At 49.9% G+C, this 264841-nt stretch overlaps 2 protein-coding genes across 2 annotated transcripts; both read left to right on the top strand.

Annotated features, from left to right (window-relative positions):
- Window positions 1–21256: 21256 nt before the first annotated feature.
- Window positions 21257–187063, top strand: HIVEP3 (HIVEP zinc finger 3). Its single transcript, XM_059488674.1, has 9 exons — window positions 21257–21323; window positions 51491–51560; window positions 85227–85320; window positions 114809–120485; window positions 127044–127189; window positions 162705–162880; window positions 173736–173834; window positions 180643–181706; window positions 184563–187063. The coding sequence occupies exons 4-9, from the start codon at window positions 115371–115373 to the stop codon at window positions 185385–185387; spliced, it is 7425 nt and encodes a 2474-aa protein (XP_059344657.1). The 5' UTR covers window positions 21257–21323; window positions 51491–51560; window positions 85227–85320; window positions 114809–115370; the 3' UTR covers window positions 185388–187063.
- A 42131-nt stretch (window positions 187064–229194) lies between these two features.
- Window positions 229195–234713, top strand: EDN2 (endothelin 2). The gene is made up of 5 exons (XM_059488759.1): window positions 229195–229315; window positions 229719–229851; window positions 230923–231042; window positions 231939–232043; window positions 232818–234713. The coding sequence occupies exons 1-5, from the start codon at window positions 229258–229260 to the stop codon at window positions 232927–232929; spliced, it is 528 nt and encodes a 175-aa protein (XP_059344742.1). The 5' UTR covers window positions 229195–229257; the 3' UTR covers window positions 232930–234713.
- Window positions 234714–264841: the final 30128 nt, after the last annotated feature.

The raw sequence follows: 264841 nt of genomic DNA, 5'->3' as shown, positions 1-264841 counted from the left end.
TGTGCATCCCCTTTTGCTGCATTTCACCAGAAAAAAATGAAATAAAAACCCAATGGCATGAAGATTGGCTCAAGTCAGAACACTCAGCTGTGTGCTGGAATTATCTCAGATTTTTTTCTGATAGGGTGTGAGAAATTGATTTGTAAAAGTTTCATATATACAAATAATAATACATTGTTTCCTATAATAATACAAAACTATGTACTATTATTTGTATATATTACATATATTTGTATATATTTCTATATATTGCGTATATTTGTATGTAAAATCTGAAATAAAGTATATTGACTTGAGAAAGCTAAAAAATAGAGGCAACTTTGAGAGATTTAACTAGAAACAGGTTTTAACAAGTTTTAAACTGTAGTTTTATAAAAAGACTAAGTATTTTAAAAAGTTAGAACTGTGAAAGATATATTGGAGTAAGACTATGAAGTAAAAATATAAGTAATTGGTGTTAGAAGTGTAAACAACATTGTGTAGTAAAAACTAATAGGTTGAAAAATAGGTTGATGGTTAATGCAGATCCAAACCAATCTGTGCGTCCCCTTTTGCTGCATTTCACCAGAAAAAATGAAATAAAAACCCACTGGCATGAAGATTGGCTCGAGTCAGAACACTGAGCAGTGTGCTGGAGTTATCTCAGATTGCTTTTCAGATAGGGTGTGAGAAATTGATTTGTAAAAGATTCATATATGCAAATAATAATACATTGTTTCATATAATACAAAACTATGTACTATTATTTGTATATATTACATATATTTGTATATATTTCTATATATTGCGTATATTTGTATGTAAAATCTGAAATAAAGTATATTGACTTGAGATAGCTAAAAAATAGAGGCAACTTTGAGAGATTTAACTAGAAACAGGTTTTAACAAGTTTTAAACTATAGTTTTATAAAAAGACTAAGTATTTTAAAAAGTTAGAACTGTGAAAGATATATTGGAGTAAGACTATAAAGTAAAAATATAAGTAATTGGTGTTAGAAGTGTAAACAACATTGTGTAGTAAAAACTAATAGGTTGAAAAATAGGTTGATGGTTAATGCAGATCCAAACCAATCTGTGCGTCCCCTTTTGCTGCATTTCACCAGAAAAAAATGAAATAAAAACCCACTGGCATGAAGATTGGCTCAAGTCAGAACACTCAGCTGTGTGCTGGAATTATCTCAGATTTTTTTCTGATAGGGTGTGAGAAATTGATTTTTAAAAGATTTATATATACAAATAATAATTCAATTAATATGTGCAAATAATAATACATTGTTTCATATAATAATACAAAACTATTAAGAAAGTAAGCTGCTCCTCTGGCAATGCAGGGGGCAAAGGCTGCTGTGCTGTGCCAGGCTCAGATTGCATCCAGGCAGGAATGCTTGGCTCCTGCCCTGGGCGCAGCATCTGCCCATGGGATGCTGGAATTGGATCAGCCCTGCAGGGACACTCAGTGGCCATGGAGAGCAGAGATCTCCTGGAGGGAGGGTTGGCTGTGGGAGAGATGAAGAAAACTGCCCCAAGCACAGCAGAGAACTGCCCCAGCTCTGACAGGTGGGCACAGAACACACAGCCCAGATAAACCTGAGACAGGTACTAAAGGAAAACTTCACCTGGCACCTCACACGGTGCCAATCCATTTTATTCCCTCTAATGGTTATTCACGTGAGAAACCTTCCGATAAAAGTAATCAAACATTTCCAGAGGATCTGGTAGAAACTGAAGAAGTCGTTCTGTGGGGATTTTTTTTATTGATTAAATCAATTTCCCCATAAAACTGGATAATTTGTGGAGCATCTTTAGTCTATTTGCTTTCCCTCTCCACAAATGTTATTTTCTTAAATTAAAAAAGAAAAACAAAACAAAAAAATCTTGTTTTTGCCTTATATTCAGAACATAAAATGATGTCTGCTCATAATTCTGGGACTCTGGGAGGAGCTGGATCTGCTGCTGGAGGTGGAGCAGGGTTTGGTGGCTTGGAAAAAGAGGAAACTCAGGAAACCCTGAGAACATTCCTCCTCACTGGGAATGGGTCTGGAATTGAGAGCAGAGCTCCTCAGGCCCTGAAGTGGTTCTGCAGAGCAGGCAGGGCCCAGGTTTTATTGCCTCTGGAAGAGCACGCAGACACTTGGCAGGAGAGCCCAGAAAATCAGGAGGTAAATGCAAACTGCAGCTCCTGTGGTCAAATCCTGGGTTCTCTCCTTCTCACAGACTCCAGGAAAAGTCTTTTAGGGCAGGAAAAAATATCACAAATGAATTTTCGATCTTCTGTATGAGTCCAGGGTCTTCTACAAGGATTTTGGGGCAGGAAATGTTTCTTTTGGTGCTCTTGGACAGACCTGTAATGTTCGGAGTGCTGGAGGTTACAGAGGGGAAGGAGACCCAGAGCCCTCTCCTGGCACAGGCCAAAAGAACAGCTGGAAAAATGGAACAGCTGGAAAGATAAAACAGCTGGAAAAATAGCACAGGGATGGGATGGGATGGGATGGGATGGGATGGGATGGGATGGGATGGGATGGGATGGGATGGGATGGGATGGGATGGGCAGGAGGAGGGAAGGCACAGACACTGGTGGGACTGAAGGCAAGGCCCCATGTTGATTTAGAACCTGAATTTAAATGAGGAGAGGGTTGTGGGTGATGCAGGTGGGCAAAATAAAAGTGGGTTGGGGTTGTAGATCTCCTCTGGTCTGCCCCTGCCCAGCTCAGGGGTGAGGACAGCCTGGCTGGGATGGGAGATGAGGGTGCTTCCCCTCGTGTTCTCCTCACTTTCAGCATCCCAAACTCCCCACTTTGAGTATCCCAAACCCCTCCTCACTTCCAGCACCCCAAACTCCTCCCTGTTCCCCTGCCCAGCTCTGAGCCAGGTCATTTCCCAACCCAGAGGTCCTGGAAAATTTGTGATAAATGAATTTATTGTCAGAAATAAAGGGATAGGAGAGAGGGATTCTCTCCCTGGGGCTGGGACCGCTCCCACCCCTGCCCTGAGGGTCTCTCAGAGGATTTTGGGTTTTGCTGCTGATGGAAGCAGCTGGAGGCTTTGGATGGGAGTGGAAAGGCTGATCCTGATATGAAGACAAGGAAAATCATGGCTGGGGTGAAGGAAAATTCATCTTGAGAGCACAGGAAGGTGAGATCTGACACGGGGCAGGGGATTTAGGGCTCAGGGAGGCAAACTCTGCAGCTAGAGCTGCCCTGGGGCACCACAGCTGCACATTTTGGGTGTGATGTAGTGCCCGGGCACACCCTGGGTGCTGGCACACCCTGGGCACTGCTTTAGAGCATCATTCAGGTGAAATCCTGCCCGTTCCAGACATTTGTGGGACTTTTTTATCCCTCCAGATCCTACAGACGCCGCTCAGTGCTCCTCTGGGGCATCATCTGTGCTGCCAGTTCCCATAACAACTTGTGAATTCAGCACTGCAAAGCTGCTTTTTCATTATTATTAAAAAAAAAAAAGAAAAAAAAAAAAAAGAAAAAAAAGGGAAAAAAAGGGAAGCCAGCCCAAATTCTCTTGTCTTTTGTCAGCTCCTGAAGCACTCAGATCCCTGGCAGGCTGCCTCTTCTTTTCTCCTCCTCTTTTCCTTGTTTTCCATGAAAAGTAGCCCGGGATTACGCTGAGAAGGGCCATTACCATTATTTAGAAAGAAAAAGGGATATTGCCTATCCAGCTTTACAGACACTGGGCCTTGGCAAACACTGAGGGTGGGAAGGAGGGGGGATGAAAAGGTTTGGGTGTGCTGGGTGCTGATTTGGGTGATGGATTGGGCTCTTCATCAAACCCTGACAGGTTTATTTAGAGCTTCTCTTTGCTCTGGCCTTCCCCAGGCAGTGTCACTCATTCCTGGCACTCCAAAGGAGTTAAAACCGAGTTTAAACCCAGGAAAGGGGGATAAACACCAGCGATAAAACTCCAGGGACTGCTCCCTCCCCTGCCCTGGGGGTCTCTGCAGGGGAATTTGGGTTTTTCCTCGTGGTGGAAGCAGTTGGAGGATTTAGATGGATGTGAAAAGGTTGAGCCCAACATCAAGATAAGGAAAATCATGGCTGGGGTGAACTGAGATTACAATGTTCTGAGTCCTGAGCTCATCAAGATGAGAATTGAGGCAGGAGAGCTGTGGAGGGGATTTTAGGGTGTGTAAAACACAGCAGAATCCATGGGGAAAGCACCAAATATTTTATAACTCAGCATTTTCTGTGTGGACATTTGTAACCCACACTGACCATTACCAAAGAATAAAAATTCCCATTTAGAAATGATGATAAAAATTATTATAAAATCAGAGATGAAGCCATCCCTGTTCTTATCAGTTCTTTGCCCTCACGGAGGTTTCCTTGCCCAGGTTTAAAACGTTCTTTTTAATTCACCCCCTTCAATGGAAGGCACTAAAGGATGGGCAGCACTTTGTGCCACTGCTTTTCTCGTTCCTTCAGAGGATCCCAAAATGGTTTGGGTCAGGATGAACCATAAATCCCATCCCAACCCTCCTGACAAGGGCAGGGACACCTCCCACCATCCCAGGTTGCTCCAAGCCCCATCCAACCAGGCCTTGGATACTTCTAGGGATAAAAATTTTAATTTTTTCTCATAAAAAAAACAGTGAAGAGTGGTCTGAATTCAGCCATACAGCTGCTGAGGGCCATCAGACGCAACTTTGAAGCTGCAGACAGAGAAATTCTGCAAATGTTGGCACCCAAGGAATTGAAATTATGTTGGGCTGGAGCCATGTGGCACCATCTGAGCAGGGAATGGGAAATACAAGGGGCTGTGGGCAAAACCTGTGCTCTGGGCAGTTAATTGCTGGGGTTTTTAATTAGTAGCCACAGCAGATTTTAATGCAGTGCTCAGTCCATGCAGCAGAAGGGTTAAAATCCTGAATTTATCTGAGGACCATCACCCACTCTCTGCCAGGCATGAATTCCTGGGTTTGGTGCTTTTAAGGACAGTGCTCTGAGGAGGAGGAGGAATATTCCCATTTGAACTCGATTATCTGGCAATTTGGGTGCAATTGCATGGAAACAAAATTAAAGTTACATTAAGATACTGCAGATAATGGGTCGACCTTGCTGATATCACTGGCCTGAGTTTCTTGGCTTGTTCACCCAGGAGCAGAATGAGACAGGAAAACTGCACAAAAAGAAAGGAAAAGAACCTTTACATGGGTGTAAATCCCAATTTTTTAACATAATGGGATTAATCAGAGTTGTGGGGTCAGCCTTGATCTTGGCGCTTCTCAGTATTGCAAATAAACCTCCTTTAATTAAAGCTCATCTCTTCCTTCCCGTGATTTTTAGGAAAAGCAAATGAGGCAGAGCTGTGTTGGCTGCAGCACCAGGAACATTCCCCTTAATCCTTGGGGATGTTCCTAGCAGTGAGCTGTCCCCTCCTGACAGGGACATGGAGGGGCTGGAGCACATCCAGGGCAGGGAACGGAGCTGGGAAGGGTCTGGAGCCCCAGGAGAGGCTGAGGGAGCTGGGCAGGGGCTCAGCCTGGAGCAAAGGAGGCTCAGGGGGCCCTTGTGGCTCTGCACAGCTCCTGCCAGGAGGGCACAGCCGGGGGGGTCGGGCTGTGCCCCAGGGAACAGGGACAGGAGCAGAGGGAACGGCCTCAGGCTGGGCCAGGAGAGGTTTGGGTTGGATTTTAGGAACAATTTCTTCATGGAAAGGGCGCTCAGGCCTTAGATGGTGGAATCACGATCCCTGAAGTGTTCAAAAAAACCATGCATGAGGCATTTGAGGTTGTGGCTCAGTGGTGACCACGGTGGTGGTGGTGGGCTGATCGTTGGACTCAAAGATCTCAGACATTCACCCCAGCCTCAGGGATTCTATGTTTCCATGATTCCGTGGTTCCATCATTCCATAATTCCATGGTTGCATGGTTCCATGATTCCATGTTTCCAGGATTCCAGGGTTCCATTTTTCCAGGATTCCTGGATTCCATGGTTCCATGATTCCATGACTCCATGATTCCATGGTTCCATGACTCTGTGGTTCCATGGTTCTGTTGTTCCATGGTTGCATGATTCCATGGTTCCATCACTCCATGATTCCATGTTTCCATGATTCTATGTTTACATGCTTCCGTGACTCCATGATTCCATAGTTCCATGTTTCCATGATTCTATGTTTCCATGTTTCCATGATTCCATGGTTCCATGACTCCATGGTTCCACAGTTCCATGGTTCCATGTGTCCACAGTTCCACAGTTCCACAGTTCCATGGTTCCATGGTCCCAGACACAGTTTTTGGAGGTCCAGATCCCAATTTGTAATTATCTCCTACAGCCCTGAGGAAACCTGTGAGTCCCGTGGGGAGCTGGGCCAGCAGCAGGACCTGGCCCAGCACCCCCGGATCTGCCCAGCCTGGGGACCTTTGCCAGCCCCAACCCCAGCCCTGGAGCCCCTGGAGCTGTGCCAGGACCTTGTGCAACTTCTCCTCATCCTATTTGTCCAAATCCTGGCTTTTATTTGCCTCCCTCTCCAGATCAATGGGAGACGTTGCTCAATTTTGGAGCTGCTGGAAATCCCGGCGCTCCCAGGGCTGCTCCAGGAACACGTGGAAGGTGTTCCTGACCTCCTTTCTTAAGGGGCCATGGAGCAGCAAAAGGGGAGGCACAGAATGGTTTGGATCTGTATTAACCATCAATAAAATATTTTTCAGTCTATTTGTTTTTACTGCACAATGTTGTTGATACTTCTAACACTAATTACCTATATTTTTACTTTATGTAGTCTTACTATATCTTTCACACTTCTAACTTTTTAAAATACCTAGTGTTTTTATAAAACTATAGTTTAAAACTTGTTAAATCTTTTTTCTAGTTCAATCTCTCAATGTTATCTCTATTTTTTAGCTTTCTGAAGTCAATATACTTTATTTCAGAGTTTACATACAAGTATATGTAATATATACAAATAATAATCCATAGTTTTGTATTATACAAAACAATGCCAGAGTGGTTTGGGTTGGGAGGGACCTTAAATCCCATCCCTGGGACACCTTCCATGATCCCAGGCTGCTCCAAGTCCATCCAGCCTGACCATGGGCACTTCCAGGGATAGGAATTTAATTTTTTTTTCCATAAAAACGCAGTGAAAAGGGCTCTAAACTCAGGCACATAGACGCATTTTTGCATTTTTGGGAAGCAGGCCACCACCCTGAGGTGGTGTCCCCAATCCAGGTGTAGGAAAGCTGGAGGGAGCCGAGCCCAGAGCCCCAAGAGCGGGTGAGGATTTCCAGGTGTGTGTGACTCAGTTTTCATGGGAGCTGGAAACATCCCCTTCCCCAAAGCCAGGACTTCTGCCATGACAAATTTCCAGCTCCATTTCCAGCTCCAATTCCCACTCCAGGAGTGCAGAGCTGAGAGGGTTCTGCAGGGGAATTTTTACTCGGGGTGAGGCATTGATTTTGCATTTTCTTTTCTGACTCTGCTGCTAAAATTATTATTGCAGTTGGACTGAGCTGATCCTGGATGATTTAAGTGTCTAAAATAAAATTATGAACGAGCTGTGTTTTCCATGAGTAACGCTCCCATTCATCCCTGACTTCATGGCAGTGAAATCATTCCCAAGAAGCAACGAGCGGGCTTGGAAAGCACTGGAAATGTTTAGAGATGATAATTTAGTTCATTACACTGAAAGTTTTACATTTATTTACATTTTGGGAGGGGAAGGTGCAAGCCCATCAGGATCAGCCTTTAGGGATTCTTTCCCCTCTCATTCCTTTGATTTTTGTCACCAAATCCCAGAGGCTCCAATGTCACCCGCCAGAGTCATCGGTGACATTCCCCTGCGTCTTGTTTCCCAATTAAATAGGAAAACTGCGCTTCCACCTCACTTCTACTCCCTAAACTCTAAATTTGCCTCAAATATGACCCCTGGGAAATGGCAGGTTTAGGTTTTCCAGATGTTTGGAGTGATTGGATTAAAGTGGATTTAGACAGCAGTGGGATCCATACCTGTGACCTCAGGAGTTTTCCCAGTGCATCCTCCCAGGAAATGACCCAAGCTGGAATTCTGCAAAACTCTTGGCACAGGAGGAGCTGGAAAAGCTCAGCTCAGAGCTGGATGTGAGCTGGGCTTTTCCTCTGGTTTATTTTTGAGGCAAAATCCTTCCCAAACGGGCTCTGGATGGGGCTGTCCTGAGACATCGCTCTGCTCCTGAAAGATCACATTTCCCTCCTGAAAAAAATCACATTTCCCTCCTGAAAAATCACATTTCCCTCCTGAAAAATCACATTTCCCTCCTGAAAAAGAAATCACATTTCCCTCACTCCTCTCCCATTTCCTGGGGCCAGAGGGAGGCTCCTCACGGCATTTTGAGTTTTTTGATACCTTGAGGTGCTGCTGGCAGCATTCAGGCGTCAAACCTGAATGGGTCATTTTTTGGGTCATTTTTTTGGGGTCATTTTGCATCATTTTTTTCACCCAAATCCCTCGTCAATTCAAATTAACCCCTTTGCTGCTGGGCCAGGCAGCGCTGAGCTCCTGAGCTCTGCATTCCTGACCCAGCGGGGTTAAAATGTCCCTGAGGGGGACAAGATCTGCACTGGGGCAGGGCTGTGCATGGAGAGGGTGCCAAAGTGTCCATGAGCGAGACAAAATCCACTTTTACAGCAAGTCTGAGTGTGGAGAGGCACCTAAAGTGTCTCTGATGGGGGACAAAATCCACATTTACAGCAGATTTTTGCATGGAGAGGCTCCCAAGAGGCTCCTCCTAAGAGAGGACAAAATCTGCTCTGGGGCAGGTTTGTGCATGGAGAGGCTCCCAAAGTGTCCCTGAGGGTGACAAAATTCACTTTTACAGCAGGTTTGTGTGTGCAGAGGTTCCCAAAGTGTTCCTGAGAAGGGATAAAATCTGCACTGGGACAGGGCTGTGCATGGAGAGATTCCTGAGTTGTCCCTAAGGGGGACAAAATCCACTTTTACAGCAGGTTTGAGTGTGGAGAGGCACCCAAGGTGTCTCTGAAAGGGGATAAAATCTGCATTGGGGCAGGGCTGTGCATGGAGAGGCTCCTAAAGTGTCCCTGAGGGAACAAAATCCACTTTTACAGCAGGTTTGTGCATGGAGAGGCACCCAAGTTGTCCCTGAGGGGGACAAAATCCACTTTTAGAGCAGATTTTTGCATGGAGAGGCTGCCAAGGTGTCCCTGATGGGGGTAAAATCTGCACTTGGGGCAGATTTGTGTATGGAGAGGCCTGATATATATTTTGGGGTGCTCTATGTGATATTAGGGTGCTGATTTATATCTTTTGGGGTGCTCCTGTATTGTTTCAGGGTGATAATTTATATTTTTGGGGTGCTCCTGTATGATTTTGGGGTGCTGATTTATGTATTTTTGGGATTCTCCTGTGCAATTTTGGGGTGCTGATTTATATATTTTGGGGTGCTCCTAGGGCTTTGATTTATATTTTTTGGGTGCTCTTATGCAATTTTGTGGTGCTGGTTTATATTTTTTGGGTGCTCCTCTGTGATTTCAGGGTATTAATTTTTTTTTTTTTTTTTTTTTGGTTACTACTGTGTGGTTTTGGGGTGTTAATTTATATATTTTGGGTGCTCCTGTTGTGACTTCAGGGTACTGATTTATATATTTTGGGGTGCTCCTGTGTCATTTCACAGTGTTAGTTTATATTTTTTGGGTGCTCCTGTGTGGTTTCAGGGTGCTCCTGCGTGATTTTAGGGTCCTGATTTACATATATTGGGGTGTTCCTGGGGTGCTGATTTATAGTCTGGGCTCCTGCTCACGTTGGTTTTTGGGTTTATTTGGCAATATTTATTATTTAATCATGCTTCAGAACAGCAGGAAATTGGAGCTGTTTTCCTTCCCTGGTGTTGTTTTGCTTCTCTTCACCTCATTCCCTACGAGCTGAGCGGGGTTTGCAGCATCCTTATCCCTGGAGCACTGTCTGTCTGTCTGTCTGTCTGTCTGTCGGTCTGTCCTGAGGGGTTTCCCCATAAATCCTCCCCAGGTGGCTCCCCCAGCACTGCAGGGGCGTTTCAGGTGCTCAGGTAGCACCTCAGAGGCTGATGAGAGGATTTAGGGGGTCAGGAAGGATTCCAGGGGTGTTTTTTATGGACATGGAGCTGTGTTGGATTGATGATGGATAGGATGGTGGGGATGGACAGAGAGCAGAGATCTCTGCAGCCAGGGCTGGGAACTTGTGGGTTATTGCAAAGGGGCCCTGCTGGGAGCTGCCAAACACAGCTCAGAGCAGGGCACAAAGAGGGAGAGAGAGATAAAGAGAGTGGGAAAGAGAGAATGGGAGAGCAAAAGAGAGGATCAGAGGGTGTGGTTCCCGTTACAATACAATAAATCTTCTTCTGGTCTCGGAATTTGGGGTTTCTTGCAAAGGGCCTGGGTGCAGGGCCCTGCTGGGAGCCACCAGCCACAGCTCAGAGCAGGCTGAGAGAAGAGAGGGGGAGAGAGGACAAAAGGGTGAGAGTAAAAGGGGTAAAAGCAAGAGGTAAGAGACAAGAGGTAAGAGCTAAGAGCATAGAAAAAGTAAGTGCAAAGTTCCCATTACAATACCATGAATCCTCTTCTGTGCTGAATATTCTCATTCTCACTGACCAATCCAGTCCCAGATACAAATCCTACAGCATTTCCATACAGCCTAGAAGAATCATTACATTCCCACACTGGGTTACATTTTAAACCCTAAAAACTCCTCTTTGGGCCCTTCTGCCAAGCTGGCAGGGTCTGCTCTGAGCCTTGGGCCTGTCTGCAAGCAGAGGGGATTGTTTGATCCAAAGGGGATCACCTTCAGCTGGCCATGCCATTGTTTTCCAGTTGTTCAGTAACTGAGGGATCTCAAAGCTTGCTTTCATTTCAATCTCGCTTACAGTTTCCATATTCTCAAAATCTTTTGCCAGACAATCATATTTATAAGGCTTTCCTGTTTCACCTTCCCCAACAGAGCTGAATCTCCCAATAGAAGTTCATTAAGGCAGCACTTTGCATCAGGAATTAATGCATGGAGTGAGTCAGGAAAGAGAATTTGAGTTTAATTATTAGAAATAATCAAATTATTGGCTTTAACTGAGCTGCAGGTGACCTTGTGGTGCTGAAGGGTTTGAGCTTCCTTTTTCTAGCTGGGACACACTGAGAACAGCAGGAATGGCACAGCTATGCTGTCCTTGGGCTGTGTTTGCTGTCTGTGCCCTTCCAGGGGAAATTCCTGCTGGAAAAGGGAATTCCAGAGGGTTTTGTGCCCTGCTGGGCATCCCTGGGCTCTTCAGGGACACAGGGCCAGGAGCTGCTGCTGCTGCTGCTGTGCCCAGGGATGCTGAGTGGAGAGAGAATGGACAAAAATCAGCTTTTCCAGAAGGAATCTGCTGAGGAAAAGGGGCTGTTGGAGATCTGGGCTGCAGAGGGGGAAGGGGAGGTGAAATCATCTTTACCCCCAGGCAAGGACCCATTCCTGCCCTGCCCCAGCTCAGTGTCCCTGCTCCCCTCTGGTTTTTGGTTTTTGTGATTCTCAGGCTGATTTCTGCTTCCCACAACCTGCCTCATTAGCAAAACACAACTCCCCAGAAATTTCTTTTCAATCTGGCGTTTCCACCCGTCAATTATCTGCAGGTTTTTATTCCCTCACACTTTTTTTTCCCTCTTTTTTTTTTTTTTTTTCCTTTTTCTTTTTTTGGACTTAAATGAAACATGCAGCTTTTTCTTCTTTAAGTTCTCCAAAGGGATCAGTGTTTCCAGAATCCAGAATCCCACACTGCTGACAGCTGAACACAGGGTTGGACCAAACCTTCAGCAAGAACGCTGACCTTAAATGGGCACAGGAAGAGTTTGGGGTTACATTCCCATGCAGAGGAGCTCCCACAGCATCACCACGAGATATTTGGCCAAAAACCCCCGAGGAGGGATGAAGGAGAGGATTCTGCTCGACCATTCTCTGGCCCAGGCTTCCAGAGCAGCTTGGGGTGACCCCAGCCCCCCAAAAGTTGCTCTGAGAAGCTTTAGGTAACAGCATTGCTGCTTACCTGGGATTTTGCCTGCTCTTATTTCTGCAGTTGGACCTGAAGTTGCTCCTTCCCTTTTTTCGCCCTCTTTTTTCTATTTTTTTGTCTCTTTTTTCCTTTTTTCCCCTTTTCTGCTGCAGATTTCAATGGGAGCATTGACAGAGCTGGAACAACGTGAGGGCTGATCTTTCCAGCATCACCAAGTCGGGATTTTTTATATCACTCCAAGCCAAACCCAGACTTTTCAGGACATCTCACAGCTCAAAGCCTTGCTCTGGGATGGTGCCTGGTGCTGCTTGCGCCACATCCCAGAGCCTGGCACCCCAAACCCTGTGATGGGCACCTACATCCCCAGCTCTGATCTTGTTCTGGGGCCATCTGGGGGTCTGGGCAGGGCTCTGTGTCCTGGTTTGAACAGCCAGGTGTCTGAAATGGAAAATGCAAACCCCCTCCCTCTGAGCTGTTATAAATTTGAAATTAAGGGGCTCTCAGGCAAAGATATGGGAACAGGAATAACAGTTCTTTATTAGAAAAATTAAAAATACAAATGCAATGGTACAAACAAACCCTGCCAGCGTGAGAGCAGGCCCTGGCACGCTGTGGCTCAGGCTGGTGGCACAGCCCCATGCCATGGGGGCTCAGCCCTCCTGCAGTGCCAGCTGTGGCTCTGCTGCAGCAGGGATCCTGCACAAGGGGGGAGTTTTCCTCTGCAGCTCCAGGGCTGCTGCAGATGGGCCTGGGCTCCCTCTGGCCATGCAGGGCAGCAGAAAGCTGCTCCTCTGGCAGTGCAGGGGGCAAAGGCTGCTGTGCTGTGCCAGGCTCAGATTGCATCCAGGCAGGAATGCTTGGCTCCTGCCCTGGGCGCAGCATCTGCCCATGGGATGCTGGAATTGGATCAGCCCTGCAGGGACACTCAGTGGCCATGGAGAGCAGAGATCTCCTGGAGGGAGGATTGGCTGTGGGAGAGATGAAGAAAACTGCCCCAAGCACAGCAGAGAACTGCCCCAGCTCTGACAGGTGGGCACAGAACACACAGCCCAGATAAATCTTGCATTTCCAAGCCAAGACACTCCTCCAGAGGGAATCCAGAGCCTTGGTTGGTATCTGTGAATGTGCCAGGGCTGGGGAGGGCTGTGAAAAGCAGAGAGCAGCTCCTAAAATCCCTTCTCTTGGTGGCCCGGAGGGTGCCCAAGCTCTGAGGTCACAGAGACAAAATGAGGGAGTTGTTGGTGTTTTTGCATTCAGAGTTATGAAACTCCTGTTGGAATGGACTGAAACTCTGGACAGCTGCAAGGAAAGGAGGCTCAGACTGGGTGTGGGACGTGGATGGAGCCATGTGACAGAACACACAGCCCCAGCTGAACCTCAGCCCCTCTGCCAGCAGCAGAGCGGGCTCAGCCCTGGCACTGAGGGATTCAGGTGATCTTTGGCCCTTCCTTGCTGCCATCTGTTTGGGATGGAGCTGTCACGATCCATCCTAGTGAAAGGAAGTTGTGATGGTTCGTGGATTTGATCTCAGGGTGCAAAAAGAACTGACATAGTACAAGGGGATTTACAGTAATAATCAAAAGAAATGCACCTTTATTGAATGACCACAGCAAAATGTGATAGAGGGATTAAGGGAGAGAAAAAATAAAGAAAGAGAGAGAAAAGAGAGAGAGAGAAAGAGGGGGATATAGCTACCAAACATAGAGACGAAGTCCTTTGGTCCAGTCCAGTCGAGGATCCGCCTGTTGCATCGGGGAGATCTCAAAATCTCTCGCTAACTCAGAGGTTTTTACTATGATAACTTTATTGGAAATTGTGAAGGGCGGGGAGGGTGGGGTGGGGGGGAACAGATACAATAAGGAATAGATGTAGCAGGCAGTCCATGCTTTCAGCAGTTCTTGATAGATGTAACAGGCAGTCCATGCTCTCAGCAGTAAACAAGAGCCATTCTCTTCTTGGTCAGTGGTCACAACCTGCAGGCAAACATCTCGCTTTGGCCAGCTTGCCTCCCCCACACACCTGCCCCGGGCTGGGGGTTCCATGTCTCAGTCCTTGGAAGGAGCAGAGGGGCCTTTTCACACGGGGGTTCCATGTCTCAGTCCTTGATGGAGAGGGGCCTTACATCTCAGTCTGTCTGTCACGGTGGTTGTAAAACAGGTGAGGGTCTTCTGTGGGAGACCACCTGAAACTCAGGAGAAGTCCAGCCAGGCCGAGAGGTGGGACAGCTGCCAAGGCTGTTGTTGCTAAAAGGGCCCGGTGCCCCCTTCCTGTTCTCATTGGGCTCAGTGCAGCATACAGCAAACAACACCTGTGAGAACAAATAACTTAACACTGTGCTCTCAGGTCTCAGGGCCTTTGGCGTGTGACTTTCTCCTTAAAAAGCCAGAGATTTTAGACTGGGGGGTCTTCTCTTCAGTGGTCCCACAATGACAATCATGAGGCAAAGGAGGGAAAATTCAGACAGGCTCTCACAGGAGCCACGAGCTGGGCTCAGGGGCTGAAAGGAGCAACCAGCAGAGAGAAAATCCCCCTGGGCCGAGCTCAGGGGTATCTCAGGACAGCTCTGCTGCCTCCAGGTGCCACCAGGCGGGCCAGGGATGTCACCGGGACTCGCGTTGCCCGTGACAACCCGGGCTGGAGCTGCTTGCCAGGCACACACAGACACACGTGCACGGGTTGCCATAACAACCAGCCCGGAGTTTTTATGGATCCTGGGCTCTGTTTGCCAGCATCCACAGCACCTCCGTGGGGCTGCAATCCAGGAGAGGAAGGGCTGCCTTGGTGCCCTCCCCACCTTCAAAAAAACAGAGCCTTAAATCAGGAATGATGGGCAAAAAGTGTGGATTAATGATGGGAAAAGTGGGAAAAGAGAATCAAAAAGGGTTTGGTGCTGTGCTGGTGTTTTAAAGGATCCGGGGCTCTGTTTGTCATTCTCCCACCCACCAAAAAAAACCAAACCAAAACAGAGCCTTAAATCAGGAATGATGGGAAAAAGTGTGTATTAATGGTGGAGGAAGTGGGAAAGGAGAGTCAGGGTTTGGTGCTGTGCTGGTGTTTTAAAAAAAGAGCTTTAAATCAGGAATGATGGGCAAAAAATGTGGATTAATGATAGGACAAGAGGGAAAAGAGAATTAAAAAGGGTTCAGTTCTGTTATGGTGTTTTAAAGGATCCTGGGCTCTGTTTGTTGTCCCCCTGCCACGCCCCCAAAAAGAAAATAAAAAACAAAACCCCAACAAAACAGAGCCTTAAATCAGGAATGATGGGCAAAATTATGGATTAATGATGGGAAAAGAGATGGGAAAAGAGAGTCCCACAGGCTCAGTGCTGTGTTGGAAGCACAGGGAAAGCTGGGCTGGACATGCTGGGTTTGGTGTCCCCAGCCCAGCTCAGTGACAGTGCCAGCAGAGCCACCGGTGCCAGCAGCAGCCACAGGTGACAAATCAGGGATGGAAATTCTGCTCTGGGCAGCCTCTGACCCAGCCTGACCCTGGCTAAAGCTGCCAGGCAGGGCTGGGACAGGGCTGGGACAGGGCTGGGACAGGAGGTGCCACCCCCAGCCTGGGCTGAGCCCCCAGTGCGGGCAGCAGGAAAAGGGAGATTCTGCCCCTCTACCCTGCTCAGGTGATTCCCCACCTGCAGAGCTGCTCCAGCCCTGGGAATTCCAACACCAGCAGCACCTGGAGCTGCTGGAGAGAGCCCAGAGGAGCCCACGGAGCTGCTGCAGGGCTGGAGCCCCTCTGGAGCCAGGCTGGGAGAGCTGGGGGTGCTGCCCTGGAGAGGAGAAGGCTCCAGGCAGAGCTCAGAGCCCTTGCAGGGCCTGAAGGGGCTCCAGGAGAGCTGCAGAGGGACTGGGGACAAGGATGGAGGGACAGGAGGCAGGGAATGGCTGCCAGTGCCAGAGGGCAGGGCTGGATGGGATCTTGGCAATTGGGAATTGTTCCCTGGCAGGGTGGGCAGGGGCTGGGCTGGAATTGCCAGAGCAGCTGTGGCTGCCCCTGGAGCCCTGGCAGTGCCCAAGGCCAGGCTGGGCATTGGGGCTGGCAGCACCTGGCACAGTGGCAGGTGTCCCTGGGGGTCGCACTGGGTGGGGTTTCAGGTCCTTTCCCAGGCAACCCATCAGTGGCTCAGCTATACCACAATTCCATGATCACCAGCCTGAACCCCACTCCCACCATAAATGACATTTACTCTGGGCATTAGGGATTGTCTGTAGCACCAGAAACCACTGGGTTTTGCTCAGAGTGGCTTCCAGGGCAAACCCTTGCTCCTCCCGGGCTAGAGGAGCCCTTCCCGCAGGGATCTGTCCCAGGATGTGGATCCCTTTCCTGCATGGCTCCATCCCAGCTCCTGGAGCCCTTCCTTCAGGGATCCATCCTGGGAGAGGGGAGCCTTTCCCACAGGGATCCATCCCAGGGTTCCAGGAGCCCTTTCCCACCGGGATCCATCCTGGGATGGAGGAGCCCTTCCTGCAGGGATCCAGGATCCCTTCCAACAGGGATCCATCCCGGGATAAGGCAGCCCTTCCTGCAGGGATCCATCCCACCTGGAGGAGCCCTTCCCACATGGATCCAGCCTGGGATGGAGGAGCCCTTCCTGCAGGAATCCATCTCGGGATGTGGATCCCTTTCCTGCAGGGATCCATCCTGGGATAGGGGAGTCCTTCCCACAGGGATCCACGAAACTATTCCCACAGTGATCTGTCCTGGGATGCAGATCCCCTTCTTGAATCCATTCCAGGATGCAGAGCCCTTCCTGCATGGATCCATCCCGGGATCCACAGCCCTTTCCTGCATGGATCCATCCCGGGATGCGGATCCCTTTCCCCCAGAAATCCGTCCCGGAATGGTGATCCCTTTCCTTCATGGATCCATCCCGGAATGCGGATCCCTTTCTTGAATCCATCCCGGAATGCGGATCCCTTTCCCACAGGGATCCATCCCGAGCATTGAGCCCTTTCTTGCACGGATCCATCCCGGAATGCGGATCCCTTTCCCACAGGGATCTGTCCCGGAATGGTGATCCCTTTCCTTCATGGATCCATCCCGGAATGTGGATCCCTTTCCTTCATGGATCCATCCCGGGATGCGGATCCCTTTCCTGCACGGATCCATCCCGGAATGCGGATCCCTTTCCCCCAGGGATCCCATCCGGCTTTGGGGCTCTGCTCTCCCTCCCTGGTGCCGCTCCCGGGGCAGGGCGAGGCTGCGGAGCTCACAGGGAGCTCTGGAGCTCTGCAGAGCTGAGCTATTTCTGGAGCTGGAATGTGTGAGCATCCCGCCTGGCTCCCTCCAAATGCTTCCCGAGGAGTGCAGGAGGTAAAACAGAGCAGCGCTCTGCCCGATCCAGCTTTTCCTTTTCCTTTTCCTTTTCCTTTTCCTTTTCCTTTTCCTTTTCCTTTTCCTTTTCCTTTTCCTTTTCCTTTTCCTTTTCCTTTTCCTTTTCCTTTTCCTTTTCCTTTTCCTTTTCCTTTCCCTTTCCCTTTCCCTTTCCCTTTCCCTTTCCCTTTCCATGCCTTCCTTCCCTGCAGCTGTGGCCCTGGCACGCAGAGGGATCCATCCCGGCCACCAGCAGGGTGGGGCAGGGACCAGAGGCTGTGTGCAGGTTTTGGGGCAGAAAAGTTCAGATTTGGGACAGAAAAGCTCGGGTTTGGGGCAGAAAAGCTCAGATTTGGGGCAGGCTTGGCAGCCCTGAGGAGCAGGGCAGTGCCACTGAGGGAAAGGAGGGACTGGGAGAAGGAAGGACAGGGAAGAGAGAAGCAGCAGAGCAAAGCATCACCGGAGCTGCTGCATCCCTGCTCCAGCTCCCCTGCGGGTGGAGGGGCAGCAAAACCAGTTTGGATGGAGCCTGGAGCTCTGGGGACACTGGTCCAGAGCCCACGGTGCCTGCCAGTGAGTTTCAAGTTTAAAGTTTAAAGATTAAAGTTTAAAGTTTAAAGTTTCAAATGTTTATCCCATCCCAAACCTGCCATGACAGGGACACCTCCCACTGTCCCAGGTGGCTCCAGCCTGGCCTTGGGCACTTCCAGGGATCCAGGGGCAGCCACAGCTGCTCTGGGAATCTGTGCCAGGCCTCAGCACTTTTACATTTGGATGATGCCAAGGGGGGAGAAGAGATGGGAGAGGGATGGAGGCGAGTGGAGTCACCCAGTGTCGCCTTGCTGCCACTCAGAGGGAAGAAAAGGGACAGGAGGAAGGAAAAGAAGCAGAATGATGGGCTGGGGGTTGTGCAATGAGTAACTGGAGTGGGAATTCTCTGTATCAGCCAGAGCTGGCAGATGTTTGCACACCCCTGTGTCCTCGTGTCCCACCTGGAAGGTGACAGGCACAGGGGGCACCTGGAGCCTCTGAATTTCCTGCCTGGAGATTTGTGTGTGGAGTGAGAGGTTTGGGTGGTTTGTGAGTGCTCTGTTCTCAGGGAGCAGCAAGGGCAGGAGCAGAGCACGGCTGGGACCTGAGCTGGGGCTTTGTGATATCTGCAAGAGATCCCAGCCCCTGTGCCCTCAGGGATTTGGGGTGTGGGGATCCCAGACCCCGTGCTCCCAGGGATTTGGGGTGTGGGGATCCCAGACCCCGTGCCCACAGGGATTTGGGGTGTGGGGATCCCAGACCCCGTGCCCTCAGGGCTTTGGGGTGTGGGGATCCCAGACCCCGTGCTCCCAGGGATCTGGGGTGTAGGGATCACAGACCCCGTGCCCTCAGGGATTTGAGGTGTAGGGATCACAGACCCCATGCCCTCAGGGATTTGAGGTGTAGGGATCACAGACCCCGTGCCCTCAGGGATTTGAGGTGTAGGGATCACAGACCCCATGCCCTCAGGGATTTGAGGTGTAGGGATCACAGACCCCATGCCCTCAGGGCTTTGGGGTCAAGCCCAGGCCTGGTTTTGTGATGGGTTCTTTGCTTTCTGTGGGGTTCAGGGCTTTGGGGCTGTGGGGATCACTGTGAGCTCCTGCTGGACACAGGGACAGCAAAGCCCCCAAGGAGCATTAACAGGGCCTGGGCTCTTTGTTTATCACCCCAGGGACTGACTGAGTCCTGTCTGTGCTGCTGTGCCCTGGTGCTAAACCCAATATTTACCCACAGGCTGGGAAAATGCTTTTGTAGCATTTCCTTGAGCTTTCCCCCTTGTTAAACAAAACCTGGATTTTGTTTTAATACAGCTCCAAATTTAACCCAGGAATGATTTTTTTCCTTAGTGCAGCATTGCTGGGCGGGGTGGCTTAAATTCACCTGTGCCTTCAGTTTGTGTCCCAGTGATTTCAGGCATTCTCAGTGCTCACGTTCAGGTTTGTTTGTGCAGAGGAGCTTTAGCCATAACATTGTGAGGAGCTTTCTGTATTTCCTAGGAGCTCTGTGAGAGCCCAAATGCTTTCAGGAGAAGTCACAGATAAAGCTGCAGCTTTGAAATGATCTGATTTAATTGCTGGCAGCAGAAGGGATGGTGGGGGAGATGTTGGGAAGAGTTCCTGCCTAAAAGTGTTGCTTCCATTAAATCCTCACAGTCTGACCTGCCTGGAGTTATTTCCTGCTGTGTAACAAGAAATATTAATTGAAAAAGGCAAAAAGAGTAATCCTGGATGGGTGTGGGTGTGGATGAAGTTCTGCAGTGCCTCCTCCTGTTCCTCCTGCATTCCCAGTCCCAGTCAGTGTCTTGTTTTGGAAAGACAGGAGTCTGCTAAGGAAGGCAGGAGCCCCCCCGAAATGGAAAATGTGAACCCTCCTCACCTCTCCCAATTGCTATAAATTTTAAATTAAGGGGCTCTCAGGCAAAAACATAGGAGCAGGAAATAACAGTTCTTTAATAGGGAAAGGAAAAAAAAGGATAAAATAAACAATGCAGTACACTAGAACAACACTGGCAGAGTCAGAACCCAACCTGACACCCTGTGGGTCAGGCTGGTGGCAGCAGTGCCATTGGAATTGTGGCTCAGCCCTCCTGCAGTGTCAGGGCTGGTTCTGCTGGAGCAGGGATCCTGCAGAAAGGTGCAGTCTCTGCCTCTGAAGATCCAGGGGCAGAGGCAGCTGCTGTTCCTCTGGGCAATGCAGTGCAGAAGCCGTGCTGGTGTTGCAGAATCTCCAGATTCTATCCGGGTAGGAATGCTTGGCTCCTCCCCCTGGGCTCCCATCTCCCAATGGGATGCTGTAGTTCTTATCAGCCATGCAGGGACATTCAATAGCTGTTATCAGCAGGTGTCCCCTCCTGAGGGAGGTGTTAATGTGGTCACTCAGAGAGAGGGATAAGGCAAACTGCCCACTTGACAAAGATAATCTGCCATACAGATGGTAATTGAAAACATCTTGTATTGCAATCTTCAACAGTCAGCCACTGAGGATGCTCCAGGCCACCACAGGGATGCCACCTCTGTCACCCCTGCAGTTTTCCCCCCGCTGGGGCTGGAGACGCCTTCATGGATGGTGCCCTGTGGCAGCCTCCTCATCCTGCCCTTTTCCCTGTATCCAGGACAGGTTCTGGCTCATCCTGGCACTGTTCAAATCCAGGCTGGACATTGGGGCTTGGAGCATCTGGGACAGGGGAGGTGTCCCTGCCATGGCAGGGTGGCACTGGGTGGGATTTAAGGTCCCTTCCAACCCAAACCATTCTGGGATTTTGGGATTCCATGTTTCTGGGATTCTGCGATTCTGTGAACTTTGTTAAGCCAGCCCCAGCCTTTTGAACATTAATTTTCCTGGGTACCTTCCCACAACCTTTCTTATTTAATTCCCATTTACTTCTCTATTAAAGTTTAGCCCCACTGAGGCTGGGAGTGCATGAACCATCCTTGACTGTGCCAGAGCCCAGGGCAGAGCTCAGCTTTATTTCCCTGCTCTGAATTACTCAGGATGGGGCTGAATTTGCACCCTGGGTCTGAATTACTCAGGATGGGGCTGATTTTGCACTCTGGGTCTGATTTTAGGAGAAGCAGAAGCCCCATCACCAGCCAGGCTCCTGCGCCTGGTCTTTGTGTCTCTGGAAATTGATCATTCCATGTGCTGAGAAAGCTCTGCAGTTCTGCTCCTCCAAAATGATTTGCTTGCTAAAGAGAAGAGGAGAGCACAGGGAAAAAAAATGCCTTAAAGATAAAGCCAAAATGGTGACAGAAGGGTTGAGATAAAGAGGGAAAGGGCGAGCAGGGAAAATCCCTGAAGCATGGATGGGAGCAAGGAATAAAATCCCTGATTTGGAAACAAGGAATAAACTCCCTGATTTGGAAACAAGGAATAAAATCCCTGATTTTTGGAGAGGCTGTCCAAGCTGCCTCATCTCACAAATGTCTCTCTTCTCCCACCCCAGGCACCCTTTTCCTATGAACACCTGAGTCTCCTCCACCTCTCAGAGGATGCACCTGTAGCAGCTTTCCCACAGGTAAGAGCTCAGCTATGGCCACAGTGCCTGCTCCAGGGGTTGTGGGGGTGTGGGGACCACAAAATCTGTGCTCTCAGGGATTTGGGGTGTGGAGATCCCAGACCCTATGCCCTCATGGCTTTGGGGTCAAGTCCAAGCCTGCTTTTGTGATGGTTTCTTTGCTTTCTGTGGGGTTCGGGGCTTTGGGGGTGTGGGGATCACAAACCCCATGCCTTCAGGGATTTAGGATGTGGGGATGACAGACCCTGTGCCCTCATGGCTTTTGGGTCAAGTCCAAGCCTGCTTTTATGATGGTTTCTTTGCTTTCTGTGGGGTTTAGGGCCTTGGGGTGAGGGGATCACAGACCCCATGCCCTCAGGGATATGGGGTCAAGCCCAAGCATGGTATTGTTATGGGTTCTTTGCTTTCTGTGGATTTCGGGCTTTGAGACTGTGGGGATCACAAACTCTATGCCCTCAGGGCTTTGGGGGTGTGGGGATCCCAGACCCTGTGCCCTCAGGGCTTTGGGATCAAGCCCAGGCCTGGTTTTGTGATGGTTTCTTTGCTTTGTGTGGGGTTCAGGGCTTTGGGGTGTGGGGATCACAAACCCCGTGCCCTCAGGGATTTGAGGTCAAGCCCCGGCCTGGTTTTGTGACGGGTTCTTTGCTTTCTGTGAGGTTTAGAGCCTTGGGTATGAGGGGATCACAGATCCCATGCCCTCAAGGCTTTGAGGTGTGGGGATCACAGACTCTGTGCTCCCAGGGTATTGGGGTCAAGCCCAGGTCTGGTTCTTTGGGTTCTTTGCTTTCTGTGGGGTTCAGGGCCTTGGGGTGTGGGGATCACAAACGCTGTGCCCTCAGGGATTTGAGGTCATGCCCAGGCCTGGTTTTGTGATGTTTTCTTTGCTTTCTGTGGGGTTCAGCCCTTTGGGGTGTGGGGATAACACTCGCCGTGCCCTCAGGGCTTTGGGGGTGTGGGGATCCCAGACCTTCTGCCCCAGGGATTTGGGGTGTGGGGATCACAGACCCTGTGCTCCCCGGGCTTTGGGGTCAAGTCCAAGCATGGTTTTGTGATGAGTTCTTTGCTTTCTGTGGGGTTCAGGGCTTTGGCATTGGGGGGATAACTTTCCCCATGCCCTCAGGGGTTTGGGGTCAAGTCCAGGCCTGGTTTTGTGATGTGTTCTTTATTTTCCTTCAGGTTTTGTGCCCCTCTGAGGTGACACAGCCCCAGGGGTTTGCAGTTTCTAGAGCAGACATTGGTGACTGAGCATTAAAAGATGTTTTGAGGGGTAAGGACTGGTCCAGATTCGGGTTTTCCACTTTGTTTCTGCTGACAGAGGGCTCTGGTTTGGTTTGTAGGTGATTCCATCCAGGTGATTTTCTGGTCCCAGAAGCCAGGAGTGGTTTGCAGGGTGAGGGTGGAGTTGAAAATGTCAAATATTGAGAAACAGCTTTTGCTGGGTCTCTCCCATTGAACATGACCAGCAGTTCCCAAATCCCACCTCCCCTGCAGCTCTGCCTTTTCCCCTGGCAAACTTCATTAAATCTCTTCATTTGCTGCTGAAGATTTGCCTTCCTGGGGGATGCTGCCTGCCCAACTTTGGGGGAAGTTTGTGGGAATAAATTGATGCTTATGGAGCTCTTGTAAATCCTGGTGCTGCTGGGCATGGGTGTAATCTTCCCCACGACATTTTAGGGACTCAATTTTAGGTCTGGTGCCAGTGTTGGGTGGATTTTAAGGACTGAGAATCACTTGGCTGATGTGAGCCAGAGTGGAAAATGGGATTGTTTGGGGATTGTTTGGAGCTTTTTCCACAGGGATACCTGTCCCCTGGCTGCAGCCAGGCTGTGGGGAATTTTCCCAGGTAAAATGTGCAGGCACAGGATGGAAAGCTGGGGATGGGCCAGGCTGGGGGAGCTGCTCCTGCTGCTGGCCCTGCAGAAGGCACAGCTGGTTTGGGCAGGACTTGAGGGTGATCAGGGCGGAGCACTAATTGCAGGGGACAGGTTGTGCTCCCCGGGAGCAGCAGTGACAGCTCAGAGCCGCCTCCACCAGCGCTTAAAACTGATTGTCCCTCGACCTGAGTACTCCTTGCAGTGTCCCTTCAGCCAGGCCTGCCTCCTGCCCTCCATCCCCGGCGGCAGAGGGACAATAAACCCACAATAAACTCACAATAAACCCACAATAAACCCAATAAATTCATCTGCTGTGTCGTCTGGCCGCCCCACACCCCCTCCCTCGCCGTCCTTTTTGGCAATCTGTCATTCCGAATTCTGGTGCGGGGCCAGGAGCTGAGTCAAAACTCCTCGGGCAGCTGGAGCGCGACACAATGGGGTTTAAATGGGGCTTAAATGGGGTTTAAATGGGGTTTAGCGTGTTTGTAAACAACTGCGAGGAGCGGGGCCCGCCCAGACAGAGCCGGTGAGAGCAGAATTAATTATCCAGCGGGCAGGGAAAAGGGGAAACATCCCCAGTGCTGTGGTCCCCACCAGCTCCGGGGTGTCACCGAGGCCACCGAGCACTGGGCTGGCCCTTCCCGGAGCGGTGGCACGGCCGGAGATGAGCAGGGAAGGGCTGAGAGGGCGGGGATGCTCCAAGGATGCTCCGGGGATGCTCCTGGGATGCTCCGGGGATGCTCCGGTTCGGTGTCAGCTCTCCTTGGAGATCAGCTCGCAGGGAGGAAAGATCAGTGAAGGGAATGAAAGCTTCTGGCCTGTTTCTCTCGAATTCACACAGCTTGTTCCTGGTGGGGAATGAAAAAAAAACCCAACCAAAAATAGTTCAGTGGTTTCTTTGCAATGGGAATGTTAAAAAAATCCTTTATTGACAAGGGAACAACAGGGAGGGGGCAAAAAGCTGTAGCTGGAGCACATGGATTGGATGATCCCAGGTCATTAATTTTGATGAAAAAACCTGAATTTCCAGGGATTTCCCACTCTGCTGCTGAGGGCTGTGAGGGGAGCAGGGCTGACACCAGGCCACCGAGCACTGAGCACCACCTTCCTGGAGTGGTGGCATGGCAGGAGATGGGCAGGGACAGCTGGAGGGGCTGGGAGGGCGGGGATGCTCCAAGGATGCTCCTGGGATGGTCTGGGGATGCTCCAGGGATGCTCCAAGGATGCTCCGAGGATGCTCCTGGGATGCTCCAGTTCGGTGTCAGCTCGCCTTGGAGATCAGCTCACAGGGAGGAAAGATCAGTGAAGGGAATGAAAGCTTCTGGCCTGTCAAAATAGCCCCGTTTGTCTCGAATTCACACAGCTTGTTCCTGGCGGGGAATGAAAAAAAAGCCAACCAAAAATAGTTCAGTGGTTTCTTTGCAATGGGAATTTTAAAAAATCCTTTACTGAGAAGGGAACAACAGGGAGGGGGGGCAAAAAGCTGTAGTTGGAGCACATGGATTGGATGATCCTAGGTCATTAATTTTGGTTAAAAAAACTGAATTTCCAGGGATTTCCCACTCTGCTGCTGAGGGCTGTGAGGGGAGCAGGGCTGACACCAGGAGATCACTGATTGCACCCACAGGAGCTGTTCTAGAGGGGAAATCAGAGAAAAAAAAGCCTGAAATGAAGCCCTTGGTGTGAGCAGAGCCAGCCTTGTGGGTCTGTGCTGCTCCTTTGGGGTGGCTGCAGCCTCTCCCTGCCCTCACCACCCAGACAGCAGCAACTGGCACTGCAAATCCCATCTGATTAATGAACTCACAACGTGCCGGGATTAATTTTATTAAATTTTGGAAGCAGAGTAATGGAGATGAAATGTAAGCAAAGGTTGGGAAGGGGAAGGAGGGGCTGTGCCACATGGGTGCCTCCAGGGGTGCTGAGGGGTGCACAGGTTATCCACAGGTAACTGCAGGGGATGGATGAGAGAATCCCAGAACAGGATCACGGAATATCCAGAGTGGGAAGGGACCCACAGGTGTGAGAAATGATCCTCACATTCAAAAATTTAAAAGGTTTATTGAAACCTTATCAAAAATACAACAGAAGACTGGATAGAGAAAATATTACAGGAGCAGAGGATTTCCCCACCATGTGCTCACCCACACCATGGAGGTTTCACCTTTTAACCTTTTATCCCCCCAAAGTTCTGTCCATGACTCCTCCTTCCCTGCCCAGGGGTGGAGATCCCTGCCTGGCACCTGGATTGGGGGGCAGCTGTTGCCATGGGAACGAGTGACCCTCCCAAATGTCCCAAACCCACCCAGGGCACCCCTGAGAACAACACAAGGGGGTAAAACACAACTGTAAATCTATAAAACTGCTCCTAACATATATCCATGATATTTGTCCTTTTATTGTGAGAGTCAGCCATGGCATTGCTCATCTGTCACACAGGGATCAGCCAGTCCCACCCCAAACCCTGCCCAGACTCCCCAACAACCCCACCCTGGCCATCCCTGCAGCGCTGCCCAAATTTCTCCCCCATCCTTCATCTCCCCCATCCCTCACTCTCACACAATCATGGAATGTGCTGAGCTGGAAGGGACCCACAGGGATGATCAATGCCAAAGCCAAACCCTGCCCAGAGCCCCCAGCAAGCCCAGCCTGGGCATCCCTGGAGCTCTGGCAGCCTCGGGGCCGTGCCCATTGCCTGGGCAGCCTGGGCAGTGCCAGCACCCTCTGGGGGAAGAGCCTTGCCCTGATCTCAGCCTGAGCTGCCCTGGCCCAGCCCCAGCCGTGCCCTGGCTGCTGTCCCTGTCCCAGAGCAGGGATGGGAGCTGCCCCTCGGGAGGAGCTGCAGATCCCTGAGCTCTGCCCTCAGTGTGCCCTGCTCCAGCTGCACACACCCCCACTCACTGGTTTCACTCCAGCCAGGGAGCTTCTGCTTTCCTTACCCAGTTGCTCTGGATTTTACTGACCCCTCCCTCTCTCCTGCAAGCCGGGCACTTCTGCCCATGAATTCCCTGATCTTTTTGGAAGTGAAAATGAAATTTCTTTTCCTTTTCTGCCAATTCTTTGCTGGCAAAATGTCATGCTCTATCCACCCCTGCCTATTTCTCCACGGTAAGGGACATCAGCTCTGTATTTACTGCCCTCAAACCGATTTGGGGTCCGCTGGGATGGAAATTGCAGTCGCTGCTCACATGTTGCACCTCAGCCCTTCCTCTGCTCCCAGAGCTCTCCCTCTCTGCTTGGATGTGCTGGCACAGCTTCACCCTGCTGGGCTTTCCAGGAATAACTGAGTTTTTTGGAAAAATGGGGTGTGCTGTGTGTGCAAACCCATCACAAGGGCTGCAGCCTTCCCTGTTTTTTTTTTGGGAATGCTGTTTTGCCTGCTGGATCTCCAGCATCCCACACGAGCTCCCTTCCCTCCTGACAACTCAGCGAATAAACTCCACGCTAATTTTAGCTCTCCCTCCAAGGTGGATATCTGAGGTTTGGGCACCATCAATGCCTTATTCATAAACCTACAAACACCGTGAAAAGAAAGGGGGGGACGGGGGGCAGCGAAGGTCCCGCCCTGAACGTGTCTGATCCTCCAGCAGCTGCAGCTCTGCCTCGCTGGGAGAACAAGCCAGGGTTGTTCCTGCAGCAGCCAGGAAAGGGCTGTGTGTTTATATTTAGGGCCCTGGCGGTGTGTGCAGTGTGTGCAGGTGGCACATGAAAACCTGCCATGGTTTCTTACCCTGTTTTTCCTGGACTGGCCTGAGCTCCCTGGGAGAGCTCTGAAAATTTCCTCGTGGCCGTCTCTGGGTTTTGGAGCCTTTGGGTGTTGTGTGGTGAAACCTGGGGGGGTTTCTCCCGTGCACTTTTTGGACAGAGTTTTGCCCAGAAGACACAATTTTTAGAGCAGGTTGGTAGCTTCTGCCACGTGGAGTCTGTGGGGCATTGGGATTTGAGATTGTTGGGATTTGGGATCATTGGGATTTAGAATCGTTGGGATTTGAAATCACTGGGATTTGGAATCGTTGGGAATTGGGATCATTGGGATTTGGGATCATTGGGATTTGGGATCATTGGGATTTGGAATTATTGGGAATTGGGATCATTGGGATTTGGGATCATTGGGGTTTGGAATTATTGGGATTTGGGATCATTGGGATTTGGAATTATTGGGAATTGGGATCATTGGGATTTGGGATCATTGGAATTTGGAATTGTTGGGATTTGGGATCATTGGGATTTGGAATCATTGGGATTTGGAATTATTGGGATTTGGGATCATTGGAATTTGGAATTGTTGGGATTTGGAATTGTTGGGATTTGGGATCATTTGGATTGGAATCATTAGGATTTCTCAATGGATAAGAGAGCAATGAAAATGAATAGGTGGGGATGAGACCTCTTCCAGCAGGGAGGTGGGTGGAGGGTCATGCTGTGGCTCAGGCTGGTGGCACAGCCCCATGCCATGGGGGCTCAGCCCTCCTGCAGTGCCAGCTGTGGCTCTGCTGCAGCAGGGATCCTGCACAAGGGGGGAGTTTTCCTCTGCAGCTCCAGGGCTGCTGCAGATGGGCCTGGGCTCCCTCTGGCCATGCAGGGCAGCAGAAAGCTGCTCCTCTGGCAATGCAGGGGGCAAAGGCTGCTGTGCTGTGCCAGGCTCAGATTGCATCCAGGCAGGAATGCTTGGCTCCTGCCCTGGGCGCAGCATCTGCCCATGGGATGCTGGAATTGGATCAGCCCTGCAGGGACACTCAGTGGCCATGGAGAGCAGAGATCTCCTGGAGGGAGGATTGGCTGTGGGAGAGATGAAGAAAACTGCCCCAAGCACAGCAGAGAACTGCCCCAGCTCTGACAGGTGGGCACAGAACACACAGCCCAGATAAATCTTGCATTTCCAAGCCAAGACACTCCTCCAGAGGGAATCCAGAGCCGTGGTTGGTATCTGTGAATGTGCCAGGGCTGGGGAGGGCTGTGAAAAGCAGAGAGCAGCTCCTAAAATCCCTTCTCTTGGTGGCCCAGAGGGTGCCCAGACTCTGAGGTCACAGAGATAAAACGAGGGAGTTGTTGGTGTTTTTGCATTCAGAGTTATGAAACTCCTGTTTGAGTGGACTGAAACTCTGGACAGCTGCAAGGAAAGGAGGCTCAAACTGGGTGTGAGACATGGATGGAGCCCAGAAAAGATGCTGAATTTGAATTCTCTGCTACTGTAAGCAAACCGTGGCAGGTTGTGGTGCTGGGAGAGGAGGCAAAAAAAAGTGAACTCCAGGTTCTGTTTGCACTGAAATATTTTTGGGCATGTTTGGGTTCTTTGCTGTGGCAACCAGAGGGGTTATTTTTAGAATTTCTCCCAAGATGCTTCTCCGTGCCTCACTGAGCTGCTTGGAAAGCGAAGCTGTCCCAGGGGATTTCGAGTTGAAATGAGCAATAATTCTGAAAAACTCCGAAAGATTTTGTTCTTTAGAACTGAGCAGATCCTGTGTGAAATCCTTCTGGCTGTGTGTCCAGCCTGGACGTCCTCCTGGGCATTCCCAAATTCCAGCTTTTAGGAATGGAAAGGCTCTGCTTTCATTTGGGAAACCCTGACTACAGAATTAAACCAGGGATAGATATTATGGCAGCTTGGCTTAGCAGTTCCACGGAGTAATCCCAAAATATCCGTTGGCATTTGCAGCCCCAGCGTTCCTGGCCCCGAGCCAGGGAAGGGCCTCCAAGCCTGACCCAGCCAAGATCAGATCCCTGTTTTCCTGGGGAGTTCCATCAGGGAAGGGAGCAGGGGTTTGGTTGGGATTTTGGGTGTAATTCTATGGCAAAAGTCGTTCATGGAATCCTGGAATTGTTTGGGTTGGAAGAGGTCTTAAAACCCATCCCATCCCATCCCATCCCATCCCATCCCATTCAATGGGCTGGGACACCTTCTACTGTCCCAGGCTGCTCCAGCCTGGCCTTGGGCACTGCCAGGGCTCCAGGGGCAGCCACAGCTGCTCTGGCAATTCCAGCCCCTCACAGGGAAGAATTTCAGCTCAAAATCCTCCAGGATTTCCTAAGCTGTCACTGGGATATTTCCACCTTCCAGTTTCCAAATGCAAAGTATTTGGAGTATTAAGGCTGGGGCATTTCTTCCTTTGGGAAGCATCGCTATGCTCCATAAGGCTCAGATCCCAAAAGAACAAAATCAATCCTGAAGGTCCCAAAGGCAAATCCAGCAGGGAAGGGGAAGCTGCTTTTCCAAATGTCATCTTTCATATTTTATTGTCTTTCACCCTGTCTTGGTTTGAACAGCCAGGTGTCTGCTGAGGAAGGCAGGAGCCTCCCCTGAAATAGAACCCCTCCCTCTGAATTATTATAAATTTGAAATTGAAAAGCTCTTAGGCAAAGATAAGGGAATAGGAATAACAGTTCTGTACTAGGAAAATTGAAAATACAAATGCAATAGTACAAACAAACCCTGCCAGAGTGGGAGAAGGCTGGTGGCACAATCCATCTTTGGGGAGGAGGTTTTGGGTTGGGATCTCCTGGAGGGGTGACCAAGTGTCTTGGTTTGAACAGCCAGGTGTCTGCTGAGGAAGGCAGGAGCCTCCCTTGAAATGGAAAATGCAAATCTCCTCCCTCTGAATTATTACAATCTTGAAATTAAGTGGCTCTCAGGAATAGATATGGGAGAAGGAATAACAGTTCTTTACTAGGAAAATCAAAAATACAAATGCAATGGTACAAACAAATCCCTGCCAGAGTGAGAGCGGGCCCTGGCACGCTGTGGCTCAGGCTGGTGGCACAGCCCCATGCCATGGGGGCTCAGCCCTCCTGCAGTGCCAGCTGTGGCTCTGCTGCAGCAGGGATCCTGCACAAGGGGGGAGTTTTCCTCTGCAGCTCCAGGGCTGCTGCAGATGGGCCTGGGCTCCCTCTGGCCATGCAGGGCAGCAGAAAGCTGCTCCTCTGGCAATGCAGGGGGCAAAGGCTGCTGTGCTGTGCCAGGCTCAGATTGCATCCAGGCAGGAATGCTTGGCTCCTGCCCTGGGCGCAGCATCTGCCCATGGGATGCTGGAATTGGATCAGCCCTGCAGGGACACTCAGTGGCCATGGAGAGCAGAGATCTCCTGGAGGGAGGATTGGCTGTGGGAGAGATGAAGAAAACTGCCCCAAGAACAGCAGAGAACTGCCCCAGCTCTGACAGGTGGCACAGAACACACAGCCCAGACACTTCTTCCAACCTAAAACCCCCCCATAATCCCTTAAACACACTGGCATGGATTGGGAAAATCCATTGGGAAAACCAACAACAGCCCTTTCTCCACAGCCTGCTCAGGAACACTTTGTTTTTTGGGGTATCTTGTTCCTCTCTTGGAATTTTTTCCAGGCTGCTCTGCAAAGTGTTTCCAGGTGCGTGTGGACAAGGCAATTCTCTGTCTGCCCATGGTTTTGTCAAGGGCTCTGTTATTCTTTGAGAATTTTAGAAAAAAAAAAGGATGAAAATGTGCAGAGGAGCATCCACAGATGGTCAGGTTTGGAGGAAAAGGTTTCCTTATCTCTGTATATTGATGAGTTATAGAATCACAGGATGGTTTGTGATTAAAAACGATTTCATTCCAACCTCCCACTGGCTGGAAATCCTTAAAGAACACCAAATTCCAAACCCCAGGGGTTTGATGGACAGGCGAAGTTTGGAAAACCTTAAAAATCGTCCAGTTCCAAACCCCAAGTGTTTGATGGACCAGAGAGGTCTGGAAAACCTTAAAAATCGTCCAATTCCAAACCCCAAGGGTTTGATCACCCAGAGAGGTTTGGAAAGCCTTAAAAATCACCAAATTCCCAACCCCAAGGGTTTGATATCTCAGCGGGGCTTGGAAAACCTTAAAAATCACCAAATTCCAAAGCAGAGGGGTTTGATATTCCAGAGAAGCTTCAAATCCAGGGATTTCAAATCCAGCCCCAGATGGGCAATCAAAGACTGGGGTAATTTAGGCATGTGGAGGCCAAGGACTGGCACAGGGATTTAAAATACATTTCAGTATTTGGGTCTTGAAGAAAACGAGCAGCAGAGCTGTTAAAATTCCCTGTGAGCAGTGGGGCATCCTCAGGAAACCTGAGCCACGTTGTTAAGAGAAATTTCAGGGGGTGGGTTTGCCTCAAGGTGTTAAAGCAATACCGGCATGGATCACCCAGGGAAAATGAGGGAAAAATCAGGAGAAGGATGTGATGTCAACGTTAGTAACAGGGAGCATTCAGCTCTTGAGACATTTTACTTTTAACAAGATTTATCCCCAGAACTCGTTGTTGTTTTCAGTTATAATCCAGCCCTGTGCTCTGTTGTGCAGCCATAGAAGCAATTAGAATATTATTTGTTTATTCTCCCCGCTACTGTTGTTTATAGGAACAAAAATCAGCTTCTCCCAGCCAAGCAGCCAGGCAGATTTTTAAATTCTTTTTTATTCAAACCCATGTGACCAGTTCTGATTTAATCTTGCAAGATGCTGCAACTTTTAAACTCCACAGTTTTAACAGCCTCATTTGCCATTTCATGTTGATGCAGATAAACAAAATGGCTTTAATTTTTCCTGGTTGTTTGCTTGTTTCTTCTCTCCTTATTATTATCATCATTATCATTATACCACAGAAGCAAAATTATGGAGCGGAATAAACAGCATTTTCCAGCAGTCAGGTGGGGCAGGTTCATTTTCAGGTCTGTTCTGGGTACAGAAAATAAAAATCCACGCTCTGCATTGGGAATATTGAAAGCTGGAGGCTCCTGTGGAGCCAGGGTTGTGCAGGTGGAGTCAACAGAATCTGAAATCTGTGACAAATTCATTCTTCATGGAAGGGCCTGGAGGGGCTGGAGAGTGTCCAGGGCAGGGAATGGGGCTGGGAAGGGCTGGAGCCCCAGGAGGGGCTGAGGGAGCTGGGCAGGGGCTCAGCCTGGAGCAAAGGAGGCTCAGGGGGCCCTTGTGGCTCTGCACAGCTCCTGCCAGGAGGGCACAGCCGGGGGGGTCGGGCTGTGCCCCAGGGAACAGGGACAGGAGCAGAGGGAACGGCCTCAGGCTGGGCCAGGGCAGCTCAGGGTGGGCACAGCAGGAATTTCCCCATGCAAAGGGGGCTCAGGCCTTGCCAGGGGCTGCCCAGGGAGCTTTGCAGTGCCCATCCCTGCAGGTGCCCCAGCAATTCCTGGAGGTGGCACTCAGAGCTCTGGGCCGGGGACAAGGTGGCATCAGCTGGGACTCGATGTCCTTGGAGCTCTTTTCCCACCTCATCTCTGCATCCTGAACACCAGAATCCCAAAGGCTTTTCCCACAAGGGAATATCCATCCAGTGCAAGCCCAGCAGCAGAGGTGTCCCTGCCCCAGCCCCTTCTGGCAGGGAACATTTCCTGTTCCCCACAGCTCCAAACCCCTCACACCAATAACAGAAAGTGATTAAAATCCCATTTTTGCATATTGGAGGAAAATTTATTCTTAGAAAGGGTGGTCAGGGTTTGGCAGGGGTTGCCCAGGGGGGTTTGCAGTGCCCATCCCTGGAAGTGCCCAAGGAATTCCTGGAGGTGGCACTCAGAGCTCTGGGCTGGGGACAAGATCAGACACAGCTTTGACGATCTTGGAGATCTTTTCCAACCTAATTCATTCTGTGGTTCTGTGACTCATCACTGTTGGATCTGTCTGTCGTGTTGTGGGATGGGGAATTCTGGAATTGTTTGGGTTGGGAGGGACCCTAAAATCCCACCCAGTGCCACCCCTGCCATGGCAGGGACACCTCCCACTGTGCCAGGTGCTCCAGCCTGGCCTTGGGCACTGCCAGGGCTCCAGGGGCAGCCACAGCTCGATGAGAAAATTTGGGCATCACAACTCAGGGGCAAGGCTGAAAGAGACACAAAACCTGTCCTGGGGGGTCCTTTAGGAGGGCAGAGCCCCTGCCCAGGGGAGAACCCTGCTCACAGCCCAGGAAATGTGGCTGGGAACCTCTGGTGGGACAGTGGCCTCTGGGAGCAGGGACATTTGTCACCTGCTGGCTGGGCTGGCCCCGCAGCCACAGGGAAAGGTTTGCTTGGACAAACAGCACAGAAAATCAGTTTTCCCTGATAAACTCTGCAGTAAGCATTGCTGGCATGAGTGGGAACAACAAATCTTGGCATTTATTGAGAGGGATGTGGAGGATTTCTATAAATCAGAGCAGCATTTCCTTATCTCCCTGTCTTGATGAGTTATAGAATCACAGGATGGTTTGGGTCAGAGGGACCTTAAAAAACATCTCACTCCAACCTCCTGCTGGTTAGAAATCCTTAAAAATCAACAAATCCTTAAAAATCACCAAATCCTTAAAAATCACCAAATTCCAAACCCCAGGTGTTTGATACCCCCGAGAGGCTCCAAATCCAGGGATCTGAAGGTCGCTCTGAAGACCCTCGTGGTGTCCAACCCACCAAAATTCCATCAATCCCATAAAAAGGTGCAGAGGATACATTTGTCTGGTTATTTAATCTGCTCAGAGAGTGTGGGAGCACGTGGCCTCTCTCAGACATGTAAAAACACCCAGCCTGTTAACACAGTGCATAATTAAGCCCTGGAATTCATTGCCAATGAAAATCTCGCCGTGGATTTTAATAACGTTTTCAAAAAAAAAAAAAAAAAAAGAAAAAAAGAGAGACAGCCACGTCTTTTATTAATAAAACGAGACACGGCTGTGTTCTGGGAGAGGGATGAACCAGCCAGGCTGCTTCAGGTACAGCCCTACATGTGCAAGTCGAACCCTGCCTTGCCTGGCAAGGCTGATTTTGATTTTTTTTTTTGTATTTTTCTTTTTTGCTGGAGATTCTGCTCTGATTCGCACCTGTTCTGTGCCCAGGGAGGTGTTGGCAGAGCTGAGATTGAGATTGAGGGAGGAGGGGATTAAGGAGCTGCTCAGATAAACCTCGGCTCAGCTGAGGCACTTCTGGGCCATTTCAGGTCACGGTTCAGCATTAAAAAAACCCCAAAGGTGTCGATTCCTGCAGCCCGGGGGTGTTTTTGGAGCGGGTTTTGTCTGCAAATAGCCCAGCCTGGGGCTGGGAATGGCTGCGAGGCTGGGGCTGCCCCTGACAGCCCTAAGGACAGCTGGAGGAGGAGCAGGGGAGAAACCCGACTGCAGCAACCTCAGAGCGTTCCAGTCCCTGCTCTGGGCTGGGGTCACCTCAGGAAATGCAGGGGGGGAATGATGGGGTGAGCCTGGTGTGGCACTGGCTGGCCAGGGACAGTTTTGCTCGGGGATTCCTTTTCTCTCTCCCTGTGGCACTTGGGGGGTGCTGTGACCTGGCCATGGCTCCTGGGGTGCCAGCCATGGTGACAGAGGCACCGACTCACAGCAAGGGTTGGGGGGATCCTAAATCCCCTCCAGTGCCATGGCAGGGACACCTCCCACTGTGCCAGGTGCTCCAGCCTGACCTTGGGCACTGCCAGGGCTCCAGGGGCAGCCACAGCTGCTCTGGGCACCCTGGCACAGCCCAAACCTCTCTAACCAGGCCTTGCCAGCCTACAAACCCCCTGTGGCAAATGGCACTGGGGGCACCTGGAACCAGCCAGGCAATCATTCTTTCCTTTCCTTTCTCCCTTTGCTGCAATGGGTTTTGGTGCTGGTTTCCATCCTTGATTGAGGAATGTGAATGCCAGAGTGGTTTGGGTGGGAAGGGATCTTCAATGGCAGCTGATTGCAGCCCAGGGACACCTGCCACTGTGCCAGGTGCTGCCAGCCCCAATGCCCAGCCTGGCCTTGGGCACTGCCAGGGCTCCAGGGGCAGCCACAGCTGCTCTGGCAATTCCAGCCCAGCCCCTGCCCACCCTGCCAGGGAACAATTCCCAATTGCCAAGATCCCATCCAGCCCTGCCCTCTGGCACTGGCAGCCATTCCCTGCCTCCTGTCCCTCCATCCTTGTCCCCAGTCCCTCTGCAGCTCTCCTGGAGCCCCTTCAGGCCCTGCAAGGGCTCTGAGCTCTGCCTGGAGCCTTCTCCTCTCCAGCTGAGCTGCTGCTCCCCGCTGGGTTCTGCCATCCTGGGGGACAAACTCAGACAGGGCAATTCCTCCTGATTCCACTCCTGGGATTGTGGAATCACTGAATACCCCGAGCTGGACCTGGGAGCTCCTGGCTCTGCCCTCCCACCCACGTGGCGTTTGGGTGAGATTCACACTTTCACCAGCTGGAGAAAAGAAAATTTTCCACCTCTTTTAAATCTTCATTTCAGTGTTTTTGCTGCTTACAGAAACTCATTCTCAGAAGGGGAGCAGTGGTAAAGAATTCCCAAAATCTCCTGTCTCATTGAGTTTCAGGTTTCTGGGATGTTTGAGAGCCACCTGAGAGCACCTGAGGAATGATCTTCATTCTGGGAATGGCAGCAGCCCAATGAGCCCTTCCAAAATTCCACCTCTGTCCCTCTGTAATTCCACACTCTGTCCTGAGTCTCAGCCCTGAAAAGGGGGAAGAACATCCTGAAAGTTCCCTCTGTGCCCCAGCACCCTCCCCATGGCTGTGAAATCGACCCCTGAGCTGGAGGTGAGGAGGAACAAGAGAGGAACCTCAGGAATGTCACCTGCCGGTTGGGAGTGCCATTGGGCAGGATGAAACAGCCTTATAAATGTGATTGTCTGGCAAAAGATTTTGAGAATATGGAAACTCTAAGTGAGATTGAAGTGAAAGCAAGCTTTGAGATCCCTCAGGTACTGAACAACTGGAAAACAATGGCATGGCCAGCTGAAGGTGATCCCCTTTGGATCAAACAATCCCCTCTGCTTGCAGACAGGCCCAAGGCTCAGAGCAGACCCTGCCAGCTTGGCAGAAGGGCCCAAAGAGGAGTTTTTAGGGTTTAAAATGTAACCCAGTGTGGGAATGTAATGATTCTTAGAGGCTGTATGGAAATGATGTAGGATTTGTAGCTTGTACTAGATTGGTTAGTGAGAATGAGAATATTCAGCACAGAAGAAGATTTATGGTATTGGAATGGGAACTTTGCACTCATACTCTTAGCTCTTACTTTTCTATGCTTTTACACTCTTGCCTCTTGTCTCAGAGCTCTTGCTTTTTACGTTCTTACCCCTTTTACTCTCTCACCCTCTCACCCTCTCTCCCCCTCTCTCTCTCAGCCTGCTCTGAGCTGTGGCTGGCAGCTCCCAGCAGGGCCCTGCACCCAGGCCCTTTGCAATAACCCACAAGTTCCCAGCCCTGGCTGCAGAGATCTCTGCTCTCTGTCCATCCTACCCCCGACACTCCAACACATGGGCACAGGGTGCCAAAGCATCATTAATTGCTGCCATATCAGAAATTAAATTCCAGCCTCTGCAGTGCTGGTGGGGAGGTCTCTGCAGAGCTCCATTAGCTTCATTCACCTTTCTCTTCCAAGACAGTTCCAGCACTAATTGAGCAGAATTCAACCCAGCTTCCCCTCCTGGTAATGTGGGTTCAGAGCTCATACTTGACCTGCTCTGCTGGCAGGGCAGGGAGCTCCAGCAGCCGCTGCCTGACTGCAGCCTGTAATTACAGATTTCAGCCTGTGAAGGAAAATTTGAGGAGCTTTCTGTGCTGAGTTGAAAGTGTGAAATAATAATAAATATATATATCTAAAAGGAAAAAAAATCCAAGCAAGTCTTTGAAACATCTGAACAGAGTCAGGGGAGGAAGCTCAGAACTTCAAGGCTGGTGGCACAATCCAGCTTTGGGGAGGAGGTTTTGGGTTGGGATCTCCTGGAGGGGTGACCAAGTGTCTTGGTTTGAACAGCCAGGTGTCTGCTGAGGGAGGCAGGAGCCTCCCTTTAAATGGAAAATGCAAACCCTCTCCCTCTGAATTATTATAAATTTGAAATCAAAAAGCTCTCAGGCAAAGATATGGGAATAGGAATAACAGTTCTGTACTAGGAAAATTAAAAATACAAATGCAACGGTACAAACAAACCCTGCCAGAGTGCGAGCAGGCCCTGGCACGCTGTGGCTCAGGCTGGTGGCACAGCCCCATGCCATGGGGGCTCAGCCCTCCTGCAGTGCCAGCTGTGGCTCTGCTGCAGCAGGGATCCTGCACAAGGGGGGAGTTTTCCTCTGCAGCTCCAGGGCTGCTGCAGATGGGCCTGGGCTCCCTCTGGCCATGCAGGGCAGCAGAAAGCTGCTCCTCTGGCAATGCAGGGGGCAAAGGCTGCTGTGCTGTGCCAGGCTCAGATTGCATCCAGGCAGGAATGCTTGGCTCCTGCCCTGGGCGCAGCATCTGCCCATGGGATGCTGGAATTGGATCAGCCCTGCAGGGACACTCAGTGGCCATGGAGAGCAGAGATCTCCTGGAGGGGGGATTTTATGAAAAATCCTTTTGCTGTGATTGTTTCTCCTGAGAAGCTGGAGGCCTCAGGAACAAAATGTAAACATTGATTATCTGCTGCTGTGGAATGCAACAGGTGCATCCGTGATTGGTCTCACGTGGTTGTTTTTAATTAATGGCCAATCACAGTCCAGCTGCCTCAGACTCTCTGGTCAGTCACAAGATTTTATTATCATTCAATTCCTTCCTTTCCTTGCAAGCCTTCTGATGAAATTCTTTCTTCTATTCTTTTAGTATAGTTTTAATATATCATTTTCTTTTAATATAATATATATCATAAAACCAACCCCAGCGCTGGGTTTAGGATTTCCTGCCAGTTTAGTGTTTGCTGCAGTCCCTTGGCTCAGAGCATGAGAGGGGTCTTGATACCTCCCGTTCAATGTGTTTATTTGAATTTATTTTTGTGTGTGGCCTGAAGCCTCCATCTCCTAAATTTTTAAGTTATCACCTTGTGTTCGGAAGGGATTTTTGATTTGTTTCCTGGTCTAAAATGTTTGGGATTTTTTTTTTTTTTTGCTGTGGCATTCATTAGTGAATGATGTGCAACCAGAATGTGCATAATTTTACATGTATTTATTTTATATATATTTTTTATAATTTATGTAGATATAATTTATATATAAATTATTAAAATTTACTTTATATATATTTATATTATATAAAATATATGTTCTTTATTTTATCTATATTTATTTTTATATATGTATATACAGATATATATTTATTTATAAATAATAAAAATAAAACCACAGTGAGGGTGGCCAGGTGACACTTCCAGGAGTGTGAAATAAATGCCCTCACATCCTGTTAAAAACACAGGGCTGGGCTCTTTCCCCAGGAACTGACAGAACCAGAGCACACAGCCTGGAGCTGCCTCAAGGGAAATACAGGCTGGATATCAGGAAAAGGTTTTTATGGAAACAGTGATAAAGTTCTGGAATGTTCTGCCCAGGGAGGTGGTGGAGTCACCATCCCTGGGGTGTTTAACAAAGCCTGGATGTGGCACTGGGTGCCAGGGTTGAGTTGAGGGGTTGGGGCTGGGTTGGACTCGATGAGCTTGAAGGTCTCTTCCAACCCAGAGATTCTGGGGATTCTGTGATATTGGGAATTCTGTGATTCTGTAATTCCTCCCTCTCCAGCTGGGAATTCACCCCTCTCCCTTTGCAGCCAGCAGAGTGAAAAATCCAGTCTGTGATTCACCTCCTTGAGATGAGGATGTTGCACTGAAGTGAATCCACTCCAGAGCTTCCTGCACTAAAGGAGGCGTGAAGGAATTCTCCTGGACCAGTGCGGGTGGGATCGGTTCCAGCAGGGAAGCACGGGACAGGCTCTGGGGTATTTTCACAGGGGATAACTCGGCCTGGGCTGGGCAGATTGGGAGGAGGTCGCAGGGCTTGAGCCCCCCCAGCCCCTCTTCGCTCTGGATTTCAAAGGGTTCCTTTGTGCCATGGGCAGCTGGGGGGATTTCAGGCAGGGAGGAGGAATTCCAGGCGGATCTAAGGGATCCTGGGGTTTGGAGAGCCAGTGGCAGGTGAGGGATGGGAGCTGATGCCACGCCCTGCTGTCCCACTCTGCTGTCCCTGCCCTGTCACTTCCCCTTTCTCAGAATTCCAAATCCTTAAAGCTGGAATTTCCAATTCTTCTCGTTGGAAAAGCCCTCTGAGACCAAGTCAAACCATCTCCTCGAGGTTGGAATTTCCAGCTTAAAGGTTGGAAAAGCCCTCCAAGGTCAAGTCCAACCATCTCCTCCTTTAGGTTGGAATTTCCAATCCTTGAGGTTGGAAAAACCCTCCAAGGTCAAGTCCAACCATTTCCTCATCCAGATTGGAAAAATTCTCCAAGGTCAATTCCAATGATCTCCTCCTTCAGGCTAGAATTTCCAATCTTTCAGGCTGGAAAATCCCTCCAAGTTCAAGTCCAACCATTTCCTCCTTCTAGATGGAATTTCCAGCTTAAAGGTTGGAAAAACTCTCCAAGGTCAAGTCCAGCCATTTCCTTGTCCAGATTGGAAAAGCTCTCCAAGATCAACTTCAATCATCTTCTCCAGGCTGGAATTTCTAATCTTTAAGGCAGGAAAAGCCCTGCAAGGTCAAATCCAACCATTTCCTTCTCCAAATTGGAAAAGCTCTCTGAGATCAAGTCCAACCATCTTCTCCAAGCTGGAATTTCCAATCTTTAAGGTTGGAAAAGTCCTCCAAGATCAAGTCCAACCATTTCCTAGTCCAGATTGGAAAAGCTCTCCAAGGTCAAGTCCAACCATCTCCTCCTTCAGGTCGGAATTTCCAGTCCTTGAGGTTGGAAAACCCCTCCAAGGCCAAGTCCAACCCACCCCCAGCACCACCACCATGGTCAATAATTCTATTTTTCTTCGTTTATTTTAAATCTTTTCCTGAATTTTGGACTTCAGGCCAAGCAGTTCTGAGCCAGCTTTGTTTGTGTAGGCCCAGCTTGGTGCAGGAACTGGTTGTGTCCCATAATTATCCAGTTTATGAATTAAACCCCACAGATTCACAGAGGCTGTGCTGGGCACATCTTCTGACACATCAAAGACCTGAAATCCTCACTTGGAAATGAAAAAAAAAGCAAACGTAAATGACTCAACTATAAAATTATGGTTGTTGCCTGAATGATGCATTTTCCCCCTTTTCTGGTGTTTTTTGGCAATTTTAGGGTGTTTTGAGGCGGTATAAGGATGTTTAAGGCAGTTTCAGGGTGTTTTGAGCCAGTTTTAGGTTTTTTTCAGGCGGCTTTAGGTTGTTTTAAGGCAGTTTCAGGGTGTTTTGAGCCAGTTTTAGGTTGTTCTAAAGTGCTTTTAGGCTGTTTTGAGGCAGTTTTAGGGTGTTTTGAGGCAGTTTTGGACTGTTTTGAGGCAGTGTGAGGGTGATTTCAGGCAGTTTTAGGGCATTTTTAAGTCAGTTTCAGGCTGTTTTGAGGGGGCTTTAGGCTGTTTTATGGCAGTTTTAGGGTGTTTTGAGGCAGTTTTAGGATGTTTTTAGTGTTTTTAGGCAGTTTTAGGGTGTTTTTAGGGCAGTTTTGGACTGGTTTTGAGGCAGTGTTAGGGTGATTTCAGGCAGTTTTAGGGCATTTTTTAGTCAGTATCAGGCTCTTTTGAGGGGGCTTCAAGATGTTTTATGGCAGTTTACGGGTGTTTTGAGGCAGTTTTAGGGTGATTTCAGGCAGTTCTAAGTTTTCTTTTTGCACATTTAGGGAGTTTTTAGGTGGTTTTAGGGAATCTATCAATGTTTTGGTCCTTGAGGAATTAAGAGCCAGAATTCCCAGCCCCATCCAGGCCTTGTGCTCCCCCATCCCACGGCACAGCCCCACTCAGGCTGAATTTTGGGATGAATCCTGTGATGATTTCTGATGATTTATCCAACACTTCCCATGTCATTTGGTATTTTCCTCCTTCCTGGGCCTTGTGCACCATGAAGTGCCCCATTTAAAAGAATCCAGGGATAAATTCCAGCTGGGAGTCACTCCCTGGGAATGAATGGGCAAATTGTTGGGAAAATTTCCTGTTTGTCTGTGTCCACCTGGATGAGACTGGGGGAGTCAGCCCAGTGGTCTGGGTGGCCAGAGGGGAATATTGAAAATATTTAAAAATATATGAAAATATGTAAAAATATATAAAAATAATAAACTGAGCTGTCAGTTCAGCTGGGGCAATGGAAAAATCCTGGTGTGAGGAGAGGGAAGGGAAGGGAAGGGAAGGGAAGGGAAGGGAAGGGAAGGGAAGGGAAGGGAAGGGAAGGGAAGGGAAGGGAAGGGAAGGGAAGGGAAGGGAAGGGAAGGGAAGGGAAGGGAAGGGAAGGGAAGGGAAGGGAAGGGAAGGGAAGGGAAGGGAAGGGAAGGGAAGGGAAGGGAAGGGAAGGGAAGGGAAGGGAAGGGAAGGGAAGGGAAGGGAAGGGAAGGGAAGGGAAGGGAAGGGAAGGGAAGGGAAGGGAAGGGAAGGAAAGGAAAGGAAAGGAAAGGAAAGGAAAGGAAAGGAAAGGAAAGGAAAGGAAAGGAAAGGAAAGGAAAGGAAAGGAAAGGAAAGGAAAGGAAAGGAAAGGAAAGGAAAGGAAAGGAAAGGAAAGGAAAGGAAAGGAAAGGAAAGGAAAGGAAAGGAAAAGGGAAAGGGAAAAGGAAAGGGAAAAGGAAAGAGAAAGGGAAAAGGAAAGGGAAAAGGAAAGGGAAAGGGAAAAGGAAAGGGAAAGGGAAAAGGAAAGGGAAAAGGGAAAAGGGATGTACTGGAAGGTGTCTGTGTCCTTTCCCTGGTGCAAACTGGGCTACCCAAGCTGAGGGCCCTGCAGGTGCTCTCTCCTGCTCCCTGGGATTTCCCAAGCTGGATTAGGGCTGGGAAGCTGCTCAGCTTCATAAACCCACTAATAATAGGATAAGAGGCTGCTTAAAGCCTGGTAAGAGCTGAGTGCAGCAGTGCAAAAACATCACCTGGGGCTGCTCACCCCCAGGGGAATTCCCGGGTTTCCAGCTGAGCCTGGTCCATGCTGGGCAGCCTGGGGGGCAGGCGGGGACCTGGGGGACCCTGAGCAGGAGCCAAGTGAACCAGGCAGGACCTGGGTGACCTTGTTAGGTCCTGAATGACCCTGACAGGAGCTGGGTGACCCTGGCAGGACCCAGATGACCCTAGCAGGACCTGGATGACTCCAGCAGGACCTGGGTGACCCTGGCAGGAGCTGAGTAACTCTGGCAAGAACTGGGTGAACCAGGTGGGAGCTGGGTGACCCTATCAGGACCTGAGCAAACCTGTCAGGACCTGGGTGACCCTGGCAGGATGTGGGTGACTCCAGCAGCACCTGGGTGACCCTGGGCAGGACCTGGGTGACTCTGGCAGGAGCTGAGTGAATCAGGCAGGACCTGGGTGACCCTGGGCAGGGCTGGGTGACTCTGTCCCCTGTCAGGACCTGGGTGGCCTTGTCCCATGTCAGGACCTGTGGCTGTGTCCCCTGTCAGGACCTGGGTGGCCTTGTCCCCTGTCAGGACCTGTGGCTGTGTCCCCTGTCAGGACCTGGGTGGCCTTGTCCCCTGTCAGGAGCTGTGGCCCTGTCCCCTGTCAGGACTTGTGACTCTGTCCCCTGTCAGGACCTGTGACTCTGTCCCCTGTCAGGACCTGTGACTCTGTCCCATGTCAGGACCTGTGGCTGTGTCCCCTGGCAGGACCTGTGACTCTGTCCCCTGTCAGGACCTGGGGACAGCCCAAAGCAGGGGGCACAGCCAGCCTGGCTCTGCAACGCCCAATTGTGCAGCTCCATCCCCGAGCTCTCACCCCCTGGGATTACTCAGACTCGGCTGCAGCCTCAGCTCCCACCATCTTGTTTGACAAATGTCAATTCTGAAGGGGTAAAAAAAAAAAAAAAAACCCCAAAATTAATTAAACAATTTCTCTGAGACCGAGTTTCAGATTTAACATGGAGCAGATGCTCGGGCTAAAATTAGCACAATGATTCCTCGTGCCTGCCACTTCCCAGGCCATGTGGCTTCCATGGGAGCCTTGGAATATGAACCCAACTTTGCGGGGATTTTTTGAGATCATTGAAGACTCTCCCTCGTGGTTCTGAGATGTTTAATGAGCACAGGGAGGTTTGGAGTTAAGGGATTTTGCAGATGTGGGAAGTGGGATGCAGAAATTCTGAGCTGTCTGAGGGATGGAGGGTCTTGGGCTGCCAAAGGAGCACTGCCCTTAATTAGGGGTATTAATTACTCTTTGTTTGCCTAATTGCTGATGGATGGCTGAAAAGGGGCTTGGGCTTCTGGGTCCAGACTATTCCAAATGAGCCCAGCTCAGGAAAGGGGCCAGGAGGGATTCACAGGAGCAGGGGGAGCTCAGGGGCTGTGGGTGAACCTGGAACTCCTGAAGGTTCTCATTTCCCACTCAGAGATCGACAGCTCAGGCTGGAAAAGGTGAAATTTATCTCAAATGTGGTGAATTCACAGGTTTCTGCTGCTTCAGATTTCCCAAGGGGAGAGGTGATGTGGGAAGAACATTCTCTGTTCCCCTTCAGGCAGGAGTGGCAGTGCTCAGGCTTGGGCTGTGGGGCTTTAAAATGACAAAAATCTTCATGGAATGGTTTGGGTTGGAAGGAACTTAAATCCCAACCAGTGCCATTCCCAGGGACACCTCCCAGGTGCTCCAGCCTGGCCTTGGGCACTGCCAGGGCTCCAGGGGCAGCCACAGCTGCTCTGGGCACCCTGGCACAGCACAAACCTCTCTAACCAGGCCTTGCCAGCCTACAAACCCCCTGTGGCAAATGGCACTGGGGGCACCTGGAACCAGCCAGGCAATCATTCTTTCCTTTCCTTTCTCCATTTGCTGCAATGGGTTTTGGTGCTGGTTTCCATCCTTGATTGAGGAATGTGAATGCCAGAGTGGTTTGGGTGGGAAGGGATCTTCAATGGCAGCTGATTGCAGCCCAGGGCCACCTGCCACTGTGCCAGGTGCTGCCAGCCCCAATGCCCAGCCTGGCCTTGGGCACTGCCAGGGCTCCAGGGGCAGCCACAGCTGCTCTGGCAATTCCAGCCCAGCCCCTCCTCAATTCCCAGTTCCCGAGATCCCATCCAGCCCTTCCCTCCTTCACCTTAAATCCATTCCCTGTGGGTCCTGTCACTCCAAACCCTTGCAGAAAGGAAAACTAAAAAGTAACAAAATTCACAGCAAAGTGCAAATGTTGTGTTAAAGTGCTTCAGTTTAACACAGGAGGGGCTGGATGGAATTCTCACACAGAGCCAGACACAAGCACATTGAAGGTTTTGGGTTAAAAAATGCTGTAGTTTTTTAAGATTTATCTTTCCCCGGGTCCTTCACCCTGCCCATGACACCCTCAGTGCCCTGGGGTTGATCTCTGTGCCTTGACACCCTAAAGGTGTTTTTTAGGTAATTTTCCCTCAAACAGCACAAATGGCCTTTCAGGGCAATCCACACAAAGGTGTTTGCCCGGTGCTGGTGGCTTCTCTTGGGCAGAAAATTGTGGTTGTGCTTAAATTGGCAAATGAAGGCCCAGGACCTCTGGAGACTCCTGCTCCTGCTGCAGGGGCAGGAAAACACGGGGTGAAGCTCAGGCCACGCTGACTTTTGTGGAAATCCTTTGTTAGAAACGGTTTGGCCAGTAAAGGGACAGTGCTGAGGGGCAGGGGGGTTAAACAACCACATCTCCCTCCTCACCCGAGCTCAGAGCCTTTTCCTCCCCATCCCTCACCTCAGCCTGGCCCAGCCTGGGCAGAAATTACCCAGTGCCTGAAAAGGCCTCTGTCAAACCCTCCCCACCTCTCCTGGTGGGTTTTTTTTTTTTTGAGTTTTACTCATTTTTCCACTCTTTGTGCTGCACAGCAGCTCCTTGGAGCGCCCTGCATGTTTCCAGCTGCTCCCAGCCCGTTCCTCTCCTCCTAAAATCCATTTACAGAGCCTGGAAATGCTGCCAGGACTTGCAGCCTTTCCATCCACAGGGCTGCAGAGCTGCTCTTGGGGTAACCTGGTGGGAAGGGAGGTTCCCAGCAGAGAGCTGGGAATGCAGTGTGGGAGCTGGGAAGTTTCCTTTTAGTTCTCCCACGGATTTCCTGTGCAGCCCTCAAGGAGCCCCTGCACCTTCCTGGGTCAGAGCCTTCCCACACGGGGAAATGTCTGGGGATGTACAAATCCTGTGGGGCTGGGAGGGCTGGGGAGGAGAAGGCTCCAGGCAGAGCTCAGAGCCCTTGCAGGGCCTGAAGGGGCTCCAGGAGAGCTGCAGAGGGACTGGGGACAAGGATGGAGGGACAGGAGGCAGGGAATGGCTGCCAGTGCCAGAGGGCAGGGCTGGATGGGATCTTGGCAATTGGGAATTGTTCCCTGGCAGCGTGGGCAGGGGCTGGGCTGGAATTGCCAGAGCAGCTGTGGCTGCCCCTGGAGCCCTGGCAGTGCCCAAGGCCAGGCTGGGCATTGGGGCTGGCAGCACCTGGCACAGTGGCAGGTGGCCCTGGGCTGCAATCAGCTGCCATTGAAGATCCCTTCCCACCCAAACCACTCTGGCATTCACATTCCTGAACCAAGGATGGAAACCAGCACCAAAACCCATTGCAGCAAATGGAGAAAGGAAAGGAAAGAATGATTGCCTGGCTGGTTCCAGGTGCCCCCAGTGCCATTTGCCACAGGGGGTTTGTAGGCTGGCAAGGCCTGGTTAGAGAGGTTTGGGCTGTGCCAGGGTGCCCAGAGCAGCTGTGGCTGCCCCTGGAGCCCTGGCAGTGCCCAAGGCCAGACCAGAGCCGGAGTCACCATGGTGTCACCAAGTGCAGGTGCTGAAGGTCCTTAAGGAATCCCAGGGCTGCAGCCACACCCTGGATCCCCCCAGAGCCCTCAGGACTCTCAGCCTCCCACACCTCTCTTATAAACAGTGGAACTGGGGCTGTTTCTCGTCCAGAGAGGTTCCCGTGGGAGCTGCCCAGCCCCAGTGCTGGGATCAGGTCCCAGCTGGAGCTGTGCACTGCCCTGAGACAGGAGCAACCAGCCCCAACACGGCACCAGGAGAGGTTTAAGTTGGATGTCGGGGGAAAGTTGATTTCCTGACAGGATGGTCAAGCACTGGAGTGCCCTGCCCATTGGAGTCACCTGGAAGTGCTCAGGAAACGTGGATGTGGCACTTGTGGACAGGGGTTAGTGGTGGGTCTGGCAGTGCTGGGTTAGTGCTGGAATTTGATAATTTTGGAGATGTTTTCCCACCTTAATGACTCCAGGACTGGCCAGAAGCAGCTCAAGGTTTGTCACTTGGAGGCCACAAACCCTGGGCTGAGCAGGAGGCCTCGGAATGAAGGGATTGGGAAGGACAAGAAACCCAGGTGCTTCATCGGACTGGACTCAGATATTTGTGTGGACATGGAATAAGTGAAATACCACTGAAGAGCATGGAGAGAACCACAAGGAGCCCAGGCAGAAGCAGGAGCAGCCACCAAAGAAATCTGTCCTTCACTCCATGTCCCCAAGGCAGTGACACCTCAGGGGTTGTGTAAGAGCCCCCAGCGCCCTCAGCAGCTCCCCAGGCTGGGATTTCAGCAGCCCAGGCACACAGAGCAGCTCCTCCTGACACATCCACGCTCTTCCTTCCTTTTTTTATTTAATTTCTGGCAGATGGAGATGAGCTGAGAAAGGGCTGGGAGGAGCTCTTGTGAAAATGTGGAAGGGAACCCAGGGAGAGACTGCAGCAACTCTGCTCCCATCAGCTGCCTCTCCTGGGGAGACACAGTCCCAGGAATTCACAGCAGTCACAGAATCATGGAATATTTGGGCTGGAAGACCCTAAAGTCCATCCAAGGCCACCCCAGGGACACCTCCCACTGTGCCAGGTGCCCCAGCCTGGCCTTGGGCACTGCCAGGGCTCCAGGGGCAGCCACAGCTGCTCTGGGCACCCTGGCACAGCCCAAACCTCTCTAACCAGCCCTTGCCAGCCTACAAACCCCCTGTGGCAAATGGCACTGGGGGCACCTGGAACCAGCCAGGCAATCATTCTTTCCTTTCCTTTCTCCCTTTGCTGCAATGGGTTTTGGTGCTGGTTTCCATCCTTGGTTGAGGAATGTGAATGCCAGAGTGGTTTGGGTGGGAAGGGATCTTCAATGGCAGCTGATTGCAGCCCAGGGCCACCTGCCACTGTGCCAGGTGCTGCCAGCCCCAATGCCCAGCCTGGCCTTGGGCACTGCCAGGGCTCCAGGGGCAGCCACAGCTGCTCTGGCAATTCCAGCCCAGCCCCTGCCCATCCTCGCATCCAGGAATTGCTTCCCAATATCCCACCCAAATCTCCCTGTTTCCAATTTGAATTCCACTCCAATTCCATTCCCTGTGTCCTGTCCCTCCATCCTTGTCCCCAGTCCCTCTCCAGCTCTCTCCCTCTCCAGGAAAAAAATCCAAGGATAAAAGCAATAACAATCCAAGCATACAGTGATTAATATCAAAACCCCCCAAAGTCCAAACACAGAAATAATCCAAATCAACCAGGGCCAGGGAGGAGCAGCAGGGGAGCAAAATGAAACAAATAAAACCTCTTTATCCCAGGCTCTGATTCTCCTTTCTGGCCGGAAGGAGAGCAGCTGAAATTGGGTGTGAAATGGGGCTGGTGAGGAAATAGCTTGTAGGAAATGCTTGTAGGAAATGTGCTATGGGGCATTTCCTTGGGTTCAGCACCCAGAGCAGTTTGAGGGGGCACTTTGGGGGGTGTTGGCTCTGGGGATGATTTGAGATGAGCCAGGCTGGTGTTTTAATAGATTTATTCATTCTCCTGCAAAGCAACAGGGACAGCTCTGGGGTGCCCATACCTAAAAGCACATTCTGTGAGTTCCTCTTTTGCTTTTTCTTTCCATCAGACATTTCACCCCAGCTGTTTTAGCCCTTAACCCCGACTTTATCAAGCTGAAGTCAGATGTGAATGCAGCCACTGAGCTGGGGGTGATGGATTTTTTTCTCTTTTCAAACATTTTTGGTGTAGCAGAGCAGGGGAGCTGAGATGGGCCAGCTCTGGGGTGCAGCTGCTTCCCCAGGGAATATTGGAGCAGGTAGAGCCCAGAGAGCAGCAGGGAGTTCTCAAACACCTCCTGAGGGGCTGAGCACAACAATCCTGCCCAGAGCTCTCGATTTCCCCAGGTCCAGCAGGGTTTTACTGACCACAGGCAGAGGAGCAGGAGCCTTGTGCTTATAGAAAATGTGCTATGGGGTATTTCTTTGGGTTCAGCACCCAGAGCAGTTTGGGGGGTGTTGGCTCTGGGGATGGTTGGAGATGAGCCAGGCTGGTGTTTTAATAGATTTATTCATTCTCCTGCAGAGCAAAGGGACAGCTCTGGGGTGCCCACCCCAAAAAGCGCATCCTGTGAGTTCCTCTTTTGCTTTTTCTTTCCATCAGAGAGACTTCACCCCAGCTTTTCTAGACTTAACCCTGACTTTATCAAGCTGGAGTCAGATGGGAATGGGGGTGATGTTTTTTGTTTTCCTCTTTTCAAACATTTTTCGCGTGGCAGTGTAGATGTGCCAGCTCTGGGGTGCAGCTGCTTCCCCCAGAGGATACTGGAGCAGGTACAGCCCAGAGAGCAGCAGGGAGTTCTCAAACACCTCCTGAGGGGCTGAGCACAACAATCCTGCCCGGAGCTCTCATTTTCCACAGGTCCAGCAGGGCTTCAGTGACCACAGGCAGAGGAACAGGAGCGTTGTGCTGAGTAAGCAGATGTCATTTAAATGTAAACACAGCCTGGCTGCAGGGCTGTGCTTCTGCTTTCTCCTAAAAAAACCACCCAGGCTGCGTCTTCCCAGCTGCCTGGAGCACCCAGGGGTGTCTGGCTCTGTCCTCAGAGCTCAGTTTTGGCTGCCCAGAGCTGGGATCCTGCGTGGGAATTGCCAGGGAATTCCTTTGTGTTCCCTTTTTATCCCAAGGGCTTTGGCTTCCCTTTGTATGGGAGTGATCACAGAATCCTGGAATGGTTTGAGTTGGAAAGAACCTCAAACCCCACCCAGTGCCACCCCTGCCATGGCAGGGACACCTGCCACTGTGCCAGGTGCTGCCAGCCCCAATGCCCAGCCTGGCCTTGGGCACTGCCAGGGCTCCAGGGGCAGCCACAGCTGCTCTGGCAATTCCAGCCCAGCCCCTGCCCACCCTGCCAGGGAACAATTCCCAATGGCCAAGATCCCATCCAGCCCTGCCCTCTGGCACTGGCAGCCATTCCCTGCCTCCTGTCCCTCCATCCTTGTCCCCAGTCCCTCTGCAGCTGTCTTGTAGGCCAACTCCAGACACCAAAAATCCATATCCAAAAAGCGATAACTATCTGAGCACAAAGTGATAAATATCAAAACCCCCAAACTCCAAATACAGAAACAATTCAAGCCAACCAACCGGGGAAAAAAGAAGGAGAAAAAATTAAAAATTCAAATCAAAGCCTGGGATGTGTTTAGGGATCCATCAGGCATGGGGGTGGTGGGCAGGAACCTGGAGCTCCCTGCTCTGGAAACCCTGGCGGGACTGGGTTGTCCTGGCTGTCCCTGGCTATTCCCACTGTCTCTGGCTGTCCCCAGTGTCCACAATGTCCCCACTGTCCCTGGCTGTCCCCGCTATCCCTGGCTGTCCCTACTGTCCCCAGTGTCCTGGTTGTCCCTGTTCTTCCCACTATCCCATCAGTTCCCAGTGTCCCCACTGTCCCTGGCTGTCCCGGCTGTCCCCGTTTTCCCCAGTGTGCCCATTGTCCTCAGTGTCACCACTGTCCCTGGCTGTCCCTAGTGTCCAGGCTGTCCCCAGTGTCCCCACTGTCCCTGGCTGTCTCCGGCTGTCCCTGGCTTTCCCCAGTGTCCCCGCTGTCTTCAGTGTCACCACCGTCCTCATCACTGTCCCTGGCTGTCCCCAGTGTCCCTGGTGTCCCCGCTGTCCCCAGTGTCCCCACCGCCCCTCCCTCAGCCGCGAGGATGCTCCGGGAGAGGTTCCCGGTGTCCCCGGGCGAAGCTGCCCCGCTCCCAGTGCCGCATCCCGAGGGAAGGGCTCCGGCAGCCGGGAGGGGAGGGCAGGGGAGCGGAGGGGAGCGGAGGGAGAGGGGAGGGCAGGGGAGCGGAGGGGAGCGGAGAGGGGAGCGGAGAGGGGAGCGGAGAGGGGAGGGCAGGGGAGCGGAGGGGAGCGGAGAGGGGAGCGGAGAGGGGAGCGGAGAGGGGAGCGGAGGGGAGCGGAGGGGAGCGGAGGGGCTCCCTCGCCATGCGGTGCCGCGGGCAGCGCCGCTGCGGGAGCGCCGGGAGCCGGGGCAGATGGCGAAGGACGAGGACGAGGAGGAGGATGTGGGGGAGGAAGGCGGCGGGAGGGATGGGGAAGGAAGGAAGGAAGGGAGGGAGGGGGCAGGGAGGCGGCGGGAGAGCCGCGCTCAGAGCCGGGCCCGCAGCGCTGCCTCGGCCGCCGGGACCCGCCGGCTCCCCCGGGTCCTGCAGCAAGGAGGGATGGGAACCACGGCTCGGGCCGTGGGAAGGGCTGTGGAGAGCGGAGGGCAGCTCGGAGCCGCTCCTGTGTCCGGCCCGGGCGCGGCAGCGCCGGAGCATCCCCGGGGATGGAGAATTCCCGGGGCTCGGGGGTCCCCAGAGCTGCAGGGTCACCCTGGCCGGGGGATCCCGCTGCTGGAGGAGCCCCAGAACTGGAGGATCCCCAGAACCAAAGGATCCCTGGGGCTGCAGGATCGCTGGAGCTGGAATATCCCCAGGACTGGAGGATCCCTGTATCCAGAGGATCTCTGTATGCAGAGGATCCCGTGTCCAAAGGATCCCTGCCTCCAGAGGATCCCATGGTTAGAGGATCTCTGTGTCTAAAGGATCCCGTGTCCAGAGGATCCTGTGTCCAGAGGATCCCAGTGTCTAAAGGATCTCTGTGTCCAGAGGATCCCTGTGTCTAGAGGATTTTTTGGCCAGAGGACCCCATGGAAACAGGATCCCTGTGTCAGGAGGATCCCTGTGTCTAAAGAATCCCTGTGTCCAGAGGATCCCGTGTCCAGAGAATCCCGTGTCCGGAGGATCCCGTGTCCAGAGGATCCCTGTGTCTAAAGGATCCCTGTATCCAGAGGATCCCGTGTCCAGAGGATCCCTGTGTCTAAAGGATCCCTGTATCCAGAGGATCCCGTGTCTAAAGGATCCCGTGTCCAGAGGATCCCGTGTCTAAAGGATCCCGTGTCCAGAGGATCCCTTGGTCTAAAGGATCCCTGTGTCTAAAGGATACCGTGCCCAGAGGATCCCTGTGTCTAAAGGATCCCTGTGTCTAAAGGATCCCTGTGTCCGGAGGATCCTGTGTCCAGAGGATCCCGTGTCCGGAGGATCCCTGTGTCTAAAGGATCCCTGTGTCCAGAGGATCCCTGTGTCCAGAGGATCCCGTGTCCGGAGGATCCCTGTGTCCGGAGGATCCCGCGGCCGCGCGGAGCCCCAGCCGCCGCTTGACAACAGGAAACAATGTGGAGTGAATGGAAAAAGGGGGAGGCGCTGCCCGAGCGACTTCCCTTGACATCACTGCCCAAATAAGGAGCTTTAAACCAACCTTTTCTATTGCAGCGCGGCAGAAGATCCCCCTGGAGCCGCGGGGTCCAGCCTGGCGCCGGCAGAGCCATGGGGGCGAGTGCAGGTAACGCCGAGCGCGTCCCCGGGCCCGGCTCGGAGCGGGGCGGGTGCGCGCCCGCAGCGCGGCTCTGCCGCGGCTCCATCCCGTGCCAGCCGTGCCAGGGCACCGCGGGGCTGGGGCTGGCACAAGGGCACCGCCGCTGAGCTCACCGCAGTGGGGAACCCGGAGCTGGGTGTCGCCGGTTTTAATTTTTTATTTATTTTTAATTTTTATTCCCTCCTGGGAACAGCGTTGTTGGACACCCCGAGGGGGTCGTGGCTCTTTGAGCACCTCCGGGGGCTGCGCTGGCAGCGCCACAAGCTCGGGCTCTTAATTTTCCTCCTAATGAGGAGCCTGAGCGCTGGGTTGAACGCTGGGCTGAGCTGTCTGCCTGTCTGGGACGGATTTCCTCCTTATCACTCGCACAGGAAAGCGAGCGGGGAGCCGAGGGGTTGTTCTGGGGCCACACGTGATGCGACAGGAGCCGTGCCAGCGAAACCCCTGCGGAGCTCTGCCAAGCAGCAGCTTGGATGTCCCCAAGGCAGGGGCCGGACCTGCCGTCCCCAAGCTTGACCCGCGGGGAGTTTTTATCCCTTTTTAAGCGTTCCTTTATGAGCACCTGCTCACCAGCAGAAAAACGAGGCAGCTTTAAAAATGCATTAAGGCTGAGTAAATGAGCGCTAACGAGTTAAGCTCCTTAATTCTCCTCGATGGAAATTAATAACGCCTTTGATGCGCCCAGAGGTGCGATCGGTGCCTGCCGGGCTGAGACGCTCTATGCAAATGCGGGCATTGTTATTCCGGAAAAAGGCGTTGTGTGTGCGTGGTTTTGCTTCTCCCCCGGCTCGTTCCTGAGCTCGGAGGGTTTGGCACCTCCGGGCAGCTCCGGGCTGGCTCGGGGAAGCGGCCGGGGCAGCTGACACGGTGATTTATGGTGTGAGCAATACAATCCAAGCCCTGCTCCGCTGCCCGGGGATCACCTGCAGCTCCCAGGCTTTGAGTTTCCCCGGCGCTGAAGGATTGTTCCTGTCGGGGCACGGAGCCAGGTTTCACCTTGGCTGTCTGGCCGTCCTGCCGGTCCCTCTGTCCCGACTCCCGCCTCTCCCGGGTTATTTGGCGTCAGGGACCCTCCGGGAAGGTGGTTGTGTTTGTGGGGATTCGTGTTTTCCTCACAATCCCGGTGCTTTGGGGACTTTTCCTGTGGATTGTTGTGGGAAAATGTGCCCTCTGCCCTGCCCAGGGGCTGCCCCAGGTGTGGGAGAAGGGGCCAAAAGGTTTCTGTGCACCCTGAAATGCCCAGGGGCTGCGCAGTTTTGGGAGAGGAGAGCAGAACAGAAAGTTTCTGTGCCCCCTGAAACGCCCAGAGACTGCCCCAGGTGCGGGGGAGGAGAGCAGAAGGTTTGGCTGTCTGGCCGTCCTGCCGGTCCCTCTGTCCCATCTCCCACCTCTCCCGGGTTATTTGGCGCCAGGGACCCTCCAGGAAGGTGGTTGTGCTTGTGGGTTCTCGTGTTTTCCTCACAATCCCTGTGCTTGGGGGACTTTTCCTGTGGATTTTTGCAGGAAAATGTTCCCGGTGGCAGCAGAGCGCGTTTCCTCAGCCGGAGCAGGTGGGGTCGGTGGGATGCTGCGATTCTCACTCTCACCCGATTCTCGGGCGTCAAAAGGCTCCAAAATGTCACATTGTCCTCCTCATCTCCTTCTGCCGTGCCCTCCTTAGCTGCAGGCTGCTGGAAATAGGAAATTTCTTTCAATCCTTCAGGGGAGGGTGCAGAGACCCTAGGGAGGGACAGGGTTGGGCTGTTCTGAGCTGATTCCCGGGAATTCTGCCCCCAGGCTTTGCCCTGGGGCTGGGGAAGGTTTCTCTGCAGTCCTTGCTGAGGAAGGAAAACCCCAAATCTGCAGAGGGCCTGTGTGAACTGTGCATCAGAGAGAAAAAAAAACTTGCAGGAGTTACTGAGTGATTAATTAATGAGTGTGCTGGCAGCAAACTGCTGCAGCAGGGCTGGGGCTGTGTCCTCTGGGGCACAAGTGCTGTGCAGAAATCCTCTGAGGAGCCTGGGGGAGTTCCTGCAGCCCCAAGGAAGGGGGTTCACTCCCTGTGAGTGACCATTTTCATCCACATCCACCACGGGCACTTCTCCCGTGCCTGTGCTGGCCCTGCTCCATCCCAGCGGCGTTGTGCAGCTCCTTCCTGGCGCTTTGAGCTCTGAGGCACCCTCAGAAGGTTTCTGTGTCCCCTGAAATGCCCAGGGGCTGTCCAGGTGCGGGAGAGGGGGGCAGGAAGGTTTGGCTGTCTGGCCGTCCTGCCGGTCCCTCTGTCCCGACTCCCACCTCTCCCCGGTTATTTGGCGTCAGGGACACTCCAGGAAGGTGGTTTCGTGTTTTCCTCACAATCCCGGTGCTTCGGGGACTTTTCCGGTGGATTCTTGTGGGAAAATGTGCCCTCTGCCCTGCTCAGGGGCTGCCCCAGGTGCGGGAGAGGGGGACAGAACAGAAGGTTTCTGTGCCCCCTGAAATGCCCAGGTGAGGGAGAGGGGGGCAAAAGGTTTCTGTGCCCCTTTAGCTGCCCAGGGACTGCCCAGGTGCAGGAGAGGAGGGCATAAGGTTTCTGTGCCCCCTGAAATGCCCAGAGGCTGCCGAGGCGAGGGAAAGGGGAGCAGAACAGAAGGTTTTTGTGGCCCCTGAGCTGCCCAGGGGCTGCCCATTTTCAGGAGAGCTGGCAGAAGGTTTCTGTGCCCCTGCCCTGCCCAGAGGCTGCCCAGTTTCGGGACAGGCGGGCAGAGCAGACCCAGCACCGCTCGGCTTCTGCTGCCCGGGCTGGGAGGTGGAACGAAATCCCAAATGTTTGGAGTTCTCTCTTGGCAAACACGGCTCAGGAGAATGGCTCAGTGTTCGGGGCAGCGTGATCGGATGTGGGGAACCACTCCGGGGAGAGCCGCGGGTGAGTCCCGGCAGCGGCGCTCCCGAAAATAACATTTCTGCTGAAGCCAACAACAGAAGCGCTGTTGAGAAACCTCCCCCGGGTGCGGGGCCGGGGCAGCGCTGCCCTGGGAGCTTTCCCGGGCAGCCGTGGGGAGCAGGGCGCGCTGTCCTGCAGGGAAATCACCGCGGCCAGCCTGGCGCTGGGTGATGAGGGGCTCCGGGGAATCCCTGCGCGTCACTGGCACAGCCCCAGGGCCGTGTCCAGCTGCTCCTGCCTCAGCAAAGTTGATTTTCCTCCTCCTTCCTGCGGCCCCCCCGCTCCTGCTGCCTCCAGCTCTGCTGTCACAACTTTCTGGCCGCACGTGTTGAGCGCCGAAAGTGCCTCTAGAGCGCCTCAAAGCTTTGGGTTTCTTGGCAAGGGGAGGGTCAAATGGAGGGAAAAAGGAAAATTACCCTCCGGGAAGGAGAGCGATTTATTTCAAATATACATTCAGCGCCGTTCATTGTCCGTGCCTTTAGAAAGGCTGCTTGTTAGGGGGTTTTATGGCTCTGCTGGGATCTGCGGGGCTGCTTGGGATGCAGGGAAATGTTTATTCTGTTTTCCAGCCTGCCTGTTCCATTTTGCTGAGCTCTCCCTTCCCACCTCCGGCTCGTTAATGCGGGGCCGTTCCTCGCCTCGCTGAGACCACCTTGCAAGAGGACGAAGGTTCTTTGTGCTCCCGCTGTGCCCTGGCTGGAATTCCAGAAATTTTGGGCTTTCCCAGGGCACTCCACTGTGATCCCACTCCCTGCAATCGGGGCAGGAATCCCAAATAAAGGAGATTTTCATCCTGCCCGGCTCTAATTACGAGCCTGCTAAAGGTGAAGCTCCTAACGAGCATCAAAGGGCGCTTTGTGCGTCCGTGCCGAGGGGGTTCAGGCGCTCAGCAAACATTTAGGGAGAGTGGATGTGGCCATAAATCACCTTTGGGCTCCACGCTGCCTCATTTTCTCTGCAAAGCCCCGAGCCAAGCCCAGCCTCTCCTCCCTGCAGCGCTGATTTTTGTGCACTTCCCACTTTTTGGAGCTTTCAGAGGAGCTGAGCAGGGCCTGCAGGTGCAGCAGGTGAGGAATGAGCCCCGCAGAGCCGGGAGGGACGGGCACAACCATCCCCGGGTGTTTACAGAGGAAACCTGAGCAGCCTCTTCCCGCAGAGGAACAGGAACCAACCCATTCGAGACCTCGGTGGTATTTTTGTAACCAATTTTTATTTTTAATTGTTGTTGTTGTTTGTTTCCATTTGGATGGAAAAATTGCAGTTTGGGGATGCTTTCCTTCCTTCTGGGAAGTGCTTGGCAACTTTTGAGCCAGGATAAGTGAGGGGAAAGCATGAGATCAGGTTTTCCTACCTTCCCAAAATGGATTTGCTGTAAGCAAGGGCTGCTTGCTGCTCTCTGCCTTGAAGGCAGGAACCATCCCAGGAGTATTTTGGGCCCAAAATCAGAGCAGAGAGACTTCAGAATTGGGGAAAATCTCATTAAACCTTTCCTTGTGCTAATGAGGTTTTCAGCTTCAGCAGCTCCTCAGTCCCAAGATCCTAAATTGTCTTTCAGCCCATCCATCATTCCTGGACTTTGGAGGGTCACCTGCTTGTTGAAGTGTTATCAGCCTGTGGGGTTTCAGTTCCTTTGCGCTGGTTTTCCAGGAATCCCCCACATTTCAGGCAGAGTTCTGTCAGAGAACAGCAGGATCCATCTGAATTCAGAGCTGGCTTTTGGGGCTCTCCCAGATCCGATGCACCCCCACATTCAGGGCTTTGCTGAGCCTTCTCTTGGTGCTGCAGTTCAGAGGGGAAACCCCAGAGGAATCCCATAAAACTGAGCCTGGCCCTTTTCCCAGCAAGCTTGGGCTGGAGGGATTTCAGTGATTCCCTGGATCCAGGGAATGAACCCCAGCTTTTCCAGGGCTGAACCCCAACTTTGCCTTGCCTGGGCAAGGGTTCTTGTCTTGGTTTGGAAAGCCAGGTGTGTGCTGGGGAGGGCAGGAGCCTCCCCTGAAATGGAGAAAATGCAAACCCCCTCCCTCCCAATTGCTATAAATTTTAAATTAAGGGGCTCTCAGGTAAAAAATATGGGAGCAGGAAATAACAGTTCTTTAATAGGGAAGGAAGAAAACAAAAGGATAAAATAAACAATGCAGTGAACTAAACCAACAGTGCCAGAGTCAGAACCCAACCTGACACCCTGTGGGTCAGGCTGTTGGCAGCAGTGCCATTGGAATTGTGGCTCAGCCCTCCTGCAGTGTCAGGGCTGGTTCTGCTGGAGCAGGGATCCTGCAGAAAGGTGCAGTCTCTGCCTCTGAAGATCCAGGGGCAGAGGCAGCTGCTGTTCCTCTGGGCAATCCAGTGCAGAAGCCGTGCTGGTGTTGCAGAATCTCCAGATTCTATCTGGGTAGGAATGCTTGGCTCCTCCCTCTGGGCTCCCATCTCCCAATGGGATGCTGTAGTTCTTATCAGCCATGCAGGGACATTCAATAGCTGTTATCAGCAGTGTCCCCTCCCGAGGGAGGAGTGATTAGGAAGAGATAAGGCAAACTGCCCACTTGCCAAAAGATAACTGCCATACAGACGGTAATAGAAAACATCTTGCATTGCAATCTGGGACAGTTCTGAAGGGTCTGAGCCTTTTCTCCTGAAGGGTTCCCTCATCCAAAAGGCCCAGAGTCACACGAGCAGCAGCTCTGTGACTGTTTATTGTCATTTCCAGGGGAATTAGGATGAATTTCTGCCCCAGGTCTTGCAGGACTGGCCTCCTTCACCCACAGCTGTGGGATTTATTTACCTGGCAGCAAAAGCTGCATTTTGCTGAAGCACATCCATAAAATTATTGACAGATTTTGGGAATGAGCCTGGTGAGCCAGCTACGAGTTTCCTTGGTGTAAATTAACTTCTGCAAATAAAAGCAATTCTCTGCTTTTGGTGCTTTCAGATGCATTTTGCTGTTTAGGGTGAATTTTGCTCGTTTAGGATGCATTTTGCTGGTTTAGGATGCATTTTGCAGGTTTTGGGTGCATTTTGCAGGGTTAGAGTGGATTTTGCTCATTTAGGATGCATTTTGCAGGTTTTGGGATGCATTTTTGTCGTTTACGGTGAATTTTGCTGGTTTAGGGTGAATTTTGTTGGATTTGGAATGGGATCCACCTGCTGCAGGTGATGGAGTGGTTTTCACTTCAGCTGTGAGGGATTTGCAGTGGAAATTGGGAAACTCTGGGGGGTTTTAGGAGCTTTCAAGGGGTTCAGGAAGAACCCCCTGGGGCCTGGATTTGTGTCTGGTTCCTCCTGCCTCAAGCAATGGGAGATTCCAAGGGAAAAGGGTGGGATAGGAAGGGTGGGATAAGACTGGGATGCATTTTTTGGGATCCATTCCCTGCTGGATCCCAAGACATGCACAGAGTGACCCCAGGACAGAGCTGAGGCTTTGGCACTGCCAGGGATGTGCCTCAGAGCTTTCCATGAGGCATTGCTGACTCTTCAAATGCTGCCCACGGGCTTCCTGTGTTCCCTTTATTCAAGGTTTTTGGGGTTTGTTCCCTTTCTGGGGGACAAACAGAATAAATTTTTATATTTTATATATAAATATTAGTATATTTGCTGAATAAATTTATATATAATATATATTTGTATATTATATATACAAATATTTACTGAATATATTATATTATATTATATAATATTATATTATATTATATTAATATTTACTGAAGATATTTTTATATATTATATATTTGTATATTTACTGAGTAAATTAATATATATTATATTAATATATATTATATATAAATATCTGTGTATTTACTGAATAATTTATATATTATATATAAATATTTGTATATTTACTGTATAAATTTATAAATTTAAGTGATAGCATTATGAATTAAAGCTATGGGAAAAAATGGGGCTGAAATGAGTCAAGTAGAAATTTAAAATAAGAAATATTCCTAAAGTCCACGTGGATGGATTCCCATGGATATTTTTGGAAAGCCCTGGAATGGTACCACCACCTGTAAATCAGGAGCTGGGCTGGAAATTGGATTTGTCGCTTTTGTCCCAGGGCTGTAAATCCGATCAGCACTCCTGGCACCCTTCAGCCACACTGAGTTCAGAGATTCTTTAATTCTTTCTGCACAAATTACTCAGATTTGAGGCCTCTTGGCCTCATAGCTGCTGTGAGCTGGGAGAAGAGGCATGGAGGGGCAGGACAGGGATTTTGGGGGTGTTTTTGAGAAAATCTGCTGAATTTGGAGAGGCAGATGAAGTTTGGGTTTTGTTTGAGAGGAAGATGCCCTCGCCCTGGAGGTGGGGAGTGTTTGTCTGTGGAACAAAACGCTGCAGGGCAAGGTCAGCCTGGAACCAGGGGCAAAAATAGAGCTAGAGATGCCCCCAGCAAACGTGAGGCTGGAGGGAAAGAGGAGCTGGGTGCTTAATTACCTCCCACCATCTCGCCCGTGGTGCTGAGGTATTTCCTTCATGACTTTTCTCAGGCTAAAATTAACAAAACCTGAAGAGAAACCACTCTTCCACTGCTCTGTTTACGTGAGAAAATTGGCTGGGGCACAACAGAGTGACCACTGTAGCCTGGAATAAGTGTGTGCTTCTTCTGGTACTGAGGATCTCTGCTGGAAACCGTCCTGCAAGGATTCAAAAGGCTTTGGGGCCAATCTCCTCCTGTGGAAAAGTGCATGCCTCAGTTCCCACTTCTGTAAAATGGGGTTAAAAATATTCTCCCTGCCTCCCAGGGGTGTTGCCACACTCCCCCCACAGCAGTTTGCAAAAGACCACAGAGTTTTTTGGTTTTTTTTTTTTTTTTTTTTTTTCCCAGCAGGGTGAAAAACACTAAATAAAAATAAATGGCTGCTATTTTAAATGGTATTCCCAGTAAATGGTGGTGGAAGTGCTTCGGGCACAGGGAGTGACAGCAAATAACTGGGACCTGTCACAAAATCCCAAACTGGTTTAGCTGGGAAGGGAATTTCAAGATCCCAATGGGCAGGGACAGCTCCCACTGCTCCAGGGACACTTCCACTGTCCCAAACCTGGCCTTGGGCACTGCCAGGGCTCCAGGGGCAGCCACAGCTGCTCTGGGCACCCTGGCACAGCACAAACCTCTCTAACCAGCCCTTGCCAGCCTACAAACCCCCTGTGGCAAATGGCACTGGGGGCACCTGGAACCAGCCAGGCAATCATTCTTTCCTTTCCTTTCTCCATTTGCTGCAATGGGTTTTGGTGCTGGTTTCCATCCTTGGTTCAGGAATGTGAATGCCAGAGTGGTTTGGGTGGGAAGGGATCTTCAATGGCAGCTGATTGCAGCCCAGGGACACCTGCCACTGTGCCAGGTGCTGCCAGCCCCAATGCCCAGCCTGGCCTTGGGCACTGCCAGGGCTCCAGGGGCAGCCACAGCTGCTCTGGCAATTCCAGCCCAGCCCCTGCCCACCCTGCCAGGGAACAATTCCCAATTGCCAAGATCCCATCCAGCCCTGCCCTCTGGCACTGGCAGCCATTCCCTGCCTCCTGTCCCTCCATCCTTGTCCCCAGTCCCTCTGCAGCTCTCCTGGAGCCCCTTCAGGCCCTGCAAGGGCTCTGAGCTCTGCCTGGAGCCTTCTCCTCTCCAGGGCAGCACCCCCAGCTCTCCCAGCCTGGCTCACCCACCTTAATTAAAGATTCCCAGCTCTGTTCACCACTCAGGGATGGGCCATCTCAGAGGGCCCAAAAACCACCCCTAAAAGAGCTGAAAAGTCTAAAAGAGACCCAAAGATCATTGAAGATTTCCCCTGAGCCCCAGCTGGCTCCTCAGCCCTCAGACTCCTACAGCTCCCTGCCCTGCTCAGTGCCATTCTCAATGCAATCCTGCCCAATTCCAAACTTTTGGAAATTTTTCCTTTCCAAAGGCTCAGTGCCTGTGCAAAGCTGCTGTGGATGGAGCTGGGCTGGTTCAGGGGCAGAAGCAGCAGCAGGAGTGAGAGCAGATCCAAAACTGGAGAGGTTCTCCTCAGCCTATGGCAGGGCTGTGTCTGTGCTGGAGCAAAACCATGCAGGTTTCATTATTATTTATGTATGATACATTATTATTTATTAAGTATTATTATTTATTATGTATTTGTTTATTTACTGTGATTTATTTGATATTATTATTTATTCAATATTATTTAAATTAATTTAATTTTTATTATTTATTATCATGATGCAGGTTTTAGGATGCATTTGTTGGTTTAGAATGCCTTTTTAGGTCTTGAGATGTATTTTGCAAGTTTAGGATGCATTAGGCTGGTTCGGGATGCATTTGCAGGTTTAGGATGCATTTTGCTGGTTTAGGATGCATTTTGCAGGTTTTAGGATGAATTTTGCTGGTTTAGGGTGCACTTTGTTGATTTTAGGCTGTATTTTGCAGCTTTTAGGATACATTTTGCTGGTTTTGGATGCATTTTGCATGCTTCGTGTGTGTTTGAGTGGTTTGGAATGCATTTTGCAGGTTTGGAATGCATTTTGCAGGTCATGGGTTGAATTTTGCCCGTTTTAGGATGAATTTTGCTGGTTTAAGATGCTTTTTGCAGGTCTTGGGATGAGTTTTGCAGGTTCTGAGATGCATTTTGCAGCTTTTAGGACGTATTTTGGAGCTTTTGGAATGCCTTCTGCTAGTTTAGGATGCATTTTGCAGCTTTCAGGAGGCATTTTTCAGGTTTTATGATTCATTTTGCAGGATTTAGGGCTTCAGGGAAGTGAAGGGGCAGTGCCAGGTGAGGTGTTGGATCTGCTTTGGGATCCTGGATTGAATTCAGGGCTGTGGCCCCGCTCTGCTGCCTGTGGGGTTGGAGTGTGGCCCCAGCTGGCAGAAAAGGCTCTGAGCTCCTGTTGGCATCGACCTGAGCTGGGCACTGAGCACCAGCTGCAGCACAGGATGGCAGCTGCAGCTCTGCCCAGCACAGACTCCAAATCACTGAATTAATTTGGGGGTGGCTCAGACCTAGCACTTCCCCTTCCTGCTGCTGCCCCAGAGCTCAAATCAACTTTCCCAAGGCAGCAGAGACCACCTGAGGCTCAGGTGGGTAAAATGTCCTGATTTTATATATTATATATTCTATTATAATAATATATAATATATAATATATAATATATAATATATAATATATAATATATAATATATAATATATAATATATAATATATAATATATAATATATAATATATAATATATAATATATAATATATAATATATAATATATAATATGTAATATATAATATATAACATATAACATATAATATATAACATATAATATACAACATATAATATACAACATATAATATACAACATATATTGTATATATTATATAATGTACACACTATATTATATATATTATATAATACTATATATGATATATATCAGATATAATATAATATAATATAATACAATACAACATTATAATTTATTATATTATATATCATATTATAATATATATTATTAATATATATTGCATATAATATATATTATAAAATATATTATATAATATATACTCTGTGATTATAATATACTATACGCTATATACTATATTTTATATATTATATATTATGTATTATATATTATATATTATATATTATGTATTATATATTATATATTATATATTTATGATATATTATGTATTATGTGTTATATATTATATATTATATATTATATATTATATATTATATATTATATATTATATATTATATATTATATATTATATATTATATATTATATATTATGCATTATATATTATATATTATATGTATAAAATATTTTGAATATTTTATATTTTCCATGACCACGGCTCACTCCTCCATCCACCAGAGCAGAACTGACACCAGCAGTGCTGCTTTGGCTCAGTATCACCAAATGCTGCTCAGGGCTTGTTTTGTCCCCGTCCCCAGCTCTGGGACAGCCTCTCCTCCCCCTGGCTGTGCGAGAGAGGCAGAGCAGGGGATGTTTTCCATTTCTCTGTGTTATTTCTGGCTCGGCTGCCTGCTCTGTAATCGCTGTGGAAACTGTTATGCTTGGGGGTTCATCAAGGAAACGCTGCAAGCTCTTCTAGGAGAAATATCTGCAGCAAGTGCCTGCGATAGTGGTTTCATAAGGGCTGGATTTAATTGGGAACAGCGTTTCCAGGAGGGTTTTGCTGGCTCTGTTTCCCGTGGAGGCGAGGAACAGCTGAAGGGAAACAGCAGAGAAGGGAAACGGCTGGGAAAGGGGAGTTGGTGTTGAGACTCTGCTTTGGGGAAAAAAAGAAGTAAAATAAATCAACTTTTGTTTTGAAATGTGGGGAAAAAAAGTTGGAAGGGGCAGAGGGGGTTGTTGGAGTAATGGGAGAAATTGCGGATGGATGGGATTTGTGGTAGGGGGTTGGATCCATGAATGGAGAGCCTTCTCCAGGGGAAAAGAAATGGTGAATTTGGGGCTTTTTGGAATGAAAGTGGCCAGGGGAACTCTTGAATCCAGTTCTTGGGTGCTCTGCTCTGCAAGAGACAGGCTGGGAGAGCTGGGGGTGCGGCCCTGGAGAGGAGAAGGCTCCAGGAGAGCTCAGAGCCCTTGCAGGGCCTGAAGGGGCTCCAGGAGAGCTGCAGAGGGACTGGGGACAAGGATGGAGGGACAGGAGGCAGGGAATGGCTGCCAGTGCCAGAGGGCAGGGCTGGATGGGATCTTGGCAATTGGGAATTGTTCCCTGGCAGGGTGGGCAGGGGCTGGGCTGGAATTGCCAGAGCAGCTGTGGCTGCCCCTGGAGCCCTGGCAGTGCCCAAGGCCAGGCTGGGCATTGGGGCTGGCAGCACCTGGCACAGTGGCAGGTGTCCCTGGGCTGCAATCAGCTGCCATTGAAGATCCCTTCCCACCCAAACCACTCTGGCATTCACATTCCTCAATCAAGGATGGAAACCAGCACCAAAACCCATTGCAGCCAATGGAGAAAGGAAAGGAAGGAATGATTTCCTGGATGGTTGGGGGGTTGGATCCATGAATGAGAGTCCCTCGATGGTCCCACAGCTGAGCCATGGCCACGGTGGCTCTGGTGGAGTGGCCTGAGGTGGCTTCCCATGGCTGAGGCTGATTTGGGGTGCCGTGGTTCTGAATCCCAAGGGCTCAGTGCCTGTGCAAAGCTTCTGTGGATGGAGCTGGGCTGGCTCAGGGACAGGAGCAGCAGCAGTGGTGAGAGCGGAGCTGCTAAACTGGAGAGGTTCTCCTCACCCCAAGGCAGGGCTGGGGCTGTGCTGGAGCAAAACCCTGCAGGGTCAGGTTTAGAATGCATTTTGCAGGTTTTGGGATGCATTTTGCTGGTATAGGGTTTGTTTTCCATGTTTTGGGATGCGTTTTCTGATTTGGGATGAATTTATCAGGTTTTAGGATGAATTTTGCTGGTTTTGGGATGCATTTTCCTAGTTTAGGGTGCATTTTGCAGGTTTCGGGATGTATTTTGCTGGATTTGGGATGCATTTTACTGGTTTAGTCGGCATTTTGTAGGTTCTGGGATTAATTTTGCTGGTTTAGGATGCATTTTCCTGATTTGGGATGAATTTTGCTGGTTTTGGGATGCATTTTGCAGGTTTAGGATTAATTTTGCTGGTTTAGGGTGCATTTCACAGCTTTTAAGAGGCATTTTGCAAGTTTTTAGGATGCATTTTGCAGGTTCTGGGATGCATTTTTCAGGTTTGGGATGCATTTTTCAGGTTTGAGGGCTGTAAGAAAGCGCAGGGGCAGTGCAAGGTGAGATGTTGGCTGCTTTGCAGTGTCCCGGGCTGGAGCTGCTTTGGGATCCTGGATTGAATTCAGGGCTGTGGCCCCGCTCTGCTGCCTGTGGGGTTGGAGTGTGGCCCCAGCTGGCAGAAAAGGCTCTGAGCTCCTGTTGGCATTGACCTGAGCTGGGCACTGAGTACCAGCTGTGAGGTGCCACCAAAACGTGAGCCCTGAAATTCAATGTTTTGTTAGACAGGTGTAGGGAGAGAAATTTGTGAATTAAACCAGCAGGAATGGCCCAATCCTGTTCCTTGGGGCCGGAAATGAGATGCACCTATCTGTGTCGGTATTCCTCACTGAAACTGTGGAATTTCTGCATTATGGGGTCAAAAACTGCTCAGAAATTGGAGAAGGTTCCCCAGAGAGCACCAAACCCATCTTGTAGGCACAGCACAAAGCAGAGAGGTCCCACCTGAGCCTGTGGGTTTGTACTCATCATTAACCCTCACTGAGCTGCGGCCTGGGCTGCTCCATTGCACCAGGAATGGAAAATAAACCCCAAAGTTGTGCTCTGGTTGTCCTTCCTGCACTGAGGGGGTCATTCCTGCTGATCTGCCCCAGCCCTGAGGCTGTACGGGGCCACTGCTGCTGCTGGGAGCTGTGGATCACTGGATCCCATTGGTTCTGCTCATACATGGGCTGTGGATCACTGGATTCTGTCGGTTGTCCTACTCCCAGATGAGCTGTGGATCACTGGATCCCATTGGTTCCACGCTCACAGAGGGGTTGTGGATCACTGGATCACATCAGTTCTGCTCATACATGGGCTGTGGATCACTGGATTCTGTCGGTTGTCCTGCTCCCAGATGAGCTGTGGATCACTGGATCCCATCCTCCTCATGGGGAGCTCTGGATCACTGGATCCCATTGGTTCCACGCTCACAGAGGGGTTGTGGATCACTGGATCACATCAGTTCTGCTCATACATGGGCTGTGGATCACTGGATTCTGTCGGTTGTCCTGCTCCCAGATGAGCTGTGGATCACTGGATCCCATCCTGCTCATGGGGAGCTCTGGATCACTGGATCCCATTGGTTCCATGCTCACAGAGGGGTTGTGGATCACTGGATCACATCGGTTCTGCTCATACATGGGCTGTGGATCACTGGATCCTGTCGGTTGTCCTGCTCCCAGATGAGCTGTGGATCACTGGATCCCATTGGTTCTGCTCGTACATGGGTTGTGGATCACTAGATCCCATCGGTTCTCCTGCTCCCAGAGTGGTTGGGAGCTGTGGATCACTGGATCCTATGGGTTCCCTGCTCACTGAGGGGTTGAGAGCTGTGGATCACTGGATCCCATCGGTTCTGTTCACAGATGATCTGTGGATGACTGGATCCCAAGGGTTTCCCAGCTCTCAGATGAGCTGTGGATCACTGGATCCCATTGGTTCTCCTGCTCCCAGAGGGGTTGTAGATCACTAGATCCCATCCTGCTCACAGGTTGTGGATCACTGGATCCCATCAGTTCCCAGCTCCCAGATGAGTTGTGGATCACTGGATCCCATGGGTTTCCCAGAGGAGCTGTGGATCACTGGATCCCATCCTGCTCCCAGATGAGTTGTGAATCACTGGATCCAACTGGTTCTCCTGCACACTGAGGGGTTGTGTGGATCACTGGATCCCATCCTGCTCCCAGCTCCCAGATGAGCTGTGGATCACTGGATCCCATCCTGCTCACAGGGAGCTGTGGATCACTGGATCCCATCAGTTCCCAGCTCCCAGATAAGCTGTGGATCACCAGATCCCATTGGTTCTCCTGCTCCCAGATGAACTGTGGATGACTGGACCCCATTGGTTCTCCTGCTCACAGAGGGGTTGTGGATCATTGGATCCCATCAGTTCCCAGATCCCAGATGAGTTGGGAGGTTGCTCCAGAGCTCTGCAATATGGGATAAGCTTTAATTCACGTTCATTGTTGTTCAGCACTGATTGAGAATCAGCCCCCACATCCCTGGCTGGAAATCCCACAAACCCTGTGGTCCCAGCTCTGGGGCTCACCCTGGCAGGCACAGGGGGAAAGGGTCACCCCAAGAGGGTTTGGAGCCTTTCCTGGGGTGATTTATTTGTGGCACTTCAGAGAGCTCTTTGTCACCAAGAGGCTGAATGGGAAGCAGGAAAGGCGGCTTTGTCTGTGCTGTACAGATTTGATGGTTTGCATTTCAATAATTACCTTCATAATTTAATTTTAATAATTACCTTTAATAATTACCTTCATAAGTGACTCTGAGTCACCTCTCACTTTATTTGGGGCTCTCTGGGGGCTCTCAGTTTGTTTAACACTGCTCAGGCTGTGCCAGCTCTCCGGGGGTGGTTGGTGGCCGTGGAGGGATGTGGCACCCAGGGCACTGATGGCCATGGAGGGATGTGGCACCCAGGGCACTGATGGCCATTAAGGGATGTGGCACCCAGGGCACTGATGGCCATTAAGGGATGTGGCACCCAGGGCATTGTGACCAGCGAGGGATGTGGCACCCAGGACATTGATGGTCCTTGAGTGCTGTGACACCCAGGGCATTGATGGCCATTAAGGGCTGTGGCACCCAGGGCATTAATGGCCACTGAGGTAGGTGGCACCCAGGGCATTGTGACCAGCGAGGGATGTGGCACCCAGGGCATTGATGGCCACTCGGGGACGTGGCACCCAGGACATTGACGTCCCTTGAGGGAGGGATGTGGCACCCAGGCCATTGTGCCCACTGAGGGAGGTGGCACCCCGGTCATTGATTGCCACGTGACACCCGGACCACTGATGGCCATTAAAGGGCTGTGGCACCCAGGGCACCGATGGCCACTGAGGGATGTGGCACCCAGGTGACTGATGGCTCTTGAGGGATGTGGCACCCAGGGCATTGATGGCCGCTGGGATGTGGCACCCAGGAGGTTGATGCCCCTTGAGGGCTGTGGCACCCAGGTAGTTTGTGGCCTTTGAGGGATGTGGCACCCAGAGCATTGATAGCTATGGAGGGATGTGGCACCCAGAGCACTGATGGCCACTGAGGGAGGTGGCACCAAGGGCATTGATGGCTATTCAGGGCTGTGGCACCCAGGTGGTTTCTGACTATTAAGGGCTGTGGCACCCAGGTCATTGGTGGCTATTAAGGGATGCGGCACCCAGGGCACTGATGTTCCTTGAGGGCTGTGACACCCAGAGCAGGATTCCCCCCTTGTCCCCTGGAGCAGAGTCTGCCCCGCTGGCCCGGAGAGCCACGGCCTCATTGCCCCCATGTGATGAGCTCAGCACTGAATTATTTATCCAGCCTTTCATTCTGCATCCCTCCCTCCTGTCTCTGCCTGCTCCAGGAGCTGCTCGGGGGTGAAGCCTCCTGGGACACCCCGGAGAGGGTTTGGAGCTCTGCTGGGGCTGTGCCTGCCTTAACCCCTGAGGTGCCAGACACCTCCTCTGTCCCGGCTCCTCCTGCTCTCCTCAGCTTTCAGCCCACATTGCTGCTCTCCCCAGAGCTCTGAGGATGCTGTGAATCCCTCCTGGCTCTCATTTTCCTCCAGCTGTGGCCAGGGGTGTGTTGGATTCTTCTCCTCAGCATCTCGGCTCATTTGTAGCCTGTCTCAGACATCTTTTATGGAAAATCTTTTCTTTAGGATTTTTCCTCCTGAGAAGCTGGAGGCCTCAGGGACAAAATGTAAACATTGATTATCTGCTGCTGTGGGATGCAACAGGTGCATCTGTGATTGGTCTCATGTGGTTGTTTCTAATTAATGGCCAATCACAGTCAGCTGGCTCGGGCTCTCTGTCTGAGACACAAACCTTTGTTATCATTCTTTGCTATTCTATCCTTAGCCAGCCTTCTGATGAAACCTTTTCTTCTATTCTTTTAGTATAGTTTTAATGTAATATATATCATAAAATAATAAATCAGCCTTCTGAAACATGGAGTCAGATCCTCATCTCTTCCCTCAAGACCCCTGTGAACATGGTCACAGTAGTCCAGCAGGAAAACTCTGCTTTCCTTGGGCCTTCTGCTCCAGGGCCTTCCCTAAAAGCAGAACCTGAGGGCATTTGTTCTTGTTTTTCAGTTTTTCTTCCATTTTTTTTATTTTTTTTAAGGATTAAGGGTGGTCTGGCAGCAGGGCACTGACATTTAGGATAATCTGGTGTGATCCAGCATTAGTTTTTTGTGGATGTGGCTGTTTCCTTCCCTGCCTGTGTGGTTTGGCTCATGGGTTCAGGATTGCTGTGACCCAGAAGGAGAACACCTCGCAGATATTTGTGGGATTTTCTTCTTCCCTTGCAGCCAGGGGCACTTAGGGGAGCTCTGATCACTTCCAGAACCTCTGGGATGGGTGGAATTTGTGTGCAAGCCCCAGAGCTGCCGAGTCTCCCACACTCATGATTGTTTTTACACTTGGTTTTATAGAAAAAAAACAAAAAAACAAAAAAACAAAAAAAAAGGTGCAGGACAGGGGAAAAGATGATTCTGTGCTCCTGTCCAGCCTCCAGCTGGAGCTCCGCAGGATCTGGGCAGGGTGGAGGGCTCAGAGCAGCTCTGGGGACTCTGCTCCAGCCCTGCAGGCACCAGGGCCTGTCCCTGCAGCACCCTGCGGCTTCCCAGTGCCAAACTGGGAGCAGGAAGGGTCATTCAGCACTGTAGGGCAAAATCTCACAAAATCATCTCACAAAGATTCTCCAGTGGGTGTCCCAACCCACCAGATCCTCCTGCTTGACTGGTATTGCACCTAAAGGGTCTCTGCCAGGGGAAATGAAATGGTGAATTTGGGGCTTTTTGGAGTGAAAGTGGCCAGGGGAACTCTTGAGTCCAGTTCTTGGGTGCTCTGCTCTGCAGGGGACAGGCCAGGAGAGCTGGAGGGAAGGCTCCAGGCAGAGCTCAGAGCCCTTGCAGGGCCTGAAGGGGCTCCAGGAGAGCTGCAGAGGGACTGGGGACAAGGATGGAGGGACAGGAGGCAGGGAATGGCTGCCAGTGCCAGAGGGCAGGGCTGGATGGGATCTTGGCAATTGGGAATTGTTCCCTGGCAGGGTGGGCAGGGGCTGGGCTGGAATTGCCAGAGCAGCTGTGGCTGCCCCTGGAGCCCTGGCAGTGCCCAAGGCCAGGCTGGACATTGGGGCTGGCAGCACCTGGCACAGTGGCAGGTGTCCCTGGGCTGCAATCAGCTGCCATTGAAGATCCCTTCCCACCCAAACCACTCTGGCATTCACATTCCTGAACCAAGGATGGAAACCAGCACCAAAACCCATTGCAGCAAATGGAGAAAGGAAAGGAAAGAATGATTGCCTGGCTGGTTCCAGGTGCCCCCAGTGCCATTTGCCACAGGGGGTTTGTAGCCTGGCAAGGCCTGGTTAGAGAGGTTTGGGCTGTGCCAGGGTGCCCAGAGCAGCTGTGGCTGCCCCTGGAGCCCTGGCAGTGCCCAAGGCCAGGCTGGGCTGGCACAGTGGGAGGTGTCCCTGCCATGGATTGGGGTGACTTTAGGCTCCCTTCATACCAAACCATTCTGGAATTTATGATTTGTGATTATAAATTCTGATATTCTGTGATACATTAGGACTCCAAGCAGAACCCCAGAGCCCCCCAGGTGCAGGGAATGACCCCAGAGCCCCCTCACTGCCCCATCCCACCCCAGCCCTCACCCCATATTTCCCCCCCTCCCTCCCACCCCAACCCCTCTCTGGATGCTCCTGCCCAGCCCGGCCCGGGAGGAGCTGCTGGCAATGAAATGTTAATTAAATGTTCATTAAATGCGGGGCCGTAATTGGCTACTCCGGCCCCGGGACCCCGAGGCTCAGCCGGGTTTGCTCTGCAGCCCCGGCTGCCGGAGCCTCCTGAATATTTCATGGCTCTGCTTTGTTGCCATCCTTCCTGTGAGTCATTTTTCCAGCAGAACCCCGGGCTGGCCGCGTTATTTGACCCCCCTTTTTTAAATTTAACCGCTTTTTTAAAAAAAAATTAACCCTTTATTTCATTTAACCCCCTTTTTATTTAGCCCATTTTAAATTATTTAGGCCGCTTGTTAAATTTAATCCCTTTTTTACTTAACACCTTTTTAAATTTAACTCCTTTTTTATTTAGCCCCCCTTTTTAAAATTATTCCCCTTTTGTATTTAACTCCTTTTAAAATTTAACCCCTTTTTAACTCAATATATTTTTTAATTTAAGCCATTTTTTATTTAACTCCTTTTTAAATTTAACTCTTTTTAAAATTTAATTCCTTTTTTATTTAATCTCCTTTTTTAATTTAACCCATGTTTATTTAACCCCATTTTTTATTTAACCTCTTTTTTGTTACTTAACTCCTTTTTCATTTAACCCCTCTTTATTTAACCCCCCTTTTTTATTTAGCCCATTTTTAAATTTAACCCCCTTTTTAACCCTCTTTTTCAATTTTAACTCCTTTTTTTAACTTCCTTTTTTTTTTTAATTTAACCCCTTTTATTAATTTAACTCCTTTTTAAAATTTAACCCCTTTTTTATTTAACCCTTTTTTTTTTAATTTAGTTTTTTAATTTAAGCCCTCTGGAGGGCTCCAGGGAGAGCTGGGAATCTGCTGTAGGAAGGGGATTTTGCCCTGGCTTGGTGCTGCTCCTGTGCTCAGCCTGCCTGGGGGAAAGGTGGCAACACATCCCTAAATCCCCTGGGGCATCCCTAAATCCCCTGGAGTATCCCCAAATCCTCTGGAGAATCCCCAAGTCCCTTGGAGGCATCCACAAAACACCTGGAGGCATCCACAAATCCCCTGGAAATACCCCAAAAACCCCTGGAGGCATCCCCCAAACCCCTGGAGCATCTCCAAATCCCCTGGGGCATTCCTAAATTCTGTGGAGCCTCCCTAAATCCCCTGGAGCATCCCCAAAATTTCTGGACATACCCCCAAAACCACTGGAAATACCCCCCAAAACCCTGAAGCTTCCCCCCAAACCCCTGAAGGCATCCTCAGAACTCCTGGAGAATCCCCAAATCCTCTGGAGTATCCCTAAATCTCTTGGGGCATCCCTAAATCCCCTGGTAATGCTCCCAAAACCCCTGGAGCATCTCCAAATCCCCTGGAGGCATCCCCAAGTCCCTTGGAAGCATTCCCAAAACACCTAGAGGTACCCCCAAAACCCCTGGAGCATCTCTAAATCCCCTGAAGAATCCCCAAACACTTGGAGGCATCCCCAGAACTCCTGGAGAACTCTCAAATTCCCTGGAGCATCCCCTAAATCCTCTGGAGAATCCCTAAAACCCCTGGGGTATCCCCAGAATTCCTGGTCCATCCCCAAAACCTCTGGAGCATCCCTAAATCCTCATGAGCATGCCCAAATCCCCTGGAGCATTCCCAAATGCCCTGGAGCATCCCTAAATCCCCTGGGGCATCCCTAAATCCCCTGGAGCATCCCTAAATCCCTGTAGCATCCCCAAAATCCCTGGAACATCCCCAAATTCCCTGGAGCATCTCCCAAACCCCTGATTCGTTCTCAAATCCCCGTGATTCATCCCCAAATCCCCCAGATTCCCATGCTGAGGGGTTGGAAGCTCTAGCACAGGGTGAATTTTTCAGGCTGTTGTTTTCCCCCCATGGCTGAGCCACCCCAGAGTTCAAAAGTGAGGGAATTCCGTGGAATTCTGCATCCTGGACAGGAGGGTTTGGGGCTGGCAGCGTGGGGATGGGTGTGCAGCCCCCAAGGGTGGGATCAGCCCCTGTGGAGGGATCTCCTGGGGGTCCCTCCACTCTTCCTGGGGTTCATTCCACATTTCCTGGGGTTCATTCCACATTTCCTGGGGTTAATTCCACTTTTCCTGGTGCTCACTCCACTTTTCCTGGTGTTAATTCTACTTTTCTTGGTGTTCCCTCCGCTTTTCCTGGTGTTCTCTCCACCTTTCCTGGGGTTCATTCCACTTTTCCCGGCATTAATTCCACTTTTTCTGTTGTTCCCTCCACTTTTCCTGGTGCTCACTCCACTCTTCTTGGTGCTAATTCCACTTTTCTTGCTGTTCCCTCCATTTTTTCCTGGTGTTCACTTTTTCTGGTGTTAACTTCACTTTTCCTGGTGTTCATCCCACTTTTCCTGGTGTTAATTTCACAGTTCCTGGTGCTCACTCCACATTTCCTGGTGTTCATCACACTTTTCCTGGTTTTAATTCCACTTTTTCTTGTGTTTCCAGTGTTTATTCCACTTTTCTTGGTGTTCCCTCCACTTTTCCTGGTGTTCACTTTTCTTGGTGTTCACTTTTCCTGGTGCTCACTCCACTTTTTGTGCTGCTCTTTCCACTTTCCCTGGTGTTCCTCCCACTTTTCCTGGTGTTTATTCTGCTTTTTCTGGTGTTAATTCCACTTTTTCTGTTGTTCCCTCCACTTTTTGTGGTGTTCTTTCCACTTTTCCTGGTGTTCATCCCACTTTTTCCAGTGTTCACTTTCCCTGGTGCTCCCTCCACATTTCCTAGTGTTCACTCCACATTTCCTGGTGCTCACTCCACATTTCCTGGTATCCACTTTTCTGTTGTTAATTCCACTTTTCCTGGTGTTCCCTCCACTTTTTCTGGTGTTCCCTCCAGTTTTCCTGGTGTTCCCTCCACTTTTTGTGGTGTTCATTCCACTTTTCTCCATCCCACCAAGCAATTCTGCAATTCTGCCTTTTTTCTGCAAATCTCTTTGCACCCTGAAGGTTCTGTCCCCACTGAAACCTCTCCAGTGGCTTTCCAGAATTATGTCTTGACTTTTCCCCAAGTTTTCCTTTCAGACAATGCCCCAGGGATGTTTTTGGGCCATTCCTTGTGCTCTCACCCTGCTCCACCCCCTGGGCACAGCTCTGTGCTGTTTCTCTGCCTCTCAACCCCGCTCCTGCTCAACCTCACAGCTCTGAGGGCAAAAATACACCCAGGTTTCATTTCAAAAACTGCAGTGGAAACTTTCTATGGAAAGAGGCCACCCCAAAAAGCCCCTGCAAGAACCAAGCCCGGCAGAACAACTTCCTCTGGCTGCTTTGTTTTCCGTTTGCATCAGTCCTGGCCTCCCTGGGGCTCTGCACTTGTGGTTCTTTGGTGTCACCCAGCACAAGTGCAGCAAAACCTCGGTGCATGCAGGAGATTTTGATGTTTTTTTTGCTTTTTGAATCTTTCTGATAAGGGAAAAAAAAAAACTAAACAAAAAATAACTCAGCTGAGCTTTGAACAGAGGGAGAAGTGGCAGGAGTGGTGGTAAAAATTAGAATTGGTCAGGGAGATGCTCCAGATGAGGATGGAGAAAGAGAGGAAAAGAGAAAAGGGGGAAAGGATAAAAGTGGAAAAGGAGAAAGGGAGAAAAGGAGAAAAGGAAAAAAAGGGGAAAGGGAGAAAAGGAGAAAAGAAAAAGACAAAAAGAGAGAAGGAGAAAGGGAGAAAAGGAGAAAAAGAGGAAGGGAATAAAGGAGAAAAAGAGGAAAGGAGAAAAGGAGAAAAAGAGGAAAGGAGAAAAGGAGAGAAGGAAGAAAAGAGAAAAGGAGAAAAGGAGTGAAGGAGTGGTGGGAGAGAAATGGCCAAAACATGGGAGCTGCTCCACCAGGGAGAGGGGGATGCTGAGGGATTCAGCCATGGGGGCAGAGCTGCTGCTGCCAGGCTGGGAGAGCTCAGCTGGGAATGGCTTTTTCACAGAGCCATGGGATGGCTGGGATAGAAGGGACCTGAAATCCACCCAGTGCCACCCCTGCCATGGCCAGGACACCTGCCACTGTGCCAGGTGCTGCCAGCCCCAATGCCCAGCCTGGCCTTGGGCACTGCCAGGGCTCCAGGGGCAGCCACAGCTGCTCTGGCAATTCCAGCCCAGCCCCTGCCCACCCTGCCAGGGAACAATTCCCAATTGCCAAGATCCCATCCAGCCCTGCCCTCTGGCACTGGCAGCCATTCCCTGCCTCCTGTCCCTCCATCCTTGTCCCCAGTCCCTCTGCAGCTCTCCTGGAGCCCCTTCAGGCCCTGCAGGGGCTCTGAGCTCTGCCTGGAGCCTTCTCCTCTCCAGGGCAGCACCCCCAGCTCTCCCAGCCTGGCTCCAGCCCTGACTCCTTGCAGCAGTTCCACACCTTCCCTGTGTTTATCCAGCTTGTAAAGTATTAAAACCCACAAAGGTCCCAATTTGTCCCCGGTGTGACAGCACAGAGCGGTGCAGATGTCCCCTGTCTCTGTGCCCCTGGTGGCACCTGGGCCCTTCCTGGCTGTGAGTTTCCACTTTTCCTGGTGCTCATCACACATTTTGGGACCTGCAGAGTGAAATTTCTCATTTTTCACCCCTTGGGGAAGATGAAGCAAAGAATTTTTTTCCTTAATGAGTGGTTGGGGCACAGCTTTGAGCATCTGATTTCCTGCTGGCCTCGGTGCCATTTTCTGCTCACAGATGGAGCTAATGGCCAATGTTCTGCAAAGACATTTAGGGTTTTTATTTTTTCTTTCCCCTTTTCTCTCTGGCTGATTGCATCCTCAAGAGCTGCTGGTTCAATCTCAGTTCACAGCCTCTCTCCACTTCCTTTAGAGCAGCAGAGAACTTCTCCTCTGCACAAGTGCCAAAGCCTCAAAGCCCTTCCCTGTGCCTGCGACTCCCCTTGCTGCTCTGAGCCATTTCTAAAGGCAGAGCTCAGCCTGAACAACCCAAAATAAACATTATATTAGAATATAATACATTAAATAAATATTTTTGGGTAAAATAAACCCAAGGAGGAGCAGGAATGGGCCAAAGGAGGAATTTCTCTCTTGGTTTTGGTGCTCTCTTGGTGTGGATGTGGGGAAATGAATGAGCTTGGAGCTGCTGCTCTGAGGAGCCACATCACAGAATCCCAGAATTGTTTGGGGTTTTTAATGGAAGGGACTTTAAAACAGAAGATGCCACAGGCACTGAGCAGCTCGAGTGAGGATTTATTTCAAGGGTCTTGTGTTGGATTCTGCTCTCAAAACTTGGGACCATCCTGAGAAGCCGCAGCCAGGCTCCTGCTGCTCAGCTCCAGCTTAACTGGGAGCCATCAGCCCCTCCTGGACTTGGAACAAAGAATTTTAGGTTAAAAGGGGAAAAAAAATAACAAAAAAGGAGCAGTGCAGGCACTGGAGATGAAGCAGCTTTAGAACATCTTTTATCAGGGCAGCTTCCACCTCCAGGCTGGAGTTAGAAATTCATTTCCCAGCCACAGATACAAACTCCCAAAAATTCCTCTCACCCTCCCCGAGCCAGGGCAGGGTGGCAGCTCCTGGGAGCTCCTCCAGCCCTTCTGGGGCTGCTGGCACTGCCAGAGCCAATGTCCAGCCTGGCCTGCAACTGGGGAAAGGGGGATGAGGAGCCCCTGAAAGGGGGGTCAGGACACCCCTGGAGTTGCCAATTCCATGGATCCCTGCAGAGCTGGGAGCTGCTGCTCTGAGGAGCCACAGCACAGAATCACAGAATTGTTTGGGGTTTTAAAGGAAGGGACTTTGAAACTCGTCTTGTTCCATGGCAGGGACACCTCCCCTGGTGGCTCTGGTGGCTCCAGTGTCCAGCCTGGCCTGGGACAGCCCCAGAGATGCAGGGGCAGCCACAGCTGCTGCTGTGCCCTGCAGGGAGCTGACAGTTGGGGTTGCACGCTACCCTTCAGCCCAGCTTTGACACAGAGAGCACCTTGTGCTCTCCTTCCCTCACAGAACCTGCCTGGAACCTCAGCATTGCCCTGGCACTGAGGGACCTGGGGAGGATTGGCAGCCCGACAGGGCCAGAGGTGGAGATTTGGAGGAGAATCCAAAGCAATTCCATTTCCCAGGGCTCAGCTCTGTGACTGTGTTCACAAGGGTTTTTGGATGAGGGAAGAGATGAGGATTTGACTCGATGTTTCAGAAGGCTTGATTTATTATTTTATGATATATATTACATTAAAACTATACTAAAAGAATAGAAGAAAGGATTTCATCAGAAGACTAGCTAAGAATAGAATAGGAAGGAATGAAAACAAAGGTTTGTGGCTCAGCTCTCTGTCCGAGCCAGCTGACTGTGATTGGCCATTAATTACAAACAACCAACATGGGCCAATCCCAGATGCACCTGTTGCATTCCACAGCTACAGATAATCAATGTTTACATTTTGTTCCTGAGGCCTGTCAGCTTCTCAGGAGGAAAAATCCTGAGGAGAGGATTTTCCATAAAAGATGTCTGCGACACAGCCCTGATCCAGGGCAGCAAGAACTGCTGGGATGGATTTTCCCTTCTCCTCCCTGCAGCACCTTCAGCTCCAGGGAAGAGCTCAGCTCTGCCCTGGGCTGGGTCCGTCCATGGACATTGGGCTCCCTGGAACCTCAGAAAGGGTTCTGGCTTGTCCCAGATTGCAAGGCAAGATGGATTCTATTTGCCATCTGTTAGAGCTGGGGCAGTTATCCTCTGTTCAGTGGGCAGTTTTCCTTATCTCTTCTACACCCACTCCTCCCTCGGGAGGGGACACCTGCTGATAACAGCTATGGAATTTCCCTGCATGGCTGATAAGAACTACAGCATCCCATTGGGAGATGGGAGCCCAGAGGGAGGAGCCAAGCATTCCTACCCGGATAGAATCTCCGGGCTCCCTGGAACCTTGGGAAGGTTTCTGGCTTCAGGAAATGCCAGCAGGATCTGGGTCAAGTGGGAGCTTTGCCACCCTTTATCCAGGGCAGGGTATCCTGGGATCTCTCTCCTCTTCCCCTCCTTGCCTGGAGCCACCCCCATGGCTCTCCTGGAGCTGGGGTGGCTGAGTGTGTCCCACCCCAGGCTCAGCCCCTGCATTCCCACATCTCCAGCCCAACACCTCCTGGTTCAACCCCCAAACCTACCAAGCTTTCATTCCCTGCCTCCTCTCGCTTCAGGGCTTTCCCTTCCTCTGGGGCTGCAAGGAGGCTTTGGGGTTTCTGAGCTGCTGAGAGCCCTGGCAAGGAGCCCACAGGGGGAAATAACTGAGCAGGAAATTCTCACCCTGCACTGGGCCAGGTTTGGGCTGTCCTCACCCTGCCAGCCACGCTGCCTCCCACTCACCCTGGGTGTTTGAACCCTGCAGAGCTTTGGGGTGTTCCTGGGGAGCCCTGCTCCCCTCAGAGCACAGCCCCAGGCTTCTCCATGGCCCCTCCAGCCCGGGAATGGGGAAACCAACAAGAATGCCAGGCTTGGGAAGGGGGATGGAAATAAAGGACCAAGAGAGAATCCCTCGGAGGAGAGGTTGGGACTGGGCCTTCTGCTCCTCCTTTCTTGGGGGATAAAAGCTTCCAAAGCCATTTGGGGGTGAAATCTCTCTCTCATTTGGGGCTGTAAGCAACTCTGTAAAGCACAGCCTGGAGCTGGGGCAGCAGCTCAGGATCTCCATCTCCCAGCACTGCTGCATCCCAAACACCCTCCCAGCACGAGAGGAGGCCATATAAACAAGCAGCTCAAGCCATCCAGGCTCCTGATTCAGAGCTAAAACCAGGCCCAGCTAAGCTGAAATCCTTGAGAGGTGACAGCACTGAGGAGCTGAATGTCTGCAGTGGCCGTTCACCCACTGAGATGGGGAAAAAAACCCCAAACCTCCCCAATTTCTGTGTGATTTCCCCTGCTGACAGGAAGGAACTGCAAAGGGCCATTGCTGCTGAGCTTAATTGCATCCAGTGCTCCTGAGGGTGAGGGGAAAGAGCTCTTCATGAGCCAAAATGAAAAAAAGTGAATGTATTCTGATGCAGCAAGAGCAGCATCCTCAAAGCTTTGCTCCCCACACCACCAAGTGTGAAATCAGAGATTTATTTTTTTTTCTCAGTAATGCTTTTTGCTCATTTCTGGCTCGGCCTCTTGTGCTCTGAGCAATGAATCAGGATGAATTAACATCAGGGGCAAGATTAGGATCAGGCCTAAGCAGAACTTTGCTGTCATCTTCCAGGGAATTAAACCAAGGCCTTGTCATGACCACCAGGCTGGGACCAGTCCCAACTTCTCCTCCTGGGAGCCCTCCCTTGGTTTTTATTTCCATGCCCCCTTCCCAAGCCCAGCATTCCCATTGGTTTCCCCATTCCCAGGCTGGAGGGGCCATGGAGAAGCCTGGAGCTGTGCTCTGAGGGGAATTAATGCATCTTCCAGGGAATTAAACCAAGGCCGTGTCAAGATGGGCTGACCACCAGGGTGGGACCAGTCCCACCTCTCTTGGTCCTTTATTTCCATCCCCCTTCCCAAGCCTGGCATTCTTGTTGGTTTCCCCATTCCCAGGCTGAAGGAGGTCATGGAGAAGCCTGGGGCTGTGCTCTGAGGGGAGCAGGGCTCCCCAGGAACACCCCAAAGCTCTGCAGGGTTCAAACACCCAGGGTGAGTGGGAGGCAGCGTGGCTGGCAGGGTGAGGACAGCCCAAACCTGGCCCAGTGCAGGGTGAGAATTTCCTGCTCAGTTATTTCCCCCTGTGGGCTCCTTGCCAGGGCTCTCAGCAGCTCAGAAACCCCAAAGCCTCCTTGCAGCCCCAGAGGAAGGGAAAGCCCTGAAGCGAGAGGAGGCAGGGAATGAAAGCTTGGCAGGTTTGGGGGTTGAACCAGGAGGTGTGGGGCTGGAGATGTGGGAATGCAGGGGCTGAGCCTGGGGTGGGACACACTCAGCCACCCCAGCTCCAGGAGAGCCGTGGGGGCGGCTCCAAGCTATGAGGGGAAGAGGAGAGAGATCCCAGGACACCCTGCACTGGATAAAGGGACATAAAGCTCCCACCTGACCCGGATCCTGTTGGCATTTCCTGACCCCAGCTGAAGCCATGTCGTGGTTTGGAAAGCCAGGTGTCTGCTAAGGAGGGCAGGAGCCTCCCCTGAAATGGAGAATGTAAACCCTCCCCACCCCTCTGAATTGCTATAAATATTAAATCAAGGGGCTCTCAGGCAAAAAAAAATATGGGAGCAGGAAATAACAGTTCTTTACTAGGGAGGAAAATAAAAGGATAAAATAAACAATGCAGTACACTAGAACAACACTGGCAGAGTCAGAACCCAACCTGACACCCTGTGGGTCAGGCTGGTGGCAGCAGTGCCATTGGAATTGTGGCTCAGCCCTCCTGCAGTGTCAGGGCTGGTTCTGCTGGAGCAGGGATCCTGCAGAAAGGTGCAGTCTCTGCCTCTGAAGATCCAGGGGCAGAGGCAGCTGCTGTTCCTCTGGGCAATCCAGTGCAGAAGCCGTGCTGGTGTTGCAGAATCTCCAGATTCTATCCGGGTAGGAATGCTTGGCTCCTCCCTCTGGGCTCCCATCTCCCAGTGGGATGCTGTAGTTCTTATCAGCCATGCAGGGACATTCCATAGCTGTTATCAGCAGGTGTCTGCCCAGAGGGAGGAGTGGGTGGAAGAGATAAGGAAAACTGCCCACTGAACAGGAGACAACTGCCCCAGCTCTAACAGATGGTAAATAGAATACAACAGAATCCATCTTGCCTTGCAATCTGAGACAAGCCAAAACCCTTCTCAAGACTCCAGGGAGCCCAATGTCCATGGATGGAGCCAGCCCAGGCAGAGCTGAGCTCTCCCCTGGAGCTGTAGGTGCTGCAGGGATGAGAAGGGAAAATCCATCCCAGCAGTTTGTGCTGCTCTGGAATTAGGGCTGAGCCCTGGGAAAAGGGAGTTGCTCTGGATTCTTCTCCAAATCTCCACCTCTGGCCCTGTCGGGCTGCCAGTCCTCCCCAGGTCCCTCAGTGCCAGGGCAATGCTGAGGTTCCAGGCAGGTTCTGTGAGGGAAGGAGAGCACAAGGTGCTGTCTGTGTCAAAGCTGGGCTGAAGGGTAGCGTGCAACCCCAACTGTCAGCTCCCTGCAGGGCACAGCAGCAGCTGTGGCTGCCCCTGCATCCCTGGGGCTGTCCCAGGCCAGGCTGGACACTGGAGCCACCAGAGCCACCAGGGGAGGTGTCCCTGCCATGGAACAAGACGAGTTTCAAAGTCCCTTCCTTTTAATCCCCAAACAATTCTGAGATTCTGTGCTGTGGCTCCTCAGAGCAGCAGCTCCCAGCTCTGCAGGGATCCATGGAATTGGCAACTCCAGGGGTGTCCTGACCCCCCTTTCAGGGGCTCCTCATCCCCCTTTCCCCAGTTGCAGGCCAGGCTGGACATTGGCTCTGGCAGTGCCAGCAGCCCCAGAAGGGCTGGAGGAGCTCCCAGGAGCTGCCACCCTGCCCTGGCTCGGGGAGGGTGAGAGGAATTTTTGGGAGTTTGTATCTGTGGCTGGGAAATGAATTTCTAACTCCAGCCTGGAGGTGGAAGCTGCCCTGATAAAAGAGGTTCTAAAGCTGCTTCATCTCCAGTGCCTGCACTGCCCCTTTTTTGTTTTTTTTTTTGTTTTTTTTTTTTTTCTTTTTAACCTAAAATTCTTTGTTCCAAGTCCAGGAGGGGCTGATGGCTCCCAGTTAAGCTGGAGCTGAGCAGCAGGAGCCTGGCTGGGGCCTCTCAGGATGCTCCTGAACCAGGCTGGAGCTCCACTTGCCAGAGAAATGCAGAAGGAAATGTTGGGATGTTTGTCCATCAGCAAGGCCAGCAGTCATTTCCATCAGTGTTTGTGGCTGGGGAAGCCTCAGCAACCAGGGAGGGATGGGGCAGAAATTCCTTCTGCAGCCAGGAAAGCTCTCACTGTGCTGCTGAAGGGGGATGCTGATTTAGTGGCTATTTTTTTTTTTTTTGTTATTAAAATGAAAATTCCCTTGTGATAAAAGCCTCTTCTGGCACTGAGTTCTCCCAGGCTCTCCACAGCCGGGTGGCAGCGAGGGCTTGGTGATCATGGAATCATGGAATGGTTCAGGACCTTCCCTTCCCTTCCCTTCCCTTCCCTTCCCTTCCCTTCCCTTCCCTTCCCTTCCCTTCCCTTCCCTTCCCTTCCCTTCCCTTCCCTTCCCTTCCCTTCCCTTCCCTTCCCTTCCCTTCCCTTCCCTTCCCTTCCCTTCCCTTCCCTTCCCTTCCCTTCCCTTCCCTTCCCTTCCCTTCCCTTCCCTTCCCTTCCCTTCCCTTCCCTTCCCTTCCCTTCCCTTCCCAAACCTTCCCTTCCCAAACCTTCCCTTCCCAAACCTTCCCTTCCCTTCCCAAACCTTCCCAAACCTTCCCAAACCTTCCCAAACCTTCCCTTCCCAAACCTTCCCTTCCCAAACCTTCCCTTCCCAAACCTTCCCTTCCCAAACCTTCCCTTCCCTTCCCAAACCTTCCCAAACCTTCCCAAACCTTCCCTTCCCAAACCTTCCCTTCCCTTTTTTCCCATTCCCTGGGCAGCAGGGGAATGAATTCCCCCTCCCCACCAGGCTGGGGTTGCCCAGAGGAGTTTTTGGCATCTCCACTGCTCTGCCCACAGATTCCAACCCCAAACTCCCTTCCCCTCCCCTGATGTGGCTGCTCCTGGTGGGCAGAGCAGCCCAGTCCTGTTTCCCCTCCAGATTTTCAGGAAAACATTGATATTTTCAGAAAATAATATTGATATTTTGAAATATTGAAAGTATTTTAAAATATTGAAAATATTTTCCAAGGCAAACATGAATATTCCAGATCCTGTTGTTGCTGGGGAGGCCTGGAGAGGTCATGGGGCTCTTGGGGCAGAGCAGCCCAACATCAACCTGGGGGCACCCTGGAAATGCTTCATGTTCCTTGCAAAAGGTGCAGAAGGTCCAAAATGGAGCACAGGTCCTATGTCTGGTGGGATTTGTGTCCCAAAGAGGGGATTGGAATGTTTGCAATGAAAAATCAGATTATTTGTGGTGTCAGGGCATGGTTCTGTGCAGAGTTTGGAGTGTGACAGGGAAGAAGCTGTGATGTGGGTGTTGGTTGGGTTTTGGGAGTTAGGAATTGTTCCCTGGAAGGGTGGGGAGGGGCTGGGATGGAATTGCCAGAGCTGCTCCATCACTGGAAGTGAGGCAAAACTCAAACCACAGGATGGGGAATCATAGAAGTATGGAATTATGGCTGGAAGGGATTTGAAATCCCACCCAGTGCCACCCCTGCCATGGCAGGGACACCTCCCACTGTGCCAGGTGCTCCAGCCTGGCCTTGGGCACTGCCAGGGCTCCAGGGGCAGCCACAGCTGCTCTGGGCACCCTGGCACAGCCCAAACCTCTCTAACCAGGCCTTGCCAGCCTACAAACCCCCTGTGGCAAATGGCACTGGGGGCACCTGGAACCAGCCAGGCAATCATTCTTTCCTTTCCTTTCTCCATTTGCTGCAATGGGTTTTGGTGCTGGTTTCCATCCTTGGTTCAGGAATGTGAATGCCAGAGTGGTTTGGGTGGGAAGGGATCTTCAATGGCAGCTGATTGCAGCCCAGGGACACCTGCCACTGTGCCAGGTGCTGCCAGCCCCAATGCCCAACCTGGCCTTGGGCACTGCCAGGGCTCCAGGGGCAGCCTCTCTGTGCCCAGGTTGATGTTGGGAGGTTCCTTTTGATCTCTTGAGATCCCTGGGAAAATCCCAGAACCTTCCTGTTCCCAGCTGTGCTCAATGAAGATTTTGTTTGTGACAAGTCTGGCTTAAACTGTCCCCAAACAGAGCTGGGACCCCTCTGCCAGCCCAGGGAGCCTCTGGGGGGAGCAGAGCCTGTTCTGGTTCTATTTTTAATCTTTGTGGAATTGCTGAAAATCCTGGCAGGCTCTCAGGAGCCCCCTGCCCCAGCCTGGTTCCTGCTGAGGAATCAGAGTAGCTCTGCTGAGCCTTCCACCTGCAAGGGAAGGGTTTGTCTGCTCTGTGGGAAGGCAGATTGGTGCAAAAATAAATCTGCTTTGAGATCCTGTCACGTGAAGGGCACCTGCAGATGTTTGAGTTGAATAGTTTTAATTTTTCTCTAATTAAAAGGGTAATTTTTTGGATTATTTTACTGGACAGGAGTCCCCCTCCATTGAGCCTCACCCTCTGGGTGCTGTTGGCGCATCTTGGTCTCTTCAGTCTCTGTTTCTTCTCCACAAAATTGATGGAATTTTACTTCTTTCCCCTGTGCAGACAGATGCCTCTGCCTGTGTGTGTGATGTGCTGGAGGAGCTATTAATTTGGTTAATTAACTTGTGTAATTGAGCCACTGAGTTGCTTCCTGAGGGGTTTTTCTACCCTTGGAAAGAAAAAAAATTGGGAGTGAGAGGTAAAGCCACTTCCTGATGGGCTGTGCCTTAAATTCCTTCATCCAGGTGTTGGAGAGCCCTTGAATTCTTGAATTCCCCCTCAGGAAACTCCTGCTGGTGTCCAGCCTGGCGTGTTTGGTGCAATTTAGGGCTGTGACTGTAGGAGAGATGGGGTAGGATGGTGGGGATGGACAGAGAGCAGAGATCTCTGCAGCCAGGGCTGGGAACTTGTGGGTTATTGCAAAGGGCCTGGGTGCAGGGCCCTGCTGGGAGCTGCCAGCCACAGCTCAGAGCAGGGCACAAGGAGGGGCTGCAAAGAGAGAGAGAGAGAGAAAGAATAAAAGCAAAAGGGAAAAAGAGGTAAAGAAAATGGTAAAGAGGAAGAAGGCAAGAGTGTGGTAAAGAGGATGAGACAGCAAAGAATAAAAGTAAGAGGGAAAAGTGCAAAGTTCCCATTATAACATCATAAATCTTATTCTGTGCTGAATATTCTAATTCTCACTAACCAATATAGTACAAGATACAAATCCTACAGCATTTACATACCATACGATTAGTATATAACATTTACATACTATATGTATATAACTATTATGTACTATAAGAACTAGAGTTACTTATATATATATATACTGATATGATATGATATGGTATGGTATGGTATTGTATTATATTTTACTTATATATATGTATATATATATATAAGTATAATATATATGTGATGTATTTTATATATATATATTTATTGTGTATGTGTGTGTATGTATATATCTATCTATATCTATATCTATATCTATATCTATATCTATATCTATATCTCTACATCTATACTACATTTACTATAAGAATCATTACATTCCCACACTGGGTTACATTTTAAACCCTAAAAACTCCTCTTTGGGCCCTTCTGCCAAGCTGGCAGGGTCTGCTCTGAGCCTTGGGCCTGTCTGCAAGCAGAGGGGATTGTTTGATCCAAAGGGGATCACCTTCAGCTGGCCATGCCATTGTTTTCCAGTTGTTCAGTAACTGAGGGATCTCAAAGCTTGCTTTCATTTCAATCTCGCTTAGAGTTTCCATATTCTCAGAATCTTTTGCCAGGCAATCATATTGATAAGGCTTTCCTGTTTCATCTTCCCCAACAACGACCCCTCTGACAAACCCTACAGGTGATTTATTCTTTGTGTTGTGTCCCTTGGAAGGCCAGGCTGATGCCTCCCTGTGGTCTTCACTCCAAATCCATCCCCACACTGGGAATGTGAGACCTCCTCCCTGGAAATGTCCAACAAACCCCTGGGTGTGACATTTTGGGACATGGCTTGGTGGTGGCCATAGTGGGGCTGGTTTGGGGTTGGGTTGAATGGTCCTGGAGGGCTTTTCCAACCAAAATGAGGCCAAAAATCTGATTTTCTTCTCTGGATTTCCAGTCTTTGCTCTCTCCACCCATTTCTGATCATTCTGCTTGGGAATTTACCTGTGGTTTGAGGGAAATGTCCAACCATAACCATGCCATAAATCTGATTTTCTACTCTGGATTTCCAGTCTTTGGTCTCTCCTTCCATTTCAGATCATTCTCCTTGGGAATTTATCTGTGATTTCACTGAAATATCCAACCATAACAATGCCACAAATCTGATTTTCCACTCTGGATTTCCACTCTGTGCTCTGTCCCTCCATCTCAGATCATTCTCCTTGTCCTCATTGGGAATTTATCTCTGATTTGATTGAACTGTCCAACACCAGCACCTCAGTGGGGCCAAAGAGATGGAAAGTTCCCTTTGTTTATTTGTTGGACATTTTGTCTCTGCATCACAGCAAATGTTGGGGTTTATTTTATTTCACTATCACTATTTCATGTTGGGTTTTATTTTATTGCACCATTTCATGTCCAGATCCTAGAAATCCTGAGATTCTCCAAACCCCACCCTTTCAAGCCTGTATTTATCTCCCTGGTGGCCATGTCATTGATTATTCCTGCCTCACCAATTCACCCATCATTCCTGAAGTGTTTTTCTTTTTTTGTTGTTTCTTCCAGACCATTTCTACAATTTATCAAGACCATTTCGACTCCTAATCCTGGTTCTGAAGCACCTGCAGCCTGTCCCAGCCTGGTATCTGCAGCAATTTTAGTAAGAAAAATCTTCTTTTCCATCTTCCAAATGCATTTTAAAGGTTCCAGCCTGTGCTGGAGCTCCCATTTGCCCTTGGGCTTTGTGGAATTGGATTTGATGGTCCTGGCGGGTCCCTTCCAGCTCAGGACAACCTGGGGACACTCTGAAAATGCCTAATTTTCCTTGCAAAAGGTCCAAAATGGAGCACAGCTCCTCAGGCTGGTGGGATTTGTGTCCCACAGAGGAGATTTGAATGTTTGTAATTAAAAATCAGATTATTTGTGGTGTCAGGGCCTGGTGCAGAGTTTGGAATGAGAAAGGTAAGAAAGTGATTTGGGGGTTGGTTGCGTTTCGGGAATTAGGAATTGTTCCCTGTGAGGGTGGGATTTGTGTCCCACAGAGGGGATTCCATCAGCTTAGGACATTTGTAATGAAAAATCAGAATATTTGTGGTCAGGGCCTGAGTAAAGCTGGTTTGTACAGGGCTTGGAGTCTGACACAGAAGAAACTGTGATTTGGGGGCTTGGTTTGGTTTTGGGAAGGAATTGTTCCCTGGGAGAATAAGATTTCCGTCCCAAAGAGAGGATTCCATCAGCTTAGAAAGTTTGTAATGAAAAATCTGAATATTTGTGTATCAGGGCCTGGTTCTGTGCAGGGAAAGGGAAAAGGAAGAAAGTGTGATTTGGGGCTTGGTTGGGTTTTGGGAATTAGGAATTGTTCCCTGGGAGAGTGGGATTTGTGTCGCAAAGAGGGGATTGGAATGTTTTTAATGAAAAATCAGATTATTTGTGGTGTCAGGGTCTGGTTCTGTGCAGGGTTTGGGGTGTGACAGGGAGGAAAGTGTGATTTGGGGCTTGGTTGGATTTTGGGAATTAGGAATTGCTGCCGGGCAGGGTGGAGCGGAGCTGGGCTGGAATTGCCAGAGCTGCTGTGGCTGCTCCATCCCTGGCCAGGCTGAGCAGCCTGAAGGTGTTCCTGGATTGGAACTGGAAATTGATTTCATTTCCCTTCCAACCCAAACCATTCCTAGAAAATCAGCAATTCAGCTTTTCCCCATGGGTTTGGGCAGTTTTGGCTTTTCCTTCGCTCCCCACCTGCCATGGACCCCTCAGAGCTGCCTTTGGCTCCCCCTCGTTCCTCAGGGAGAGTTTGGGGCCGAGACCCCGAGGGCAGAAATGCAAACTGGGTTTATTTAATGCAAATTGAGTTTATTTCATGCATTTCAACCAGGTCTGTGGTTTCCAAACAAAATTCCAAACCCTTGGAATTTTACCCTCTTTCCAGCACTGCGTGATCATACCTGTATCTGCACGGGTTCATTTTTGTGGAGATGGCAAGAATTCCAGGGTTTATGACTTTCTGAGGAATAAAGGGTTTATTACAGAGCAGATTTATATTTATAATGTAAAGGGGCAGAGCCACAGGCTATCCCCAGGGACAAAATCCAGCAGGCAGCCACTGCTGGTGTCCCTGTGACTGTCAGGGTTTAGCAAATAAGAAATGAAAACAAATCCAGGGCCCCAAAGGTGATCAGGTGCAAATAAAATGAATTAATTCCTTGTTTTTCCCTCAGGAGGAGTCTAAATCCAGGCTTTGCTCTTGTGTTTGTCAGGGCATTCTTGGTTTTCGGCTTTCTCTGTGCCATCCAATGGTTCTGGAAGTTTAATTTAAACAAACAAAAAAATAAATATCTGCTTGTTTTTCACCTCAGACTTCCTAGAAATGATTATGAGTTGGGATTTTCAGCACCTCTGATATGCCATGCCCATATTTGAGGGAAACTGAGGCACCAGAGTTGGCTCCAGGGCTGAGCTCGAGTGAGAAATGCCAATTTCCATGACCTGCCTTCCCCAAAGTCACAAGAAATTGAGAGGAAACGAAGTTCTGGGAGCAAAGCCTTGCAGCTTGATATTTTCAAGGGCTTTAATGACATAAAACTGATTTACTTTGAGGGGAAAAGCTTGAAATATCCCTGCAGAGAGTACATAATGTGCATGGTTTTGTATTCATTCCCTGAATTTCAGGGGATGGATGAAACCTCTCCCAGGCATAATGGAATTATATTGGGATGTGCTCTCATCAGGGTGGTGTTAAAAGCAGATGCACAAAGGGAATTCTCTTTGGAGAGAGGGGAAAAAAACCCCTTATGTTACCAGTGAATGATTCTTAGCCCTGCAATAAACCTAATCAGCTTAATTAGGATTAATTTGGCCGCCTGGCTTTTATTTGTGTGGAATAAAAACAGATCTAAGGAGTTTTGTTGAAAACCTCTGTGAGTTTTAGTGATATTTTCGAGTTCTTTCACCTGAGCAGTGTAAAAATCTCTGCCTGGTTGGGCTTTTAGGGAGAATTATGCTGCACCCAGCATTTGAAGCCATTAATTCTCCATCTTCTCTTGCATCTTTCATTGTCAGGAAATCCATCTACTGTCCTCATTCCCATGTGGAGGTGACCCAGCTCTCCCTGGGTGTCTTCAAATGTGGTTTTTTGGAGGTTTTTTTTTTTTGAGGATTGTACCAAATCTCTCCTCTGGCAGCAGCCTGGTTCTGCTCCTGCTCTGCTGCCCCATCCCACATGAGGCTTTTTCCCTCTGTCCCAACACTCCTGTAATTTTCCACGTGTGTGTCTCACCCAGAGCTGCCTCTTTGCTCACTTGTTTATGTCCCTGACTTTTCTTGGCTTGGGTTGAACAGCCAGGTGTCTGCTGAGGAAGGCAGCAGCCTCACCTAAAATGGAAATTGCAAACCCCCTCCCTCTGAATTATTATAATTTTGAAATTAAGGGGCTCTCAGGCAAAGATACGGAAATAGGAATAACAGTTCTTTACTAGGGAAATTAAAAATACAAATGCAATGGTACAAACAAACCCTGCCAGAGTGAGAGCAGGCCCTGGCACGCTGTGGCTCAGGCTGGTGGCACAGCCCCATGCCATGGGGGCTCAGCCCTCCTGCAGTGCCAGCTGTGGCTCTGCTGCAGCAGGGATCCTGCACAAGGGAGGAGTTTTCCTCTGCAGTTCCAGGGCCCCCTGAGCCTCCTTTGCTCCAGGCTGAGCCCCTTCCCAGCTCCCTCAGTCGCTCCTGGGGCTCCAGCCCCTTCCCAGCTCCGTTCCCTGCCCTGAACATGCTCCAGCCCCTCCATGTCCCTGTCACCAGGGGCCCAGGACAGCTCTCAGCACTCAAAGTGGGGCCTCCCCAGTGGGACACAGGGAGACTTCAGGTTTTGATTCTGCTCTTTTTGTCATATTGGTTTCAGTGCCACAAAACTCTGGTGTTCTGTATCCTTCACATCTGACCTCGCTGGGATTCAGTCCTGTCCTGAACCCATGGCTGCCAACTCCAAAAGGGCACAAGGAGGTGCAGGGTGGGCACAGAGTGGTCAGGGCAGCTCAGGCTGGAGATCAGGGCAAGGTTCTTCCCCCAGAGGGTGCTGGCACTGCCCAGGCTGCCCAGGCAATGGGCACGGCCCCGAGGCTGCCAGAGCTCCAGGGATGCCCAGGCTGGGCTTGCTGGGGGCTCTGGGCAGGGTTTGGCTTTGGGATTGATCATCCCTGTGGGTCCCTTCCAGCTCAGCACATTCCATGATTGTGTGAGAGTGAGGGATGGGGGAGATGAAGGATGGGGGAGAAATTTGGGCAGCGCTGCAGGGATGGCCAGGGAGGGGCTGTTGGGGGGGTCTGGGCAGGGTTTGGGGTGGGACTGGGTGATCCTTGGGGTCCTTCCAGCTCAGAACATCCTGAGATCCTGTGACTTTGCTTTGCCACCACTCCCCAGGTGCAGAGGGTTGTGCTGGAAGTGTCAAATCAGAAGTTGTCCCCAGATCCTTCCTGGTCCCATGGGGACGGTGGCATCTCCTTGGCAGTGGCCTCTCAAATCCAGACTTTTCACCAGATCCTGTTTCAGACCCAGGGTTGTCTCTCAGAACCCAAAACCCTTCCCTAAAGTCACAAAGAGCCTTTTCTGCTCACTTTTTAGTAGGAAATGTTGTCACTTCCAAAATCTGCTTTGACTCATCCCTTTACACCCCTCTCTCCTGGCATCTTACTACACTCCCAGGGAGGTGTTAAGACCAGTTTTGGGCTTCCTTGCCTGTTTTTTTCAGTGTTTTCTCTCAGCTTGGCGCTGTGCAGGAGGCCTGGGCAGGGTGTGAAGTGTGTGTCCCTCAGGGGTGTCTCACTGCTCTGACATCAGCCCGTACCAGCACACAGCGGATGGTTTTCATTGAGGTACCACGCACTATTTTAAGCAGCTTCTAAAAATAAATCCCTGCCTGAGCTGCTGTTGTGGTAGCAATGTTTTATCTCTTAATTGGGGCTGTTTGCTGAGGGTGATTCATAGAAAGGAACTGAGCTTTCCAAGTTTTACCCTGAGGTGAAACAGCCGAGGTGATTTGTTGATTGTAATGCAGGCCTGGCAGCCAGGAGGAATTTTTGGATTTTCTCCACGTTTTTTCTTTTTGCTTTTCCCCTAAGGCTGCTGTGTCACATTAAACTCTGGACAAGCTCTTTCTCCTGGAGGTGTGTGGGAGGTGGCAGAGCACGTTCAGTGCGGGGACAGTGACCCTCAGAGCTCTGCATGTCACATCTAATGAGAGATACTGGCTGAGGGAAGGAATGAGGAATCCCTCTGGGAATTGAAGGGGAGATATAAAACTTGTGTGTGCTCAGAGCTATGGGGAAGAGGAGCCAGAGGTGGAGGGAGGCATTTCATCACTATCCAGGGAGCAGGAGATGACTCAGCCTTCCCACACTGTCACCTAATTCCTCCTGGACCCCTCACTGCAAACAGGGCCTGGAGGGGCTGGAGCACATCCAGGGCAGGGAACGGAGCTGGGAAGGGTCTGGAGCCCCAGGAGAGGCTGAGGGAGCTGGGCAGGGGCTCAGCCTGGAGCAAAGGGGGCTCAGGGGGCCCTTGTGGCTCTGCACAGCTCCTGCCAGGAGGGCACAGCCGGGGGGGTCGGGCTGTGCCCCAGGGAACAGGGACAGGAGCAGAGGGAACGGCCTCAGGCTGGGCCAGGAGAGGTTTGTGTTGAATGTGAGAGAAAATCCCTGTCCATGGCAGGGGAATCTGATCTGGAAGGTTCCCTGACATGACACCCACCCTGCCTGTCCTCTCTGGGGCAGAGCTCAGGTCAGAGCTGTGTTGGGCTCTGCTCCAGGGAACAGGGACAGGAGCAGAGGGAACGGCCTCAGGCTGGGGCAGAGGCAACCTGAAGGTGCCCTCACTGGGGGAACCTGCCCTGTGTCCTCACCTGAGAAAAGGGAACCTGCCCTGTGCCCTCACTGGTGTCCCCAAGCAAAGGGAACCTGCCCTGTGCCCTCAGTGGTGCCCTGGGCAAAGGGAACCTGCCCTGTGCCCTCAGTGGTGCCCTGGGCAAAGGGAAGCAGAAGCTGAGCCCGAGCTGAGGCACCAGTCATTGTGCAGGGGAGGCCGCACCAAACTCTGAAGTTGCCCATGAGGTTTTCTCCTCTGACCCTCTGAGGGGTGGATTTGGGGCAGAGTTTTGTTCTCCACGAGGAGGCAGAGCAGAGTGAGGCAGCGCTGCCACACTGAGTGACTCAGCTCAGACAAGCACAGCACGTCCTGAGCAGGGAGGGACCCCCAGGACCACCCAGCCCAGCTCCTGTCCCCACCCAGGACACCCGAACAACCCCAGCCTGAGCACACTAGAGATGGCCACAAGCCCTGGCACTGTGAAGATGTGCCCACAGCTCTGCAGAGCTGTTGGAGCCCTGGTTATTGAGAATTTCAGACTTTCTGTGCTGCCAGGCACTGACCCCCAGGAGAACACTGCACTGACCTGAGGCTGTGGAGAAGCTTCCAGAATGGAATGACAGAACTGGGATTGTGGGTGTGGAGTTTGGATAGAAGTGTCTGATATCACAGGGTGGGAAACTTAGAGTTCGGGGTTTAGAATGTAGTAATAGATATGGAGCAAGATGGAGGTTTGGGACAGAGGCTGGTCCTTCTCCTTTTCCTTTTCCTTTTCCTTTTCCTTCTCCTTCTCCTTCTCCTTCTCCTTCTCCTTCTCCTTCTCCTTCTCCTTCTCCTTCTCCTTCTCCTCCTTCTCCATGGATTTGGCTGGTTTTGTGTAATTGGACAAAAAGTCCCCATTGAGGGTCACAGGTGGTTGATTATTGGGTTGAAAGTGAAAATAATTTATGTGTCATTTCTTAATTGGACAGTTTATCCCTAAAAGGCCTTGTAGAGAGAGATGGGGCTCCATTTTCAGTGTGTCAGAGTGAAGTGCTGCAGAGCTCAGGGTTTGTGAGACTGTGACAGAGATAAGTGCTAACAAACATCTGAGTCCAAATGAGACATATCATCTCACATTTAATCCCAACCTTGGCAAAAAAAAAAAAAAAAAAAAAAAAAAGAGTTAAAACTCAACAGAGAACAACAGGAAAACCACCAAAGGGCTGGAAAGTCTTGTGGTGATGCTCACAAACCCCTGGCAGGATCCTCAGGGTGTCAGAGCGTTGCGTGTTGGTCTGGATGCTGCCACCTCCTCCCCTCCTGGGGTGAAGGGGCCTTTCAGAGGTGGCAGCACACTCCTCCTCCTCCTCCTCCTCCTCCTCCTCCTCCTCCTCCTCCTCCTCCTCCTCCTCCTCCTCCATCAACTCAACCCCAACTCAACACAAACTGAATCTCACTTATAACAAGGGCATGGGGCATTTTGGCTTTGTCAGGATCCTGCTGTTGGCTGTGGGAGCCTGGGATCACAAGTGCTGCTCTGTAAATTTGTTTAGCTCTGAACTGGAAAGGACCAGAGGGTCATTTTTGGGCTGATTTGGAGGTGATTTGCTGTGCATTTCAGGAAATGCTGCCTCAGAGGCAGCAAAAACAGCTAAAAAGAAAGAGAATTTTTATCAAGGCAAAAGGGTGCCAGAGGCTTAGGCTGAGAACAGGGGAATTGGTTTTGTTTACAGGGGTCAGGCTCTTTAAAATGCTGTTTCCTTCATTCATCTTCATTAAGGAAATGACACTCAGAGCGAAAATGAAACACCCCAGGGAAATAAAATGCCTCCAAGTGTGGAGGAGATCTGCGCAGAGCTACAGAGCATTTTGGATGAGTTTATTCACTGCATTGCCTCGTGGGGAAGGGAACCAGACCCTCCCCATCTCTGGAGGTATGCCAGGCCAGGCTGGACAGGGCTGGGAGCACCTGGTATGGTGGGAGGTGTCCCTCCATGGCAGGGGTGGGATGGGGTGGGATTGAAGGTCCCTTTCACCTCAAACCATTCCAGGATTCTGGGATTCAATAATTTAATGATTCAGTAATTCAGTGATTCTATGGTTCTATGATTCTGTAGTTCTGTAGTTCTGAATCCATAATTCAGTGATTCCATAATTCAGTGATTCCATGATTCAGTAATACAGTGATTCGATTATTCAATGATTCAATAATTCAGTGATTCTGTGAGTCTATAATTCTGTGATTCTATGATTCAGTAATTCAATATTCAATGAACAATTGTATATTTAAGATACACAATATTCAATTGAATAGTGAATATAATAACAAGAGCTCATGTTTAATAATTGAATATTGAATGCTACATTCAATTGACAATTGAATGTAATAACAACAACTCAGTTATTCAATGATTGAATAATTCAGTGATTCCATGATTCCGTGATTCTATAATTCCATGATTCTATGATTCAATCATTCAATATCCAATAAATAATTGAATATTAAATATATTCAATATTGAATTGAACATTGAATATAATAATAACTCAATTATTCAATGATTTAATAATTCAGTGATTTCATAATTCTGTGATTCTGTAATTCTATGATTATATGATTCAATGATTTAATAATTCAGTAATTCAGTGATTCTGTGAGTCTATAATTCTATGATTCTGTGATTCAATAATTCAATATTCAATGAATAATTGACTATGAAATATACTCATTATTAAATTGAATATTGAATATATTCAAATACAGTTGAACATTGAATATAATAATAATAGCTCATATTTAATCATTGAATATTTATTAGTGTATTCAATTGAATATTGAATATAATAATAACAACTAAATTATTCAATGATTGAATAATTCAGTGATTCCATGATTCCGTGATTCTATAATTCTGTGATTCTATGATTCAATAATTCTATGATTCAATGATTGGAGAATTCAGTGATTCCATGACTCAAATGATTCCATGATTCCATAATTCCGTGATTCTGTAATTCTATGATTCTATGATTCAATGATTCTGTGATTCTATGGTTAAATAATTCAATATTCAATGAATAATTGAATATTAAATATATTCAATATTCAATTGAATATTGCATACAGTAATAACAGCTCAAATTTAATAATTGAATATGGAATACAATATTCAATTGAATATTGAATATAACAAAAACAACTCAATTATTCATTGATTTAATATTGTATTCAGGGATTGATTATTGTATTTGTGGGGCTCCCAGACAAAGGAAGGAATGATGAATCTGACTCTGTATTCTTAGAATAATTTCTTATTTTATGATACTATAATTTATTAAAGAATACTAAACTAAAGAATACAGAAAGGATACTTACAGAATGCTAAAAATATAAAAATGAAACTCGTGACTCTTTCCAGAGTCCTGACACAGCTTGGCCCTGATTGGCCAAAGAGTGAAAACAACTCCCAGCAGAATCCAATGGAACAATCACCTGTGGGTAAACAATCTCCAAACACATTCCACATGAGCACAGCACAGGAGAAGCAAATGAGATCAGAATTGTTTTCCTTTTCTCTGAGGCTTCTCAGCTTCCCAGGAGAAAAATCCTGGGCGAAGGGATTTTCCCAGAGAATGTGAATGTCACACATGATCTCTGCTGGATCTGCCAGGCAGGTGGAGCTGCCCCCAGCCCTGCTCCCTCCCAGCTTCCCAAATGCTGACCCAGCCCTGCAGAGCTGCAGGGGGAGAGACCAGGCTGCACAAAGGGCAGCCCAACTCCCCAGCCCCCCACGCTGGGTGAAAATCCCAGCAGCTCTTCCAGGGATGGGAAAGAAGGAGGGGAAAATGAGCAGAGAAGTGTCTTAGGTTGGAAGATGTGTCTGGGGATGTGTGTTTTATTCTGTCCCCACCTGTCAGAGCTGGGGCAGTTCTCTGCTGTTCTTGGGGCATTTTTCTTTATCTCTGCCACAGCAAATCCTCCCTCCAGGAGATCTCTGCTCTCCATGGCCACTGAGTGTCCCTGGGGAGCTCCCAGTGGGGCTGGGGTTGCTCTGGGGCTGGGCTTTGTGTGCTGTGATCCCAGAGCCAGGGCTGCTCAAGGGAGGGATTGTCCTGCTCTGCTCTGGGCTGGGCTGGCCTCTCTCCAGTGCTCAGGGGAGTTTGGGGTGTAAGAAGGATCTAAATGTGTTTAGAAAGTGTCCAAAAGTGGGACAAGGGGATGGGGAAGAGTCTGGAGCAGCTGAGGGCTCTTGGTGTGTGCAGCTGGAGCAGGGCACACTGAGGGCAGAGCTCAGGGATCTGCAGCTCCTCCCGAGGGGCAGCTCCCATCCCTGCTCTGGGACAGGGACAGCAGCCAGGGCACGGCTGGGGCTGGGCCAGGGCAGCTCAGGCTGGAGCTCAGGGCAAGGCTCTTCCCCCAGAGGGTGCTGGCACTGCCCAGGCTGCCCAGGCAATGGGCACGGCCCCGAGGCTGCCAGAGCTCCAGGGATGCCCAGGCTGGGCTTGCTGGGGGCTCTGGGCAGGGTTTGGGGTTGGGATTGATCATCCCTGTGGGTCCCTTCCAGCTCAGCACATTCCATGATTGTGTGAGAGTGAGGGATGGGGGAGATGAAGGGTGGGGGAGAAATTTGGGCAGCGCTGCAGGGATGGCCAGGGTGGGGTTGGTGGGGGGTCCAGGAGCTGGAATGGATCATCCTCCATTTAAAAACATAATTTTAAAAATCTTGGTGCTCCAGAACAAAAAATACAAATTTTGCCACTGGCAGCCAGCCAGATGTGGATACACGAATATCAAATGCTTTGCAAAGAACAGAAATATTTATTTGTATTATTATGGGGTTTTTTTTTTGTTTTTTGTTTTTTTTTTTTTTTTTTTTTTGACCTTCAGCACTGTGGGCTCTCCATGACCAGAGAAAATTGTGCTGGTTTCTGGTTTCTGACCATTGCTGCTCATCCAAACCCATCCTGGAGTGTCACAGTTGGCCTGTGCACACCACAGCCCCAGCTGCTGCCTGAGGCTTTGTGTGAGAGGCAGAGAAATGTGACTGAAAAGGAGCAGGTTTCCAAGAATTCCCCATGCTTTGCTTTGTGCAAGTCTGAAATGCAGGATGTGTTTCTCTTACCCCAAGCAGATTTCCAGCAGCAATTATAGGTGAATTACAAAAATTGCTAGGTTTAGGGAGGACCCACAGAGATCTGTCCTTGGGCTGTGGGAGTTGGGGTATTTCTCCTCAAAGAGCAAAACCAACATTAAAAACATCTGGGATTGAATTTTAGCAGTCTGGGCACTGAAGCCAGAAAAAAAAAAAAAAAAAAGCCTCAAAAAAAGGGAACAGAATCTTAGCAGAGAAGGAATCAATCACCAGAACATCCTCAGTGAGAGCTGCTGCTTCTGCCACTGTTTGCAATCTTTAAATGAAGACTATTTTCTATTTTTATGTGAGAAATTGAAGCTTAAAGATGAGCCAGGTGCAGAAATGCCTGGGGGGTTCTGCAGCCTGGGTTTAGCAGGTCAGGCTTAGTCAGGCCCTGTGCTGGGTCCTGGGCTTAGTGTCTGAGTGTCTCTGAGGACCCTGCAGGGTTGTGGCAGCACTTTTTGAACCACCAATTTTTTCATGTTCCTGGAAATGCTGATTCTAAAAAACCAGCAGAGTTTTTGGCTGAAATCTGCAGCAAAGCTTTTTGGCTGAAACTCCCTGTCTGCAGTGCCCCATAAATAGGAGCAGCAGTGTTATCCAGATAAAACCAGTGTTATCTCTTAGTCTGGGGCTGAGAGGAATTCCCAGGATAAATGCTGGGCTAATTTCACTCCAGTTCATCACTGGTGGTGACTTTGAGGAGCTTAATGAGGCTCCTGATCAACTCACAAAACAAAAGCTGAGACCTGCAGGGGCTCCGTGGGTTATTCTGCCCCTGGGCAAACAAGCAACTTCTTGTGCCATGATCCTTTTTAATTTAATGCATTTTGAGGGATTCATTTTACAGTTCTGAGCCCCTTCCCTTAAACTCCAGGTGTGGGTGTAAGACTGACACATCTGCTGGGGGGAGGAATGGGATCTTCTAAATGGACTTTTAGGAGAGAAAATAAAAACCAAACCCAAAAGCAACCAAAAACCCATGAAAAATAAAGGCATTGTAGTCTCACAGGATGGTTTGGGCTGGAAGGGACTTGAAGACCATGGGCAGGGACACCTTCCAGGACCTGCTCATGTTGGACATTTCTCTGGTTTTGGGTGTGAGATCAGCGTTCTGCTCATCTTCCCAAGCATCCTCCCTGTGACACCAGAGCAGGGCCATATTTGCAGCTCTCCTTGCCCGTGGATGAGCTCAGAAGGCTCAGAGAGGAAAATCTTACAAAGCCTTTGGAAAGCCAAGGCTGTAATTTCAGTGAGCTCCTCCGCCGTGACCCAACCGCTTGGGTTCCCCCAGCCGTGCCCCCATGGGTGTGAGCTGAGCAGCTCAGGAGGGCTCTGGGGTTTCCTGCAGCCCCAGGGATGATTCAGCACCTTGCAGGCAGCTCAGGTCGGGCTGGTTTGGGTGTGGGAGCACCATTCTTGCAGCACCCCGTCCTGCAGCTCAGCCCCACGTCCCTGCTGCGGGTGATGGAGCAGCGCACGAAGCTGCTGCTGCCTGCACCAGGTTTGCACCAGGGAAACTCCTGGGTGGAGACCCCGAGGGGCTGGAGCACTCCTGGGGGAACCTGAGCGCTCCTGGGGGAATCGGAGCCACCCTCAAGCTCTGCTCTGTGCAGGGTTTCCGAGCCCTGGGGCGCTGACGGAGGTGTGGAACCACATCCTGCCCACGCTCGGAGCCTCCCCGTGAGGAGAGAGTGACTGAGCTTGCAGAGCTCACAGGAGAGCCAGGAGCCTCCTGCCCTTTCACACCATCAGCCCAGGGCAGTTTTGCTCCTCTGCCCCTCGTTTTCCCACCTTGCCACTGGCTGGTCACTGCTTGGTCACCTGTTGGTCACTGGTTAGTTACTGGTTGGTCATTGGTTGGTCACTGCTTGGTCACTGGTGGATCAACCTGTTGGTCAGTGTTTAGTCAATGGTTGGTCACCTGTTGGTCATTAATTGGCCATTGGTTGGTGACTGGTTGAGCACTGATTGGTCACCGGTTAGTCACTCGTTAGTTACTGGGTGGTCACTGGATGGTCACTGGTTGGTCGATGGTTGGTCAGTGGTTGGTCAATGGCTGGTCACTGGTTGGTCACTGGATGGTCAGTGGTTGGTCATTGGTTTGTCACTGGTTGGTTATTGGTTGGTCAGTGGTTGGTTATTGGTTGGTCACCGGTTAGCCACTGGCTGGTCACTGATTGGTCACTTAATGGTCACTGATTGCTCACTGGATGGTCAGTGTTTGGCCCCAGGTTGGTCACTGGTTTGTTACTGGTTGGTCACTAGTTGATCACCTGTTGGTTACCAGTTGGTCACTGGTTGGTCACTGGTTAATCACTGATTGGTCACCAGTTGGTCTCTGGTTGGTTATTGATTATTCACTGGTTGGTCAGTGGATGGTCACTGGATGGTTACTGGTCGGTCACTGGCCAGTCAGTTGTTGGTCAGTGGTTCGTCACCAGTTGGTCACTGGTTGGTAACTGGTTGGTCACTGGTTGGTTCAGTGACTGGCCCTGGGCACAGTGTTCCTGCCCTGCCCAGGCCTGGCACTGCCCAGGGTCCCTCTCACTGTGCCCGCTGCTCTGTTTGAAGCCCTGAGCTCTTCTCCAGGCCCCCTGCCCTGCCCTGGGCTCTCTCTCAGGGCCCTCATCCCACCCCTCCCTGAGCCTGTCCCCACTGCTGTGTCCCTGCTGTGACAGAAATGTCTCTGCAGACACCAGAACCCTCAGCTCTGTGCAGAACCCCAGACCTGAGCTCTGCTCCGTGCCTGTCAGGGCCTGCAACCGTCCTTTATTTGATGCTCAGGCATCAAGCAGGAATGCTGGCCCCTGGAGAGGGTTTTTTTTTTTTTGTGCTTTTAATTTTTTTTTTACCTTTCCTAAAGAGGCTGGAGGCAATTTCAGACTTGCCTTGTGTCCAAACATTGCTTTGCCCATGGAGGGAGAGGCAGAGGTCTCGTTCCAGCACTGGCTGCTTGTCCACAGGGTGGATTTAACAGGGAATTGTCCCTCCCTGACCCAAACCCAAATTTTTTGGGATTACTGAGGGGTCCCTGTGCTCGGGGCTGGTTTGCAGCAGCCCCTTGAGGAAGGAGTCGCTGTTAAAGGTTCAGGGCTGTGCTTGGTAAATGGTATTTGGGGAAAAAAAATATTGTTCTGCTCTGGGACACACCAGGAAAAGAATTGGGAATCCAGCTGTGAGGGTTCCTGGATTTCATCAAGGAATCTGAACAAAAATCCAAAAACTCCTCGTGACATTTCTCACACTGACCCAGCACAGTCAGAGGGGGCTGAGGATACCCTTTGCCAGCAGCTGATGGATTTAAGTGTTTTTATTTGGTTTATTTATTTATTTTTTTGAAGCAGCCACTTAATCTCAAATTCAGGTGTGTGGCTGCTTGTGACCTTTGAAGAATTTCTTGCTTGCATTGAAATAATGTTTGTTTTGTTTTTTTTTTTTTTGTGATCTCTCAGCTGTTCCATCAGAGATTTCATCCCAGGGAGGGTTTTTGAAGCATTCTTCTCCTCAGGGCTCTGCAGAGCAGGAGAATTTTTGGATCAGTAGCTGAGTACATGAGTAATTTCTGGCTCTGGGTGCTCTGCAAATCTCAGATCTGTTTTTTTAATTTCTTAGAAAAAGGTAACACACATTTAAATAAATCAAACAGGTTGGATGTGTTAAGGAAAATATTAGTCCATTTTTTCTTGACAAACACATTTAAATTCTTTTTAAAATACCCCCCAAATGAACATTTTGAAGCCTGTTTTTTATTAAGCTAAACTGAAGGAATGTGATCTCAAATTGCCTGGATGTCTATCCACAGGGATATATATCCACTGTCTTTGCTAGGGATGGCTTAAAAAATACATTTATTTGCCTCGAAATCTTTAATATTTGACCTGCAGATCATTTCCTTGATGCCATTCCAGCTTTAAGCCATGATGAGCTCAGCTGGGAAGTGCTAGGAGGTGTTTTTAAGGTATTTTTGGTCACCAGTGTGAGCTGGTTTCTAATTAAACAGAAGCTCACACTTTATCTCATTAGAGTCATGATAACAAACGTGCACAGCTCTGGCTGATCATTGGGAATGAATTCCCTGAGTCTGGCAGGGTTAGAAAAGGGGAGTTTGTGCCACTGAATGGTCTCGTTCTCCCGGTCTGCACGGAGGTGGCACTTGGCTCCTGGTTTGGATTTGTTGGGATGATTTATCCAGGCCCCGGATGGGACCCAGCAGGCACAGCTGGAATATTGCCAGGAGGCACAAGGTGCACCTGGGACTGCTTTCCTTTGGATCCAGGGCAAGTTGTGGAACAGAACTTTGGACCTCAGTGGTGACTCTGGGGGTCACCTCAATTCGCCATCTGCAGATGCCTTCAGCAGTAAATATGAACAGCAAAAGGCCCAAAATTGAGTTGTTTCTCATGAATTAAAGTTCTGGAATGTTCTGTTAAACATCCCTGGGGGTGTTTAACAAAGCCTGGATGTGGCACTGGGGGCCAGGGTTGAGTTGAGGGGTTGGGGCTGGGTTGGACTCAATGGTCTTGAAGGTCTCTTCCATCCCAGTGATTCTGGGAATTCTGTGAATTCTGTGAATTCTGTGAATTCTGTGAATTCTGTTATTCTGTGAATCCTGTGGCTGCCCCAACCCTGGAATGTCCCAGACCAGGTTGGAAACAACCTGGGGGAGTGGAAGGTGGATGAGCTTTAAGGTCCCCCCAGCCCAAACCATTCCATGGTTCCATGAATCCGTGCCCAAGTCAAAGTCCAGCAGGTGGATGCAGCAAACTCAAACCTTCCACATGAGCTCCTCCCTTGGTCTGTGGCCCCAGATGAAGATCCCTGTTCCCATTGAGTGGGAATGGGGTGAGGCTGGGGTGAATCCTCCTGCTCATCCTTCACCCCAGTCCCCCTGGGATCTGCTGGGGTGAATCCTCCTGCTCATCCTTCACCCCAATCCCCCTGGGAGCTGCTGGGGTGAATCCTCCTGCTCATCCTTCACCCCAATCCCCCTGGGAGCTGCTGGGGTGAATCCTCCTGCTCAGCCTTCACCCCAGTCCCCCTGGGATCTGCTGGGGTGAATTCTCCTGCTCATCCTTCACCCCAATCCCCCTGGGAGCTGCTGGGGTGAATTCTCCTGCTCATCCTTCACCCCAATCCCCTGGGAGCTGCTGGTGTGGTCTCCCCTGTGTGGCTTTGTCCTCCTGGCTGCATCCTGTTCCTATTTGGAGCCCTCAAACCCTTACAGGGATAAAGGGAAGGAAAATGTCAGGAAGTGGCACTGTCTGAAGAAATGGAGCAAGGAAAAGGCAGCACCAGGATTCCTGGGTTTTGAACTGGTATTTAAGTCTTGGAATGGCTGTTCCACCCCAGGCAGGAGCCTCCAGGTTCTTACTTTGATACAGAATTGTTCAGTTTATGATTATTCCTTGTCCTGCAGCTTTGCTGTACTCAGATTTGTCCCACCAAAGCTGAGCTCTTCCCCATCCAAATCCACCTCAGGTGTCCCAAAGAGCCACTCCAATCCACTGGAAGAAGAAGATGCTGGAAGAAATATTTGGCCAGGCTGGATCCCTGTGTAGGAGTCAGGAATTTCTGAGGCATGCAATGGGATTGAAAGGGTGGAGACTCCCTGGTGTGGAGGAGATCATGTCTGGGGTTCTGAGCACGTGGAAAATCCTGCTCTGGGTTTTGTCCCGTGCCCCCAGCCAGTGCTGGTGCTGTGGATTCCTGAGGAACAGGTTTATGAGGGGAAAAACCAGAAGAGAGGGACAGGCAGCCAATGGGGTCCCTACATAAATATTTGCCTTCATCTACAAGAAGGATCTGTTAAGAAGAGGCCAATCACCTGGAAATGACCCAAACCACGTTCTGCTGCTCGTTAAGCCCTGCCTGTTTCCCTGGCACAAGGTGTATTTTTGTGTGAGCAGACAAGGCAGGTCTGTGAGCCTGTGATGACAAGGGAGCAAACACTGCCCAGACTTGACTCTGCCCTCCCTGCAAAGCTCCCGACATTCCCTCCAAACTCAGTCATGCTTTCTCTCCCTTTCCTGTTAAACAAATTCATATCTTGATTTCGAGTTATTTGTGCTCTCTGTGTGCATCCCAGTGCTGCAAAACACGAGGTTTTCCCCCCTGGATCTGGTGTGGGGACTATCAGGATTTTCCATGGGGGACAGGAAAATTCACACCCTTCCAGCTGTCTGAAATGGGGATCTGTCTAGAATTGCCTAGAATTGGGATTTGTCTTGGAATTTTTAACCAAATTGCCCATGGAGGTGTGTGTGTTTGTGCACAGACAATTTCAGGATAAAAACACAGATATATAAATATATATCTGTACAGATATTTATAATTTTTAACCAGAATTACACATGGAGGTGTGTGTGTGTGTGTGTGCACAGACAACTACAGGATAAAAATATAGATATATAAAAAAATAAATATATAAAAATAAATATATACAGTAATATATATATGCATATAGATAAATAAATATATACAAGATATAAATGAAAATATATCTATATAAAATATAATATCTATATTAAAATATAGATATACAAATAAAGATATACAAGATTTAAATAAGAATAAAAATATCTATATAAAATATACCTATATTAAAATATAGATATACAAATAAATATATAAAAATATATACAGTAATATGTATAAATATAAAATTATATATTTTTAATATAAAAATAAATATATACAAGATAAAAATAGCCACAATATCCTTTGGAAATGAGAGGCTGGGTAAGGAAAAACTCCACCTTGTGCAGCTGGCTCTGCATTCCCTGGTGAATCCCTTTCCAGCAGCTCCACCTTGCCTAGGAAAATATTTACCTGAAGAAAAGCTGTGTTAATTAACCCAACCACGGAGTGGGAGCACAGCAGAGGCTTTGTGGGGCTGAGGGTGGCACTGGGGACAGGCAGGGACTTGCTCACGGTGTCACATTCATATTTCTGGGTTTGTCACCGTTTCTGTTATGTGACAAAATGTAAATGAATGTCAGGATTTGCTCCCCACAAGGCTCTGGAAAAGGGAGATTTCCAGCCTGGAGAGAGGATCACAAACTCTGGGTTTGCCTGTAGAAAATAAATGGATTATTTATCTCTATTTCTGCCTTTCATTGAGGGTAGGGAAAAGCCCCATTGCCTATGGTCTGAATCAGCTGGGAAAGTTTCCTTGTTGAATTTCCACTGAGATTCCAATTATTTTTTCATTTCAACAGAAATCTTTCATCATCTCCTCTGTATATTTAATTAAAAGAGATCCAGACTGGCACAGCACAACACTGTGTGTTCCTGCTGTGTCCAGAAAGTGCAAAATCTGATTTGTTTTGATTTTCACGCTTTCACAGGTGAAGGAATTCCCAAACAAAAAAATTCCCAAGGAAAAATGCTTTTGCACCATCTTAATGGAGGAAATTTATAATATATTTCTATTTTTACAGTACCTTCCATTCTTTAGAGCACTGAGGAACTTGATTAACACAAAGTTGGAATTCCAAAGATGGAATTCTGTCCATGAGGAGAGGGCAGCCTTGTGTGGTACTGCAGGGCAGCAGGAAAATGGAAAATTCCTGCTCCTCCCTCCTGCATCCAAAGCAAACTGGCAGCTTTTTGTGCTATCAGCTGGAAGGAAGGATCCCTTCAGTGGGGCTGAACAATAATCTCAGAGCTGGTTTTAATTCCATTCTGTTTAAGTCTTATTGCACTTTGCTTAATTGCCTCTGCTTTGTCGTTAACGAGACAAAGAGCAGTTTGTGTAAGGGAAAAATTGTCGAGCAGCAGAGCTGGAATTTGCATGTTAAAAGTTTCCTTTTTTTATTGTTTTCACTGCCTTCCAATCCCTCATTTGGTTTGGTTTTGTTCAGTCCTACAAAGCTGCTGTGCCCTGCAGGTGACATCACCAGCCTGGCTGTATCCTGCCAGGGCATCCTTAGGGAAAACTCCTCTGGATCATGCCCAGGAAGGTTCTGCATGGGCAGGACCAGCCCTGCTCACACGTGGATGGGGCAGAGCTTCCCTGTCACAGCCATCCAGCAGCCTGGGTGCTTCTGCAAGCTGCCAAAAGGTTCCCTCTCTCAGAATATTTGCAAAACACACCAAAATTCCTCATTTTTTCCCCATTTTTTTCAATTTATTCCTCTTTTTTTTTTTCCATTTTCCCATTTATTCCTCATTTTTTCCCGTTTTTCCTATTTTTTCTGATTTTATCCATGGATTTGCTCCAGCTCCCACAGCAAGCAACGGTCAAGAAAGCAGGGACTGAGACAAGCAATGCAACCCATGGCACTTCTTGGGTGTTTTTTGCTGGGTTTTTTGAGTTTTTTTTTTTCCCAATTATTTTCTTTAGTGAATCCTGAGGGGAATGCTACTCTCAGGAAGCCCTGGAATGCCAAATAAAGGAAAGGAAATTACATTAATTCAGCTGGAGGAAACTTGGGAAAAGCTGCTCCTCCCTGGTGTTCCCCCGCTGTGGAGAGCCAGAAAAGGCTGAGTTACTTCGAGCTGAAAAGGGCACATTTGCAACTTTACTGCAGAGCTTTCCCATGTCCTTGTTGGAACAAACTGCCCAGGGAAGCAGTGGAATCTCATTCCTGGAAGTGTTCAGAAAACGAGCAGCCATGGGCTTTGGTGTCTTGGTTTTGAAAGCCAGGAGTCTGCTAAGGAAGGCAGGAACCTCCCCTGAAACAGAAAATTTAAACTTTCCCCACCCCTCTGAATTGCTATAAATTTTAAATGAAGGGGCTTTCAGGCAAAAATATGGGAGCAGGAATAACAGTTTTTTAATAGGAAAGAAAAAAAAAAAGGATAAAATAAACAATGCAGTGAACTAAACCAACCCTGCCAGAGTCAGAACCCAACCTGACACCCTGTGGGTCAGGCTGTTGGCAGCAGTGCCATTGGAATTGTGGCTCAGCCCTCCTGCAGTGTCAGGGCTGGTTCTGCTGGAGCAGGGATCCTGCAGAAAGGTGCAGTCTCTGCCTCTGAAGATCCAGGGGCAGAGGCAGCTGCTGTTCCTCTGGGCAATGCAGTGCAGAAGCCGTGCTGGTGTTGCAGAATCTCCAGATTCTATCCGGGTAGGAATGCTTGGCTCCTCCCTCTGGGCTCCCATCTCCCAGTGGGATGCTGTAGTTCTTATCAGCCATGCAGGGACATTCAATAGCTGTTATCAGCAGGTGTCTCCCCAGCTGTGGAAGAGATAAGGCACTTAAAAGAAGACAGCTGCCATCCAGATGGCAAATAGATACAATTTGCTTGGCAATCCGGGACATTTGGGAACATGGTGGGATTGGGTGGAAGGCTGGACTTGTCCTGAAGAGCTTTTCCAATATTAATAATTTGGTGTTTCTGTGGAAATCCTGCAGGAGTTACATGGGCTGGTGTGAGGTCTGGATCCTGGAAAAATCTGTGTGGATAAAGCACTGGGGAATGTTTTGGGAATGGGGATTAGCTCGTTATTGCCACAGCCACGAGGTCCCTGCTGCTGCCTCCTGGCTGCCCTCAGCTCTGCTTTGGGGGATCATTCACTGGCTGCAGCCCTCCTGCTGCTCCAGGAATTGTTCTCCTGGATTCCAGGGGAGAGGAGGCTCCAAATTGGTCCCTCACGGACAGCTCAGCCCAGGTGTGTGAGCAGCAGCCGCACTTGGGGCCGGCTGGGCTTCATTCAGGGCAGAGGAGACCAGAGAAGGGCTGGGACAAAGCTGGGGAGTTGCTTGAGCTCTGCTTCCCTCCCTGAGGGCTGGAATACAGGTTGGATATTAGGAAGAAGTTTTTTACAGAAAGAGTCATAAAGTTCTGGAATGTTCTGCCTGGGGAGGTGGTGGAGTCACCGTCCCTGGGGTGTTTAACAAAGCCTGGATGTGGCACTGGGTGCCAGGGTTGAGTTGAGGTGTTGGGGCTGGGTTGGAATCGATGGTCTTGAAGGTCTCTTCCAACCCAGTGATTCTGGGAATTCTGTGAATCTCTGCTGGGTTCCTGTGCTGGGGGTTTGGGATTTGGGTTTGGGGTTTGGGTTTCCTGCTCCTGTTGGAGCTGGGATTTGTGCTGAGCTTGAAGCATGAGCCAGGCTCTGGCACATTCCAGTGTCAGCTTCAGGAGCTGGGCTCTCTCTGCCTCGCTGCAGCTCCCAAACCAGGCTGGCTCCAGGGGAAAATGGTCTTGTCTGGGAGCCCTGCTCATCCCAGCACTGCTTCCAGACTCCTCCAAAGTGCAGCTCAGGCTCAGAGCACCAAGTGGGTGTCTGCAAGCTGCCCTCTGCTCTCCTTCTGAACTTGGCAGCCTGAGCTCTGCTGGGGTTCATCCGTCCTGGCTCAGCTTCCCTTGGAGCTTTCCCCTCTGCTCCGTGCCAAGGCTGGAGCTCAGCTGGAGCAGGAGGAGCCACAGGAGCAGTGCCTGGTGCGGCAGGAGCAGCAGGGCAGCAAGTGCAGTGAACTAAGCCAACACTGCCAGAGTCAGAACCCAACCTGACACCCTGTGGGTCAGGCTGTTGGCAGCAGTGCCATTGGAATTGTGGCTCAGCCCTCCTGCAGTGTCAGGGCTGGTTCTGCTGGAGCAGGGATCCTGCAGAAAGGTGCAGTCTCTGCCTCTGAAGATCCAGGGGCAGAGGCAGCTGCTGTTCCTCTGGGCAATGCAGTGCAGAAGCCGTGCTGGTGTTGCAGAATCTCCAGATTATATCTGGAGATATAATAATGCTCTGCCCACCAGGGCAGTGCCTGGTGTGGGGTCATCCTCCACCCTCAGCTGCAGAGCTGCTGGGGCTGCTCCAGTTCCAGGAAATGAAGGAGGCAGGATGAGTTTCCTGAACTGAATTCCTGAATGGAAGGAGCTCTGACCATCTCAGGGGCTGGAGTTTTGGTGTGCCCTCTGCACAAGGGTGATATTCACCTTGGAGCAAGATCCAGCTTGCCAAAATGTGAAATAATCTTAGAAAAAACTCTTCCTGTACCTGCCTTGGTGTGCTGTTGGAGATGTGGGCGTCCATGGGCTGTGTGGGCATCCATGGGCTGTGTGGGCATCCATGGGCTGTTGGATTTTGGAAAAGGTACGTGGAGAAGGGAGCAGGGAGGGTGGAGCCAGTCTTGACTCCATGGGAATGGCCAGATTTGGTGTGTGAATCCATAGATTGGTGTGTGAATCCATGGATTGGTGTGTGTGAATCCATGGACTGGTGTGTGTGAATCCATGGATTGGTGTGTGTGAATCCATGGACTGGTGTGTGTGAATCCACGGATTGGTGTGTGAATGCATGGATTGGTGTGTGTGAATCCACGGATTGGTGTGTGAATGCATGGATTGGTGTGTGCACCCATGGATTGGTGTGTGAATCCATGGATTGGTGTGTGTGAATCCGTGGACTGGTGTGTGAATCCATGGATTGGTGTATGTGAATCCATGGATTGGTGTGTGAATCCATGGAGTGGTGTGTGTGAATCCATGGATTGGTGTGTGAATCCACGGAGTAGTGTGTGAATGCATGGATTGGTGTGTGTGAATCCATGGAGTGGTGCATGTGAATGCATGGACTGGTGTGTGTGAATCTATGGACTGGTGTGTGCACCCATGGACTGGTGTGTGAATCCATGGATTGGTGTGTGTGAATCCATGGAGTGGTGTGTGTGAATCCATGGACTGGTGTGTGCACCCATGGACTGGTGTGTGTGAATCCGTGGACTGGTGTGTGAATGCATGGAGTGGTGTGTGTGAATCCATGGACTGGTGTGTGTGCACCCATGGATTGGTGTGTGAATCCATGGACTGGTGTGTGAATGCATGGGTTGGTGTGTGAATCCATGGATTGGTGTGTGTGAATCCATGGATTGGTGTGTGAATACATGGGTTGGTGTGTGAATCCATGGATTGGTGTGTGTGAATCCATGGATTGGTGTGTGAATGCATGGACTGGTGTGTGTGAATCTATGGACTGGTGTGTGCACCCATGGATTGGTGAGTAAATCCATGGATTTCTTGTGTCCGTGGAAGAAAATCCAGGCAGCATCCAAGGAGAGGCTCATCCAGAGAGGGTCAGGGTGAGCTTTCCCCAGTGACCCCCCCAAGGCTCCTGGCCATGGAATCAGGGCTGTGAGATCGACTCCTTCCTGCTGCAATCCTGCGGTTGAGCAGGAATCACAAACTCCCTCTCAACTCCAGTTTTCCCTTCCTTCTATTATTTTTTCCCCACTCCTGTGGTTTGAAGGGATGCAGAAACATTCTGGGAGGTTTCTCAACCCCTGGGTTCAACCAGGAGTCTCTGCAGGGGAGCACAGTTTCAGGGAAAGGCCATTCCTGCCTTCCCTGTGCTCAGGGCTCATGGCCTCAGATGGAATCACTGCTCACCACGAGATCCCTCCCCATCCTAGGACTGGCACCTGGAGTGGAGTGGTCAGTCCTGGGGAATTCGGAAGGAACCATTAGGCAGGAATGGTGTAAAAATACTAAATAGTGATTTTTTAATAGTGAGAAGGGAGAGCAGCGGGGATTTGCACAATCCCATGATGGAGATGAGCTGGGAATGCTCAGAATTCAGCACTGGTCCTCAAGGGTCGTCTTGAATGTCTCTAAAAAAGTTGATTTTCTTGAATTTTGCTTGCAAGAAAACAGGATCAGCGTCCTTATAAATGTGAGAAACCCCTGAGAAGTTCTCTGGCATGAGGGAGTGTGCTGGCACTGGGAACACATTTCCAGGGAAAGGCCATTCCTGCCTTCCCTGTGCTCAGGGCACGCGGCCTTGGATGGAATCACTGCTCACCACGAGCTGCCTCCCCATCCTGGGACTACCAGCCTGGAGTGGTCAGTCCTGGGGAATTCTGAAGGAATCATTAGGCAGGAGTGGTGTAAAAATATTAAATAGTGCCTTTTAAATAGTGAGAAGGGAGAGCAGCAGGGATTCGCACAATACCATGGAGGAGATGAGATGGGAATGCTCAGAATTCCTCACAGGCACTGGATCTCCAGGGTCATTGTGTATGTCTCTAAAAATTGATTTTCTTGAATTTTGCTCGCAACAAAACAGGATCAGCATCCTTATAAATGTGAGAAACCCCTGAGAAGCCCTCTGGAACAAGGGAGTGCCTGCAGGGGCAGGAGCCAGGCTGCAAATCCCACTTTTAGTGATGGAAATGAAACAGCAGGAGCTGGGAGGGAGCTGGGGCTGCCTGGAGGCTGAGCCAGAGCCCTGTCCTGGCTGGGCAGAGCCGAGTGCTGCTCCAAGGAATTCATGGAAGTGCTGATGCTTTGCTCCATGCCTGCCCTTCTGTGGCTGCTGCTCCTCAGGGCTTGCTGCTTTTTTTTCTTCCTCCCCCCTCTTCTAGTTTTGATGGTGATATTTCTGGGAATATTTAGCTCTCAAACATGCAGATTTTGCAATAATTTCTCTGTTGTGACTCAAATGCGTTTCTGGAAAGCCTCTCTGAAGTGATGAAATTCTCTAGATTAACCCTTTGCCTTGAATAAATGCAGAGTTGGGTTCATTCATGTTTTCCTCAGGGCTCTTCTCTGCCTGGAAAGGTGGGAGGGAAAACTGCAGAAACCCTTGGGGATAAAAATAGAAAGTGAGTAAGCACAAACTTTTAATCCTGGATTTTTTTAATGAGCAGAGAAAGTCTCCTGGCTGCCTCCCCATCTGTTTCCAGTTAAGAGGATCCCTCTTTATCTCCGTGGGTCTCTCCCTTCCCCAGGCCCTCAGTGCTGAGTCACAGCCCAGCTGTGGAACAGGGAAGTGTCCCCATCTGGAAATGGGGACTCACTCAGAGATGAACTTGCCCAGTTTCACACAGGAAATGTGTAACCAGAGTGGGAACTGAACCCAAATCTCTCCAGTTTAGCCCTGGGTTTTCTTCTCCCCTCGGTGATCCACGGCAGCTCAGCAGATGTTGCTCAAGTCTGAGGGTCCAAACATGTGAATTCCAGAATCCTGGAATGGTTTGGTCGTTAAAATCCCATCCCACCTATTCCCATGGCAGGGACACCTGCCACTGTGCCAGGTGCTGCCAGCCCCAATGCCCAGCCTGGCCTTGGGCACTGCCAGGGCTCCAGGGGCAGCCACAGCTGCTCTGGCAATTCCAGCCCAGCCCCTGCCCACCCTGCCAGGGAACAATTCCCAATTGCCAAGATCCCATCCAGCCCTGCCCTCTGGCACTGGCAGCCATTCCCTGCCTCCTGTCCCTCCATCCTTGTCCCCAGTCCCTCTGCAGCTCTCCTGGAGCCCCTTCAGGCCCTGGAAAGGGATCTCAAATCTCCCCAGAACCTTTTATCCTTTTATTCAGCTGAACACCCCCAGTTCTCCCAGCCTTTCCTCACAGCAAAGGTGCTGGGAGGTCTGTGGAAGGTGGGTGTGGAGGAACTGAATGTTTTGCTTGAAACTGAAGAAGTCTAAATGCAAAAGTCGAGACTAAATACGAGATTTGGATGAAGGGCTGGGCCAGGAGGAGAAATACCTGGGTCAAATGAGGAATACCTGGTCTAGGAGATGGAATAGAGGAGGAGGAACACCTGGTCCAGGAAGGGGAATAACCGCTCCAAAGGAAGGGATAACTGGACCAGAAGGGGGAATACTTGGGCTAGCAGGAGAAATACCCAGTCCAGGAGGAGGGAAACTGTTGAGTTTTATCTTCTTTTTGCCAGAATTGGGATTAAATGTGTGAGATGGTATTTCTTGTTGGGACTCAGATGTCTGTTAGTTCTTATCTCTGTCAGAGTTTCACAAACCCTGAGTTCTGCAGCACTTCACTCTGACACACTGAAAATGGAGCCCCATCTCTCTCTCTGCAAGGCCTTTTAAGGCTAAACTGTCCAATTAAGAAATGACACATAAATTATTTTCACTTTTAACCCAATAACCAACCACACATGGCCCACAATGGGGACTTTTTATCCAATTACATAAAACCACCCAAACCCATGGAGGAGGAGGAGAAGGAGGAGGAGGAGGAGGAGAAGAAGGAGAAGGAGAAGGAGAAGGAGAAGGAGAAGGAGAAGGAGAAGGAGAAGGAGAAGGAGAAGGAGAAGGAGAAGGAGAAGGAGAAGGAGAAGGAGAAGGAGAAGGAGAAGGAGAAGGAGAAGGAGAAGGAGAAGGAGAAGGAGAAGGAGAAGGAAGGACCAGCTTCCACCCCAAAACCTCCATCTTGCTCTATATCTATTACTATATTCTAAAACCCCAAACTCTGAGTTTCCCACCCTGTGCTCTCACACACTTCTATCCAAACTCCACACCCACAATCCCAGTTCTGTCATTCCATTCTGGAAGCTTCTCCACGGCCTCAGGTCAGTGCAGTGTTCTCTGGGGGTCAGTGCCTGGCAGCACAGAAAGTCTGGAATTCTCAGCAGTACCCAGGGTTCCAGCAGAAGCCCTGGGCTGGAGGAGCTCAGCCTGCGGTGCTGTTTGCTCTGAGCGTTGGTGTCACCCCAGGGAGGTGGCAGCGCCCCAGGGCACTGTTTGTGCCCTGCTGTGGTTACCTGGGGCTGTCTCCAGCAGGGCCCTGGCTGCTCCTGCAGAGGTGGAGCTGCAGGATCTGCACACCCTGAGCCCAGCCTGCTCTGCCTTCCACAGGCTGAGCTCAGCCCTGGGCAAACAAGAGGGGGACACCACCAAAACTCCACACTGCCCATTGCACTGTGAGTAACCTCTGCTTTCTCCACCCTGGCTGCTCTCCCTGCCCTCTGCAGTGGGCTCCACCTGTGAGCAGGACCTGCCTTTCTCTTTGTCCAGTTTATTTTGCTTTCACTTCAATTAATTTAAGAAACTTCTGCCTTGTGAATCCTCCCCATGCTGCATTTTTATATTTCTGTGTTGAGTTATGGCCCCTCAGTTTGGGAAGGACTTTGAAATGCCTGAGAGCATCCAGAGGGGGCAACAAGGCTGGAGAGGGGCTGGGAACACAAACCCACACATGCCATGGAAGCAGCTGGGATCTGTGTGCCCTATAATCCATGGGGCTTTTTCCATTAGGATTTGCTGTCATTGTTCCAGTGCCATGCTCAGGATGCTGAGGGAAAGAGAGAATAGAAATGGTGAAGGGTTGTAGAATCATGGAATATCCTGAGCTGGAAGGGACCAAGGATGATCAACCTGCCCAGACCCACCAACCCCACCCTGGCCATCCCTGCAGCGCTGCCCAAATTTCTCCCCCATCCTTCATCTCCCCCCTCCCTCACTCTCACACAATCATGGAATGAGCTGAGCTGGAAGGGACCCACAGGGATGATCAATCCCAACCCCAAACCCTGCCCAGAGCCCCCAGCAAGCCCAGCCTGGGCATCCCTGGAGCTCTGGCAGCCTCGGGGCCGTGCCCATTGCCTGGGCAGTGCCAGCACCCTCTGGGGGAAGAGCCTTGCCCTGATCTCAGCCTGAGCTGCCCTGGCCCAGCCCCAGCCGTGCCCTGGCTGCTGTCCCTGTCCCAGAGCAGGGATGGGAGCTGCCCCTCATGAATTTCCCCTTTTCTTCCTCCTTCTCTCTGGATCCTTAGTGGAGAAACCTTCCCAGGCTTCATTTTTTTTCTCCCATTTTTTGTTGCATTGTTAAATTTTCCTTGGAGAAGTCTCAGCCTGGATTAACTGCATCCAGCCAGGAGAATTATCCTTGGCCACTGGCATTCCAGGAGCGTCATTCCCATTAATGGAATAAAGATGTCCAGAGTAGCCTGGACTGGCCTGGAATGGCCCTGCTTGCCTCTGTAGGCAGCCAGGTGTGTTTGTTTGTTGGCCTGTGCTTGAATAGTGCAGAATTCCTAAAAAATAAAAATCAGCTGGGGATCATGTGTTCAGCAGAGGAGAATGAGGATGGTCTGAACATTTGGGATGATATTGATTTCAATCAATTTTCTTTGCATGCCTAATTTTAAACATTTAGGAATTGATATGTGGCCTACACAAGAAAATTCAGTATTACAATGTTGTCCAGGTTGAGTTGGGAGCTCTTAAATGTGAATATTTGAGCTTGTGGCAGCTTATTCTGCTCCTGCTGAAAAAATCCCTGCTTAAATCCACTTCTACTCAGTTAATGTTCTCTGTCTCTGCTTAAATCCAATTCTCCCAGGTCAAAAAGCTCTGTGTGTCACGAGTGGGGCAAACCCCAGCAACCTGTGCAGAAATCAAGGTGATAAATCAGCCCCACGAGTGCCTTTGATCTTGAATAAATGCTGGGCTCAAAGTCTAGCCCAGACCACAGGCAGGGTTAGTCAGCACTGAGGGCTCTCTGAAAAGGGGTTTCAAAATGTAATTAAATCCTTCTCACAGCAAGGAGCCTGATTCCCTCAGCAAGTCAGGGCAGGAGCAGGTGCTCTGCAGGTGCTGAGAAGGTTTGAAGCTGGTGCTGGAAGGGAGCATGGCCTGGATTTGAGGGAAAAAAGGTGAAGTTCAAGGCTGGAACTGATTTTGTGTCAATTCCCTGAGATGTGGTGTCACAGGTGGACTTATCCAGCCAATAAAAGATGACATCTCAGGGGAACCCACGTCCCTGAACTGAGCCCCTTATGGGGGATCCATTGTCCCCTCTGCGTCCCTGCCTCTCTCCATGAGGGAGATGCGTCCAAGGACTTGCACCCTGCATTTGGTCACCTGAGGTGACAGCTGTCAGTGACAGCTGTCACTGAGAATTTGTGAAGTCTGGCTGGTCATGAGGTGTCCCAGGGTGTGATGGTATTCACAGGGGTTTTTAGATTGGGGAAGAGATGAGGATCTGACTCCGTGTTTCAGAAGGCTGATTTATTATTTTATTATATATATTACATTAAAACTATACTAAAAGAATAGAAAAAAAGGATTTCATCAGAAGGCTGGCTAAGAATAGAATAGAAAAGAATGATAACAAAGGTTTGTGGCTCGAGCTCTGTGTCCAAGCCAGCTGGGCTGTGATTGGCCATTAATTACAAACAACCACATGAGACCAATCACAGATGCACCTGTTGCATTTCACAGCAGCAGATAATCATTGTTTACATTTTGTTCTCGAAGCTTCTTAGTTTCTCAAGAAGAAAAATCCTAAAGAAAATATTTCTCATAAAAGTTGTCTGCGACATCAGGGTGTCCCAGTATTATTACACTGCTAAAGTCAGCTAAATCCCCTCAAACGCCAGGTCTCTTTTCTCACTGAGCCCACAGGGTTGTAGGAGTGATTGAGCAGTGAGGAATCCTTGGAGAACTTTGTGGATTCTCCTGCTGGTCCTTGCCCTTCAGGAGGAAGCTGGGTCATTGCTGAGCTCAAATCTCAGTCCCCTGCTCCTCCCTGCCCTGCTGGACTGGCACTTCAGCCCCATCCCCAGGAAACACAGGGTTTGGAGTGATTTCCTCTAATTAACCCAGTCCTAGTAAGGCAGCACACCACGGGGCAGGCAATACCTTCAGAAAGAAGGATAATAATTTATTTGCCATTATACATCACATCTATCAATTAGTTTCATTTAGAAAGCACCACCCTTCTTTTCATTCAGAGCATCCCACCCATATCCACTCCATCTCCTGGAGAGACTGGCTGATTCCAGAGCGGTCAGGGTGCAACTCCAGTGCAATTCCCTCCCGGAATGTCCCATCAGGAGCTGTGTTTGCTCAGGGTGGTTAATAGGGTTTCAGAGGTCCCATCCACACTCATCTCAGGGGAGTTTCCCTTTAGAAACGGCCCACGTGTCTGCCACAGAAATTGGATTTGCGCCTTTGTTTGGTGACAAAAGGCAGGAAATTAAAGAGGCAACAGTTCAATAAAAGCTCCTCTTTACCTGCCTTTGTTGTAGGTGACACTGAAGATTAGCACAGCTCAAGAGCAGCTTTTATCCAGAGAAGATGCCTTGCTATTTGTCAGGGATGTAAGAGGTGTGAGGCAGGACTTTGGAGACAGTCGGTTTGGAAGGGAAATACAATTAAAAAAACTTTAAACCCCTAAATGTTTGCAGGAGATTAGGAGGAACTCGAGTTTGAAAGCATTTTAATTCATTTTTCCAAACTGTCTCTGTTTCAAGTTCCTGTCTTTGGTTGCTGCCTCAGAGCCAGGTTTTGTGAGCATTAAACCGAGTCCCTGAGGTTTGCCTGAGTGCAGTTTATGTTTAGGTTTAGGCAGACATTCAATGAGTTGTTCTGAATTATTTGTGTACAAAATATTTACTGTTAACCCCCCTGAATGAGCAGCGGTTAATTACTTACACACAAAAGCTAAAGTAGTGTTTTTTTTGTCTCTTTTTCTTTCGTATGTAATTACAGAAATGTGGGAAATACTTTTCCAAGGCTTTTGAACTCCAAAGTGGAACAGAAGGAAGACACAGGGGGACATCCACCGTTCAGTGTTATTTTCCTTGCACAGGAGAGAGAGAGAAAGGAAAAAAGAAAGGAACTTTCTGAGATGAGCACTAAAGTCTCAAGTTTTCAAAGGTTTGCATAACAAACAAGAGACACATTGTGGGTTGCATCTTGACTTTGAAGGCTTGCCACTGTCAACTGAAATAAAATGGCAAGGTTTAAAGCCTTAACCAAGTTCACAAGGAAAATATTTGGACTGAAAGTTTTGGAAAGTTTTCTCTCTTTGAAGTAGTTTGTCATGTGTTACCAATGTGAACTTTATTGACCTTGAAACGTTTTTTTTTTTGAATCAAATAGCAACTAGTGACACTTTAGTAAAATCTTAAATCAACAACCATCTCCTGGCGGCTCCAGCTTCGTAGCAAATGCAGGCAAAACAGGGAATCTACAGAGGAGACCTTTATTATTCCTAAATGAAGCCTGCCAAAACCTTCCCGAAATAGCATTCAAAGACCCTTTTAAGGTCATGGATCCTGAACAAAGCCAGAAGAGCACAAAAAAGGCTGAGGAAAGTCCAAGAAAGAGGCTTCCCAAAGGAGAGGCTTTCCAAGGCAGTATTTCATCCCCAACTACGTACCAGGGCAGCTCTGCTCCTTCCCAAGGAACCCCTCTCCGAGACATCATCTCGCAGCAGCACTTTTCCGGCTCTTTGCCCGTTCCACGAGAGGAGCCTCAGGAGAAGCCCGGCCACCAGAAACAACCCAAGCCCTCCTCCTTTGACCACCCCGCCCACATCCCGCAGCTTCAGCAGCACGCACTGGCACCAGCATTTATATCCCCGGGGAAGCCGGAGCATGTCCTGGAAGGTCCCACATGGCAGCTAGTTGATCCAGTCAGGCCAGGGCCCTCTGGCTCCTTCCCGTCTGCCGGGCTGCACGCCCACCACGGCCAGCTCCTCCCGTCCCACTCATCCATCATTCCCGCAGAGGACATGCCGGCCGTGCAGAAGGTCTTCATCCCCCGCCCCGCCCAGGTGTCCCTGAAGCAAGCTGAGGAGGTGCACAAGAAGGAGAAGAAGCCCCAGAAGCCGGGCAAGTACATCTGCCAGTACTGCAGCAGGCCCTGCGCCAAGCCCAGCGTGCTCCAGAAACACATCAGGTCCCACACGGGCGAGAGGCCCTATCCTTGCATTCCATGCGGCTTCTCCTTCAAGACCAAGAGCAATCTGTACAAACACAGGAAGTCCCATGCTCACCGGATCAAAGCCGGGCTGGCCTCAGGGATCGGAGCAGAGATGTACCCGTCGAGCCTGGAGATGGAGCGAATCGGTGGGGAGGAGTTCGAGGAGCCGACAGAAGGGGAGAGCACGGACTCGGAAGAGGAGACGGCAACAATGTCGGGGCACGCCGTGGAGCTGTCACCCAGGCAGAAGCACACCCTGCTCTCCAGCAGCCTGCTGAGCGCGGGGAGCCAAGGCTCCAGCCACGACCGCTGCTCGTTGTCCCATTCCAGCATGTCCCAGTCCCTCGAGGACAGCTCCCAGTTTGTGGAGCCGTCGTCAGAGCACGCCCTGAGCCATAAGTCCGAGGACACCCACACCATCAAGCAGAAGCTGGCGCTGCGCCTGAGCGAGCGCAAAAAGGTGATCGACGAGCAGGCGTTCCTGAGCCCCGGCAGCAAAGGCAGCACGGAGTCTGGGTACTTCTCCAGATCCGAGAGTGCGGAGCAGCAGATCAGCCCTCCCAACACCAATGCCAAGTCCTACGCCGAGATCATCTTCGGGAAGTGTGGGCGGATCGGGCAGAGGACGGCGGCGCTGGCTGCAAACACAACCCAGGGGTTCCCACACCTGTCAGGTGATGAGAAGCCCAGCATGGTCCCGTTGTCTGTGCCTAGAACACAGGTGATCGAGCACATCACTAAGCTAATTACCATTAACGAAGCTGTTGTGGATACCAGTGAAATCGACAGCGTGAAGCCCAGAAGAAGCTCTCTTTCGAGGCGTAGCAGCATTGAATCCCCAAAGTCTGGTGCGTACAGAGAACCGTTTCAGTTCGATATCAAGTCTGGCTCCAGCAGCCAGCTGGATGCAGCGAAAGTGTTGGCGTCCCACGGTGAAAAAATGAAGCCCGAACAATCATTGTTGTCACTTCAGCAATCCCACAGTGCCACAGAGACAGTGCCTCTCCTAAGAAGCCACTCAATGCCTTCTGCTGCATGCACTATAAGCTCCCCACACACCTTTAGAGGTAGCTACTCATTTGATGATCACATCACGGAGCCGGAAGTCTTAAGCCGCAGCCAAGCATTTTCCTCCCACCCTCGAATGCTAAAACGCCAACCAGCTATTGAGCTACCCTTGGGAGTGGAGTACGTCTCGGAGGAGCTCGGCTCTGCCAGCAAAGAAACTGTTCCCAAACCTCCCGAGGAGCCTGAAACCAAGGAAAGCGATCTTACCAAAAAGTCCCGCAAGGGCCCGAAGGGGAAAGGGTTCATGTACGAGTGCAACGTGTGCGGCGCTCGCTACAAGAAAAGGGACAACTACGAGGCCCACAAGAAGTACTACTGCTCAGAACTGCAGCTCTCCAAGCCCCGCTCTGCCACGTCCCACACCTCCTCAGAGCCAGAGAAGAGCGCGGCGGATCCCGACGTGTGGCCCCAGATGATGCATTACAAGCTGGGCAGCACCTTGGAGCTCACCCCGCTGCGCAAGAGGCGGAAGGAGAAGAGCCTGGGGGACGACGAGGAACCTCCGTCTTTCGAAGTGTCTGACACCCCCTCCTCCAGCACCGGCCCAAGCACTCAGTTTGCAAACCTGGCATCATCTGAGGTGGCTCTAAACCTGACCCGTGAATCCATGAAGTCACCAGCAGACTCGGGAAAATCCGCACCTTCCGAGGCCAGTGCCAGCTTCCAATCCAGGAACACCAAACCAGCTTCGAGCGCTGAGGGCAAGGAGAGGAGAACAACCTCCAAGGAGATCTCTGTCATCCAGCACACGAGCTCCTTTGAGAAGTCAGACTCCATCGAGCAGCCCAGCAGCTTGGAAGAGGACAAGCCCCTGTCCCAGTTCCCATCTCAGCCCACGCCCCAGCACAGCCGCCCCCCTCACTCCCTGCAGCCCAGGCTGGTCCGCCAGCCCAACATCCAGGTCCCTGAGATTCTGGTCACGGAAGAGCCGGACAGACCAGAAACAGAGCCAGAACCTCCTCCAAAGGAGCCAGAGAAAACCGAGGAGTTCCAGTGGCCACAGAGGAGCCAGACTCTTTCCCAGCTCCCTGCGGAGAAGCTCCCACCCAAAAAGAAGCGGCTCCGGCTGGCAGAAATGGCCCAGTCCTCCGGGGAGTCCAGCTTTGAGTCCGTCTCTCTCACCCGGAGCCCCAGTCAGGAGAGCAGCCTCTCCCACGGCTCCAGCCACTCCATCTCCTTTGACCGGGATGACCACACCAAGCCAGAGTCGAGTAGCCAGCCCTCCGAATCCCACCCAAAACCTCCTGGCGTTGGCTCCCATATGCTGATGGTCCCCAGCCACCATCACCATTCCAGGGAAATGCGGAGATCTGCTTCCGAGCAGACACCCAATGTGTCCCACCCTTCCCAGATGTCAGAGACTCGCAGCAAATCCTTCGACTACGGGAGCTTGTCGTCCACTCCTGCCTCCACCCCCGGCCCCTCCACCTCCTCGGCTCCTCAGGAGAGGAGGAAATGCTTCCTGGTGCGGCAGGCGTCCCTCACCAGGCACCCCGAACACGAGCCAGACCCGGCCCCACTGGGCTGGCCAGACACGGAGGATCCCGCTCCTTCTTCAAGTAAATCTCCTGCCACGAGTTTGCCCCATCAGCCGACCACGTCCTCCCCTTTGCCTTCTCACGGCACCTACCCGAGTGACAAGAGCCAGCCAAAGGACAGCCCCGAGCCATCCTACAGCCCGCCATACACAGAGGCTCTGCAGGTGTTCCACCACCCCGTGCCACAGCTGACGCTGCACGAGAAGCACTTCATGGCCCCTCAGGTTTCCATATTCCCCTACCAGCACCTCCTGCCGCAGCCGGGGCAGTCTGCAGAGCTCTTTGCCGCACACACCATGTCTGACATCCTCTCTGCCCAGTTCTCCATGCCTCAGATCCCTCCCTCCATATTTCAGACCCCGCCGCTGCCCCTCCCGCAGACACTCATCCACCCGGGCCCGCTCCACATCGCTCCTCCCTTGATGTCTCACCCCGCTGAGATGTCCTTCAGGCACCCTTCGTTCCTGCCTGTGCACTACCCTGGCTCCTCCCCGATCCCCTCAGCCTTCTTCCTGCCTCTCCAGTCTCAGTTTGCCCTCCACTTGCCAGGTGATGCTGGTGGACATTTGCCACAGATCAAATCCAGTTTGTTCTCAGCAGCAGGAAGCTCCAGCCTGTCTCCATGCACAGATTATGACTCGGACAGCAGGTTGCACCCTCTGACCTGCGCAGCGAGTCCCGCGCTCTCTGTCACCGTGACCCAGCTCGTTGTCCCCACCCGGACAGAGCCCATGGTGTCCCTGGTTGTCCCCGTCCGCATCCAGACCAACATGCCCTCCTATGGCAGCGCCATGTACACCACGCTCTCCCAGATCCTGGTCACACAGTCCCAGTGCAGCTCCTCCACCATCGTCCTCCCCAAATTTGATGACCGCCAGCCCAAGGGCACCCTGGTGTGCAGCGCTGATGTCCATGGGCTGGGGTTTGACCTGGCCCAGATGATCACAGAGGAGCAGAGAAGCCTTTTCCAGAGCCCATACCTGAGAGTTCCCCTGCCCTTGCCAGAAAGAAAGGGCTACATGCCCCTCACCTGCCCCTCAGACAGCATCCTCGGCCTGGAAGGGGGCCCCTCCACAGTTGGGGGCAGCAAAAGGATGCTGTCCCCAGCTGGCAGTTTAGAGCTGACCATGGAGACACAGCAGCAGAAGAGAGTGAAGGAGGAGGAAGTGTCTGAAGTAGAGGAGAAGCTGGAAGTGGTGAAGCCACCCAGTGCAGTAGAGGAAGCGAAAAAGCAGGATAAATCTCACTTCCTTGCGGAAAGCCAAGACAGGGTGGAGGTTGAGACACCACCCAGCGTGTCCGTGGAGCAGTCGGAGCCAAAGGAAACCCCGAGCAGTTCCCAGCAAGCAGCGTCCCGGCCGGGTTCCCCCAGCTTTGAGGCACTGCAGGAGTACGAGCAGCCAGCTGGCAAACAGTTCCTCAGCCAGGAGCCTCTGCAGCCCGTCAAGAAGGAAGACTCCAAAGAACTGGTGGAGCAGCCTCCACCAACCCCTGCCAGCACTGCCCCCGTGCCTGAGGGTGCCGCCAGTGCGGGGAAGGCTCGGGAAGGCACCGACACCAAGAAGGTCCTGCAGTTCCCCAGTCTCCACACAACCACTAATGTCAGTTGGTGCTATTTAAACTACATCAAGCCAAATCACACCCAGCAAGCAGATGGGCGCTCCTCGGTGTACTCCAGCTGGTGCATCAGCCTCTACAACCCCAACCTGCCCGGGGTGTCCACCAAGGCAGCCCTGGCCCTGCTGAGGTCCAAGCAGAAGGTGAGCAAGGAGATCTACACCATGGCCACCGCGCCGCGGCCTGAGGCGGGCAGGCTGGTCCCGGCCGGCTCCAGGAAGCCCAAAATGACCGAGGTAATGCAATCCTATCTCTTCTTTCTGCTGATCCATTTGGATGCGTGGGTAGCGGGGGCTGAGGGCCGGGGCGTGGCTGTGCTCAGCGTGGTCGGGGTGTACTCGTCCCGCTGGCGCTGGGAGAAGCGCCTGCTCTCAGTGAAGCTCTTAGAGTGAAGAGCCCAAACCCCACTGAAAGCCCAACCCAGGGGGCAGGCGAGCCTGCTCCCAGGCCAGGGTTCTGTTCTCCAGTTCCTACTTGCTTTGTAGCCCAAAAAGTAGGAATCACCACCACCACCCCAGAAACCACCACAGCTCCAGCACAAAGGATTAGACTTCATTTGCATTTGTCTTGATATTTCAAACAGCTTTACAACTTCCTTATTTTTCTTTTTTTTTTTTTTTTTTTTTGTTTAAACGCTGTTATAATTCCCTGCATTTTGCATGTTAGAAATGAAGAAAAAGGATTACCTTGGGGAAATGGGATTCTGTCTGGTTGTGCATCTGCTCATCTCACATTAATGAACATGGAGAGGCATGCTTAAAAGTATTTAAAAAATATTAAAGGGAGATTTGCAAGTGTATTTAGGCCCCTGAAGAAGCACAAAGGCTGACAGTGACATTTATAAAAGTGCCTCAGCGGGTCAGACACATTTTGTTAAACACCCCCGTGGTTTGATCCGTTTGGTCTATAGCTGTCCACCTGCTTTTCCAGGTATTTAAGGATATTTTATGCCTAGTTTTAGAGTTAAGACTTCACAGTGGCTTCCCAGGGGCAGGGCTCCCCCAAGGCATTGCCCACACGGGCGCAGAAGTCTTTAAGACCCTCCTGTGAGCTGCCTAATTTTATGTATCTCATTTTAAAGCCAGACTTTACCCTTCCTGCTTAATGCTGAACCAAACAGATCCCTTTAATCCAGATCATGTTCATGTAGATTAGCCAACAGAATCGCTCTAAAGATTTTGCAATTTGATATTCATCTCAAGTCAATTTATACTGATGGATTATTCATTTTATTTCTGTGTCATGAAATGAACTCTGAATATTAAATTTATCATAATCGCTGCTGCAGCTGCTGCTTATAAATATGTTTTAAAATACACAGTAGAATCACTTTGATTCAATAAATCTTTATTTCTATTCAGCATTTCCATTACTCTCCTGCAGAAATCCAAGAGACAGATTTCTAGGGACACGAGGGCAGATAATTACCTGAGCAGTGCAATAACCACGCTGAGATTTATGCACTATTTCTCCAAGGGTTTTATCCGAGTGGTGCCGTAGCACCCTGGATTTCAATCCCTAAAGGAAGTGCCTGTGCTGCTCTGAGCCCTGCTCTTTGCCATGGTGCTAAAACCCACACCCAGTGAGTGTCCACAGGTACCAGACCCTCCCACCCCGAAGGGAAATGTTAAACAGGGGTTAAAGGGTTAAAGGGTTCAGCCCTCACTCGTCCAAACCCACATTTCACTGCATGCATTTCCCCCAAAGCCTCCTAAATCCCTTCAGCCAACCCCTCCAAGCTGCCTGGTGGAGCAGGTTCAGGTTCCCATGGCTCAATGTACCAAAGGCAGAGTTCACCCTGCCCAGTTCACCTGGAACCAGTGGATCCTAACCCAGCCCTGCTCCCGCGTGGCTGGCAGAGCCCCTGAGAGCTATAGCAGAGATAAATCAAATTATTGCCAAGCACAGCATTAATTTGTGATCAGTGGTGATCAGGGTGAAATCAAATTATTGCCAAGCACAGCACTAATTTGTGATCAGTGGTGATCAGGGTGAAATCAAATTATTGCCAAGCACAGCACTAATTTGTGATCAGTGGTGATCAGGGTGAAATCAAATTATTGCCAAGCACAGCACTAATTTGTGATCCGTGGTGATCAGGGTGAAATTCTCCATGCAGGGTGTGAAACACAGGTTGGGAAGCAGCAGCTGGCCAGGACATTCAGCCCTCACTCATCCAAACCCACATTTCACTGCATGCATTTCCCCCAAAGCCTCTAAACCCCCTCAACCAACCCCTCCAAGCAGGTTCAGGTTCCCATGGCTCAGTTTGTGAAGAGTTCACCCTGCCCAGTTCACCTGGATCCTAAACCCAGCCCTGCTCCCGCGTGGCTGGCAGAGCCCTGAGAGCTGCAGCAGAGATGAATCGAATTCTTACCAAGCACAGCACTAATTTGTGATCAGTGGGGATGAAATCCTCCATGCAGGGTGGGGAAGCAGCAGCTGCCAGGACGTGCAGCAGCCGTAGCATCACTCCAGGGTTGGAGTCCAGCCCTCAGCTAACTCTGCTCGGGCTCCTTGCCCTCCATATTCCCTCCTCCATGTAACTCCAGGGTGTCAGTTCCTCCCAGGAGATGTAAAAAGCTCTGGTGTTTTGTACAGTTATGCATGCAGCAAACAGTAGTTCTGTACGTGCTGTCTCCGTCCTTGCCTTGGGGTTTCAATTTCCAGTGGGATTTGCTGAGCAGAAAATTCTGGAATTCTGGAGTGGCTGCGGGCTCCAACGTGCATGTAGGGATGGCTGGTGACACTGTACTGGGGCTTGCACTCTCTGTAAATTCCAACAAGACTGTAACAGGGGATAGTAGTGACTGTATGATTTTGGCTCTCTGGTGCCTTTCATCTGTCAATGTTTTTGTGCTTTCGAAAGTTGCAATAAATAAACCTCGTGCTACATCTAGCAAGTCAATTGTTTTGTATTCCTCAGTAAGCCTGGAAAGGCTGTCCCCTGCAGTGCTCTGAGCCCATAGCTCCCATCAGGAGGTGAAGTCACAACCCTAAAAGTTTAATTTTTGAGGGTTCTGAGTTTCTCCTGCTGCTGATTTCCTCACTGTCATCTCCATGCCCACAGCCACCAGCTCAAGACCATTCCTGCTGTTTAATGTTTCAAATGGCTCCTGGGCCTTTTGTCATGGAATTCCTGGCACTTTTAGGGGCACAGGACTGCACAGGGACCATTCCCAGGAGGCTTCTAGGATGGGTGTGTGGATGGTGTGACCACGGGGCTGACCTGGCCCCAAGGACAGAGAGTACCCTGGGTGCATTTAATGCTCTGAGCTGATCTCCTGAAATTCCTGGGCAAATTTGAAATGCTTGACCCCAGTTTTGCAAAGCAACTTTTGAGTGAGTCCATCCCTCCTGTTGAACATCCCGTGGCAGTTCCAGCAGCTGGGGGGGCTGGGTTATATCCCCCTGGATTCTGTAGGACTCTGTTGGAGCTGCTCACTCTGTGGCTTCCCCTGAAGTTCCTGCTGGATTCTGTGGGATTCTGTTGGAGCTGCTCACTCTGTGGCTTCCCCCAAAACTCCAGAACTCCACCGGGATTCTGTAGGACTCTGTTGAAGCTGATCACTCTGTGGCTTCCCCCAAAACCAGGGGAGACAAGGAGGCTCCACTGGGGTGATTCATCCCCCACAGCCCAGGCTGAGGTGAGGAAGGTGAATCACCTGGGCAGCTGCCACTGCTGCCAGCCAGAGCCAAGGGTGCCCAGCTTTGCTTCAGCCTTCAGGGGCTGCCTGCAGGCCAAAACCCCTCTGAAAACTGCTCTCTAGCCTTCCATCAATTGCAGAGAATGTGAGGATATGGATCCAGGACCCTCATCCAGGATATGGATTCAGCTGGATGTCAGAGTGACTGTGGGAGAAGTGACCTGGGGGAAAGGCTCTGCTTTCCTTTTTCTAGAGATCCCGGCGGGGCTGTAGGGGACAAACATTCCAACATATCATTCCAGGTTGGAGAACTCTCCCTGGCTTTGTCCTGTTGGGATTTAGAGGGCAACATCCCAATATTTTGTTCCAGGTTGAAGAGCTCACCTGCATTTTTTTTGTTAGGATTTAGAGGAGCAACATCCAACATTTCATTCCAGGTTGGGGACCTCTCCCTGGCTTTGTCCCAGGATTTAGGACATCCCAATATTTGATTATAGATGTGGAGAGCTCTCCCTGGCTTTGTCCTATTAGGATTTAGGGAGAAATATCCCAACACTTTGTTCCAGGTTGAAGAGCTCACCTGCATTTGCTTTGTAACGATTTAGAGGGCAACATCCCAACATTTCATTCCAGGTGTGGGTTTGTCCTGTTGGGATTTAGAGGGCAATATCCCAATATTTCATTCCAGGTTGGAGAGCTCACCTGCATTTGTTTTGTTAGGATTTAGAGGGCAGTACCCCAACATTTCATTCCAGGTGTGCAGAGCTCTCCCTCATCCCACCCACAGATGCAGCTTTGATGTTCAGGTCCATCCTATAACAAACACGTTCATCGTGTAGGTGAGGTGTCAGGGCATGACTTAAACCTTGGGCTGGACAAGGTTTAGACACAAAATCCCCTCAACAAGTGGCAATTTAACAGTGAAAAAGCAGATTTGGCCCTGGGAACGTGTGGGGAGGTTGAGGATTCTTTTCTCCCATGGGTTTTGTGGCTTTCTCTGGGCTGTGCCCTTGGCAGCAAAAGGAAATCACCCAGGAATGCTGATTTATGTCAGGCTGAGGTGGCTGAAACCCAAATTTGTGTGAATGTGTGTGAATGTGGGGGAAACCTGGAGGTTCAGTGTATGAATTCTGAAGACAGCCCCTCTCCAGACCTTTCAGATGTGCATTTCAGAGAGAGCATTATCCAGGGACAGAGATTTGGGAACAGACACCCCACATGCTCAGGGTCACCCCAGCCACCACACTTCCCTTCATCCTTCATTTTTCCAGGTGGCAAGAGCTGGATAACCTGGAAGGAGCAATTAAAAAACTTGTCAGATGTAGGAGTACTTTTTTGTGTTGACAGAGTGACAAAACTATCCTTTGTCTCCTTAAAAAAGGAAAAAAGCCCAAAAGTTTCTTTCCTCAATTAGCAAAAAAGACGCCTCATAAGACCTAAGAAACTTCACCTCAAACTCAAGGATAGCCAATTGGATAGAAGCCAAAAAAATTACTAGAAAAAGAAGAAAACAAAGAAACTAATTGCTTTTTTGAAGTGTTTTACCAAGAGCAAGAGCCTCTTGCACCTAGCTCGGTTTTTCTCTGTGAGGAGTTTTGTTATTTTGCCTTTTATGAAAACTTTTTTATTTCCAACGCTACCACAAAAGCCATCCTGCTAATTTTATGCCTTCTAAAGTAGCTGAGCTATCTTATGTGTAATAAAAATCTCCAAAAACTTTTGAGACCTTGTTGGAACCCAGGACATTCCTCTGGCTGCCCTGGAGAACTTGAGACCCTGGCAGGGGGCTCATAGACCTTGGCATGGAGTCAAAACCACCTGTGCCTTTGATTTTAGCCCATGGAAACAATTGCCAACTTTGTGTGAGGATTTACAAGCCACAAGAGTTTGAATAGAATGATAGTGAATTTATCATCATGTGAAAATGTAGAATTTTGGGGTTTTTAGAATGAGGGTTCAAGAGGAAAGATGGAGGAATCTGGGCGTGTCCTGTCCTTCTTCTTCTTCTTGTCCTCCATCTTCTGCTGTGATGGTGGCACTTATGGGTTGGTTTAGAGTAGAGACAGACTGTCTAACATAGGTGATAGGTATTGGAAAATTATTGAAAACAAAGTACATGTAGTTTTTAGTATAAAAAGCCAAAACCACCCCAAGGCTGTCAGTGTGCCACAAACTGACCTGCTGGACAGACCTCAGCAGGTCAGAGAAAGAATGTGTTAGGAAAATGAATCCACAAACACCAGAGGTTTGTGTCCAAAAGGGAGACAGAAGAGTCCTTTTACTTTATTCCAATAAAGGGAGAGGCCATGGGGCATCCCCCGGGGTCTCTCCAATTTTTGGAGTATGCAGCCTCCTTTTTATCCGAATTTCCCAGCTGCATTTCCCTTCTCTCTTTCCCCATTTCTGAGGTACTTGAGAGGTTCAGAGTACCCAATATGATTGATACTAAAGATTCCCCTCCAATGTATAACCCTCCCTTTTGATTGTTAATTCTCACAGAATTTAGGGGTTTTCCTTCCCCATTGTTTCTTTCATCTTTCAATGTCTAATTTCATTTATCAGCAAACCTAAAGTTTATTTGTAAAATCAAATATCTTTTCCCATTCATCAATCAGTGGAATCCTTCCCATTGTTTCTTTTATCTCCCAGTGCTGGTTTTATCTCCCAGCAGACCCACAGCTGATTTGGAAAGACAAATCTGCTATTCCTCTCAAATGTTATAGATAAGAAATAATAAACAACCTTGAAAATGAGAACAGAGGAATCCTGACTCTTCTTTGGTCTCGGGGCTGGGAAAAAAGAGACTTTCCAACACTTTGGGGTCATCTCAACACCAGAGAGACCCCGTCAAGCCCTAGCTCAAAAAGACTCCTGTATCAGTCAGGGGTCACAGCAAATCCTGCACAACCCTGAGGGCCCCAAATCCAGCAGGAGGGCCCCAAATGCAGCAGCAGGGCCCCAAATGCAGCAGCAGGGCCCCAAATCCAGCAGCAGGGCCCCATTTGTTGGGGGGGTGCCCCAATTCCAGCCCCTGGTGTCAGGATCAGTGCTGGGGCAGCGCTGGCTCTGCTGGGGCTGTTTGCTCTGTGTGTCCTGCCAGTGATTCTGTCTGTAATCATGGATTGTTTTGCTCTTTTGGGGAGATAGGTTCATTTGCCTTCGCTCCTTTCTAATGAAGGTCGAAAAGATATAACTAGAGCTGAGAAGGAAGAGGAGAAAAGGGGAAAATCAGAAGAAGAGGCTCTTGTGACCAAGCGAGGGGAGCCGGTGAGGATCAAGATCTTTGAAGGAGGGTGAGTGTCTCGTTTTATTTATTTCTCTTCTTGTGTCTCACACTTGTGTAGAGTTGTTACAATGATGGCAAGGTGCCACTGGAGGTGAGCAGATGGAGCTGGATTTCAGTTTGTTTTCCACAGCCACTGTTATAAAACTCAGCCCTCCAGAACTGGAGTGCATTAATTTCCTATTTTTGAGCTGTCTTTAAGTCAGCAGTCACCTGGATCTCTTCTCTGAGTGGGTGGTTGAGTGAAGAGCACAAATCCATCTCGCAGCTGTCTCTGAGGTGATGTCTCTGTATCTCCTCAATCTTTCCAAAGATTGCCTTCTCCTGCAAATGATGTTCCTGATGATTGTTCCCATTCTGAGGAGGGTCTGGGCAGGTCTTTCCTGATGCCTGGGGTATGGGTGGGGAACTAAAGAAGCGTTTTGTTTGTGTGATTTCCATCCCACACAACTGAAATAGCTCAAACCAGAATGGATGCAAGGCCTTAATTTGATGTGCATCTCAAACCTGGGCTCCAGGTAACCCAGGGGGTGCCTCAGGAATTCAACACTGGTCTAATGCTGCTGTTTATTTCTTTAAAATTTTAAAAAATAGCTCACAAGCAATGTGTCTGGGGATTGCAATTAAAGATTATCCTTCTTGGGTCTTGCAGAGGGACCCAAATTGGTGCAAGCAATTTCCAGCAGGATTTATCAGTTCTGCCCTTGCTATTGGGTGCTCTTGGTTTCTGTGTGTTAAAAAAGGCTTTCATTAGGCTGTGCTTGTGGTTTTTCTGCTGTTACCAGATGAAATTTGCTTTTATTTTAAAATACCTGGTTAGCAGATGGTCAAACTAGCAAAGCAAGGGGTAAAATCAGTGCTTGGGGACAGAACAGCTGCTTGTTGGTCAGGAGAGCTCAGCTCTGCCCCAGCTGTGGGCTCTGTGTGCCCAGCTCAGGTTTGGGCAGGGATGGGAGATGCAAAGAGCCAAACAAGGCAAACCCTGCCATGGCTGTGGCCTGGCTTGGCTCAGGGAGCAGCAGAATGAGAGATGTGAAAGACTCAGGAAATCTCTGTCACCCTCCTGTGGCAGATGGGACCCCTGGGACCCACTGGGATGGTGACTTGCTTTGGAAAGACAGGAGTCTGCTAAGGAAGGCAGGAGCCTCCCCTGAAATGAAGAATGTAAACCCTTCCCACCCCTCCCAATTGCTATAAATTTTAAATTTAGGGGCTCTCAGGCAAAAATATGGGAGCAGGAATAACAGTTCTTTAATAGGGAGGAAAATAAAAGGATAAAATAAACAATGCAGTGAACTAAACCAACAGTGCCAGAGTCAGAACCCAGCCTGACACCCTGTGGGTCAGGCTGTTGGCAGCAGTGCCATTGGAATTGTGGCTCAGCCCTCCTGCAGTGTCAGGGCTGGTTCTGCTGGAGCAGGGATCCTGCAGAAAGGTGCAGTCTCTTCCTCTGAAGATCCAGGGGCAGAGGCAGCTGCTGTTCCTCTGGGCAATGCAGTGCAGAAGCCGTGCTGGTGTTGCAGAATCTCCAGATTCTATCCGGGTAGGAATGCTTGGCTCCTCCCTCTGGGCTGCCATCTCCCAATGGGATGCTGTAGTTCTTATCAGCCATGCAGGGACATTCCATAGCTGTTATCAGCAGGTGTCTCCCTGGAGGGAGGAGTGGGTGTGGTCGCTCAAAGAGAGAGATAAGGCAAACTGCCCACTTGACAAAGATAATCTGCCATACAGATGGTAATAGAAAACATCTTGCATTGCAATTTTCAACAGATGGGTTTTATTGCCTTCAATGCCATGGGAACCTCAGTTCCCTGGGACTGGATGGTCCCTGTAGCTGCTCAGGGGGGTTCCTGCATTTCTTCCTGGCCCTGATTGAAGCAGCTCAGGATTACCAGGACTGAAAATCCCCCTGCCCCTCTCAGAGCAGCTCAGGGAGCCAGAGCAGCTCAGTGCTGCACCCCTCGTGCTGTGCTCACACAGGGGTGGCTTTGTCCCCACCCCAGCACAGCCAAGGGACAGCAGGGTCTGTGCTGCTGCCAGGGTCTAATGCTGCTGTTTATGTCTTAAAACTGTTAAATTGCTTTTCCCGTTTGCTGCCATTCCCAGCATGGGCTCTGGGAGCAGAGGGCTGGGGACACTCAGGCCATGTCCTTGTGCATGGCAGCCACAAAACAGAGATCTGTGCCATCTAGGGAATGTGCCAGCCATCCTCAACCTGTGTTGGCTTTAATTTTACCCTTCCTGTGGCTCTGCCTGTGTCCCTCTGGCTGGGACTCACCAGGAGCTCACAGCAATGAATTCCATGCCTCAATTCCATGTCTGGATGCCATGGCACTGCCCAGGGCCAGAAGGACAGGCTGTGCTCCCTGTGCCCCTGCCTCATTCCCACAATGAGGTTGTGGTGTCGGGGTGTGCAGCCCCAGCAGCCAGGACCTTTTCCTGCTGTTCTCTTCCAGCTATCTGCCAGGACCCTTTCCTGCTGCCCCTTCCCAGGTATCTGCCAGGACCTTTTCCTGCTGCTCTTTCCCAGGTATCTGCCAGGACCTTTTCCTGCAGACAATTCCACAGGTGCCTGGTCTGTTCTTCAAGCTCCCAAATGGAACAGATTCCCTTTCCTGGCCATCTCTTGAAAATGTTTTATACCAAGTGCAGCCATTTTCAAGACATTATTTCACTCTCCTATTTTGCTTTTTTTCCCTATTAAAATTTCTTCCTTGACTCATTTTTCCCTTTATTTATTGGTTTCACACTGAATGCTGCTGGCCAGGCCCATCCTTCCAGGGGATGCAGTTGGACTCAAAGCTTTTGTATCCATGCCATGCTTTCTTGTCTCATCCAAGGAGTGAGATTATAAAGAAATTCACAAAATGTGCACTTGCTGCAACTCTTTTAGCTCCTTCTTCTCATTTTTTATTTCCTTGGAGCTCTTGCTTTTCTCTCTGCCATCTTCAGCACTTTTCCTTCTGTAGAGTCTTCTGGCTTCCCCAATCCCATTACTTTCCCCAATCCCATCACTTTCCCCCTCAGAACACTTCCAGAACCATCTCTGAGATTTCTCCTGCTGCTCTCCAGCCTCCTAGCTGGAATTTTATTCCTTGGCTTTCAGGGAAACCAGAAAAGCCAAATTTCCTCTTTTCACCATACTCTCTTGTCAGGAAGGAGCTCATGAACCCTTTCAGAGCACTGGGGGCAGCTTGGCTCCCCTTGTCTCCCCTGGAGGTGTCTCCTCCACAGCTCTGGGAGTGGATTGCCTTCTGTGAAAAGAAGTCCTTTCCTCAGGGTCTGGGTATCTGTTGAAAGGTAACTTTTAGGGCTCTAAAACCTTGCAGGGTCCTAGCTGCTAAAAGCCTTAGTTTTTGAGAAATCCAACAATGTTTGTCAATTTAGAGCTAGGTACTGCCCTGTCGGCCTGGGCGAATGGCCACAAAATGGAGGCATTTTTCCATGGGAAAAAGGAATTATTTCCCCAGAGTCTGGGTATCATTTGAAAGGTGGCCTTTAGGGCTCTAAGGATTTGCAGGGTCCTAGTTTCTGGCAGCTTTAGTTTTGGAGAAATCCAGCAAAATTTCCCAATTTCTAACCTGGCGCCGCCCTGTCAGCCAGAGCGAGTGGCCTCAAATGGAGGCCATTTTCTGTGTGAAAAAGAAGTCCTTTCCCCAGGGTCTGGGTATCAGTTGAAATGTGACTTTTAGGGCTCTAAAACCTTGCAGGGTCCTAGTTGCTGGCAGCTTTAGTTTTGGAGAAATCCAGCAAAGTTTGCAGATTTCTAGCCTTCTAACCTCTGTTTCCCCCTGGGAAGGATTTGGATCCAGCACTTGGGGGTTCCTGGAGGTTCCTTGAGCCTGGGTTTGGGATCAGGGCTCAGCAGTGCCGAGCATGGGGCTCAGCTCTTCCCTCCCCTCTCCTCTCTGTGTGAAGGATTTGTGGTGCCAGCTCAGGATGAAGCCCTGGGGTCCCAGAGGAACTGGCTGTGGAGATTTGCAACTCCTGGTGAGCTCCCAGCCCTTCCAGCACCGGGCTCCTGATGGGAAGTGTTGGTGATGGGGAGAGCCAGGGAGACTAACTCAGTGATCAGAATCTGATTTTATTGTGGGATACAAACACTTTTTTACTATTTCAGGGAGACCAGTAATGTGTACTGCAGTGATCAGGTTAAAATCACACACACAAACTTATGCATATAACAACATCTCTTGCTTGCAGAGTTTAATGGGTTTTTCCTTTTCTGGTAAATCCATCTGATTGAATCTTCTTGCAATCCAGGTCTAATTTTCAAAGTTCCGTTTGCTTTTGCCAAGGCATCCTGTTATCAAATCTCTTCTGTCTGCCAGGTCCAAAATCCATCATCTCTCTTGTGTCCCCCAGCATTCCACAAGGAAGGGGCTCTGCAGACCCTCTGCAGCCTCTCTGGTGCCCTGGAAGCCTCAGGAGGGTCCTGCATGGTCCTGCCTTGACCTCTCCACATTGCACTGGGGCTGGGTCCGCGGGGTTTTCTGCTGGAAGAACAAATTCCTCTTGGAGAGGAACTGAGTGCCTTGAGGTCACTCCATGTGTAATTTCAGCCACAGCTTTTTATTTGGAATCGTGGAATTCTGTCAGACTGGATCAATCCCCACTCTGAGCAGATGGCCCCAGCCCTTGAGGGGAGGCTGGAGTCATTTAACACCCCAAGGACAAGTTGGGGGCTGCACAAGCTCCTCAGGTTGTGCTTGGGAGAGCCATTAAACAGCCAGGTCAATGCCTGAGCTCCTCAAGGATCCAATCAAAACATCCACTGGGCTCCATTAAACAGCCAGGTCAATGCCTGAGCTCCTCAGGAGCCAATCAAAGCATCCACTGGGCTCGTCCTGAGGGATGCTCTGCTGGTCTGGAGCAGGGAAAATGATCTCTGAAGGTCAGGCTGGCCAGCAGGAGAAGTGCTGTGGTTCCTTGGTGGCTCGGTGTCACCTTCATCACCCCCCTGGGGTGCCCATTCTGCAATCTGACATCATGGAACCAGAGATTGGTATCGACCTGGGGCGGGCTGGGGTCTGTGCTGCTCTCAGGCTCTGCTCAGGGACGTGGTCCCTGCTTGCTGCCATCCCCACCATGGAACCTGAGAGCAGAGGGGTGGGGATGCTCAATCCCTGTCCTTCTGCTTCACAGCCCAGCCTTCTGTGCTGTTATGGGGACAATTAGTTGGTTTAGTTAATTAGTTAATTATGACCAGTGGGAAAAACAGTACCAAGATCTATACAGCTAAAAACCTTAACTGACATCCCCAAACCAGTGCCATGTGTAATTTTCTCTTTGGAAAACCTCCCTTTTAACTGCTTTAGGGGAAAAAAACACTTATGGCTGTAATGTTATGATTGGAGGCACAAATATCTGAGTATCCTGGCATTCCCACCATAAAAACACCTTCCCTTCACACCATCCCCTGAAAAAAACCCACACATCCACAAGGAGGGCATTTCACTTCAGAGGGATGCTCAGAGTGGGGCTGTGCCCCAAAGGCTGCTCCACTCTGTGGTTTGGAGGAATCCAAACCCTTCCCTCTTTGTCTTCAACAATAGTGACAGAGTTGGAGGTGCCCAGCCATGGGATCTCCTGAACTGAGATCTCCTGAACTGGGGCTCTGAACTGGGGTTGTAAATCCGCATCTCTCTCAAGCCTGGATGCAGCCCATTTCTGAATGATCGGGGATGCCTGAAGCTGACCTTCACCTTCCCTGGTGAGCCTCAGGGCTGAGGGCTGGAGCTGCCATGTAGCCCTTCCCTTCCCTTCCCTTCCCTTCCCTTCCCTTCCCTTCCCTTCCCTTCCCTTCCCTTCCCTTCCCTTCCCTTCCCTTCCCTTCCCTTCCCTTCCCTTCCCTTCCCTTCCCTTCCCTTCCCTTCCCTTCCCTTCCCTTCCCTTCCCTTCCCTTCCCTTCCCTTCCCTTCCCTTCCCTTCCCTTCCCTTCCCTTCCCTTCCCTTCCCTTCCCTTCCCTTCCCTTCCCTTCCCTTCCCTTCCCTTCCCTTGTTTGGGGTTTTAGGCACTTAGGAACACCACAGAGCCTTTGATCTGCCTCCCTGAGCCTGAACAGCAAAATATTTTCTTCTGCTTGAAGGAGAATGTAGAAAATGGAGCTGATTTATCAGATTGGAACTTGATTGCTGATGAGTGGATGGAAAAGGAAAAAATCCCCACCTGGGCTTGACCAGGAGCTGCTCTGAGCCTCCCTACCCCGCTCTCCTCCTAGTTCTTTGCTGTGGGAGCTGTGGTGGCTTCCCAGGGCTGATGTCACCCTGTTGGGGAAGATGAAACAGGAAAGCCTTAGAAATATGATTGTCTGGCAAAAGGTTTTGAGAATATGGAAACTATAAGCCAGATTGAAATGAAAGCAAGCTTTGAGATCCCTCAGTTACTGAACAACTGGAAAACAATGGCAGGGCCAGCTGAAGGTGATCCCCTTTGGATCAAACAATCCCCTCTGCTTGCAGACAGGCCCAAGGCTCAGAGCAGACCCTGCCAGCTTGGCAGAAGGGGCCCAAAGAGGAGTTTTTAGGGTTTAAAATGTAACCCAGTGTGGGAATGTAATGATTCTTCTAGGCTGTATGGAAATGCTGTAGGATTTGTATCTTGTACTAGATTGGTTAGTAAGAATGAGAATATTCAGCACGGAAGATGACTTATGGTATTGTAACGGGAACCTCACTCTCTGACGCTTTTACTCTCTCATCCTCTCACCCTCTCTCCCCCTCTCTTCTCTCAGCCTGCTCTGAGCTGTGGCTGGCAGCTCCCAGCAGGGCCCTGCACCCAGGCCCTTTGCAATAAACCACAAGTTCCCAGCTCAGGCTTCGGAGGTCTCTGCTCTCTGTCCATGCCCACTGTCCTACCCCCATCACTCTTACACCACCCCGTTCCTGTGGCCAGCCCAGCTCCCTGGGCTCACCTGCTGGAATTCCCCTGGACAAAGGCTCCGTGCTGAACCAGCCACGACCCCAACCCCCACCAGGGGATTTCCTCGGCTCAGACGAGTTCTGAGAATTCTCCCTGTTTGTTTTGGAAGGAGTCACTGGTCACAAAGGCAGGGGTTGTGGGGACCAGGGAAGGAGGAATTCGAGGCACTTCCCGCTGCCCTGAGCACCAGGGAGAGCCAAGGGCAGCTGCTTTGTTTAACATAAAATGTGGGATCCGGGATTACCCAGGGTAGGAAGGGACCACCAGGATCCTGGAGTCCTGGCCCTGCATACATGCAGACCTGGCAGTGAACTCACTCAGAGCCCAAGGGCAGTACCTGGAATGGGAACACACCTCTGTGGAGACGGGCTGGGCTTAAACAGGAATCACTGGATCCCAGAATGGTTTGTTTGGAAAGGAATTTAAATCCCAACCCACCCCTGCCATGGCAGGGCCACCTGCCACTGTGCCAGGTGCTGCCAGCCCCAATGTCCAGCCTGGCCTTGGGCACTGCCAGGGCTCCAGGAGCAGCCACAGCTGCTCTGGCAATTCCAGCCCAGCCCCTGCCCACCCTGCCAGGGAACAATTCCCAATTGCCAAGATCCCATCCAGCCCTGCCCTCTGGCACTGGCAGCCATTCCCTGCCTCCTGTCCCTCCATCCTTGTCCTCAGTCCCTCTGCAGCTCTCCTGGAGCCCCTTCAGGCCCTGCAAGGGCTCTGAGCTCTGCCTGGAGCCTTCTCCTCTCCAGGGCAGCACCCCCAGATCTCCCAGACCGAATATTTTGCTCCATTCCTAGACATAAGCAAACGATTCCTGTAATTTGCATTTTTGAGTGAAAGGGGTTTTCTTGAGTCTGTTTGCGTTTCATGGCCAAAAATTGGTGGTCAGATTTTTTCATTGGGGCTGTTTGTGCCAGACTGACCACTCAGCATCCACTCGAGCATCTCCTGGGGCTTTGGCAGCTGGATTTCCCCTGTCCTGAGAAGCGCTGAGCAGGCACTGCTGCCCCCCTTGCAGAGCCCTTCTGGGAATCTCCGAACCATGGGATCATGGTGTTGTCTTGGTTTGGAAAGACAGGTGTCTGCTGAGGAAGGCAGGAGCCTCCCCTGAAGTGGAAAATGCAAACCTGCTATCTCTGAATTAATATAAAATTTTAAATTAAAGGGCTCTCAGGCAAAAAATATGGGAGTGGGAAATAACATTTTTTTAATAGGGAAGAAAAAAAAAGGATAAAATAAACAATGCAGTGAACTAAACCAACACCGGCAGAGTCAGAACCCAACCTGACACCCTGTGGGTCAGGCTGTTGGCAGCAGTGCCATTGGAATTGTGGCTCAGCCCTCCTGCAGTGTCAGGGCTGGTTCTGCTGGAGCAGGGATCCTGCAGAAAGGTGCAGTCTCTGCCTCTGAAGATCCAGGGGCAGAGGCAGCTGCTGTTCCTCTGGGCAATGCAGTGCAGAAGCCGTGCTGGTGTTGCAGAATCTCCAGATTCTATCCGGGTAGGAATGCTTGGCTCCTCCCTCTGGGCTCCCATCTCCCAATGGGATGCTGTAGTTCTTATCAGCCATGCAGGGACATTCCATAGCTGTTATCAGCAGGGGTCTGCCCAGAGGGAGGAGTGGGTGTGGAAGAGATAAGGAAAACTGAACAGGAGACAGCGGCCATGCAGATGGCAAACAGAGACAATTTGCTTGACAATCCGGGACAGGTGTGCTTTGGGTTGGGTTGGAAGGGACCTTGAAGCCCATCTTATCCCAAACACCCCCACAGGCAGGGCTGCCCCCACAAAATCCCATACTCGCTGTGCCAAGCTCTCCCTGCAACACCAATTTGGCGCCTCAAGCGTCAGCCTGTGCACTGCATTTTATGCTGCCTCCAGAAGGGTATTTTAATTAAAAAGTGGGGTTTGTGTGTAGAATTTTTGGTTGTTTTTCAGCCAGGACTTCACCAGCAGTGCGGAGGGAGGGTTCATGTCCCTCTGAGCCCTCCAGGGACAGCCCTGTTACCCATCAGCTCCAAACACCATTAACCCCCCTGTGGCAGGACGCTGGGAAGAAGGGAGAGCAAACCCTGGGCTGGGCAGACCTCAGCTGAGCAAAAGCTGCTGCCAGCTCTCCAAAATCCCCTCCAAAGGCACCAGGCCCCATCTCCCTCCCAAAATTTGGTTTTCTATTGGTTCCATGGGGTTTGGGTGTAGCCTGAAGGGTTGTGATGCTTCCACTCACCAGGATCTATCCTGGGTGCCAGGGAAAGTTTCTGGAGTTGAGCCAGGGCAGCTCAGGCTGGAGATCAGGGCAAGGCTCTTCCCCCAGAGGGTGCTGGCACTGCCCAGGCTGCCCAGGCAATGGGCACGGCCCCGAGGCTGCCAGAGCTCCAGGGATGCCCAGGCTGGGCTTGCTGGGGGCTCTGGGCAGGGTTTGGCTTTGGGATTGATCATCCCTGTGGGTCCCTTCCAGCTCAGCACATTCCATGATTGTGTGAGAGTGAGGGATGGGGGAGATGAAGGATGGGGGAGAAATTTGGGCAGCGCTGCAGGGATGGCCAGGGTGGGGTTGGTGGGGTTGGTGGGGTCCAGGAGATGGATGAAAGATCCCACTCTGAATATTCTACAATTCTCCTAAAAGAACCCAAGGTCTCTTTCAGCATCTTTACACCTGTTTGTTTTTTTTTGTTTTTTTTTTTGATAGCACAAAACCTCCACTTTTTCTGCTTAAAAACCTAATCCAAAGGAGACAAAACACAGCATGGCAATTTAATGAAGGAGAGGTTTTTAAATTTTCCCGATACTGACAAGATGAAAGGGGGAATTGTTTAAGAGGCAGCTCAGCTGCTTGAAAGATGCATTCCTTAATAAGAGGAGAGGAAAACAGCAAGGAGAGAAAAATATTTGCAAAATGAAAGGAATCTGTGCTTTTTGTTTTGGAAATCGTTATATTCTTACATTAAAATATACTTAAAAGCCAATATGACAAAAAGCTTCAATTCCATCGGAAACAAATGTTTTATTTTCTTTCTCCCCATAAAGCGTCTTCATGAAAATTTGGATTTCTCTCGTTAACTTTTGGTTTAGTTAAAAAGAAAATGTTTTCCCTGGTAACTCAGGGAACAGTCAAAGCGAAAAATCAATTTTTTCCAGTGGTTTGTTCAGGAAAACTTTTCTTGGATGGAGGTAGAGGGTGGGAAACAGCACTGGGCAGAGGAGGAAAGGCAGAAATCTAAGTGCAGAGTCAGAGCAGGAGCAGCAAAGCAAAGGTGGCGCTTGCTGGGCTCTGATCTTGGCCACCTCAGTGGGGTGCAGCGTGTCCCCATGGGATCCCAGCTTGGTGTGTGGTGGGAGGGATTGAAATCCCCTCTGATCCCATAGCCCAGCCTGATTTGGGGTGAAAGGGATTGAAATTCCATCTGATCCTATATCCCAGTGTGTTTTCGTGGGATCCCAGCCTGGTGTGGGGTGGAAGGGATTGAAATCCCATCTGATCCCATAGCCCAGGGTGGTTTGGGGTGGGAGGGACTGAAATCCCATCTCAACTCCTACCCTAGGTGCTCCAAACCCCACCCAGCCCAGCCTAGGCTGAGGTTGTGTGGAAGAGCTGGCAGAGGAAAGGGTGGGGTGGCTACAGCTCCATCCCTGCCCTGAGCTGCCCTCAGCAGCCAGGCCTGCCTGCTGGGAGCTCCTGGAGAAGAACATATAAGGAAAAAAGGAAAAAAAAAAGATATAATATTCTAAGATAAATATTATAAGATAAAATATGTAATATCATATTATATTGGAGTAATTATGAATCCTGATTATTATGTATATATAATATGAATATAATTATAACAATTATTTCATTATAAGATGATAAATATTATTATATTTATGATACATTATATATAATATTATTGCATAATTATTAACTTATATTATATTATATTATATTATATACTGTATTATATTAGATCATATTATAATTTAATCATAATTATGTATTAACCATAAATATAATTATATATTAGATATTGTATAATGTATATAATATATATTATATATAATATATATAATATATATTATATATATTATACATTTATATATATAGTATATATAGTATAATATATATACAATATACAATATACAATATACAATATACAATATACAATATACAATATACAATATACAATACACAGTACACAATATACAATATACAATATACAATATACAATATACAATATACAATATGCAATATACAATATGCAATAATTAAACCCCCCCAAACCCCATTAAACCCTGCACATTTGACTCATAATCACAGCCTCTTCCCAGCTCCGCCCCAGCCCTTGGCTGGATCACAAAGGATTTTCCAGGCTGGGGCTGTTCCCATTTGGGCTGTGCAGGGGCCAGGCCAAGCTTTGGGATTCCAGGATGTCCCCAGTGCCTTTCCTGTCGCAGCAGCTGTGTTTGTGTGTTTGTGCCAGAGTTCCTGCCCAGGCTGTTCCCAGCAGCTCCCAGGGAGATGGGGCTGGGGCTGGGCTCCCCAGGACTCTGGGATAAACCCTTCCCCTCTCCATCATCGCCTTTCCTGCTGTGTGAGGGGACTCACAAACTCCTCAGTTTTGAAATATCTGACTGGAAATTGTTGATGTTTCCTGGCCTGGACACCTCTCTCCACAATCTGGGTTCATTGTGCAGTTTATTCCCGTTTTCCCAGGAAACCCAACTGGATTTAAAATTAAATACAGGATGGTAATGTAATGATTCTTATAGGCTGTATGTAAATGCTGTAGGATTTGTATCTTGGACTAGATTGGTTAGTGAGAATCAGAATATTCAGCACAGAAGAAGATTTATGTATTGTAATGGGAACTTCCCAGGTTTTTTGGGGTCTCTTTGGGGCTCCTCTTTGGGGCTGCTCTGAGCTGTGTTTGGCAGCTCCCAGCAGGGCCCTGCACCCAGGCCCTTTGCAATAAACCACAAGTTCCCAGCCCTGGCTGCAGAGATCTCTGCTCTCTGTCCGTCCTGACCGTGCTACCCTCCAACACTCTTACACCCAACAAACCCAGAAGGATTTCGCTGAGGTTCTTGTCTGGTTTCCTTCGTTATTTTTCCCCAGTTCTTTCTGCTTGGTGCAGCCTGAGCCGTCCTCGTGGGTGCTCATTTCCCACAGCCAGTTATTCAGAAATGTTGTCTGCAGCTTCCTGCCTGACCTCGTGTGGGATGCTCGAGTTTCTGCATGGATTTCCTTCCCCCTAAGAACCCTGTGAGTGTCCAAGCCAGTGGGATTCCCCTGCTGGGGGAGGAGGAGGAGGAGGAAGAGGAGGATGTTCTTCCTGAGCCCAGCATTCCCAGGGGTTTTCCCAGAATTTTACTCCACTCAGCACGGGTTTTATTTTCTCTCTGACAATAATTCCTGTTTGTTCCCAGCTCAAATCAAGAATTAATAAATGGGACCAAGCAGGAAAATGCCTTTGCTGCCTCTCAAAGGTCCCTGGAGTACCTGGCTGGGACCTGTGTCACCTGTGGGGAGTGAAGGGTGTCCTAGTGCCACACTGAGCACTAAAGGAATTTAGAATCTACTCATTATTGCATTTTCCCAAGCAATTTCTTTGCTTGTAACACCTGGTGGACCCAAGGATCAGCCCAGGTGGGTGAAGAAGAGCAGCTTCTGCTCCGAGGTGGGCACACAATGGGTGCCTGGGCAGGACAAAGAAGGATTTCCCTTTCTTCTGCAGGGCAAAGGTGAATTCAGGGAGCCAAGAGGGAGAAAGGGAGCCCTGCCCTGCTTGGGAAATCCTCCAGACCTTGCCAGAGACTTGTGGCCCCACAGCCCACCCTGTCTCAGCCATTCCTTGGCAAAAATGGGGGCAAAATCAAGGCTGGCAGGAGTGGTGTTGCATTTTTAGACCTCCTGGCTCTCCTTGGGGCTGGTTGGACCATTCCCAGCTTTTCACAGAATCACAGAATCCCCAGAATCACTGGGTTGGAAGAGACCTTCAAGCTCATCGAGTCCAGCCCAGCCCCAACACCTCAACTCAACCCTGGCACCCAGTGCCACATCCAGGCTTTGTTAAACACCCCCAGGGATGGTGACTGCACCATGTCCCTGCACAGAACATTCCAGAACTTTATCACCTTTCTGTAAAATCCTTTTCCTGATATCCAACCTGTATTTCCCTTGGGGCAGCTCAAGGCTGTGTGCTCTGGTTGTGTCAGTGCCTGCAGACAGAGCCCAGCCCCAGCTGAGCACAGGCACCTTTCAGGAGCTGTGAGAGTGATGGGGGCACCCCTGAGTCTCCTTTTCTCCAGGCTGAGCACCCCCAGCTCCCTCAGGGCTTCCTCACAGGGTTTGTGTTCCCAGCCCCTCTCCAGCCTCATTGTCTCTTCTGGGACGAGGCTCAAAATGGGCTCAAACATCTCAAAATCCTTCCCAAGCTGAGGGGTCAGAACTGGACACAGCACCTGAGGTGGACCCTCTTCCCTGAGTTTTTGTGTGACTTCATCTCATTTGGGGCTCAGGGGTTTGCTATGAAACCCTGATTTCACAACTTGGAGTTATTCCCTGTAGTGAGGCTGAGGGTTTTGGGGTCTGGGAGGGGGACAAGGGCAACATGGGGGAGAGTCTGAGGGTGGAACCTCTGACATGATTTTTATACCATTTTAAAATAGGAAATATAAACCAAATGCATTTATTTTCAATATAAATGAATTAGAAGCCAAAATGAACAGAGAACATTCAGGATTTGCCCGTGGGTGTTCCAGGTCTGCGGGGCTGTGGGCAGGGAGGAAATTTTGTGAGCTGGGAGCAAATGTGAGCAAATTCAGCTGCCCAAGAGCAGCTGAAGGAACAGACAGGAGCATTTCACACAGCCTCAGTCACACAGGTGAGGGGATTGGGGGGAAAGGAGCAGAATTTGATCACACAGACAATTGTGGCAGCTGGACAGGGATGGAGAGAGGCAGAATTTGGTCAGAACGGAAGAGCTGCAATTATCCAGCAGATGAGAGAGAGTCTGGAAGCTCTGAGCTCTCACAACAAAAAGAGGGGAGTGGAATGGAGAGAAAAGTGAGAAAAATGGCTCAGAAATGAGAGAAAAATGGCTCAAGTTGCTGCCAGCAGAGAAGGTAAGAGAGGCTGAGGGTCAGAGCTGACTTTTGGATGGGGAAATGCCAAAGTCCCAGGAATGGCTGGATGCAGGAACCAGCTTCAAACACTCCTGGTGGGTTTTTGTTTGCATTTCCACGGGGGCATCTGTCCTCAGTTCCCTGGGAAAAAACCATTTCCATGCAGTTTTAGATGCTTTCTTTTGTCAGGGAGTTGAAATGAAAATGTATGAGTGTGGCATTCACATTCTCTTGAAAAATCCCTTTGCCCAGGGTTTTTCTCCTGGGAAGCTGAGAAGCCAAAGAGAAAAGGAAAATAATTCTTATCTCATTTGCTTCTGCTGTGTTTTACTGCTTTGGAATGTGTTTGGAGATTGTTTACCCACAGGTGATTGTTCCATTGGATTCTGCTGGGAGTTTTTTCACTCTTTGGCCAATCAGGGCCAAACTGTGTCAGGACTCTGGAAAGAGTCGCAAGTTTTCATTATTTATTATCATTATTTATTATTCATCATTTTTTATTTCATTTCATTTTTTTAGCCTTCTGTAAGTTTCCTTTTTGTATTCTTTAATATAGTTTAGCATAGCATTCTTTAATATAATATAGTATCATAAAATAATGAATTAGCCTTCTGAGAACATGGGGTCAGATTCATTCCTCCCTGCCACAGGAAACCCTGCAAATACAATAAAGGAGAATTTCTGTGAAGTCCTGCAGCAAATCCATGATCACCTGGGCTGTCCCTCCTCATCCCTGATTGCCAGGAGTGACACAAGGCCTGACTCAGGGCCAGGGGGTGACAGGGGCCAAATGTCTGCAATAATGAGCTGTGCCTGTGAGCAGAGCATTCATGGGCTGCTGGCAGAGCTCCAGCCTCTGGGCTTTGCACTTCATCCCTGCACTGACATCAATTCCCTGCTAAATCAGAGCAGACAAAGGTTTTTTTTATCAGATTTTTATCAGATTGCCTCAGGATCAGGCAGTTCTTAACATCTGCACAGCCAGGCAGCTTCTCTGGGTCAGATTAATCCCTTATCTGACCCAGGGATGGGGCAACCCAGAGGTGTTTTAAAAACTTAATTTTTTTAAAACTTTGAGAATTTTCTACAAATCCATTTCCCACTGGAGGGGATTTCTGGGAGCCTTTAGTGGATTCCAAGCCTGTGCAATCATTTAGGAACCTGATGTGCAAACAGACAGAGCCAGGGCCCAGCGCCTGCCACCCCATCCCTGCTGCCCTGCGCATGGGGCAGGAAGGTGACAATGAGAATGTCCCAGGGTGGCTTCTGGGGCTGCCTTTTTGTCACTTTCTAATAAGGAAAACATTATTTTGGGGAGACAGCTCTCTGTGCAAGGCTGATGTTGATCTGGTTCCTGGTTTGTGTCTTTTTAGTTTTGGTTTTGGTGAGTTTTAGTGTGTGTGGTTTCTTTTTGTTTGTTTGTTTTTTTGGGATTTTTTTTTGTTCTGTTTTGTTTGTTTGGTTTTTTGTTTGTTTTGTTTTTGTTGGCTTTTGTTTTGCTGTTTTTCTCCTTTTAATATTCCCAATGTAGTTGGTTTTCAGTTCTCTTTAGTATTGACTACCAGAGCGTCCGGGAGATGGCAGATAGGATGTGGAATTTTTGGGAATGATGGAAATTATAAAGGTCTGAGAGTAAAATGTTGCTAAATCTTGTTTTTAAAAAGGAATTTCTGTGTGTATTTCCTATAAAATCCATCCACTGACCAGGGATCCACCTGGAGAGGGACTAAAGCCATGCCCCATCCCCGTTTGAGATTTCACTTCTGCAGAAGTTTTCCTGGGATCTCTGGGATGTTCTGCAGAGTTTGGCAGGGAGAACACAACTCACCCGGCTGTGGGGCCTGGGACAAACCCAGCAGTGGAACTGGGAGCACTGGGAAGGTTTTCCAGTTGCTCCCAGTCTGTAGCTGGAAGGGGAGGAGCTGTGAGCTCTGTCCTGGTGGAACTGGAGCTCTGGAGGTTGAGGAAAGGGAAAGGGAAAGGGAAAGGGAAAGGGAAAGGGAAAGGGAAAGGGAAAGGGAAAGGGAAAGAGAAAAGGAAAGGGGAAAAGGAAAGGGGAAAAGGAAAAGTTGCAAGGAAGGAAGGAAGGCTGGCTTACTTTTCCTCCTGGGTCACTGCTAGCCCTGGAGAGGTTCCAGAGGCTCTGGGATGTGCCAGGAGCACAAGGAGTGAACACCAACAGGGACAGAGTGAGCTGGGCAGAGGCTGCTGCTGCTCAGAAATACAGGGAACAGCTGGAGGCAAGGATCCAACTTGGAGGCAGGACTGCAGATTTTTATTTTGTTTTTAAATATCCCAACTTGCTTGTCACTATTTAAAAATTATTCAGGGTGGTTTTGTTTGTTTGTTTTTTGTTTTGTTTTGGGATTTTTTTTGAGGGTTGGGGGTTTTTTGTTGTTATTTTGATTTTCCTGTGTTTGCATTGAAAATGTGAATCCAGCCCAGCTGGAACTGAGGGTTTCTTGCTCTGTAGAGCCTCCAACAAAAAGAAAATGTGACCTCATAAAATGATAAGCTGCTCTTGCTGCTGTTGAGATAGGACTGAAGAATTCCACGACTTTTAAGCAGGAAAAGGGGCAGATTAGGGGCAGGGTGTTGGCAAACTCTCCTGAGGATGCTCCCCTGGTGTCTTGCTTTGGAAAGACAGGAGTCTGCTAAGGAAGGCAGGAGAATGTAAACCCTCCTCACCCTCCGAATTGCTATAAATTTTAAATTAAAGGGCTCTCAGGCAAAAATATGGGAGCGGGAAATAACAGTTCTTTAATAGGAAAAAAAAAAAAAGGATAAAATAAAAAATGCAGTGAACTAAACCAACAGTGCCAGAGTCAGAACCCAACCTGACACCCTGTGGGTCAGGCTGTTGGCAGCAGTGCCATTGGAATTGTGGCTCAGCCCTCCTGCAGTGTCAGGGCTGGTTCTGCTGGAGCAGGGATCCTGCAGAAAGGTGCAGTCTCTGCCTCTGAAGATCCAGGGGCAGAGGCAGCTGCTGTTCCTCTGGGCAATCCAGTGCAGAAGCCGTGCTGGTGTTCCAGAATCTCCAGATTCTATCCGGGTAGGAATGCTTGGCTCCTCCCTCTGGGCTCCCATCTCCCAATGGGATGCTGTAGTTCTTATCAGCCATGCAGGGACATTCAATAGCTGTTATCAGCAGGTGTCCCCTCCTAAGGGAAGAGTGATTGTGGTCACTCAAAGAGAGAGATAAGGCAAACTGCCCACTTGACAAAGGTAATCTGCCATACAGATGGTAATAGAAAACATCTTGCATTGCACTCTTCAACACCTGACGTTTGGGTTTTTGGAAATTCAGGTGTTTCTGAATGCCTGGGTTCCCTTCTCTCTCTTCCTATCCCGGTATATTTGATCTACGGGAATAATCATATGGATGTAGATAAATTTTTTTACATTTTCCTGGGTTTTGGTTGCTCTGGCTACAAATTTTATACATTTTCTGGGGTTTGGTTGCTCTGCCTCTAGATTTTATACATTTCCTGGGTTTTGGGTGCTCTGCCTCCTCAGACTCCAGACCAACCTGGTTTTTTGTGGCTGCCCTTGTGGGAGCAGCACAGTAGCGACGCTTTTGAGCTCAAATTCTTCTCCCATATGTTTCAGATCAGCACTTAAATCAGTGCTTTTCAGCATCTGTGGGTGTCTTGACATTCTTATTTAAACAAACCATTTGGTGGCAGAATTATGGTCGTTTGAAGGCTGCAAGAGCCTGAGCACTCCCAGGGCCCTCATGAGCATTTCAGTCCCCTCACAAAACCCCCAAACTGTCCAAACGTGGGGGTATCTGCAGAGCCCTGGCCTGGGCTGATAAAACAGGAAATTTTTAAAATGAGGACTCAGAAAAGATTAAACCCACATCCCTGTGCTTGGCAGGAGAGCTGGGATTGGTGTTGGGAGCTCCCAGGTGGGGAAAAATGCAGAAATCCAGCAGATAAAGCAGCCTTGGAGGCTGAGCAGGTTTTGTTCCTTCCCAGGAATTCACTGTGGGTTTTGATGTGCACAATGTACAGGAGATGATGTTTTTTTCCGTGGGTATTTTCCTTTTTTCCCACAATATTGAGAATTACAGTGAGGTGTGTGTGTGAGAGCAGAGGGTCACAAATAAAGGAGAATTATCGACCCAGGCTGGGAGATTTGGAGCTGCCCATGCCAGTCTGGCTGCAGGGTATTCCTAATTACAATAAATTATTATGAATTCAGCTCCTTGGGCTAAATTTGTTGAGCTGGGTTTTTCCAGGAAAGAATTCCTGATCTCTGGAAGATTCTTTGGGTGTTGGGACTGCAGCTGGGTTTTTCCAGGACAGAATTCCCAAGCTCTGGGAGTTTCTGTGGATGTTGGATGTTGTATCTACAGCTGGGCTTTCCCAACAGAAAATTCCCAAGCTCTGGGAGGTTCTGTGGTTGTTGGATCTGAGCCCAGGAGAGAATTCCTGATCTCTTGGAGGTTCTGTGAGTGTTGGATCTGCAGCTGGGCTCTCCTAGGACAGTATTCCTGATCTCTTGGAGGTTCTTAGGGTGCTGGATCTGCAGCTGAGCTCTCCAGCAGAGAATTCCCAGCCCTGGTGCTGTTGGCAGCCCAGCTCTCCAGGGAATCCCAGCATGAAGCGCCCTAGGCTGTGTCTGCTGAACCTGGGGAGATTTATTCCTTTCAGTGAAGATCATCAACCTAAACCAGCTCCTAACTCTGCCCCAACTCCTTCAGGAACCCCTGATCCTCCCACTTTCGCCCTGCCAGGAATGCAGCAGCACACAGGACGTGGCAGCAGGAACAGCAGCCGATTATTTTTGCATATTTTTGTCTGCAGGGCCTTCCTGCCTTCCCTGAGGGAGGGTGACTCGTGTCACCAGGGCCACCAGGGCCTCCAGCAGCTGAGGTCACCTCTGGGGCAGGGCTCTGGGAGCTGTGCCTGGGATCTGAGGGCTCCAGGGAATTCCCAGCTGGGTTGGTGACCCCAGGAGTCGCTGGTTGTTGGTAGCTCCGTGCTGATCTGGATCAAAGCCACCTGTCCCAAATGGGGACATTGAGGCACCACCTGTGTGTCCCCCCTGCCTTGAGAGAAGTGCTACAGTTTTAGGGTAGCCAGGGATGATGGGTTTGTACTTCCTGGAGCTAAAAAACGGATCTGTTTTAATCCCAGCAGAACTGACCTGGCACATCTGAGACTCCCCTGGACGCACGAAATACAGAGAGGAAGAGTTTGGGACAGGGAGCTGGGAAATGTCCCAGGTTACTTCTTTGTAAAGAGAATATCCTGGAGTGTTAGTGCAGGAAGGGTTTCCCGAAACCCAGGCATCCCTGATTGTAGAATCACAGAAATTCGGGTTGGAAAATCCCTCTGAGCTCGTTGAGTCCACCTGGCACAGCCAAGGCCACCACTGGTGGCTTTTATGGGACAAGGGACTCCGGCACTGCCCTGCCTTCCCTAAGGGAGGGTGACTCATGTCCCCAGGGCCACCAGGGCCTCCAGCAGCTGAGGTCACCCCTGAGGCAGGGCTCTGGGAGCTGTGCCTGGGATCTGAGGGCTCCAGGGAATTCCCAGCTGGGTTGGTGACCCCAGGAGTCGCTGGTTGTTCTGGATCAAAGCCACCTGTCCCAAATGGGGACACTGAAGCACCACCTGTGTGTCCCCCCTGCCTTGAGAGAAGTGCTGCAGTTTTAGGGTAGCCAAGGATGATGGGTTTGTAACTTCCTGGAGCTAAAAATGGATCTGAAATCTGAAATCCAGGGGAATGGACTTTGCACCCCTGATTGTAGAATCACAGAAATGTCAGGTTGGAAAATCCCTCTGAGCTCATTGAGTCCACCTGGCACTGCCAAGGCCACCACTGATGGCTTTAGGGGACAGGGGACTCCAGCACTGCCCTGGGCAGCTGTTTCCACTCTTTCCATGAAGAATTTATTCCCAACATCCAACCTGAACCTCCCCTGGCACAACTTGAGGCTGTTTCCTCTCTTCCTGTTACTCTGGGTTTTCTCTGCAAGCCAAACTTGCCCAAACCCGTGTGCAGGCTGAGGGGGGGGATCAGGATCAGGACCCCATTACTGGGGTCAGAACCCCATTGTTGGACCAGGATATCCCCATTCCTGGGGGTTATTGTGGCTGCCAGCCCTGTTGTGGCCAGGGGAGGCAGGAGGGATGCAATTCCCTGGGATTGAGCTGCAATCCCCACAAACTGCAGGGACAGCAGGGACCCAGACGTTCCCAGGGACAGCCCCTCAGTGCTCAGGGGACTTTCAGATTGATTTTTCCTCCTCTTTGTGTGTTGTCCCCTCCTCCAAAGCCTCCTGCACAGATTCAGGCACTCTCTGCTCTCTCTGTGCTGCCTCTGCAAGGTTTCCATGGGAAACTTTCCAAACAGGGAAATTTCAGCCCACAGGGGAGGCGGCCGGAGCAGGGCCTTTTCCATCTGCCTTGGGAGCTGCTCTCCCCCTCCTCATCTTCCTCCTCCTCCTCTTCCTCCCAGCAGCTCTGCATTCCTGGGAGAGAATTCCCTTCTGCCGGTGTGTTTGCATCCCTGCTGTGTGGAGTTTTTGGATTTAAATTTATTTTATTTTTATTTATTTAATAATAAAATGTAATAATTTATTAATAAATAAACAATGAACTAATTAATAGATTATTAAATAATTAATAATTAGTTAAATATATATATTTAAAATTTAATTTACTATTTTATTTTATTTTGTTTAATTTAATTTTTTTATTTTAAATTTTATTTTTATATTTATTCTATTTTATATTATTTTATTTAATAGGTTTTATTTTATTTTCATTTAAAAAATTTTCATTTACTCTATTTTATGGTAATTATATATTTTTTTGTTTGGGCTGGGTTTAAATGTGTGAGATGGTATGTTCATATTTTACATTATATCTAATATAGAATAATATCAGTATTATTAATGTCATTCTCCTACTAATAATAATTTTATTGATATTATTATATATACGGAACCTTCTGCACAGCAATCAGTTGATGGACCAGCTAAAAACCAGCTAAAACTCTGCCCTGAGACAGAGTTGGGCTGGGTTTTATTATGCTTGGCTGCAGGGAAATGCCTGGGAAAATGGCACTGTGGGTTTGCCAGGATTTTCCCTCCCTAATTGTGGTATCAAGTGTTCCTCAGCTCCCAAGGAAAAGCTCAGGGGGTTGGAGTGCAGGTTCTTTACAGAGCTTTGGCTTTGCTCAGCTCCTCACACATCATCATCATCATCATCATCATCATCATCATCATCATCATCATCATCATCATCATCCCGGGAATGCAGCTCCAGCCCCAGCCCCCGTGGCTTTTCCTGCTGCCTGGGCTGCCCCGGTTTCTGCAGCGGCAGCAGCAGAGGGAAATGGAAGAGAATTGAGGGAAATCAAAAGAAATTGAGGGAAACTGAGGGAAATCGAGAGATATTGAGGGAAATCAAGGGAGATCAATTGAAATAATGGGAAATTGAGGGAAATCGAGGCGAATCGAAAGAAATTGAGAGAAACTGAGGGAAATCGAGGCAAATCGAGAGAAATTGAAGGAAATGGAGAGAAATTGAGGGAAATCGAGGAACATCGAGGCAAATTGAGAGAAATTGAGGGAAATCATGGGAAATCAACGGAATTCAAGGGAGATCAAGGGAAATTGAGGAAAATAAAGGGAAATTGATGGAAATCAATGAAATCTGAGCCCAATTCCAGCTGGAGCTGGAAGCTGTGACTCCAGCTCCCAGGTGGGAAAGGGCATCTCAGAGCTGAGCCCCTGGAAAACCTCAGGGGGGTTGGAAGTTGGCTGGAGAGCCCATGGCTGATGAGGGACGGTCCTTGGGGATGTGGGATTTTGGCCAGAGTGGGAACAATCACCCAGGGGCTCTCAGGGTGGGGAGCGAGGTGCCCCCCTGGCAGGGATTCAGGCAAGGGTTCCTCTGGGATGGGTGAGCCCAGCTTGTGCCCAGCCCTGCCCACAGCCCTCCTAAATTGAGACCCAACATTGTGGCTGTAGGAACTCATCCTGGTACCCATGGATTCAGCAGGATTGATGATTTAGGGCCTCCTTCCAGGTGTTCCACAACCCAGGTCCTTCCTCTGTACCAGTGAGGATGAGTAGGGCTCAAACCTCCCCATTCCCTTAGTCCAAGTGAGAGCCTGAGGTTGGCAAAGCCCCCCCAGCTCACCTGGAATCTCTCACCTGTCTGCAACTAATCTGGAATTTTTTAGGACAAAACTTTGTATCCTCCAGCTCCTGCTGTCCAGAGGGACTGATGGTATCTGGGATCAGTCCTCATTTCCTGGCCCGGCTCTGACAGGAGGCAGGAAATGAGAAATAATTGAATCAGTTCCTACAAATTGGTTTGTCTTGGATGCAGTGTGAGGGGTGGGGAAGGGCCTGGGCTGTGTCTGAGGCTTGGAGCACTTCTGTCTCCACCAGAGCAAGGTAGAGAATGTCATTAATAATTGCAGCCCCGGGTGCTGGGAGCAGGGGGAGGTTGATGGGATGGGCTGCTCCGAGGTGATAATCCCAGCCCAATCCATCAGATCCTCTGGGGTGTCGAGGGCTTGTAATAACCTGAGTGGCTTTGGGAATTCTCACAGTGGTATTTATATCTGGAGATCAGAAATTCATCAGCCATCAATGCCCAGTGGTGATGAGGGCAAGAACAGAGCAGAAACTGATGATTTTTTTTTTGGTGCTTTCTGAGGTTTTTGTTGCTGCTGGTTCTCAGGTTGTCTCTCCTGTGCTGTTTGGGAGTTTTGTTACCTCAGGAAAAGAGGAATGGGGCAGCTGGGCTTGGTTTTGTTTGCCATGTTTCAATAGAGCCAGAGGCTGTTTGGCTCTCATGCTGTGGAAATAAACCCAGCCTATTAATAATTATTAATGATTGTAATAAATAATAATATTAATTATTAATTAAATAATAATTAATCATTATTAATTACTGTAATTATGTGTTAGGAGCACTCCCTGGGGAACTGGGCCTTACCTGGGGAGGTGTCAAACTCATGGAACCATTTGATTCCCCTCTGAGTTCCAGCAGAGCCAAGGGAGGATCCCAGAAGGTTCAGCTGGTGGGAAGCTCCCAGGATGGTGCCAGTGAGGACAGGGATGTGCTCCAGCTCCTCGGGAATTGCACATCCCCAAAAACCTCAGAGGGCTCAGCTGCTGCTGCCAGCCCCACCCTGGGAAGGGCTTGAGATCCCAAAGGGGGCATTTCTCCTGGAAAATCATGCTGCTGCTCCCCACCAGGTTCTGCTGGAGCTTCTCTTGGAGGATCACCTGGAGCATCTCCAGGAGCTTCTTCTGGAGCTTCTCCTGGAGCTTCTCCTGCAGCTCATTCTAGAGATTCTCCTGGAGCTTCTCCTGGAACTTCTCCTGGAGCATCTCCTGGAGCTTCACTTGGAGCTTCACTTGGAGCTTCACTTGGAGCTTCTCCTGGAGCATCTCCTGGAGCATCTCCTGGAGCTCCTGGCACTGGCAGCAGGGCTATCCAGGCTGGCTGGTGAAGGTGTTTGGGGATCCAGTGTTGGTGTTGAAGGAGTTGTTCCATCATGCTCAGCATGCCAAGTTCCCATCCCAAATCCTCCCAAATCCAGGCCCTTCCTGTAATTGCAGAGCGTCACAGGGCCGGCCCTTGCATGGGGACTGGGGAATTGGGAATAACAGGCAGGGTTCAGGATGTCCAGGCCATGGATGGGTATTCCTGGCACTGTGGAGAAGGAGAAACCCAATATTCCCTGCAGGGCTGGAGCTGCTGGAAGCTCCAAAATGTTTGGGTCTCTGTTGCTAAGGGATAAATGCTGGGGATAAACACAAATCCTGACCTTGCCAAGCCCTGGGCCCCTCCAGGGTGGGTTCAGCCCCTTCTCAGAGAGGATCAATCCCCAAGGAGAGCCTCTCCAGCCTGTGCTGGTGCACAGGAAGTTTTCTTTCCTTTCATCATCCCTAAATGAGCTCCCGTGGAGCTCCCAAAGCTGAGGGAGCAGTGGGAGGGCAGAGGCAGGAGGTCACTGCCAGAGCATCCCGGCCAAATCTCCCAGAAAATCTTCCAGGAAGAGCAGCTGAGCCCCCATGGGACAGGGAAAAAACAAAAGGATGTGACAGAGCAGACAGAGCCCAGAGGAGGGGTCCGGTCTGAGCCAGTTTTGTGGCTCATTTGTACAGAAAAATCAGTGTTTCCTATTCCACCCCTTAATAACAGCATTGCTGGAGCTGCCTGAGGCTGAGGGGAAGCTGGAAGTGACCACAAATCCCTGGATTACACCTCTGGGAGAAAGGAGCTGAAGTTTTTGAAGTTTGTTTGAATGAGGCAGCAGCACCAGGGAAATCTTTTGGGACATAGGAAATACTTTAAAAATTTGGCACAAATGAGGGCTGGAAATTCCCTTCAGTCGCTGGGAGTATTTGGGGTATTTAAGGGGATCCCTGGACAGACAGTGAGGAAACACAAGGATCCTGGAGGATCCGTGGCCACCAGCACCAGTGAGCAGGGGCACTGGCTCAGGGGAAGGCTCTTCAAGTCCCTAATTTTATTAAAATAAACTGATTCAAATAAATTCTATTTCAATGTCATGTTCTGTAGCTCTGACTGCAGTTCATGTCTCACCCACTGCAGTGAGTGCCAACAGGCTCCTCATTCCCCCTTTCAGGGATTTCATGATAAAATGCATTTGTTGATGTTAAAAAGATTATTATAAATTTGGAAATATTGCATCACTTAGAATTATGGAATCATGGAATGGTTTGGGTTGGAAGGGAACTTAAATCTCACCCAGTGCCATGGCAGGGACACCTCCCACTGTGCCAGGTGCCCCAGCCTGGCCTTGGGCACTGCCAGGGCTCCAGGGGCAGCCACAGCTGCTCTGGGCACCCTGGCACAGTCCAAACCTCTCTAACCAGGCCTTGCCAGCCTACAAACCCCCTGTGGCAAATGGCACTGGGGGCACCTGGAACCAGCCAGGCAATCATTCTTTCCTTTCCTTTCTCCATTTGCTGCAATGGGTTTTGGTGCTGGTTTCCATCCTTGGTTCAGGAATGTGAATGCCAGAGTGGTTTGGGTGGGAAGGGATCTTCAATGGCAGCTGATTGCAGCCCAGGGACACCTGCCACTGTGCCAGGTGCTGCCAGCCCCAATGCCCAGCCTGGCCTTGGGCACTGCCAGGGCTCCAGGGGCAGCCACAGCTGCTCTGGCAATTCCAGCCCAGCCCCTGCCCACCCTGCCAGGGAACAATTCCCAATGGCCAAGATCCCATCCAGCCCTGCCCTCTGGCACTGGCAGCCATTCCCTGGCTCCTGTCCCTCCATCCTTGTCCCCAGTCCCTCTGCAGCTCTCCTGGAGCCCCTTCAGGCCCTGCAAGGGCTCTGAGCTCTGCCTGGAGCCTTCTCCTCTCCAGGGGAGCATCCCCAGCTCTCCCAGCCTGGCTCCAGAGGGGCTCCAGCCCTGCAGCAGCTCTGGCACCTCCTGTGGACTTGTTTCCATCACTGACCTCAATTCTGAACAATTTATTCAGGAAATTTAGGGTAACAAGTGCCACAGAGACCCTGAAGTGTGACCCTACAGGGAGGGCAGGGTGCTGGGAATAAAACCTGGAATACGGCCAGGAGTGAGAGGCAGGATGAGTGACAGAGGGACAAGGGCAGTCTGGAATTAAATAAATTTAATTTTTCATAGCATATGGAGCAGGGGCTGCAGGAGGAGCTGTTGGAGAGCCAGGGGTGGACATGTCACCCCCAGGCATTGCTGTCACCCCTCTGGAAGGTGGCCAATCCATCCTGGGGGGAACAGAACTTGAGTGAGACCCGTCATCTGTGGGGATTTCTGTGCCAGACTTCCCCTGTGAATATTTTATGAATCAGCTGGATGAGTCGCTGGTTGTTTTTTCCTTTTTTTATCTCGTGTTTCATTCGGTTTCTGTTTGATCTTGCAAGGCTGGAGCAGTGCCCAGGGCGGGGGGTGCATGCTCACAAATATGAACTTCAGTGCCGTGGTCCAACCTGTCTGACTGCTGCTGGGCAGGCAAAACCACCCCAATAAAATGGGAAAAAATGCAATTAAATGTGCTGGGAATGTAATCTGGGACAATTCTTGAAGAAATCTGGTTTGGAGGAACTGGATTACACTGGGAAATTATCCTTATCAATGAACAGAGCAGGTGTTGGCACAGCTGGACACTGTCAGCACAAGGACAATACAGAGATATTTAATACAATCAGAAATTAAAGATTTGGTACTAAATCTGAATATTTTTAACCAAAGTACATTCATTGGATTTCATAGCATATGGAAGCATGTTTCCTTCACCTATTGTAGTTTCATGACATTGTAGTGTAGGTGCAGTTATGTGTAGCTGCATGATTCATTTCAAAAAATATAGCTATGATGTAGCTATTATAAAATAAAATGTATATTTTAATAATATATAGTAAATATATTAAAATATATTAAATATATATTATAATTATATATTTATATATAATTACAAAATAGAATATATTTATATATTAAATAAAATATGGTATTATAATATATAAATATTACTATGATGCAGCTATTATAAAATAAAACATATATTATAATAATAGCTAAAATATGTAAAATATATATAGATATATGTATTAATTCATATATTTATTTTAAAATATAGTATATTTTATATATAATAAACTAAAATATATATTATAGTAATAAATAAATATATTTAAGATATATTAAAGTATATTTTGTAATAATATATATTTAGATGTGTATCAAAAATATATAATAATAATAATACATATTTTTAAATATACTTATGATGCTATAGCTATTAATTGCTATAGCAATTAATCATAGCTGTGTGTAGCTATGATTAATTTCAAAAATGTATTAGTCCAGAGTTATTATCAGCTTGGTTTGATAACGTACAGTTTTGCATCAGCAGTGATGAAGCTTTGATTTATTCTCAAAACATCCAAAAAACACTGTCTCATCCCTGGCATTGCTCTTTGCTGCATTTCTTCTACCCTCCTTCTGTCCCTGCGGTGTTGGATTTAGGGTTGATTTGGGTTTTGGGGCTCTGCAGGAGTTTGGGTTAATTTGGGTTTTGGGGTTCTGCAGGACTTTGGGTTCACTTTGGGTTTTGGGGCTCTGCAGGGCCTGGGTGAGGAGTTTGGGTTTAGTTTGGGTCCAGTTTTGGTTTTGGGGCTTTACAGGAGCTGGATGGGGACTTTGGATCCAGTTTGGGTTTTGATTTTCTGCAGGAGTTTGAGTTTGGGTATTGGAGCTCTGCAGGGGCTGGATGGGGAGTTTGGGTTAATTTGGGTTTTGGGGCTCTACAGGAGTTTGGGTTTAGTTTGAATTTTGCAGTTCTTCAGGGGCTGGGTGAGGAGTTTGAGTTTAGTTTGAGTTTTAGGGCCCTGCAGGAGTTTAGATTTAGTTTGGGGTTTGGGGCTCTGCAGGAGTTTGGGTTAATTTGGGTTCTGGGACTCTGCAGGAGCTGGGTGAGGAGTTTGGGTTAATTTGGGTTCTGGGACTCTGTAGGAGCTGGGTGAGGAGTTTGGGTTAATTTGGGTTCTGGGACTCTGCAGGAGCTGGGTGAGGAGTTTGGGTTTAGTTTGGGTATTGGAGCTCTGCAAGGGCTGGGTGAGGAGTTTGGGTTAATTTGGGTCCAGTTTGGGTTTTGGGGCTCTGTAGGAGTTTGACTTTAGTTTGGGTATTGGAGCTCTGCAGGGGCTGGGTGAGGAGTTTGGGTTTAGTTTGGGGTTTGGGGCTCTGCAGGAGTCTGGGTTAATTTGGGTTCCAGGGCTCTGCAGGGGCTGAGTGAGGAGTTTGGGTTAATTTGGGGTTTGGGGCCCTGCAGGAGCTCTCTGGTCATTGTGTGGCATCATCTGGGGACAGGGACACTAAGCCCAGCCCTCAGAGAGAGGCGGGGAAGCTCCTGCATTGCCTGTCTGCTCCTAAAATTGGGTTTAATGGGGGAAGCCCAGCAGGGACTAATTAGTGAGTGCACACAATTAGTGCAACCCCGCTTTTGTTCACGCTCTGGTGGCTGAGGCTCACACTGCACTGGAATCCTCTCACCTTCCTCTGCACTGTCATTTCCCCTTCCTGCTCCCCTCTGAGTGCATTTGAGCCAGGTTTGCAGTCTGGGGCCCTGTGGGGCTGCCTGTGTTTTGTGGGGTTTGTGCTCTGCAGTGGTTTGCAGTGCCAGTTAAATGATTTCAGCATGGATATGACAATTAAATGATTTCAGCAGAGAGGACAGAGCAGCCCTAATGAGCAGAGCTGTAATTCCACCTCTGTGAGAGCAGAAGGTGCCACAACCCCAAACTGAACCATCCTCCACTCAGGCGTGACGTTGAGGAGGAACATAGAACTGGTTTTGCTTTCTTTTCTGTTTTTGCAGCTTTCCATCCACACCCAGCTCTGCTTGGGTTCATTGCACTCAGGGTCCCTCCTGGACACCCCACACCCCTGCAGGGGCAGCTCCAGGGTGAGGGATCAGGAACAGGGTCAGGCATCAGGAATGGTATCAGGGATCAGGAAGAGGGTGAGGGATCAGGAATGGTATCAGGGATCAGGAAGAGGGTGAGGGATCAGGAACAGGATCAGGGATCAGGAAGAGGGTGAGGGATCAGGAACAGGATCAGGGATCAGGAAGAGGGTCAGGGATCAGGAACAGGATCAGGAACGGGATCAGGAACAGGATCAGGCACAGGAACAAGATGAGGAACAGGGTGAGGGATCAGGCATGGGGTGAGGGATCAGGAACAGGATCAGGAACGGGATCAGGAATAGGGTGAGGGATCAGGAACAGGATCAGGAACAGGATCAGGCACAGGAACAAGATCAGGAACAGGGTGAGGGATCAGGCATGGGGTGAGGGATCAGGAACAGGACTGGGGATCAGGAACAGGATTGAGGATCAGGAACAAGATCAGGGATCAGGGACAGGGTGAGGGATCAGGAGCAGGATCACTCCTTCACCCTGTCAATGTGTCCCCAATGGTGACAGTCACCCCTTCACTGTCTGGGTGTGTCCCCCATAGTGACAGTCACCCTCTCCCCACATGGTGTGTCCCTGGTGCTGGGGCTCCCCCGGCTCCCACCCTCCCCTGCAGTTTCCAGCTGGTTCTGGCTATAAGGATCCTTTATTCCAGCCAGGCAAAAGCAGATTTTGTGCCAGCTCCTCCCAGGTACATCCATCCCCAGCTTTGTCGTGCTGCTGTGGTCGTGCCTTGTTTGTCTGGGTGCAATATCCCTGTCTGGAAAATCGGGATGCTGGAGGGTTCATGGAGCTTTTAGAGGGCTGGAAATGCCATTGTCTGACAGGAATCCCTCTGCTTGTCCTGCTGGAGCTTGGCACCAGCCAAAGAACATCTCAGGGTGAGTGTCTGGCCTTGAGGACACACCTGTGTGTCTGACATTCTCAGCCCCAGGGATTCCACAGGGAAAGCTGAGGAATTCTGCTGCACACTGAGCTTCAGAGTGGTCATTTTGTACCAGGGAGCTGTGAGGGAGGCAATTAATGATCAGTAATTAGTGGCACTGTGGGAGTTACACATTTATCTGGCAAATTTTGCAGGAGACATAAAGCAGAAATGAGATCAGTAAATCCCAGAGCAGCCTGTCAGGAATGTCCCAAGGATTCAGCCAAGCCAGATGAGTGGGCAGCCTGGTGACAAATGAAATGTGCCATCAACAAACCCAAAATCTGACACCAAAGGCAAAAACTCCGGAGCTGGACTCAGTTCACTTGCCAGGGAACCAAACCCAGCAGCTCAGGACAGGGATCAGATATCCCATTCCTCTTCCTGTGCCCCCAAAATCCAAAAAGCAAACAAAGGATTTGATCAAATGTCAAAACCAGTCGAGGAAATACTTCTTCAGTTGCTGTGAAAGCCTCCAGGGGTGTTCTTTGAGACAGCATTGAGCTTCAAATCATGAAAATTCACAGAATTAAAGCTAATTTTTTAAATTTTAATAATTAAAATGTAACCAATGTACCCAGGCTGTGACCAGCAAGATCACACCAGCAAAGCCTTTGCAGGGCAAGGTAAAATACTGGTGGAATTTAAAAAAAAACTTGAAAAAGGAAGCAAAGAGGGGAAGGAGTGATTCAGCCATGAGCAATGAGTCCCCCAGAAACCTGCTCTGCCTCCCTGTCTGCCAACCACCGAACTTCCTTCCCCCCTGGCTGTCCAAGGGTTGATCCTGTGGTTTCCAGCCACATGGAGATTTTGCATGTGCCTCACAGCACTGAGGGGAAGAAAAAAAGAAGTGTTTGTGGCTAAAAATGATGGTCAGGAATTTGTAAGAGCCAATCCTGAGAACTGAAGCTCCTCGAGGCTGGGAGGCAGTGAATGCTGCATGGGGTTGTGTTTCAGCTGGAGGGAAGGAGCTGAGACAGAGCCTCCTCCAGGTTTGTGTTTTCCCATTTTCAGGTTTCCTGTGCTCCTGACAGGGATTTTGGGCCCATTCTGAGGCTCTCATGTCTCTGGTGCTCAGGGTTGTTGTGGTGTTCACAGAGGTTACAGGATGAGGGAAGAGAAGAGAATCTTGACTCCATGTGTCAGAAGGGTGATTTATTATTTTATGACATATATTAAAATAAAATAAAATTATATATTAAAACTATGCTAAAAGAATAGAAAGAAGGATTTCATCAGAAGGTTTGAAAGGAAAGGAATGATAATAAAATCTTATGACTGCCTCGACACAGGTGGCTGTCATTGGTCATCAAGTAATAACAATTTCATATGCTGGGTAAACAATTCTCCAGATCAGATTCCAAAGCAGCAAAACATGGGGAAGCTGAAGCCTCTCAGCTTCTCAGGAGAAAAAATCCTAATGAAAGGATTTTTCATAAAATATGTCTGTGACACAGGGTGACACCAGCCCTGCCGAGGCTGTGCCAGCTCCTCCTGCCCTGACAGGAGTTTGCAGGATTGGCCCCAGATCTGCCCGCAGGAAACACCAAAGAACCTTCCAAAAATGCACCAAAAGAGCTGGATTTTGATTTCTGTGTGTGTGTTGGAAAGGATTGTTCCCTAAATCAGTGTCTGGGCTCATGAAGGCCATTAACCCCCACGTTCCCAAACATTTCTGTGTGGAGGGGAGCGTGGCACTGCAGGGCTGGAGATGCTAAGGATGGGATTAGGATGGGCTGGGATAAGGATGGGATTAGGAATTCCTCAGAGCTCTGGAAGAGAAGCCCAGATTGCTGCCACAAACCCACAAACCTCATCTGTGGCTATGCCCAGGTCTGCCTGCAGCAAACCCTGTGGAGCAGGGAAGGTCCTGTGCCAGGGTAAATCCTCACATGGAGTGTGAGCTGTTGTCATCCTGTTTTTTCAAGTTTTTCTGATGTTTACATTCTTGTAGTAAACTTTCTCACACACTTTATGTAAATAACTTTTTGTTTTGCATTCTTTTGTGGAGGAAATTTGATGGATTGTTGGTTTGTCCAGTGTCATTGGAGAGGTGGCACTGTCACCCTCCAATCCACTGTCACTTTTGGAAATCTATAATATATAATATTATATAAATATATATGCACACATATACATACATACATATATATACATACATATATATATATAATATAATTATATATAGATATATATAGATACGTGCAATATATATAAAACCTATAACATATAATATATATAATATATATATAGTATATATATTGTATATATTATATATAATATGTAATCTCTTATCTGAGCTATAAATGTTGAAGTCAGAAATTAAACTTCCCTCTTTTTTTACCTTGGGAGAGCTGCACGTCCACATTGTGTTATTTCGTGTCCTGTAGTGACAAGCTGTGCCTGATTTATCTTTCTGATGCAAATCAGATGGGCACAGGAGCAGGGAAATGGGATCACACTGAAGGAATTACGTCCATAAATCTATTGCAGCCCTCAGAGCAGGCAGACGGCATCTGCAGAGCCTTCTCTGGGTTATGGCACTGTCACCTCCTGTTCCTTGGTGTTCCTTGAGAGGAATTTGCTTTTCCTCTCTCTCCCCTCTCCCTGCCTGTTTTCCACGTGCTTTCAGGGATCTGTAAGGGAATATCTGTGCTGAGGCTGGCAGAGTGTCAGATGAAGTGCAATGCCTGATTCCAGATTCAATCACATGGCTGCTTTAATGCAGCCTGATGGCTTTAATGAGCCTGAGGAAGGGACACACAAACATTTTTGATGGCTTTAATGAGCCACACAAACATTTCCATGGGAGGCTGGAATTAAGGGCAGGGCAAGTCCAAGGCTGATAAAGGAGCAGTTCCAGGTTAGAAATGGCCAGGTGGCTCCCAGCGCACTGACAGGAAGGGAGGAGGCAGAGGAGGAAGCCTGCAGTACAAACCTGAGCAGAAAAAATCAGGATTCCTGATTCCTTTTGCTCCTGCCTGCAGTACAAACCTGAGCAGAAAAAATCAGGATTCCTGATTCCTTTTGCTCCTGCCTGCAGTACAAACCTGAGCAGAAAAAATCAGGATTCCTGATTCCTTTTGCTCCTGCCTGCAGTACAAACCTGAGCAGAAAAAATCAGGATTCCTGATTCCTTTTGCTCCTTCTGCTACTTTAACACTGCTTGAACAAATAAGAGACAGGAACCATCCCTGACAAACCTGAGTCCTGGAATCCTTTAGGGCTAAATGGAGATAACTGGGCATACTGGGATGGAGACTGGGGCACTGTGGGAGCTCTCAGCTCAGTCTCCTCTGGCCAGATAATGAGAACCTTGTGATGATGGGTGTTGATGTTGGGTTTTTTAGGTTTTTTTGTGGGGGTTTGGATGGTTGGGAATGGCAGGATGGGGTGGCGTTGTTGTGACTTCGGTCCCAGCAGAACAAATAAAGTATTTGGGCCACCAGGTGACCCTGGTGATGATCTAGAGAACTCCTGCTGATGCTGAAGGACAGAATCACAAACTGTTTGACAGTTTGTGTGTGCTACTGGTGCAGACTGGGGCTGTCTGAACGCCCAATTTTTGTCTCTTTCCTTTAATTTGTCTCCAAAGCTGAACCTGTGACTGCACCCCTGAGCTCAGGAGAGCTCAGTCCCCTCTGAGCACCTCAGGAGCAGCTCAGGCTCCTCTGAGCACCTCAATCCCCCTCTCAGCATCTCAGGAGCAGCTCATTCTCCTATGAGCACCTCCCACAGCTCTGAGCAGAGCCAAGGGGCTCAGCCAGCACTGGGAAGGGCTCAGTCCCCGCTCACTGCCTCCAGCCAGCAGGATCAGCCCAAATTTCAGCTCCCAAACACCCCCATGGAGCTGGAACTGCCTGGGCTCTTCCTGAGGGAAAGGAAGAAAGTGTGGGGGAGATCCAGGGGTCCTTGCAATGGGACTCACCCACTTCCAACCCCACCCTACAGGCAGCTGGGAGGGTTTCCATGGGTGCATCCTGTGCAGGTCTCGGGTTTTTGGTTGTTCATTGCTGCCCCGAGATGTGCAGGATGTCTCTGCTTTGGCCTGCGCAGCTGAAGAACGAGTCTGGACTGTTCACTTTTCGGTCTTGAGGTTGTTTATTAATTCTTATCTATAAAATTTTCTTTCTGCCCAGCTGAGATCTGCTCAGCAGGGCAGCCACAGGCACTCTGTGTTGTCCTTTTACACTACAAACTACCTATAACATATTTACACTTAATTCCCAATACCTATCACCTATGTTAGACAGTGCACTTCTACTCTAAACCAATCCCAAAGTGCCAACATCACTGCAGAAAATGGAGAACAAGAAGAAGAAGGAGAAAGGCTGAATACGCCCAGATTCCTCCATCTTGTCCCCATAATCCCCATACCAAAAATCCTAAAATCTGCATTTTCACTCTGTGATCATTTTGTTATTACACTATTCAAACCTGTGTGACTTTCATGTCCTCATACAAAGCTGGTAACTTGCTCCAGGGGTCAAAATCAAATCCCCAGGTGTTCTGGGCTGTGCGCCAGGGTCTCTGAGCCCCACGATGGGTCCTTGGCAACTCTGAACACCCAGAGGGATATGCTGAGTTCCCACATGCAGGCCGTGCCATTCCCATCCTCTCAGTTCTGGGCTGGTCTTTGTGTGGCTTTTTTAACTCAGTTTTAAACAAGTCTTGTTTTTCTACATTAGAAATACATAAGTTTTAATATTTATCATATATTCACTCACTGAAGTGCTCAATCTATTGCAGTGCAGCTGTTTCTGCTCAAGTTTCTCCTCAGTCTGGCTGCTGTTTTCTCACCTTCTGGTTTGGAACAGGCTTCACTGGGAAGATACTAAAACCTGACTGATGGTGTTGGATGCCTTTGGATCTCCTATTAAGAGGCTTTAGACAGCCTGATTTTTCCAGGGTAGATGTTTGGAGATTTCTGAAGACCAGATTTAATTCCTCCTGGGTAGAAAAATGACTAGCAAGAAGTGCCATGCTTCAAAAAATTTGGCCTCTTTAAGATCTGAGGGGAGCAATTTGATGTTACCTTATTCTCCTTGCGCTGCAAGTACAGGAAATTGCTGCCTTCATTTGCTGAGCAGCAGGAGGCTCCAAGATTTGTCTCAGTCTTATAAGGGTTGTTCAACCCCCCCATCCTGCAGCCTTCCCCATGCACTCAAGCCTGGACAGAAAATCAAATCTGTAATGGGAAGGAAGGATGACCAATCTCATTCTCTTGGGTAAACCTAAATCGTGATCCTGTGCCAAAGATAAAAGAGCCTGGAGTCTGCAGAGTTTACATTCAATGGTAGCACAATTAATTTATTAGAAAAAAGGATGTTTTCTTCTCTTTGTGTCCATTCTGCGTGTCTCGTTCAGGCTGTGCAGGGCTCACAGGGGGGTTTGTGGCATTGGTGACATCTCAGGTGGCAGCCTGGAGGGTGGGAGATGTGTCCCAGGTGCTTTGGCTGGGATGAGTTGTCCCAGCACCTGCAGAGGCAGACTGGGCACGTTTGAAATGGCAGGGACTGAGAGGCAGCTGGGCTGGCCTGGGACAAACTCTGTCCAGCCTGGCCTGGGCCAAACTTTGTCCAGCTTCGCTTGGGCCAAACCCTGTCCAGCCCGGCCTGGGCCAAATTCTGTCCAGCCTGGCCTGGAACAAATCCTGTCCAGCCTGGCCTGGGTTCCTCAGTTTCTGGTTGAGGATGGGGGACACCATCCTAGTGGGGTGTCCTCATGACTCTGTCCATCCTGCTCTGGGCCAAACCCTGTCCAGTCTGGTCTGGGTGTCTCAGTTTGTGGTTGAGGATGGGGCACAGCAGCACAGTGGGGTGTCCCTGTGTCCCAGCTCAGTTTTGGGCTCTTGGTGGTCACAAGAGCAGCAGATTCAGGACATGAGACCATCCTGGATGTGTCTGGAAGCACCTGGGCACAGCTTTGGGTGCTAATTCACAATTAGCCTAATTATCCAGAGTTACCAAACAGCAACCAAGACCTGTGGTGTCAATAACACTCTGAACTAACCCAGCAAAGTTGTGACTTCTTCTGTTGAGGTGGGAATCTTCTTTTTTTTTTTTTTTTCTTTTTTTTTTTTTCCCCTTTATCACGCCACCTGTTGCTCATAGGTACAAATCAAACGAAGAGTATGTGTATGTGCGAGGCCGTGGAAGAGGGAAGTATGTTTGTGAGGAGTGTGGAATTCGCTGCAAGAAACCCAGCATGCTGAAGAAACACATTCGCACGCACACAGACGTCAGGCCGTACGTCTGCAAGTACTGTAACTTTGCTTTTAAAACCAAAGGTAAGCCACAGCCAGCTGCCAGCTCCTCTGCTCAGGGTGCTGGCACTGCCAGCCTGCTGGGGGCACCCAAAAAGGGCGAGGGAAGGCATTGCCAGGGGCTGGCAAAGCCCCCCAGTTGGAGGGAGGGGGATGAGGGAGTTGGAAATTGGTTGGTGTTTCCAGAAGAGCATCCCTGCCATCCTCCTTGTGCTTGTCCAAGGAGAAAGTCCTGAAATGCAGCTTCTCTGGCAGGGCTTTCAGAACAAAACCAGGAGCTCCAGGCTGAGCCCCTGGATCCAGGCTCTGTGGGGCCTCTCCTGCTGCTCTGCCCATTCTCATCCTCTGCAGTTGCATGTGGCTTCCACATTCTCTGTATCACATCAAAGGACCTTATCCCTAAAGGTTTTCATCCCAGGACATGGAGCCATCAATGCCACCAGGTGTGCTCTGCCATGGCCTCAGCGAGGGTGTCAGGGAGAGCAGGAAGGAGCCTGTAAACCACAGGCAGAATAAAACTTCATTCCATGAGAAATGGGGAATGGGACCTTCCAAATGGGCCAGAGGTGCCTTTAACTTCTTGTAGGGGTCTGGCATTGTGGGTTGGACAAAGATCTGGTGGCAGCAAGTCTTGGGATAAGGCAGCAGCAAGTGTGGGGCTCGGGTTCTTGGTTACAGTTTGGCAGAGCTCAGGGAGCCTTTGGACAATGCTTTTGAGCACATTTAGGGGTTTTGGGGCCTGTTTTGGTTTTGAAAGCCAGGTGTCTGCTAAGGAAGGCAGGAGCCTCCCCTGAAGTGGAAAATGTAAACCCTCCCAACCTCTCTGAATTGCTATAAATTTTAAATCAAGGGGCTCTCAGGCAAAAAAATGGGAGCAGGAAATAACAGCCCTTTAATACAGAAGGGAAAAAAATAAAAGGATAAAATAAACAATGCAGTGAACTAAACCAACCCTGCCAGAGTCAGAACCCAACCTGACACCCTGTGGGTCAGGCTGTTGGCAGCAGTGCCATTGGAATTGTGGCTCAGCCCTCCTGCAGTGTCAGGGCTGGTTCTGCTGGAGCAGGGATCCTGCAGAAAGGTGCAGTCTCTGCCTCTGAAGATCCAGGGGCAGAGGCAGCTGCTGTTCCTCTGGGCAATCCAGTGCAGAAGCCGTGCTGGTGTTGCAGAATCTCCAGATTCTATCCGGGTAGGAATGCTTGGCTCCTCCCTCTGGGCTCCCATCTCCCAATGGGATGCTGTAGTTCTTATCAGCCATGCAGGGACATTCAATAGCTGTTATCAGCAGGTGTCCCCTCCCGAGGGAGGAGTGATTGTGGTCACTGAAAGAGAGATAAGGCAAACTGCCCACTTGACAAAAGATAATCTGCCATACAGATGGTAGTAGAAAACATCTTGCATTGCAATCTGGAACACTGCCCCATGTAGGAGATGGACTTGGTGATCCCTGTGGGTCCCTCCCAGATCAGGTTGTTCCAAAACACCCATTGTTGTCTGTAGCTCCATCAGTCTCAGAGGGTGCCACAGCTGGGAGGGCTCAGTGCCCAGGAGGAGCCGGTGTCACCCAGGCAGTGGCACAGCCTGGCTGTGGGAGGGCACAGTGTGCTGTGTGCTCTGTGGCACCTGTGCTGCCCCAGGGGGACAGAGCAGGACAAGGAAGTGACTCAGGGGCGTGATGGTGTTCACAGGGGTTCTTGGATGAGGGAAGAGATGAGGATCTGACTCCATGTTTCAGAAGGCTGATTTATTATTTTATATATTTATTATATTAAAACTATACTAAAAGAATAGAAGAAAGGATTTCATCAGAAGGCTAGCTAAGAATAAAAAAAGGAAAGAATGATAACAAAGGTTTGTGGCTCAGATAGAGAGCCCGAGCCAGCTGGGCTGTGATTGACCATTAATTACAAACATCCCACATGGGCCAATCCCAGATGCACCTGTTGCATTCCACAGCAGCAGATAATCATTGTTTGCATTTTGTTCCTGAGGCGTCCCAGCTTCTCAGGAGGAAAAATCCTAAGGAAAGGATTTTTCATAAAAGATGTCTGTGACACAGGGTGGGCAGTGCCGGGATCTGGTGGCTTTGCTGGGAAGGCTGGTGGGGATTTCTGGGTGCCGACGTGCTGGGGGTCACTGGCTCTGGGGCAGAAAGGGAAGTGACACCGAGTCTGAGGCCAGATTCTCATGCTGCACATCCCAGCGCCGGTTCTTCCTCTCCCTCCCATCCTGGAGCTGTTTCTGATTCATTTCCTTTCTCGTCCCCTCTTGCTTTGACTTCGTTCCGAGGTTTCCCTTGGGGAGCTGAGCCCGCTCAGCCTCTCCCATCACCTCACCTCACTCCCACCATGCTTCTGTAGGGCTTCTGCCCAGGGTGATGGCATCAAACCATCCTCTCCACCACCTCTCTGGCTGCTTTGCTCTTCATCTCTGCTCCCTTGAAGGCCACGATCTGTCAGCTCTGGCTGCACATGGCAAACAGACCCTTCCCTTCTTCTGCTTGGCATGGCCAAGGGAGCATGGAAATGCTTCCTTCCTTCCTTCCTTCCTTCCATGGAACAAAAATCATCCACACTCTGCTGGGAATTCCGTGGCAAAGCACCTGTTTGCCCATGGGGGCATGGGATGGGCAGAACTCCCCTGGATCGGGGATTTATGGAGAAATGGTTGGGATTTATGGCTGCATGGTGGTGACTTGGAATTGCATGAGAATGGTTCTTTTCTGGGAGGGATGAAGGGCACAGCCTGGGGCATGCTCAGATTGCCCAGAAATGGGAGAAAAACTCTTTAGGGGGCACAAGGAACTCTGGAAGAGTTGGGAAGGATGAAGACACAGCCCTGGAGTGTGCTCAGACTGCCCAAAAAAGGGACAAAAGCTCTTTAGGGGGCACAAGGAGATCTGGAAAAGCTGGGAGGGTGAAGGGCACAGCCTGGGACATGCTCAGACTGCCCAGAAATGGGACAAAAGCTCTTTGGGGGGCACAAGGAAGTCTGGAAGACTTGGGAGGGATGAAGGGCAGAGCCCTGGGGTGCACTCAGACTGCCTAGAAATGGGGGAAAAGCTGGTTGGGAGCTCTGGAAAAGTGGGAAAAAGCTCTGTGTGCGTTGACAAAAGCATCAGCTGGTGATGGAGAGTTTGAGATCACTTAAAAATCACCAACAAGGGCAGGAAGAAAATCCTTTTTTTTTCTTTAGCTCATGCCCCTGCCGGTGACTTTTTAAAGCAATTTCAAACTCCTGCTCATAACAAGTGACCCAGAGGATCAGGGCGGGTGCAGAGCTGCTGTTCCCAGCTCGTTTTTGGGGGGGTTTCTCTCATTTTGGCTCCTCCCTGGGCTGGCTGGGGTTGGCAGCCCCGGGCACACCGAATGCAGGAGCTGCAGCTCTCCCTCCTGCACAAACACGGAGCTTTTTTAGAAATCAGCTTTCCAGAGTTAATTTTAGCCTTCAGCATCAGCTCCAGGGGGAGGTCTGTGGAGCTGGCTTCGTTTTGGCTGGGGTAGATCTCTCCACCATGATCTAATGCTCTAAACTCTCCAGTAGGCTGGAAGCAGTTAAATGGGATTTTTTTTATTATTATTATTATTTTTAATGAGGAGATTTATCTGGTTAAAATGTACCTCACCCCCCCACCCTTCCCACTCTAGAAAATCCACATCTGTGTTCCAAGGACTGGGAAAACTTTTGCAACAGAAAATGCTATAAATATTTCCTCTTATTCACTAATTTTCTGCTTTTTGTGCCTTTCTGTCGCTGGAAGCAAAGCTGTTCTTTTGGCTTAGAGAACTGCAGGGAAATTTTATTTTTTTATTATTTTAAAGCAAATCCATGAGATTAATTTTCGGGTTTTTTGGTGTGTGTGCTCGTTTAGCTGATGGGAACAACAGCCTTGGAAATTTGGTTTGCAGAGATTTGTTTGATTTGGTGTTTCTGGAGCAAATCTAAAGGTGCCTCTTTAATGAGGTGTCTCTCCCTCCCCTGCGGTGCAGCTTTGTGCCTGTGGCCTCCAGGAGAGTCTTTAAAGGAGGCTCAGCAGCTTCTGCATTGTTTTCTGGGCAGGAAGGAAATAAGAAAAAGCTGTTTTCCCTTTCAGGAAGGTCGGGGAGAACTTTTCCCTTCCCCTCTCTCGCTGCTGCTGGGATGAGGGGCAGTGCTGGCACATTAATTCCCTTTTCCATTTGTTACTATTATTATTATTATTATTATTATTATTATTATTATTATTATTATTATTATTATTATTATTATTATTATTATTATTATTATCATCCAGTTATTTTCTGTCCTCCCTCAGACCCACATCACCCTCTCAAAGGGTCCTGATTGCTTCCAGTGCCCTCAGAAATTCTGGACAAAATGTTTGGAGCAGCTCTGAGGTCAGGAGGATGAGGAGCTCCACTTTAATTTAAAAGGAGATGTATAAAGGACACTGCTGGCTGGAGATCCCCCATTTCACACTCTGTGTCACTCACCCTTCCCAGACTCCAGAAAGTTCAGACAGAGCCTTCAATAAATTCATTTTCAGTTCCTTAAATCAGCCCCTGACAGCACTGAGGGTACTGCACATGTGAATATATTGAATATATTAAATTAAATGGATTAAGTGCATTCCCCCCAGCCCTTAAACAGCTGCACAGTTTGTTGTTATTGCAGCTCCAGCAGCCTCAGTCCCCTCTGGAAAGCACAGCTGGCAGAAAAATCCAACAGAATTCCATGCTGGGAGAGCAGGGCACAGGGATGGGCACATCCCCAAAATACCCCAAAAATCCTTTGAGGGGCTGAACATCCCTTGGTGCTGTCCCTGTGCTCCTGGGGACATCACAAACATCCCCTGGGATGGGGACGGAGATATCCCCAGGGATTTCCTGTCTGGACATCCCATGGGATGTGAGGCAGGAACAGAAAATGTCCCAATGGAGCAGCCAGGAGATGAAACACTGAGCAAAAGAGCTCTGGAACTCTTCAGAGAAAGGGAAAAAATCCAGGAATCAAGGCTGGAAACCAAAGATTGAAGACCTCCAGGGAAATATTCAGTGGTGTTTTCTGGAGCCAGTGCAGCCATTAAAGCCTCAGCCTCACTGGGAATTCTGCTAATTTGGAAATCTCCAAATCCTGGGCACCTTTCTGGAATATCAGCTTTTGTCTGGATAGGTCTGAACCAGGAGGTGGCTGACGTTTTATGGCCTGTATGGATCTAGGCAGGCTGCATGTGCAAATTCACTCCTCTAATCCACATGTCAATAAGGATAAAAGATAATAATCGATTTTCTAAAAGATTGAACTCCTCTGCCCAATGAATTCTGTAAATGAAAGCTTTCCCCCTCACAAAGTCTCACCTGGGGACATCAGCTCCACACCGAGGCCTAAATCAAGGCCTGTGCATTATTTAAATCCCATACAAAACCTGGTTCAAGGATTTATTTGGCACACAGAGTATCAGTTATGGCTGGTTCTCTGTGTGAGGGCATTTCCCAGCAAAATGACAGAACCAAGAATTATTTGGGTTGTGAGGGACATTAAATCCCACCCCAGGGACACCTCCCACTGTGCCAGGTGCTCCAGCCTGGCCTTGGGCACTGCCAGGGCTCCAGGGGCAGCCACAGCTGCTCTGGGCACCCTGGCACAGCCCAAACCTCTCTAACCAGGCCTTGCCAGCCTACAAACCCCCTGTGGCAAATGGCACTGGGGGCACCTGGAACCAGCCAGGCAATCATTCTTTCCTTTCCTTTCTCCATTTGCTGCAATGGGTTTTGGTGCTGGTTTCCATCCTTGGTTGAGGAATGTGAATGCCAGAGTGGTTTGGGTGGGAAGGGATCTTCAATGGCAGCTGATTGCAGCCCAGGGACACCTGCCACTGTGCCAGGTGCTGCCAGCCCCAATGCCCAGCCTGGCCTTGGGCACTGCCAGGGCTCCAGGGGCAGCCACAGCTGCTCTGGCAATTCCAGCCCAGCCCCTGCCCACCCTGCCAGGGAACAATTCCCAATTGCCAAGATCCCATCCAGCCCTGCCCTCTGGCACTGGCAGCCATTCCCTGCCTCCTGTCCCTCCATCCTTGTCCCCAGTCCCTCTGCAGCTCTCCTGGAGCCCCTTCAGGCCCTGCAAGGGCTCTGAGCTCTGCCTGGAGCCTTCTCCTCTCCAGGGCAGCACCCCCAGATCTCCCAGCCTGGCTCCATGGCTTTCTCCTCCTCCCAGAGGAGCTGCTGCTCTCCTTGCAAGTGCTTTCCAAAGAGGAATGTGACAATTGTTCATCCTGGCTCTTTGTGTCACTGTGCTGCCTCCTGCACTCGCTCATTTTTTGGTTTTTTAGGTTTTGGGGTTTTTTTTTGTTGTTGCTCAATTGATCAGATTTAACAGCAGAAATAGAAAGGATCATCCCCAGCAAAGACAGGATAATTTTCCCAGGAATCTCAATGCTTCAGCTCCCTACATTCTGCTTTAACGCCTTAAAAATATTATAATGGCTCTTGCAAAATAAAAAAAAATAATTTCCCTCATGAAATTTAACTGGGAAATCACTTCTAGTCCCTATTAAGCTGCTTTAGGTGCTTTTGGAAGGCTCCAGTCTCAGCTTTCTCCAAACAACACAGGCATTTAAGCTGCTCTAAGTCCCACTCAGAGCTCCCAGCATGGGCAGAGCTGAGCACATAGTTCTGGGCAGGCGTAATGGGAGCTGTGGTCACCCTGCCCCTGCTCCTCCTGGGGGCTCAGCATTCCCAGCAATTCCTGAGGGATTTTTTAAATATAACCAGTTGGTTGCAAATCTGGGAGCTTTTTTTGGTAAACATTCCCCAATAAGGAGCACTTACCTGCTTAGGGTTCAGTGAAATTCCTCTGCTATTTAAATCCAGCTCCCTGCTGCTCTCTCTTGCTCCCTCAAAGATGTTTTTCCACAGTTTCCAAGGAAGCAATGCTGTGTGGTTTTCTTTTTTATTTTTATTTTTTTTTTTTTTTTAACTTGGGAGCCAGAACTCTGCAAGGCAACAAGTAGCTGTGAGTCTTCCCTGGTAGGATTAAATCCAGCTCTCACTTAGCAAAGTGGTGTTGGTTTTACTGGAAATCTGCCGAGCGTTTAATGCTGCCAGCGTTAATTAAGGGGTCTAAAAAAACAAAAACTGGAAGAAGAGCCCTGCTCAGATAAATATTCTTGTCCTGCAGATTGCTCCCAGGATGATCACTCAGCTTCTCAGCCCAGGGAAAGGAGCCTCCAGCTTGCAGTTGCCTTAAAATGATGCAGAGGGGGCAGATGAGGATCTGTCCTTCCCTAAAAGGATGCAGCATCCCTGCTTTTTTTGGGATTTCTCCAACAAAATTTGCACCCAGAGCTCTGCAGGAGGATCTTGGCCATCAGCTTTACCTGGGGGAGGAAGGGAGAGACAGAGCAGAGGGAAAAGGAGCTGGAGGGGAACGAAACAAAGCTTGGGATGAGTTGGTGCTTTGGGGTTTGGGGTGAATTTTTTGGCACTGGGGGCTGGGAAAGGAGGGCAGCAGGCACACACTGCCCTGGCCACGGACAGAGAACAGGACAGCAGGTGACACTGGTGGCTCCTGGCGCATGGTGGCAGCCCCAGCAGCTGCTGAGCGCCAGCAGAGGGGCAGGAGGGCTCTGGGAGCCCTGCAGGTCCTGCAGCTGCACAGGGACATGCTGGTGTGGTCAGCCAGCTGTGCTTGGGACACCTGAGGTGGCCAAGGTGGCTTTTGGACACCTGAGGTGGCCACGGTGGCTTTTGGACACCTGAGGTGGCTTTTGGACACCTGAGGTGGCCACAGTGGCTTTTGGACACCTGAGGTGGCCAAGGTGGCCTTGGGACACCTGAGGTGGCTTTTGGACACCTGAGGTGGCCACAGTGGCTTTTGGACACCTGAGGTGGCCATGGTGGCCTTGGGACACCTGAAGTGGCTTTTGGACATCTGAGGTGGCCACAGTGGCTTTTGGACACCTGAGGTGGCCATGGTGGCCTTGGGACACCTGAGGTGGCTTTTGGACATCTGAGGTGGCCACAGTGGCTTTTGGACACCTGAGGTGGCCAAGGTGGCTTTTGGACACCTGAGGTGGCCACAGTGGCTTTTGGACACCTGAGGTGGCTTTTGGACACCTGAGGTGGCCACAGTGGCTTTTGGACACCTGAGGTGGCCATGGTGGCCTCAGAGCACCCCTGAGGACCTGAGAGCACTGAGCAGCTCCCTCTCCTCAGGAGTTCCTGCTGCTCCCTCAGGTCTGGGTGTCTCTCCTGATTTTTCCAGCAGGCTCCTGGTGGCACAGAGGATTTCTGGGCTGGTTTGGGAGCACCAGAACGCTGGGGATGTCCCCTCCCCACCAAGCTGGGTCCCCACAAAGCCCTGCTCACTGCTGGGGTTGTGTTTGCTGCCCTTGGAGGGGCTCCAGGCAGGGTTTGGCTGAGCAGGGATGGGGCAGAGCTGGTTGGACAAGCAGCAGCACAGGGGGGGTTTGCAGCCACTGACTCAATCTGGGCAGCTCTTGCTGCTTCTCATTTCCAAAATGAAATTCCAGCTCCATGAGGCCACAGCTGGGACTGTGGATGGGGTTTTTTTTTCATTTTCAGGCCCTGGTAATTCACTGGGAGCAGAGGTGTTTGTGAGAACACGCTCCTGGCTCATGGGGTGGGTTTGGGGCCATGACAAAACTCCTGATTTGGGGTGAGGAAGGAGGCTCTGGTTTGGAGCAGGGAGCTGAGCTCATCCTCACACCTCAGTGTCCTGACCAGGGGGCTCAGGGCAGTTAAACAGAATAAATCTCTCTTATTTGGAGCTGTTTTGCTGCATTCAGGTTATTAAACATGCCCTGAATCCATGTCCAGGTTGGGTGCCAGACACCCAGGGATATAGAGTCAACCTTTGTCTCTCGTGGTGTTTCCTGCTGGAGCTGCTCCATTTTGTACAAAATGGGCTGAAATAAATAATTCATGGGCTCAGGAGAAATCAAGGTGGCAGCTGGGTGGTTGTGGCACCACGGGTAATGCTGTGCTCCAGTGAATAGTGGCTTTTTTATCCCTGATAGCCAGAGCAGCAACAGGAGAGGCTCAGAGGGGCCCCCTGTGCTCCCCCAGCTCAGGGACTTTGCACTGCATGACCTCAGCTCTCCCTGGAGGTTGTAATAAAATGGGAGAATTCTGATTTTCCTCTTTTTTTTTTTATTTTTTGGTGAGAAAACCAAGCTTGGTGCTCCTCAGTGCCAGCAAGGCTGAGGGCACAGCAGGGCATGGGAAATTCAAACACTCCTTCAGCAGGGCCCAGCTTCTTCCTCCTCATCATCCCACAAATCCCTGGAAGTGCCCAAAGCCAGGATGGAGCTTGGAGCAGCCTGGGACATTGGGAGGTGTCCCTGGATGGATTTTAAGGTCCCTCCCAATCCTGGTTGGGGATTTTAGGAAGCGCTGTTGAGAGGAAAAGGGAAAATGAGACATTTTTGCTTTAATTCTCCAACCTTTCATTTTCCTACCTTCTCCATCCCCTCCAGCCAATGATCCCCTTTGTTCAGCATTTCCCTGGCCTGTAAGTGGGGTTAATTACTGTCTAATTAACCCGCCTGCAATTTGAGAGGCAGAATTAGAGAGGTGCCCTCTGAGCTATCCCTGAGTAGCCCCAGTGACCTCACATCCCATCCTGGCCCTGGGGAAGCCTCACTGGGAATTTCTGAATTCCAGAGGGTGTCCAAGGCTCCTCCTGCTCGAGGAGCTGAGCTGGCCCAGCCCTTTGGTGCCTTCCAGAACACCTGAGCCATTTTTTGGGGAAAAAATGGCAATGCAGGGTTTTCCCTCTTGTTGGCTGCTTGAACCCTCATTTTATTGTAAATTTATAAAATCATTAAAGCTGGAAAAGCCCCACGTCCCCAAGTGCCACATCGCCTTGGTTTTGGAACATTTCCAGAGCACCTTGGCCATTCTTTTGGGGAAATATGGGAGTGTAGGGTTTTCCCCTTTGGCTGGCAGCTCAAACTCTCATTTTATCATAGAATCATAAAACCAATAAAGCTGGAAAAGCCCTCCAAGATCACCAAGCCCAGTCCTTCTCCAGCACTGCCAAGGCCACCACCACTGACCCATGTCCCCAAGTGCCACATCCACACATTTTTGGTACATTTCCAGGGTAGATCCTCTCTGTCCTGTGGTGCTGAGGAGCTTCTCCCCTCCAGGCAGGTGGGGCTATTGGGATGAGGTTGGAAGATGATGATGAAGATGGCACACTGGGGTGTGTTTCCGATCCCCGCTTTCCTCCCATTTTTAATTTGCTGCACCCTCATAAAATCATTAAAGCTGGAAAAGTCCCATGTCCCCAAGTGCCGCATCTACTTGTTTTTTGAATATTTCCAGGGTAGACCCACTCTGCCCTGTGGTGTCCCCTCCAGGCAGGTGGGGCTGTTGGGATGAGATTGGAGGATGATGATGATGATGATGATGATGATGATGATGATGATGATGATGATGATGATGATGCCACACTGGGATGTGTTTCCCATCTCTGCTTTCCTCCCATTTTTAATTTGCTGCATGCTCACAGCTGAAAGCGGCCCAGGCCATCTCTTCCCCCAGCCCCAAATGTGCCCCAGCAGTTTTTCCAGGCTGCACAAGCCCTGGAAGGTCCCACACCCTGCCTGTGCCTCATCCTGCACCCTGGGGCAGCAGAAAGGGAGGTAAAGGGGACCTGGCCTTGTGTCACCAGGGTTTGCAGTGGGCAGGGCTTGGGGACAGTCAGGGACCTTTGGCTGGTTCAGGGAGGGGTTTGAGTTGTGAATGTTGAGTGTGCAAAGGGAAAAAAAAAGAAAAAATCTGAAGAAAACGACAAAAAAAATTTAAAATGGGGAAAAAGAAGGGGGAGAAAAGGAGCCATATTTGACTAAAATGGATTTTCTGCTTCTTTCCAGGGAATCTGACTAAACACATGAAGTCAAAGGCCCACAGCAAAAAATGTCAGGAGCTGGGCGTGTTGGTATCTCCACCGGTGGATCTGGAAGCCGAGGAAGGTAAAACCAACCCAACCTTCCCTGTGCAGAGCTGCTGGGGTGTGAGGGAGGGCAGTGCCCAGCCAGGGCAGAGCCCACCCTGCCACACATGGGGAGCAATTTGTGCCGCCAGGCTCCTGCCAGGGTATGCTGTGAGCGCTGGCAGCTGTGACCAGGGCAGGGTCACTGGGAGCCTGGGTCCCCTGGGTGCCCTGGCTGGGGTTGGTGGCACCAGGGGACTTTTGATTTTTGGTGTTTTGATTTATTTTGAGGCTCTGGTTCTGTGCCTGCCTGCAGGGAGGGCTTGGCAGTGTCCCCAACACATGGGGGGGTGGCAGGAGGGTCCTGCTGGTGTCACAGAGTGTGGCTGCCACGCTCTGGAGAGGCCAGGGGCAGTGACACACAGGAGCAGTGTCACAGGGACAGTGACACAGGGGCAGTGTCACACAGCAGCAGTGACACATTATCAGTGTGACATCGATTAATCCATTGTCCCCCGTGCCCGAGGCTGCAGGGCCCCCCCAGCCCTGGGAGGTGTCTCCGAGTCAAAGCTGCCCTGGGCTCTCTGCACGTTGTGCCAGCACTCCGGGGGAGTTTGGAATCACAGGAAGTCCCCAGAGTGCCACACAGGAGAGTCTTCCATTCTCATTCCCATTTCCATTTCCCATTCCCCATTCTCATTCTCCATTTCCCATTTCCCATTCCCATTTCCCATTCCCATTCCCCATTCCCACTCCCATCTCCCATTCCCCCTTTCCCATTTCCATTCCCAATTTCCCAATTCCCGTTTCCCATTCTTATTTCCCATTCCCCATTCCCATTTCCATTTTGCGTTCCCATTCCCCCTTTCCCTTTTCCCATTCCCATTTCCCGTTTCCATCCCTGCAGAGCCATGTGGCTTTGTTCAGGGGGTGCACAGAGGTTCCCTTGGCAGGGATGGGGTCAGGGGAGGTTTCCTTTCCTTCCTCCCAGCTTCTCTCCCACTTGGGAATATTCTGCTGGCCATGGGAATATTCTGCTCCATGAGCAGAGTCATCGCTCACAAATGTCAGTGTTGAACACAGCAGCCAAGGAGATAGGCAGAAAATGGGATTTTGGCCTCTAATGGCTGGGGCTGCTTGGATGGATGAGAAAATAACCCAGGAATGGCAGAAAGGTGCATGAGAAATTCGAGATCCCAGCTGTGATCACAGCCCCTGCTCTCAGGGTGAGGGGCTGCAAAGAGCCTCCCCTGTGTCCTCTCTGTTCCTCACAAAGAGGCTCAGAACAAGAATTAAACGGGCTGTTTTAATTAAATAATAATAATAAAAAAGGCTCCAATTTCCACGTGACACAAAGCAGCACAGGAAGGTTGCTGTGCTTTCCTCTGGTGGCAGGCAGGGAGGGAGCAGCAGTTCCTAAAACTCCCTGGATTATTTTAAACTGGGGTTGTATTTCACTTGATTGTTTGTATTTCTATTTAAGGGGCAGCAGAAAGCAAGGGGTGTTACTATAAAAGGAGATTAGAGTATAATTCCTCACTCCTGCCTGGGCTGGGCTCGGTGGGCTGGTACCAGCTGGGGAGAATAAATAACACACACGGAATGAGAGGCAACCTCAGACAAAGCTGTCAGCAGGACACATTCCCGCTAATTCCCTCTCTCCTTCCTTCCTCCATCTCTGCCCTGTGTCACCACATTTCACAGAGAAAAGCAAAACACAACTTCCTGAGAAATTTCTGGGATTCATATTCTCTGAATCTCAGAAAAGGAAAAACAGTTCTTGTCTCATTTGCTGCAGCCTGTGTTTGTTCACAAGTAAAATATATTGTAAAAAAAAAAAAAAAATTAAATTCTAATTTAAGTGTTTTAACTCACTAACAAATGAAATCCAAGTATATAAGTATCAAAACTGTCAACTAACAGTCACAAAATACTGTAGAGTTGTGCAATTAAATACTTAACAAATTCACATAATATGATATGATATGATATGATATAATAAGATATAATAAGATATAATATATAATATAATATAATATAATGTAATATAATACAGTATAATATAATATAATATAATATAATATAATATAATATAATATAATATAATATATAATATAACCTTCTAGTAAAATAAAATCCTCCTCATCATTTTTCCCAAATATCAAACAAACATATCTGTTGTAGCCCTGCCCTTTCTCTCCCCATGGGCTCAGCAGGATGAATTTTGGAAGCCTGGCTCAGGTCTGAGCTCTGTCCCTGGTGTCACACATGTGTCACCTACAGATGTCACACAGGGATTGTGTCAGGAAGCCAAAGCAATTCCCTGGGGCTGTCCCAGGACTCTCTGGGATGTTTCCCTCACTGGAATTTGTGGTGGCAAATGCAATCAGCTCCTCCTTTGGGGCTGGCTTCACTTTCCCTTCATTCCTGTCCCCTGACTGGGGCAAATTTGGCATTTCCAGTGACAGGGATTCCCCTGTCCCAGCTGGGGCAAGGAAAGGAGCGCACCATGCCAGCACAGCTCCTGCCTGTCCCCAGCCCCAAAGGCAGAGTCAGGGCTGGCTCCCAGCTCTGCCAGTGAAATGCATTCCTGTTCCAAGCAGGAAATCTGCTCGGTTCAGCCTGCAGCTGGGAGTTTGGAATAATATTTGCTCTGAGCTCAGTTCCCCTGGGGGTTTGCAAACAGCTCAAGCCCAGCAGCCCCGTCACTGTGGAGGATTTCACAATCCAGAATCCCTCTCCAGGGAGAGAGTGGCATTCACATTTCTGAAAAATCCCTTCACCTAGGATTTTGCTCCTGGGAAGTTGAGATGCCTCAGAAAAAAGAAAAACAATAATTATCTGATTTGCTTCTCCTGTGTTTTGCTGCTTTGGAATGTGTTAGGAGATTGTTTACCCACAGGTGATTGTTCCATTGGATTCTGCTGTGAGTTGTTTTCACTCTTTGGCCAAGCAGGGCCAAGCTGTGTCAGGACTCTGGAGAGAGTCACGAGTTTTCACTATTATCTTTTTAACATTCTGTCTGTTTCCTTTCTGTATTCTTTAGTATAGTACAGTATAGTATTCTTTAATATAATATAGTATTATAAAATAATGAATTAGCCTTCTGAAAGCATGGAGTCAGATTCATCATTCCCACCTTCGTCAGGGTACACAGGTGTCACCCACAGGTGTCACCCACATTTGTCACATAGAGATGTCAAACAGGTGTCACACACAGTTTTCACACAGAGGTGTCATACACAGATGTCACATACATGTGTCACACAGTTGTCACCTGTGGTATTTTCAGGGTGCCCCATGGCAGGAGGGAAATGATGAATCTGACTCCATGTTCTCGGAGGCTAATTTTTTTTTATGATACCATATTATATTAAAGAATACTATACTAAACTATACTAAAGAATACAGAAAGGAAACTTACAGAAGGCTAAAAAGATAATAATGAAAACTTGTGACTACTTCCAGAGCCTCGACACAGCTGGACCCGGATTGGTCATTAAGTAAAAACAATCACCTGTGGGTAAACAATGTTCAAACACATTCCAAAGCAGCAAACACAGGAGAAGCAAATGAGATAAGAATTGTTTTCCTTTTCTCTGAAGCTTCTCAGCTTCCCAGGAGAAAAATCCTGGGCAAAGAGATTTTTCCAGAAAACATGATAGTGACAGTCACACACAAGTGTCACACACATGTATTACACAGGTGTCACGCAGTTATCGCACACAGGTGTCACACACAGATGTCACATACAGGTGTTGTATAACAGGTATCACACACAGGTGTCAGGTATCACACAGGAGTCACACACAGGTGTCACACAGGAGTCACACACAGGTGTCACACACAAGTGTCACCACAGGTATCACATGCAGTTATCACACACAGGGGTCACACAGAGGGGTCACACAGAGGGGTCATGTGTTACACACAGGTGTCACACAGGTGTCACACAGGTATCACACACAAGTGTCACACACAGGTATCACATGCAGTTGGGGTCACACAGAGGGGTCACACAGAGGGGTCACGTGTTACACACAGGTGTCACACAGGTGTCACACAGGTATCACACACAAGTGTCACACACAGGTATCACATGCAGTTGGGGTCACACAGAGGGGTCACACAGAGGGGTCACGTGTTACACACAGGTGTCACACACAGGTGTCACCCACAGGTGTCCCAGCATCTCCGTGCTCTGCTGCCAGCCCCCGACCTGAGGTGTCCCACAGCTCTGGCCCCTGGCTGGGCACGGGTGGCATTCCCCGAGCAGGGCCCTTGCAGTGCCGTTCTGCTGGGCTGCAGTGACATCCAGTGGCTGTCCCCGGTGGCCCCGTCTGGGCTGTCACTGCTGTCACTGCTGCCAGCAGCTCTGCACTCCCGCCAGGGGAGGAGCAGATTTTCCTCTGAGCATTGACAGCTCTGTACCTGTCACTGTCACATTTTCTGGAAAAATCCCCTTGCCCAGGATTCTTCTCCTGGGAAGCTGAGAAGCCTCAGGGAAAAAGGAAAACAATAATTATCTGATTTGATTCTCCTGTGTTGTGCTCGTGTTTGGAGATTGTTTAACCACAGATTATTGTTTTTATTAGTTTTTATTGTGACTTGTTTTCACTCTTTGGCCAGTCAGGGCCAATCTGTGTCAGGACTCTGGAGATAGTCACAAGTTTTCATTATTATCTTTTTCACATTCTGTACATATCCTTTCTGTATTCTTTAGTATAGTTTAGTATAGCGTTCTTTAATATAATATAGTATCATAAAATAATAAATCAGCCTTCTGAGAACATGGAGTCAGATTCATCATTCCTCCCTTCATCGGGGCACCCCACAAATCCAACAGGTCAGCTGCAGGGGTAGCTGTGCCCCAGGGATGTTTGGAACCAGGGTGAGCTGCTCCTTTCTGTTCCCAGCTCCAGGCAGACTCTTGGCTGGATGACAGCCATGGGAAAATCCATGGGAAAATCCATGGGAAAAGCCATGGGAAAATCCATGGGACTGGGAATGCCAAATGCTTCCTGAAGGCCCTGGCATTCCAAAGAAACCAAATTAGGATTTCAGTCCATCATGAGGACTTGGTGCTGTGTATTCTTTAATATAATATAGTGTCATAAAATAATAAATTAGCTTTCTGAGAACATGGAGTCAGATTCATTGTTTCTTCCTTGCCACATGGCACACCACAATTACAATAGGTACTCACCTCAGAAAGCTCCTGCTGGCCCTTCAGGCAGCAGAGAGATAAGTTTTAACCAGCAGAAATATTTAAAATCGTGTAGAATTTCCTTTTTTATCCTCCTCGCTGCCTACAAGCTCTGATTTATAGAGCCCCAAACCCTCTGCCCTCAAACTACAGCTGGAATTTATCCTATCCACAGAAATCCACAGAGGTTCCTTCCACTCTGTTTGATTTTTAACAAAAGTCCTTTCTGTATCCTTTCTGTATTCTTTAGTATAGTTTAGTATAGTATTCTTTAATATAATATAATATCATAAAACAAGAAATTAGTCTTCTGAGAAGATGGAGTCAGAGTCATCATTTCTGCCTGCCACATGCCACCCCATAATTACAATAGGTACCCACCTCAGAAAGCCCTTCGGGCAGCAGAGAGATGTGTTTTAACCAGCAGATATATTTAACATCCTGTAGAATTTGCTTTTTTATCCTCCTCACTGCCTACAAGCTCTGATTTACAGAGCCCCAAACCCTCTGCCCTCAAACCACAGCTGGAGTTTATCATAGCCAGGGAGATCCACAGAGGTTCCTTCCACCCTGTTTGATTTTTAACAAAATTTCTGCCTTGGTGATGTTTATCTGTCATGAAATCTGGGCAGGAAAAGGCCCAACACATGGAGCTGGTGCAGCTGTGGATATTCTGGAGTCACCATTGTAACAAATAATCACCAAACCCCACAGAAGGGTAAAGGTGCTGCTGTTCTCACCTATTAAAGGTTTTTTATTTTTTTGCATTTTAGAGCAAATAAAGAGTGTGGCAGGTGCCCAGCAGGGACTGAGGGCTGTGTGTGCTAGCAGAGCAGGAACTGAGACTGCGGCAGAGTGGGATTCACTGGGATATACTGGGATCAGCAGCTGTGGAGCTGGCAGGGAGGGCAGGGCTGCAGCTCAGAGCAGGCGATGATCAGACCCAGGAGCAGCCAGATCCTCTCTCCTCTGGTGCCCTTAGAGCTTGTGAGCAGATTTAGCACAGAAATAGACCCTGAACATGTGTTTGGTGAGAAGATTTAACTCAAAAATAGCCCCTTACATGTGTTCTGTGAGCAGATTTAGCCCAGAAATAGCCCCTCACATGTGTTTGCTGTGCAGATTTAACACAAAAATAGTCCCTCACATGTGTTCTATGAACAGATTTAACACAGAAATAGATCCTGAACATGTGTTTGATGAGCACATTTAACATAGAAATAGCCCCTCACATGTATTCTACGAGCAGATTTAACTCAAAAATTGCCCCTTACATGTGTTTGGTGAGAAGATTTAACATAAATAGCCCCTTATATGTGTTTGGTGAGCAGGTTTAACTCAAAACTAACCCCTTACATGTGTTTGGTGTGCAGATTTAGCACAGAAATAGCCCCTCACATGTATTCTGTGAGCAGATTTAATTTAAAAATAGCCCCTTACATGTGTTCTATGAGCAGATTTAACACAGATATGATCCCTCATGTTTGATGAGCAGATTTAACTCAACAATAGCCTTTTACATGTGTTCTGTGAGCAGGTTTAACTCAAAAATTGCCCCTTACATGTGTTCTATGAGCAGATTTAACACAGAAATAGCCCCTGAACCTGTGTTTTCTACTCTCTATTCTGTGTTTGCCTCCAGGAACCAGTGAAGACCTTTTCCAGGACTCTGAGGGGAGGGAGGGATCTGAGCCCATCGAGGAACACCAGTTTTCAGACCTCGAGGAATCTGACGACGACGATGACAACGAGGACGAGGAAGACGAGGAGGAAGAGGAGAGCCAAGACGAGCCAGCGCCGAAGCTGCCGGAAGGCAAAGCCGGCACCCTCCTGCTGCACTCCTCAGGGGGCTCCCCGTCCTCTCCAGAGGAAGGCACCCGAACATCCCCAGCTCAAGAAGCTGCCTCCAGCACCCCAAAAGCAGGGGAAGGCCAGCAGGCCTCCTCCTCCTCCTCAGGGCTGGAGAGCAAGTGGTCAGCAGACAGCAGTGACATTGCTGTGTGCCACAGCTTCCTGAGCCTCCACAGACCAGCTCTGACCTCCACCGAGCACTTGGCTCCTGCTGAGAGAGAATCTGTCACCAGGCCACAGATGTCCTTGGTCATGGACCTGTCGACCTCCAAAGACACCTCCCCGAGGAAAAGGTGGTCCCCGAGCCAGGAGTGTGGCAGAGGGGGTGGCAGCAGCAGCAGCAGAGCAGTGCTGGCGAGGAAGCACTTACTGACCAAAAACGAAACGTCCCCCAAACGATTCTCCCCCACAGCAGAGCTGTCCCCCCTGAGGTGCCTGTCCCCAGGGAGGGGGCTGTCCCCCTGCCAGCGCCTCTCTCCCAGGAGGGAGGTGTCTCCCCTGAGATGTGTGTCCCCAAGGCTCGAGCTGTCGCCCAGCAGGCACCTGTCCCCCCGGAGGGAGCTGTCCCCGAGGACAGCCCTTCCCCCTGAAGGAGAAGTGGCCCCTGCCAGGCACTCGTCGCCCAGCAGAGAGATGGCATCCCTGAGGTACTTCTCCCTGAAGAAAGTCTTGTCTCCAGGCTGCTTGGAGCTGGCCAGGTATCCACCCCCTGGCAAAGAGGACTTGCCTGGCATGAGCAAATCAGCAGAGGACAAAGTTCCAAGCTCATATCAAGCCCAGCCCGGAATATTCTCTTCGATGCCTCTACCTCACAGGTTCTTTGGCAAAAACTTACAGCTCTACGAGTCCAAGCTGGTAAGTCCAGTGCTCTGATGCCCTCTGGTCCTCACAGGGTGGTCTCTGACATGGTTTTTGGTGAAGGCTGTGATGCAGAAGTGCACAGGGACCCTGTGATCACTGTCACAGGTGACCCAGAGAACAGGGACAGGGGACAGCAGTGGGTTTTTGCTCCCATTTGAGTCCTACCCTTCTCAGTTGGAGAGAAATAAAGTTATCCCTTCTCCAAGGGGTTATTCCCACTCCTGAGCCAGCCAGTCCTGCTGGGACAATCAGCAAGGACAAACTCTTAATGATTAATTGTCACTAAGAGCCTTTTTGTTCCTGGGACTTCCATTCCCATCCCTGAGGTTTCCCCAGCTGGGGTGGAGCTGTGACCATTTCCCAGTGGTCAGTGACCTGAGCCAGCCCTGGCTGAGCCCTGTGTCCACCCACAGCCAGCTCTGCTGGATGAGCTGCTGAGAAATATTTGTTTGGACAGCTCTCATTTCATCTCTCCTCTCTTCAGCACAGAGAGGGGGTTCCCACTGGGTCCAGAACATGATTTAATCTCCCTGCTGGACAAATCAAATCCTGTGGGTAAAGGGAATTTTCCTGTTCCCCCCCAGGGCTGCAGGCAGATCCATGGGGGTGTTTGGAGGAATATTTCCCATTCCTGCTGGAGTGCCTGGCTCTGCTGTCAGTGGTGCTGAGGAACGTGAGACCCCTCACTGTGGGGAGAGACTCCAGCCCTCAGGGGCTGCACTGGGGAGAGAGAGGCCCTTACAGAGCCCCTGCCACCCCCGATGCTGAGCCAGAGCTTCTCCAGACCTTTCTGCCATGCCCATGCTAACCTTCTGTCCTGTGGTGCCTCCTTCCTGCTCTTTTCCACTCTGAGTCTTTGTCTCACCTTCTCAGAGACTCCTTTACTTTAGGGCCAAACCTTGGCTTCCTTTCATGCTGTTTTCCTTTCCTGTCAATCCATTTCTTGTGATGAATCCCAGGGCTCTGGAAACCCTCATCCTTCATCTCTTCTGTTTGGATAACTTCCTGCAGCATCTGCTTGGAGCAAATCCACTCAGCTCCCAAATCCACAGTAGGAGACAAGGTTTTAAGCTCTGCTTGTCTGCCATTCCCACTCTTTTGGTCACATTTACCTTTTGGCTTCATTTTCCTCCTCCTTTTCTGCACCCAGAGCCACCACTGTTACTTCTCTGTTTGCCTCCAAAGCACCAGCAAAAACCTAAATGGAAAAATTCCCCTTTATCAGCACAATGGACAGCTGGGCTTTCATTGCAAAATTAACATTCCTGGTGAGGCCACAAGAGACAGGAAGACCAGAGGAGGGTTTGTCAGGTCCCAAACAGAGCTTGAAGATGATCTTAGCTCAGTTCCAGTGTCAGGCTCGCTGCCAAGTCTCACCCTAACCATCTCCCTTCCCACTGGCCCTTGCTTAGGGCAGTCTCTCCCTGTGGTGATTGTTGCACCACTGAAATATTTGTTTGGGGTTTCCCAGCATCCCTGAAGTGATTTAGCCACAGCTTCCTGTGGGTAAGTGACATTTAGCAGTGTTGGGCCTTGTCACTGCTGACCCAGCACACACTACCTTTGGTGGCTCTTCCTTTTTCTCTTTCCTGTTCTCTTTTGCTGCTTTCCTCTGCTGTCTCCTCAGAGATCCAGCTCACAGGATCAGGGAATTATTCCCCATAATCCTACAAAGAAATGTGCCCTCCAGTGGATCCTCATATTTTATCTCCAACCCCATCTTAATTGAAAGTTGATTTCAATTGTTGCTTCCTCTTCTTGGGAGTCCTGTGCAGGGATTTAGTCATAACCTCATCACTAATTAATCCATTTCTGTTTAGCCACATATCTCTCCATGATGTACGTTAGGAAACTATGGGAAGCACCGAGAGAGAAAGAGGAAAAGGTAAAATGTAGGGTCTGAACCCTTGATTTGCACAGAGCACCCCATGAGGGTGGTGGTGGGGACCCACTGCTGGGTGTGTTGGATTTGATGCTGCCTCTCACTGGAAGCATCCTTGCACCCAGCAGCTGTAAGGATGCAATCCTGCTTTAGGAAAACACAGTGAAAATTAATAAATAAATATAAATTAACCTCATTCTGGGCTCTCAGGAACCTCCTGCACTGACAGGGATCCCAAGCAGCTCAGCTGGCAGCAAGCTCTGGCAGCTCTGCCAGTGTTCCAGAGGCAGCTCTGAGAGTAGGGTTGATGGTTTTAAACTAAAAGAGGGGAGATCCAGACTAAAGCTAAGGAGGAAATTCTTTACTCAGAGGGTGGGGAGGCCCTGGCAAAAGTTGCCCAGGGGGATCCCTGGAAGAGCCCAAGGCCAGGTTGGACAGGACTTGGAGATCTGTGGTCTAGTTAATGATGTCCCTGCCCATGGCAGGGGTTGGACAAGATGGCCTTTAAAGGTCCCTTCCAACTAAATAAATCTGATTTTATAAGGATCCAGGCCTAAACAAAATCCCTGGATCTGTGCCCCAGCACCCCATGGGCACATTTGTCCCAGAAGGGAAATGCTGTGGGTTGTGCTGCTCCTCACCTTCAAGGTCTGGGGCTCCACATCTCCCTGAGTTGCCTGACCTCCCTCAAACCCGAATAAAACCCTAACCCCAGTCCTTGGAGGCCATCCCCCGTGTGTCACACTGACCCAGCTCTTCTTTTCTGATTTTATAATGATCCCGGCCTAAGCTAAATCCCTGGATCTGTAGCCCAACACACCATGGGCACATTTGTCCCAGAAGGGAAGCGCTGTGGGTTGTGCTGCTCCTGACCTCCCTCAAACCCGAACAAAACCCTAACCCCAGTCCTTGGAGGCCATCCCCCGTGTGTCACACTGACCCAGCTCTTCTTTTCCCCCCCGGCACAGAAGATGGAACCCCACAGCCCTCCCTGCTCTCCCGGCACCCCGCCGCCTGCGTGCCCCCGGCCCCTGCAGGCCCCTCACGACCTCCACGCTCCCGGCCGAGGGGAGGAGAATGTCTTCAGCCACCTCCCGCTGCACTCGCAGCAGCTCGCCAGGACCCCGTACCCCATGATCCCCATCGGGGGCATCCAGATGGTGCAGGCCAGGCCCAGCTCCCACGCCAGCCTGGTGCCCAGCCCCGTGCTGCCCCTCCAAGGCGGACACTTCCCCTCAGCCAGCGGCCTCGCCCAGCTCAGCCGGGCCGCCACGAGGGACGGGGAGCCCCAGAGCCCTCCAGAGCCCTCATCGGCGTCCGTGTCCCCCGTGGCCAAGGTCTCCAAGTACACCCTGAGCCCGGAGCCGGCGGGTGGTGGCTTCTTGGAGGAGATGAGGACTAGCGAGCTCCAGCAGGAGCAGGAGGAGCACGGGCCTGCAGCAGAGGCTGAGCCCGCCCCGGCGGAGCGGCCGCAGACCTCGGTGTCCCCAGGCAGCCCCAGCAGCCCCAAGGAGCCCCATGTGGAGCCCTCAGCCAGCGGGGAGGAACCCTCCAAAGCCACGGGCAAGCAGCCATCGGGCAGCTCGAGCACCCCTTCGGAACCAGCCTGCACTTTCATCTCAGCCGTCCCCTCACTGGCCAGGGACAGCCCCTCAGAAGGCCCCCATGGCCACCCCCAGGCCCCGCGCCCCAGGAACCTCTCCGGAGAGCCCGGCGGGAGCAGCCCTCACCCAGAGCACTCCAATTTAGGTCAAACTCACAAAAAGGTGGATGAAAACGCGGGAAGTACTTAAACCTCCGCCAGCTGTTCCACCTTTAGGCTTCCTCTGTAAAATCAACAGACATTTTCAACACTATTTCCTTTAGTATAATCATAAGAAGCACTCTAGTGAATGACCAAACCCATGGAAAATTCCTGGTTTTCTTTGTCCCAGTCTGGTATTATCTCCACATGTATGCAGTTACTTGTGCCTTTTTCTATACCTTTTGTTGCTTGAAATGTACAAAACTGTTTGAGGCTGTGAATATTTTTTTAAAGTTTTTTGGAAAGGGGGTTTGTTAGACGTTGTCTTTTTTGCCATTTAGGTGTGCGTAATCCTGGGCCTGAGAGATGCAGAAAGGAAAGGGTTAAGCATTTTAAAGAGGAAGAAGATGCACTGAAAACAAAAGCAAAACAGAAAAAAACTTTTTTTTTATATTGCTTAAATGATTAAAAAAAAAAAGGAAAAAAACCCTAAACCCTTGTTCCTGTGTACAGAAGTTTATGATTTGTATTTATTACATGCTTTATTTAATTCTTGCAAAGTGCTTGGTTTTTTTTTGGTTTTCTTTTTCCTCCCATCCCTATGGTTGTGCTTTAAACAATTGAAACTGCTTTACATTTGAAAAAACGTGTTTACCCTGACCTTGTGACTGAAAGTAGCACTTCCTTGAGCAGGGGAGGTTCGTTGTGTGCAGGGAGAAAAATTGTCCCTCGAAAAGAGGACGACAAACTGCGAGCACCCCTCCCTCCTGCAGAACCCAGCAAAGCACTTTTCTAAAAAAAAAAAAAAATAAGGGACAAAAAAAAACTAAAAAAAAAAAGAAAAAAAAAAGTTCTTCTTCAAAGATTTACCTGCGAGAAGGTAGGAATGTATGGAATGTAGAGCCCGTGCCAGGAAGGGTCTCTCGCTGGACGAGCCTCCTGCTTGCTTTGCTTTAATCCTCCCGCAGCGCCCGGCAAAGCCCTGCCTGGGCTGGGGGAGCCTCTGCAAACCCTCCCTTGGTGTCAAAGGGGGAGGAACTCAGCCTTGAAAACCTTTCTCCCTCCAGCATGTTTGAGTTGTGGACAAGCTGCCTCCATCCCATCCCATCCCATCCCATCCCATCCCATCCCATCCCATCCCATCCCATCCCATCCCATCATCCCATCCCATTCCACTCAATCCCACCCAATCCCTCCCAATCCCATCCCATCCCACCCCAGGCTGCTCTGGGATCTCCAGGGATGCAGGAGGGCTCCAGGCTCTACTCCTCCTCTGGGGCTCTCGGTGCCTTTGGCTCCTGTTCTCACTTTTATTTATTTATTGGCGTGGGACATCCCCAGCTCAGCCCCTCTGGCATGGACAGGCCCTGTTTTTGGCTGGTTTTGGGAGATAAAAATGTTGATGCTGAATGGTGAATGCTTGCAAAATCAGCTTGTTATGCATGCGCAGCAGCTTTTTCCAGAGCAGATTTTTCGGGATGGGCATTCCTGGCAGAGCAAAGACCTGAACTGCCAATAAATCCGATACCAAATCCAGAGTGACCCCGACAGAGCCATTCCTCTGTCACAACTTTTTAAACCACAAAGCTTCAAGTTGTTTGCCCCTGCAGGTTCTTTACTACTTCAGAGGGTTTTCTGGTCGATGGAATCTGTACAAACCTCTTTTTTTTTTTTTATTTTAACAAAAAAAAAAAAAAAAAAAAAAAAAAAAAAAAGAGATATAAATATTTAACCAGTGGACCAGTTCTTTCTTCTTTCAGAGCTGTTCCAGTTTATCGGGTACGTAATACACTTTTTAAAAAAAATAAAAATACAAAAAAAAATAATAAAAGGAATCAAATAAAATCCTGAATGAGAACATATTTCCTTGCCAGACTTGATGAGCTACGAACTGTTCCCGTTTCACGGGCAAAGAATAGAAATTTTTTAATAATCTTCTGTCATTTTTTCTTTTCTTTTTTTTTTTTTTTTTTTGCTCTTCTTGTAAAAGGAATTAAGTACAACCATTAAGGCTGTGACCTGACCAAAACAACGTCCAGAACCCATTTATCCCCTAATTAGCACTTTTATCAGGTTTCCCTTTTTCCCATCTCCCCCTTTTTTGGCCCCGAGCCTGGAAGCTGCTCCTGTTCTCAGAGGCAGAGCAGGGGCTGGAACTCAGCTCTGTTCACTCGAGCTCTTAAAGCACCGGTTTAAACCGTCCTCAGGCTTTAAATGCGTCCTTAATCCGCGCTTAATCCCGGGGTGAGTGGGAGTGGAGTGCTCGGCCGGGGCTGGTGTGAGCATCCCTGGAAACCACCCATGAAATCGAGAGATTTCCCCGATTTCGGTCACTTTCTGCCCCTTGTCACACTCTTAACTTGATCCAAGGTAGCTTTTTGTATTTAATTTTACATATACATATATATATATATATATATATATATATATATATATATATATATATATGTATGTATGGTACATGAAATACTGCAGCAGCTGTGTCTGGTTTTTTGGTGCATTTGCCGCGAGTTTTGGGCTAGATCAAATCTGCTCAGCTTCTTTCTGTAACTGCATTTCAATCTTTAATCTATTTAAACTTTCCGTGGATTTTTTTCCCCTCTGTCTTTTGTGGAAAGAGGAGGAGGGAAAAAAGCCCAAGAAAACCCTGAAGTCTTTACATTGGTTTATTGATGATTTTGTTATCGTTGTTGTGGGGATTTATTATTGTCATTATCAGGATTTTTAAGCTTTCCCAGCAGCTCGAAGCTTTCTGCATCTCAGCTGCGGAGCATCGGGGCAGTTTGTGTGTAGCCATCCCGATCTTTTCACCCGGCGCCAAAAAATAACCCAGGAAAAGGAGTTTGGGAAAGGGCTGAGGTGCTCCCGGGGACATTCCCTGCCCGGATCCCCTCCCCATCCCCGGCAGCCGCGGAGCGGGGCAGGCAGGGACCGCCGAAAACTCAGGAGATGGGCACACAAAAATCTGAGTCCCAACCCAGTTTGGCTTCTCTGGCTGGGGTGAAATGGTGCTTCACGCTGTACCCAAGGGGCGAGAAGGCTCCCCCCAAAAATAACTCCTTGCTAATTAAGGGCTAATGGTCGCACTGCCAGCTCAGAGCTCCGCGGGAGGGACCCGCAGCACCAGCACCAGCATCTCTGGCTGCGGGCACACGAGTGTGTCCCTCTGCCCCGTGCTCGGCCGAGGAGCGCAGCAATGTCACTCCCGGGGTTTTTATAGCGCTGGGTGTCGCCCCCAGCCCTCAGCGGTGGCTGCCGTTCCCAGCCGGATCCCTTTTGGTCCCCCTGTGTCACCCTCGGTGGGAGCTGATTGCTGGTCACAGCTTTTCGTGTCGCTCTGAATGTCTGTTCTGCCTGCAAATCAGGGATGGAAAATCCCTTTTTGCTTCCTACAAGGGCTGCAAGGGTGGCTTTGCAGAGCAATTAGTGGGATAATTTACCAGAGAATGTATTAATAATGTAAATGAAGAAGCAGAGCCCAGCCCTCCCTGTTCAGCAGCAGGTGGAAATAAAATCCCCTGCTTTTCTCATGGCAGAGCTTCTCCAATTTATAATCCATGAGGGCACGGCCTGGCTGCTCCTGTGGTGTGGCTGCTCCATCAGCCCCAATCCCACGGGGATATTCCACTGATTATTTTCACAGATGTTTCACCCTGCTGAGCTGTTTGGGTGGCTCCCATCCGTGCAGCTCCTGGATCACACAGGGATGCTCTGGAGCATCCTCCTGCACACAGAGGACTTGGCCCAAGCTCTGGGATCACTCCCTGCCTATGTTCTTATACCAGGACTGACATCCAGAGCTCAGAAAGCTCCTGGACCTTAATCTTGAGCACTTTTGGAGTTTCAGCAACTCCTTTGTGCTGCAGCAGGGGTTTAGCTCCTAAATTGAGCTTGGGGTCTTGAGCAGACCATGGGATGAGGAGAGGGCTCCCCAAAACCACCCCATCCTCGAGGCAGAGCTCTGCCAGCTCAGATTATGGCCAGTTCCTTGGCTGGATACCCAGGAGCTGCAGCAGGGAACAAATCCATAATGAAACAGCTGTGAATGTCCAGCTTCCTGCTGAGAAATGCAGTTCCTCACCTACTCCCAAGGGTGACATCCCAGCCCTGGTGTCCCCAATGTCCCAGCAGTCCCAAGCCCTGCTCTGATGCCAAATTCAGCCCAGTTCTGCTGGGACAGGGCAGGTAATTCCCACCCAGAGCATCCCAAATCCTTCCTGCCAGGGCTGGGGCTCTGCCTCTCGCTGCCCAACAAATCTGCAGCTTTCCCTGCCTCGGGTTTTGGCCAAAATCCACAAGGACAGCACCTGAACAAGCAATATCCTTGGAGAAATCATTCAAATTGTCCCAGTTTCCATGCAAAATCCTCCAGGATTTGATCTAGCCCTTCCCTGCTCTCCTTGCTTTTCCTCTGTTCATCATCTGCTTTTTATTTTTTCTTTCCTTTCCTTTTAGCATTTCTGTCTATTGCACAGTATTTACAAATAAAACCGTATTGTAAGTTATTTACAAAAAAAAAAGAGAAAAAAAGAAAAAAAATAAACTAAAAAACATCAGTCCTGGTGGCATAAAACCAATCTGTTTTCATTACTGAGATATGATGGCACTTACGATCACTTTAGTAAATGTAATGTAAAAAATAATTAATAATAATAATTAATAATAATAATAATGTGTACGCAAATTTAATATACATGGTCTCATGTAAGATAAATATTTGCCTTTTTTTCTAAAAGGTGTATGTATTCTGTAAGTGGAATAGTCTGTAGAAAGTTTCTATATGTTCTTAAAATGGCAATACATTCCAAAAAATGGTACTGTAAATATGTACAGCGTCCAATGGAATTTGGTAGTTTTGCCTGTAATTTTATTTGAATTCCAGTTTCTACACTTGCATCTTGCAATGTCTGTATGGTTATATCAGTGCAAAAAAAAAAAAGCAGGTAAAAAGCACAGTCTGATGTAAAAAACAACAAAAAAACTGAACAAAAATCACACAAAAAACAAGAAAACAAAAAAAAAAAAAGAAAAATACTCAGTATTTGATGTTTGTGACCCTTATTGTAAATGACATCTGTACTGTGAATGAGAAGTTTTTACAAGTATAATATTGCCTTTACTACAGCTCAGATTGTCTGCTCGGTCTGGGCGTATTTTTAAAAAAACAGCATGTTGGAATAAATTTTAAAGTCCCAACATATCACTACGTCTGTGAGTGGCATCTTTTAATTCCTGTTTTATTTCCCATGTCCCTGGAGGCACATCTGGATAAATCCTGGTTCTGCTGCAGCCACTCCATCCCTGCAGGGGAAATGCTGCCCTCATGGAAATGCCAAAATTGGAGTTTTTTCCAGTTTTTCCTCTTTTTTTCCCAGTTTTTCCTCCTCGCAGAGCTAAGGCTGTGTGCAATGGATGCTCTGCAGAGGCCAGGCTGAATTCCCACAATTTCAGACTGGTTTGCATGTTGAAAAGGATCTTAAAGATCACTCAGTTCCATCTCCAGCTGGGTCAGATCCCAGTGGTGCAGGGTGCTCAGAGTTTGCAGTTTTTCCTCTTTTTTTCCCCAGTTTTTCCTCCTCACAGAGCTGAAGCCATGAGAAATGGATGCATGAGAATAGATGGAGGTCAGGCTGAATTTCCAAATTCTCAGACTGGTTTGGGTTGGAAAGGACCTTCAAGATCACTCAGTTCCAACTCCAGCTGGGTCAGATCCCACTGGTGCAGGGTGCTCAGAGTTTTCAGTTTTTCCTCCTTTTTTCCCCCAGTTTTTCCTCCTCACAGAGATGAGGCAGTGAGAAATGAATGCATGAGAATGGATGGAGGCCAGGCTGAATTCCTACAGCCCAGACTGGTTTGGGTTGGAAAGGACCTTAAAGATCATCCAGTTCCAACCCCAGCTGGGTCAGGTCCCACTGGAGCAGGGTGCTCAGAGTTTCCAGTTTTTCCTCCTCTTTTCCCCTAGTTTTTCCTCCTCACAGAGCTGAGGCCATGAGCAATGCTCTGCAGAGTCCAGGCTGAATTCCCATAACCTAGACTGGTTTGGGTTGGAAAAGATCTTAAAGATCAGCCAGTTCCAACCCCAGCTGGGCAGGGACAGATCCCACTGGAGCAGGATGCTCAGAGCCTTGTCCAGCCTGGCCTTGGACACGAACTTAAGGGAAAAAAATTAGGATTATTATAAAAAAATCTGGAATTTCCACCTTTCCTCTTGCTCCTCCTCAGGAACTGAGCTGCACTCAGCCCATCAATTCCCTTTATTCACCTGGAAATCCTCCTGGGATTGCCTTGCCTTGCCACCATTTGCCCCGCCACCATTTGCCCCATCAAAAAACTGCCTGTGCCTGGGTGTGCTGCATGTTGGGGAGGTGTCACATGGGGAGGGGATGATGCTGGCAATTTATTTACAGACAAAGCCTGTCTTTTACAACCTTCCTAAAACCCTCTGATTTTATAGATTCCCACAGGGGATTTGGGGCTGAGAGGAACAGGGACCTGGAGGAATGGACCCTGACCAAAATCAGGGATTTGGGGCTGAGAGCATCAAGGACCTGGCTCCAGGGATTTGGGGCTGAGAGCAGCAGGGATCTGCTTCCAGGGATTTGGGGCTCTGCTAAGGAGAGAGCTGAGAGCAGCAGAGACCTGGCTCCTGGAATTTGGGGTTCCACTGAAGAGAGAGCTGAGAGGAACCAGGATTTGGGGCTCCATTGAGGAGAGGGCTGAGAGGAATGGGGACCTGCCTCCAGGGATTTGGGGCTCCACTGAGGAGAGGGCTGAGAGGAACCAGGATTTGGCTCTGGGGATTTGGGGCTGAGAGCATCAAGGACCTGGCTCCAGAGATTTGTGGCTGGGAGCAGCAGGGACCTGGCTCCAGGGATATGGGCTTCCACTGAGGAGAGGGCTGAGAGCAACAGGGATTTGGCTTCAGAGATTTGGGGTTCTACTGAGGAGAGGGCTGAAAGGAACCTGGCTCCAGGGATTTGGGGCTGAGAGGAACAGGGACCTGGCTCCAGGGATTTGGGGTTCCCCTGAGAAGAGGGCTGAAAGGAACGGGGACCTGGCTCCAGGGATTTGGGGTTCCCCTGAGAAGAGGGCTGAAAGGAACGGGGACCTGGCTCCAGGGATTTGGGGCTCTGCTGAGGAGAGGGCTGAGAGGAACGGGGACCTGGCTCCAGGGATTTGGGGCTGAGAGGAACCAGGATTTGACTCCAGGGATTTGGGTCCCCAGGGAGCTGAGAGGAGGAAGAGGATGAGGGATGTCTGGGGCTGTGCTGCACAGAGCAGCCAGGGACAGCTCCTCCTGTGCCCGGTGTCCCCAGCCGTGCTGGTGACAGTGTGTGAGAGGGGACACAGCCCCTGTCCCTCTGCTGGGGCTGCTCCCCACCTTGGCCAGATGGTTTGGGGCTGTTGCTCCCTCCCAGGAGGAGCTGCCGGAGATGGAAGGGTTGGCACGGCCACCCGGGCTGGTGCTCGTTGTTATGACAACAGGAGGAGGATGCTGAGAGCAGGGAACGGGGAGGGAGAGAAGGAAAAGGGATCAGAGAATCAAAGAATCAGAGAACTGTACAATCACTAAGGCTGGAAAAGACATCCAAGAGCATCAAGGCCAAGCTTTGATCGAATCTCACCATCCCCAGCGAGCCATCTCACGAAGGGCTGGATTTTGTGGGGCAGATGGGGTCAGAGAAGGCAGGGAGGGACAGGCTGAGGGGTGGGCTGGGCATGGGGTAGGGAGGGAGGGCAGCACCGGGGATAGAGGGCACCCAGGGATAGAGGGCATCCCAGGATAGAGGGCAGCCTGGGGATAGAGGGCACCTCAGAGATAGAGGGCAGCCCGGGAGAGAGGGATAGAGGGGACCCCAGGATGGGGTATAGATGGATGGATAGAGGGCAGCCCAGGAATAGAGGGCACGCCAGGAATAGAGGGCACCCCAGGGATTCAGGGCACCCCAGAGATAGAGGGCAGCTTCAGGGTAGAGGGGCAGCCCAGGGGTAGAGGCATAGCCTGGGGATAGAGGACACCCTGGGGATAGAGAGCAACCAAGGGATAGCGGAAAGCCTCAGGAGACAGGACACCTTAGGGATGCAGGGCAGCCCCAGGAACAGAGGGCACCCCAGGACAGAGGGCAGCCCAGGGATAGAGGGGCACCCCAGGGATCCAGGGCACCCTAGGATAAAAGGACAGCCCCAGGGATAAGAGGGCACCCCAGGGATTGAGGGCACCCCAGGGATGCAGGGTGTCCCAGGGATAGAGGGCACCCCAGGACAGAGGGCAGCCCAGGGATGGCATCAGGTCTGGGCTGTGCCTTACCTGTGACACTGCTGGGCACAAGAAGGGCCTGGCCGTGCCTGCAGGGCTGAGTCCCAGCAGCACAAACATCACCAGAGGTGGGACCTGTGCATTGGGCAAGAACTGGGACAACAATGCCCAAAGCAGCAGCCCGGGGGTCACTGCAGCTGATCCCTCCCAGGCAGAGCTGGCAGCCAAGCTGTGACCTCATCCTCCAACAGGCACTGCTCAGACAGGCAGCAAAACAACCCAAAAATCCACCTGGTAACAAACCCTGTGTCCTGCTGGGGTCACCAGTGCCCCTGCCAGCCTCAGAAGGGGCACAAAAGGGAAATGCAGGAGTTGCCAGGGGATGCCCGGGGTGTCAGCTGTGCTTTTCATTTCAAACTGGTGTCTCTTAATGTGTCCTTCTCCATGAACCCACAGCTCCTGTGCCCAGAGGATGAAGTGGAAAGCTTGGCTTTCATCATTAGCAGGTGAAAGCAGCCCTATCCTCTGTTTTATGGGGGAAAACCTGGAAGTGTGTCCCGGTGTGCTGCCAGCAGGGATTAACAGCCCTGGGAAATGCAGGAGTCCCCCTGCCTTCCTGACGACCTGCTCATATTGCTCAGGAACTGATAAATGCAGTTGCTCACCTGCTCCTGAGGGGTGACAGCCCAGCCCTGGTGTCCCTGATGTCCCACCAGTCCCAAGCCCTGCTCTGATCCCAAATCCAGCCCTTCCAATGGGAGAACACACAAAGTTCTCAAACCCAGATGAGGTAAAGGCTGCAGTAGCACAGCCTGAGTCCCTGGCTGACCCTGCTCTCCCAGCCTGGGTTATCCTGTGATCCCAAACCAGAGAGAGAGATGGATTAAAACCTCCCAGGTGCTCAAGAGGAGGCACCACCAGCTAGACTTGGTGCTCAGGAGCTCAAACCCATCCCAGACCAAAAGGACATACATGGATGGATGGATGGATGGATGGATGGATGGATGGATGGATGGATAGATGGATGGATGGATGGATGGATGGATGGATGGATGGATGGATGGATGGATGGATGGTGGATGGATGGATGGTGGATGGATGGATGGATGGATGGATGGATGGATGGATGGATGGATGAATGGATGGATGGACCGATAGATGAATGGATGGATGAATGGATGGGTAGATGGTGCCTTGACCTTGGGACTCCCCTTAACCAGGTAACCAGCACCCACTTGAAGCCTAAAACCATCCTGTGTGATGAATTTGCTTTATTCTTCCTGTAATTCCAGCTCAGCTGCACCGAGGGTGTGATTTTAGCAGGAGATGCCAGTGGGGAGGGCACATCCATTGTATTATTTATTTCAGCAGGTCTTTCCCCTTTTTTGCTGCAAATTGCAGTTTAGGCCACATCTCTGCCCAAGTTGCTCAGTCCTAAGGGAATGCAGCTGGAATATTTGCTTCAGGAGATGAAATCCCAAACTCCCAGAGGGAGGGTTGGCTCTGTGGTCCCAACATTTGGTTAAACCTTTGGTCCTGGAAATGTGTGAGCTCTGGGAATTCCCAGCACTGCTGGCTCTGGATTGTTCACTCCCACAGCGCTTTTCCCTCACAGCTTTCTGCCCCTGCAATCAGCTCATTCACTCAAAATTCAAACTTTTCACCATAAAAATAGATTTCCAACTCTCGTGGCTGCAAAAGGAGCTGGAAACCATGATCTTATCTTTGCTAACATATGGGAAAAATGAAGGCTGCAAAATGTGTTATTCCTTTAACCTCATAACTTTGGAGATATGAGGCCAGCAGGGCCCTGTGTGACACCGAGCTCCAGCAGAGATCTCTGGTTTTAAGATCTCTGTAACCCATTAGGGTGCAAATTTATGGAAGGAGTCAGGCTGGATAAAAACCAGGTGGAGTTTTAAGGTGAGTATTGTGCTCAAGGAAAGGATTTTCATATTCTTTTATGAGCTCTGTGCCCATGGCCTTTGGCCTGGGATGTTGGTGCTGCTGGGCTGTCACTCAGTGCCAGCTGGCATGGGACAAGTGTGGGGAGACAAGGAGATGAGGGTGATGGGGAAGGGAACATGGATGGAGGGAGGGATGGATGGATGGATGGATGGATAGGGGATGCATGGATCAATGGATGATGGATGGATGGATAGATGGATGGATGGATGGATGGATGGATGGATGGATGGATAATGGATAGATGGATGGATGGATGGATGGATGGATGCATGGATGGATGGATGGATGGATGGATGGATGGATGGATGGATAATGGATGGATGCATGGATGGATGGATGGATGGATGGATGGATTGATGGATAATGGATGGATAGATGGATGGATGGATGGATGGATGGATGGATGGATGGATGGATAATGGATGGATGCATGGATGGATGGATGGATGGATGGATGGATGTGGAGAAGCCTCTGAGATGTGGGTTTATGTTGCTTAGTGGAAGAGCCCAACCTCTTGGGGTAGACACTGCAGTGCTGGCTGGGGCTGTGTGAAATCCCAGCTGATCCTGCTTGGAAAATCCCCTCCCATCCCATTTTCCACACATTCCTGAATGTTTGTGCCCCCTTTCTGAGCTCTTCCTTCAGGGCCAAACCCCACAAGTCCCAGACTCTCACAGAGTACCAGCAGCTGGGGCTTTAAATCCTTGTCCCCCAGCCGAGGCAGCAGCAGGAGCCTCTCAGGCTGCCCAGAGCAGCAGCAGTGATGGCTCTTGCTAACAGCAGCCCCATCTTCCAGGCCTTTATATCTCTGACTGGAGACCTAATAAGTGCTGAATTGGTGTGTGATTTAATGAGGCAAACTTCAAAGCTGCTGTTTCCACACCTAATTCACTCATCAGGACTAATAACTGCAATGGGTGGTGTTTTTTTATTTCCTCCTAGCAATTTATTATTTACCCAGTTGCTTTGCAGCTCCTAATTTAATAAGTGCAATAACCCAGGGGTACTGCTTCAGGAAGGAGGAGAAGCTGTGAAATCCAACAGTCTCTGCTTTGCTGGACACCAGAGCTCCCATTATAACATTTTAAACCCTTTATGACATTGGCAAGGAAGAGATATGGAGCTCTGTGCCTCTGCAGACAGCTCCATCCCAAAATGTGCTGGCACCTGCTGGAAGGGGAGGATGGCAGTGCTGGATCTCCTGTGGATTTGTGTCCTGCAGCCTGGCCAGGTTTGAACCTGGCTGACTATGCAGCGAGCATGGATGGGGCTAAAGGGCACCTGAGGGTGGCAAAGCACATCCCCTCTGGGCAGGGACTCATTTTTGGGCTCTCCTCACTCTGCCTCCCCCTTCCAGTGGTGTGCATGTCTGTGAGCTTAGCTGTTAATTGCAGCCCCAAGATATGCAAAAAGTCTGTTTCAGCCTGCGTGTCCAAAGAACGAGTCAGAGCTCTTCCATTTTTGGTCTTGAAGTTATTTATTAAATCTTATCTATAAAAGTTTCTTTCTGCCCAGCCAAAGTCTGCTCAGCAGGGCAGCCACAGGCACTCTGACCGCCCCTGGTGCAGTGTTGTCTTTTTATACTACAAACTACCTATAACATATTTACACTTAATTCCCAATACCTATCACCTGTGTTAGACAGTGCACTTCTACTTTAAACCAATCCCAAAGTGTAAGCATCATAGCAGGAGATGGAGGTAGAGAAGAAGAAGAATAAGGACTGGACATGCCCAAGTTCCTCCATTTTGTCCCCAAAACGCCCATTCTAAAATTCCTAAAATCCACCTTTTCACCCTATGGTAATTTTATTATTATACTATTTAAATTTCTGTGACTTTTTGTTCCTCATACAAAGCTGATAATTTGCTCCAGGGGTCACAATCAAATCCCCAGGTGTTCTGGGCTGTGTGCCAGGGTCTCCGAGCCCCTTGACGGGGTCCTTGGCAACTCTGGACACCCGGAGGGATGCACTGAGTTCCGACATGCATGGAGGAGCAGTGACCTTGTCCCACCCCAGTTCCATCCTGGGGGTCACACTGATTACCACAAATCCAACTCTTCCCTCCCTGGGGGACTTTCAGGGGTCTAAGGGAATTATTCTGGAGGGGACAGAAGTTTCTGGGATCCTTGCAGGGATGTGCAGACAACCCTGGGGTGAGGGAGGCTGTGCAAAGTCCCCATGTGCCCAGCACCAGGATAAACAAAAGCTCACTCTGCCCTGTCACTGCCCTGACAGCTCGGGCACTGCTGGATCATCAGGAATTCCCCTTCGCCTTTTTCCCCACCTGAAGCTTCCTTGAGGTCCTGCAGCTCCCTGGATCTCCTTGGATATTTTCCAGCCATATCCTGGGGAACAACCTGAGCTGAGCTGTGCCCCTGAGCTCCTCCTCAGGCGTGATTTCCCTGAGCTGCTGCATTCAGTGCTGCCTGAAGCCCCATCCCTGTTCCCAACACCCCCCATCCTTCCCCTTCCCCATTTCCCATCTCCGGCTTTCAAAGCGCTTTTGCAGACATTAAAGAGATGTTCCCCAGAACCCCAGAGGCTCAGCTGAGCCCAGCCTGCTCTGAGCCGTTCCTGCTGTTGCTGTGATACCGGCTGGAGCTCGCTGCAGCCGCCAGCCTTTTTATTCCAGCCTCAGCTGGCTCCGAGGTTGGGTCATCCCGCAGATCAGACCCAGCCAGGGATGTGGGATCTCGCCCAGCAGAAGCAGGGATGCTGCTTGTCATTCATCAGCCTTCAGGCAAACTCACAGCCTCCTGTCCTGCCCTTGCACCATCCTTTCCCCCTGATTTATTCATCCTCGGGGCACCGGCCCGTGCTCTTTGTGCAGGGTTGAAAGAATTCCGGGCGTTTCGAAGCCTCTCTGTTAATCAGGCACTTCTGGTGAAGGGGAAAATCCTAACAAACCTGCAGCCAGTTCCCCTGCTGCTAATTAGCAGCTGATCCATTTTCCTCTGGATTGAAGTGGGAAAATAGCAGCGATCCCACATTCCTGGCCCATGAGCTGTTCCCAGCCAGGCAGCCCTGGGAGCATCCAGGGCGAAACCCCAGCTCAGTTTTCCTGCCCGCAGAGCACGAGGAAAAGGGGCTGTGTTTCCCATTCTGGGGCTGCTGCTGCTCCAAGCCAGCACAAATTGCAGCCAGATTTTGGGGGTGGGCAGGCAGGGACCTGCCTGGGCTCCTGGCCATGGGGCTGGGCTCAGCCAGGGAGCAGCACAAGCCACCTCCAAGCAGGGGTGCATTGAGGGGCTCTGGACCCAACTGGGGGTTCCAGATCCACACAGGGCCTCCAGATCCAAATGGGGGCTCCAGATCCAAACAAGAGTTCCAGATCCAAATGGTGGCTCCAGATCCACACAGGAGCTCCAGATCCAAACAGGGCCTCCAGATCCAAATGGGGGCTCCAGATCCAAACAGGAGTTCCAGATCCAAATGGTGGCTCCAGATCCACACAGGAGCTCCAGATCCAAACAGGGGCTCCAGATCCAAATGAGGCTCTAGATCCAGTCAGGGGCTCTAGATACACAAAGAAACTCCAGACCCAGATGGGGGTTCCAGATGCAAACAGGGGCTCCAGATCCACACAGAAACTCCAGATCCAAACAGGGTTTCTGGATCCAGACAGGGGCTCCAGATCCAAACAGAGGTCCAGATCCAAATGGGGCTCCAGACGCAGATGGGAGTTCCAGACCCAATCAGGGGCTCCAGATCCACACAGAAAATCTAAATCCAAATGGGGCTCCAGATCCAAACAGGGGCTCCAGATCCAAATGGGGGTCCAGATCCAAACAGAAACTCCAGATCCAACTTGGGGCTCCAGATCCAAACAGGGGCTCCAGATCCAAATGAGGCTCTAGATCCACACAGAAACTACAGAGCCAAACAGAAACTCTAGATCCAAACAGGGGCTCCAGATGCAAATGGGGCTCTAGATCCAAATGGGGCTCCAGATTCACACAAAATCCCCAGTCTCAGCCACTCCTGCACAGGGATGAAGGGGACAGGTGTGGTCAGCACAGAGGGCTCTGCAGGGCTGAGCCACTCACAGGGAGAAGAGCTCAGTGTGCACAGGACCACGTCTGGTTCTGGCCTCACCACAACAGCCTCAGGCTCTGCTGGAGGCACACACACCTGGAATCCTCCCTCCCAGCCTCCCAGGCCCCAGCAGAGTGACAGAGTGGAGAATGGTGCACCTCACTGGGGTCTGCAGGCATCACAATCACAGAATCATTCAGACTCCAAAACTATCAAGTCCAACCTTTGGCTGAGCACCACTGCAGCACTCACAGCACTGAGTGAAATGTTTGCTGAGCAGGGATGGGCACTGCAAAGCTCCCTGGGCAGCCCCTGGCAAGGCCTGAGCCCCCTTTGCATGGGGAAATTCCTGCTGTGCCCACCCTGAGCTGCCCTGGCCCAGCCTGAGGCCGTTCCCTCTGCTCCTGTCCCTGTTCCCTGGGGCACAGCCCGACCCCCCCGGCTGTGCCCTCCTGGCAGGAGCTGTGCAGAGCCACAAGGGCCCCCTGAGCCTCCTTTGCTCCAGGCTGAGCCCCTGCCCAGCTCCCTCAGCCCCTCCTGGGGCTCCAGACCCTTCCCAGCTCCGTTCCCTGCCCAAGAACTGGCCACACTCCTGTTCCTGCACAGCAATGATGGTGGCTTTGAGGCCATTCTCATCCCAAATCCCAGCATCTCCTGGGGCTGTCCCAGGCACGAGGATTCCCTGATGGCTTTGCAGGATTCCCAGCCTGACTGGAGGTTTCTGCTGCACCTCTCTCTGTGATGCCACCCAGGACAAAGCTGGGGTTGCTGGGGACCCCATTTCAGTGCCACCCAAGAGAAGGCTGTGGGGTGATGGGGACAGCATTTCAGTGCCACCCAAGGGAAGCTGTTGGGGGCTGGGGACACACTGCCATCTATGACAATGCTTTGGGACTCTGGGGACATCTCTGCAATGCCACCCAAGACAAGGCTATGGAGTGATGGGGACACCATTTCAGTGTCCCCCTCCCTGTGTGGCTGAACCTCCCCCCAGAGCACAGGGGCAGCAGCAGCAGCAGCTGCAGCATTTTCAGTGCTTCCCCCTTTTCATCCCAGCAAATCCCTCCGTGGTTTTGGGGGCCCGGTTCCCAGCAGGACACCCCAGAGCAGCACCCGCAGCCCCAGCAATGGAAGGAGATGCCCCTGGCCGGCCCGGGGGTGCCCCCAGCCCCGCACACCCCCAGCTCCCTCTGCCGCAGGAGCTGCCAGTGAACGATGCGCGTCCGCCGAGTGCCATCTAGTGGGATTTTCTCTTACCATCCATATTTCCTCCCAAAAAAACCCAAAAAACCCCCAACATTTGCTTAAAAACCCCAGCGCTATGCGCGGGTTTGATGCACGTCCGAGAGGAGAACACGGACTAATTAATGCAAATTCTGCTTCTCCTCGCTCTCCCGGCAGCTCCTTCCCAGCGGCGCTTCTGCAGCTCCTCTCCTTGCACAATGTCTGAGATTTCCTGGCTCCAGATCTAGCTTGATTTAGAGGAGAAAAATATTTATATAAATATAATATAATATAATATAATATAATATAATATAATATAATATAATATAATATAATATAATATAATATAATATAATATAATATAATATAATATAATATAATATAATATAATATAATACAATACAATACAATATAATATAATATAATATAATATAATATAATATAATATAATATAATATAATATAATATAATATAATATAATATAATATATATTTCATTATATTTATATGTAAACATATTAAAATATAATATAAATACTATATTTAATAATTATATATCTATATGAATATAATATAGATATTATATTTAATGATTATATATTTTCTATATATATAAATATATAAATGTAATATAAACATTACATATATATTACATAGAATATATTATTTATATTATTTTATTATATAATATTTATATTAAATAATATTTTGTTTTCATATTTATATTTACTTCTATAAATACAAGTTTTTAAAGGGCTCTGCAGTTCAGGGGTACTGCAGGGTGCAGAAATTTTGTAAAACCTTGATCCAAATGTAAAATTTTGATCCTATTGTAAAATCTCGATCTTAATATAAAATGTTGATCCTATTGTAAAATTTCAATTCCCTTGTAAGATCCAGAGGGGGTTTCTCCAGGAACATCATGCGTTCCTCAGTGTTGGTGGAACTCCACAGCACATCTGGGGAGGATCCTCCTGCTCTGCTCTGCCTGTTCCTCCTTGGGGACCAACAGCAGGCAAAGCTGATCCATGTTATTGTAATTATTATCCCATTCCCTGGTTATTCCAGCCTGGAGCCATCGCAGGGGGCTGGGAAAGTTTCTGCAGAGCTTTCCTGGCTCAGCTGTGTCTCTGGGGTCCCTGCAGGGTGTGGGGGACACGGGGCTGCACTGACAGCTCCTGCTTGGAAATGCCAGGTCTGAGAGGGGAACACCAGCAGCAGGGACAGGAGGGGACCAGGACTGGGAGAAACTGGGGAAAACTGGGAGGAACTGGGAGAAACTGGGAGAAATTGGGAAAAATGGAAAAATTGGGAGAAACTGCAAAAAATTAGGAAAAATTGGGAGAAATTGGGAGAAACTGGGAAAATACTGGGAAAAACTGGGAGAAACTGGGGAAAACACTTGTTTTTTCCTTGGAAAAACCCATGAATGTGCCCTGGGCTGGTGCCCACACGCCCCTGTGCCCCCAGTGGCACTTTGTGACCTCCAAGAAATGCAAATGTGCCTTAAACGGGGATACGAGTGACACTGTCTCAGTCTCTGCCCCTCCACCAGACACCCCAACAGCTTTAGAAAATGTCTCTTTGAGTGTAGCTTCCAAAGACCGTACTTTCAGTCGCGAAAATAAAATCTTTCGTGCTTATTAATTTGGATATCTCACTGATCGTTTATAACAACGCATTGCCGGCTCTTTTTGGGCTGCCTTGCATCACCAGGATGGAGAAGAATTGTGTCACAGAGCGGGGAAACCGAGCAAGGCGATAACTCAGCCGCGGGGAAATGAGGCAGCAGCTATTTATAGGCGGCACATTGCTAATCACTGGCACGGGGAAGCCTCCAGCGGCTCCGAGGGCTCATCCACACCTCCCACAGCCGAGACAAAGCCGCTGTGCCCGGGCTGAGGCGCTGCCAGCCCGCTGCCATCCGAGCCAGGCTCCTATCCACAGCCTGCTCACCCCGGGAATGATGGACCGAGGGGATGGCGGTGCTGCCAAATTCTGCATCCAACCCCACGCACATCCCCGAGATCCCCAAATCCTCATCCTCAGCCGGGAGCTGATTGTTCACCTCTGGTGTTGTGGCTCCTTTCCTGCTCAGGCTCCCTGGGCTGACCCAGCTGTCCATGAGCTGAACGGTCTCTGATGTCAAAAATCGACTAGTTTAGGTTTGTGGGGGTTTTGTGTGTGGTTTTTTTGTTTGGTTGGTTGGTTTGGGGTTTTTTTTTGTTGTTTTTTTTTTTTTTTTCTCATGGCAGTTTTTAATTCCTGTATAAATAACATTTTTAAAATTGTGTGTTCTCTCAGCTTTGTGCAGTGGCTCAGCAGCAAATGAATGAATGGGAGATGAGAATGAGCAAACCCAGCTGTCCATGAGCTAAAGGCTGAACAGTCTCTGATGTCAGAAATCAACTTGTTTAGGTGTTTTTTATTTTTTTTTCTTATGGCAGTTTCTGATTGCTGTATAAATAACATTTTTTAAATTGCGTGTTCTATTAGCTTTGTGCAGCAGTTCAGCAGCAAATGAATGAATGGGGGATGAGAACGAACGAGCCCAGCTGGGTTTTATCCATGTCCTGAGAATTGTCCTGAGAATTTATCCTCACTGGAACTGTCCAGGCAAGGCTCACATTGGGAATTGTATCAGGTATGGCAAAGGTGTGACATCTTCCCACTGGAAGGGACCCTAAATCCCATCCAGTGCCACCCCTGCCATGGCAGGGACACCTCCCAATGTCCAGCCTGGCCTTGGGCACTGCCAGGGCTCCAGGGGCAGCCACAGCTGCTCTGGGCACCCTGGCACAGCCCAAACCTCTCTAACCAGGCCTTGCCAGCCTACAAACCCCCTGTGGCAAATGGCACCGGGGGCACCTGGAACCAGCCAGGCAATCATTCTTTCCTTTCTCCATTTGCTGCAATGGGTTTTGGTGCTGGTTTCCATCCTTGGTTCAGGAATGTGAATGCCAGAGTGGTTTGGGTGGGAAGGGATCTTCAATGGCAGCTGATTGCAGCCCAGGGACACCTGCCACTGTGCCAGGTGCTGCCAGCCCCAATGCCCAGCCTGGCCTTGGGCACTGCCAGGGCTCCAGGGGCAGCCACAGCTGCTCTGGCAATTCCAGCCCAGCCCCTGCCCACCCTGCCAGGGAACAAAGGCTGGAGCAAAGCAAACACTGAACAGATTTATGAGACCCCCACAGGGGGCTTCTGCCTCCTTGGGGCATCCCCTGGGGATTGATATTGATCTTCCTGAGATTCCTCCAGGTCTTCTGAGCTTCTCGTTACCCCGAGAGCCTCAGACTGGGGTGGGTCCCTCTCATCCTCCAAAGAATTCCCCCCCCCGCCCTACTCCAGGGAGCATCAGGGATGATTTAAACCCCAGGGTTTGCATTCCAGTGGCCAGGGAAACTCCACAGGTGCTCTGTGAGCCTGGAAAACCTGCAGGAAATGCCTTTCAACTTGGGATGGCTGTTGGAAGGGGGAATGTGACATTTCCAGAGAGCCATGGCAGGAGCACGGGCCCAGAAATGAGACTTGAAAGATTTTCTCCTGCCATGAACAGGGACAAATCCATCCACCTGAGGGGGTATTCTTGGGCTGCTGGAGGGAGGGCAGGGGAAGAGCAGGAATTCAGGACCTGGGAAGCTGCTGAGGCACAGGGAAGCCACAGCAAAGGCTCCCTGCACAGAGCTTTGTCCTCCTCAAAAAGGGAAAAAGGCCCAGAGTTGATACCTTGGGCTTTAAATTTTTCTGTTCTGGTTTGGAGTGCAATTTTAACTTTATTTTAATGTTACTAGGATCTTTTCACAGGGTGGGGAAGACAAAACAATCCTACAGGAACGGGATGGGGATAAACTGACACCTTGGGCTTTAGGTTTTTCTGTTCTGCTTTGGTGGGCAGTTTTAGCTTTGTATTAACTGTTACTAGGATCTTTTCATAGGGTGGTGAAGAAAAAACAATCTCTAGGAACAGGATTAGGATAAATTGATACCTTTGGGTTTTTCTGTTCTGCTTTGGTGTGAAGCTTTTAGCTTTATATTAATGTCACTAGTAACATTATCAATTAATTATTAATATCACTGTCATTATTAATTATTATTAATGTCACTGTGATCTTTTCACAAAACAATCCTATTCCAGCTGGAGACTCATGGACAATCTCTGCAAACTTCAGGCCCAAAGCACAAACAATGTGAGAAGAGGAGGGCAGGCAAGCGAGCAAGGAGGATGAAACTTCATCATTTTAATTGGACAATTGGCTCCTTTATGCAAATGTGTCAAAAACAGGTTGTAAAATAGTTGATAGATCATTAAGCATGTACTGTTAGTTTGGCTGTTATATTGTAAAAAGGGTTAAAAGGGGAGTTATAAGAAATTACACCTCAGTAAAGTGCACCATGAGCCAGCCTGGACAGAACTGTAATGGCCAATCAAGGCCTAAAACCTTCATGCAAATGAAGGATACAAACAGAAACCAATCCAGAGGGACAAAAACCAGGATAAAAAGGGGCATCTGACCAGGGAAGCTGTGCTGCTCCCCTGGACCATCGGGGCCATCGCTGCTGAGCGGCCCCAGCGCTGGCGCTGCTCCATCCTCAATGGGAACGCTCCTGCTCGGCCCGGGCCCCTGCTTTGGGCCTTTCTTTTATTATAATAAATGCTGAAATCACTTTAGTACTGGGAGTCTGGTCCTGTTTTTAACATGTACTCTTAATTTGGTTATGGCAAAAAGGGTTAAAAGGGCAGTTATAAGAAATAAGGTACTCAGTGTACCATAACACACCTCAGTAAAGTGCAGCCCGAGCCAGCCCAGACAGAACTGTAATGGGCAATCAAGACCCGAAACCTCCATCCAAATGAAAGATCCAAAACCAAACCAATCCAGAGGGACAAAAAACAGGATGAAAAGGGGCATCTGACCCAGGGAAAACATTGAGGACATCACTGCTCAAAGAGATTCAGTGCCAACTGCAGCATCCTCAATGGGAATGCTCCTGCTTGGCCTGGGCCCCTGCTTTAGGCTTTTCTTTTATTATAATAAATGCTGATATCACTTTTAGTACTGGGAGTCTGGTCCCGTTTCTAACAAATGGACTAAAACTTACAAAAACGTGGGCTCCCATGAGCAAGCTCTCTTTTGCTTCCATCTTGGAGCCATCCGGGTACTGCCAGGGTGTGGCCTTTGAAAGCTCTTCTATAAATAAAATAAAAAACTTCACTAAATCTCCCAAAGCCCAGAGCCCAAAGCCCAAAGCCCTGAGCCCAAATCCCAAAGCCCAAATCCCAAACACCAAAGCCCAGAGCCCAAAGCACAGAAGAGCCAGAGCCCAGAGCCCAGAGCCCAAAGCCCAAAGCAAAGAGCCCCAAGCCCCAAGTCCAAAATCCAAAGCCCAGAGCCGCCTTTTGTCCGCTCTGCACGTCCGAATTTCAGCTGCGCCCAGAACAAAGAGCACCCGCAATTCCTGAGCGCTGACTCAGCCGGGCCGCTCAGATCCGTGACCAAAATTGGTGCAGAGAAGGTGCCAAGGGTGGCGTGTGCTGGGATTTGCATATCAGTGAGCTGGAGAGAGCCCAGGGCACGCAGCTCTCACCCGAGAGATGCTTTTGTTCGCTCCTGGGAGTGTTTGTAAAGTGCCAAAGCGCCGCGGATTATCCTCCCATCTGGGCTGTCCTCCCAGCAGCTTTTGTCCTCTCTCAGCTTTATGTCAAGGCCAAATGAAGCATCTCAGTGGATTTAAATGCTTTTGTGTTTTTGGGTTGACCACATGGAGATGTTTGCCTCTTGACAGCTGAGGAACGTGGAGCTGTGAAAGGTTCCCGTGGCTCCTCTCACACCTACGTGCTGGGGAGCATCATCCTGGGGAGCATCACCCTGGGCAGCTCTCCTTGCCTTTGGCTGCTCCAGGGCTGCTTCAGGACAGCCCCATTCCAGCACCAGGGACCCTCAGAGGGTCTGGGAGGAGACACCAACATCTGTGAGGTCCTGACACCTACAGCCAACCTGAGTGGGGATCACAGAGCCACAGAACATCCTGAGCTGGAAGGACCCACCAGGATCATCCAGTCCCATCCCAAACCCTGCCCAGACCCCCCAACAACCCCACCTTTAGCATCCTGAGCTGGAATATCCACAGACATCATTGATCCAGCTCCTGGACCCCAACAACCCCACCCTGGCCATCCCTGCAGCTCTGCCCAAATTTCTCCCCCATCCTTCATCTCCCCCATCCCTCACTCTCACACAATCATGGAATGTGCTGCACACTTTGGGATGTTTGGCACCAGAGCTTCAAAGATCCCAAAGGATGTGGGACTGGGATGAATGCCTCTGGTTCTTGCAGGGAACCCTGCAGAGATGAGGTTGGCACTGAAGTGGCTTTGAACTGACCCAGCTCTGAGGGCTTTGTCCAGAGCTAAAGAGCTCCCATGGAAAAACCATACTCTAGAAAGTTGTTTTGCCTTTAGGGCTTGTGAGGGAGAATGCCCAGGCAGAAGGTGAAGCAGCTGCTTTAGCACCAAACCCATCTCACAGAGCAGGGGCGACTCAGTGATCTTGGAGGTCTTTTCCAACCTCAGTCATTCCTCAGTTCAGTGATTATTCTGGTGTCTGTGGTGGTTCCAAGAGGACCTGCTTGGTTTAGGATGGAACATCCTGAGCTGGAGGGACACCAAGGATCATCCAGCCTAGCTCTTGGCCCTGCTCAGACCCCCCAACAGCCCCACCCTGGCCATCCCTGGAGCGCTGCCCAAATTTCTCCCCCATCCTTCATCTCCCCCATCCCTCACTCTCACACAATCATGGAATGTGCTGAGCTGGAAGGGACCCACAGGGATGATCAATCCCAACCCCAAACCCTGCCCAGAGCCCCCAGCAAGCCCAGCCTGGGCATCCCTGGAGCTCTGGCAGCCTCGGGGCCGTGCCCATTGCCTGGGCAGCCTGGGCAGTGCCAGCACCCTCTGGGGGAAGAGCCTTGCCCTGAGCTCCAGCCTGAGCTGCCCTGGCCCAGCCCCAGCCGTGCCCTGGCTGCTGTCCCTGTCCCAGAGCAGGGATGGGAGCTGCCCCTCCAGAGGAGTTTCACTGCAGGTGCTGCTCCAGAAGGAATCCAGGTCATCACCTCCAGGTTACATCCCCAAATTCTCCTCTAAAACTGGCTGGAGAGTTCCTTCCATAATTATTTGTTTCTGAGTTAGGATTTAGGCTTTACAGTTTTCTGTTAAAGCTCCACAGACTAAGAAGCCTCCTTTCAAACCATGCAACCCCAGAACCTGGGATTTCCAAGAGTATTTTAATAAGATATGCAATCCTATTCCTATATCTGGTGCTGATGCACTTCTGAGGTTACCTGGAATAAAAAAAAAAAAAAAACAGTGCTGCACCTCAGCCTGGGATTCTGTTTGGTTTGCACATGGTGACAGGGTGGAGCTGAGGGCACTGCACTGAGCCCAGGGCTGGAGCCCCTCTGGAGCCAGGCTGGGAGAGCTGGGGGTGCTGCCCTGGAGAGGAGAAGGCTCCAGGCGAGCTCAGAGCCCTTGCAGGGCCTGAAGGGGCTCCAGGAGAGCTGCAGAGGGACTGGGGACAAGGACGGAGGGACAGGAGGCAGGGAATGGCTGCCAGTGCCAGAGGGCAGGGCTGGATGGGATCTTGGCAATTGGGAATTGTTCCCTGGCAGGGTGGGCAGGGGCTGGGCTGGAATTCCAGCTGGGATGGAATTGCCAGAGGGCAGTTATTGCTCTTCAGAGCCCCAAATTTTTATCAGGAGCCTACATTGAGGAGGGCCCAAGAGTCTGGACAAGAGAAATGTGTCTGAAAGATCATCCACAGCAAAACACATGGCCAAGACTGTGTCTCACAGGGGCCTGAGCATCCAGAGGAGGGGACCTAGGGGGATGTGCCATTAGGGGTGTCTGTCAGGGCACTCCCCACCCAGCCTCCTCAGAAGTGCTGGAGTCTAGAACCAGAAGCTTTGTAGCTGTCTGTGGCCTGGGAAGGTCTGGCCATTGCACAAAGGTCATTTCAGAAAAGCTTTTCCCAACTCTGCTTTGATCTGACTTAGTGGAAATCACTAAGGCACAGAAAATCAACTTCTCCTTTCTGTGAGTGCCCTGGAAGCTCCAGCACAGCCTGGGAGCTCTCCCCACTCTCCCAGAGGGGTTCCAGGGGTTCTGGGTGCACAGCAAGAGGGGAAAGGCTCCTCCAGGAGCAGCTTTAGGGCCCACTGTTCACATTGACCCTGCCAAGTTGAAAGGAACCTTAAAACACATCCAATCCTGCTGGTTCTTGGCTTCCTTTTTCCATCTCTGTCGAGGTTGGGATTGAAGGTACTCAAGATGATAGTTTGTGTTCAGACCCAGGTGTTTATTGTTTCTTATCTGTGTTACAGTCCCACAGCAGTGAGTTCTGCAGTTCTTCACTAACAAGACACAGAAATGGTTAACTATACCTTGTTTAGCCTTTTAAGGCTAAACTGTCCAATTAAGAAATGACATCCAATTTATTTTCATTTTTAACCCAATAACTGATCACTCAAAGTCTACAATGTGTGCTTTTCTGTCCAATTACACAAAACCACCCAAACCCACAGAGAAGAAGGAGAAGGAGAAGGAGAAGGAGAAGGAGAAGGAGAAGGAGAAGGAGAAGGAGAAGGAGAAGGAGAAGGAGAAGGAGAAGGAGAAGGAGAAGGAGAAGGAGAAGGAGAAGGAGAAGGAGGAGAAGGAGCGGCCACCACCCCAAAACCTCCATCTTGCTTTACATATATTACTATACTCTAAACCCCAAACTCTGAGTTTCCCACCCTGTGCTCTCACACACTTCTATCCAAACTCCACACCCACAATCCCAGTTCTGTCATTCCATTCCGGAAGCTTCTCCACGGCCTCAGGTCAGTGCAGTGTTCTCTGGGGGTCAGTGCCTGGCAGCACAGAAAGTCTGGAATTCTCAGCACCCAGAACTCCAACACAATCCCACCCGGTGCCACATGCAAGGACACCTTCCACTATCCCAGGGACAGGAGTTGGGCCCCAAGCGAGGCTGTGAGTGCTTTGGGTGCTCAGCTCTGGCTCAGCCACCTCCTGCCCTGCTGTTTGTCCAAACGCCCGTGGATTTGGGGCTCCAGGCTCTGGAATTCAGAGCCAGCCATCAGGGCTGCTCTGCACGGGGAGCTGCAGGCAGCAGCAAATGCCTGCTGGGCTGTGGCTGCCTGGACATGAACCAGCAGAGCCTGGGCTGGGGATGTCGGAGGGATGAGCTGGGGAGGAGGGAGGGCCTGCCCTGGGTTAATGAGGGAGGTGTGAAAATCGTGGCAGCCCTGGCAGGCAGCTGATTTATCAGCCTGGTGACAGATGCCAGCTAAGGAAGGGGTTGTGTGTTGCAGGCAGATGATGAAAGCCCGAGCACGAGGCTCCTCGGGTGACAGTTCATGGAGGGCTCACTCACGTTCCTGCAGCTGGAGAATTCCCCACCCTGCCCTGAAAGCCCGGGGCACCAGGGAGCTGCCCTGGCAGGGCTGGACCTGCTGCTCCAGCTGCTCCCAGGGCATTGGAGCAGGAACCACGGGGACAATGCCACTGCTGGAGGTGGCTGTGTCACAGCACGAGGAGGTCACAGGGATGAGGAAGAAGGGAAGATCATGGAAACATGGTTTGTGTTGGGAGAGACCCTAAAAGTAGTGCAGGGACACCTTCAGGCTGTTCCAGCCTGGCCTTGGGCACTGCCAGGGCTCCAGGGGCAGCCACAGCTGCTCTGGCAATTCCAGCCCAGCCCCTGCCCACCCTGCCAGGGAACAATTCCCAATTGCCAAGATCCCATCCAGCCCTGCCCTCTGGCACTGGCAGCCATTCCCTGCCTCCTGTCCCTCCATCCTTGTCCCCAGTCCCTCTGCAGCTCTCCTGGAGCCCCTTCAGGCCCTGCAAGGACTCTGAGCTCTCCCTGGAGCCTTCTCCTCTAAGATCTCTCTTCTCTGTACTCAATTTTTCCCCTTCCTCTCATGGGCAATGAAACCCCAGGACCGAGGTCACCTGCACAGGTCACTCCTGAGAAAACATTTTAATTCCAACATTCTCCCCCTTTGCTGGGGCTGCAGAAATGGGATGTGCCTGTTTTCCTTGATAGGATGGGGGAAAATGGCTTTGAATTGCTTTGAAAGAGGGTGGGATTTAATATCAGGGAGAAATTCCTCTCTGGAAGGGTGGGCAGGGGCTGGGCTGGAATTGCCAGAGCAGCTGTGGCTGCCCCTGGAGCCCTGGCAGTGCCCAAGGCCAGGCTGGACACTGGGGCTGGCAGCACCTGGCACAGTGGCAGGTGTCCCTGCCATGGATAGGGGTGACACTGGTGGGGCTTTAAATGTCCCTTCCAACCCAAACCATTCCATGATTTAATGAAATTCCACCATCAATCAACTCCAAGGAGTGATAACACCCAATTACCTTTAATTCGCAGTCTGATAATGCAAGGCTTTCCCCAGACCTCATCTTCAGCAGCTGCTCAAACATCGCCTCACCAGACTGACTTCCCCTGGCTGCCTGCAACCCTGTGGGGACCTGACTGCCATCACCCACCCACCCAGCCAACCCCACAGTGCTCCTGCAAACACCTTCTGCCCCTCTGCTGGGATTCCTGCTGGGATTTGGAGGCTCATGACCTTTCCCAGGGCCTCTGTGTGTGTAATGAGTGTGCATGTGTAATGAGTGTGCATGTGTAATGAGCGTGCATGTGTAATGAGCATCCATGTGTATGAGTGTGCATGTGTAATGAGTGTCCATGTGTAATGAGCGTGCATGTGTAATGAGCATCCATGTGTATGAGTGTGCATGTGTAATGAGTGTCCATGTGTAATGAGTGTGTGCATGTCTAATGAGAGTCCATGAGTAATGTGTGTCCATGTGTAATGAGTGTCCATGTGTAATTAGTGTGCATGTGTAATGAGTATGTCCATGTCTAATGAGTTTCCACATGTAATGAGAGTCCATATATAATGAGTGTGGACATGTAATGTTTGCATGTGTAATGAGTGTCCATGTGTAATGAATGTCAATGTCTAATGAGTGTCCATGTGAATTAGTGTGCATGCGTAATGAGTGTCTGTGTGTAGTGTCCATGTGTAATAAGTGTGCATGTGTAATGAGTGTCCATGTGTAATTAGTGTGTCCATGTGTAATGAGTGTCCATGTGTAATTAGTGTGTCCGTGTGTAATGAGTGTGCATGTGTAATGAGAGTGTCCGTACGTAATGAGAGTGTGCATGTGTAATGAGTGTCCATGTGTAATTAGTGTGTCCGTGTGTAATAAGTGTGCATGTGTAATGAGTGTCCATGTGTAATGAGTGTCCATGTGTAATGAGTGTGTCCGTGTGTAATAAGTGTGCATGTGTAATGAGTGTCCATGTGTAATGAGTGTCCATGTGTAATTAGTGTGTCCATGTGTAATTAGTGTGTCCGTGTGTAATGAGTGTTCACATCTCCAGCAGTGCTGCATTTCAGCTCAGGCAGTTCCTGCTCTCTTCCCTACAGCTTAGGGAGCACACACACACTCACACACACTCACACACTCATTCCTCTCAAGAAAACTCCTTTTGCTCTCTCTTGCTTTGTTCTCTTACACAATAAAGCCCCTCCTGACTGGAAGCCCCTCTGCTCAGGGAGGAGAGCAGCACAGCCTGGGCCAGCCCCTCTGCAGGGACACCCTGTCTGCTCTGCTCCTGGTGAGGTCAGGCTGGCAGTTGGGTTTTGGGGATCCACCTGTGACAGATGAGCAATGCCATGGCTGACTCTCACAATTAAAATGCAAATATCATGGATATGTGTCAGGAGCAGTTTTATGGATTTACAGTTGTGTTTCACCCCCTTGTGTTGTTCTCAGGGGTGCCCTGGGTGGGTTTGGGACATTTGGGAGGGTCACTCATTCCCATGGCAACAGCTGCCCCCCAATCCAGGTGTCGGGCAGGGATCTCCACCCCTGGGCAGGGCAGGAGGAGTCCATGGACAGAACTTTGGGGGGATAAAGGGTTAAAAGGTGAAACCTCCATGGTGTGGGTGAGCACATGGTGGGGAACATCCTCTGCTCCGGGTGCTGTGATATTTTCTCTATTCAGTCTTCTGTTGTATTTCTGATAAAATTTTAATAAACCTTCTACAATTTTGGAAGTGAGGATCATTTCTCATGCATCCAACCCTGCTCACCAGCATTTCCAGAGTTGTCCCTGCCCTGTGCTGCTGAACTCCTTCCTAGAATGTCACCAGCACTGGGGACAGGGCAGAGCAGCCCACGCTCGGGCAGTGCCAGCCCCATGAGGACGTGCACGTACCCGTGCAGGGTGGCACCGGGCCTGGGCTGTGACAGTGTCTTGGGGAGGAATGCCAGCCCCAGGAGCTCCAGTTAGGTGGCACCTGAGGTTTTGGGTTTCTCAAGGATGCCTCATGCAGGGCTGGAGTGTTTAATCCCCTCTGGCTGCAGCTCTGTGGGTTTGTGCACGGGGCCCTCCCGCACCGGGCGTGCCCCACGTTCTGTTTCTCTGTTTTTTGGCACGGCCTGGCCCATGAGGCATGTGCAGGGCTTGCCAAAGCCACACAAAAGAGGCAGAGCCGAGCCCTCAGACGTGTGTGAGTGCACCAGCCCCAAAGCCTTGCAGTTACAGCATTTCCCTGGGCTGGGGAGAGGCCAGGTGGGAATTACCTCACCTGCTCCAGAGCCCCCTGGGAAGGAGAAATGAGGGGTTTCTGACATGGAATTTTATCTAAGCTTTTTGTATCTTTTAGTCTTCTCTAGTATTGTTCTTTACGCAAGAAACTTCAGAAATTTGCATTTTCCTATGCCTTTTGTACCATGGCAGAGGTTTCTTAAGTAAAAAAGTTCAAGTTCAACACATAGTTCTACAAAGCTAAACTTTAAATGCTTAATTCATATTGCTGATTCAAGTGAACTCCAAAAATCTCTATTTCATTTCCTTGGGGTTTGCACGAATGACTAAATACTGGCTGAAATAGAAGTTTGGGAGTAATGGGCTACTGGGTAGAATGATAGAATGAGAAGAGACTTTGAGACCTCTTTCTTCCAAAACTGCCCATTTATCCTGGGATTAATGAGTTCTGGTGTTGAACCTCTGGAGAACATTCCCAGTTCACGTTCCCCTGGTGGATAACGCCATCCTTTGCATTTCCCACTGATTCAGGCAGCTCTCTGAGCCCCGACCTGTGGATTTATCATGTGAGACAAAAGCACCTCTGAAAATCTGTGTTTCTAAAGCATCCTCATCTTGCCACGCTGGCAGGAGAAGCCTCAAATTGAAAAATCTGTATTTTGGCCTTTAACAGAGCTCTGGAGAAAAAACAGTGTGGAAAAATGGGGCCGAACCTCAGTTTTCCAAGGTGGTGGATTTACAGTGCTGGGTCATCACCAGTTCATAAAGTTTGACAATTTCTGTCATGAGGGATGAGGGTTATTGAGGAGAGAGGAGTAGAGTGGACACTTGGGTCTGGGGGAAAATGGCTTTAAAGAGGATGGGATTTAATATCAGGGAGAAATTCCTCTCAGCGAGGGTGGGGAGGCCCTGGCACAGACTCCCAGAGCAGCTGGAGCTGCAGAGGTGACACCCAAGCCCAGGGGACAAAGGGACACAGGTGATGCCTCAGGTTTAGCTTTTCTATTTTTCAGATTCTACTTTAGTGTGTGGGTCTGGGCTTCACATTATGGGATGGTGAGCTCTGTGCACAGAGCAGGGAGACAAAACAATTCCTGCTCCAGCTGGGCACCAAGGACAAATGATCCAAATCTCAGCCCCAAGAGCACAAACACCATGGGCTGGAGAGAGAAAAACAAGCAGGGTGGGACTGACTGGGCTAAAGCTGGAATGGGACAATGAACTGAAAAATGCAAATGAAGCAGAACTGATCACAGTGACAGACCCTGTGCCCGGTCGTGCATTTTGGGACCATTTTGGTTCATCCTGGGTTCATTTTGGGACCATTTTGGTTCATCTTGGGTGCAGCCCTGGCTGGGCTCTGGTGCTGCCCAAGGTGGATCCATGGAGGAGATCCTTTCAATAAATCCCTGCTTTACTCTTTAGCTCAGTCTGGTCTCTGTTCTAGGCCAGCCTTCCCGAGGCACCACAGGGAGCAGGGGGAGGCTCTCAGGGGAAGGGGAGCTGAGTGGGAGCAGTGTGGGGGCAGCTCTGGCACCCTCAGGAGCTGAGCTCAGCACAGGGCACTGGGGATTATGGAAGGGCTGGGGCATATTTGGGTTTTGGTGAAATGATCCAGAATTTCCTTAGGAAAAGCCTGAAAAAAAGAGGCAGGGGCCACTCCAAGGATGGCTGGATTTCCTGATACTTCCTCCAGCTGCTTGACTTTGTGATTTAAAGAGGCTGTTCCCTGCTTCCAGCACTCAAAGCTGCATTGGGTTCTACATTTCCATCAGGATTGGATGCCAAGAATCCCCTGGACCTCCTGGATGGGCTGGGACTGGCCCTGTCAGCCCCCCTGGGCTTGGCTCTGCACTCTGAGCACAGAATCAGAGCTGGAAAGGTTGGAAAAGCCCTCCAAGATCCACTCCAACCTCATGAGCCACATCCTTACATTTCTGGCACACTTCCAGGGCTGGTGACCCCACCAGTGGGGACAGGTGGGATCTGGGCTGGGGGCTGAGCTTCCCCCAATGCAGGAGCCCCAGGATGTGGCATCAGCTGGGCCCCGAGGGACTGAACCCAGTTGGGTGTGCCCCAAACTGGCAGTGATGTGACCCTCAGTGCTCAAAGGGAGGAGTCTGGGGGGAATTAAGAGGATTTTTAGGTTTTCAGCTCCCCCAGGGCTGAGCTTGGCCCTCAACAGGTGAGACCCTGGGAAGTGCAGGGAATGCTGTGCAGCAGGAATGTGCATCCCCACATGATTCATGCCAGAGAGAACCACCCTGCAAGCACAGTCAGGGCTGTTCTGAGGAATCCCTGCGGTTATAAATAGTGAAAACCCTGTGGGGAGCTGAGTCCTCTCACCTCCTCTGCTCCCATCTTGTTTTCTCCTTGGTTTCCTTTACAAAGGAGGGGGTTTGTGGCATCAAGGGGATGTCACGCATAACTAAAGTGTGTTCTTCAGAGTAAAACCACCCAGGGCAGCCCCAGGCTCCTGCCCAGGAACTCCTGAGGGAAAAGTGCTCCACCAGCTGGGGCTGGAGAGCTCAGAACCAGCACTGCAGCCAGGGAGTTCCTGGGGTAAAGAGAGAAAACAAGATCTTCTCTTCTCTTCTCTTCTCTTCTCTTCTCTTCTCTTCTCTTCTCTTCTCTTCTCTTCTCTTCTCTTCTCTTCTCTTCTCTTCTCTTCTCTTCTCTTCTCTTCTCTTCTCTTCTCTTCTCTTCTCTTCTCTTCTCTTCTCTTCTCTTCTCTTCTCTTCTCTTCTCTTCTCTTCTCTTCTCTTCTCTTCTCTTCTCTTCTCTTCTCTTCTCTTCTCTTCTCTTCTCTTCTCTTCTCTTCTCTTCTCTTCTCTTCTCTTCTCCTCTCCTCTCCTCTCCTCTCCTCTCCTCTCCTCTCCTCTCCTCTCCTCTCCTCTCCTCTCCTCTCCTCTCCTCTCCTCTCCTCTCCTCTCCTCTCCTCTTCCCTTCCCTTCCCTTCCCTTCCCTTCCCTTCCCTTCCCTTCCCTTCCCTTCCCTTCCCTTCCCTTCCCTTCCCTTCCCTTCCCTTCCCTTCCCTTCCCTTCCCTTCCCTTCCCTTCCCTTCCCTTCCCTTCCCTTCCCTTCCCTTCCCTTCCCTTCCCTTCCCTTCCCTTCCCTTCCCTTCCCGGAAATTTGGACCATGGATATTAAAAAAATCCTAATAAAAACCCCAAAGAATATAAAAAAGAAATTAAAAAGCATCCCCTTGGGCTGAATCACAACCACAGTGTTGATAAACATCCTTTACAAATCAATCCTTCAAAATCCTCTCCAAACAATCCTTCTGATTGTTCTGAAACCACCAAAGCAGCAGCAGAGGTCACAAAATGAGCCCTTGTTTGGGATTTTGCAACACCTCCTATCAGCCTTGGAATGGGCTGTGCCGCTGGGAGGTTTAAATTTAGACTTCAAACTGCAACAATTGTTCTAATAATGCTAAAATGTTGTTTAAGATATGAAAAAATTGCAATTTTTGCTCACAACAATGCATTCCTGTAATAAAAATTGTTGAGATAAAATAAATAATGTATTAAGATATATTATGATATATATTTTATATATTATATAAATATATAATATATTGTAAAAATATATAGAAAGTAAATAATTCCTGTAATAAAACAGTTGAGATTAAATAAATAATATATTAAAAATATATTATAAAATATACTGTAAAATATATATAATATATAATATATATTATATAATATATAATATATATTATATAATATATAATATATAATATATAATATATAATATATAATATATAATATATAATATATAATATATAATATATAATATATAATATATAATATATAATATATAATATATTATATATTATATACTATATATTATATACTATATATTATATACTATATATTATATATTTTATAGTATATTATAAAGTATAGTATAAAATATATTAAAAATGAATAATTCCTGTAATAAAATTAACATGAGATAAAATGGTTTCTGATATTATATTTATTATATTTATATATTATATTTATTATTTTAATTTTTTAATATGAAACTCCAAATACTTTGACATAAGTTTAGGTCAGAATAGAAAATAATTTCCAGCAGAGCAGAAAATGACATTGCTCCCCTCAGCTTGGGTCCCTCCACACTTGGGTCAAACTCCCAGAAGAATGGGATTCCACGGCTGTTGGAGAAGATGAAACAGGAAAGCCTTATAAATATGATTGCCTGGCAAAAATTTTGAGAATATGGAAACTATAAGTGAGATTGAAATGAAAGCAAGCTTTGAGATCCCTCAGTTTCTGAACAACTGGAAAACAATGGCAGGGCCAGCTGAAGGTGATCCCCTTTGGATCAAACAATCCCCTCTGCTTGCAGACAGGCCCAAGGCTCAGAGCAGACCCTGCCAGCTTGGCAGAAGGGGCCAAAGAGGAGTTTTTAGGGTTTAAAATGTAACCCAGTGTGGGAATGTAATGATTCTTATAGTAAATGTAGTATATATATACACACACACATAAATGTGTATATATGTATATATAGTAACAGACTGAGTCATTAACTGAGTTCATGACCCACTTTCCCTTTAATTAACCAACCCAAACTTATGTCATTCGTATCAATAAATCTCCCCTCTAGCAAACTACCCATCGCTCCAAGCACTACCCCCTGAACCTGACCATGAACTTAAGCTTCTTTGACCAATTTTCAAGCCCATCCTTCCTAAGAATCCCACTAATTCTCATCTCAATAACATTCCCAGTGCTATTACTACCCTCCCTAGACAATCAATGAATCACTAACCAACTCTCAACCCTCCAGCTATGATTTATGAACCTAGCCACAAAATTTTATATACTAATGTAAATGTTATATACTAATATTATAGTATGTAAATGCTATAGGATTTGTATCTTTTACTCGATTGGTTAGTGAGAATTAGAATATTCAGCACAGAAGAAGATTTATGGTATTGTAAGGGGATTTTCGTTCTTTTTCCCTCTTGCTTTTATTCTTTGTTCTCTCGCTCTCCCATCCTCTTTTGCCTTTGGTCTCTTTACCACTTTCTTTACCTCTTTTTCCCTTTTGATTTTGTTCTTTGCTCTCTCTCTCTCTCACCTGCTCTGAGCTGTGGCTGGCAGCTCCCAGCAGGGCCCTGCACCCAGGCCCTTTGCAATAACCCACAAGTTCCCAGCCCTGGCTGCAGAGATCTCTGCTCTCCGTCCATCCCCACCGTCCTACCCCCGTGTCTCCTCCACATGGCAAACTGGTTATTTTAATTTGGTTAACCAGTAACCAAATTACAGCTCCACCTGGCCAAGGGCAGAGCCATCAGCCAGGAGACACTGCCCAGACCAAGCCCGTGCCAGGTCCTCCCTGGGATTCCTCAGCACCTAATTACTCCCACTTTAATTAAACTTTCTCCAACAACTTTCCTTGTTTCCTTCCCTAACTCATGTGCTGCTGGAGCCTCTCATCTCCTCCCAAAAAAAAAAAAGCTGCATGGAAATTATGACCATCTTGGAGATGTTTTTGCAGTTTGTTTTTTTGGGGTTTTTTCCCCTCCAAATCAAGTGTTTCTGACTTCTTTTAAAAACATTTTAAAATCTTCTTTTAAAGGCATTTAGGAAAGATGCAAGTCTGATTAAAATGTGGTATTTTGACAGGAGATTTTTTTTTTTTTAATTTTGAGTCCCTGAGTAAAGAAAATTTAAAAAATCCAAACATTTTGCCACAAATTGCAAGACTGAGAGCTGGAATGACTTTACTGAAGGCAAAAAATAAATTAAAAACTCTGGAGTTAATTTCTTTTTTAGCCCTAATTTAGGAGGGAAAGTGAGATATTCTCAGTGTTCATAACTTTCAGTGTTTCAGCATCAGCATTTTTTCTGGAAAACCTTTGTAACCCCAGTGTGTGTTCCCGTTGATCTGCACATTGTTCAGAACAATGGGATCCGTCCTGCAGGCGGCACAATCAATGCCCCAAAGCACCAATAAACCATATCAATAATTAATAATTAACTCCCTATTAAAGTGCTGAGGTGTAAAGGGCAGACACTTGCATTTTGTTTGTTTTCCTTGCTTTTCTCCCTGCTTTATGTCACCATCCAGAGGGACTTTGGCAGCCTGGGGAGGGGGGCCTGGGAGAACCTGGGGGAGTCACAAAGGCCAAGTGCAAGGTTCTGCACCTGGGGAATCCCAGAGGTGAGCAGAGGCTGGGGGATGGATCAAAACCAGCCCTGGGGGATGGAATTGGGGATTTTGCAGGGTTAAAAGCTCAGCAGTGAAGATTTGAAAGCCAAAATCACCCCCATGTCCTGGGCAGCATCAAAGGATGAGGGAGAGGATTCTCTGTCTGCTCTGCTCAGGTGATTCCCCACCTGCAGAGCTGCTCCAGCCCTGGGAATTCCAACATCAGCAGCACCTGGAGCTGCTGGAGAGAGCCCAGAGGAGCCCACGGAGCTGCTGCAGGGCTGGAGCCCCTCTGGAGCCAGGCTGGGAGAGCTGGGGATGCTGCCCTGGAGAGGAGAAGGCTCCAGGCAGAGCTCAGAGCCCTTGCAGGGCCTGAAGGGACTCCAGGAGAGCTGCAGAGGGACTGGGGACAAGGATGGAGGGACAGGAGGCAGGGAATGGCTGCCAGTGCCAGAGGGCAGGGCTGGATGGGATCTTGGCAATTGGGAATTGTTCCCTGGCAGGGTGGGCAGGGGCTGGGCTGGAATTGCCAGAGCAGCTGTGGCTGCCCCTGGAGCCCTGGCAGTGCCCAAGGCCAGGCTGGGCATTGGGGCTGGCAGCACCTGGCACAGTGGCAGGTGTCCCTGGGCTGCAATCAGCTGCCATTGAAGATCCCTTCCCACCCAAACCACTCTGGCATTCACATTCCTGAACCAAGGATGGAAACCAGCACCAAAACCCATTGCAGCAAATGGAGAAAGGAAAGGAAAGAATGATTTCCTGGCTGGTTCCAGGTGCCCCCAGTGCCATTTGCCACCGGGGGTTTGTAGGCTGGCAAGGCCTGGTTAGAGAGGTTTGGGCTGTGCCAGGGTGCCCAGAGCAGCTGTGGCTGCCCCTGGAGCCCTGGCAGTGCCCAAGGCCAGGCTGGAGCACCTGGCACAGTGGGAGGTGTCCGTGCCCATGAGCTTTAGGGTCCCTTCCCACCCAAACCATTCTGGGATTCTCTCTTTAACTTCTGCCTTGTTCTCTGCATCAATTTCTGCCCCTGACTGATCTTTGCAGCTCCCTTACCCCAAGTTACCCCACACATCTCCCCTGGAGAAATATAACCTAGATGGGGGGATCAGGAATGGATTTAAAGAGAGCTCAGAAATGGATTTAAGCTTCTGAACATTTCCAAACTGATTCCTTGAAGTCACTTTGTGTGCTGGCATCCAACCTGGTCCCCATTGCTGGGCCTGACCCTGGGGCACCTGGAGAAGGGGCATTTGTGCCTGTCCAGGAGGCAGGAGCCCCTCCAGGCTTGTCCCAGCCCTGTTGCACAAGCTGCTCTTCTGCACTTGCTGCAGAGGCTGGGGCTCCCACAGCACCGAGGCAGCTCCCAGGTGCTGATTAATTGCATGACACCTATTGTAATTATAAATTCCAGGTCACTCATCGTGCTGGAAAGCTGAAGGGGCTCAGCCATCAGGGTGGAGTCAAGGCAGACATCCCTGTTAAGGTGTTCCAATGAACACTCAACACATGAGGAATGTCTCCAAAGGGCTGTTTAAACACTCTGCACTTTGCTTTTCTTGCCTTTTGGGCACAAAAATGTGTGATCAGGCAGGCACACGGGACTGCTTGTAATTGTTATTCACTTTATTAAAAAAACTCCTTTCTGAACTGCAAATATTCCCTTTTACATCCACAGAGCAAGGGTGAAACAAGCTCTGGATAAAACCTTCAGGATACTTCTAGGTTATATTTCCTAGCTGGTGAGGAATGGAGCAGGAATTGGGAGCCTTTGGAGTTCTGACATTTTCAAAAGTCCTCTGATTTCTTGATGTGGGAGAGCTGCAAATTTTTTTTTCAGTGTTTCTCTTTTCAAGAGCTCCCAGAGCAGGATGGAAAGGCATCATCAGGAGCACATTTGTTATGATTTTAAATAACTGAAAAGCCAGACCAGGACTGTGGCCTGTGACAGCCACCAGCAGAAGGCAGTGCCATAAGGGGCCAGGTTTGGCTGCTCCTGAAGGTTTTATCCAGGTCTGAGAGAACAGGAGAGTCCTGCATGGACCTGAGTGTGCTGACCACACATCCACACATTCCCAGTATTCCCATTTATCTGGCGCCTCCCTGGATTTAATTCAGCCTCCATCTTGCCTCCCCCTGCTTTTCTCTGACTCAAGGCTTGGTCACTTTGTGTAAATTTAATGACATTTGTGTACCAGGGTCAGGATCAGAGTGTAGACAGACAGACTGATCCTTGCAGCTCCCTTACCCCAGCTCACTCCACACATCTCTCCTGGAGAAATTTAACCTAGAAGGAGAGCTCAGGACATTTCACAGGTCTAGGAGACATCCACTTTGTTTTCTCCCTCCAGGACCAAGATCCCAGCTCTCTCTTCCTGCCTGAAAGACATCCCAGGGCATCCCATCAGTGCCAGAATCCCAGGAACATCAAACATGCCCTGATCAGTGTCTCCTGAGAGCTCCAGTTACTGCAGAAAGGGATCAGGATCTGCTTCCATTCCTTTCCTTCCACTTTGCTATCCCATAGCCACTGGAATTCAAATTCCTGGGCAGGAAAGTGTCACCAGGTCCTTCAGGACAGCACCTCTGGCTTTGTGTCTTCTGCCTGAAGAGCAGAACTAAATAACTCATCCCTGGATATCAGGGATGGATTATTCTGCATAATAATCCATCCCTGGATATCAGAACTGGGTAATCCATCTCTGGATATCAGAATTCGATAATCCATCCCTGCAGAACTGAACTGGATAATGCATCCCTGGAGAGCAGAACTAGATGATCCATTCCTGGGGAACAGAACTGGAAAATCCATCCCTGAGAAACAGAACTGGATAATACATCCCTGGATATCAAAAACTGGATAATCCATCCCTGAAGAGCTGAACTGGATAATCCATCCCTGGAAAATAGAACTAGATAATCCATCCCTGGATATCAGAATCGGATAATCCATCTCTGCAGAACAGAACTGGGTAGTCCATCCCTGTGGAACAAATTCATCGCTGGGGAACAGAACTGGAATAATCTACCAGAACTGGACAATCTATCCCTGGATATCAGAACTGGATAATCCATGCCTGAGGGAACAGAATCGGATAATCCCTCTCTGGAAAACAGAACTGGGTTAATCCATCTCTGCAGAACAGAACTAGATAATTCATCCCTGTGGAGCAGAACTGGAAAATCCATCCCTGGATATCAGAACTGGATAATTCATCCCTGCAGAAGGGAACTGGATAATCCATCCCTGGGGAACAGAACTGGATAGTCCATTCTTGTGGTGCAGAACTGGGTTAATCCATCCTTGGATATGAGAACTGGATAACCCATCCCTGGGGAGCAAAACTGGGATAATCCATCCCTGGTGCACAGAATTGGATAATCCATCCCAGGATATCAGAACTGGATAATCCATCCCTGGATATCAGAACTAGATAATCCATCCCTGTGGAGAAAAACTGGGATAATCCATCCTTGGAAAACAGAACTGGATAATCCATCCCAGGATATCAGAACTGGGTGATCCATCCCTGGATATCAGAATTGGATGATCCATCTCTGCAGCTCCCCAGGATGCCAGGCAATATCAGTCTCATCCTCCAGACTGGCCCTTGGCACAAGGCAGTGCCTGGCAAAGGTACAGACCCTTCCTGGGTCACAGCCTGCCTCTCCTGGATGTCACAGGCGGTCCTTGCCAAGGCCACCTGCTCCTTTCCACCTCCCTGGGAAGGATGGAGCTGGCACATCCCAGGACCTTCCCCTCTGTGTGACCCCACCTATCCTGGGGACACCTTATGTGGGCAGAGGCAGCAGTGCCAATGCCTGGGACCAGGCTGCTCTGCCCAGCCCAGAGGGGGACACTGGGCTTCCCTGGGAGCCTCAGGACAGGAAAACCCCTGAAGAACTCCACTGTGACCACACAAACAGTCCCTGGGGTGTGTTCAGACCTCACACACAGGGCAGGACAAATCTGTTATCAGCAAACCACGCATACACTCATGGCTTTGGGTTCCTCTCTGCAGAGATGCATTTCAGGGGTCTTGGTTTGGAAAGACAGGAGTCTGCTAAGGAAGGCAGGAGCCTCTCCTGAAATGGAGAATGTAAACCCTCCCCACCCCTCCCAATTGCTATCAATTTTAAATTAAGGAGCTCTCGGGGAAAAAATATGGGAGCAGGAATAACAGCTCTTTAATAGGAAAGGAAAAAAAAAAAGGATAAAATAAACAATGCAGTAAACTAAACCAACAGTGCCAGAGTCAGAACCCAACCTGACACCCTGTGGGTCAGGCTGTTGGCAGCAGTGCCATTGGAATTGTGGCTCAGCCCTCCTGCAGTGTCAGGGCTGGTTCTGCTGGAGCAGGGATCCTGCAGAAAGGTGCAGTCTCTTCCTCTGAAGATCCAGGGGCAGAGGCAGCTGCTGTTCCTCTGGGCAATGCAGTGCAGAAGCCGTGCTGGTGTTGCAGAATCTCCAGATTCTATCCGGGTAGGAATGCTTGGCTCCTCCCTCTGGGCTCCCATCTCCCAATGGGATGCTGTAGTTCTTATCAGCCATGCAGGGACATTCAATAGCTGTTATCAGCAGGTGTCTCCTCCCGAGGGAGGTGTTAATGTGGTCACTCAGAGAGAGAGATAAGGCAAACTGTCCACTTGACAAAAGATAATCTGCCTTACAGATGGTAATAGAAAATATCTTACATTGCAATCTTCAACATCAGGACTGTCTGGGACTCACTGAGGTCCCTTTTGCTGCTGAAATCCCACATCCAGCTCCAGCAAGAAGTGCCATGTCCCCTGGCACAACACAGAAGGGACAGGGTGGCTGCAGGGAAACCAACTGGGACTTTGAAGAGCAAATCTTGGAGACGTGAGTCTGGATTTTCAGTAACAGCCCAAGAACAAAGCCCTGAGGGCTGCTCAGCTCTCCTAGTCCTCCCATGACACCAGTCGCCACTGACAGAAAGGAGCCAAAAGGTAATTCAAGAGCTGCCTCAGGAGAGGCCTGGATGCTGCAAATGAACTTCAGGATATACTCCACAGAGCTGACTTGAAGCCAAAATAAGGAGAAACTTCAAGATATAATCCACAGAGCTGACTTGAAGCCAAAATAAGGAGAAACTGGGATCTGGAGGATGCCTTTGTGTTGCTCATGTTGTTTAGTAGCCTTAAAAAATAATAATAAAAAAATTGTTGAAATTTTTAAAAAAAATTTTTTTAAATTCCCCAACCACCATTGTTTGTGCAGGATTCTCTACTGAGCCATCCTCAGCCCCTTTGGAATCCCATGGACAACACTCCAGATTCACTCGGTGTCAGCTCACAGCCCCACAGAGCTGAGGAAACTCTGCCCCTTTGCCTTCCAAGTATCCAGACCATGTGCTCACCCTTTCTCCCTGTGTGAAACATCTCCTTCAGCCTCCCTGTGTTGCGCTGAGCTCCTCCCCATCAGCAGAAAGCTGGGATTTATTAATTACAGCTGATGTGCTGAGCTGGGGAGGGCAGGGGGGCAGCCAAAATCCCAGAGGAAGCCCCACTTGACAATGTCTCTTTCCTTCACTTCCTTACAGCGGCTCCGTGGGGGATGAACAACGCTGGAAAAATGCTGCTCATGTCCCAGGACAAGAATGCTGATTATTTGCTGGGCTGCCATCCACCACAGGGAATTCTGGCTCGTGACATCACCCCATTGTTCCTGCTGGTGCCAAGAGCACGCCGGGATCCCGAGTGCTTAATGGTTAAAGGCCTTTCCTGTTTGCTCACTCCTTGTTTCCAAACAGTGCCAGGCCCGCACGGGATGTCTCCTGTCCTGGGCTGCTTTGTCCCTTTCGTCATGTCTGCCTGGAACTCCTCATAGTGACATGAACAATGTGCTCCCGCAGGCAGAAACAAAAGAGAAAAAATAACTGCAGGAGGCAGAGCCCATCTTTGGCGTTCAGGACCCCGTGCACGCCTTTGTTCCTTCTTTGGGAGCTGTGTTTGTGCAGCATGGCCCGGCCCTCCTCCAGCCCTGTTGTTTTTCTTTGTGATTTTAGTGTGGTGAAAGCGCCAGGAGGGTTGGCCTTGGGAAGCTGGCTCCTGATCCTTATCAGGGGAACAACGAGGACAGTGGCAGGAGCTGTGCAGGTTCTCCGTGCTCTGAGGGTCAAGGAGATCCACAGATCCCAGTGTGGGCTGATCCCCCAGCCCACAGCATGAGGGGATCCAACATCTATGGGTTTGGGGCACCAAAATGTGAGATGTAAAGGTGTTTGAGGGTGTCCAATGATGGTGAAGGATCTGGAGGGGCCACAGGAGGAGCAGCTGAGGGCTCTTGGTGTGTGCAGCTGGAGCAGGGCACACTGAGGGCAGAGCTCAGGGATCTGCAGCTCCTCCCGAGGGGCAGCTCCCATCCCTGCTCTGGGACAGGGACAGCAGCCAGGGCACGGCTGGGGCTGGGCCAGGGCAGCTCAGGCTGGAGCTCAGGGCAAGGCTCTTCCCCCAGAGGGTGCTGGCACTGCCCAGGCTGCCCAGGCAATGGGCACGGCCCCGAGGCTGCCAGAGCTCCAGGGATGCCCAGGCTGGGCTTGCTGGGGGCTCTGGGCAGGGTTTGGGGTTGGGATTGATCATCCCTGTGGGTCCCTTCCAGCTCAGCACATTCCATGATTGTGTGAGAGTGAGGGATGGGGGAGATGAAGGATGGGGGAGAAATTTGGGCAGCACTGCAGGGATGGCCAGGGTGGGGTTGGTGGGGGGTCTGAGCAGGGCCAAGAGCTAGGCTGGATGATCCTTGATGTTCCTTCAGCTCAGGATGCTCTGTGATTCAACCTAAACCAAACAGATCCTCTTGAAACTACCACAGACACCAGAATAATCGCTGAACCAAGGAACCACTGAGATTGGAAAGGACCTCCAAGATCACTGAGTCCCCCCTGGTCTGTGGGATGTGTTGGGTGCTGAAGAAGCTGCTTCACCTTCTGCCTGCTTCACCCTCTTGCTCACAAGCCCTAAAGGCAAAACAACTTTTTAAAGTATGTTTTTTCCATGGGAGCTCTTTAGCTCTAGACAAAGCTCTCGGAGCTGGGTCAGTTCAAAGCCACTTCAGTGCCAACCTCATCTCTGCAGGGTTCCCTGCAAGAACCAGAGGCATTCATCCCAGCCCCACATCCTTTGGGATCTTTGAAGCTCTGGTGCCAAACATCCCAAGGTGTGCAGCTCAGGTTGGTGCCTGCTCAGCACAGGAGGGCTTTTCCTGGAGAAATACCAGGAATTCAGGCTCCCCTCCAGAGACAGGGACGAGCACGAGGGTGTAACATTTGCTCCATTTTCAGCCTGGTGGGATTTATGGGAAATGAAGACAACAATTGAGAAATCCTTGGATGAAAGGCCTGGTTTGTGAAGATGTTTTTGCACCTGGCATGACAGATAGCAGCAGATATCTGGGCACCTCCAGCAGATTGCAGACAGGTACGTGGAGCTCCAGGTGCTCCTTGGAAACCTGAGCTGGGCGACAGAGCCCCGGCCACAAAAGGTGGAGGAAATTCCTTGAACCCAGATGCCCAAAACCTGGGGTTGGCTTGAGGCTGCGGTTCCTTGCCCGAGGCACAGCTCTGGGTGTGACAGGGCTGATCCCTTCAGCAAACCAACCCCAACCAACAGCGCCACGGCGCTGTCCCAGCCCTCTCCGGCAGCACCCCTTCAAAGACAGCGCCCTTTTTTGTAGAAATGATGTCATTCACTGGCCAGCCTTCCCTCGGGGTGAGCAAACACGGCTGCTGCGTTGCCTTCCCCACGTCGAGGGGATCGTCTTTCAGCCCGCAGTGACCAGGATGAGGAGCGCAGGAGCAGGAGCCAAGGCAGATTTATTGTATCACCGGGCTGGCATCTGGAATGTCACACACAGCTCTGACTTAACTCTGAAACTTGGCACAGTTGGAATATGGGCAGTAACAGGTAATGCTGCTTTTGTGTTTCCCTGTTTTCTTTAGAATAATTGTTGCATTGGGACAGAGGTTAAATACTTCCCTCTGTTTGCTTTGTTTTATGAGCTCTCTCTTTATTTTTTTATTAATTTATCATTTGCACTCTTCCTGATTTTCTCTGCCTGACATATCCCCTGCTCTGTTATTTCCATGGCATGCCCATACAAACATTTTTTACCTCCTCTGGCCTCTGTGCCCCCTCACTTCATGCCCTCTGTGCAGTTTCTTTGCTCCTGCTGGTTTTTCCATGCATACACCCCATGTGCATTTTGCATGAGCACAGAGAGAATTCCCACTGCTGCTTGCACCAAGGGAATGTCAAATCCTGCAGACTTTTCCTGCAGGACTGCAGTCATCACCTGTGTTACTTCTGTGAGCAGAAGCTCTGTCTCAGGAGCCGTTTTCCTCACTCTCCCTCCCCGCACTTTTCCTTATTTCCCTTTCCTTTCCCCCACACGTGTTCCTGTGCATGAGACCTCGCTGTGGCTGCAATTGCCACCACCTTGCCCATGACAACAGGGCCATAAAAGCTGAACTGCGCATGGTAAACAAATAAAATACACTCCCTTTCCCAAGATGCTTTGGAGAACCTCTTGCAAAAGGCAAACACGGCGATTTCGCTTTTCCAAACCGCTCGCAGGATTTGCCTGAGATTTGCCATGCTGAAGCTGCCACTCCAAGCTGGATCTGGTGGTCCCAAGGAATTCAGGTGCCTGGAAGCTGTGATCCATCCCTGGCACGCTCAGGATCCAACAATTCCCCGGAGGAATTTCCTGCTTCTGCCTGACACAGCACGGGCAAGGTGAAGGGCTTTGACTCCTCCTGGTGCCTGCCAGGAGGTGACTGTGCTTCACATGATTCGCATCCTACAAGTGTGCAGATAATGCTGAATGTGCCACAGGGATGCTGAATCGAAATTAGACTACGCACGGGCAGATTTATTGCAAGAAACTTTAATTGCTCAACGTAGCAAAAGACTTAAAGTTGATTCAGAGGAAAAAATAGAGGGGAGAGAGAGAGAAAAGCAAGACTGTCATTGCACCAACTGAGCAGCAATTAAGATAAGTTCAAGTGAACTTATCAATATACATTTTCATTGAAATAAAGTAAGTCGAATTAAGACATTTCAAGTGAAAACTTGACTTTGATATTGAATCCTGCGCAGTTTGTGCAGTTTAAACATCCCCGGGGCCAGGGGAGGTGCAGGGGGACACTGCCTGTAGACCCTGCCTTCACCCCAGGTGCCCGCCTCACCACATCTCAGCCCCGGAGACTTTTCCCATTCCCAAGCACTTTCCCCCGGATCTCTCCTTGCAGAGGAACGCGAGGATTCCTCCGGGGAGGAGCGGGGGGTCCCGGGGGAACACTGCCTGCAGACCCCGCTGTGCTCGCTGCCTTCACCGCAGCCTCACGGCATCCCAGCCAGCGACTTTTCCCATTCCCCGGCACTTTCTCCCCGGGCAGAGGAACGCGAGGATTCCTGCGGGGAGGAGCGGGGGGGTCCGGTCCGCGCCCGCCCCACGCGAGCCCGGCGTTCCCCGGGGGCGGAGCGGGTGACGCGGCCCGGGTTATAAAGCACCTGCCGAGCGCCCGCCGGCTCCAGACGCAGCGCGGCGGCTCCGCTGGAAGAGCTGGCACGGCAGGAGAAGGAGGAAAAGCCCAGGAGAAGCCGCAGAGCCGCGGTCATGGGCAGCCACCCCGCCGTGCTGCTGGCGCTCGCCCTTTGCGCCCTGCTGGAAGCCGGTGAGCCCCGGGATGGAGAGGGGCTCGGTGCCCCGGGGGTGCCCGCAAGGGAGGGGCGACCCCCTGAGCGGGGAGGGGGCCGGGGGTGCCCGGGGTGGGCGCGGAGACCGTGAGGGACCCTCGGTCCGGGAGCCCCCGGGGCTGTGAGGATCCCACCGGGACCCTCAGAGGGGACACACGGACGGTGCCTTTAGAGAGGACCCTCAGGGGGGACACATGGACGGGACCCTGAGGAGGAACTCACGGACGGGACCCTCAGAGGAGACACTCGGACGGGACCCTCAGGGGGACGCACGGACGGGACCCTCAGGCGGGACCCTCAGGGTGGACACACGGACGGGATCCTCAGGGTGGACACACGGACGGGCCGCTCATCCCTCCCTCCCTGTGCTGCTTGCCGCAGGTCTGGGCCATCCCCCGGCCGAGTCGCACCTGGCCGCGCGGCCGAGGAGCAAGCGATGTTCCTGCAACAGCTGGCTGGATAAGGAATGCATCTACTTCTGTCACCTGGACATCATCTGGGTCAACACACCTGGGTGAGCAGAGCGCGGCGCTCGGGGAGCTCTGCTGATGGGCAGGGGCTGTACCTTCTGCTGGACAGGGTGGGAAAGGCTCCCGGTGCTCCGGCAGCACCTGCTCCAAGGTGCACGGCCAGCCCTGAAGGGGACGAACCGTGCTGCTGCTGCTCGGGTGTTTGTCCATCCCCGGGGGTCGGGGTGATAGCACAGGGCGCTGCTTCCTCCCGGGCTCGGCTTTTCCTGAGCTTTGCACCTCTGCAAGCCTGCAGCAACACCGAGATGTTGTGGCCGCGAGTCAGAAAAGTTCCTCTCCCCGCTCGCTTGCACGCGTAACCCCGGCTGCTGCTGCCTGCCAGGATTGTTAATGAGACAGGGGTGGGCTGGCACTGCGGGCCGAGGCTGCCAAGTCCTGCCCTCAGGAATGCCGGAGCAGCTTTCCCAGAGCTTGCAGACCAATGGCCATGGCACTGGAGCACAACACACGCGCTCAGGTGTGGTTATAATCGTGCTCGCTGACATGCATTTACAACTCGCTGCTTGCTCGGGGAATAGTTGCTTGCAGTCGCTGCCAATGCTGCAGCCTCTGGGAGAGGAGATTGCCATCAGAGATGGAGCAGGAGTGTGCTGGCAGCTCTGGGAGCAGGCTAGGAGCACCAGAACCTGCTCTGACTCCGAGACACGTTGGGCTGTGCAGTGTCCTGTGTGTTAAACCTGCGGAGAAGGAGAGCCCTGGCACCTCAGCCATGCTGGGGTTGCTGGGCTGGGCCAGCCCTGCTCCTCAGAGCTCTGCCACCCATGGGAGCTCACCCAGTCCATGTGGCAGGCCTTGCGTGGGCATTTGAGCTGCTGCAAGGAGAGAAAACTCCCATTCCCAGCCAGCACAGAGCAGCCATCCCCCAGCAGGGAGGGGTGGTGTGCGACAGGAGCTGGAGTTTAAAGCTCAGATCCATCAGTGACCTTTTCACCTTCTGTCTATAGATGAGTCTTTTATTATCCTGGCACTGGCTTGGCTGCCTCCCAGGACCCTGGTACAAACCTGCTGGCCAATAAAAAGCTGGTGGCACAGCTGAATTCCTTTGTTTTTCCCAGGCACACCGCTCCCTACGGCTTGGGCAGCCCGCCAAGGCGGCGCAAGAGGTCGGCGGGACGGTGCGAGTGCTCGCACTCCAGGGACAGCATCTGTGCCACCTTCTGCCACGGCAGGCCTGGGTAAGGCTGGGGGTGTCCCCGGGGGTGTCTCCAGGGATGAGAGACAGGCAGGGCTCAGGGGCTCACTGGGGATAGCTCTGTGCCAGCAGCTGGGACTTGTCTGTGGCTTTTTTCTCCCTCCTGAGAGCCCTGGCGGTGTCACCGCGTGGGTTGGGTGTGCAAGGGTCCCTTCAGCAGCTGAGAGGCAACAGTGTCACCTCCATCCCTGCTCCTGCTGCTGCTGCCAGGAGGCTGGGGAAGCTCTGGGTGTGCCGGTGGGGATGGTGCCTGTGAGGGTGTGGGGCTTTGGGGCACCAGTGTCCCCTGCTCAGAAGGGAGAGCTGGCAATGCTTTGGAAGTGGGGACAAATGAAGGTTTGGATTTTTGGGACAGCAGTGTCCCCTGCTCAGAAGGGAGAGCTGGCAATGCTTTGGAAGTGGGGACAAATGAAGTTTTGGATTTTTGGGACAGCAGTGTCCCCTGCTCAGAAGGGAGAGCTGGTAATGCGCTGGGAACAGGGTGTGGCGCTTTGGGACACCAGTGTCCCCTGCATGGCTCAGAGGGAGCAGAGGAGTGCTCCAAGCAGCCAGATGTTCTGTGGCCACCTCTGTTATGGTGCCTGTGGGGTGTCAGCTCAGCTCCAGCAGCGCTGCTGAGGGGAGTGAAGTCGCTGTGGATATCTGTCATTAATTCCACAGCCAGGCAATAGTTACAATCTCCAATCATTCATTTTGCCTGTGAATAGAGGAGCTCTGGCACTAGGGAATAGCAGTCAAAGTCAGCCTTGAATAGCTCCCAAATAGCTGCAATTAACCCTTCAGAGCCGTGCATTCAGCTGTCTGTCACCGGGCCAGGCTCCCCCTGAGCTCCCCGCAGCCTGGCTGTGGGTGGCTCAGGCTTCTCCTCTTGCTCTTTAGGTACCTCCAGAGTCTGAAGCTCCCCGTGAGCTCTGGAGCATCAGCAAGGTCTCTGCAGAGCGGTACCACAAGACATTCCCCTCACGGGCTGCTGAGAGCTCTCAGGTGAGCAGGGCGCCTAAACCCACTCTGAACATCCCTCATTAGCACTTGAAGATGTGATTGTGGCCCCAGGCTGCAGCTCCCTCTTGGATCTGACCTTCTGCCTCCTCCAGGCTCCTCTAAATGAGGAGGATTTACTGTTGCTGCTCTCTGTGGCACTGAAGGCTCCATCTGAGGAGCCAGGGCTGTGTGTGCCCCTCCCAAAATGTAATTCTTGGTTGGAATGGGGAGTTGGGAGTTCCTCTGATGTGGGACAGGCAGGTGGGTGATGGACAGAGGAGGTAGAGGGGGATGGCATCATGTGGGAAGATAATTTATGGGGCAGCGACTTGGGACCGAAGGACAAAGCTTTGCTAAGCCCACATCAGGGAATTGTGGGGAGAAAGAGCAACTCCAGGAGTATAACTGAGCTAAAGGGAGGTGGCAAATTAATTAATAAATCAGAGGCAATGGGGATGCTTTCTGAAAGGCAGATTTGGGGAGGCAGCACTTTGGGTTGTCTTTGAATCCTCTGACACCTCGTTGGGCTTGGTGGAGCTCCACTGTACCTTAATGGAGCTGTGGGCAGAAATTCCTGCTCCTCCTTCCCATCTCCTGCCTCCCAAAAATTCCTGCTCCTCCTTCCCATCTCCTGCCTCCCAAAAATTCCCACTCCTCCTTCCCCATCTCCTGCCTCCCAGCAAATGGTGGTGAGGGGCAGACAAATGTGATGCTATGGGGTGCTGAGCAGGGGACAGATGGGCTGCAGAGTGACCACGGTGTCCCCTCTGTCCCCAGGGACCTCAGGGTCTCCAGCCCACGCTCCAGCAAACACCAGCAGCGCTCGCAGAGGGACACACAGCCACCAGCTCTGCCTTGGGAAAGAAACATCTGGAAGAAGAAAAGATAAGAGACAGGAGCACACCAAGCTCACCAGAAGAATTTGGAGTCCTGTGGGTGCCACCAGCTCTGCTGTCAGTTGCTAGAGCTGAAGGGAAGGCCGTGAGTGGAAGGGAAGAAGGTGGAAGTCTCCGTGTTCCTGCTGCATGAACCAGCGCTCAAGGGACTGCTGCAAAGGGAAAAACTGTCTGTCCGTCCAGTCAGAGAAGTGTCCTGGAGCTGAATCGTGCCTTTGTGGATCAGGCAAGGGTCGTGCTGGAGCAGCACCAGCTGGACTGTGCCCTGGAGGCCTCAGCAAGGGCTCAGCCAGGGGAACAGGGCTGGACCAGGGACTGTGCCCTGGAGCCCTCAGCCAGGGGTTCTGGGCAGGGCTGGAGCAGGCAGCACTGAGCCCATCACTGCCCTGAGCTCTGGAGCTGTCCAAGCCTGGCCCATCCAAAGGGGTTTGCTGCTTGCTGCAGTCAGGGATGAGCTGCCTCAGCCCAAGCCCACCTTTGCACTATTTTCTCCTGTCAGTGCCCATGGCCCAGGCTCCCGTGGTGGAACAGCTCCCATTTTGTGTTAGAGTTTATTTCATCATCCCCTGGAGTGAGCTGAGCAGTCAGGGGCACTAAGTGGCTGAGAAATCCCTGGGGTGGATTCCCACCTTGGCTGTGGCTGAGGGGCAGGATCAGCTCCCCCAGGGATGGCACCAAACCCCGCTGGGGCTCAAGGGGGGCTGAGCTTGTGCAGGAGCCCCCAGAGGCAGGGCAGGGTGAGCAGAGCCCTGGTGAGGGTCAGGGACCCCTCTCATCTCCTTGGACATGCCCTCAGTGAGGATCTGCAGCTCCTGAATATCCCAGCCTCCTCCCAGCTGGAGAGGGCACACAAAGCCTGGCCTGGGTCAGCTCTGAGCCAGCTCTGCACAGTAAATGAGCAGTCAGAGCCAGCAGGTCACCCTGGGGAGGGGAATGCAGCCAGGTGGGAATGATGAGGAGGGAAGGACTGGTTGGAACAGGGGCTGGGTGGTCTCTAAGGTCCTTTCCGACCCAAACCCTGTGATTCTGTAAGGGAGCACAGCCCTGCCTGAGTCGGGCTCAGGTTTAAACCCAGCTCTGCTGGCCCAGGGGAGGGAAGGAAACATTTGGGACAAGCACTGAGTGCATGCAGAGCCTGGAAACCAAGCTGGCAGGCAAAGGCAGCCCTGGAGCTGTGTCACAAATGCACTTTTGTTTGCCTGGGCAGACTGAGCTCTGCAGGAGCCAGGGCTGTCACCTGGGCAGGGCAGGTACAGAGCTGCTCTCCATTCTGGGTCCCTCTGCTGCCCAGTACTGCACAGGAGCTCTGGAGAGGCTGCTTGAAGTTGGTGGTGGACCAAAACCTGTGGCTGTGGCAAGTGTAGTCCCAATGGACAAGAAAAAGAATTCCTTGATTTTGCTTTAAGCCCCAGAGAGGGGAAAAAAAAGACCAATTGATTGTATTGTGGGTGAAAGAGCAGATGAATCATTTGGTCCCCAAAGCTGCAGAGAATCTGTTTTTATCTTCAACCTTCTGAAGGTTGGAGTTACTCTAAAAAAACCAAAAGAAGAAAATCCTGAAAGGGTTTGTTCCAGAGGAAATTTTGCACATGGTTTAATGTGAGTAATTTAAAATAAAACTACTGCTGTAAAGTACTCTGTCAATCTCCTCGTGTGTAATGTCCCACCCTGAGTGACTTACGGCACACCTGCCAAATGTAGCATCCTGAAATCTGTATATTTATTTAAATCTATTGATTTTTTTAGGCAGTGACTTTCATTGTATAATTTGTAATAAATAATGACAACAGTCAATGGTTTCCTTCCTTATTTGGTGGCTGGGGGATGGTGGGTGAGGTGAAAGACGGCCAAAAGAAATGGGAAAGGGAGTGGGAAGGGGAGGTTGGGAACGGTCCTGGGCACATTTCCATTCCAAGTGAACCCATCTAGAATCCTTCTGGCTGACTCAAACACTCCTTAACTTCAACACCTTCTTCCTTCCTGGATGTCTCTGGCAGCAGGGATGTGGAATTATCCCAGGTTTGTGGATGTGGGACCAGTTTGGATCCTCATGCTGAGGGACCCTGGTGGTGTTTGCCCATGGTGGGGTTCAATCCTTCCCCAGCCCAGTGGCTATGGGGTCAGCAGGGTAGGGACTGAACTTTAGATCTGGGAAGGGATATATTATTATTATTATTATTATTATTATTATTATTATTATTATTATTATTATTATTATTATTATTATTATTATTATTATTTCAGTTCAAAAGCCATAATCTAAAAGATGATGTGAAGATGCTGGGGTGTCCTCCAAAGCCCCTCAGTGCCACCAAGGGCTGAGGGACAACCTGAGCCTGGCAGGAGACCCTGGTGGGGCTGCACTGGTGCCAACCTCTGAGCACAGCCTTGGGCACAGCTTTAATTACCGGCCCTAATTAGGAAACACCCGAGAGAGGAAGATGCTGGAGAGCATCTTAATTAGGGTGAGGGGATAAGAGAGGACTGTGCTTGTTCTTGAGTTATTGCTGATAAAGATGAGCTGAAGGAGGAGTAATTGATAAATTCTCACAGGTAACAGGAAAGAGCAGAACAATAAAACTTCATTTAAGTGGAAAACCCAGGAAATCAGGCAACTTCCAAAGGCAGCTCTGAGTATAAGAGATGGAGTATCTTTAATAAATCCAGCTTTTTTCTTATTGACAATCCCCATCCAAATGGACACCTTGTGCCCTGCTTGTGACTCTCCTATTTTTCAGGAATTCCTGGGAAAAAAGCCCTTCCCTGATGGTCCACAGGCATCAAAATTCCCTCCTGCTCCATGGGACAGTTCTGTCCTCATCAGGATGTGCAATATTTTTTTTAATGGGTCTTTGTTCCCTTGATGTGCAATATTTTTTTTAATGGGTCTTTGTTCCCTTTTAATATCTGTTGAACTGGTTCTGCCTGGGAGAAGATGTGGTGACATAAAATAGGGTGAAGTTGAAAGAAGCAGCCCCAGACATGTGGAGGAGACTCTGACCATCAAGACCATGGAGATTTTGCAGGTAGATTTTACCACAGAAATGGTAAATTGGTGATTTTGGCTTCTCATCTCAGGTGGGCAGGGAGACGAGGAGAAAACGGAAATGGTCCCAGTCACATTAAGGGATCACACAGTTTAAAATTGCATTAATTAGCTGTGCTGGGTAATGAATTAGCCCCAGGTAAGCCCATCCTGGATGAAACTCGCTGTCCCTTGTTGCTATAGGACACGAAATAAAACAACACTCATGCTGGAACGTCCAAGGTAAAAAGGGGGAGTTTAATTTCTGATTCCAACATTTATAGACTTTCAAAAGTGACAGTGGGTTGGAGGGTGACAGTGCCACCTCTCCAAAGACACTGGACAAACCAACAGTCCATCAAATTTCTCCTCCTCCAGAAAAGAATGTAAAACAATAATTATTTACAGAAAAGCGTGTGAGAAAGTTCATTACAAGAACATCAGAAGGCTTGGAAGAACTCAGAAGAACAGGGGGACGGGGAGGGAGGTGCCGCTGGCTCAGCCTGTGCTGGAATTGCCATTCCTGAGTGCCTCTGGAAGCAGAGCCTGGGTGTGAAAACAGGGTGTGAACACCTTGCTGAGCATCTGTGCCTGGGAATTGGTGGGAAAACACCTCAAAGGCTGTATTCCAAGGGGGAGAATGACAAAGCTGATCTGGAAGACTTTCCCAAACTCTGGGATCTCCTCTTGCCTGTGATGGGGCTGTTCTGGCAGCAGCAACAACTCAGAGCCACCACAAAGGCTGGAAAATCCAACTGGGAATTGATAAAGCCCCTACAGAGGCTGGAAAATCCAACTGGGAATTGGGAGAGCCCCAACAGAGGCTGGAAAATCCAGCTGGGAATTTGGAGAGCCCCAACAGAGGCTGGAAAATCCAGCTGGGATTCAGGAGAGCCTCCATAGAGGCTGGAAAATCCAACTGGGAGCTGGGAGAGCCCCCATAGAGGCTCGAAAATCCAGCTGTGAATTGGGAAAGACCCTGCAGAGGCTGGAAAATCCAACTGGGAATTTGGAGAGCCCCACAGAGGCTGGAAAATCCAACTGGGTTTTGGGAGAGCCCCAACAGAGGCTGGAAAATCCATCTGGGAGTTGGGAAAGACCCCACAGAGGCTGGAAAATCCTCTCCCATGTCCCTCCAAAGCCAGGGATGCCCACAAGGCACATCCTTTCATTCTGACCCCATTATCTGCAGTATGTGGCACCCAATAAATCACCCTGAAGCTTTTCCAGTTTTAATCCATGAAAATCTCCACACCTTCATTCCAGCAGCGAGACTGCAGCAGTTCAGAGAAGATCTGGGCTGGGAATGAGCCCCTCCCCAGGGATTTGATGGCAAATCTGAGGTGCTGCTCTGTGACTTTGCTGCTAAAAGGGAATAATTCTCCCTCCAGCTCCTTTGCAGGGGGAGGAGGAGGAGGGAGCAATTAAGAAAAATGTCTTTGACCTTCAGCAACTTAATCAGTTGCCAGTGTTCCTCCTAATAGTGCGCTAATGGTTAAGTTCTCCTGGCTGCCATAAAAAGTGCTATAACTGGAGGCTACAATAAAGTGCTGATCAACCCATCAAGTGAGTCAATCCAAAAGTAATATCTGTCTTTGTAATGACTGCAATAAAAGCCATGCCAAAGCCAGGAGATGACGTGAATAAGAATGCTGCTGCTCAATTATGCTGGGCTGCTCTGCTGGGTGCTTGTGCCACACTGCCAGCCTGCTCTGGGGTGACACTGCCAGAGCCAAACTTTGCATTTGTGTGGCCTCCAAGGACGGTCCTGAGGGGTTTGGATGGATCTACAGCCAAGCCAAGCAGAGTTTTGGTGTTGAATTTGGGTTGGGGCTGTTTATCCTGACAAAATGCATCACTGTGATTCCCTCTATTAGGGGTTGAGGCTTGGAAAAAGGGGGAAAGGGGAAAAGGGATTATAAATATTTGGTATCCTAGTGTTAAGGACAGCAGGGTGAAGGTTCTCTGTGCTAAAATGGGATTGATGACAGGAAGCAGAAAGAGAGGAAAGCCAGGATGAGTCAGGGACACCCTTCCAGGCGCTGGGGTGGACCTGAGGGGCTGGCTGGAAAATCCAACTGGGAGCTGGGAGAGCCCCCACAAAAGCTGGAAAACCCAGCTGGGATTTAGGAGAGCTCCCAAAGAGGCTGGAAAATCCAGTTGGGAGTTGGGAGAACAGCACAGAGGCTGGAAAATCCAGCTGGGAGTTGGGAGAGCCCCTATAGAGGCTGGAAAATACAACTGGGAGCTGGGAAGTTGGGAAGTTGTTGCCTTCCATGGCATAAACCCACCCCTGAGTGTTTGCCATGGAAGGCAGTGACCAAGAACCCTTCAAAGGTCACTCAGGGGCAGAGGAGCAGAGGGGTTGGAGGATCTCGCCCTATCTGATGCCTTGTCTGGATTTTCCTGCGAGCTGAGGGCTCTTGGCACCCCCAGGCACTGCCCAGGGCAGAATGAAGCACATCCACAAGCCAAGTTTTGTGTGTGCTGCCCTTGGCACAGGTACAGGTGAATAAAGAACAAACCACCCCTGGGGCCTGGAATGTCCCCTTGGGGAATTGTCCTGCTGTGCAGGGAGCACAAAGGGATGGGGAGGAACTCCAGCTGCTCCTGCTGCAGGGATGGCTGCTGGCTTTGCAAGAAACAACTGCTCACTTTAAAAATTTTAAAAGGTTTATTAAACCTTAATGAAGAATTACAACAAAAGGATTAAATAAGGAAAAATTGCAGTGCTGGGAGCTGCCCTCGTGGAAATCACATGGCCAGTTCATGTTCAAGATGGATGCTCAGGCTTTTATACCCCTGGGGATTGCATCAGCCAGCCCTGGCCCCTCCCAAAGTCTGTCAGTCAGCTCTTCTTTGCCATTTATCGGTGGAAACTGCTTTGTAACTGGATTGGAGCTCAGGTGTTGTCTGCCATACCACTAAGCACCAAACTTTTCCATTTCCAGCTGCCCCATGCAAGGGACACCTGTGCAGCTTCTTTGTACCTGTCCTGGACAACCCAGGTGTCTGATGGCAGCAATACAGGGGGGAACTGTGGGGAGAACAGAGGACATCAACTACAATAACATAACTGTTAAAAATAGGTTTGAAACTGTTGTAAAATAGTTGATAGATCATTAACAGTACATGCTTAATGATCTATCAACTATTTTTGGTTGTTATATTGTAAAAGGGGTTAAAAGGGGAGTTATAAGAAATTACACCTTAGTAAAGTGCACCACCAGAGCCAGCCTGGACAGAACTGTAATGGCCAATCAAGGCCTTAAACCTTAATGGAAATGAAGGATCCAAAAACAAACTAATCCAAAGGGACAGAAAACAGGATAAAAAGGGGCATCTGACCCAGAGAAGGCATTGGGGCCATCACTGCTGATCAGCCCCAGCACCGGCGCTGCTCCATCCTCGACAGGAATGCTCCTGCTTGGCCCAGGCCCCCCTGCTTTGGGCCTTTCTTTTATTATAATAAATGCTGAAATCACTTTAGCACTAGGAATCTGGTCCCGTTTTTAACATGTACTGTTAGTTTGGTTATGGTAAAAGGGGTTAAAAGGGGAGTTATAAGAAATTACACCTAAGTCAAGTGCACCACCCTTCAAGCAAAAAGAGCCAGCCTGGACAGAACTGTAATGGGCAATCAAACGTCTTAAAACTTCATGCAAATGAAGGATCCAAACAAAAGCCAATCCAAAGGGACAAAAAACAGGATGAAAAGGGGCATCTGACCCACTGAATCTGTGCCACTCCATCTGGGACATGGATCCTCAATGGGAACACTCCTGCTCGGCCCGGGCCCCTGCTTTAAGCCTTTCTTTTATTATAATAAATGCTGAAATCACTTTTGCACCTGGAGCCTGTTCTCGTTTTTATCAATCACTATACATCAATAAAGCTTCTCTTAATATTCACACAATATTCATCCCTTAATTGTGAGAGCCAATCATCTCGTTATCCATCTCTAACAGCTTCCTCCAAAACATCCCACAGCTCTGGGATCCCTGCAGGCACAAAGGAGCAGGAACCCAGCGTGGAGCTGGGGGCAAACACACCACAGCCCTTCAAGGAATTCCTCCCCCATCGGCAGGGAAAACAGGATGCAGGCCACATTCCTGCTGGCATAGACAAGGCTCTCCACAGCAGCACAAACACATTGCTCAGTTCCAATTAAACCCCGGCTTTATATCACCTTGCTGCTGATAAGGCTCTGATTAATGGAAGAATTGTCTTTTTATTTTTTCCCAATGAAGTCCCTGGTGTTAATTGTTTTTTCCCTCTCGCATTTCTCATTTCAGAGGCGCTTTCGAGGAGGGCTTGCTGATTGTGCTGGAAGTGCTGTGGGAACACTTAGTCTCTTCCTGGTTTTGTTTTTTGGGGCTAAGTGCTGCCACTGGGAGCAGCAGGTCCAACAGACAAATCAGCCCAGTGAAATCCTGCCCTGGTGCCTCTCGATAAACAAGTGCAGATTCATGTGTTTGTCCATGACACAGAAAGTGCCAGAACAATGATTTGGTGGCTTTTGCCAGGGTTGTTTCCTCTGCACAGCCCGACTTCCCTGGCGGAGCCTCAGCAGCGTAGCAACAGCTCAGCAAAACAAAAGCCAACCAGGGCCAGGCTTTAGGAAAACATTATCCCGGCCTGAAGGGTGGGGCTGTGCCTTCCAGAGGAGCTGGGACCAGCCCCAACGGCCCAGGCTGAACACCAGGAGTGCCAGCCAAGCTCCTGAGCTGTGGATCCATGGGACAGGCAGCTGCTGCTCTGTGCCCATGGGTGATGTCCATGTGTGTCACAGGAGGGGCACAGGGCTGGGGTGTGATGGTGTTCACAGGGGTCTCAGGTCGAGGGAAGAGATGAGGATCTGACTCCATGTTTCAGAAGGCTGATTTATTATTTTATGATATATATTATATTAAAACTATACTAAAAGAATAGAAGAAAGGATTTCATCAGAAGGCTGGCTAAGAATAGAATAGCAAAGAATGATAACAAAGGTTTGTGGCTCGGCTCTCTGTCCGAGCCAGCTGACTGTGATTGACTATTAATTACAAACAACCAACATGGGTCAATCACAGATGCACCTGTTGCATTCCACAGCAGCAGATAACCATTGTTTACATTTTGTTCCTGAGGCTTCTCAGCTTCTCAGGAGGAAAAATCCTAAAGAAAGGATTTTTCATAAAAGATGTCTGTGACATTGGGAGAATCTCCAGGTAAAAATGGTTTTTTTAGTCACCCAAGAGCATCTACTCTCTGGAGTGATGGCAGGTGGGAATGGCTCCATCAGCAGCTGGTGGTGCAGCCCATGAGGGGCAGGGTGTGGGCATGGAGCCATGGACAGGGATTCCTGTTCAGGGGGACACAGCTGGCCCTGCCTCTGGCCTGGTCAGGTGAGAAAACAGGTGAGAAATCAGGTGAGAAAACAGTGGAGAAATCAGGTGAGAAAACAGGCCCTACAGATCCTGGCTCAAGTAGGACTCAGGCAAAACTCAGGCCCTGCAGATCCTGACTCAGGTATGAATTCAGGTATGAACTCAGGTGAAAACTCAGACTCTACAGATCCTGGCTCAGGTAGGACCCAGGCAAAACTCAGGCCCTGCAAATCCTGATTCAGATAAGAACTCAGGTGAGAAATCACACCCTACAGGTCCTGGCTCAGGTAAAACTCAGGCCCTGAAGATCCTGATTCAGGTATGAACTCAGGTAAGAAGTCAGATGAGAAATCAGGCCTTAAAGATCCTGGCTCAGGTAGGACCCAGGTAAAACTCAGGCCCTGCAGATCCTGGTTCAGGTAAGAACTTAAGCCTTGTAAACCGAAGCTCAGTAAGAACTCAGGTAAAACTCAGGCTCTGCAGAGTCTGTCTCAGGTCAGAAGTCAGTCAGGCTCTGCAGGTTCTGGCTCAGTAAGAGCTCAGGCCCTGCAGAGCCCAAGCCCAGCAGCTCTGACACCAGACCCAGCAGGGACACGTGGCACTCAGCCCCTGCAGTGCCCTGGAGCATCTCTGTGGACACTGCCACCACCCTGGGGACACTCACGAGGGGACAATGCTCAATTCCAGATCCACATCTGGGACCTGCAGCTTCTCCCCAGCTGTGCCAGCACAGGGAAAGCCCAGCCAAAAGCTCTGAGGGACGGGGTGTGGAGGAGACCAGACAAAGCCAGGCCTGAAAAAGCACAAGGAGATTGTGAGCAGGGGAGGGACCAGGCAGTCTGGACCAAGGGAAGGTGTCTGAGCTAAAATTCTGGGCTCGAAAGCCCTGCCTGGTGCACAGCAGGAGGTTCTGATGCTCTGAGAACCTGCAGGAAACTTCCAGCTCTCTGTGTTCTGTGTCTTGGGCATCTCCTGTTTGGTGACTGTGAGCCAGTCCCCGTGGTGAGAAATGATCCTCACTTTCAAAAATGTAAAAGGTTTATTAAAACCTTATGAGAAATACAACAGAAGACTGAATAGAGAAAACATTACAGCACGAGGAGCACAGGATGTTCCCCACCATGTGCTCACCCACACCATGGAGGTTTCCCCTTTTAACCCTTTGCCCCCCCAAAGTTCTGTCCATGACTCCTCCTGCCCTGCTCAGGGGTGGAGATCCCTGCCTGACACCTGGATTGGGGGGCAGCTGTTGCCATGGGAACGAGGGACCCTCCCAAATGTCCCAAACCCACCCAGGGCACCCCTGAGAACCACACAAGGGGGTGAAACACAACTGTAAATCCATAAAACTGCTCCTGACACATATCCATGATATTTGCCTTTTATTGTGAGAGTCAGCAATGGCATTGCTCATCCATCTCACCATCATCACATCTGCTCCAGCTGTGCAGCCCTGTTCTCCTCACTGCTCCCTGGCTGTGCTGTGGGATGACTGAGTGCCTCCCCTCAGCCTTTCCCTTTCCTCCCCCATTTCCACATTTGAAGCTTTCTGCACTTTCATTGCACATCTCCACCTCACTGCTGTGCTCTCCTGCTCCACTTTTCCTTCCCCATCCTTTGTCTCCCAACCTTTTTGTTGTTATGACTGCACTGATTAATTCCACTTTCTTCCTTTCACCTTTTCCTCTCCGCTCTTCCTTGTACTTTCCACAGCAGGCAAGTTTTTAGATTTAAGTTTAAAAAAAAGAAATAGGACAACAGAAAAAAAAAAAAAGGGATGGGGCAGAGAGGTCAAGACAGGAGATGTGGGGCAGTGAAAGGGAAAGAAGCAGCAGGAAAGGGATCTCAATCTCAGCTCACACTTCTGGGGTGGGCAGTGAAATGAGTTTGCCTCATTTATATGAAATATTTCTATTAAATATATTACATTTATATTACTAAAGGCACCCACCCACAGGCAGAGCCCACCCTCAGCCCAGGGGGAATGAGCAGGTCATGTCCCACTGCTCAGGGGGCTTCTCCAGGGCACAGGGCCAAGCTCTTTTCTGAGCTGTTTTTGAGCTCTCATTGTTTTTGTGATGGTTTTGTGGTGGTTTCCCAGGCTCCAGTGGGGTAAACCAGCTGGGAATGGCCTCAGGGATACTCTGGGGAAGAGCCAAGGGAATGTGGCACCAAGTCTGTGCCCAGCCCTGGGTGCTGTGTTGTGCCCTCTCCCACCACAGGCACAGCCTCTGGGGGCTGTGGATGGTGGATTTGGGCTACTTATGAGTTGGCCAAAGTCTCCTTGAGCAGATTTATGGCAAGTGTTGCATCCAGCAGTGAAAGGAGCCATGACAGGGAACGGGAGAATTCTCCAGCCTGAACTGAACAAAATGTCAAACCAGATGGGTCTGTCCAACCTCACCTCCTGCAAAGGAATGAGAGGATGGAAGAGGAATTTGGGGCATGATGGAGAGAACTGGCAAAAAAGATTCCCACTGCAAAGGAAAAGGAGGATGGAACAGGAATTTAGGGCATGATGGAGAGAACTGGCAAAGCAGCTCCCTGGGCAGAGGGAGGGTGTTCTGTGGGAATGGCTGGGCAGTCACATCCTGCCTCTCGAGGGTTTGTTCATTTTCATTCTGCTTTCTGACGTGTAAAACCTCAGGTGAAAGGTGCTCAGTAAATGCAGAGCTCCTACACATGTCCTAAATTAGAGAGGAATTTTCCCTTTTTGCTGCCACAGGAATGCCCCAGCTCTCAGACACGGCAGGGAGGACGGTGCTCAGCAGTGTCTCACCCCCCTGCCCTGGGGGTTTGTGGGGACACTCTGTGTGCGCCATCCCTTGGGCAAACAGGAGTGCCCCAGGCTGCTGCCCCTCTGCACCTCCTCGTTTTGCCTTTCTCCTCAGCCACACCTCGAGCTGCTCCTGCAAACTTGTTCCAGATTGCAATGTAAGATGTTTTCTATTTCCATCTGTATGGCAGATTATCTTTTGTCAAGTCGGCAGTTTGCCTTATCTCTCTCTCTGAGTGATCACAATCACACCTCTGTCCAGGGAGGGGACACCTGCTGATAACAGCCATTGAATGTCCCTGCATGACTGATAAGAACTACAGCATCCCATTGGGAGATGGGAGCCCAGAGGGAGGAGCCAAGCATTCCTACCCGGATAGAATCTGGAGATTCTGCAACACCAGCACGGCTTCTGCACTGCATTGCCCAGAGGAACAGCAGCTGCCTCTGCCCCTGGATCTTCAGAGGCAGAGACTGCACCTTTCTGCAGGATCCCTGCTCCAGCAGAACCAGCCCTGACACTGCAGGAGGGCTGAGCCACAATTCCAATGGCACTGCTGCCAACAGCCTGACCCACAGGGTGTCAGGTTGGGTTCTAACTCTGGCAGTGTTGTTCTACTGTACTGCATTGTTTATTTTATCATTTTATTTTTTTCTTCCCTAGTAAAGAATTGTTATTTCCTGCTCCTTAATTTAAAATATAAATGAGACCCCCTTAATTTAAAATTTACAGCAATTCAGAGGGGTGGGGAGGGTTTACATTCTCCATTTCAGGGGAGGCTCCTGCCTTCCTTAGCAGACACCTGGCTTTCCAAACCAAGACAAAACTCACCTTACCCTGGCTGCTGAGACAGGAGCTGGAGGGCTGCCATGGGGGGCAGTTGGGGAGTTCTCAGGGCTGTGACTCATGGCTTTGAGAAAGGGATGAATATTGGGGGAAAATGAAGTGCAGCTACTTCAATAAAGACGTGTGTGAGCTGCAGTTCCGGAGAGCCCACGGTTCAGCTGCTGCTTTATGGGTCATATCCCCAGAGGGCTTTGTAAAGTGCTTTTCTCTCTTAGCTCAGAAATGTTAAAGATCACGAATCTGTATGAAAATGACTCCAGTTTGACGCTGACTTCAACATTTGGCTGGGTAGAGAATGTCAGTGTGGGCCTATTGAAAGGCTTTTTTTTTGATTCTTAGCCAGCAAATGTCACATTTGAAGTGCGCTTTTCAACAGGGAGTCTCTGTGGAAAGAGCTGGGTCTCACATCCCAGGAGCTGGGATTTAAAGAAGATGTCAAATGCAGGTTGTAACTCCAATTGCTACATCCAGGTTTTGGGGAGGGATCCCCTTTCCAGTGAAAAACCTGGAGTTTCAGCCCACCTGGGTGTGGTGTCAGGCTCACCTGGACAGCGGTGCCCAGGACAGGGTGAGGAGCAGTGGCTGTGTAAAAAACACAACAATTCCACCTCCACCTGACAGGGAACTTCTTTCCATGTCTTGGGATCTCTGGCTGGCCACAGTGACCCTGAGATCTGTTAGAAAGTCTTTTTTTCCCAGCCTGGCAGTAGAAGAAGGAGTCAGAACTCTTGATTTCTCGATCTCAAGGTTGTTTATTGTTTCTTATCTATAAAATTCTTTCTCCTGTCCAGCCAAGGTCCATTCAGCAGGACAGAGGCACACTGATGCCCTCAGGGTGGTGTTGTCTTTTTATACTAAAAACTACATGTACAATATTTACAATTACTTCCCAATGCCTCTCACCTATGTTAGGCAGTGAGCTTCTACTCTAAACCAATCCAAAAGTGCCAACATCACAGCAGAAGATGGAGGTCAAGAAGAAGGAGAAAGGCTGGACACACCCAGATTCCTCCATCTTGCCCCCTGAACCCCCATTCTAAAAACCCCAAAACTCTATTTTTTCACCCTGTGATAAATTCACTGTCATTCTACTTAAACTTTCATGGTTTGTAATTCTTCATATAAGGTTGGTAATTGTTTTTTCCAAGGGCTAAATCAAAGGCACAGGGGTCTTGGGCTCTGTGCCAAGGTCTTTGAGCCCCCTGGGCAGGGGCTTGAGCCCTCCAGGGCAGCCAGAGGAATCCCTGGGTTCCAACAGAGCATGGGAACAGCTGCCCAGGGAGGGTGTGGAATCTCCCTTCTGGGACATCCCAAACCCACCTGGATGTGTTCCTGTGTCCCCTGCTCCAGCCAACCCTGCCAGGGCAGATCTGTGATGCCAGAGGTCCCTCCCCCAGCCCTAATATTCCACGATTCTGGGATTCTGTGGGCAGCTGTTTGTGAGATCTTGGAAACCCATTTTTCTGCCCCATGAACCCTCCAGGCTCCTTGGTGTGTTTTTGGCACCCTGGGAGCCCAGTTCCCACTGCCTGGGCTGTGCTGGATCTGCCCTTTTGGATCAGGGGAGAGGGAGAGCCTGGGCAAGCTGGAACAGCACCTCCATGTCTGATGCTTCGTTCAAGGGCTGCTCTCTCTGTGTCACCTTTGAATTTTCGCCAATTAGCCTCTGGAGTGTGATTTAAATATTGTTGCTAATATTAATGGAGGGTGTGCATGGTTCTGTATTTACAGCTCGCCTGCAGGCTTGGAATAACACTTGTCATCCAGACAGGAGGAGCAGCAGGGTCAGAGTGCTGGTGGAGGAGAAGAAAGGTTTGCTCCCCATCAGAGATGCCCAGAACTCCTTGAGGTCCTGCTCAATCACCAAAATTGATAATTTTCTAGCTCTGTTTCTACAGAACCCCTTGGAATGGGTGAACTTCATCCCTGGTGTGCATTTTCAGCTGCCCCCAGGAAGCCTCTGATGGGGAAGGAGAACGAGACAGGTCCTGGTGTTTCTTGGTGTCCTGAGTGTGGAAGGAGCCCTTTGGGACTGAGATCAGAGCAATGATTTGCTCAGATCACCCCACCCTGTGCAGCTCTCAGCCAGAGAATGAACCCCTGCTCCCAGCACATCGAAACATTCCATGGATGGATGGGGTGGGAGAGGGGATGGTGCTGGGGTTTGCAGCACAAGCAGGGGCAGTCAAAGGTTCCTCTGTGGGTTTTGGTGCTGCTCCAGCAGAAGGAATTCATCCTTGTGAGGTTCAGAGCCTAAAAAAAGGGGTGGAAATCAGGTACTGAGAGAGAGCTGCTGCTCCCAGGGCAAGGGGTAAAACCACTGCAGCTGCACAGAGTGGAGAACCAGGAATCACACTGTTTAAAATTGCATTAATGAGCTGTGCTGGGTAAGGAATGAGCTCCAGGTAAGCACCGGTTCATTCTCTGGCTGAGAGCTGTACAGGGTGGGGTGATCCAAGCAAATCATTGCTCTGATCTCAGTCCCAAAGGGCTCCTTCCACACCAGGGAACACCAGGACCTGTCTTGTTCCCCTTCCCCATCAGAGGCTTCCTCAGGGCAGTTGAAAACTCACACCAGGGATGAAGTTCAGAACTCCATTCCAAGGGGTTCTGCAGAAATGGAGCTACAGAATTATCAATTTTGGTGATTCCTGGATGAAACTGTCTGTCCCCTGTGCTGGGGACAGGGAGAGAGGTGCCCCTGACTCAGCCTGTGCTGGGAATTGCCATTCCTGAGTGCCTCTGGAAGCACAGCCTGGAAAACGGTGTGAACACCTTGTTGAGCATCTGTGCCTGGGAATTGGTGGGGAAACACCTCAAGGGCTGGGCTCTGAAGGGGAGAATGACAAAGCTGATCTGGGAGACTTTCCCAGACTCTGGGATCTCCTCTTGCCTGTGGTGGGGCCTGTTTGCTGCTCCCCTTGGGCTGGAATGAACCAGGAATGCTGGTGAGCACCAGCATGAGGTGTGTAAGGTGAATTCCCTGGAGGATAACTGAAGGACTGAATTCCCTGGAGGATAAGTCAAAGGCTGAATTCCTGTAGGATAACTCAAAGGCTGAATTTCCTGTAGGATAGCTCCAGGACTGAATTCCCTGGAGGATAACTGAAGGACTGAATTCCCTGGAGGATAACTCAAGGACTGTCACCAAGCAGAACTTTCTGGGATTCGCCATTTCACAGAATCATCAAGGTGGGAAAGACCTCCAAGACAACCAAGTCCAACATTTGGTTGAATCCCACCATGTCACTAAACCAGGCCATGAAGTGCCACCTCTGCTTGGTTTTTGAGCACTTCCAGGGATGGTGACTCCTCCACTGCCCTGAGCAGCCCTTTGTGACTCCTGACCACTCTTCCAGAGAAAAACTTCTTCCTGAAGCCCAACCTGAATGTCCTTGGTGCCTACCTAGGTTTTCCCAGCTGTTAGGTGTGGCATTTCCATACCCACATCATTTCTGAATTTCACTTTCACTTTCAGTGGGAGCAACCTGGCTGGGCACAGGGGATCAGGGCAGCCTCTCCTCATCCTCACAGGTGGATCCATCAGCTTTGTGCTCCAGTTCCTCTCCAGCCTGTGTCTCCAGAGGCTGTGGGGGATGCTGTGCTGCAGCCCAGGGATCCTGGTAGCACCTCCTGGCAGCAATTGTGACACTGATAAGGGAGTTTTGCTTACAGATGCAATCAGGCAGGAATGCAGGACAATCTATCCTTCTGTTGACCTACCTGTGACAGTGATCTAGAAATTACTGGCTGTTTAAAGAAGCAATTCCGAACTCAGGGGATGGTGCTTCAAGGAAAGCTGTTATGGTTTATTATCATTGGAATTCTCGTCCTGTTCTGGGACTGTGAATTATTAACTCCATGTGCTGTAGCATGAATGAGTTTTGTGCATTTTTAAACTGCATTTGTTGCTGGAAAAACCTGGCCCAGCTTTTTAGAGTGAAGCCACCTGGAAATGCTGGATGGAGCCCCCAGTTGAACAAAATAGACGTGGCTGGTGCAGAAGTTCTCAACCTGAGCATGGTTTGAGCAGCAGGGACGGAGTCGGGGTGCAAAGCAGAATTCTGACAGCCCCTGGGCATTGCCCAGGTTGAGCCAGCCCCTCTTCCCAAAGCAAAAAGCACTTTAATGTCACCTCAAAAGCTTCAAGTGTATTTTATGAGTTTCTTTTACTCTCTTAAAACCTGTGCCATCACTGGGCAAAGAGATAGCGGAGATGGTTCCCTCTGATGGGTAAAAATGGAGGAACTTCCACAGGGAGCAGCAGATCAGACACATTGGCTTGAATGATAAAGAAAATGATCCTGATGATCCCCAGTTCTGGTCCCAGTCCACAGGGAGCTTTGGCTCCAAGAATATCAGATCTGCCCTGGGAGGCTGCAAGGGCATGAGAAATCAAGGAATGTAAGCTTTAACCCTCTCTCAGTGTCAGGAAGAAAACCCATGGAATTATGGCAATGATTGCCAGATTTTGGGTAATCCATTTGGAGGAGGAACATGGAGAGATCACTTGGATAACATTTTATTTTATTTTTTATTTTAACCTGAGACCTGCTGAACTCTGAGGCACACGGAGCAGGACAGGCAGTGATGAGGGCATTGCCTTCAGCCAACAGGGTGGTTTGGGGTTAGAAAAGAGCTGTAATTTCAGAGCAGAGCCATTTGAGTGGCCAGGTTTGTCTGTAGGAAGAAAACGAGCCTAGCTTTGGAAAAAAGAGTTTTGTTTTTGGTAACCCCAGAGCTGAGGAGCTGTCCTGGTGCCATCAGTAGGTCCCTGAACACCAGGAGATGTTTTCCAGAGCAGGTTTTTGTCCTGGTGTTGGCGTGGGGGTTTGCACAGGGTGGAATATTCAATCCCTCCTGGAGAAAAGAGGGTTCTTCTTCTGGTGAAAGAGTGATGCTGCAGGGCTGATCTGGGACTGTGGTTTTTGTGGGCTCTGAATTCTGTTTTAGTTCCTCCAGAGCACCCCAGATGAGAGAGGATTTTGTACCAAGGTGGGAATGAGACCCTCCAGCATCTCCTTCCATCCCAGACCCCCTCCTTCACTTACTCTGAAAAATAAGGAGGCATGTCTTTATGAAGTATAAGAATACAGAGTGGAATATTCAATTTCTCTTGGAGGAAAGGGGTTTCATCCATGGTCTCTGATAAATCAGCTATTCTGAGCTAATCTTGTGCTGCAGGGCTGATCTGGGACTTTGCTGCCTGTGGGTTGTGGATTCAGTTCTGCCTCCTCTAGAAAAGCCCAGATGAGGCAGGATTTTGTCCCAAGGTGGGACAGAGACCCTCCAGTGCCTCCTTCCATACCCAGGGCCCTTATCACCATGTCTGGAGTACGAAAACTTTTCTGAGCTGAATTTGGCAGCTTTCCTTCACTTATTCTGAAATACAGAGCCACAAGAGCTTCTGGGCTCATCCCTCACCCCAGCCATGTCCTGCTGTCAGGGAGACTCCAGGATTCACATCTGGCCAGACAGACAGACAGACGTGCTGAGCACCGAGCTCTGCCCAGCAGCTCCCTGTGGTGTTTTTCCCTAGGAAATGTTGATTTAACCCTCTCAGGAATCATCCCTCCTCAGGGCAGCGCTGCTTTGAAGTGGTTACCAGCCTGGTGAGCACTAAGTGCAGGGTGTGGTGTCTATCTGCGAGGCAAGGGTGGCATTCTGTTTCCTGGGGACAGAAGCTTTAATAAAGGGAGTTTCCCTCCTTGCAGTGGGCAGGTGTGAGGCAGCTGCTCCCCTGGGGAGCCAGGTGAGATGCAAAATTTGGTGCAAAAACCACACTGGAATCCTGCTTTCTGCTAAGGCCCCTTCCTGCTTGTTCAGTGGCACAAAGCTTAAGGGTCCAAGTCAGCAGGACACAACACTGAGTGATTTAAGGAATTTCTGTCACTGTTCAGGACTGAATCAGACCTGCAGACCCAGCTCTGGTTTGTAGGGGATCTGCAGTGATGCTCACCTTGATCCCAAAAGGGTTAATTCAATTTCTGCTGTGCCTGTGGACTTTTAGCAGAGAAACAAGGCATGTAAAATTGGATAACAGCCTGGATCTCAGGGCTCTGCAGAGGCAGGGCAGGAAAACACCTCACGAGTGGGGCTGGAGCATGGAGCAGGGGTAACTCCATGGAGCAGGGCTTGCACTGGAAACATTTTCCTGGCTATTTTTGCCCCACCAGCTCTGTATTTGGTAAAACAGCTGCCACCAGAGGCAGAGCTCCAGCTCATCCCTGTTGCAAAACACCTGGTGAGGTGTGAGAGATGCTCCCTGCGCGTGCTGCAGCCGGTGCTTACTCATCCCACGGGGTGCAGAGCTGGTCCCTGGGCATTTGTGTTGGCAGCCCTGCTGGAACACCTTCCCTTTTGGCAGTAGTTATGTAAGGAGCTAAAAATGCTGGGGTGACTCACGGGTGTCTGAGCAGAGCTGTTGGAACAGGAATGGAGCAGGGAGCTCCCCCAGCCAGGCCCTGCACACCCCTCCCTCCTTGGTGCTGCCCCCATTGAAGACCCTCTTGCTCCAGGGGATTCTCTTCGCTCTTATTCTTCCCTCCTGCCCTCCAAATGATGTTGGAGCCCCTCCAAAGCTGGTCAGCCGTGCCTCTGATGCCCTCAGCAACCTTCACTGGGGGCATCCCAACACCTCTTATCTCCAAGCCTCCTACATCCCATCTCCCTTTGTTTTGTCTCTATCTTTTCTGCCTTTCCATTCTCCTGCTCTCTTCTCAAGGAAAACTTCAGTCCAGAAGCCCCTGGAGTTAAGGGAGGATGGATCCTTTTTCACAATTTGAATTTTCCTTCTTCACAATCTTGGGCTATATCTGCTTGTGGGTACCTTGGTGTTTTATTCCTCCATCTGATGCCTTGTGAAGGCTGACCCAGAACAGAGACCAGACTGAGCTAAAGAATAAAGCAGGGATTTATTAAAAGGATCCTCCATGGATCCACCTTGGGCAGCACAAAAGCCCAGCCAGGGCTGCACCCAAGATGAACCAAAATGGCCCCAAAATGGGCATGGGGCCCCTCACTTTGATCAGTTCTGCTCCATTTGCATATTGGAGTTAATTGTCTAATTACAGCCCCAGCCCATGCAGTCCCATCCTGCTTGTTTTTCTCTCTCCAGCCCAAAGTGTTTGTGCTCTTGGGCTGAGATTTGGATCATTTGTCCCTGGTCCCCAGCTGGAGCAGGAATTGTTTTGTCTCCCTGCTCTGTGCACAGAGCTCACCATCCCATAATGTGAAGCCCAGACCCACACACTAAAGCAGCACAGAATCTGAAAAATAGAAAAGCTGAAACCTGAGGCATCACATCATTCCCAACCTGACCTGATCCGTGTTGGGGCGTCCCTCTGCAAAGGAGACTCAGGGAGCACCTCAGATCTTCTTCCAGGAATGACTTTTCCTGATCTGGGCTCACTTTTGAGTTATTCATCGAATCCAAAAGAGGTCTTCACCAAAGAGGCAAATTTGTATTTTTCTGGCCTTGTTGTGCCACCTCAGAGGCTTTGTCCCACTGTCTCCAATGGGATGTGATTTTTCCATAAATGATGAAGACTCATAATTGTATTTGCCCTGAGGTTTTCAGCCCATTGTGCTTCACAAACTTGGACTCCACATCTACATGTCCAGAGGCTGTAGCCAGGTGGGGTTCAGCCTCCTTCCCCAGACACCTGGTGATAGACAAGGAGAAACAGCTCCATGGGAGATTCAGGTTGGATATTGGGAAAAAACCCTCCACTGAAAGAAAGAGCGTTTAAATATTGGCAGAGGCTGCCCAGGGCTGCTGAGGTTCTAGAAATGTTCAAAAACCAAGCAGAAGTGGCACACAGAGATGTGGTTCAGTGGGCACAGGGGAATTCGGTCAAAGGTTGGATTTTGAAGTCTTGGAATTCTTTCCCAACCTTTCTATGATTCATATCAAAGGTTGGATTTAGAGGTCTTGGAATTATTTTCCAACTTTTCTATGATGACTGATGACTTGTATCAAAGGTTGGATTTTGAGGTCTTGGAATTCTTTCCCAATCTTTCTATGATGACTCATATCAAAGGTTGGATTTGGAGGTCTTGGAATTCTTTCCTGACCTTTCCCTGATGACTCGTGTCAAAGGTTGGATTAGGAGGTCTTGGAATTCTTTCCCAACCTTTCTGTGATTACTCATATCTAAGGTTGGATTAGGAGGTCTTGGAATTCTTTCCCAGCCTTTCTCTGATGACTCATGTCTCCTATGACATAACCCACGGTTCCAGTGGTGTCACTGTCACAAACAGAAATAAACTGAAGAGAAGGATGGGTCCCTGTGCTGCTGCTTCCTCTCTGAATGCCTTGGTTGGTGTCCAGAGATGCCCATTCCAACAAAATGGAAATCTCTGCTCCCCTCAGCCCCCGTGGGGCCAGGAGCTGGAAAAGTCCCTGTGTCTCAGCTCTCTGGAGGTGCCTGTGGTGCTGCAGGAGAGAAGCCTCAGCTCCAGAGGGAGCTCCAAACTCTGCCTGCTGGCCTGGGAGAGGCCAGGGCCATGGTCCTGGTCAGCAGCTGGACATTGGAGAGGTCACAGCCAGCTGCCCACTGCCTGTGGCATTCCTCTTGGCTGGTGCCGTGACATGAGGAGCTCCCAGTTCCAGTCTCAGTTCCAGTCACAGTCCCAGTCTCAGTCCCTGCCTACTCCCAGTCCCAGTCCCCATCAGAGTTCCAATCCCCATCTCAGTCTTAGTCCCAGTTCCATCTCAGTCCTAGTCCCAGTTCCAATCACAGTTGTAGTCCCTGTCCCAGCTTCAGTCACATTCCCATTCCCAATCCCAGCTCCAGTCGCCATCCAAGTCCCATTCCCAGTCCCTGTTCCAATCCCATTCCCGTCCAGTTCCAGTTCTATTCTCAGTTCCAGTCCCAGTCCCCATCCCTGTCTCATTTACAATCCCAGTCCTAGAGTCTAATTCCCTTTCCATTTCCCATTTCCCATTCCCATTCCCCTCCCATTCCCATTCCCATTCCCATTTCCCATTCCCATTCCCATTCCCATTCCCACTCCCATTCCCATTCCCATTCCCGTTCCCATTCCCATTCCCCTCCCATTCCCATTCCCATTTCCCATTCCCATTCCCACTCCCATTTCCATTCCCATTCCCATTCCCATTTCCCATTCCCATTCCCATTCCCATTCCCATTCCCATTCCCATTCCCATTCCCATTTCCCATTCCCATTCCCATTCCCATTCCCATTCCCATTCCCATTCCCCTCCCATTCCCACTCCCATTCCCATTCCCACTCCCATTCCCACTCCCATTCCCATTCCCACTCCCATTTCCATTCCCATTCCCATTCCCATTTCCCATTCCCATTCCCATTCCCATTCCCATTTCCCACTCCCATTCCCACTCCCATTGCCATTCCCACTCCCATTCCCAGTCCCCATTCCCATTCCTAGTCCCCACTTCCATTCCCATTCCCATTCCCATTCCCACTCCCATTCCCATTCCCATCCCAGTCCCAGCTGCTCCCCCCCAGTGCCTCTGTGCTGGTGTCTCACCCCTTACAGGGGTCTCAGTTCCTGGCTCATCTTGTGCTTCCCATCCCCTGATCCCACGGAATCCCAGGGTTTGGAAGGGCCCACAAGGCATCACCTGCTCCATTCCCTGGTCCAGCAGGGCTGTCCTGGAGCACAGGGAAGGAATCTCCAACCCTCCCTGGGCAGCTTTTCCCTCAGTGAAGAAGATTTTTGTCTTGTTCAGGTGGAATCTCCAACCTCCTCTGTGGGGGGAAGGACAACAGAGTCACTCCAGGATGGAGCTGCCCCATTAAAATCCCCAACGGAGATTTTAATTTACTGATTCCAGGCTTGATTTCCTCAGTGACCCTTAGGGAAGGGTCAAACCAAGAGTAAAATCCATGTTAAAAACAGAGGTTTGGAGCACAAGACATCACTCACAGTTTTCTTGGACAAGAGGACACAGAAAATAGGGAAATTGGATGCAGATGATTTATAGAACAGCTCAGATATAGAATAATGGAATCATGGAATCGTTTGGGTTGGAAGAAACTTTAAAATTCTCCTTGTTCCACCCCTGCCATGGACAGGGACACCTTCCACTGTCCCAGGTTGCTCCAGGCCCTGTCCAACCTGGCCTGGAACATTCCAGAGATTCAGGTAGGTTTCAATGGATGAGCGCAGCACAAACTTCATCTTTCCCAATGCTGGGAAATGTCCAAATACCTCGGAATTTTCTCTGGAAGAGCAGAAATGAGTTTTTCCCTCATCAGGAGCACTGAGTCCACTCCAGAGGCGCGGATTGCTCTCAAGCGAAACATAAAAACCCAACCCAGCCTCGCTACCCAAGTGCTGGTTAGAGATTAAAGGGAGAGGGCGGGAGCTTGGAGGAAAGGTCAGGCACACAAAGGAAAACATCTAAACTGAAAACTTGGAAACTTTCCTGCCACTGGAGACACTTGAGTTACCTCAGAACAAAGACTGTTGACTTTCCTTATAAGGAGGGAAAGCCTTGATTTAAAAAAAAAGAATGGAAAAGCTTGGTCAATAATTGTTTTCTTCTTTATTGGTTTGTTGGGAGTTCAAACGAGTGAAAGGGGCTAGTTTAGAATGAAGTAAATGTTTCATTTCAGCAAAAGAAATGAATAAAATTCCAGTTCTTTCACCCATTTCAAAGTGCGTTTTTCCCCCTGTAATTTATACACTTGTTTGCACTATAAAAAGAAGTTTGAAACTGGAGCAATTACCTTTTTTAGTTGATGTTTTGCGGCCTCTGTCTTCCCATTCCTGTGTAAACAATTTCTGAGGTAGGGATGAAGTCACAGCTGCATCTCTGAGAGCCAGGTCAGGGGGTTGTGGCCACCTGATGATGCAATGGGCACTCCTGGCACACAAATCATGGGGAAAATCTCCTTGTTTGTGTGCAGGACACGAGCAGAGGTCAGCAAAACATTCCCTCTGGATTCCCAAATTGTGCCTGCATGGGTAAACCTTCATTTAAACATGGTGAGGAAAGAAAGCAGAGCTGTGAATAGTTGTGAAAGCCATGAATAATGACTGAACATTGAAACGACTGAAAACTCCTGCCTGAGGGTGGATGGTCACTCAGGTCTTTGGGGATGCTCAGTGAGGCTCCAGCTTTGAGGGGCACCAGGACAGCTGCAGAGGGATTGTTCATCAGTGATGGGAAAAGTGGGAATAGCTCTGCACTGAAAGAGGGGAAATTCAGGTTTGATGTGTGGAAGGAATTGTTTGGGCTGGGCTGGAATTGCCAGAGCAGCTGTGGCTGCCCCTGGAGCCCTGGCAGTGCCCAAGGCCAGGCTGGACATTGGGACAGTCGGAGGTGTCCCAAGGCAGGGGTGGCACTGGATGAGTATATTATCTCTTCTGTGTGGATCTTCGTTTTGAAGTTTACAGTACTATTACTTTTTCCCTTTCTAGATTTTCTGCAATTGAGATTTTCCTTTCATTTTGTTGGAGGGAACATGAACATATCCTGTTGGATGGTTTGAATTTCTTCCATCCTGGGAGCTGTGTCCCATCAGACTCAGCCAGAAGAGCTGCTTCCATTTCATGGTCATTATTCTTCCACTCCAGCTCTGTCCACAACCTCTCCTCTTGCTTCCAGGCAGGAATTCGGATTTTAATTTCCTATTTCTGGTGGGTCAGCTTGGAGATAAATGACACTGTGACATGGAGCCCCAAATGGCCATTCTGGAAAAGAAAAATGCTTTTTCTGGTTCAGAGTGCCGGGAGGGTCAGGGACCAATAGTGTGACTGAGGACCAGCACTCAGCTCTTTGCCACCACAATACACAAATATATTGGCACAGTTGAGCCAGCCAAAGACATTTCTGGGCTTTGTGAGCTCCTCAGGAATTTCCCAGGCTTGTGAAGTGTTCCAGAGGACTTTCAGGAGAAATGGCTCATGGATGGGACAGCAAGGACATCCCTGCCTGGCTGTGCTAACTCTGCCATTCCCTGGCACAATACCACCAAACCTTGGCCTGCATACCAAAAGGGTTAATTCCATTTTTACCCATTTTTACATTGCCTGTGAACTTTCAGCACAGGAACAAGGCATGCAGGTGCTGCTGTCCCAGCAAGGATGGTTGGAAGAGAAGGAGAAGAAGACATCTGGCTCAAGGGTGCAGGGACAGAGAAAACAAGGAGTGAATCTGGGAACTTGGGGTGGGTTTTATGGGAATGGGTAAATTGTAATTCACATTTCGTGACTGTATATAAGCAAAACACAGGTGGAATTAGATGCCCATGTAAGGTTTGGAGTTATCCCATGTTGGACCTCAGGCCTAAATAAATTAAGTCCTCTTAAACACCCAATTAGTGTTGAGGAGTCTTATTCTGATATTTCGGAGATTTGGTGACCCCAGAGGCTCACGGGACTGAGGAGTCACCTGTGACACTGTGGAACTCTGCCCTGCTCTCCTCAGCTCCATGCAGCTCCTTCCACACCAAAATTCTTCCGTTCTCAGGAAAAACAGTCAACCATGAACCAAGAGCCCCCTAAATGATGGATAAAATGAAGGATGACTGGGGTACAATTCAAACACGAGCTTTTCTTTTCCAGCTTCCTCTGCTGGCTCTGAGTGTGGCCATAACTCACAGATTTGGGCAGGTGCCATTTTGCCTTTGACTCGTGAGCTGACACCAATCCCGGGCGGCCCCTGTGTGATCTTGAAAGGAAAGGGAACAATGAACCATCCAGAGATCACACAGAATCACTGAGGGCAGCCAGGAGCTCAGGAGAACCAGGAAAATTCCAGGTGGACCTGCCAAGGGCAGGTGAAGTCGGAGGTAGGGGTGGGATAAGTGGAAGGTGGAAAACCACCAGGTCAGGAGGGATAAATTAAGCAATTTCTTTTGGCCGGGCAAGGAAAGCCACAAAAAATCTCCTCCAAAAACTTGGGGTAGCAGGAGAGAAAGAGTGAAGGTGATGCTGGGCTGTGAAAAGGCAAATTATATGGAAAATATACAAATATTTGATCCATCAGTGCCTTTCTCTCATGGCAGTGTACTTGGCAGTTGTCACCTTCCCTAAGGGACAAAATTGGGATAATTTCAGAGAAAGGCAGTGACCTGAAGGGATTTCTGTGAGAGGACATGGTGAAAAGCCCCTTCCCCACCTCTCTGCTTTGTGCCACACTCTCCATTTATCTTCTCCCTTTGCCTCCAAGTCATTCTGCTCTCCCCGTGCTCTCCATTATTTTGATTTAGCACTTTTGGGGGCTCTGATGGATGAAAGGCTCCATGAGAAGTGCACTGGAACAGCGTTGCCCCTCCAGTTCCTGCTTTGCCTTAATTGTGCTCTTAGCCCTTTGTTTGGGCATCCACTTATTGCATTTGTCAGGATGTTGGAAAATGGCCTTTTCTTTGATTTTTTTTCTTTCCAGCTAATTTTAGTTTGTTTTATTACATGCCCACTGTCCAAGGAGGTGATTAATAATACTGCAGTGCCTGCTGAAAAGCTTGGGCTGATTTTTTTTTTTTTTTTATTTTGACAAAATAATGAGCCTTGGAGTTTATGGAGCCTTGGAGTTTATGAAGCCTTTCCAAGAAGCAGTAGCTTTCTTCAGAAGTTTAATTTATTTTTTTTTTTAATAAAAAAACAAAGTGTAAAAAGCGTGCCAGATTTCTGCTACTTTGGAAGCATTTTTATTTTGATACCCTAAAATTTTTAACTTTTTTTGCTTATGGATCCTGTGTAGGATTCCATAAACTGTTTTTTGTGGAAAAAACCGAATCATCAGTGAGGGTTTAACCCCAGCTGTTTTCAGCTGCCTCAGCCAGAGCAGCTGTGCAGCATCTCCCACACCCCCAGGTGCTGCAGATCCTCTTCCATCCTCTCCCCAGGGGCTCCTTCCCTCCCGGGTGCTTTCCAAGTGGCTCCAAAGAGGATTTTTAGAGCACTCCAGCACTGCTCAGCTGCTCCTTCAGATGCTGATTTAAAGGAGAGGAAAAACCTCAAGGATTAATCATGTTTGGAGTGCAAGGAGATAAAACAGGACAAGAGCTGGGGCAGCTCAGGGCTGTGCCCAGCTGGAGCAGCAGCTCCCAGGCAGGTGTGACAATGCCCTGGGCCTCCAGGGGTGCAGGACAGGGAGAGGTGACTGAGGTGGGACCCAGGATCCACATCAAACACCAGAGCTTCTGTGGGAGCTGGGCTTGTCCACTGCCAGCACACAGGGACAGCAGAGGCACAGTCACAGAACATTCTGAGCTGGAGGGACCCACAGGATGATCCAGTGCAGACCCAAACCCTGCCCAGACCCCCCAACATCCCCACCCTGGGCTGGAAGGGACCCACAGGATCATCCAGTCCCACCCCAAACCCTGCCCAGACCCCCCACCAACCCCACCCTGGCCATCCCTGCAGCGCTGCCCAAATTTCTCCCCCATCCTTCATCTCCCCCATCCCTCACTCTCACACAATCATGGAATGTGCTGAGCTGGAAGGGACCCACAGGGATGATCAATCCCAACCCCAAACCCTGCCCAGAGCCCCCAGCAAGCCCAGCCTGGGCATCCCTGGAGCTCTGGCAGCCTCAGGGCCGTGCCCATTGCCTGGGCAGCCTGGGCAGTGCCAGCACCCTCTGGGGGAAGAGCCTTGCCCTGATCTCAGCCTGAGCTGCCCTGGCCCAGCCCCAGCCGTGCCCTGGCTGCTGTCCCTGTCCCAGAGGGTTTTGAAAACAGGCTGTAACATTTAGTGTCAGACTTCCAAACTGGTGTTCCTGTGGTGTTACTGCCCTGGTGAGAAGGAAAGGAAAAGGAGAACATGATGGGCAGAGCAGGGGGCTGTTTCTGTGCCACTTTATCCCAGGTCAGATCACTCCCTGTCCAAGTTCCAGTTTGCCTTCCCATGTAAATGCAGAGGATGATAATAGTGAGGAAATCAGAAATGCTGACCTGGTGTCTGTCACACTGAAAATAGGGACAAAGTTCCATTTTTATTTCCTGTGAGGGCATCTTTGATCTTCAGGAATGTTCAAGGTTCTTGAGCCAATAATTTGTTTTTGTTTGTACTATTGCATTTGTATTTTTAATTTTTCTAGTAAAGAACTGTTATTCCTATCCCCATATCTTTGCCTGAGAGCTTTTTAATTTCAAAATTATAATAATTTGGAGGGAGGGGTTTGAATTTTCCATTGCAGGGGAGGCTCCTGCCTTCCTCAGCAGACACCTGGCTGTTCAAACCAGGACATCCACAGATCATGGCATGGTTTGGGTTGGAAGCACCAGATCTGATCCATCCCAGGTGGTGTCAGGGCTGCTCTTCCTCTGGAATTCCTTTAGAGCAGTCACAGATCCCCCTAAGATGCTGACTGAGAGATTTTTGCTGCCCATGGGATTCATTGCAGCTGTTTTTGGCTCAGGGAATCCCGAATTGATTCCCTGGGCTTGGCTTGTCCTGGGGTTTGATTCCTTCCCACCTGCACCAGCTCTGAGCTCTTTACAACCTGGAGTGGATGGGTGGGAACATCTGCACCCAGTGGATGGGTGGGGACATCTGAACACAGCTCTGGTGGGCAAGGGGGAAACAATTCAGGAAAATCACTGGAGAATGCAGAGGCCCTTCAGAAGGCATCGGATCCACAAATCCTTCCTGGGTCCTGCTGTTCTTCCTCATCCTGTATTGAAAACATCCTGGATCCGTGTGACTGAGAGCAGCCAGCACCAGGCTTCAAAGGAAGAACTGCTGCAAAGGGGATGCTCTGCTCCCTTTGTGCCTGTACCCACATGAAATGTGGGTCTTTCTATCTGAAATATCTGAAACATCTGAAATATCTGAAATATCTGAAATATCTGATATCGGAATTATCTGATATCAGAAATAACTGAACCTGGCAGAAGATTGCATGAGCTGGGAGCACAATTTCCCTCAGCACCAGCTCCCACCCCAACAGGAGGAATCTGAGTCAAGACAAAAATAATTAAAATAATTCTCCTCTGGCAGCAGCTCTGGGCCCCCACAGGCTCTGCCCAAGCCCGGCTGGAAGGTGACACAGGCTGCAATGTCACCCCACCACAAATGTCCCAGCCTGGGGGTTGCCTGCCTTGCAAAGTGTCTTTTTTCCTTCTGCTGACTCCACCAAACCTCCACTGTGACAAATCAGCAGCTCCAAACAATCCAAATTGCTGTCACCTCCCAGGTGTCCCTCACTGCTGTGTTTGGATGCATTGTCTCACAACAGAAATGCTAATCCAGATTTCAGAGCTTCACCTAGACTTGCCTTTAATACCAGACATGCTTAAGGGTGAGAACAAGTTTATTCTGGCAAAACAAGAGGTTAAATTCCTCACTGGGAGACTTCGAGAGAAGATTACAAAAGAGAAAATAAAACACGATTGGTGATCGCCCTCAAGAGCAGGGTTCCTCCTCAGCCCTGGTATCTCTCACCTGAGATCTCTGGGGTGTGTTTGGGGTTTTGGCACCAGGGGAGGAGCTGCACATGGCACAGTGGCTTTTGGACAGGCATGGGGAGAGATGTGGCTCGAGATAGGGCTGGCAGCAACAGCCACGGGAGCTGAGTGACAGAGAGGGGTTGGGGTGCCAGGCTGGCACCAGAATGGGAATTTCAGCAAGGGGGCAAAGGTGGGAAACATGAAATCCATGTTGTGTACTGGGAGAAAGGAGCATAAACAGGAGCAGCTTGAACCCACAACCAGCACAGGGAATGTAAATTCTGTAACCTCTTTTCTGCCTCTGTCAATGTCAGGATTGAAGCACTAGAGACGGTATTTCATATCTGGGCTCAAATGTTTATTATTTCTTACCTGTATCACAGTCCTACAAGTCTAAATCACAGTCCCACAAGTCTATATCCGTCTTACAGGTCTGTATCACAATCCTGCAAGTCTGTATTACAGTCTTACAAGTTTGTATCACAGTCCTACAAGTTTGTATCACAATCCTGCAAGTCTGTATCAAAGTCTTACAGGTCTAAATCACAGTCCTACAAGTCTATATCCCAGTCCTACAAGTTTGTATCTGTCTTACAAGTCTGTGTAACAGTCCTACAAGTCTGTATCACAATCTTACAAGTCTGTATCACAGTCTTACAAGTCAATATCACAGTCCTACAAGTCTGTATCCCAGTCCTACAAGTCAATATCACAGTCCTACAAGTCTGTATCCCAGACTTACAGGTCTGTATCACACTTCTACAAGTCTGTATCAGAGTCCTACAAGTCTATATCACAGTCCTATAAGTCTATATCAGTCCTACAAGTCTATATCACAGTCCTATAAGTCTATATCACAGTCCTATAAGTCTATATCACAGTCCTATAAGTCTATATCACAGTCTTACAAGTTGTGGGATCTACAGCATTCCACTATGGTTTGACCCCAACAACATGGAGGACCCCCAAGCAGCCTCAGCTCCCATTTGGGCAGAGCTTTGGGTGGCATAATTTTAAACAGGTCCAAATAGTGTAGGAGACTGTGGGAGCAGGAAGTGACACAGGCACATCCTGCAGTGTCCCAGGTGAGTTGCAGGTTCTGTAACCCAGGTACCTCCTGCAGTGTACCAGGTACCTCCTGCAATGTCCCAGACGAGCTGCAGGTGTTGTACCCAGGTTCATCCTGCAGTGTCCCAGGTGAGCTGCAGGTGTTGTACCCAGGTTCATCCTGCAGTGTCCCAGGTGAGCTGCAGGTGATGTACCCAGGTTCATCCTGCAGTGTCCCAGGTGTTGTACCCAGGTTCATCCTGCAGTGTCCCAGGTGAGCTGCAGGTGTTGTACCCAGGTTCATCCTGCAGTGTCCCAGGTGAGCTGCAGGTGATGTACCCAGGTTCATCCTGCAGTGTCCCAGGTGAGCTGCAGGTGATGTACTCAGGTTCATCCTGCAGTGTCCCAGGTGTTGTACCCAGGTTCATCCTGAAGTGTCCCAGGTGAGCTGCAGGTGTTGTACCCAGGTTCATCCTGCAGTGTCCCAGGTGAGTTGATGAGCTCCCCTTGCGTTCAGAGTGCACAAAGAATGCAGGAGCAGCTGCTTGGCCAAACCAACACTTCCAGTGATGCTCTGTATGTTCCTGCTGGGTCAAGAAGGACAAACCCACTTCCCTGGGCTGAGTTGTGTGGAAACAGAGGACAAAAAGGTGCCCCCAGAAGGTCTGGAGTGGCTTTGAGGCTTGGTCACATTCCCATGGGAGTGCCACATGCTGCCATGCTCTGTGCACAGCAGCGCCCATGGGCACAGCTGGCACAGCCCAGCCTAAGCTTGCAGGAAATCAAAGTCCTGTGACCAAATCAGGGCTCTTTCAGTGCTGGAGTGATTTCTGTGTGGGTATGAGGATTCAGGAGCAGGAGCTGCTCAGAGTAATTGAGGGGACTGACGGTATCAGCTCTCAGGAACTTGTTTTACATGGTCACTAAAGGCACCCTGACACTTTACAAAGATTCCCAGAGAAGCTGCTCAGGTCCTGGAGAGTTTAGAACGTGGTGTGCTCAGCTCACCATCATCAAACTGTGCCATCCATCACCAAACTGTGCAAATGGGCAAAATCCCCCTTCCAAGGCATAGGAAAGGCAGCAGATACAGGCACAGAGGTGGTGTGGTGGCAGAGAAGTTTCCATCCCCTCTGCCCTGTGCAACATCAGTAAAAGTCTCCTTTGGGAATGGCCTGAGCCAGGCTGGGGGCTGGAACACAACCAAAGCACTTGTCCCCACTTCATTTTCCCCAGAGCAGGGAGCAGGGGATATACACAGAATTTAGAAATTAATACACTGCATTTAGAAATACAGTTTGTATTTCTAAATACAACATGGATGGTGTCAAGCTGAGCTGTTTGTGCAATAATCCTTGCATGAAACATCCTGAGTCACCTGCCAGGACTTTGCAGGTGCAATCTCTGTCATTCTGCACCACCAGGCACTGTCCAGCAGGGCAGCTCCATCCCCTGTGTGCTGCAAACCCCACTGGCAGTGACAGACCTGCAGCCAGGCTCCTCCAGCTGCTCCAGGGCTGTTTGTTGTGGAGGGACACACACCTGGAACTCTCTCTCCATGGGATATTTCATTGTCTTCCTGTTTGTTCCTCTCCTTTGAAGGAGAGTCTGGAGGTTCTGCCTCAGCCCTGGAGCTCTGGGTGGTGTCTGCACTGTGCTGCTGCACCAGCTTGGCCCTCTGGACCTGTCTCCAGTTTTGCCTTTCACCTGAGGCAAGAGGCGGCGCGTCTTTTTCCTTTCCTTTCCTCTTTCCTTTCCTTTTCCTTTCCTTTCCTTTCTCCTTTCCTTTCCTTTCCTTCCTTTTCCTTTCCTTTCCTTATCCTTTCCTTTCCTTTCCTTGCCTTTCCTTTCCTTTACCTTTCCTTCCTTTTCCTTTCCTTTCCTTCCTTTCCTTTCCTTTCCTTTCCTTTCCTTTCCTTTCCTTTCCTTCTTCCTTTCCTTTCCTTTCCTTTCCTTTTCCTTTCCTTTCCTTTCCTTTCCTTTCCTTTCCTTTCCTTTCTTTCCTTCCTTTCCTTTCCTTTCCTTTCCTTTCCTTTTCCTTTCCTTTCCTTTCCTTTTTCCTTTCTCTTTCCTTTCCTTTCCTCTTTCCTTTCCTTCTTCCTTTCCTTCTCTCCTTTCCTTTTCCTTTCCTTTCCTTTCCTTTCCTTTCCTTTCCCTTTCCTTTCCTTTCCTTTCCTTTCCTTTCTTCCCTCTTTCTCCCTTTCTCCCTTTCTCCTCCTTCTCTCTCTCTCTTTCTTTCTCATTTCCCCGCCCTATCCATGGTTCACCTGCCTTCATTTATCTTCTTTTATATATATATATTTTTTTCTGCAAGGCTGTGAGGCTTAATTATTCTGGAATTGATATAGGGATCCCAAGGAAAAAATAGGAAAAGGTTTCTGTAATGAAAATATTCTTCCATGTCTTTCTAGAACACCACTGAGGACAATTTCTGGCTTCTACCTGA

Source organism: Ammospiza nelsoni, chromosome 25, assembly GCF_027579445.1.
Source record: "Ammospiza nelsoni isolate bAmmNel1 chromosome 25, bAmmNel1.pri, whole genome shotgun sequence".
In the NCBI taxonomy this organism is placed as follows: Eukaryota; Metazoa; Chordata; class Aves; order Passeriformes; family Passerellidae; genus Ammospiza; species Ammospiza nelsoni.
This window is presented reverse-complemented; position numbering and strand designations above follow the sequence as displayed.

Coding starts and splice junctions, on each gene's coding strand:
- HIVEP3 (XM_059488674.1), top strand. CDS start 115,371: ATGGATCCTGAACAAAGCCAGAAGAGCACAAAAAAGGCTGAGGAAAGT. Junction 120,486..127,043: donor GGAAGCCCAAAATGACCGAG/GTAATGCAATCC, acceptor TTGGGGAGATAG/GTTCATTTGCCTTCGCTCCT. Junction 173,835..180,642: donor GGATCTGGAAGCCGAGGAAG/GTAAAACCAACC, acceptor GTTTGCCTCCAG/GAACCAGTGAAGACCTTTTC.
- EDN2 (XM_059488759.1), top strand. CDS start 229,258: ATGGGCAGCCACCCCGCCGTGCTGCTGGCGCTCGCCCTTTGCGCCCTG. Junction 229,852..230,922: donor ATCTGGGTCAACACACCTGG/GTGAGCAGAGCG, acceptor TGTTTTTCCCAG/GCACACCGCTCCCTACGGCT. Junction 232,044..232,817: donor GGGCTGCTGAGAGCTCTCAG/GTGAGCAGGGCG, acceptor CTCTGTCCCCAG/GGACCTCAGGGTCTCCAGCC.